General features: G+C 31.2%; 15 protein-coding genes and 3 long non-coding RNA genes across 32 annotated transcripts in view; 6 read left to right on the plus strand and 12 right to left on the minus strand.

Moving 5' to 3' along the window:
* The window catches only part of LOC137825990 (TRAM, LAG1 and CLN8 (TLC) lipid-sensing domain containing protein), a 5,325-nt gene extending 2,193 nt beyond the window's left edge, over positions 1–3,132 (plus strand). The window contains exons 5-9 of one of the 2 annotated variants that reach the window (XM_068631818.2): positions 1,404–1,478; positions 1,674–1,795; positions 1,871–1,946; positions 2,093–2,152; positions 2,787–3,132. In XM_068631818.2, the coding sequence (XP_068487919.1) occupies positions 1,404–1,478; positions 1,674–1,795; positions 1,871–1,946; positions 2,093–2,152; positions 2,787–2,915 (462 nt within the window). In that variant the 3' untranslated portion in view covers positions 2,916–3,132. The other variant, XM_090294490.1, reaches the window with a different exon arrangement.
* A 942-nt stretch (positions 3,133–4,074) lies between these two features.
* LOC137827174 (putative transcription factor KAN4) lies at positions 4,075–7,681 on the minus strand. Of its 2 annotated transcripts, none has more exons than XM_090294139.1 (5): positions 7,523–7,681; positions 6,984–7,060; positions 6,217–6,317; positions 5,092–5,179; positions 4,075–4,353 (listed from the first exon to the last, which is right to left on the minus strand). In XM_090294139.1, the coding sequence occupies exons 1-5, from the start codon at positions 7,668–7,670 to the stop codon at positions 4,327–4,329; spliced, it is 441 nt and encodes a 146-aa protein (XP_090150265.1). In that variant the 5' UTR covers positions 7,671–7,681; the 3' UTR covers positions 4,075–4,326. The 2 variants fall into 2 exon arrangements, with proteins under 2 accessions (XP_090150265.1, XP_068489499.1); XM_068633398.2 differs by having other exon boundaries at positions 4,081–4,409.
* A 10,997-nt stretch (positions 7,682–18,678) lies between these two features.
* LOC137827177 (uncharacterized) lies at positions 18,679–20,632 on the plus strand. The gene is made up of 3 exons (XR_011083674.2): positions 18,679–18,966; positions 19,242–19,602; positions 20,278–20,632. It is a non-coding gene; the product is annotated as an uncharacterized LOC137827177 (long non-coding RNA).
* LOC137827176 (DExH-box ATP-dependent RNA helicase DExH6) lies at positions 20,553–30,455 on the minus strand. Its single transcript, XM_068633399.2, has 14 exons — positions 30,149–30,455; positions 29,777–29,867; positions 29,312–29,624; positions 27,894–27,968; positions 27,605–27,649; positions 27,121–27,211; positions 26,969–27,027; positions 26,414–26,563; positions 24,842–24,894; positions 24,467–24,500; positions 24,239–24,328; positions 23,152–24,156; positions 21,382–22,479; positions 20,553–21,289 (listed from the first exon to the last, which is right to left on the minus strand). Exons 1-14 carry the CDS (start codon positions 30,267–30,269, stop codon positions 21,038–21,040), a joined length of 3,477 nt encoding a protein of 1,158 aa, XP_068489500.1. The 5' UTR covers positions 30,270–30,455; the 3' UTR covers positions 20,553–21,037.
* A 1,218-nt stretch (positions 30,456–31,673) lies between these two features.
* On the minus strand, positions 31,674–36,432 carry LOC137823768 (WD repeat-containing protein 26 homolog). Of its 3 annotated transcripts, none has more exons than XM_068629029.2 (5): positions 35,952–36,432; positions 34,495–35,371; positions 33,605–33,706; positions 32,720–33,349; positions 31,674–32,040 (listed from the first exon to the last, which is right to left on the minus strand). In XM_068629029.2, the coding sequence occupies exons 2-5, from the start codon at positions 35,263–35,265 to the stop codon at positions 31,822–31,824; spliced, it is 1,722 nt and encodes a 573-aa protein (XP_068485130.1). In that variant the 5' UTR covers positions 35,266–35,371; positions 35,952–36,432; the 3' UTR covers positions 31,674–31,821. The 3 variants fall into 3 exon arrangements, with proteins under 3 accessions (XP_068485130.1, XP_068485131.1, XP_090149988.1); XM_068629030.2 differs by having other exon boundaries at positions 31,674–32,161; positions 35,952–36,116; XM_090293862.1 differs by lacking the exon at positions 32,720–33,349 and having other exon boundaries at positions 35,952–36,116.
* Positions 36,433–37,460: 1,028 nt separating this feature from the next.
* On the minus strand, positions 37,461–39,707 carry LOC137827178 (oxygen-evolving enhancer protein 2, chloroplastic). Its single transcript, XM_068633400.1, has 4 exons — positions 39,273–39,707; positions 38,316–38,548; positions 37,935–37,985; positions 37,461–37,852 (listed from the first exon to the last, which is right to left on the minus strand). The coding sequence occupies exons 1-4, from the start codon at positions 39,511–39,513 to the stop codon at positions 37,592–37,594; spliced, it is 786 nt and encodes a 261-aa protein (XP_068489501.1). The 5' UTR covers positions 39,514–39,707; the 3' UTR covers positions 37,461–37,591.
* Positions 39,708–44,606: 4,899 nt separating this feature from the next.
* Positions 44,607–48,973, plus strand: LOC137825962 (reticulon-like protein B8). Of its 2 annotated transcripts, none has more exons than XM_068631782.2 (6): positions 44,607–44,744; positions 45,780–45,964; positions 46,055–46,235; positions 46,339–46,480; positions 47,211–47,280; positions 48,645–48,973. In XM_068631782.2, exons 2-6 carry the CDS (start codon positions 45,790–45,792, stop codon positions 48,812–48,814), a joined length of 738 nt encoding a protein of 245 aa, XP_068487883.1. In that variant the 5' UTR covers positions 44,607–44,744; positions 45,780–45,789; the 3' UTR covers positions 48,815–48,973. The 2 variants fall into 2 exon arrangements, with proteins under 2 accessions (XP_068487883.1, XP_068487882.1); XM_068631781.2 differs by having other exon boundaries at positions 44,621–44,744; positions 45,785–45,964.
* A 21,564-nt stretch (positions 48,974–70,537) lies between these two features.
* Positions 70,538–76,290, plus strand: LOC137826366 (transcription factor PIF4). Of its 2 annotated transcripts, none has more exons than XM_068632303.2 (9): positions 70,538–70,881; positions 71,382–71,473; positions 71,561–72,461; positions 72,754–72,852; positions 72,935–73,000; positions 73,449–73,514; positions 73,598–73,891; positions 74,504–74,636; positions 75,639–76,290. In XM_068632303.2, the coding sequence occupies exons 2-9, from the start codon at positions 71,403–71,405 to the stop codon at positions 75,656–75,658; spliced, it is 1,650 nt and encodes a 549-aa protein (XP_068488404.1). In that variant the 5' UTR covers positions 70,538–70,881; positions 71,382–71,402; the 3' UTR covers positions 75,659–76,290. The 2 variants fall into 2 exon arrangements, with proteins under 2 accessions (XP_068488404.1, XP_068488405.1); XM_068632304.2 differs by having other exon boundaries at positions 70,548–70,881; positions 71,313–71,473.
* A 14,424-nt stretch (positions 76,291–90,714) lies between these two features.
* LOC137823986 (polyamine oxidase 2) lies at positions 90,715–95,394 on the plus strand. The gene is made up of 10 exons (XM_068629392.2): positions 90,715–91,054; positions 91,808–91,923; positions 92,500–92,588; positions 92,690–92,803; positions 92,951–93,038; positions 93,180–93,265; positions 93,360–93,462; positions 93,903–94,000; positions 94,096–94,525; positions 94,739–95,394. The coding sequence occupies exons 1-10, from the start codon at positions 91,015–91,017 to the stop codon at positions 95,042–95,044; spliced, it is 1,470 nt and encodes a 489-aa protein (XP_068485493.1). The 5' UTR covers positions 90,715–91,014; the 3' UTR covers positions 95,045–95,394.
* A 2,267-nt stretch (positions 95,395–97,661) lies between these two features.
* LOC137826857 (protein DETOXIFICATION 41) lies at positions 97,662–100,904 on the minus strand. Of its 2 annotated transcripts, XM_068633006.2 has the most exons (8): positions 100,505–100,897; positions 99,665–100,209; positions 98,940–99,026; positions 98,806–98,862; positions 98,492–98,730; positions 98,288–98,406; positions 98,105–98,191; positions 97,662–98,007 (listed from the first exon to the last, which is right to left on the minus strand). In XM_068633006.2, exons 1-8 carry the CDS (start codon positions 100,829–100,831, stop codon positions 97,933–97,935), a joined length of 1,536 nt encoding a protein of 511 aa, XP_068489107.1. In that variant the 5' UTR covers positions 100,832–100,897; the 3' UTR covers positions 97,662–97,932. The 2 variants fall into 2 exon arrangements, with proteins under 2 accessions (XP_068489107.1, XP_068489106.1); XM_068633005.2 differs by having other exon boundaries at positions 98,492–98,862; positions 100,505–100,904.
* Positions 100,905–105,138: 4,234 nt separating this feature from the next.
* Positions 105,139–112,271, minus strand: MEE22 (maternal effect embryo arrest 22). 3 transcript variants are annotated; one of them, XR_016515077.1, is made up of 9 exons: positions 111,985–112,271; positions 111,794–111,899; positions 109,555–111,653; positions 108,867–109,071; positions 107,720–108,750; positions 107,425–107,555; positions 106,533–107,287; positions 106,085–106,197; positions 105,139–105,713 (listed from the first exon to the last, which is right to left on the minus strand). XR_016515077.1 is itself a non-coding variant. In XM_068629263.2 (8 exons), exons 1-8 carry the CDS (start codon positions 112,048–112,050, stop codon positions 105,419–105,421), a joined length of 4,917 nt encoding a protein of 1,638 aa, XP_068485364.1. In that variant the 5' UTR covers positions 112,051–112,271; the 3' UTR covers positions 105,139–105,418. The 3 variants fall into 3 exon arrangements, 1 of the variants encoding a protein (XP_068485364.1); XR_016515076.1 differs by having other exon boundaries at positions 107,425–107,496; positions 107,720–109,071; XM_068629263.2 differs by having other exon boundaries at positions 107,720–109,071.
* A 752-nt stretch (positions 112,272–113,023) lies between these two features.
* On the plus strand, positions 113,024–115,839 carry LOC137826031 (Tetratricopeptide repeat (TPR)-like superfamily protein). Its single transcript, XM_068631875.2, has one exon. The coding sequence runs from the start codon at positions 113,089–113,091 to the stop codon at positions 115,678–115,680; it is 2,592 nt and encodes an 863-aa protein (XP_068487976.1). The 5' UTR covers positions 113,024–113,088; the 3' UTR covers positions 115,681–115,839.
* A 2,744-nt stretch (positions 115,840–118,583) lies between these two features.
* On the minus strand, positions 118,584–124,762 carry LOC137826032 (Pentatricopeptide repeat (PPR) superfamily protein). Of its 2 annotated transcripts, XM_090294587.1 has the most exons (4): positions 122,024–124,762; positions 120,105–120,349; positions 119,760–120,021; positions 118,584–119,027 (listed from the first exon to the last, which is right to left on the minus strand). In XM_090294587.1, exon 1 carries the CDS (start codon positions 124,647–124,649, stop codon positions 122,328–122,330), a length of 2,322 nt encoding a protein of 773 aa, XP_090150713.1. In that variant the 5' UTR covers positions 124,650–124,762; the 3' UTR covers positions 118,584–119,027; positions 119,760–120,021; positions 120,105–120,349; positions 122,024–122,327. The 2 variants fall into 2 exon arrangements, with proteins under 2 accessions (XP_090150713.1, XP_068487130.2); XM_068631029.2 differs by lacking the exons at positions 118,584–119,027; positions 119,760–120,021 and adding an exon at positions 121,846–121,912.
* Positions 124,763–126,760: 1,998 nt separating this feature from the next.
* On the minus strand, positions 126,761–132,186 carry LOC137826033 (Pentatricopeptide repeat (PPR) superfamily protein). 5 transcript variants are annotated; one of them, XR_011083395.1, is made up of 5 exons: positions 129,495–129,723; positions 128,838–129,024; positions 128,640–128,727; positions 128,451–128,527; positions 126,761–127,039 (listed from the first exon to the last, which is right to left on the minus strand). XR_011083395.1 is itself a non-coding variant. In XM_090294559.1 (4 exons), exon 1 carries the CDS (start codon positions 132,009–132,011, stop codon positions 129,822–129,824), a length of 2,190 nt encoding a protein of 729 aa, XP_090150685.1. In that variant the 5' UTR covers positions 132,012–132,147; the 3' UTR covers positions 126,761–127,039; positions 128,451–128,527; positions 128,640–129,024; positions 129,495–129,821. The 5 variants fall into 5 exon arrangements, 4 of the variants coding, with proteins under 4 accessions (XP_090150685.1, XP_090150684.1, XP_090150683.1 ...); XM_090294559.1 differs by having other exon boundaries at positions 128,640–129,024; positions 129,495–132,147; XM_090294558.1 differs by adding an exon at positions 127,509–127,581 and having other exon boundaries at positions 128,451–129,024; positions 129,495–132,147.
* Positions 132,187–133,640: 1,454 nt separating this feature from the next.
* LOC137826034 (auxin response factor 6) lies at positions 133,641–142,028 on the minus strand. Its single transcript, XM_068631878.2, has 14 exons — positions 141,362–142,028; positions 140,635–140,747; positions 139,666–139,764; positions 139,509–139,565; positions 139,268–139,426; positions 139,089–139,173; positions 138,358–138,448; positions 137,843–138,007; positions 137,642–137,764; positions 136,654–136,729; positions 136,362–136,509; positions 135,101–136,224; positions 134,514–134,710; positions 133,641–134,078 (listed from the first exon to the last, which is right to left on the minus strand). Exons 1-14 carry the CDS (start codon positions 141,405–141,407, stop codon positions 133,877–133,879), a joined length of 2,685 nt encoding a protein of 894 aa, XP_068487979.1. The 5' UTR covers positions 141,408–142,028; the 3' UTR covers positions 133,641–133,876.
* Positions 142,029–158,139: 16,111 nt separating this feature from the next.
* Positions 158,140–158,829, minus strand: LOC150025654 (non-specific lipid-transfer protein A-like). Its single transcript, XM_090294486.1, has 2 exons — positions 158,429–158,829; positions 158,140–158,316 (listed from the first exon to the last, which is right to left on the minus strand). The coding sequence occupies exons 1-2, from the start codon at positions 158,776–158,778 to the stop codon at positions 158,295–158,297; spliced, it is 372 nt and encodes a 123-aa protein (XP_090150612.1). The 5' UTR covers positions 158,779–158,829; the 3' UTR covers positions 158,140–158,294.
* Positions 158,830–163,833: 5,004 nt separating this feature from the next.
* LOC150025655 (uncharacterized) lies at positions 163,834–164,492 on the minus strand. The gene is made up of 2 exons (XR_016515160.1): positions 164,090–164,492; positions 163,834–163,995 (listed from the first exon to the last, which is right to left on the minus strand). It is a non-coding gene; the product is annotated as an uncharacterized LOC150025655 (long non-coding RNA).
* Positions 164,493–233,161: 68,669 nt separating this feature from the next.
* Positions 233,162–233,820, minus strand: LOC137826229 (uncharacterized). The gene is made up of 2 exons (XR_011083434.2): positions 233,434–233,820; positions 233,162–233,325 (listed from the first exon to the last, which is right to left on the minus strand). It is a non-coding gene; the product is annotated as an uncharacterized LOC137826229 (long non-coding RNA).
* Between the last annotated feature and the right edge of the window lie 54,538 nt (positions 233,821–288,358).

A 288,358-nucleotide genomic window follows, 5' to 3' on the forward strand; every position in this document is an offset into this window, starting at 1 on the left:
TCAGTAAATCTAGTTCACTTAATCAATAGGATAAAGGGATGGATCATGGAGTTCAACTGTATCATGTATGCCAACTAGGGTTACGTATTATGTCATCTTGTTTACTGGCCTTTTAGCATTATCTGATATTCACATGAATGGCATGATGTAGTGGAGTTCCAAAAGAAGTATGAGATAATATACTTTAGATGAGTCTGATACTAAACATACTGTAAGTTAAGTCTGAATCACTAGACATACTGGAAGTTAAATTTGGAGGAAACCCATGTGTTGTTACGAAAGCTAGACAGACTAGAGGAAAACATGGGCTGCCAGGGTAAAGCAAAATAGTATTTTAAGTAATTATATATGATAAGCAAGTAGATTTTTTTTTAATCAGCAATAATAAATTAAATAAATGGAGCCATTGGGGTGCTTCAACCCATAAACATGATGTACCATATTTACAACACATCCTATAAAGTATACCTTCAAACATGTATATCATGATAAAGAATAATGGACGCACATTACATTAAGATTCTAAGAATCCTACAGTACTTGCTGTATGGATCCTGCATAACCTCTTGATCCTCCACACCTAAACTACAACAACGTCTATCTTTGAATCTTTTTCTCTTTCGGGATTACGTATTTGTAGATCAACTTGACCGAAAACATAAATGTTCTGATTCTGAAACAGCCTTGTTATTGAGACTCTTCCTGCCTATCTTTGAATCTTTTTCTCCTTCGGCATTATTCATTTGTAGATCAACTTGACCGAAAGTACAAATGTTCTGATTTTGAAACAACTTGTTATTGAGACTCTTCCTGCATGTACATCTAATGCAGCCTCCATCTCATTGTGATTTCTGCAAAAGGCATATTGAGATCCAGCTGCATATGATAAGCAAGTAGATAATATTAACTTTCATGAAGTATAGGATTGTCTTTTGTAGTGCAAGAAATGATCATGCAATCCAGGCTCCAGCCTTGAGATTTAAGGTATTAGGAATGTTTCTTAGAAGAAGCCACTTTGTGAGGCTGGTTTTTTGTACAATGATCAAGTATCCAAAGACCCCAAGACTTAATCAGTAGGATACTATTGATGAAATGCTATTTGCCTTCAGCTGCATGTAACTTGCTGCTTGATTTTCATAGTTTATTTTTCTGCTGAAGAATGAAAAGCAAGATAATCCCATATGTTCTCTTAGTATGCATATGTTCTTCCAATTCCCTTTTACTAATGCTTATGTTGCTAGTGACAATTTACATCAAATGTGGACTTTTAATTGCATTGATTTTCCTGATACATCTAATGGTAACAAAGAAAATTATGTTTATAGATCGACTATGACCTGCAAGACATTTTTATTTCTATCTGGTTATGAAATTTGCATTTTGTTTTAATTTTAATGTAACAGGTTTCGGTTGGTTACTTCATCGCTGACCTTGGGATGATATTTTGGTTTTTTCCTTCTCTTGGTGGATATGAGTATGTAAGGATCATATCCTTTACCTTGCATGATTTAAACCAACGTGTTCATCTGAACTCTCTTATTCAATTTTAAGATATTCCACTTGATAGGAACGCAGCTGAAGATGATTATGGCTGGAGTTTGGTTTCCTTCCTTTTTCACCTTCTTTGGTTGTGGGTCTGGATTTAACATTACTTTATACTGACATTGATTCAGGTGATTCATCATTTGCTTTCTTTAGTAGCAGTAGCCTATTCAATGTTGAGTGGAGAGGGTCAGCTATACACATACATGGTCCTGATCTCTGAGACAACAACTCCTGGGATAAATTTGAGATGGTAATCTATCACTTAAATGTTGCAGTATATACATCATATAATTGATTTATTAATCCACATATTGTGTTTGTGAAGGTATCTTGATGCAGCCGGAATGAAGAAGTCGAAAGCTTATATCATCAATGGAGTTGTAATATTCATTGCTTGGCTGGTGGGTCAAGTAATTTCAGTTTAAAATATATTTATGTCACTCTTTTTGTGTATTTGTGGAATCATTGTGAATTGCATGTCAGGTTGAGTATATATAATCTCATCCTGGCCATCTTGGACATACTTACTGAAATGGTCTTTCTGCAGGTTGCCAGAATAGTTTTGTTCGTTTACATGTTTTACCATGTCTACTTGCACTTTGACCAGGTAATAACTACTGAAGTGATGAATTTCAGAAATTGTCTGGTATATGTGGTGCTTTGCAACAAGCAGATCTTAATATTGAATTTTTGGCCTTTTAAGATGGCTAATAATGTTTTGTTGCCCTACAAAATCACTTTCTGAACACGTATGTGTCTGTGGTTAATTGGGAGGGGGAGGCGAGTTTGTGGGTGCAAGGACCAGCATTTAGTGTGGTAGTCTCTGTCCATTTACACTAGTACGTACATACCATTACCTCGAGAAGATGGATTTGGTAGAACTTGTTCCAATAAATTTACAATTTGACTCCTCCTGTGGCAAGCCAATTTTTGTAGTAGTAGATCCATCATGTCAACTGCTTAGTCATGAAATGTTCTTCCCAGAAGATAGTTGGAAATACACGAACAAGTGATAGGGAATTAGGGAGTGGTTTGTTGTGAGATGAGAGGCCGAATCATGACTCTTGCATTTACATGCTTAGTTAAGACGAATGGGCAATCTTTCATTTTTTTAATAGGTGTCATAGTCTTGCTTGCATGGGAATCAGAAAAGTGGTTGTTTTTTCTTCTTCTAATTACTCGTCATGCAAAGTCTACTGTATAAAGCTTAGGATCTCACGTCATACAATTTTTGAAAACAGGTTGAGCAGATGCAGACGTTTGGACAAGTGTTAGTTATTGTTGTACCGCTGGTGCTATCAATTATGAACTTAGTTTGGTTTTCAAAAATTATCAAAGGATTGAGAAAGACTTTGGCGAAGAGACAGTGAAAGTTTGTGCTTAGTGATATTTTTAGGAAAATGAATACAGGTCAATGATGTGTAGTGAAAGATGTAAGAGAACAGAAACAGTTGAACGTGTTTGGGTCCCCTGTGGATCCGAACTTGTATAAATATGTTCATTCTGCCTTTTCCCCCCCTCCCCCATTCATGTACATTTATTGGTTTAATTTTAATTATATAGTTAAATGCAATGTATTTCGTTCCATTAATTTGGCAGTTATAGAACATATCGTGTTTCGGTCAATCTCAATATAAGTTTTATTAATGCTTTCGTGTTAAGTAAACAGTACGAGTAGTTGTGATAATCTTCAAAATCATAATTAGGATTTAGAAGCAATAAGACGTTAGGTTGATTTTCTTTGGATCAACAACATTTATTTCTTGTCTTTTTTGGTAACATGAACTTTACACTTGATTTTAAGAATTTGTTTTTGGTGAATTCCTGATTTCCTTCAATGTATCTTGACGAATGAATTTTTTCTTTTATGGACTGGATTTCGAAATCTATGCACTTGTTTAAACAATGATTTTCAAGAATGAATTGCATAGTTTTACTTTTTTTGGTTACATATTAAATTTAGGAAGGAGACAGTGTTATGTTACATGTCACAACGGTTATAGTTAGTTTCCATAAGCATGATTCTGTTTTACTCTGTTCAATCAACCTCTTGTGGAATTATTTTTTAAACCTATCCAGGGTTCCTTTCATGAAAATCTTGCTTTTTATTTTAAAAATGAATTTATTTCTATAAATTTTGCATTGGTATGATTGTTGAAGTTATTTCCAAAAACTATACTTTAATATATATATATATATATATATATATATATAATTATTTTTGTGTTGTGTTTAGGGTTTAGGTAAAGGTAATTGAGACTTTATGAAATTATCATTAATTTAAAATGTGTTATCAAGGATTGAAATTGACCACAGTGTGCGTGAGACAATTCCTAGAAAAGAATTATGAATAAGAAATGAGTGAATGTTAAAGAATAAAGAGGCATAATGTATGAGAATTTCATGGAAGTGAAGAAGAAAGTTGACCCAGCTCAACTTGATGAACCATACTATTAGATTTTTTTCGCTAATTAATAATCATGGTTTAAATTCTTGCACCATTATTATTATTATACAGAAGAAGAAAGAGAAGCTTTTTATTAAGGCTAACAAGCCTAGCTAACTTGTAACAAAGAATACAATAATTAACAAAGTATCTGCCTAAATTGTTAGCAGTAATTAAGTAGTGTTGTGCAGGTGTAATTAAGTAAATAAAACTAGAATTGATCACATATTCAGATTGTTAGGTCTAAGTTAATATAACTGTTTCCAAAGGTAATAGAATGATTAGCAGCAGCTGCAGTTGATGAGGGAAATTGCATCATGTCTTTGCTATTCTCATCACTTTGCATCATGGAAATTAGAGGTCTGCTAAAGGAGAATAATAGATTAGGAACATTTTCTTCTTCGCTTGACTGCCCTTCCTGCAAGGTTTTCAAAATCAACATCCACTTCCTTCTCTTCATCTTTTTCTTTTAATAAAAATGTTCATTTTTTAATATTCTCAATTCAAATGGTCTTTTATAAAATCATTTGGAACATAAAAAAAAAATCAAAAATGCATAATATAACTAGATAACGAAGTAAATTACTACTTAAGTTTAATTATACCTGAAATGAACTTAAAAAATAAATTTGTAAAAAAATAGTGTTTCTATCTTAAATTATAACTTAAATTTATGTACCAAGTAAAAAACACACTCCAGCATTCCTAGCTAAAAATGATTTTTAGTTTCTTACTTTTTTTTTTAATAGCAAAGAATAAAATAAATTAAAAAATATTCTAACCTATACAAAATGTAGTCAAAAACCTCAAAAGAAAACTTAATAACCAAAAACTTTCAGTCTAACAATAATGGATGAAACTTGCTATGCACCTATATATAAATATTCTATAACAGATCTTCCCAAAACAAAGAAACAATATCTCATATTATTAAACACTCATATCTTCAACTAGATTGAACTGCCATTAATCCCTAATTAACTAACAACAAGTCCAACTGATTAAGTTTTTTTTTTTTTTTGGTCTAGCAATTAAGTCTAACAATTGAATAGTGAATGAAAAGTCGCAAAATATCAGGGAGATGACAATTGATATAATACCTGGTTTAGATCATAATCAGTTTCTTCAGTGCTTTGTAAAAGCCCTTTTTTGTTGTCTAAGAGATGAAGTTCCCCCTTCAGAATTATCCTGTGCTTTCATATTTTGTAAAAGGACATGTAAAAGCTAAATTAAATTCATATATGATCAAAATAACTTTTTCATACAACTCCAAAAGCCATATATACATATATATATTAAATTGACTTAGTTGTAAACTTTTTCCCAAAAGGTAGTTTAAGGAACGAAGATAGCTTATGTTTTATAAAAACTATATTAACCATTTCAGTTAAATGTGACATATTTAAATTTAAACACGGTTCCTTGTGTAAAAAAAGTTATGATTTAACCCTTATTTATGATCCAATAATACATGTATTCATTTCTTTTTTTAATTTACGATAAAGAATTAATAACATTTGAATTTTATCATATATGTTTGTGAATTTTATCATATAGGAGGAGTGGATACTATGGGAGGATGAATATAAGGAATACATATTATATGATTTTTTTGTATTCTTATTATTTATTGGACACCAGGTAGCGTATGTATTTTTTTATAACAGTTGGAACATATGTTAAATGCTTTAGTTAATTTATTTATTTTTTATATAAAAAAAATTGTGATTTTTTTTTTTTAGTTTTTAAATGTTAGTGGATATTTTATTCATTTGTCAAATTTTTTATTCATGTATATGTTTATGGTTTAAGACACTACAGTTTCTTATTTCTCAATGTTAAGAAGATTGAGAAGTTATTAAGTAATTCGAATCATGGTGTTGAAAAATATTCAATTTTTTTAATTTAGGGAACAAATATAATAATACTCAATTACATGTTATGTAAAAGATATAATTGAATCATAATAATTTTGAATCGTCCGTTAATTTCTCTAAAAAATTAAAAAAAAGTTATATTACTAGATATTTAATAATGATCTCATAATAAGATTGAATATACATTTAATATCATAGTAGATATAAATTATATCTTATTTACTTCTAAAAGTTGACAAGAAGAAATTAAACTTCTCCAAATCTTAAATAAAATATTTTGAACATACCCTTTTTAATCCAAGTCATTAACCAAAAAAGTTTTGAAAATGAGTGATGGGAGGGTTATACCTTTGGGTTGGAGAAATGGAGCATAGTTTGAAATCGTTTGCATTTCCTTCCACCAACTCATCTGCAGAATTCTTGGCATAGTCTTTCATGTTTCTGTACATCTAACAAAACCCATTTCTCTTTATTCAATTACTATATATTATACTTAATATTCATAGATAATTTGGCATATCACACCATCAAAATTAACATGTTTTTAACTCATAGTTAACAAAATAATAATCATGGCCAGGATTACAAACTTTACTAATATTTTATCTACCTTTTGTAAATGTCCATTTTAAATATATAAAAAACTTATTTAACCAAGTGTGACTTCAATAATGGAACACACATTGTGCCTTTATACATTGTCATATGTTTTAAACAACAACTGATGATATATCTAAATTCTACGTATCATTGTGGTTTCCATAATGGGGAATTTCTGAGATCAACTCAGATATATTTAAAAATAGCTTAATATGATCATTTTGAAAGAAGGCTCTGTGAGCGTTTTGATTTTGTTTTTCAGCAATAATTGAAGCGACTTTGAAATATTTGGTCTAAGTTATTTAATGAATCATTTAATGTAAAAGGAAAAGAGATGTGACAGAGATTTGACCTAATTAATTAATGATTAGAAAAAGCCCTAGAACAATATAGCAAATTAATGCTTTTCATAATTCTCTTCACAGAACTATTTTGCTTTTAAGTGAAGAAACAAATTGCTACTGCATTAGCTACTATATATTAATACATATACATATATGTATGTATGTATATACCTGAAGATGGCTTTTGATGTGAGCGATACTCAGTCCTCTCACACGCATCTGCTGCAGAATTCTCTTTGGAGTTGCCTCTGCAAAATCATGTGGTTCAATTATTTTTATTTGCAGTTTAATTGAGCATCTCAATTTGCAGACAGCTACTTCCCACCTTAATTCGGTTTCATATTTCACAGAGATGAAACAAACTTCATCTATATATGTATAATATAATTTTCTGATATATATTTATAAGTGTGTGTGTGCCATGACGCAAATTACCTTCTCCCAGTAAGGATGATAAGAATCAGAAGAAAAAACCAGCAAAATAAAAGAAATCCAGAAATGAAACTCAGACATGCAGAAAAGTGAGTCAACAAAGCACAAAAGTTAAGCAGTCAAGGCAAGTTCCAAGGTTGCATCAGAAAAAAAATAAAAATTGATCGAAACCTTCAGTCATATGCTTTCATTAACAGGTTTTGGAAACCTTAATTAAACATATAATTTGGTATATATAAACCCTAGCTACCATATATATGATGGAAATTGAACTTAACTGTGTTTTCCACCTATACTTTGAATAGCTTGAACAAAGTGTTGATGGAGTTGAGGTGTCCAACGAAGGCGTGGAAGTTCAGATTTGTTGTACTGCCTCACACTTCTCTCACAATTTTTCATTTTTTTCTGTGTTTCAGCCTTTTTCATATGAAGCTATATCATAGCTTCTGAACCTCAAATCAAATAATAAGAACACTTCAATATGAATGCTGCAGGTACAAAAAGTCCATGGCCAATGACTTTTCATCAAACTGAATTAAATGGATTCCTAAAAGCTATAATATTGCACTCAAATTCTCTTTGTCTAATTTTCAAACAAAATAATCGCTTTTCTATCACTCCATATTCAAATTGACAAACACGAGAGAATGAAAACGTGTTTTGAGAATATGATATTTGTTACATTCCACCATCGAATTCACATTCCTTTTTAACACACAGTGTTCTAAATATTCTCAATCATTGATTCACAAATTAACAAGTGGATTTTTTTATAGGAAATATTAATTTAAATATAATGTACTAACAATCTAATATGAATTGTCGACTAATAAAAAAATTATTTACTTTCTTTTATAATAATTATTTAAAATTATATTTAAAATAGCTTTTAATTATAGAATACAAAATTAGTATGATGATTTATTTTAAATCTAAACTAAAAATGTGTTAACTATCCTTGTAGTCAATTTTAATGTAACTCTATCGTAATTTTTAATTAAATTTGTTTGTTCCTTAAGTTTAGTTTCACCAAAATATGAATTAATATGTTTATTTACATAGTATACATGAAATAAAAAGCATTTATTGCCCGAAAATAATAACATTTACCGACACATTTGAAGCTTTGACATTTCTTTATTATAGTTTTCAATGACTTGAAAAAAATTCAATTATGTAAAAGAACAAAATTAAGCACATGAATATCTTATTATATAAATATCCACATATATAGTATACTAGTTAAGACATTTTGCAATCAATCATAAGCAAAATAAATTATTGTTCATTAATAAGAATAATAGTTAAGTTTATTTAATATTATTGTTCTCATAAATGAAGAAATAATTTTTAAATTTTACTCAAATTATATCTATAGAGAATGCTTAAGTTTAAATATAACGGTATTTTAAAAATAACAACATTAAATAAAATTTAGGAAATTAAAGTTTGTTTTTATTTATGTCGACAATATCTTTTTTTCTTATACTATATATTTTACATTTATTTTTGTTTCTTGAATCCATTTTTTTAATGAACAGACCTCAAATAAAAAGGGACATCATTTTATTCCCCAAATGGAAACATGTGATGTTCGTGTAGGATATTTACAATGTTTTTCCTATGTATTGTCTCCATCAAAATTAATAATTAAAAGGAATGATATATACCAAAAAACACAAAAATTCCTTTTCCATTCATTTTTCTTTCTACTTTTAACGACAAACAAATCTAAGAAGAAAAACAACACAACAATTCGATATATTATAATCTTGAATAAATGAAGACCATCACAAATTTTCCACGTCAATAATGTTGTGCATGTGTTCAAACAAATAAGGCATACATGGCTGTCATTCCAAGGTTGTATCAAGTGTCACGAAAATACAATTACATGTAAAATCAAACTGTATTTTTTTTATTCATGATACTTGATAGTGTTTGATTTGTTTGCAAAACAAATAAATAAAAATAATTTCCATTGTGAAATAATATATAGTTGTTACATAATCACTAAAAACAAAATCATCAAATAGAAATCAATTTTAGAGATACAAAATAATTAGTTGTTATACTGATTAAATTAGAGACCATTTTAAATACTAAAAAAAAATTAGTTTCTAAATTGGTATTTATTAGATACCAAGTTTTAGCTACCAATTAACAATAATATAAACTACTTACTACTTTAGAAACCAATTTTTTTTAGTTTCTAAAATAATTTCTAATTTAATCACTATAACAACTAATTATTTTTTTCTTTAAAATTGATTTCTATTTCATGATTTTTTTTTAAAAATGGTTTCTATTTGATGATTTTTTTTTAAAAATGTAAATAAATTTTTAATAGTTTTTTGTTTTTGAAAAAGAAAAAGTATAAAAAGAAGTTATAGTTGTTAATAGAGGAAGAAAAAATGTGTTGAATATGTCCATGGGCAATCAATCAATTTGATGTAAGTTATTGACGGTGCCTACTTTTGGACCCATCTATTGCCTTCATTATGCCGTGCTCAACACTACTTTTCCCTCAAAATTCGAACATAATGGAATCAAAATCTAAAAAGTCTAAAATTGAGATTTAAAAAAAAAATTATGATAATTAAATAATTCCATATGGTCCTAGATTCCACTTAATTTTACTCTAGTATGTTTTAAATTTTATATCTACTTTAACTTAGAATATATAACCGAATGCAAGTAAATTCTATAATCTATAAACACTAAAACAAAAATTAATTTTAAAAACTAATTTATTAATTTCTAGGATAATATCAAACACTAATTTAGAATATACATCACTAAATAGTTAAAACTTTTGTAATTAATGTTATATACTCATTTGAAAAATATTTTATTAATAATAAAAATTCTTTAAATATCAATATTTTTTAATGTATTAAATAGTATTTAACTTAGTTAATATATGATTAATTATTTTTTATCTTTAAACTAATTGATATTTAATAATTCTATTTTAGTGAAAGTAAACTTAAACTTAAAAATATTTTTTATATAATTCAAAACTCATTTTAATAATGTAGTTATCAAATTATTTATAAATATCTCATCTCTTAAAATGTTTAAGATCATATATGGCCATCCACGTGGATATACATTTCCTTGATACCCTTTGTTTAATCTAAAGGTGATTCCAATTCAAGGATTCCATGCACGTAAATAGTAGAAAAAAATGCATATTTGGTTCTAAGATAGATCTGCATCAAGTTCCTAATGCAAACTTATGCAACAACCGTCACAGAACATTTTGAATGTTTTCGTTTTTATGTGATTGCTGTTTTTTGTTTTTTATAAGATTTAGGACCACCAGAAGTGTTCCTCTTAATTTAATTTAATTATTTATTGTTAAAAAAAATGCATGGGAAAAAATTAGGTTTTGATTTCTTCATTCCCACTACTTGTGTTGCGTATAATGTTTTAGGAACATTGGTTTATGGTTTTCTTGGATTCAGAAAGTAACATAAATAGTATGAACTTTGTTAAACGACCATGTTGATAATTTATGTGTTTTTCAACTTAGTCAAAATCGAATTTTAGTTCTTAAATTTGAAAAACTATTACTGAATTTTGTGTTTCCGCGTATGCATGTTATTCGTCCCCACATGAGCTACCATCAAACCATTTTTCAACTTCCTAATTCAATTCCATATTTCTTCAATACGATTCAACGAAAACTTAATCAACTTTACTAAATATAATCACTAATACATCGTTGAAAAGAAAATCAACTATCGATGATTATATATATATATATATATATATATATATATATAAATAAAATCATGTATGGTTAGAAATATTAAGGGTTGATTTTCATTAACAAATAAGATTATTTAGTTTATCATGATTATTCACTTTATTAGTAGAGTTAAACCTTTAAATATTGAAGAACATATTAGTAGAGTTAAACCTTTAAATATTGAAGAACATATTTATTAGAGTATAAAATAATTTATACAAAACTTGAAATGTTCAATAACAAAGACTACTTAAATTTTGTTATAAGCATGCATTTCAGTCTCAGTTTACTAACTTCGTATGTTTAATGGGACAAGCAACTTTATATAATTTAATTTATATATGTATTGTTAACATAAAACCTTTTTAGGCATATCTAATTATATAATTAATTATTAGACCTTGACTATAATTGTTATTTCTAAAAGATAATTTGTTTATATTCTCTACTTTATTATTTAAAAAATATACGAAATTTGTTAACATAATACTAGGAGAAATATATGCAATAATTAACTATACATTCTTATATAAATAAATAAGATTATTCTATTTTTGAAAAATTATATATTCATTATATTTTGACAAATTACAATATAAGATAGATATATTCAATATAAGATTGGTTAGATCACACGAGCAAAAATGAGTTATTCCCATTAATTTTCTCTAAGAATGTTTAGTTATGAGAAATAGGTAACTTACAGGTTTAGAAAAAAGAGAAATAATGGGTGATAGTGAATTAATGTGTTTGACATTATGTATGTATGAGTTAATTATTGCATATTGCAGATAACATATCTACCATCCATCGCTTTCAATACAGCAAGGTTAGCTAGAAAAAACTTGTGTATATGAATTCAAACTGATAGAAAAAAAAACACACGGAAATAACACATAATTATAAATTAACTGTAGAAAATAAATAATATAAAATTTAATGTAATTTGGTTGTTAATCTGTAATCTACGGTTAATTAATTTAGATTTGTATTTTTTTTTATAATTTTATTACAAATATAAAGATCTTTTAAATAGATATTATAGAGGGGACACACTAATTAATCTCACTCGCTAAAATATGATGTCTAGTCAATCCAATCCAATTGATATGGTTTTACACTCAATACAAAAACATACAAAATATTTAATATAATATTAATTAATTTATTGTTACTGATTAAAGGAAAACAAATCAAGTATGATCTCGTTCTTATAGGCTTCAAACTATTAACAACCAATTCACATAGTTTACTTGTAATTAATTAACTTTGATTGTAATTAATTGACTTGGTTAAGTATTTTTCAGTGCGGAATCTAGAGTGATTAGGTTGGTATTAGGTCCTTATGAATTACCTCTAATGAGATTGGTTCAGTTAGATTTATCATATTATAAAAAAAAATATTATGTTCCTAAACTTTATTTTAATTATTAATTATTAATATAAGATTTAATTTCATATTAATGTTTTGTAAAATATTTCCTATATTTTAATAACTGATGATTTATTTTACGCATTATTTCCTATAAATATATTATTAACTTCCTTAGTAAGTTATAATAAAAAAAATCACATAATATGTCGGGAAACTAAGACATTTGATGATATTGTATAAGATAAAAAAAATTAGAACAAATACAAATATTCAAAAATATTGGAGATCCCATATCGACTAGATATTAGAGTTTTTCATTGTATATAAGTGTGTGCAAACCTCAATCTCATGAACTGGTATTATGGGGTTGAGTTAGACTTAAAGTCCACTTCGTAATATGAATGTCGAAAATATTCTTACAAAACAATAAAAATGATCTTAAATAAAAAAAAAATATAGACAAAAAAATACTTGCATACCCTCATTTCCGGAATAAATTTTTAGATTTGAATTTTAAAAACATATTTTTAAGTTTAAATTTAAAAAAAAAAAATTGGTGCAGTAAGAGAGTAAAATCCCTATCTAACACCATTTAAACTTTTATTTCCCTATCTAGCACCCTTTTGTTTTTATTTCCCTATCTAACACCCTTTTATTTTTTATTTTCCTATCTAACACAATTTCAAAAATAAATAAATAAAATAATAAATTTAAATTTTTTTTGATAATTTTAATTTTGAATGCATTAAAAAATAAATATTTTTAATGTTTAAATTAGTTAGAAATATAATTAATGAATAAAGAAATGAGTTTTTACAAAATAAAAAAAAAGTAATAAACTTAAAATGTTTAGTTTAAATTTTTTTTTTAGAATGAAGAAAATAAAAAATTAAACTCTAAAACAACATAAAAGTTGAATCTATAAATATAAATTAGTATTTATTTTTATTATTATTGATGATGTAATCATGTTAATTTAAAGTAAAAAATACATGACATAATTATTAAAAAACCAAGTTGAATAAGGATTGATATGTACATAAGAGAACAACATGATCGAACAAAAAAATGTTCATATTGTCAAACACTAGGACACACATAAAGAACCTAAAAACCTGCCCAACATTATTGGATTGTGCACTTCTCGTCATTAATTATGTTTCATTTCACACAAACTATTTAATGTACCATTGAAGAAAATATTAAATGAATGATCATCTTTCATTTATTTTCCTTTTTATGATCAACATATACTTATTTAGTATCGCCTTATATCTCTTATATTTATCTTATTTGAATTTTTTTTATATCTTTTATCTTTATCTTATTTTGTTTTTGTTTTTATTTTATATCTTTTATGTTTTTAGTTATTATTTTCCTGTGATTCTTTATTTATTTTTTATTTTTGTTTTTATTTTATTGTTGCTGTTTTTATTTTCTAGACTTATTTATTTTTGCATTTTTTCTTCTCATTTTTAAGCATTAAGTGTAACATTTGCATTAATTTTTTTTAGGATTTTGCATTTAAGGTAGACACTTCAATATTATTTGTGTGTCCACTATTAATTAATACCAATTGACTTTGGTTTTTTTATAATTATGTCCTGTATTTTTTACTTGAAATTAACATGATTACATCATCAATAATAATAAAATTAAATACCAATTTATGTTTATAAATTCAACTTTTATGTTGTTGTAGGGTTTAATTTTTTATTTTCTTCATTCTTAAAAAATAATTTTAAACTAAACATTTTAAATTTATTACTTTTTATTTTTATTTTGTAAAAAATCATTTCTTTATTCATTAATTACATTTCTAACTATCTTAAACATTAAAAATATTTATTTTTTAAAGCATTCAAAATTAAAATTATCAAATTTTTTAATTTTTTATTTATTTTTGAAATGGTACTAAATAGGAAAATAAAAAATAAAAGGGTGCTAGATAGGGAAATAAAAACAAAAGGGTGCTAGATGGGGAAATAAAAGTGTAAATGGTGCTAGATAGGGAATTTACCCGTGTACCTCTGATAATTCAATCACCCAACCTATCATTCGTCCGGCTAAGTCGTGTTTAGTGAGAATCTTCATAATGGGGTAGTTAGTTTTAACTATGACCCGATGATTCTGGAAGTACATTCGCATCCGTTGTGCGGTGATGATTAACGCCAATGCGACTTTCTCGACCATTTGGTACCTGATTTTCGCGCCATGTAAGACTCGGCTAACAAAATATATCAGTCGTTCTTCTGCTTCTATTTCTTGCACAAGGACTAAACTTACCGCTTTGTTGGAAACAGCAAGATAAACTATGATGGGCTCTCGTGCGTTCAGTTTTTGGATAACTGGAGGAGATGTTAGAAATGCCTTTAGTTGAAGAAAATTTTGTTCGCATTCGGCCGTCCATTCAAACTTGGTTGTCTTCTTCAACAACTTTATAATGGGCCTTGTTCGTTCGACGAGCTTTGGTACGAATCGAGACAAAGAAGTGAGTCGACCGATTAACCGTTGGATTTCTTTGAGTCCACTAGGACTTCGCATTTCTGTAATAGCCTTACACTTCTCAGGATTTGCATCTATGCCCCGATGGGTAAGCATGAAACCTAAGAACTTTCCACCTTCTACGCCGAACGCACACTTTTCAGGGTTTAGACGCATGCGATATTTGCGCAAGGCTTGAAAAACTTCCTTCAAATCTGAAATATGTTGCTCACACGAGTCAGATTTAACAACAATATCATCAACATATACCTCCACGTTCTGCACGATCATGTCATGGAAAACGTAGTCCATCAAGCGTTGATAAGTAGCTCCAACATTTTTTAGGTTGAACGGCATGACCTCATAGAAAAAGTTGTCGGAGTCCCGTTCTAAATGCTATTTTCTCTCTGTCACGGTGATGCATCTGGATTTGATTATATCCCGAGTACGCATCGAGAAAACTTAAGATTTGATGGCCGGCTGCTCTGTCGAATAGTCGGTCGATGATGGGTAGAGGGTACGAATCCTTCGGGCATGCTTTGTTAAGGTATGTGTAATCTACACATATTCTCCATTTACCATTTGATTTTTTGACCATTACCACGTTAGCCAACCATGTTGTATAGTGGGCTTTCTGAATGAATCCAGCCTGCACCAATTTATCAGTTTCTTCTCGGGCGGCCTTACGCCGCTCTTCACCCAACTTCCTTTTCTTCTGGACGATCGACCTAGCCTCTTTAAACACGGATAGGCGATGAGTGATAACATCGGGTTTTACCCCAGGTATATCTACAGCAGTCCAAGCAAAAAGGTCAGCATTTTTTATTAGCGTCTTATCGATAGTCTCCCGGTCGTCCTGTTTAAGGGATGTCCCCATGTGTGTTTTGCGGCCCTTATCGCGAAGGAATATGGGTTGAAGGTCTTCTCCAGCCTCCATGCGAGGATCGTCCAACCGAGGATCTAGGTTGACGAGAGCAACCAAGTGTCTTCCAGAACCCCTTCCCCTGGAGCGCCTTTTTGGTGACCGGCTTCTTCTACTTGGGGATCGGTTGTTCGTAGTTATATACAATTGTCTGGTTGGTTCGACCTTCAGACTAGCGACATAGCATTCTCTCGTAGTTTTTTGGTCGACATGTACCGTAGCAATGTCTCCATTGACGGAGGGAAATTTCGTGGCCAAATGAGGAGTGGAAACGATAGCTTTCAACCTGTAATGGACGAACGACCGAGCAATATGTTGTAAGACGTGTTGGCATTGACCAGCAGGTATCAGACGTTGATAGTTTTACTGAGATAGTCGTCACCGAAAGTGGTGAATAAATTGATATACACTCGAGTATCTACTCGCTCCCCCGAAAATCCGACTATTTGTTCGTTGTAAGGTTGTATCTCTGCTTCTGAAATTTTCATCTTTTTAAAGGTTTCCCAGTATAGGATGTCGACCGAGCTACCTTGATCCACTAGGACTTTAGCAATCGAACTTATCTATCTCCACCGTAATGACCATGGGGTCGTCCTAAGCGGGGTCAATTGCGGTGAAGTCGTTGTCCTTGAACGTGATTGGTGGTATGTGCGGTCGTCGATGTGTAGAGGTTGAATGGACGAACTAAATTGCTTTGAGATGTTTTTTTCTGACGGAATTAGAGCATCCTCCACCTGAGAAACCGCCTGCGATATAATTAACCTCTTGAGGAGGTATGCCGAGCGACACTGGTCCGACAATGGTGTTGATAACCTCACAAACTCTTTGTTTGGTTCGACTTCTGCATTCAGGGGTTTCACTTCGAGGTCGCGTCTGTCTGACTGGACTCTCACTTTGTTTTCTACAACTCGTGCGGCGATGGTCGTCGCAGTTTTGGTCGTCTCTTCATCCAGAACGTTCTTTATCTTTGGAATAATCAATGTCGCGCTGGGGCGACCGCGGTGCAGACATGGTTGTTTTCACAAACTTGCAGAGGTGGCCGGCTTGAACAAGTTCTTCTATCTTGTCCCTCAACGCTTGACAACCCTCAGTCGTATGACCGTAGTTACGGTGATATTGGCAACGCTTAGCTGTATCCGCATTGGGCGGTGTTTGTGTTTGTTTTAATGCCGAGATCAACTCGGTTTGTAAGGCTTCGTCCAGAATCTTTCCTCTAGGTACCTTCAAAGGGGTGTAATTATGGAAGCGGGGACCTCTGTTAGAGCGATACCGATCTCGGTCGGCCATCACCATGGGAGGACGAGTCCCCTTATTTTTCTCTGTATTTTCAACCTGTGTCTTCCTGTGGTAGTCAACGTGTTCTTTTATTTGCATGAACTTAGTCGCCCTTGTTCTTAATTTGTCCATGCTATATGGTGGTCGTTTGATAAGACTTTCTGTGAATCGTCCCGGCAGTATGGCCGAGACCAAGTGGTGCATCGCTATGTCAGGATTTAGATTCTTGATTCCCATACATACCTTGTTGAACCTGTCCATAAAAGCTCTCAATGATTCTCCTCTTTCTTACTTAACATTAAGGAGAGACATGGAGGATGTACGATGGGGTCTAGTCGTAGCATATTGAGTGGTGAATTTCAATTCCAAAACATCAAAATTGGTTATGGAGTTTGGTGGAAGGTCGGTAAACCATCCAAGGGGTTCCTCTCTTAATGACGTGGGAAAAACCTTGCACCACACCGTTTGATCAACAGTATACAGGGTCATTTGTGTTCTGAAAATGTTTAAGTGCTCGTTCGGATCGGTGGAGCCATCATAAAGATTCATGGTTAGACCTCTCCACTTATTGGGAAGAGGTGTAACGATGATATCATCTGTGAAGGGATGACCTATTGGGTTTGCTACTTTGCCTGGAGCTACATACTTGATGCTTTGGTGGGTGTGGGGGGCAAGGGGGCAAGTGATGTGTGTTGTACGACCTAGGTTGGCACTTTTGTTCCAGATTGATGTGGAGGTGGCGTTCGTGCGCGAGAGTGTCCCTCTCGTTCGGATTGCTCAAGCCGTTCGAGTAGCCTTTTATTCTGCTCCTTTAGCTGAGCCATTTCCTCTTGTCGTTGTCGCTCTTCTTCCTGTTTATGTCGATCCTCCTCATGACGCAACTAGTTTGTAACTCCTTTCTAAAGCAATTCCTGCATCCGAGTCTGGAGGGTTTTGAGCATCATCATTTGTTCTTCTGTTGTGTTGTCATTGCTGGTGTTGTTCACTGCTGAAATCATTTTTGCTTGTTGAAATCCTTATGTCTGGGAAAAAGAGATTACTCGGTCCCCACGGTGGGCGCCAATTGTACCTATGTGGATGTTAGGACAGAGTAATATTGATCCACGTTGATACACAATTTGTTGTCGTGCGAGTAACTCCCTAATTCCTCAACTTCTTTCTCCTTCGCGCATGCGCTCGTCTGGTTGGCGGGGTACCTGCGATTACACTCCGACGCTCAAGTTAGTGTTAGTAATTGGTCTAGTCTCTTAGGATATCAAAAACATACATTTTCCCCCTTTCGGAAGTCCCTTTTATAGGTTGACTTGGGCCTTCACACTCGTGTGGGGACAGATAACCGGTTGCCAAGACATGTGTAGTGGTTTCTAGGTTGTGTATAGTGATTTCCGGATGTTATGAGAACGTGTTTCGACGTGTCTTTGACTTATTCAACATTAACCGTGTCTTTGACTCATTCAACATTAACTATAACTATTTTCTTGCCACATGTTTACTATCTTATATTATTAAATCATTCCCTCGGTCGTCCAGGATCCGACCGGTACCACCCGCATTAAGAATTTGCCTTCAAACTAATTTTCACAAACAATTTAACGATCCGACCCGTACCCGGTTTATTTCCGGGTTGCTGCGACCTTTAACGTGTCCGAAATTTGGCGTCCCGGTTTCTTTCTACAACGACCGCCGTGGAAGGAGGCGGAGGAACGTTATCGGATATTTACCAAAGCGCGAAAAAGCTATTGGTGAAGATACGCGACGGCTTGGAGCGCGTGTAGCGGTCGGAGCAGTCCTCCTCCGACCTCTCATTTGCCGTCTACATCGACATCACTAAGATCCAATCCCTCTGCGTCCAGATGGATCGTTTTTGCCGCAGCGTCGCTGCCAAAACCGAACGTGATCTCTGGATAAGGTTCATCAACTTCATCAAATTCACTCACATTTCCGTTTCTAAACACATTTGCTAATAATTTGCATGTCGTGATGCTGACGCACGCAAGTGATCAAAATTTTATAAACAAGATATTTTATGTATGAAATTTGTTGTCAAAATTGCAATGCATATAATCTGTAATGTATGTTTGGCAGTGAAATTGAGAAACTGTAACAACATCAAGCTGTTTCTGTTTGTACGATTTGTTTGTTTAGTTGCAAGATATTCAGTTTGTGACTCTCCTTGTTGTGCAGAAAAGTGGAACAGATAGCTGAAGAGGCTGATTCCTTGAGAGAATGTTTGGATAAATATTACTGAAGGAATCAGAAACGGATGTTGGAAGCTAAAGAGAGAGCGGAAGTTCTGGAACGAGCTGTGTGCAATTGCTGGGTGTGACATTCTGGAGTAGTGATTCAGCATTTCTTTAGCATTGTTACATAACTGATTTTGTTAATTTCCATGAGCTAGAATTGGGATTCCAGTCATGTTTTGAGAATTTTTGATGAGGAGGCACAAGCAATGTCCATCCATGGATGGCTCTGTTCGGGAGTTGGAAAAATGCTAGTTGGGGAAGCCATCCTCTCAGCAATATATGGACAAAGAGAACGATTGAAGGTAAATCTTCCTCATTTCCCTTAACTCATCAACACATGAGAATAGGCACAATAGCCTCCAAGATATGACACCAAACAGTACTAGGATACCTGATCAGGTTTAGCTATGATATTTTCTCTTTTCTGGGGTTTTCCTTTTTCAGAAATTTTACATGGTAGTAATTGCCTAACTACTATCTATGTTATGGTTGCTTTTTTTTTCTTCTATTTTTATATGTTCCAAAATATTGACATATTAACTATTTCCTTTCTGTAGTTTTCTTTAATTGAAACCAATTCTCACCACTACACTATTCATTCTCAAAATCTCAACCCAGTATTGCAGCTCTCACCCACCCTTCCAATTTTCATTTGTTAATTGCTTCATCTAGATTTAGTTGGTTTTGATACTTTTAGTGCAGCTTTTTTTGTTTTTGTGAAAAAAAAAAAGTTGTATTTTTTAATGTTATTCTCGGTAGTAAGATAAATTCAATAATTAATGTCCGGGCCTTTTTTAAAGATGCTAATTATAGTAATGATTAGTGGTGCATTGATATTAATATATTTTAAAATGTCAAAAATCAATATAACTTGGACTCATGATAGAAGCACAAAAAATACTAGTAGAAAATCCAAATTTTTGGTATTCTTTCACTTACGTTGCTGTGCATTGCGTTTGATTTATATTTTGGTGCAGAGTGCACACAAAAACATTGGATGTTTTCAACAGGGTGGGGATATCAAAATCTGTTTTGAGGCTAATTGAAAGACGTAACCATGTTGATGAATGGGTCAAATATGCAGGGATGCTCAACGTCATTTTCTTGTTTGCTTTAATTTTGTGGAGACATCAACACGGTCAGCTGTTGAAAAACAGACTTTATTTTCCTGACTTCCACTGTGGAAAGTATATAAATTTTAGATTTTAGTATGAGCAGCAAAGAAAACAAAGCCAATTCATACTACTACATGTAGAAAGAAGTTGTATATATTTGGGCTGGAATTGCCAATTCCTCATTTGATTTTGTAATAAATGGTTTCATTAGCTACTCTAAATTCTACTCATGTTAAACGTTTGCACTAGAATTTAACAAGTGTTGAGGATGGCTAGTATTTACAAAATTTGACTGATTATACAAAGCGAGGGAACTAGTGAACCACCAAACTTCAACTTTAAATGACCCCTCAACTGTGTCAGGAATCCAACACAAAAACATCTGCGAACCAAGATTTTTCGTTACGACACTTCATCGCATACCATTGTTTGCACAATGAACAAGAAGGATATCTTCTAACTGAAATTTTCACTGTCAAGATTTGTCCTCTATATAAGCTGAACGCAGTTTTAATTTTCACTGTTAGGATTTTGTATTCGATATAAGCTTCTTTCAACACTGAACATTCAATCAACTTGCCTTTGAACTGTTATTGTGAGAAAGTGGATCCCAGTTGTGTTCCTAGGCTTTAGAAGGCCCAGAGTTTTGGCGAGCATCATAATTCATAAGCTCTGCAAGGGATCCTTTTGGTCTCTTACCAAATCGCCTAGATGCTGGCTTGCCTAAGGTTGTTGCATTTACCATAGTGGTTAGTGTGTCCACGCCTTCTGAAATTGCTGGCATACCAATGCACCCATCACAAGACAAAATACAAGCTATGGCATGCAAAGAAGCCGCCATGATGGGAGGAAGATCATTCCTTGGATGTGTCACCTAAAGAATATAAATTAATGTGTCAAGAATGTTATTTGAACAGAAATGACATGAATAAATCACAAAAAGAGAAAAACAATTTGGTTATTTACTTTGTATAAAATTGCTGCTGATAATCGCTCTCTCAAGCAGTATAGCTGAGCAACATCGATTGCTGTTGAACGAAAATAAAGCCAACGGTCCATGATTACTTTAACCGTGTTACCAGGAGAAGACATCAACTTATCCTCACGGCCTCCGCCTCCACCTCCACCGGACTTAGCATCAACCTCCATCCCATCTTCACTTCCAACTTCATCTTCACTCCCTCCTGCATCATCCTGATCCCCATGGTCATTTTCTTCACCTGGAGCAACAGCAATCTCTGTTGAAAGCAGCAAAAGTGGAAGTGGTCCAACAACTGAGCAGTTCCTTATGTTCATACCCACATCACTACGAGTAATCTCATCGTACACAATTAAAGTGTGATCTAATTTTTTCTTGAATAACAACTTGAAATTTGTAGAATGATTGTGCAACCGAACTTTATCACCACTTGATGTTTCAACTATATACCCTTTTCCAATTTTATTTGGTATAAATCTCCCAACCATTGGATATAATCCTGCTGCCAAAACCGCATGGAGCACACCAGGGTCATGTGCATTCACACTGTAACTTGAAGCATCTTCATGGATAAACCCATTTCGAATTAGTTCCGCTTGAAGTTGCCTGCGCATGCCAGATAACATATGCATGGCACTTGAAGACACAAAATACTGAGAACAAAATCGTGCTTCTAGACCCATTTTCTTTGAATTATTCCAGCATTCAAATGCAGCCAATACAGCAAACTGATCACCACAACCCCCATATAGAGAAGCAAGCTCAGATTTGGCAGCTGCGGCTCTCTTTTTATCTTCAGGTAACATTGCAAGTGTAAATGGATCTCTATACTCAGATGCGCAGGCGAGGGTTAAAGCTGGATCGAGGCAGTTCATCAATATAGCGAAAAAAAGCATCCTGCAGATTGATGGGTGAACAGGAAGAGAACCAAGCTTCTCCCCTAGTTTGGTGAGTTTTTCATCATTTGAAAATGCCCCAATCTCTTGAAGAATTATAATGGCGTTGCGTATGGACTCAAAAACTGGAGGATCTAGCGTCTTGCCTAGAAATTCTTCTACTTTGCAATTTGGATCTAGCAACTTTACCTGTCACAATAGAGAGAAAGAAATCTAACGTGAGGGCAAAATTTTTGTCTGGTTTCATTTTCATATATGGCCATTGACACCTTGCTTGTGCAACAAAAGAAAAAAAAAAGCACATCCTTAGGAGGGTGTTTGTGTACTTTCAAAACTAATTTAAATTTCTACAAGATGAAACTGGTAACAAACCTATATAAAAATATACTTGTTCAAAACTAAATTCAGTCAGGTTTAAAACTTATTCAAATTGATTTTCAAATCAGAAATAATGAGTTGGAGTACCCCTTGACCTTCAGTAAATGAGTGTAACTGCTTCATCTAATCTAAAAAGTAACAACCAAATCACATATACAATGCGGCGTCAAAATCCTTCCAAAACTAGATACATATCTTTTCAACCTTAAGGTTAGGCACCAAATATCATAGACACCAATTTCATCAAACAATGCAACAAGACCCTCCACTATTTTCTCCTCCAAAAACCTTACAAATTTTGCACAAAAGAATTCCTTAAAAAAAACATGTTTGAATTAAGCATTACAGAGTTACTAAATTTTTCCATTTGCTAAATTTTCATGTTTACACTCTACGGGGGGGATACCAGAGAACTTTTTACCATTTTATCATTCAGTAACAAGCACCAAGATTATGAGTTACAAATCAGGAAAGATGGAATACCTGCAGACAAAGCTCCTCAATAGGTATTCTCCTAATTTCTGGATTCTGAAAATCTGGTAAGGAAGCTGCTCGAGTCCTTGAGTATAGATGATAGCTTATTCCAGGTTGACAGCGGCCAGCACGTCCCTCTCGCTGCTTAGCACTTGCTTTTGAAATCCAAGATGACTGAAGAGTTGACACATTGTTATAAGGATCATAACTTTTTTCCTTCATTCGTCCAGTGTCTATGACATACACTATATCATCAATGGTGATAGCTGTTTCAGCAATATTTGTTGATAGTACAATTTTGCGGCAACCATGGGGTGGGCGCCTAAAAACCTTCTTTTGTTCCATGCTTGGAACCATTGAATGTAGAGATATGAGCATAAACATTGAGGAATTCTTGAAAAAAGATGATGCAAACAATTTCTCACGTGTTCTTTTTATTTCATCCCAGCCCGGAAGAAAAACAAGGATCCCTCCATTTGTCGAATCAATGCATATTTTTCTTATCAGCTGCTCTATCAAAACAACATCAACAAGTTCTGGGTTGACTGTTGACAGGTATTTATCAAGTAGCTTATTCTCTTCTGTGGAGTTGGAAAAACCATTGTCTAAGTGCTTCTTCAATATTTGAGCTGCTTCTGGTTGGTTTTGCCTTTCAGCAATCTCCAGTGCAGTCATTCCATCCTGGGCCTTTAAATAGCAATTTGCCCCACAAGATAAGAGCATGCACATATCACCCACTCTACCCTTCCCAGCAAACACCATTAATGGAGTCATGCCAGTTAAAGAATGTTGGTAATTGAAGAGTTCTGGGGTTCCTTCAGAAGAAACCAACTCTAATAGTATGTCCCACTCATCATTAGACCAAGCCAAATTAATAGCTTCATCCATAGAAAGCTTCTCTTCTTCACTTAGCTGACTAGTGTTTATAGAAGTACTGCATGTGGTACTATCAAGATGATTATCATTCTTAGATTTTACGATAGAAAGTACGTCCTCCAAATAGAAAGTTTTGACCTGAAGAAAGATGGGGTAGAGATTGTAGTAAGTACAATGTAACAAAGTATTAGTTGATTACAATCTGCTACAATATAACTACCGGATAAGTGAATCCCGGGACACTTATGATTGGGCAGCCCCCAAAGTAATCAGAAAATCTCACAGAATCAATGGTGGCACTCATTAATATCTGTAATATCAAAGCAGCAGAAGGTTAAAAATATTGGTTAAAAATGGAAAATAACATTATTATAAACTAAATAAGCACTTCACCATAGGCAGAAAATAGAGACAAAAATATGTATAAATGTAATAAATTTGAACTGACCAGACGTAGGTGAGGATATGAAGGGAGCATGTCTCTGCATTTGGGTTAGCAAAAATCAGAGATATCAGTTCAAAAACAAGACAGACCTCTCAGGCAAGTAATCTTCTTTATTATCTTTTTTCTCTGAGAAGGGAAAATTAAACATAACATGGATGTTATTGTTGCCACATACCTTTTAGAAAAAGGCATTTTTGCTCGTTAAAGACTAACTCAACACTACCCAAAACAGCTTATGCTATTAGGTGCAAAATATCTCAAATAAGCTTAACCTACAGCCCAACTTTCCCCGCACTTATGCAACATGCATTTTATACATTTGTATTAACTACATCACACAAGAGATTAAAGGCCAAAAGGTTCTTTTTAATTGTATACCTGATGATTGCCAACATGAAGTCAGAGTATCGATCCCTTTCATGAATTTCGTCCTGAACAAAAATGAATGTCACCTCAGTTTGCAATGCCTACTTTGCAGGGGTATACACAGGATATGCTTTATATATTCCAAGGTATACTTTCCAGGTAAAGTATGTGCAGAACATGAATCACATGCCAAGATTTAGAAGAGATAATATATGAGACATTTCAATTCACTTCCGACTCTTCCAAAAGTCTTTGAGAATAACATGAAAGTTTCAAAGTTCATTTCCCCTGTATAACATCTATCACGGCCTTGTTGTGGATACCCATTGCTGAAAAATCATTTATTTTAAGTCTGATCTAGTTCATGTAGTTACAGTCACTATTTAGTAACTACTTTATAATTGTTCACATAAAACTTCTAACAATATGCAATAATTCAATCTGTGATAACTTTTCTAATTTTATAAGTACTTAAACAACTCACTTTTCTAGTTTTATAAGTACTTAAACAATATCAAGTTTTAATACTTTCATTTCACCCAATGTTATCATAAAAATGGGTTTGGGCAAGCTGCTAAAAATACAACTGGGAAATGGTGATATAACTGGACTATATTAATTATTGGATTGGAGATGTTATAGAATCAATGTGGCTTGGCTTGACTCGGGTGGTTTTTCAGGCTAAGAGGAAACTTGACCAATTGAACCAGTCCAAATTAACCAATGACCCTGAGGGTTTCTAAGAGAACCAGTGTGCTCATGCGTTTTTTTATTCTTTTTGTGATTTTTTAAAGTAGTAAGAAATTTTTACAATCTTTCAAAATAAGAAATCATAGGCTATAAATGCTTTCAAATTTTTGAAGTATATATTAGTTAATGTGATTATACCAGTGACCCAATGACTGAGCATTAACTAAGTCGATGGCCAGTTTAAGTCTAATAACATTGCTTTCACCATATAATGGCCAATCATGGTCACATCATCATTGATGAGCAGTGGGATCGTAACTTCACTCAAAGAAAAGGGAATTTCTTCAAAAGTTGAAGCCAATTTGCCATAAAATTACTAGGAAGCTTTGCAAATCAAGGGACTGTTGGTTTGAAAAAATATTTTTTGTTTTCACTTATAAGAACAAAAATGTCAAATAGTTTTATTTTTTCCATCAAAAGTTTTTATAGAAACATTGAAAACCATTTTTTATTATTTTCTGTTTTCTCGGTTTCCTATACAAAGTTCTGAAAGCAGAACACTAAGTGAAAACAATGTGACATTTTTCTAATTAAAAGCTAAAACAGAAAATCAAAACAAAACACATTTTCTCCAACCAAATAGCTCCTAATTTTACAACAATTTCAAAAACAATGTTTCAGATTCTAACAGATTTTCCCAGTTAGTTCAAAGTTTCAATTACACAATTTATCTTAGAACTTACCCGTCATACCTAATAACCAATTTTTTGACCATTCAAATAGTTCAATATATGAAAATGTGATATGGAAGAAATAAAAACGTGAAGTATTTACCAAAGATTAAGTACCACACGTTTATGCTCTTGCTGAAGATAGAAAGTAATTTACAAGTACCATAATTATGTGAGTGATTCCAGAAATGTCATCCTTCATGTGCCCTATCTTTGACGAACGGGAACCTTTGGAAACCAACACCCTTAATAGCACTCCAGTAGTACATAGCACAATTGATGATTGTCTTCCCCCTCTGCTTTCTAACCGTATCTGGATTTTTTGTTTAAAATGTAAGAGATAGAATTATGCGTTCATGAGATGTAAACTACTAGAAAAGCTAATAATGTTCGCTAAGAAGCAAGGCAACCAGTAGCTTCAAAAGGGATAGGCATAAACCAACACAGTATAATGAATGTTGAAGGGGGGAAAAGGCATAATTCTATGTAAGAAAGATAGAGATACGGGGAAACAAAAAAGATATCTGTTGATCGAGACAATAACAAGAACACTCATACTTCGCTACTGATGACATCTTGCATTTCCTTCTCAGTCCCGATAAAACAAGGTGCATTGTGAGAGTGTAACACACAAATGCAAAAAAATGGTTTTATTATGATAACAGAGATCAATGTTCACAGTACCATTACTAAACCAAAGAAACAAACATAAAATTACCTTATATCCCACATTTTCTCCAATAGTCTCTCCTCTCTCAGTGGAGATTCTCTCAGAAACTATACATAGAAACAGCAGAAGGAGACAAATCTCAATTGAGACTTAAAAATAAAGATTAAAAATTAGGTCCGAAATCCGAAAGAGTTGCACACCTGAAGTTGCAGAGATCCGCCGAGGCTGAGTACAAACTATTTTACATACCTCTCCCTTACCCCACATATGATCCAAAATAAACTGTGGAACCTGAATAATGTTTAATATAAAGTTAAAATAGGACAACAAAAAAGTAGAAAGATAAATGCATGGCATAGATTGTTAAAAGACCTTGGTCCATATACAAAGATGGAATTACCAGATGGGTGAAACCCAAAATCACAAAGCATCAAGTAATTATCAGTGTGTACAATTATCAAAGCATGAGCCAATTAGTTTAAATTGGGGATAAAAAAGCAAGTGCATTAATGTAAAAATGGAAATGTGGGTGCAAATTCGTATCACAATTCACAAGCATACTAAAAGGACCAATCATAAAAACATCAATACATGACCAAAAGATTATTATCTAGAAACAGTCGCAAACAAATTACATGTAAATGTAGCCGTATCACAATAAAGACAAGGCAAAGAGTTGGTAACCTGCGTAGTCTTTCCGCAACCAGTTTCACCAGATATGAGAACTACCTGCTTTGAAACACATGGAAGGAAATATTAAGACCAAAACACAAACAAAAATCTAATATGCAAATTAAATTTAATTGATGTGTAGAAATGCAGTAAAACTAAAATCTTTCTCAACCATGTTATTTGATGTATATAACATGTCAATGTGAATCATAAAGCTAAATCATAGTGCAATCAGCACCCAAGCTATACCAAGTAGATGCATATGCAAAGCAAAAATTACAAAGAAATTTTTTAAATTAACCTGGTGAGATTCAACAGTTGATGTAATTGCATCCTTGAAAGATGCAATTGGAAGCTTAGATCTATCTCCAGTGATCTGAAAAAACGGAAACCAAACAAATGAGTTGATAACAAGACTATTCCTTTGCTAAGGCTATACATACAGTGTAAGAGGAATAATAGAAAAACATCATTATGTTGTGTTGCAGGATTAATCAATGATTTTCTTCCACCCTTTGTCTAGAGGAAAAGGGGAGAAAATAGGTCAAGTACCTATTGGGAGAAAAGTTCAGACTTTATGTCATTCAAAAAGTCTTAAAGGGCAATAGGTGAACATATTTAAGTACAGGTAAATATTAAATCTTACTTAATATTATTATTACATTAAATTTTGTATTATGTATTGAAATCATATACTTATTTATTCACCACTTCAAATATCAAGCATGTTGACATACATAAAAGGTCAAGCCTATAAGTTTATTAAAGGATATATACTTATGCCTTATTTCAAGACCTTATTGCAAAATAGACTTTCAATAAGTTAGACTAGACTTTCTAATATCTCACCAGCCTATTTCAACCCTATCTGATCCCTCCAATATTAGTGGTAACTTGGCCACATGGAGAAGCAAAAAATCAAAATATTGTTGCAAGGTTGAGTGTGGAGGAAAAATTTCAACCTAAGTAAAAGGGTTTGAGAGCTATTATAGATGAAAATTGTACTTTTACAACTCAGGAAAAATTGAAACTCCTATAAAGCTATTTTGTGATAATAAATCAGCATTAATATGGCACACAACATAACCCTTAATGACAGGACACAACACGTACAGAGGACCAACACTTCATCAAGAAGAAGCTGGATTGTCTTGCAGCTATAGCATAAGCCCCTTTAGCGTTTCTATTGGTTGATCTATTAACCAAGATTTATCCCACAGAGCCATTTCAAGATCCTAGGTGTTCAGTTAGATCCTAAACCCAAATTTTAAGATGGTATAAAAAACTATCATATATCTATTGTTAGGCCACCTGCATTGCCAGGCTTCTTTTTCAATGTCTCAGAAAGGACTACCAACAATAGAGCTGACCCAAAATGACTGAATGAAGCATCATATCGTAGAGCTACCAAAACGTTGACTGTTAGAGGGTTAAAATCGGACATCAGCTACAGATAACACATAAGTAATGCTTGTAAGGCCCGGGTTGTTCTCACCTTACAATCCAATTTTGTAACACTAAGTTAGTCTCTAAGTCCAAATTCAAAGAATATGTAAACCCACTCACTCCTAGCTGTTGCACCATTTTATTACTAGTGAAATAATGTTCAGTTCTGTTAGCTCAAAGTCAACTTTCAAACAATAAAATTCATATAGGTTTTCCAACAAAACTCATACATCTATGTTTCTGAAGCTGAAAGGAGAGGGAGAAAAAATTAACCTGTTTCAAGTTAGAGACGTTGTTAATTCTAGAAGAAAGAGCTTCCACTCTCGTAGCAATTTCAGTTTTGGTCATCGAGGGCCTGCTGAAAATATCATCATGCTTCTGTTTTGGTTTTTCAGTGGTAGTGTCACTATTTTCTCCAACCATCTCCCACAAGTCTCCATCACCAGGAGGATAATGAGCAAATAAATCACCCAGCACCCACTTTGTCTCTTCAGAAAATGTGAAATGAGGAAGATTTTCAAACCCATTATCAGTGTCAGACTTCTTTTTTATTTTTTGAACAGACACTCTCCTGTCCTTCCCAAGCCTACACAAAAGTCCAATATCAACAACACAATATGCAAACAGCAAACATCCAATCAAAAGCATTTCATTACCAACTATTCCATTCAAGAATTGTGACCATAATTCTTACAGATTTAAAAGTGCAATTTAACATGAGTTTACTTTAACACTCACCCAGAACTTTTAGATCTAAACCCCATTTTCTGGGACATTTGATGCACCCAAGCACGCTCTTGGTTGGACAAACCAGCTTCAAACCTGTACACTGCAGAAAAACAAAACAAACCCGGATTTCATCAATGGATACATCCATGCAATCATCATCCTTCCAACAAAAATTTTAAGTGATTCACAAACTACCCAACTCAAACTCCACAACAACAAAAAAGTGCAAATATCCAATCCATACAAAAACACCCAATAACTCAGAAGCAACATTCGGGAAAGAGAAATGAACAACGACAACAGTGGTGTGCATTCTTGTGCATCAAAGGGTGAAACAGTTGCAGAAAAAAAAAAGGGGTGGATTGAATCTTGGAGCCTAACCTTCATCTTTGGAAGCTCGGAACTGTTCCAGAATCTGGGAAATGCGAATCCTGGTGACTTCATCAACTTGGGGGGTTTGGCGGCGAAATGCCTGTTCTTTCTTCTCTCTTTTGTTGGTCATCGTTTCCAATGAACGAATCCAAGTGGAGAAGTTGTCGCAAGCGAAGCTCCTATTGTATTTGTGTTTGGTGTTTCAGCTTCTGTTGCTCATTTTCTCAAAATTTAAATTCTTACACCTTAAATGTCTTCTTGCATGAGAGGGTTCCATTTCTAAACCTATGTGTATAAAATAAATAATGTTTACCAATTTTATTTTTAGGTCGTATAAATACAATACTCTATGTTGAGGGATATTAATCTGTTAAATATAAATTGTAATATTTGGATAGATTAATATTTTATTTTCAATTAAATAATGTGCCCGGTGCCCTAGATTCAAAATCTTAGCATTCTTTTTCTTTCCTTTTATTTACTGTTTCTGTAGGTAAATATATCTTTTGTATATTTGTTCCTTTTGCAAATATTTTATTTTTTATTGGAAATAGTCTAGTAAAATGTTGTAAATTGACACAACTATTATTATACTTTAGATTTTAATTTCAAAATTTGACAAAAAAATTATATTTTAAAGTTTTTTAACAATGTTATTGTATCCCTTAAGTTTCAAACAAAAATTCGTTTGGGTGGATTTGCATATGAAAATAAATCTCTTCTAATATTTATTTTTCATTTATAGTGAATGACCCAAACCTAAAATCCTTCAAAAAGAAAAATCAATCACCTTCTATTTTATATAAAAAAATTCTTGTTACTTTTGTATTACTATTGAATATTTTTCATTTATAGTGAATGACCCAAACCTAAAATCCTTCAAAAGAAAAATCAATCACCTTCTATTATATAAAAAAATTCTTGTTTGTATTACTATTGAAACATATCAATGTCTAATATTACTTTTTGGCATTTAGTTTTTACTTGTCTCAAAAAATAAGAAGCAAACCAACATGACCCTTGGACGCAAGTCTAATTACTTATTATTGATATAAAAATCCAGAATGCAACAAGTCAGATTGCAACTATGTTTTACGGTCTTGAAATCGTTCTTATGTGCCAAAACATCATCGTTTTATTCCCAAAACCATTATATAGACTTTTACATTTTTTGACATTTTTAGGGGTTCTGTTGTCCATAGTCTGTATTTAAGAAAGTAGTTGATTGTTCATGCAAGGAATGTTTTGCATTACAATTTTAAAAAAACAAAATGCTTTTGCGTAAAACTCTCGACTTGTGCATTGTTTGTTTCCAATGAAAACAGGAAGCAAAAAAGATCACCTCGGCAAGAAAGAAGAGAAAAAGAATAGCACGGATTCTTGGCTCCAAATGAGAATTTAGTAAACGCTGTAAAACTAAAAAAATAGTCTCACGATTCATGAATCTAATTAAAACTAAAAAAATAGTCTCACGATTCATGAATCTAATTAAATAGGGAATATTTGTTTGAAAGTTAATCTAATTAAATAGGGATTTATGAAACAGGAATTTATTATGAGATATATGAAAAGTAAGATGCATGTTTGACATGAATGGTCCACTTGAGGTAATGGTAATGGTATTTACAGAATTGCAATGATGAGAAAAAGAAAAGAGAAATGAATTGGAATGAGTTGGTGATCTAAGTTTCCCCATTGCAGTGATGGTGGATGCCATTGCTGGGAACATTTTGGTAGTTGTTGTGCAGACAATTTAGACCCCATATCCGAATTGTCCGGTCATCACTAGCTGAGGCTAACATGTGGGGGTTTGCTGGGTTCCAGCTTACACAATTTACAGATCCTGAATGACCAGGCAATGCTTCTATTAGCTCCCCTGAGCTTCTGTGCCATATGTAAACCTACAAACAGACACCCACCCAACTTCAACTTTAATAGTTCTCCAAAGTTATTCAATACAACTCAGTATCATAAGAGCTTGGGTAAATAGTAGTGTCAATAACATTGCAGGGATCCTACATGCTGCATAAAATTGTTTCACATCCAAAAGTAAGAAGTTTACTAGCTGCAAAATTTCTATCAATCTAACATACATCTTGTATATACAATTATTTATTCCTCATTGAAGATCTACTAAACACCACAACTAAACTAGTAAATATGGATTTTCTTTGGTGCTACATTGACAAACTGAAGGCCTGGAACAATACAAAGAGGAAGGCCAAGGCAGCAGTTTCTGACCATTACAATATTGTAGTTGAATTCATTCAACTAGTATTATAAAGCTGTCCAGTATATATCAATCAAATTAAAAACACCACTCCATGGGTCTTTTATGTCTATTTTAATGAGCCTTTTTAGGCACACCTTACCATTTATTTTCACAACTTTTTAGAGCACTTTTGAAAATTGTGATTATTTTCTAGAACTATGATTAGACTACACATGCACCAAATTTTTGTAATAAAACACAGATTTAAAAAATAGAAACGATTATTCTTTGATTATATAAGAAACATACAAGCCTTTCAATTTGCAAATACTTTTCCCATTTTGATCAATGATATTAAGGATTCATACCTGTGAATCCTCACTTCCACTTGCAATAAAAGCTTGCTTAAGGCCACCAAAGCAAGACCTGATAATAAATCGGGCACTTCTATGACCTTTGTACTTGCCAACAAGCCTAGGATCGCCTTCAATGTTCCATAGATGTATTTCTTGATTCAAAAGATTAACCAACAAGAATTTGTTATCCTTTGATAAGGAAAAAGCCGTTATTGATTCATACTCTTCAATAAATCTCTCATTATTTGTTTCTCTATTGAACAACAGTACGGCATTGGATTTACAAATACTTAGAATCTCTTTCCCGTTATCCATGATTTCCAAATCAGATATCTTAAGGGTTTTTTTTCCTTTCCAAGACTCCACTTCTTTCCCATCTAAATCCCACATGCAAATGCTCTTGTCACTGAAGCCACAAAGTATATATTTCCCACATGGGAACCACGTACAGGAAACTAGGCCAGTACCAGCTTTTTCATAAATTTGGATGCATTTGCCAGTGGAGACATCCCAACGCCTAATAGCCTCCTCCACTCCACATGTGAGGAGCTCTTGGTCATTAGGACTCCATGAAACTGAAGAAACAGGTTTCTGGTGACCAGTCAATCTATGCTTTACAGTCAGTCCACCACTTACTCCAACCTATTTAAAAAAATTTAAAAAGTGACACCTGATTTCATAGCATTAAGCCGTATTTTATGTGTTAGAATGCAATTTTTTTGTCTTGATCAACAGGGGGGTTCTGAGATATGACGGAAAACATTGTAACTGCGATTTGAATTTGCAGTATGATGACTAAATCAAACACAGGCAATGAAGAAAATTTTAGCGGCAAATTAAAACATGGAAGAGCAGAAAAGAGAAAATGTAAATTATGAGATCAATATCAAATATTACCTCCCAAATTATTGCAGTTCGATCATTTGATGCTGAAGCTAAATATTTCCCATTATGTGAAAATTGTACAAACCAGACTTCATCATCATGTGCCTCTAATATCTGTTGCAATATTACCAAGAAAAGAAAATAAGATTAGAATGTAGATACTATCCATGCAATATGCAAAGTGAAGACAAGATGGTCATTGTAAATAGACGGCAAAAGGATGAAACCAGAAGACAAAGTCTGTACCTTACCTTGTCTCATTTCTCCTCCCTGGTTTTGGGGATTTGCTTTTTAAAGAAATTAGATTATAAATATCAAACCTATGTAAAAAATTGGGGATTGGTTCTGAAATAAATTAGATTCTACATCCATCTCATTTACAAGAAATGAAGAGTATTTTAATAAGTAAAAAATAATGAAGGCATTTTAGGTAGAAATTGCAGTAGTAAGTAGTGTAATTGCATATATATAGAGAGACAAATGCATGACACCCATAGAAATGGTACCTTGCCCAGATATCTCTTACTACGTAAATCTGGTGAGTAAGTTCCTACTAGCTGTGCACCAGTTGTCAGGATATTTAAATTTAGATTTTCCAATATTATTAGAAGCACCAACCATGGACTTCCATATGAAGATAAAGGGCATGGGTTTACATCAAAAAGACATCCTACTTTATGGTTAATGTCTTCTAATTGGAAGCAACTAGGTACTCTCAAAGAGTAAGAAGCAGGCCTATTGACAGGTCAAGGGCAAAAGCAATAGTCACATCCATTTCCAAGATGCCACCATTTCGCATTCACATTTCACAAATCTAGTAAACATTTATTTATTATCATGAAAAAATACAGGCGAAAGAGAGAAAAACTAACAGAGTTCTACTAAACATATCATTTTCTAACCTGTAATGTACTGGAAGGAATCTGATCTTTTCCACAATGATGATCTGAATATAATGACATCTCCTTGTCCAATGAATTATGAAATGGGCATGCCTCTCGTTGTAAGATAAGGGCTTGTTCAACTAGATGCTCCAACCTCTTTTCAGGTATCATTACTGTAGGGGGAAGCAGTTTCTGCAATTCCTCTAGAAGCTTTGACCGAGACCTCACCCTTGCAAGTCTAGGAGAAGGTGAAACAATGCAGGAAGAAAGTTCTCGAATTTTACTACTATTAATGCAAAGTGGAGCAATCTCCGTCCTCAAGGTCTTCAATGCTTCCATGACATTTTCCCCATTTAGAAGCTCAAAGAATTTCTGCTCCAATATTAAAAATGAGGCTGACCTGACCATGCTTTCATCTGCAAGAGCAATTTTACGTAATGTGGCTACACTGTCATCCCAATTCCCATCAAGTATTTGCTGCATAAAGATATTCACCCCAGGAGAGTGTAAAGGTATTCCAGACTCCTCCTCTAAATGTGCCCCACTCTTTCCGTAACCGAGAGAATATAAAGCCTTTGCAATTATCCTGACAAATTCCTCTTTCTTTATAACCCCTTTGGAACCAACAACTTGTTCGTCCCCTTTGGACGGTAGAGGCCGCGCCATGAAGTCCCTGGACAAGCCTCCAACAGGCTCTTTAGAAGAAGAACCGTTAGACAAGGCAACTAATCCTTTAGAGGATAACTTCATTCGCTTTAAAGCTGGTTCTTCATCTTCCACACCTCCCATGAAAAGTGCCCCTCAGCCCATATATAATTTCAGCAGCGCGATGAAACAACACAAACAACCATACAGCAAAGAAAATGCCTCTGAAAAACCACAAGGAAAACAATGTCTGCATGGAAAACAGCATCGACGACAGTAAGTACAATAAAACCAAGTCCTGAAACAACAGAACCTAAACCAGTAAACAAATTCCTCAAATTGAAACTAGCAACCTAGCACAAATTTCGAAAATGCCCACATATAGAAACACAAACAACAACAGTAAGTACAATAGAACCGAGTCCAGAAAAAAAGCTAAAACAGCAAACATATTCCTCAAATTCAAACATCATCACCATCAACAACAACAACAAAAACAATAATGCAAGCATCCGAGATTAGTTACTTGAAAGCACAATGTTTCAACCAATTTCATTTTCATCTACCAAATCAATAAGACCCCGCGATGCCTAGCAAACTCAAACACCATCATCTCGAAAGCGAAACCGAACTCAAAAATTGCGCAATAAATAAATAATATATAATAAATAAACAAACTATAATATGCATTTTCCTAGGAAATAAACAGAGACACGTCGAGCAAATCTGAAGAGTAACAGAAACAGGATAAGGTAGAAGAATCCGCATCAAAAGTCGCAGATCCAATAACATGAGAAGAATATTACGACGGTGATGATCCACCGACTTACCGAACAAGCAAAGCAAGGATCGGAATCAAAGTCTCAGACGCGATCGTCAGTTGAAAACCGCCGATTCCTTCTTCTTCTGCTGCTTCTTCACACACTCTTCAGTTACCAAAACCACACACACGCTCAAAATCCCAAACCTTCTTTCTGCTTATGCCTGCAAAGAATGATAATATATATATATAATATTTTTAATTATAACTATGAATTTTTGTATTGCTAATTTATAAATTCTTTAATTTATAGTAAATTATCAAAAGGTGCAACTGAATTAAATTTCTTATATAGGTTTTCAATTTGAATCCTGAAATGAAAAATAACTTGATTAAATAAAAATTATATTAAAAACAATGAATTACTTTTGTCCATAGAATTAAATTTCATAAGAAATAAAATTTTACTTGCTATCTGTTTCTTTCTCTTTCTAGTATTTTCTTTTTCCCTGTGAAGTTGTTGTGAAATGACAATAAGCACCCTTAACTACAAACAAACACTTTCTTCGCTTTGGTATATGCCTTCCTTGTTTCTTAAACCATCACGCCATTGCTTTCATGTTTTCACACGAAACTTCACTGTATTATATAAATTATACACTTTTTTTATAATAATGTTTTTAATTATACCATTATTAAATAGAAATAAAAAATTTAATTTTAATTAAAATATTAACCAATAGTGGTGGTGCATATATGTGTGCACATTGGATAGAAAGATGAGAATCGTGGACATTTTATATTATTGAGTCATATTCGTCTCAGACACTTCCACTCACTTCAAATATAAGAAAATGGATAACAAATTATTCACTATTTTTTTATTTTTCAAAATAAATGTTTTAGGATTAGATAGTACATGTACCTACCGACATAGAGAAACTATAAAAAAAACAGTGAGTGTTTCGAGAACCAATATTATAATCATGTTTCAATTAAGTTGTGATTTCAACATTTTTTAAGATACATGTAAGATTTAAAGTTTATATGGTAACAATTATCCATTGTGGTCCTATGTAGGTTTTATATAGTGCTGGTGGGTTTGGAAAATTTGTACAAAAAGTTTAAACCTTATTCATGTAAGTACACTAAAAAAACCAATTTTGTCTTTATCAAAAAATATTTTATTCTATAATCACATTAAATTTAAAAAAATTATGATATAAATTTGATTTAGAACTCATTATTAAGAAGTAAATTATGTAATTTATTATAATTTGATATTATATTTTATTAATATAGAATATAGAATCTTTAACATTTATTAATGAGAATCTTGTTATAGTTGACATAAGGTTTATAATTTTTTACCACCAAAATGTGGTTGGAATTTGTTTTAAATTAATGAAAACACATAATTATCTTAGTTTGGGTGATTTATATAGTTTGATTAAACTATTCATTAAGATTTCCATGATAGGATAATAATTTGATTAAACTTTATGGAATAGAACTTAAAATGCTTAAGCAGAGAAAGAAAAGGGGTTGGTGGGGTGTCTTTACAAGGGGATTCAGATACTTAATCCAAACAAGTCCCTTAAATTATGAAACTTGTGGACAAAAGGGAGGTTAGAGAACTCAAAACATAGATAACATGCACTTAAGAGGTTGATTTACACATAGCATATATATAACCTGCTATTGAAGTTTTTAAGCAACACTGAAAGAACTTGTTGTGCTCTCCACAAATTTTCTTGCTCCCTTAAACCACCTCTTGTCTCCAGCTTGAGCCTTGCAAATGTACAGTTTTCCATCTTTTACAGTTGCTCTAATGAGTTGGTGCTTCCCACCTTCATCTCCATCAGCTGTTCTTGTCAACACAGTCAAAGAATAGTACGGCTTCCCATCAACCACAGTTGTTGAACTCTCTAAGATGTTAGCCGTGGCAACAGCATTTGGATCAAAACCACCCTGGCCAATTCATGTTCAAAACTCAGTTAGGACATGCAATGCTGGTATTCAGTGATGTTCTTTTTCATCATCAATCACTTACCTCAGCTTGAGTTTCGCCAAAGAAGGCCTGTTTTCCTAGTAAATAATCCACCTGCAATGAGGAAAAACAGACTTTGAATGTCAGCCAGCTAGTAGAAACTGGTGTCACTGCCTTCAAAAGTTCATAGACTATACCATTTTTATTTTTGGATATATACTACAAAAGTTCATCAAACTGATCATAGACTGCCATTTTATTTTATTGAAAAAACTAGGAAAGTTAGAATTAGCAAGGGAGAAACAACTTTTTATCACTAAGTTTGGTCACTGATTCATTGATTTTGTTGGAACATGAAACATGAAAGTGCATTAATGGGGCTATAAGTGTTACTCATAGTGAGAAAATAGAAAGAGGTAGCACTAGTTTACAGAACAGATTTACCTTAGAGAGAAATTCTTCGGGTGAACCATAGTCAGTGATGGACTTCTTATCAGTTGGAGTCACTGTGACAACGACATTGCTGGTTGTATCGAAATTATCCTCATATCTAAGAACCTGGCCTCTGTACTCAACCTCTTTGCTTGGGTTCCACTTTGAGGGAATAGATAATTTGAATCCATCTCCATTGTATGGCTGGAAATCTGTGTTTGTCTTTGGTTTTCCAAACACATTGGCTGCAAGCAAAACAATCAAGTTGCTCAAATCAATTATGTCCCTCATTATTAAAGTGATCAAATCCATTTATGTTCCCCACCCAACCACTTCAACTCATGAGACAAACTTCATGGCCAAATGGATAATTCACTGAAGAGTCTATAATCTTAGCCAACTCCATTCTTTCAACTACAATTTCTACACAAGGTTTGAGCAAGCTTTATTCATCACTAGCCTAACCATCTTAGTTGATTTGGTCATCAACATCCACCATCCAAGCCTACCCTTGGATTGTATCCTATATGATGATCACTAAACTTATTTCATCTTAAACTCCACCAAGTACAAAAAAGTGGACAATTGACAAAATATCACTAAATCAAAAGAAGATTATAGTAACACTAGTCTAGTCACTAAGCAAGCAATTGCAAGTATTCATTTGGGTGGTCCATAAGTTGAAATGGCACCAAATATAGCATGTTTTCCTAAAACATGACATGATTTTTTCTACGAGTGGACACTATGAAGGATCATGATCATGCAAATGAATTTCATATAAATTTCGGTAGACATACACCTTACATACAAGTTACAGCTTAACATTTTTGGTCTTATTCTCCAATCAACTTCAATTCTAGTAGAAACTAGCATAAAAAACACTTAAACAACTCTATCCAAGTGTTGTCCATTTTAGTGGCATCATGGATATTGTTGCATGATGAAAAAAAAGAGAAAGTGATATACCAGCTTCACCATAGGCTGCATCTGCAGGTTGTACTTTGGAGCCAACAGCAGCAGCACCAATGAGCACAGTTAGAGCTAACCGGCGAGAGATAGGAGTGACATCATCCTCTTGGGGTGTTGTCTGTTTCTGTGCCTTGCACACAAGCTGGTTGGGCTTGGTGCTAACCATGATGCGTTGTGATGGAGATCTAGCTGGGGTGGTAAGGGCATGGTGGTGCAAGAAACATTGGGTAGAAGCCATTGAATTGAACTCTGATCTTTCTCTCACTCTTCTTCTGCTCTGTGATGAGACAAACTATGGTAGTAGGAACTTGGAGTGGATTGAGTTTGAAATTTGGAGTGTGTTATTTGGTTTTGGATATTGGATATTGGATTTTGGAATATTGGATTAGATTCTCGATGTGGGATAAGGTAATAGAGGCTCTCATTGGTGCCACGTCATTCTCATTTATGCCTCGCGATATACTCATCACTATTTCATCTACTACTTTAATGTTTTTGATTAAAAACTAACATCCAAATGCTTCTTTGTTTTAGATTTTTTTTTCTCAAATACTATTATTTAAATTTAACTCATCTTCTTGATTTAATTAAAAGTTTGATTATCGATATCCTTGAATATCTGGATGAGATTCATTAGTAACATTGAGAAGACTTTTAATACAATGAATGAAATTTTTATACCTATAATTTTTTATTCCATTAATGGTATACAATTATTGATTGATGAGATCAAACAAGTTATTTTTCTCATTTCATATAAAAATTAAAAATTAAAATTTTAAATTAAAAAATAGGATTATAAATTAATATAAGTTGTCAATATATTTTTTTATTCATATTTTTTATCGAGTTGGTCACTATCGATTCTAATATTATCTATCGATAATAATTTATTAGAAAAATTTAACAACATATATAATTTTCAATTTACAATCTCACTTTATCATTTTAGTTAAAATAAAATATAAATTTATAGTTGAATTCCTAATATCGTCAAATCAAATTAAAAATTTGTTTAAATAAAATAAATTTTAAAAATTGTAATATTAGTAAATATCAATATGAATTCAATTTTTAAGGTTTAGTATTGATTTTTTATCCGAACAAGTTATTTTCATGATTCCTTCCTATTGTTTAAATGACTTGTCTTTGTAATTATTTCTATCATAATAACATAAAATATTGATTCTAAACCATTTTTTCTATCTTGTATGGAATGGTAAAAGAAATTAAAACCTTTTCTATAAAAAAAACTATTTTGGTCCATCATTAACTTAATCATTTGTTTCTTTTCTAAATGTTAGAATACCTAAATATTTAGGGTTAGTAGGAAAATATTTTCATATTTTAAACTAATGATGCATTTTATATTTTAAATTAGCAAACCAAACACCTTTGAACAAATATACATTCATGCGTGAGAAAGTTGTTTGTAAACAAATTTGTATTCTTTGTGTTTTCTCTTGTTATTAAATTACCAATATATGAATGACTTCTAAACATATTTTTTTATTATTTTTTAGTCAATTTCAACTTACCAAAACATTTTTTTTTCTTTTTTTTTAATTTTTTTTAATCTTTTATAATTTTTGTAATCTTTATTAGACTAAATAATATTCTTATAATTAAGTAATTTGATTATATTATATATTTTATAGTGTTAGATACTTTTAAATATGTTTTACATTCGGAATGAAATATAATCACGAAAAAAAAAATCACGAATAAAAAATTTTGTGCACATAACTTAACTTATGCACTTAAGCTATAAGATTAAAAAAAAAGTCTAAATCCTAATATTACGTTTTAAAACCATAAACCACTGTGTTTGCTTTGTTATTGAGTGGGTTAAAGTGTCATGGATTGATTAAAAATCATAAGAAACCATTTATATTTTCATAATAGAAAATAATGCTATTATAATTAAAATTAATAATTAATATAAATGACAGCACTAATTAATTCATAGTAAATGTCACAACAAAGGAAGTTAATTGCTAGTGCACATTGACACTACAAGAAAAATTGAAATTACATACAGCCAAAATCCGTATGTAAGGTCCAAAATCCGTATGTAAAACAGGTTTATATACGAATTATATACGGGCAAAAATCCGTATGTAAAACTGTGTAGGTAAGCGTTACATACGGATTTATCCGTATATAATGCAAAAAAAAAAAAATCTTTTTTATTATTTCCGATTATTATTATTAGAAACCTATTGAAAGCCATCTGCAGAGACCAAGAAAAACATCAACCACTAGACCAGACAAGTTTTTTGATCATATTACCATTTTTATTATACATATTATTATTAATATAATTTATACATATTATTATTAATATAATTTATACTTATTCTTATTAATATAACTTATACACATTATTATTATTAATATAATTTATACTTATTATATTAATATAATTTATACATATTATTAATATAATTTATATATATTATTATTAATATAATTTATACATATTATTATTAATATAATTTAAACTTATTATTACTAATATAATTTATACATATTATTATTAATATAATTTAAACTTATTATTATTAATTTAATTTATACATATTATTAATATAATTTATACAATTTATAATAATAATAATAATATAAATTATATTCATATTATTAATATTATATTCAATATTCATATTCTTCATATTATATTCATATTATTGACATTATTCATATTATTAATAATATTAATAATATTAATAATATTTTTAATGTTATTAATAATATTTTTAATGTTATTAATAATATTTTTAATGTTATTAATAATATTTTTAATGTTATTAATAATATTTTTAATGTTATTAATAATATTTTTAATGTTATTAATAATATTGTTAATATTATATTCATATTATTAATATTATTAATATTATATTCATTTTATTGATATTATTAATATTATATTCATATTATTAGTATTATTAATATTATTAGTATTATTAGTATTATTAATATTATTAGTATTATAAAATATTATTAATATTATAAAATATTATTAGTATTATTAATATTATTTTTATTATTAATATTATTTTTATTATTAATATTATTTTTATTATTAATATTATTTTTATTATAAAATATTTTTAGTATTATTAATCATAATAATATACTAGAAGTTGACTGTTGTAGTGGTTAAGTTTTCCTTATTTGTATGTAATGTTGATTTTAATCCGTATATAATTCGCGTTTTTCTTGTAGTGTGAGGACTGTTTATTGAGAATTAATTGGAAATTTTTTCAAGATTATGATGTAAATTTAGCTTATAAAAATGTGTACTTGTAATTTAAGAAGGAAGATATATAAATTTTGAAATAAAAGTAAGTTTTATATTTTTAAATACTTTACAATTTTTTGAGTAATAAAAACTATAATTTTGATTTTCTCATGTGAGGATAAATCTCATAATTTATTATTTACTTTTTCAACTTTATTAAGTGTGAGTGTGACATACAATGATCATGTTTCTTAGGAGTGACTTTTGATTTCTTTTCCTTTTCTATTTTCTTTTTAAAACTAGTTGTATTATTTATGGTGTTATTTAGGGAACTTTTATCCTTTTTTTCTCTCTTTCTTTTTCATCATTTATTGTTGAATTAAATATTATTCTTCTTTAAAAGTATTTTTTTCATCCAAGAAATCTCATATCTACTAAAAATAAGGACATTTAGTATATAAAATGAATGTAAACCTTATCTTAAGACTGAACTTATAAGGTTGAATTAGATTTAAAGTTCACTTTTTAACAAGTGTCTATTGTAGCAAGAGTTTGTTAAATTTATTAAATCACTCAGTGTTAGACTACTCTGTGTAAATGAGTGTAAATCTCACCTAATGTATCATCATGATATCCACTATCAATATATTAAGTTATAATTTTTTTTCTTATAATTTTTCTTTATAATGATAAAATAATATTTGTTTATTGTAAGTAAATTATTCCATATGTATTCTTCCACACTTATTTTGAATTTACATTTTATTTATATTAAATGTTTTAATGTAATGTTAGTAACGGTTATTACTAAACACATTTTAGTTCTTATACTTTTACAAAATAAAATAATTGGTAAAAATGCTTATCACTTATGATGTTTTTTTAAAGTGTGGTTTGGATAAAGTTCTTTATGATTATTGTTAGAAGAAAATTATATGGAATTTGTTAAAAACTAAAAATTTAACGTGAAAAATAACTTTTTAAGGAAATTGTATGAGTTTTTTAAAAATAAATTATATATAAGTTAATTTCAACTTATAGAGAGAACTATTTTCACTTTTTCTTCTTCTTTCAAAATGTTTATAGAAGAACTTTAAAGCTTTCTTATTTCTACGTTGATACTTGGAACCGCTAGTTGTTGTTTGTCTCCACCAATAGTAGTTTTTTTTATATATACACATATTTTATAAATTAGATTAAAAAATTATATTTTTAATTAATATTAGAATTGAATTTTTTTTAAAACTTTGTTGGTTTTGACCTTCTGTTATAGTCATCAATCATCGATCTTCAGTTATTGTTCTTGATCTTGATTCAAGATGTTGGGATAATTACAGAAAACACTTGGATGTTCAAGTTAAGATCAATAATCAATGGTTGAAATATTGATTATTGTAATAAATACATACTTTATTTCATTATTGGACATGTATTTACAAATGAAAAAACATTTTCGACTCAGTGTTATTGAAAAAAGTTTCAAAAGACTAAAAAATCATTACTAGTTGTCTTTATGATTATAACTTATATGCAATAATAGATAGAATACATTTTTCAAAGTATAAAGTTTTTGTTAACTACTTTTATTTTATTTTATTTATAGTGTTATTTTAACCTACCTTAATTAATACAGTATTTTTTTTTTATAAAAAAATTGTATTTTAGAGATGAGTAGTGTAAGACATATGAATTAGTGTGATACATCATTGTTTACGCCTGGCTCGGACTCCGATAATCCAAATGGAAATGACGTGGATTTTCACGTGTTTTTCGTTTTCATTTCCACTTTACTACTTCCTTCTCAATTATCACTGCTTATTTATTACTATTAAAATATCATACCAGTACATTTTTATCTTTTTGTATAAAAATAATCATTCATTCTTCAAGAAATAAATAAAAAACATTATTTTATTAATTAACATAAACTATTTAATAAATATCTTATCTTTATTCCTACTACCTGACACTCACTGATTTATTTATTATCATCTTCACTACTATTTTCTTTATTTTTTTCTCCTAACATCTCATTATTAATTAATTAATAAACGAAATTAAACTCTTTTCAAAATTCTTTATACGTTACTAACTTTTGCATAGCTTTGTCCTTTTTCTTTCTGCAATTCATTCATTAAGCATCTCTTTCTCTCTCTCTCTCTCACACACACACTTCTCACTCAGTTCGCTACTTGGTTTCTTCTACACTACATTTCTCTCTGGTTTGTGCGCAAAACCTTTTTTTTTTTTTTCTTTCTGTTTTGGATGATGCAATTATTTAATTCATGCTTCTTGCTTGTTGCTGCTGCCTCTTTTGCTTTTCTTGTGCTTTTTTTTTCCTACTGTTTTGTTCAATTCACCCTACAATTCTGTGGTTAGGGATTTGCACGTGTGCTTAAACTTTGAATTTCTTTGGATGTTCTTGGTATGCGTTGCTGTGTGTCAAAATGTGGGTCTTTTTTATGCTTTTGAATAGTTGAAAAAACCTGCTACTTCTTTTTCTTTTCTGCTTTCCCAGTTTATATTTTTTAAAGAAAAGTTGAATTTTAGAGATTTTTTTTTTCTTTTCTCTTTAATTAAGAATTAAAATAGTTCTGTCTTAGGTAGGTTTTTTCCTCCCAACCAAACATAGCATTATAGTGAATGGAGGTGTTAGTCTACGTTTAGTGTTACAATTAGTCAGCCTTGGTAGAAGAACGCATTTAGAGTGCATTCACTCGCAGTGCTATCCATTTCACTTTTGCATTTGATCCTTTTTCATTCCAAGAAACAAATAAACCCCCTGTTCAGGCCTGGGAATGTGTGATACTAATTGAAGAGAGCATAGAAAAATAGTTAAAAGGATTGAGAAAGCTTATAGCTCGCTGAAGACAAGTTAAAGCCAAATTTGTTGCAACAATTACAACAACATACAGTTAGAAGACTTAATGCTGTTGAAGTAGTAAACTTGATGAAGCTTAATTACAGACGGGCTAAGTTAATTACTTGCTAGAGATGTTTCTTTTGTGGTCTTAGACCAATAAGACTTATTTCATTTTAGATGAGACAACATTTTTGTCTTTTTGAATATGTGACTAGGTGTCGGTAGTATGTTCTTCTCTTTTGTTCATGATTCAGGAAAAAGAAAACTGTATCTTATATTCATTTCATGTGTGTTGGTTTCTTATAAACGGTGATTGTCTGATGCTGCAGTGGTGTTAGGCATGATAGCTATTTCATACAGCATTTTGTGATGTTCTTTTTTGTCCGCATAAAAGTGCAGGAACAATGTCTGAGAAAATGACAGCTGAAAACCTTTTAAACACCCTTGTGGAAACAATTGCTGAGAAGCAAAAATCTGGATCATTTTTTGAAGACGAGAAGTCAAGCTCAGTGAGCTCCCAACTCAATAGACTGTTTGGACGCCAGAAACCTGTGCACCATATTTTAGGGGGTGGAAAATGTATGGCAGTTCTAGTTAATTTGCTGTAAAATCTATCATGGTGACTTTGACTTTTGAATTTCTTTTTGGGTTTTCCATTGAATGATGTAGCTGCCGATGTCTTGTTATGGAGGAACAAGAAGATTTCTGCTAGCGTTTTATCTGCAGCAACAGCTATATGGGTGCTTTTTGAATGGCTTAATTACAATTTCCTAACTCTTTTATTCTTTGTTCTGGCTCTCGGCATGCTTGGACAGTTTCTTTGGACAAACGCTTCTAGCTTGTTTAGCAGGTTATCCAAGCATCCTTTCTTCCCTTCTTTTGATGTCTGACTTTGTGCAAAAGATATTATGCTATTTTACATCTTAACCTTTTTTTTCTATGTCGGGTGACAGGAAGCCGTCTAAAGTTCCGCGTTTTGCCCTGCCAGATGATTTCTTCGTGAATATTGCAACTGCAGTTGGTGCGGAGGTTAACCGTGGATTGAGGTTTCTCCAAGATGTTTCATGTGGAGGAAACCTAAAAAGATTTCTCATTGTATGTATACTCTTACCTTTACTTGCTTTGTAATTGTTATTTACAGTCCAGGTTCATGATTTATGAGACATAGTTTCCTGGTTAAACCGATATTCACTTTATGACATCAGTGTTTGCTTTAACACTTGTTATTCAATCAATTGATCGATTCCATTTATTTTTGTTTGCTGCAATATCTTCTGCTTGTGACATGCTATTGATATTTGTCATCAAAATTGTCAACTGTTTCTTTTTTCCACTCAAATTTCTGCTATGGATTCTATATTAAATTGATGGATAAGTTTCCTTTCGTGGTAGTTTGTCAAATCAACTTAGCTGTATGTGACAGTATCCTCTAAAGAGTGTTCCTTTTGTGTGATTATGCTTGATTTTTATTACTTTGTTGTTACTAAAGATTTCCTCATTACTGTGCAAGAGCGTGTGGAGTTGGTATGATATAATTGAATTGGGGAAACAAGGATTTTAAATTGTAAACTTCATGGGTCAATATAGGCTGCTTTACAAGTTTTGGAATAGTATTGTATGACAAAATAATCAATATGGATGGTTGTATTAAGTATCCTTAAATGCACAACCATTATGATGCACTTTCTACTTTGCCATCCATTATTTTATAACTTGCTTTTAACTATTTATATATGATAAATTGTATTTATTTTTATATTTTGGTGCAAAGGAAACATATATGCTTTTTGTGTGGAATTTGTGATAGTGGTTATTACATCCTCAGGCTGTATTAAGCTTATGGGCTGGTGCTGTGATTGGGAGCTGGTGCAATTTTTTGACTGTCATGTATATTGGTGAGACCTGCTTTCTTTCCATCTATTGATATAGATTAGAACATGTTCACAGAGTATCATCTTGAATTTAATATTTGTACAAAGTTTGAATTTTTTTTTCAAATTTCAACTAATCCAACAAATAACTGCTCTATAAAAGGTGAATATTTGAAAGTAGGCTTAAATAAGTTTAAGTCTCCAAAATACTTTTTTAGTACCTAATAAATAATTTTTCATAATTGAGTACAAAATTATAAAATTTTGGTTGAAATTCCTGGAAAAAAAATACTTATTTATATTTTGTCCTCCATATTATATTGTTTCTTTTAAATTATTCCTAAACTATATTCAAATTTCTTTTTTTATTCCGCAATTTTTTTTTTATCATAACAATGAATATGTATGATGACGTATGTTACCCGAACAGGTAATAGAAGTAACTTAATGGATAACATTCTTCAATACTTTGTATTATGAGATACATGTTTTAATTAAACTCAGGCAGAACAGTAAAATTGACGCAGGTAACGCAAGGAATTAAAATTAAAATGTTTAATTTATTAGGTACTCAATTTTTTTAAAAAAATATTGAGTTATTATCATATATTAAGAACATGAAACTTATTTAAGCTTTCAGATTATGAAAATTATGTTATATTATGTCGGTACTGTATATTGGATTTTACAGCAGTATTTATGTTATATTCAGTTTGGTTGTTAATTGGTCTCTTTAACCTCTTATCTTCTACTTGTTTCATTTTTTTAAGGCATAGCTTTTGAAACTCTTATCCAATTTTCAGAAATAAAGTTTGATGTATTTTTCCATTTTAATTTTCCTATCTTATTGTGAAAAAATTAATATGGTATTGGAGTTTATCTTTGAGATTGGCCACCTACAAATATCTAGTACACAAAATGTTCATGTCTCGGCATAAGAGGAGTATGTTGTAAATTTGAGATCAACTATAAAGATAAAATCAATCTACAATTTGACTATACAAACTGATCTTGTGACTATGTGTTATACTTAAACTCACCTCTTAATATTAACCTCTTAATATTAACTTCTTAATATTAAGGATGGTTAAAGCAAATCATATTAACCTAAAATCTTGTAATTTTCGCTTGCCATAACTGCTGATATGCTTTCTGTTAAGTGTTTTCGGATAATATGCTGCTTCAATTACCCAATCTTATGTGGAAGCAAATGTAATGTAAGTTTTTGCTGACGGATATTGTTTTGTCGGATGCTGGATCTTTTTCTTCTGGAAGTTTAAATGCATGATATGGTACCTATTAAAAATTATATTTTTTGACAAATAACTTATATATAACTTGTTCAATTTCTAAGGTTTTGCTAAAATTTCTATTATGTTATATATAAGGTTTTGTTGCTGCACATACACTCCCAGTTCTGTATGAAAGGTATGAGGATCAAATTGATATCTTCGTGTACAAGGTGTTTGATCAGATGCAAAATCACTATCAGAAGCTGGATTCTGGGTTGCTTAGCAAGATCCCCAAGGGAAAGCTCAAAGGAAAGAAGTATGAATAGACTGTTCTTATGTAAATGGTTTGATTTTCCATATCCTTTGGCACTTGTGATGGAATTGGAAAAGATTGAATAATGTAACTAGGGAAAAATTCTACGTAGGGGTCTTTAAATTTGTTGTACTCAATATTTGACCTGGGATGAAGACTTCATTAACGACTATTGGACAAGGCACTTACAAGGGGTTTCATATTAACCCAGTTTAAAACCAAATACAAAGAAAATAAATATAAGGATGTGAGAGAGAAAGAGAAAGATATGAAAAAGAGAATTATTCAGTGTATCAACAACGGATAGAATACAGAAAAAGAAAAGAGTATTTGTAGTGCTCAAGAGTCAAGACTGTATAATTATGCAGTTATAACTGAGATGTAACATCTCCATTAAATTAATGGTGGGATTTAGTAAAAATCATTCATTTACGTGAGAAACTACTAAACGTTGCCAGTTAAGCAGCTATTTGAAGCCCAACAGGAACACGAAGGTGTAATTGTTTTTGTTGAATAACATCTTGAACAAAATACAGGTCTAACTAAAAATGCCTGGTTTTAGGCTACATGATGGGATTGGAGGCAAGTAGAACTACATCGAGATTATCAGATCGAATTGTTGGAATGGTTGAAGGAAGATTAACTTCATATACCAGATTTTGAATCCACTTGAGTTCAGTTAAAGCGGTAACAATGTTGCAATATTCAGTTTCAGTAGAGCTACGTGAGATGACTTTTGGTTTCCTTGAGAGTCATGCAATAGATTGGATCCAAGATACACAACAAGTCCTAAGGTTGATTTTCTATCATATAGGCCAGAGCTCTAGTTAGCATCAACAAATGTGTTGAGGGAGAGATGTGAGGAACGACGAAGATGAATGTGAGCTCTAGTTAGCATCAACAAATGTGTTGAGGGAGAGATGTGAGGAACGACGAAGATGAATGTCATAACTAGTAGTTCCAACTAGATAATGTTAAATTCTCTTGACAACTTTTCAGTGGTGGTGTTGAGGATTGTGCATGAATTGAAAAACTCGATTAACACTGTAGGCGAGTTCTGGTAGAGAAATGAGGATATATTGAAGAGATCCAACCACAGATCGATATAGGGATGTATCATCTATAGCATTTGTGGCATCTTTTATCAAGCGGGAGGTTGAAAACATCAATGTTGGTTAAGGCTTTGAAGAGGCCATGCTGGTTTTCTGAAGAAGATCAATAATATATTTTGTTTGGGAGAGATGTAAACCTCCACCAGTTGTCTAATGAGCTTCTACTCGCATTAAATAACGAAGACCCCGAGGTTCTTTAAGCCAAAATGTTGACTAAGAGATTGGATGAGCAGTTGGATCGCATTATTTGAGTTCCCTATGATGAGAATATCATATGCCTAAATTAAAACAAATAGTATGATATTGTTTTTATAATGAAGAAATAATGAATGATCACTTTTGGTTGAACTAAAACCAAGAGAAATTAGAGTTGCAGTTAGCTTGTGAAACCATGATCTTGGTACCTACTTTAATCCGGAGAGAGCTTTGTTGAGCTTACAAACAATGTTAGAATCACCAATTTCAAACTCGGGAGGTTGAATCATGTAAACAGATTCCTCTAGATCCCCATACAAAAAAGCATTGTTTATATCTATTTGATTTACAATCCAATTGAAGTGTAAAGCAATGGTGAGAATTATACGTATCGTTTCAAGTTTTATAACAGGGTTGAATGTTTCAAAATAGTCAAAACCTGGTTTCTAATGAAAGCCTTTGGCAACAAGACAAGCTTTGTTCCTTTGGAAAGAACCAACAACATTGTATTTGATTTTAAAAGTCCATTTGCAACTTATGGGTTGAACTACAGTAGGAAGAGAGGTTAGAACCCACGTGTTATTGGTTTGTAATGCAACAATTTCTTCTTACATGGCTGATAACCATTGAAGATGATGTAAAGCATCTTTGGTTGACTTGCGTAAGACAAAAATATTATTAGCAGTGAAAGTTCATGGTTTAAAACTCCTACTTTGGCCCGTGTTATCATATGATGAATATTTTGAGACTCATCATTGTATGAGGTGTTAACGACCAAAGTTGTGTCAGGTGAAGAGGGTATGCTAACCAATGGGGAAGACCATGAAGAGGAAAATTCCACATGGTGTTGCTGAGTGTCCAAGGAAAGAGACAAACATTCATCATTGGTGTGCTGAATATCACAAGAGGACTAATGAATTTTTACAACAAGTGCACCGTGTTGTTAGAAGTAATAATTTCTCCCTAAGGACGAATATCGAACCCACAAGAAACAGTTGAATAATCAAGTAAAAGATTCACTAAATAGAAAACAGAATAATAAAGTTTGTTGGAGTTTGTTAAGATTGCAATGATTAATAAGAAAACAAGTCAAAGAGTTTGTTGCTTCAATTGGAAAAATAAGGATTAGTGTTTCTTCTTTCTCACTAAATTATATTTCGATTAACATGACAATATTGTATCATTTGATTGATATTGATGCCCGTATAAAAATCATTTATATTGATTTCTTGCATATAAAATTATTAAGATGTCTCCTAAATATCGATTGCTCGCATATTTATAAAAACTTATCAATAAGATCTGACTGATAGCAATTAACATTTCAAATTTATTCCTAGCATTAAAATATGTTAAGAATTATCATTTGAGTTAGAAACTTAGAAGTACTTTCCAATCAAATCTAAATTTCAAGATCAAGGCGAACAAGCATTACTAACAAAATGATAATACCAATCATCAATACAAAAAATATTATGTTTAGATATCATCTCAATGCATAAGAGTTCAAACAAATTACTCTCAATCCCAAAGGATAGAATTAGCCACACATGATGGCTGTTACAAACAGGGAGAGTAAGAAAAGAAGATCTAGGATGTTTATCCTTGACGAAAATCTGTTGGTACTGCTACATATACTGATCTCACTACAAATAATATGTTTTCTTTAAAGCATTTACTTCATGTTCCCACTATCTCAAAAAGTTTGTTAAGTGTTTCTAAGTTTGCAAGTGATAATAATGTACTTTTCGAGTTCCATGCTGGTACTTGTCTTGTAAAACGTTAGGGAACAACTGAGATCCTCATACAAGGCAAGCTTAAGCATGACCTTTATATCTTTCCCAATCTTGTTCATACTATTGATTGTTCTGCTTACACCTATGATATTACACCATGCTTATCTACATATCATATTTGGCACTCACGATTTGGTCATGCACAATCTAAAGTGATTCAACAAATTATGAAATAATTTAATATACCTTACACTGCTAAGCGTGAATTTTGTGAATCTTGCGTTGTTTGGAAAATCCCATCAACAACCCTTTATTGCTTCTCAAACTTTATATCCAAAACCTTTACAAAAATTGTTTTCATAGATATTTGGGGGCTCACATCTACACTTGTTATTGCTTGTTATTACATTGCTTTTGTGGATGCTTACACTAGATATGTTTGGTTCTACTTAATACAAAGCAAAATCACAATTTCTAATTGTTTTCAAATCCTTCAAGTTATACGCGAAAAACCAAACTGGTTTTCAACTTCTAAGCATTCAAACCGATAATGTCAAAAAGTTTGTATGTTTTAAATATTTTCTTTCCTCTCATGGTATAAACCATCGTTTAACATGCTCTCACACGCATGAACAAAATGGTTCAGTTGAGCGTAAACATATGCATATAGTTGATATAGGTTTAACCTTCCTTGCATGCTCTGCTTTACCCATGCATTTTTGGGGTTATGCCTTTAATACAATTGTGTCTATTATAAATGTTTTGCCTTTAATACAATTGTGTCTATTAAAGAATCACAGTCCTTATCATTTCTACAAAATTTTTGGATTGTATGTTATCCGCTTCTTAAACCTATAATCAACATAAAATGAGTTTTCGTTCATCCTTGTGTTTTTCTTGGCTATACTTCTAATCACAAAGGTTATCTTTGCCTATCACCTACTGTTCGTATGTACATCATTCGTCATGTTATTTTTGATGAAAATGTTTATCCATATGCTCTCTCTTCTAACTTCTTTTCCTCTATTTCATCTAAAACTACTAGCTCATCCACTTCTACCCTATCTTAACCATCTTTCAGAATTCGTCATTGATAAGTGCTAGATTTCAGTAATATTTCATATTAAAATACAGGCACTTATGGATATTAATTGATAACGTAACCATAAAATAATCCTTAATTTATGAATTTATACATTTTTACATATTTTTTTATTTTAATTTGAATAAGAACGATTTATTCCTAAATTTATGTTAATTTCAGGATTCTAGGGAAGAATGGAGATGATTGGGCAAAAGGAAAATATACAAAGCTAAAAAGGAAAAGCTGAAAAGCACCAACACTCACCAAAGCTCGCCCAAACTCGCCTAAGCCAAATGCCCCCATAGGATATCGCCCAAGCGAGCTCAATCTCGCCCAGACGAGATCACTCTAGTGACATTGGCCTTTTTTCGTGTAACTTGCCCAGGCGAGTCCAATAACGCCCAAGCGAGAAGTCACTTAACCCAATTAGGTTAAATATGAGGCTTGAGGCACAACCCTTGACACGAAAGATTGAGAGGAAAACACCATTGAATGAATTGTAATCCAATTGGTAAAATAGGAGGTGTTTGAAATTGATAGGTAACCTTGAACCATTACCTATAACAACATTTTCAGAACCTATGTAAGGTGTTTTGGTTGAAAGATTAGTGTTACGAGCAGTGAGGTGATGAGAAGCACCACTATCAAGGTACCCAAGTGGATCATGAAGACTAGACGGTGTCCCAAGAATCGATGGTTCATCATCACTAAGAGACAAAGCAAAATGAGTTGTGTTAGCAATAACTTGAGAGTGAGATGAGGTATCAAACTTATGCCGACAATGGAGAGTAGTGTGCCTAGTTTTTTCGCATATTTGAGATGACACACATGAAGAAAAGGTATTTGGTGGCATTTTTTTTATAGTTCTTGGAGTTGGAAAAACGTGGTTTGGAAGAGAAACGTTGTTTATCATTATCAGAGGTGTAGTTCGAAGAAAACGGCTTGGTGCGAGTATAATTTGTATTTGAAAATGAAGAGGGAACAAAAGAAACATTTGCCTGCAGAATCTGATCCACAAAATGCTTGGCTTTTTCGATATCTCCTTCTTGAGCAAGGAAAATAGATTCAATGTATTCCACCGTATAGGGGTCAAGACGTGAAGTTACTGACGTGATGAATGGATCTTATTCATTGGACAACCCATCTAGTATGGCTTCAATGATCCTCTGTAGAAATTGGGCACCCAACAACAGTTAAGTTGTCCATTGTTTTCTTGATTTCAAAAAGGAAAGTAGCTACAAAATGTTCTTTCTTGGGGGTGCATAGAAACTGATTGTGTTTCTTGATCTGATCTCTTGTTTATGATGCATAATAAGTATGAACTTGACGAGAAGAATCGAAGCCAACCATTTTTGTAAGAATACTAGAAGTCATTGAAGCCAATAGCCATGCAATGATTGATTGATCTTATCGATTGTAAGTGATATATTTGGGATTGATGGAAGAGGTAGAACTACCTTATAGAGTAATAAGGTGTGATGGGATACACAATCCTTCCAAGAATTGTAAAAGATTCATGCTGCGTAGAGTTGCGGTGACTTGTTGTCTCCAAACTAAGAAATTATCGGTGTCAAGATTCAAGGGTATGAGAGTATGAATGATATAAGGAATAAAGATTTTAGTTTTGGAAGAATTTTTTTTGGAACTGGTAGCAATGGTTGATGATGAAGTCATAGGATGCTTTGATACCATATAAGGATATGAGAGAAAAAAAAAAGATATGAAAAAGATAATTATTCAATGCATTAACAACGTATAAAATAAAATAAGGAGTATTTGTAGTACTCAAGACTACATAATTATGCAGTTACATGCTCCTATACGTAACAAGGAAATGATGGAACTGGATTTTTCAAATAATAACTCATTCAATTTCAATTCTTTAAACTAAAAAAAATTAAAATTGAATCAATATAAATGTGATATATATATATATATATATATTTATTTTGTGATGGTAGTGTTTATTTATGACAGATTTTGAAGTGTTTTGTGAAGATTTTTTTTTGTTAAACAAATATATTTTTAGTAGTGAGACGAGTATTATATCATGTTGAAATAATAAAGCTTTAGGTATAAAAAAGAAGAAACTAAAAAAATATAAACTATAATTAATATACTCTTGTAATGTTATAATTTGGTAATAACTTCATAAAACTTAGATTATCAAGTATTTTTATACTAATAATATATTTAAATAAACTGTGATAATAAATTGAATTTCAAGAAATAATATCAAGAAAAATATACTAAAAATAAGGATTAAATGTGTTTTTTATTTCTATTTTTTTACTTCAAAATTGATTAATTATATTTTTAAACTTTAAAAATAATATGTGAGTTATATCTTTCTACCAACTTTGTAATAATAAAAACATTAAATTTAAGTATAAAGAAGAACTAAAATCACATATCATATGAATTTAGTCTTTATATTAACTTTGTACCGATAAAAATAGTTACTAAGTATTAAATTTAAGTATAAAGGGCTAAATAATGTGTTAAAGAAATCTGAGAAATAAATTCATCAATTTGAAAATATAAGAATAAAAAACATATTAAAAAAATAAGAATAAAAAATATATTTTCCCCTAAAGCTAATGTTGGATATTTTAATAGATTCTAATAATTTTAACCCTATGAAATATAGGACCAATTTATTTTGTATTTACTTAAAAAATACTCATTTAATAGATTTATATCTTCTTGTGTCTTTATCTAATCCGCTTATTTTTTAAAATAAATAAATTATATTTATTTCAATAAATAAATTTATGTTAAATAAATTATCTATATTTAGATAAATAATTATTTAAAAAATTATGATTTCAAGCATACTTATTAACAAAGCTATCTATAATTGTTTTATTGAGACAGAGATGTGATGTATTTGAAAAGTGAGGAAGGAAAAATAATGAAGCAAAGATGTATGTGAAAAGTCCCAGTTTTGGCCAAAACCTATGTTGTAAAGGTTTTTAACCCTTTGCTGAGATGTTTTTGGCATATCCAAGTCATCCAAGAGCATGTGACCAAGAAGCTCAAGCGTGTGTGCAGCTCTTAACTCCACATGTTCATTGCGTTCTGCACCAAGATTCCATGAGCTTGCCTCATGTTTTGGGCCCTCACTGTCCACCATGGAAGTTTGTATGGTCAGAAGCTTCACCACCTCAGCCATTGCCCCTCTTCATCTCTTCAACAGTTGCATTCCAACAACAAAACAAAAACCAAAAGTGCCTCGTTGGTAGAACAGAAAGAACAAAGAAAGCAAACTTCTCTTTCAGAAAATCTGGCACAGAAAAAAATGCTATAATTCTCACACATTCTTTTCAAAACAACTCTTACCATTTAAGATAGAAAGACATTAATTAGTTTCAAATGACACCTAGCTAGTGATACAAGAAAGAAAAAGAGCCCTAAGTATAATATATTATAGATGGTAAAGAAAGATAAGAAAACTAAGAGACAGAAATGTTCATTAATTATTGCTTGACAGAAAAATATAAGAAAAACAAAAGTATATTACAAGGGGTGTTTTGAAAATGTGCTGTAAGTGTAGCACTGTCCATTTTGGAATATGTTAAAAGCCACCCCACATATTACTTTTGCTTTTTTATTTATTTTTTAAAATGCAATTTTCTAGTGTATAAATGTGAAGACTCATGAGCTCATTGAGTCAACAACCTAGTTCACAACCGAGGCATCTGTCATCTGTGTAACAACAATGATGTTCTTTGTTTGTAAGGAATATGGTCTGGTCTTGAGCAATGACTGGCCTGCAACTCATGACTTCCACAACTTTCATGAGGGTGATGATGATGATGATAATGGTGTCATCGATGTGGCTCCAGCTGCATAGAATTTGGCATCATATATATATATATATATATATATAATCAGTAGATGAGTAGGAGGCACTGAGGAATAATATAGATATAGTAGCCAGTGTAAGCTTCTTTAGTTGCTTAGTTTCATTTGTTTTTGCTGAAAATTTGTGTTGGAAGGTAGGGTTTATGCTTTGAGTCAACAAGGTGACATAATAATATATGTTTTATTTGTATTCAATTCCTCTCTCTTTCTCTCTCTTTTTGGTGTCTTTCACTTTATATATGATCATGAGTGAGTAAACACACACATACACATAATATTGTTGAAAGAAAGCAAGCATTTGTTTCTTTTAATGAACTTATTATGATTATATACATGAATTTTATATGTGTAGCTTCAAGTTCTCTGTTTTCAGTCTTATGGCTGGCAGAACCATATTTGGCAAACATAAATCAAAAGTTTTTGATGTGAAGAAGAAATTAAAAATATTACTCAGAGGTTTATGGCAATTGCTTTAGCCATCTTATCTCCAATGAGGGAAAACCATTGATCATTTTCAACCACAAAGGAGAAGCCAAGCACCTTTTTACACAGAAGATTTCAAATGTGGCTTATTGATAGTATATCCTCATCTTATATGCTTTTTTAATTGTATAAAAAATATGATTTTTTTCATTGTTTTCTGCTTTACTTCTCACCGCATACACCAAAAGGTGTTTATTGCTTAAAAAAGTCCAGATAAGAGAAAAAGTCAGGGAGACATTACAGATATATGTATAAAGCTTGCGTTTCAGAAAAGGATACAAACAATTATATATAGCAGAAGCAAAGTAGCCTACAAAAACATCAAAGTAACCAAGTTGCACTTCTATAAGGACATCTCCACCTTCATATTTTCATCCTCCACCCCCAATAAATATAACAAATCTCAATTTGGAAGATAATACATATTGTATAATTCATTGGAAGATAATACATATTGTATAATTCAGAAATCATTCTTTGTTAATATTTTTAACTTCTGGATAACACAATTTGAAAATAATTTTTTCTTTAAAAAAAACTTTTGAATTGAAGTATCCATAAGTCATTTTTACTTTCAGTTGTATAATTTTAGTTTTTGAATTATAAAATCTGAATAACTTTTTTATTATATAATCCGAAAGTGAAAAATAAATTCTAGATTGGACAATCTAAAATGGATAAAATATGAACTTTCATATTTAGTGGGGTGTAAAAATAAAATATGGAGTTGGAGGAAATTAACAAGAAAAAGTGTTTAAAAACCATACAATATGGACTCCCCTCTTCTTAAAAAGAAGACAAATTCTTCCATTGAAAATGACAAAAATATTTCTTTAAAATGATGAAAATAACCTTAAATAAAAAGAGGGTGTAAATAAAAATTACTTCTAAATTTTTTTATTCAGAAATATTCTGAATTTGGATATCCGAAACATATTTTTGAATTTCGGAAGTTTTTATCCAAAATGCATTTTTAATTTTGTGTTCTGAATTTTTTTATCTGGAATGTACTTTTTTATTTTTGAATTATATTTACTATTCCGGATTTTTAAATCCAGAATAAGGATAATTTTAGTTTTTTTTAAAATGATAGAGTGCAGGTTATAGTTGATATAATGCAGGAAGAAATTGCCTAAAAAGAAATAAATTCTAAACCAGCCCAATGTTTCCTCTCAATTCTGAGTTTGGGCCACTTGTCTACAGCAATTTCAGCTCAATTACTCACTTAAGCAAAAAAAAAAAAACAAGTTTTGAGATTTGAGTGAAGTTGGTCAATGATTTTACACAGAAGAGGTAATGGCTCAGTGGGTTGTTGGTAAATGATAAAGCATGCAAAATGAAAGACAAGGAAATTTAATTTTTAATAATGAACAAACTCATTGTCTTAATATATGGTGTTCAAAGAGTAAATACATAAAATCAACAACACATTATTACTGTACACTGAAGTGATGTTGGAGTTGGAAAGTTCTGTACACACAGTTCAATCTATTTAGTCAAATGTAATAAACAATACTTTATTTTTACACATTTATCTAAAAATGGAAAGCATTAATAGTTAATTTAAGTGTGAAGGAGAAGGGAGTGATTTGAAAGTATCAAGAAAAGGCACACAAAAAAACATTAAATGAGGCATTAAATTGGTATGTGATTTGCAAACATAAGTTGGTAATAGGTGGAGTGTGTGAATAGAAGAATTCAATATGGATTTGGTTAGGTAGAAGTTAGTTGGTGGACCTCAAGGTTTCACACACCATCCCTTCTTCCCATACCAATTTCAATTTAGGTTTTCAAACTTTATTACATATATATATATATATATATATTATTAAAATTTAAAACAAAACTTAATACTTAATCATCAACATTGTTTCAAGTCTCAAGATTTGACAAAATTCTTTAGAGATTACAAAATTATTTGGAACCAAATTATAAATCTTGATTATTTTTTATTCTCCCATTAAATTTAGCTAGATAAAATTGTTGAGGATTGAATCTCTTAAAAGACTTTCACGTTAGTTTGATAATTAGTAAACTCTACATTTTCCTATTAGAAAAATAAGTGGGGTAGTTTTCAAATTTAGTCTAATTGAGTATAATGGATATGCATTTTGTTCCTTCTCTTATATGGTACTTTATACAAGGAGAGTTAATTATTTAAAATGTTCAAAAACATACTTTTTTGGTAAAATGATATTTAAAATTTCTCCTTTTAGTAGTAATGAAAGATAAAACTTTGTAAGGTTCACATCACATAGTTTTCATGTATTGGGAGAACAAATATCCACATTAGCATCTTCTCTTTCCTTAGAAATTAGGTCTACTATCAGCTAACGCAACCAAGTGATAAATATAAAGATATATCATATATTATAAAAAAATATTTAATAAATGTCAAGATGGATAAAGTTGCATTGACACTCCAAAATGGCTAGCAAGTACATGAACAAATAAATAATATTAACATTATGTTTTGAAAGAGACAAAAACAAATGCATTGAGAATAACATTTGGAGGAAAGATTTAATATTATTTGATCTTTCTCACATAAACTAAATGTTATTAGGGTGCGGGTTGTTCTGTTTTGCATAGGTCGTCTCGTATTTGATCTGTCCTGCGTAATGAATACAAACTAATTTCTCTCCCGAATAAAAAAATTCAATAAAAATATTTGTAACTTTTTGCTACTGAAAAATTGAATATACAAATTCAATAATTATAAAAAAATTGAATATAAAGGAATTCAATATAAATATTTGTTATTTTTTTTGCATTGCTTACTGAAAAATTGAATATAAAATTCAATAAATATATTTTTTTTGAATACAAATTGATTACAATTGAATAAAAAAAATGAACTTATGTTTGATACTGATATAAAACATCAAACATCAATATTTTTTTCTTCCATTTCAAACAAAGTCAAACATCAATAATTCAATTAAGATAAAACATCAAACATGAATATTCTTCCATTTCAAAACATACCCAAACAACAAACAACTACACCACTACATTAAACATAACCAATTCAAAAACATCAATATTCTTCCATTTCAATAACATTGAATGCATCATTAGAAGAACTTTCATCCACTTTTTGATAATTATATTCTTCCGTGTCATTTAAACAATGACACTGAATTAATTAATTTAAAATAAAAATAGTACAATAAAAATAAGATCATTTAAAATAATTGAATTACCCTAAGAAAATACATGCTTCCAACTAGAAGTACAAATTATTGCTTCCACATTTTTGGGAAAAAGACGATTTCTATACTTATTAGGAATTTGAGAACCAATGCTAAATGCTATTCTGATGCAACTGTGTTTATAGGGATGCTCAACAAATCTCTTGCCATTAAAGCAAGATTGGAAAATAGTTGACTATTATTTTTCCACCATTCTAACTCATCCATCTGCTCTAAAAAGTCAAAATCCAAAGTTGGTTAATCCAAATAAGTGTTAAGTTATGTCCTTCTAGCTTTATTAACTACTTGAAGCTTGCACATTTTTAATTCCTATTATGATGTAATAAGTTAGTATCATGGATAATGGACCGCTGCAAAAAAATTAAAAAGGAATTGAACTGCATTATTAAAGTAAGTAACTTACATAAAAAAAAACTTGGTTTAGACATAGATGAAGATGGAGATTGTCCTTGCTTATGCTTTTGAATAGTTGATGATGTTGTCAAATATTTGGTAGAATATTCAGCAAAAAGTTTGTATAATTTTTCCTTGATCTTTTTCAATTTCAGCTCCCAAGTAAGTGAATCAAAATTTTCAAAGCAAAAACCCAATGTTTCTAACTTCATCCTTGGGTCTAAAATTGCACCAAATACAAGACAACACTATATTCATCCCATTATTTCTCAGATTTTACTATCATCAATTTCACCATGTTTTTAATTAGTACATCCTCATCATTCACATTTTCATTTAAGAAACACGTAAAACTGCCCAATGTTACTAAAGCAACTCGCTCAAGCGAGATTGAGCTCCCTTGAGCGAGATCCACTAGTGGCATCTTGGTTTTTTACGAGTTTGGGGTAGCTTTGGTGATGTTGGTGCATTCCAACTTTCCCTTTTTAGTTTTGTATATTCTCCTTTTGCCCAGTTATCTTCATTTTTTCCTAGAATCTTGAAATTAACACAAATTTGGGAATAAATCGTTCTTATTTAAATTAAAATCACAAAATATGTAAAAAGTATAAATTCTTAAATTAGGGGTTATATTATACTTATTTTATCAATTAATACCCATAAGTGTTTATATTTTAATATGAAATATTACTGAAATTTGACCCAATAACTTTGGACATTTTTACGTGAAACTCACCCAAGTGAGCCCATTAGTGCCGAGAACTCACTTAAGCCCAAACAAATTAGGTTAAATAGGGGGCTTGAGGCACAACCCTAGGCGTGCAAGATTGAGAGGAAAACACCATTGAGTGAATTGTAATCCAATTGAGAGAATAAAAGTTGTTAGAAAATCCTAGAGGAGGTAGTTGTCAAGGAGAAACATTCCGAAACTTCTTTTCCTGCTCTCCCTGCTTGTAACAACCATCATGTGTGACTAAGTTTACCCTTTGGGATTGAGAAGTCTATTCAAACTCTTATGCATTGAGGTGATATCTAAATATAATATTTTGTTCTTGATTGATGATTGGTATTATCATTTTGCTAGTAATGTTTGTTTGCCTTGATCTCGAAATTTAGATTTGATTGGAAAATACTTATAAGTTTCTGACCCAAATAATAATGCTTAACATATTTGAATGCTAGGAATAAATTTGAAATATTAATTGCTATCAACGTATGATCTTACTGATAAGTTATTTTTATAAATATGCGAGGAATCGATATTTAGGAAGCATCTTAATAATTTTATATGCAAGGAATCGATATAAATGATTTTTATACGAGCATCAATATCAATCAAGGACACAATATTGTCACGCTAATCAAAATACAAAAGAGTGAGAAAGATGAATCCCAATTTCTATTTTTTCAATTGAAGCAACAAACTCTTTTACTTGTTTTCTTATTAATCATTGTCATCATAACAAAGCTCAACAAACTTTTATTATTTATTATTCTGTTTTATAGTTAGTGAATCTTTTACTTAATTATTCAACCGTTCCTTGTGGGTTCGATATCCGTCATTAGGGACAAATTATTACTTCTAACAACGCAATGCACTTGTCGTAAAAAAGTCATCAATTACCATAATTGCGATGAAGACATTTCTAGGTACTTCGAGACAATAATTTTTTTGATGTGGATATATTTGTTGTTCCATTGCACATTTATCTACCAAATGTAGATATTTGTAAAAGTTCTTTGTTAAACATTTATGTGATATAACACGAATAATGTAAGTCATTTTTTATTTAGTTATGTTTTTTAATATTTAATAATATATTTTAAATGCATTTATTTCATTCATTTTGGTATATGGACAAATTGAATATTGAGCAAGGAAAAGTGAATTTATAAATATATTCAAAAGTCCAAGAACACCAAGGTGGAATAAATGCTTATAAACATGAATAAGGAACTTAAAAAGACATATATAAATAATGAGTTTTTTTGGTAATGTTAATTATATCTCAATTGGGTTTTCTTATTGTAAGCATGTCTCATTAGTAATTAATCACCTTTAGGCATAAGAAATATATTGTTGTGTGATTTTTTTTTATTGAATCGCACATGAAACGAAAAGCTTATTACAACAATAAATTTTAAGTTCTTTTCAATATGATTTTAAAATATATTATTGACCTATAATGATATTTCATTTAATTAGAGTTGTGATTGGTATTAAAATCTTAAGTGGAAGGGTCACAAGAAGACCAATGCAATATATTTTCTGTAAGGTAAGTGATCCATACTGATTTTTAATGCATACACTAACTAATTAGTTGATTTGGAAACTCTATAATAATTTGTGATTTTTTTTGTCTCATTTTAGTTTTAGTATAATAAGTAAGATAATTCATATTCATTGGTAGGATGATAAATGCCTAATTTCAGTAATATTTCATATTAAAATATAGACACTTATGAGGATTTATTGTTAATTTACATATAAAATCATCCCTAATTTATGAATTTATACCTTTTTACATTTTTATGAGTTTTATTTGAATAAGAGCATTTTATTCTCAAATTTGGTGTTAATTGCAGATTTTTAGGGAGGATTGAAGATTTGGAATAAAGGAAAATAATTTGAGCTAAAAAGAGAAAGTTGGAAGGTCCCAGAATGGAAAAAGATGCAAAGAAAGATTGGACCTTAAGTAGGATAAATAGAGGGCTAGAGGCTCAACCCTAGGGGGCGAGATTGAGAGGAAAACACCATTGAGTGAATTGTAACCCAATTGGGAGAATGAAAGGTGTTAGAAGTATGTGTGGCTAATTCTACCCCTTGAGATTGGTAGTAATCTGCTTGAACTCTTATGTATTGAGGTGATATCTTATATATTAATATTCAGTTATTGATTGATTATTGTTATTGTTGTTTTACTTTTAACTTTTTGTGACAAATTGAGAATCCTCAATATGACCGGGAGGTATTTTTAGGGTTTGGACCTAAACAACAATACTTAACATATTTGAGTGCTAGGAATAGACTTGAAATGTTAATTGTTATTAAACGTCTGAGCTTCGTTTTAAGTTGTTCTTATAATTATGATGTGAGAGATCGATGGTTAGGGGGCATTCTTAAGGATTTTATATGCGAGGAATCGATATAAATGGTTTTTATACGGGCATCAATATTTCAATCAAAGAACTTAATATTAACATGCTAATCAAAATACATGAGAGTGAGAGAGATGAAACCTAATTCCTATTTTTCCAATTGAAGCAACTAATTCTTTATTTGTTTTCTTATTGATCAGTGCCAACATCATCACTTCAAATTCTTTTTATTATTTTGTTGTTATATTTAGCGAATATTGTACTCGATAATTCATTGTTCCTAGTGGGATCGATATTCGTCCTTAGGGACAATTATTACTTCTGACAAACGCCGCGATTCACTTGCCGTAAAAAGTCATCATAGGAGTGATGATGCAAGGAAAAATCTAAAGTTTCATAAGGACATTATGTGACATTCAAAACCTTACTCAGTTTTCCAAATAAAAAGTTCTAAACAAAAACCAAAATATCCTCATGCTAAAGCCCCAACCACAACCACTAAACACTGCAGTGCTTTACGTTTTCTTCATCCTTCCACCTTTGAAATTCAACAAGGCTCCTTTCTTTCATAGTGAGTCTTCACTCCTAGGAGACCAATCCAAGAACTTTGATCCAGCATACACTGCACATCCTTTCCGCTCCAAAACATTTGACAATATTTTGCAAATTACAAACTCCCTCCAACCAACAAACCACAAACCAAAGTCCTCCCACATTCAACAACCTGCAAGAAGAAAAGGAAACCACAGTCTTGTCTACAACAAGTCAAAAAATACTATTACATAGAGCATTGCAGAAGAAAAATAACTCAATTACCTTTTCTAATATATCTCATACATTCTAGAGGTTCCAAACACCAATCTGAATAAAAAAAAAAATCAATTATATGTTTTTTTGCCAAGTATCCACAACCAAACTTCATTTGTGCAATAGTGAAAACTTTCACGTGATCGACTCTATCACTTTTAAATATACATCCATTCATTTGTTTCCAAATCTCCCCAATTATTGTTATAAAATTACTCCCCCAAATTATATTGCTCGTAGCATTAAAAAAATGAATTTTGTTATGCATAAAATGTGATTTCACATCATAATAATTAATTGTCGACACTCCAACCAATTATAACACATCTCCCATATAAGTCAAACAATTTTGCAATTAAAAAACATATGATTTATAGAATCTTCTTCCACACCACACAAAACACATAAATTATTTAGTAAAATAACACCACATTTAGACAAATTATCCCTTGTTGCTAATGTCATTTGTAACACTCTTCAAGGAGTTATCTGTGCAGATGGGATAAACTTTATCTTCCAAAATTGTTTAAAGATTAAACTATCTTCGCCTTGTATTTCTCTCATTAAAATTATATACGCAGACTTAGCCGTATATCTCCTAGAATCCCCCTCCCTCCAAATTCAATTATCAACTTTTTCAAATTCAGCATCTTCCTTGACCATTTTCTTATTGACCCATAGAGACAATAATTGATCTACTTGATCTGACTCCCAAACAAGCATGTTCCTTCTCCAGCCTAACTTACATCTCTAACTAACACCAGACCACTCCCCAACTTGATTCAACGTATTATCTTAATTTAAAGATAGACCATACAACCTTGGAAATCCGTTCCTTAACTTTACTCTCTCCAACCACTTATCTTCTCAAAATATTACAATTTTCCCCGTACCCAAATTCCACGTGCCATTGTCATCAAATTCATTTTTCATTCCTTTAACCTCCAATCCTTTTCATATCTCTCCACCACAGCAAATCCTTATTTCTAATTCTATTTACCTTTAGATCCTTGTGCTATTGTGGTGAAATCCACGACTAAGAACTGGGGTCTTAAACCTTTAAGGACTATCGATGCTTGGCACATGGAGAGAAGTTTTAAGTGAAAGATAAATGGATTTTGAATTTTGTAGAAGGAAATGACATAACGAAATTTAAAGGTAGGTTGAAAATGCTGAAGGGTGACCTAAAAGTATGGAACCACGAAATGTTTGGTCATATGGACTCGAACAATAAGAGGATTCTAAAGGAAATAAAGGTACTTGATTGGAAAGATGCTAATGGTGACCTGGTGGGAAGTGATAGGTTAAAAATAATGGAACTTGTAAGCCAATTAAGGGTGACTAATAAAAAGACATAATCTTTTATCAGTCAAAAGGCTAGAGCAAACTAGCTTAAACATGGGGAGTCCTATTCAAGATTCTATCATTATATTTTAAGATGGAGAAGACTAAAGAATGGGGTTAAAGGAGTTGAGGTTGGGGGTCGGTGGAGTGAAGAACCTGAAGTTGATAGAAAAGAAGCGAAAAAGTTATTTGAAGACATATTTGTGGCTACAAAAGACTTTAGGGTTAGACTTGGTGCACTAAATTTTAAATCTCTTTCCTTAGAAGATAACTTAGGCCTCATCTTCAACTTCTCTAAGGAAGAAGTACGAAAAGCGGTGTGGCAATGTGAGGGCTCAAAGAGCCTTGGCCCATATGGTTATAATTTTAACTTCATTGGGACATTCTAAAAAATAAGATTGTTGCAGCAGTGACACACTTCCATGAAACGGGTAGCATCTCGGAAGGTTGTAATGCATTTTTTATAGCCTTAGTACCTAAAGTGAGAGATTCGTCAAAGCTTGATCAATATAGACCTATTTCCTTAGTGGGTGCTTTATACAAAATCATTTCCAAGGTGTTGTCATGCAGGATTAAGAATGTTCTTCACTCGGTTATTGATGAAAGTCAATAAGCATTCGTGAAGGATAAAAGGATGCTAGATAATGTCCTTATGGCCAATGAAGTGGTAGATAATCTCAGGAGGTATGAGAGGAGTGGGTTGTGCTTGAAGGTGAACTATGAAAAGACGTATGACTCGGTAAGGTGAAAATTTCTATATCATATGTTGCAGAGGTTGGGCTTCCATAATAAATGGATTCAATGGATTAGATGGTGTGTAGAATCTGCATCGGTATCTGTTCTAGTAAATGGTAGCCTACGGAGGAATTTAAACCAATGAGAGGGTTGAGGCAGGGTGATCCTTTAGCTCCATTCCTTTTTATTGTGGTAGGAGAAGGCCTAGCCGGATTAGTAAGACAAACTTTAAAGGTCAAGGTGCTTTCAGGAGTGAAGGTTGGTATGAATGAGGTAGAGTTCTGCATGCTCCAATTTGTTGATGATACTCCTTTTCTATGTGAAGATTCATTTTGTAATGTGGTCACCATGAAGGTTATTCTTAGGGGATATGAACTCGCTTCAGGTCTGAAGATTAATTTCCATAAATCAAAGTTGGTTGGTATAAATGTTGAAAGGAATGCCCTAGTGTGCTACACAAAGACCCTAAATTGCACATAGATGAGGATACCATTTAAGTACTTGGGGTTAGAAGTGGGAGGTAACCCAAAGAAAAAATAGTTTTGGGAGCCAATGTTAAACAAATTAAGTGCTAGACTCAACGCGTAGAAAGTGAGATTTTTTTCGTTGGCAGGATGAATCTGTTTGATTAAGTCTGTCATCACAACTTTACTCCTCTTCTACATGTCCTTCTTCAAAGCACTAGAATCAGTTTGCAAAAGCATCATTAGTATCCAAAGGAGGTTTTTATGCGGGTGGGGAAAGGAGAACAGATCTATATCATGGATAAGTTGGGAGAATCTGTGTAAACCTAAAGACGAGGGTGGGCAGGGATTAAAAGATATTCGAAAGTTTAATTATGCTCTCTTGGGTAAGTGGAGATGGCGTCTTTTGACTGAAGAGAAAGGGAAATGCAGATATTTGCTAGTTTCAAAATATGGCACGGACGTAAACAACAATCGAACACCTATGAAGTTCCAATCTTGGTGGTGGAGAGACTTTTCTAAAGTATGTTGTGAGGGAGGAGGTGCAAGATGGTTTCAGAAAGCAATAGGTTGGAAAGTAGAAGCTTATGAATCAGTGTATGAATGCCTGCCTAGCCAATCACCCCAGAGGTCCTCATAATGACCTTATGACCTCTTCAAGTGCATGTGGACAGTTAAAGCATTACCCAACGTGTTGACTACGACATGGAGGATTCTGTTGGATAGAATCCCCACAAGAATGAGCTTGAGTAGGAGAAGGGTGACGGTAAACACATCCACATGTGCAATGTGTCAGGCTCTGGATGAATCAAGTCAACATCTATTTCTAGAATATGCAAATTTGCACAAAGTCTATGGTCTATGTGCTACAGGTGGATTGGCATAATGTTTGTTCAACACTATCACTGGTGGATTCGCATAATGTTTGTTCAACACTTTCACTTGAAGTGCCACTTTCAGAATTTTCATCTGGTACAAGTAGCAAACAAAACTTGGTATGGAAAAGTTTTTGGGCAACTATAGTCACAAGTATTTGGGAATAAAGAAACTGTGTTGTATTCAAGGAAGGATAGTAGATGCGGAAGAGATTTTCCAGATGACACAACTCAAATCTTGGTTATGATGAAACATACACTCATTTAATTCTTCCTTTGTGGATTGGGTTTTGAACCCCATCTATGAATTAGAAGTTACAGGTAAACGTGAAAGGTTTGAGGAAGCTGATTTGGGCGACAGACGTTGAAATAAGGGGATGCTATAGTAGATGAAGGCCCCTCTGCTGGCTGTTCTAATTGCTTCCAGGCAAAGGGTGTTATGGTTATGAGAAGGTGCTTTGAGGAGTAAGGGAGTCTAAAGGTAGGAGTTATGAATTTTTATATGAACCACAAATCTGCAGGCTGCTGTGTGTGGGAAGGGTCTGGTTTCATATGCATATCTAAATATTCATTGCTTGTGCCAAAGTGTGGAGAGCCTGAGCCAATACAATAGTTCTTTAATTGGTGTGTCATATTCCAGCACCTATTGTCAATGCCATGCGGGCCAAGGGACGTTAGATAAGGGTAAAATATAACTCCTCTGGAACAGAGAGGGACTTTTGACTAGAGGCAGCATGTGAAAACAACTCAAAGTTTCGTCTTGGAACAGCAGCAGCAATAACCCAGCTCTAAGTCTGCTGTGATTTTTCCACCAACTATAGCCATGTGTGCCAATGTTGGTTTAGGCTGCTCTATGGATGAATGCTTAGATGATGCTTCAGTTTTCACCCATGCAGCAGAAACAGATAAGCAGAATTGGTAGAGGGGCAGCAGATGAAGGTTACGTTCATTCTGCACATGAAGGTTCTTTCACTTTGCAGATGAAGGGTATGTTCATTCTGCAGGTGAAGGTTCTGCTTATTGGTTCTGCTAGGCGTAGTGTACCAGATTCAATGCAGCATCTGTTCAGTTTCGATTCTGCTGTGGTTCATTGGTTCTGTTAGGTGTGGTGTGCCAGATTCAATGCAGCATATGTTCTGTCTATTCAGATATGCTGAGACACTTCCCAGCAGTTTTAATAACTGCTTGACGTGCTATATTTGTGACTTTTCTGGCTGTGATTGATTCTGTTTTTTATTAACATGTAGCTGTAGCTTGCTGAAGTTGTTCTAGCTTTGCAGCAATAGTTAGGGGATTGCTGCTTATGATTAGAATTTTTGTTTTCTAGCATCACAGCTGCTTGTGCAGTTCCTGATGTAGTGTTGGTAGGTTCTGGTGTATGAGGAAGGTATGTATTAGAAGCCTTAGCTTTTAGGTGATGAGGGTTTCATGGTAATTGTATAAGGGTTCCCTTAAGTATCCCTTTTCATTCATTATATTCTTTGCTGAAAAAGTAATAAAAGAAATTGTGTTTACTTCCAGTATCTATCACCACATGAAGAGGCTTCTTATTATGATAACCAATAATTCGCATGGTCCTAAATTATAAACAAAGCATTCATGGAAATTTGTGGTTCCTTCATCTCAACATCTGTGGTATGCATATCACTATCACGTGATGGGATTTCCTCATCTTCATCATTATTTTCTAAAACATGTATCTGGAGTTTCTTGCGAGTCAAAGTGTGAGATTGACTAAAAGGCTGTCACAAAAGTAACAAAGACCCTTAGCTCTTCTTTCTAGCATATGAGACAGACTGATACCAATTGATATAGAAGAGATAGTTCTAGGAACTGTAAGAAACTCGAAGAACCAAAAGTACTAGGGAACCTTGAACAAGAAGAGATTCAGAAGAGGTTTTATTGAAGAGAGTAGCAGGGAAAAGTTTTTTACAACAGTTGAAAAACTATAAATCAGAGAATGGCAAGTTTTCCTTTTATACAGTCAACTAAACACGACCACTTAACTGTCAACTAACTATCCCATATCACAATACAATGTTATCCATGTGATTAACAGATTTATCAAGTGCTTGTTATGACAATAATTTTTAAGTTAGGACTCAGATTCTATGTTAACCTTTCACTCCTCTCAAGTGAAAAAAATGAAGTTAGAGAGAGGTGGTGGCTTTGATTAGTAGCTGTCAAGATGAGCATGAAACCAGTACCACATCTTTTTCCTTTCTTTTTGAGACAATGCAGAGCCTTATCAGTCTTCAATTATGTACACCTTGTCCCTGCCACGTGTCAACACCACAATCATCTCTCAGATAGCATCCACCGTGTGCATGGAGAATTGGATTTCCTTGTTTGCGTTTCACATATTCAACAGCCAGAAACCTTAACTTGCAGACCCCCTTTTGAACTGGTCCCGTCTCCATTCACTCCGCACCATTATTAAGTACCATTTTTCTCATGCCATATTTGCTTTCTCTCCTTGTACTTCGACATGTCACTGTCCCTCTTCTTGCTAAAACCGTGCTACAACCTCTGTCACCAAACTCCTTAAGCCCAAGAGGGAGTTTCATCACTTTCTAATTACCATCTATTTATAGCTTCCATTCAACCAATTATAGAAACCAGCTTTTTCCTTAACCAAAAGACAAAAACAAGTCTTTTTACCATAACTCAGGTGGGGTTCTTCCTTTTTCTTCATTTTACAATCAGTACTTCTTAGTTTTCTAGTTTGTGTCTCTTTGTTTACGTGTATGGGTTAGATAATCTAGTTCTATACTTGGAACATCTTTCTAACTGTCAGTCTCAATTTTTTCCCATTTTGGTTGATCACTGTTTGGTAATTTTTCTAGTTCTTGACTGTATTTTATAATTTCTTTTTCTTTTTCTGTTCTTGTGAGCGTGTGCTTTCAACTGTAATAGGAAAGTAATTTTCCATTCCAAGTCTCCTTTTGAACATTCGGTTTTGTGTTTTCTAAGGTTCCATTTCATTGGGTGTTTCTCCCCTTGGCGCATGTCAAGTTCAACACTTTGGCTTTCTTTCTTTTTAGTATTATTTTATTTTCTTTCACTTTGAAACTTGATTACTGAATTGGCTGAACTATGCAGATTATCTTATTTTACTTTGCTTGTAAAGTTTGTTTTCGAAGCCTAAAGTTCCCCCCTCTCTTGTTCAAGGTGACAACTGGTTGGTGAACAATGAACAACACTATTCCAGGTTGGGATTTTGAGAGTGATACATGTCTCACCAACCAGAGAAAGCCCACAGGGTGTGTTATCTATCTCTGTCAAAGCAAGATACTGTCCCTATTAACTTTTCCTTGATTATTATTCTCTATTTGGTCAATTTATTACAGGCTGGACCAAGAACACGTAGAACTCCTATGGCAAAATGGGCAAGTAGTTATGCACAGCCAACAAAATAGGAGGCTACTTGGGAATTCATCCAACATGAGACAGGTGCAGAAAACTGCTCAATCGACATTAAGGGCCAGTGGGCCGTATGAGAATTCAAACAACTTGGATCAAGAAGAGGCAGCCCCATGGATCCAATACCCTCTTGATGACCCTTTAGAACAAGAATTTTGTTCAAACCTTTTATCTGAGCTACCACCACCTTGTGAAGTTGAATCTTATTACATGCCAATCAGGCAATTGGAAGAGGAAAAGTTTGCCAATATTTTCTCCCCTAGTGGCCCCCATCATCCTCCTTCACCTTCACAACCACTACCATCTAACATGAAATCCTCCTGTGTTCAGGGACTCCAAGAGAATCCTATGCCTGCTTCAGGATTTCATGTTGCTGATTCATCTCAGAAAATCAATGACTTTGGTGCATCACGGAAGGTGCTAAATTTTCCTCACTTTTCAGCACATGTTTCTTCAACATCTCAAAAACCTAGAGCTAAGCTCTCACAAAGTGAGGGTAGAGAGCCCTCAGTGATCACGGTTGGTTCAAGTCACTGTGGCAGCAATCACATCCCTCAGGACCAAGATGTAAACTGGGTTTCAAGCAGTGGCGTTTGGACCACCACTAATAATATCACTTTATCTTCCGAGCCTGAAGCTGTAGATTGTATCCAGAGACCAATTCCTAGGAGTGAGAGAGGAAAATCAGAGATGATTGAACCAACTGTGACTTCATCTTCCGGTGGCTCAGGCAGTACTGGTATTGGAAGAACTTGTTCCCTATCAACAAGAGACCATGGCCAAAAGAGAAAAGTGACAGAAGAAGAAGCAGTAGAGGAGCAAAGTGAGGTCATACTCTTGCTCTTTCTCTCTCCATATTTACCTTCATAATGCATGCTTGCTTTTTTCCTTGAATTTTTTATTGAAGATTTACTGTGTTTGATTATCATCCACCCACACACATGCATATGAGAAGAAACCATTACTTGCTTTTACTAATCAGCATGTAAAACACTCACTTAGTCCATAATTGAACTAAATGACGTGTGTGATTCGTATAGCACTGACTGTATTACTCAAAGGAAACAAAACTTTGTTACAGTTTGACTGATGAGCTGTGTTGTGTCTCCATGTGCAATAGGCCACAGAACTTAAATCAGCAGATGGAAACAAGTTATCTCAGCGGACAAGGCCTTCCAGAAAGAACCGTGCAGCTGAAGTGCATAATCTATCCGAAAGGGTATTTTTCTTGTAATTTTCGAAGTTGAAACTTGTGTTGTGTCAACTTTACTCTTATTACCAGCGTTTATTTTTTTATACAGAGAAGAAGAGATAGGATCAACGAGAAGATGAGAGCATTGCAGCAACTTATACCTAACAGTAACAAGGTTCCTTATCATAATGCTTGTTGACTTGTCACTATTTTAACTTTTCTGTGGAGATGCATGCACCTCGTCGAGAAATGATACATGAACATTTATGTGCAACCAGACACCTTAAAACAAAGAAAATGTAATAAATAAAACAAGAAATACACTATATATATATATATATTTAACAGGTTTCATGTATTATTAGTTAGTAAGAAAGAGTGATAATATGTTGACAATCTTATCTATTATAAATTTAAAGTGAAACAATTTTTGTTGAATGTTTTGTTGAAATGAAGTAATTTTGAAATTTTCTCATATTTATCAGAGTAATTTGGTATTTTTGTTGTACTGATGGAACTTTCAGTAGCACAGTAGACACTATACACTTTCTTTGTTTGGAATAGTTCTACTTTTCATAAGATTCAATGATGGATGGTGTAACTACTAACGGTTGTACGTGCAGACAGACAAAGCATCAATGTTAGAAGAGGCAATCGAATACTTGAAATCACTTCAGTTTCAGCTGCAGGTACAATATGATAATACACTCTCACTCTACTGCTAGTAGAATATACATTAATGTGTAACAAAAGTTGTTGTTGTTGGTGACAGGTAATGTGCATGGGGGCTGGCATGACACCAGTTATGTTTCCAGGAATTCAGCACTATATGTCACAGATGGGAATGGGAATAGGTGGACCTTCTTTGCCTTCCATTCACAACCCAATGCAATTACCACATGCTCAACCCATGTCTCTCACTCACCCTCAGATGCCAAACCAGAATCTAATGTGCCAAAATCCAGTTTTGGGTGCCTTCAATTACCAAAATCAGATGCAAAACCCATGCCTTTCAGAACAATACGCACGTTACATGGGTTACCATCTCCTGCATAGTGCCTCTCAGGTGAACACTAAATTCCTTTTTTCACTTTCTTCTTACACATGTAAAAACTACCAACTCCTTTTTTAAGGCATGCATGTTACGTAAATTTAGTCAAAAAAATACAAATTCATAGTGTTTCTGGTAGAGAAATAACACCTAGAAAATTATTGAAGTTCACATTGAAGCCTTAGCAGTAAAACAAGCCATCACTCACACTTGAATTTTCTTTAAAGGAAACACTATTTTTTGAATTTTTTCTCTATTGTATTTCTTTCTGTGATGCATATTATAACTGAGAGAACATCTTATTTATAGGCTTTAAGAAGTTTTTCTAGAAAAATCTGCATTATGACCTTAAAATCCCACTAACAATATAATTAAAATTTCACTCATAACTTTTTGACCTTTCACATATCCAAACTCTCATTCTACTATTTTATAGTAACTTTTAATTTTAAAACTCACAAATTACATTAAAGTTTATTCAACATTAACAATCTGCCAAAAAAAAAAAGACGAAGTTTTTAATAGTTCTCTAGGCTATCTCCGAAACATTTTTGCTCATAATCTCATTGTGTGTTTAAATGAGTTGTAGTTAATTTTTTATGTTAGCATGTTGGTTTTTTGTTGCAGTCAATGAATAATGTATTGAGATATGGTTCCCAAGCAATGCAACATAGTGAAACAATGATTGCAGGAGGCAATAATAGCAGCGGACCCATGAGTGGAACAGCTAATGTTGATGATGCTGTTAGTGGCAAAACTGGTACGCCACTACATATACATATAACTTTTTTTCGATCTTTATACATTCATTCCCTTTTTTTAAAGGACAAGATTTAATAAATTCTTACAAAATTAAGTAATTTCATTTTTAAAAATAAAAAAAATAACGTGAAAGAGCTTCCTATATGTCTAAATAAGATTTAATGAATTCTCTTTCTTTCATTTAAAATTAAAAGGAAAAAAAAAGTCATTTTACATGGCTTATACTTCACTTTTGATATTTTATTTTAAACTTAAATTTTAAAATAGAAATTAAAAATTAATGGACTAAACGCATCTTTCAATTTGGCTTACGACAAATTAAGGATAAAAATAAAGAATAAAATATATTGTTTTAACATATATGTACAGGTAGTTAAATTTAACTTTAGTATTTTAAAAAAGTTTTATTCTTCGTAAATTTTAAAACCTTTAAACATAAAGAGAAAAAAAAGCTTTATTCTTCGTAAGTTATGATAATGTTATATCAAATATAATGTCATGTTACGTGACATCTCATAGTAGTCACTTGACATAATCAAATTACTACATGACATGACATGTCACTAGTGACAAAACATTTTTAAAATTCACGAAAACTAAAATTAAAAATTTACAACTAATACATAATTTAGTTATACTCAATTAGGTTGACTGAAACATGTTTAAATCAAATATCAATTATAAATCTCAGTTAGAATTTTTATCACCGGAGCAACTTATACACCTTATAACCACGGTTTTCACCTATTTTTTTTCAAATAAACACTAAAACTATTATACATCTTAACTTTTAAAAAGTTAAATAAAAAACTATAAAACTAAGTGCAAAGTTATTTTTTAATAATAGTAATTTTTAACTTATTTTATTTATTTTATAAATATTTATGCTAATTTAAACATATTCTTATTACATTTCATAATTAATTCAAAGTTGGTAATTGTGTTTGTGTTTTCTTCCCTTTCCATTCCTTATTACTTCATTTTTTTTATCACTTTCCAGGTTCTTCCACCTTTAACTGAATAGTGAAGAACAATACCTAAAAATTATCCAATTGGGGTAATTAGCTATTGGAGTACGTGAGCCCTAGAAGCATAATGTGCTCCCATTTTATGTAGTTTGGAGATGATGGAGCAATTTAAAGTTAATTAATTATGTTTAACTTCTGATAAATTAGATCAGTTTATTGTGGCTAGGTAGGTACGAAAAGAGCTCCTAGGGTAAGGATCCATCTGTAATCTTCTATTGTTTGTAGATTAAAGTTAAAGTTAATTAATCTAAATTAACACTAAAAATATCATGAAATAAAAACTAATCTTATAAAAAATATTTAGTTGTTATAGTGACTAAATTAAAGATGATTTTAGAAACTATTTTTTTCTAATTTCTAAATTAATTTTTATTATTGTTAAATAGTTTCTAAATTGGTATCTAATTAGCTACCAAGATTTTAACTACCAATTATTTATATTCTGAATTTGGTAGAAAAACTTTGGTAGCTAATTAAATAATAATTTAGAAACCATTTAACAATAATAGAAATTAATTTAGAAACAAAAAATATTTGTAGTCTCTAAAATGTCTCTAATTTAATCACTATAACAATTAATTATTTTTTGTCTCTAAAATTATTTTCTATTTTATGATTTTCTTATATTGTAACGTGTTAATACTTCTATATCAATTTACCTTTAATAGTTATTATACTTTATATCAATGTTATAGGTTATGAAAAAAAGAATGATGTTTTTTAACTTAAGAGGTTAGTTTAGATTATAAGAGAAACACTTGGTTTGTCTATAATGTATAGAGATAGAATAATAAAGATTATAGATTTCGAAATTTTAAAACTAAACTCTTCAATTTTTCAATTTTAGTAATAGAGAAAAGAGTTAGTAAAAAATATTTAATGTAAGAGACACTAAAAAATACTATAAAAAGACAGAATTTTCAAAGATTTTGAAAAGGGAGAATCATTAGATACTCATATATACTAATTAAAACCACTAATAAAGAAAGTAATTTTCATTGTTATTTTTTACATTTAAAATTTATTAATGAAAAAAAATCTATAACCCCTTACATATATATATATTCCTTTAATTTTTTGTACTCATTATAATTTCCATTCATATAAAAAAAATCCCAACTTGGAATCTTTGAGTTAGTGACATGACATTCCTTAACCTATGCAAAGCTAAAGTAAACATCGGCATAAGTTTCTTTTGAAACTAGAAATTCCACTGATTTTTTTAAAAATAAGAATATGTTCTGTAATTGTGAAAAAAAGTCATTTAATAATAAATTGTTATATATTTTCATAAATTTAGTAATTTTATACTAATTATTTTAAAAAATATAACAATAAAGTATGAGTAATAACATAAAATTATTTTACATTATTTTAAATTCTACCTATTTTTCCTTTGTCACAGTGTGTTGTACTTGAAATATAGAATGGCATCAAATCCCACTGTGATATGTTTTTATGATATTCTCCCTTTCATTCATTCCATTTTCACACCCATCACCATCTTCTTTCTCCACCAAAATCGTACACCCTCTAATTTTTTGCTCAAACAGTGACAAACTTTAGGATAAGATCAGCAATGAAAATCATGATATTTTTAAGCAACCAAATTGATTATTGGTCAAAATGTGTGAAACACAGACATTGAAAATGACAATGATAGAAGGCAAAGATGAGACCCACATAAGGGAAGTGTAATAACTAGAACACAAGAGATAGGTGAATGATTAATTTATTATCATGTCATTCAACTTGGTGCTTTGTACATTATTTTCTTCCTTTTGGGTTTTCCCACACACCCTTCTCTTTCTTCAAGTTTCATGTTGGAAAAAGATTGATATCAACTCACTACAACTACTTTTTCCCCATTATTTGCTGAAAATATTATTTTCATTGTGGTGTTTATAATAATTGTAGCCTAAAAATTGAACTTCGAAGTCAACCCATGGAATATTCATATTGTGACATGATAAAACTAAATTATCTAATTGTGATTAATAGTAATTGTGATTAATAACTGAAACTTCCGACTTTCAACTTATCTCAATGATAAAGTTGGAATCCAACCTATCTTGAATTCTTCTTTTTTTTATTAAATTTATTTATTTCGTTGAAATTATCACATCAACTAAAAAAATCATGATTTTCATAATATATAAGTTGAGATTATTTTATAAGATTAAATTTTAAAGCGTCTCGACACACCGATAATGAAAATATAATATAAAAATTAATCATAATTTAATAGTGTAATTAATTAATAAATAAAATGTGATAAATACCTTTCATAATATAATTATCAACACTTAGATGGTATTGGATCAACTTTAATCATAAGTCCAAAAATAACCACTATATATAAATATCCACCCTCTCAAAGGTAAATTTTAAAACTTGTACTTTTATCTGAAACTCTTACTAAACCTAAAAGATAAAAATTCAGAAAGATGAAAATAAGATAAAATAATCCTAAAAACCAAAGATCAATAAAAAAATGTGTAAGAAATATCCAACCTAGTAATAACTATGTTAAATATAGTTGAAGACGACAAAAAGACGTGTAAAAAGTATTGAACTTAATAATAACTATATTAGATATAGTTGAAGACTCTAATCATTGAGTTTCTTTTTCTCTGTTTATATAGTTTGCTCTTGTAGCAATACTGATGGATGAGTTTTTGATTCTTGCCATGAAATATACATGTTCATTACCTCTATAATTTTCTTAGGGTTGTTAAACCGTGTAAAAGTGTATGTTAGTTCTTTTGTGTAGTTTTGTCATTATCTACTAACTCAAAAATAAAAGGTGGAGTATTCATCTTAATTTGAACTAACATCTTTTTTTCATTTTATTTATTCATTTATTTTAGTTACCTCATTTTTTAAAACATCATTTATCTCTTTTAATTCTAATGAAATAAAGTATATATTGACAATCATAATCTTTATTCCCTTTGAATATGACGTTTTAGAAATTAATTTTTTAATTGAAATATTTAATGATAAAATATGGTTTTTATTGAGAATTTTAAAAATAATAGAAATTTATAAAAGCAATTTAATAATTTTAAATTTCACTTAAAAATTTTAAACTTTCTATATTTTTTTTCTCTCTCTTAAATTATCTTTCTATTCGTTTTCTTTCTTTAGTCCTCCTTCGCAAATTACCTTTAAATTCCCTAAGAAAATAATCATAACCAACATGTTACTAATGATTCCATTAAGGACACATTTTGAATATAATTAAAGTTTGTGTTAACACTCATTCAATGAAAGGGGTAACCTCAGGGCAATTAAATAACACATATCGATGTGCTTGAGTTCTTTGCATGTGTTATTGTCCTTCAACAACGCATCAAAGTTTGTATTTCCTTCACCATGCAACATATCATCTTGAGTACCCTCATCAATGTCATCATCGTAATGCCCCACAAACCCAAATGCATCGTTCGACATGTCTTTCATTGGATTACGAGATTCTATGAAATCTTCAATGACATGCGCATTTGTAACAACCACAAACTCATTTTCACTTAGTCCTTCACCGTGCATATACCAAGTTTGGTAGTTTTGAGGAAAAGTGCTACATGTTAAGTGTTCTTGAACTACATCCTGTTTGCCACTTATTGAAACCACACTTTGAACATGAACACTTTATGACAACACCATTAGCATGTCCAAAAGCAAATTCCAAAAATTCATTCAAATCATTTGCATATTCAATGGTGTTTCGTGGTTTAGAAATCCAACTTTTATCAACTGGCATGACTACAAAACAAAACACCATAACAAAAAATTACTTATATAAATGCGTTAACTATATGAAATAGTTAATCGGAACCTACATTTACCAAACTGACTTTTGGTAAATTTTATGAATCATACAAACAAAAATTTAATTTTGCAAGTACTTGAATCATACAAGCAATTAGTACCCTTGAAAATAGATCTGGATGTTTGAACATAAAATTAGATCAAAACCAATTTGCAAATTTCATAATTTCTGAATCATTCTATAAATAATCATTATCAAATAGAGAACATGTTGATCATGCAAACAGTTTTTCAAGATTTCAGCAACACTAACCACTGTAGCAATAGTTGGACAAAAAAAAACAAATAAAAAAAATTAGAGTAGAAAGTTAAACAAAGAGCAAACATTACAATAATAAAAGAACCATTACACCAATCAAGTTTTGTTGTCATGTTATGATTATTATCATACTTAATAATATGATTATTAATATTAATATAATTAATAATATAAAAATTATTAACATTATTCATATATTTAATATCATTAATATTATTATTCAAATTAATAACATTTTTAATTCTTATAATAATGTTATTAAATATTAATATTATTAAATATTATTAATATTAGTAATATCATTAATATTATTATTATTATTCAAATTAATAACATTATTAATTATTACAATAATTTATTAAATAACATTAAATATTAATATTATTAAATATTATTAAATATTAATATTATTAAATATTAATATTACTAAATATTATTAATATTATTAAATATTATTAATATTATTAATGTTATTAAATATTATTAATATTATTAAATATTATTAATATTATTAAATATTATTAATATTATTAATATTATTAAATATTATTAATATTATTAAATATGATTAATATTATTAAATATTATTAATATTATTAATATTCAAATTATTATTGTTATAATTATTATTAAATTTCATTAAGATTATTATTATTCAAATTAATAACATTATTAATTATTACAATAATTTTATTAAATATTATTAAATGTTCTTAATATTATTAATTTCATTAATATTATTAATTTCATTATTATTATTGTTATTATTATTATTATTATTATTATTATTATTATTATTATTATTATTATTATTATTATGATAATAGTTGGTAGGTAATAGAGATCTGTGGGTACTAGTATTAGTTCGTATGTAATAAAGATTCGTGGGTAATAGTTGGTAGATAATAAATATCTATGGGTAATAATTCGTAGGTAATAGAGATTTGTGGCTAATAGGTTGAAGGTAATAGAGATGTGTGGGTAATAACTGGTAGGTAATAAGATATGTGGGTAAAAGTTGGTAGGTAATAAAATCTGTGGGTAATAGTTGGTAAGTAATGCTGAATTTACCTACATATTCAGATATGTGGGTAATATTCGTAGGTAATGTTGCTCGTGGGTAATATTCGTAAGTAATGCTGAATTTACCTACAGATTTAGATCCGTGGGTAAAAATCCATAGGTAATACTGATTTTTTTTTTAATGGATTACAATGAGAGTGAAGGTGAGGGTTTACGAAATGGGGTTGAGAAGGGAACGATTACGGTGAGAGTGAGGGTTTAGAGGTTCAATGAATGAGGAATGTGAAGACTGAAAAAGGATGAGGGTGAGAGTGAGGGTTCAGAGGTTTAGTGAATGAGTAATGTGAAGACTGAAAGAGGTATATTTTCGAAGACTGAAAGATGGGAATATGAAAAAAAAATTGGAAAAAGATGAAGGTTACGGAGAGAATGAAATGCGGGAGAAATTTTATTTCGAAGGATAATTATGGCGATTCTTCATGTCACATTTCGAATGAACATTATGGTACCTACAAAGTTGTCGTATTATACAGTTAATTGTGGCGATTTTTAATATAAATTGAATATTGACCCTAAATGTACGGACAAAAAAGTAATTATACATTTTTTAAATATTTTAAGAGATTTTATTTTAAATTGAGTACTTAAATTAAGCATTTTAGTTTAAGTTTTCTTCTGAACTACACCAGTTCTATAAAACGTGTTTCTTAATTTTTTTTTTATATATCACCAAATTTTAAATATTGAACAATCTTCATTTCATTAATTATATTGATACTATATGAATCCAAAAGATAAAGATTCTCATAATAAAAAAACACAGAAAAATGAAAAATATAAAAAATTTCACAAAAAAAGTTCAATTATAGAAATGTGGTTCTCTTTGTATTGTTGTAAGAGACTCATTTATATAGAAAATTATATTTCAGGTTGGGTGATAGAGCTATAGATGAGTCCATATGGGTGTGAGATATATGTTCATAAAACATTGCAAAATAAAAATAAAAAAATCAACTATTAGTTTAGTCTACATGGATAAAAGAAACATATTTATGTAAAAAATTACACCAAATGTTATACAAAATGCTTGCATTTCTATCTACACGAGTGGGGAAAGAAGTTAATATAAAGAAATTAGACTAGACTACAAGAGTATGACAAAATTCACGTTGGTGTGAGAATTTCACTTATGAAAAAAATATTTTATATAAGATTCAACTATACAGTGTGCATTTTCATGGGTGTGATTCATATAAAAAAATTGCTCTTCTAATTAATAAAACTTCAATTTTTACCTTAATAAATGATTTACAAGAGTGTAGATGTTTTTTTTAGTGTTGTTGGGAGATATTTTGGGATGGATGCTAAATTCTTTGATTGTGTTTGGTGAAATACTTAAATGAAGTTATATTTTAGCTTTGTAAGTCTTAAGTGTGATTCCATTGAGGTGAGAAGATTTCTAATGAGTTAGGAGTGAGAAAAATAAAAGTACATTTATAGTTGGATCCAAACATAAATTAATATTAAAAAAATAATTACTATACATAAATTAATATTAAAAAAATAATGTTGGATATCTTATTATATAATTTTAAAAGTTCTCCTTTTTTATAATAAAAGATATAAATAATTAAACGTTTCTTCCTAGTTTTCGAAATAAAATATATTTAGGATCCTTAGTTTTAGACATAAAATATATTTAGGATTATTGCATGAAGGAATCAATAGTAAAAATATGTATAATTAAATATCCAGTGAGTGAAGTATACATAATGAAAATGTTATAAGATAAAAATAATTATGTGTATTAATTATTGCAGTTTTAATATGAATATAGAAGCTTAAGAATATTGAGATGTCAAGGTAAAAAGAGGGACACAAGCCATTTTAGTTACCAGAATATTGAAGCTAGTGAATGTGAAATGATACCATTCACCTAACTAATGGACGTGGGAGACCAAACAAGTTTTCTCCAAATGACATGAGTCAATTTGTAGAGTTACATAGTATTTGTAGAGTTATAAAAGCAAAATTTTATGTATGATACAAACAATGAAATCACAACAACAAAAGAATAATAAAGGTATAATTACTTTTTTTCCCCTTACATTTAGGATCAATATTCAATATACTACCGTGGTCATTAAAAAATTCAATTTGATCTTAATATTTTTAAAAATGTCTTTAAGTTGACCCCTTTTGTTAACTTTGGACTAACAACATTAGGTATTTTTGACATGGCATAGATAAATGCAAACATAGATTGTGATTTGTTGTACATGTAAGGCTTTCTCCTCCTCAACTATTCCTTCACCCCACCGTCTCCCATATGTGCTTCCTTTTTCAACTCGCCTCCATGCTTCGCTTCCTCACTTCCGTCGAGGCCGCACTGGTTGTTTATGGGGGCATTACAAAAAAAATGTGTATGTGGTAGCGATTATAATATGAAAGTTATTAAAAAATGCCACAATTATCTGTATAATACGACAGTTTCATAAATATCATAATTATTTTCTGAAATGTGACATTTAGAACCACCATAATTATTGTTCGAAATAAACACTCTACTGCAATTCATTCCTTCCATATAATTCCACATAATTCTCAAAATTTATTTCCTAAAACCTTTGAAATCTATCTTATCTTCGAAACCCTCTCTTCTTCTCTCTGCCACTCACTGTCTTTTCCCTGCCACTCTCTACTTTCTATCTGCCACATCCACCATCTTCTCTCCGCAATTCACTGTCGTCTCTCCGCCACTCACCATTTTCTCTCTGCCACATCCCTAACGTGGAACCCGTTTTCTCGCTCTTGTTTCACTCTCCACTCTCCATCATCTCTGCAAGTCCCCCATTCGCTTCCTACATTTCCCACACTTCCTCAAATTTTTAATTTCCTAAAACCCTATTCTCATATTCATTCCTTGATTCCCTAAAATTTCCGAAAATCCTTTGAAAACCTATTCCTAAAATCATTTGTTTCTTTGTCTTTCCCAATCTCCAATTCTTCGTCGTTTAACCTAGCCATCACTTGCACCTTCACCGCAACCCATTTTTCGTCAACCTCATCCGTACCATTCCTTTTTTTGCCAAAAATAAATATTTTTTAAAGAGGGACTAGCTTGGGCCTTAAAAGAGTAAACCCTAAATCTCATTTTCTTTTCTTATACACTCTCTCCATTGGCGTCACAGAAAGAAAAGAGAAGATAATGAAGTTCAAACCTAGGGTTTCCACTAATCGGCGCAAGAGTGGCAAGGCACATTTCACGACACCGTCAAAGACCCTGACACCCCCGATGACCTCAAATTGGTGCATTTGCATTTTCAATTTGTTTGATATTTTGGTGAAATCTCATTTTTGCGTTGAGATTTTTATGGAATTTCCTTCCCTCTCTATGAAGACTGAAGAAAAGTTTGTTTTCAAGCCCAATGATCTTACCTCCAACAACAAGCTCGATGTGGAGTTCAGATTTATAAAGAGTATTTTTTAACTTTTTGTTTTCATATTTTCTTTCCTTAAACCGGTTGTTTATATGAACTTTTTTTAAAATTTCTGGAAGTTATTGACCTCTGAAAGTTATTGAATTCACAATATCTCAGTAGTTTCATTGATACATCATATACATTACTTTTGATTGTCATTTTTTTGTTATGCTAGAAAAATATTTAGGTTATAAACACACTAAAGAGGGATCAGGCTTACCCTCAGGAGTAGGAAACATTTCATCACAAGAACAAGATGCATTTGTGCAACTTCTCATAACTCATGTGCCTGCATCATCTAGGATCAATTCCACGTATTCATTTACTTATTTCTATTTAAACTTCTTTTGTATTTTCACATTTTGTCCAATGACTTAACTCAACTGATTTTGAAAACAATTGTCTATATGTAACAAAATTTCAATGTATAGAATAATTGTACGTGGATAGTAATGATTAACCGCGCAAACCAAAGGTTCATATTATTATATTATAATCATGACTTGATGTTTAGTTAATTACCTAACTATGAGGACCACACTTATTTATGACTCTCACATGACTGGTTGGTTGTAGTTAGTTATGATTTTTTCCTTATATTAGAATGTATTGTTTAGATAATTCAAATGAATTATGCATAAGTTAGTACTTATAACTAATATGTCAATTCTTGCTTCCTATTATTTAAATATCTCAAAGTTTCATGAATTCTTAAAGTTAGAAAATGAAATTGGAAATATTATGACACAAGAAGCTGCAAGCATTGCGGACCAGTTTACATTTTGTCTATCATTATTCATGATCGTAAAAAAAGGACCAACTTTTGTTCTAAATAGCTGGATGTCTTAGTGCATGTATTTTACTTTATGAGCTTATCTTTCAAGAATTTGAGGAGAATTTAACTTGTGCATGTATTTCATATTTTATCCTTAGGGCTTCTTTAACTTTTTTTTGTTATTCTTGAGTTGCCACATCATGTAGCTTATCATGAAGGTGTGCCGAAACATTTTTCTAATTACTAGACGTGCCACAACGTTTTGCTTCATTTATTTTTAAAAAATTGGAAATTCATTTTGAACATATTTTTATTTATTCAGGCACCGAATGTTGGAAGTTGTGTTCTATCACCAAACCTGGATATTATGGGATCAAGTGGAGGCACCAAGATAAATTAGGACTATAGGACTTCACTTGTAATATGTTCACATATGAAACAATTGATACTTTGACAATTTAATTTACTTGTAGTTTGGATGAGTAGTTTAACATTATCAACTTTGTTCTTTCCATGAATGAATGAAGTCATCTTTTGATTATTATATTTATCAATTTTAATTATATTACTAAATTTAATTATATTATGTTTATGCTATGATTTAATTATATTATGAAATTTAATTGTGTATTAAAAGTTAATTATAATATGAAATTAAATTATATTATGAATTTAAATTATAAAAAATAATTGAATAAATGATTAAAAATTATAAAAATAAAAATAAATATTTAATACTTGAATTACGACAGTTGTAATAGTTATTATAAACATCATACTATACCGTATTAAGTGGGTTTTAAAACTGTTGTTATTTACACTGAAATTGATTTACCCAGTTTCAAAATTATGACATTTATAACTGACAAAAATTCCACGCTTAAATCGTCACTTTTTACAATGTACTATATGACGTCTGCTACTGTGGTTCGCAATTGACCGCCACATTATACTTTGTGGTGTTCAGATCGGTGGCGATTTGCGGTACCACCACACACGTATATTGTGACGGTTATAAACACCACTTTATACGAAAATAACCGCCACCACATATAAGTTTTTTTTGTAGTGGTGGAACACTATTGTTGGGCCTATCGTGGCAGCACCTTCGTTGTCATTATTTTTGGAGAAATTGTTTCTAGTCCTTTCCTAGATCCTTTTATCAAGGCACACATTTCAAAATTTATCTTCACAGAACCATGATTGTTTACTATTAACATTGCCTTTGATGCATTAACTACTAGCTATGCCTATATAGTAAGTATGCATTTTACTTAAAGTATATGTTTTCTAATTCTGGGCACAGGATATAACTTCCCTTCATCACCTAAGAATCTTGTTCTTGTTGTGGGGACACATGTGCAGATAGATAAATGGTCTTTTGATGGCAAACTAAGTAATCTTAGTTGTCGACAAAAAAATGGTCTTTTGTTGTTATCTGCACCATTTTTTCTCTCAACCCTTTTTCACCAATTATTTTACTTAATAAGAAATCAAGAAATGGGTTGCAAGATCTGAACATAAGAAAAAACAACTTTAACCATAAAAAAGGAGCAACTTTGTCCATTCGAAAAAGATAAATTTTGTCATAATTGAGGGAAAAAAATACTTACAAACTAAATTGATAGGATAAAATTCAATGAAATTTAAATTTATAGAACTTTATCCTAGACAAAAATATATTGTTGTAACTTTAAAATCTATTTTCAGACATCTGCATGAAGAATATAAGAAAAAAAATTAAGTCAGAATTGATGATACAAGAGTATGCTACTGGTTTTGGTTTAGTTTGTTTGAAACATTGATCATAATGAAAGAAATTATGTTTGTGTCAATTAACAAGAAAGAGAGTTGGAATTGTAGGCTTGAAAAAAAAAGGTTAGAAGTGACACATAAGCTTGAGGCCTTTGATTGTATGGTATCATACAACTCAAGGAAGTAGAAACCCTTTGTTCCATACCCTTTCTATTCTAGTGTTGTTGACCTTTCCACTAACAACAACATGCATGTTTTGCGTTGTGCCCTGAATGGCCAAACGAGGCACATGATCAACAGAGAAGTGATGGAGGCACTGGGAAAAGGAGGGGTTATTGTGAATGTGGCAAGATGGGCTGTGATAGATGAAAAACAATTGTTAAGGTGTTTGATGGAAGGGGAAATTGGAGGTGTTGGTTTGGATGTGTTTGAGAATGAGTCTCTTCTTTCTCAACTCTTCTTCATAAGAAATCAAGAAATGGGTTGCAAGATCTAACAAAAAGTTTATGAGATGGGAAAGGTAGAATGTAGGGAGCAGAGGCTTTGATGGTGAGGTGGGTGAGGTTCCTAAGGTGGGGGTAGACGACGGAGATGTTGCAGAGGCTCTTAACGAAGGTGAGGAAGCTAAGCATGGAGGTGAGTTGGGGAGGGAAGCACGCAGGGGAGATAGTGAGGTGAAGGAGGAGGAGACCTACATGTACAACAAATCACAATCCACGTTTGCACTTATTTGTGCTATATCAAAAACACTTAACGGTATTAGTCCAAAGTTAACATAATGGACTAACTTAAATACATTTTAAAAAATGTTAGGACCAAATTGAATTTTTGAATAACCATGGTAGTAAATTGAATATTGCCCTAAATGTAGGGACCAAAAAGGTAATTATATGAAGAATAAATATTGAAATAATTGTGTGGAAGCTTCATCTAAACAACTTTTTTTTTATGGTTCATTATCAATGTTACTTATTATTTAGACTTCTCAGTGTTGGTACAAAATATTCTTCAATACTCAAATCAGTATCCGATATTCGATGGTTAAGGACAATAAATGTTATTAATTGCTTACCTTGATTTGACATTGATAAGTTTATTTATGAAGATGTATTGAGTCCTCGTATCGGTGAGTTGAACCTTGATTATCACGAATATCTCAATTAATCCCTATATTAATTTGACATAAAAAACAATATATTATATATATTGTTGAAGAATATTTTCGAGTACCGCCACACACATATATTGCGATGGTTATAAACGCCACTTTATACGAAAATAACCGCCACCACATATAAGTTTTTTTGTAGTGGGGTGGAACACTGTTGTTGGCAGTGCACGTTATTCAAATTAATGTTATTATTGTGTGGGCTAATGCCACCATGGGGATCTCTTCTAGGGTGCATAGAAGAAGGAAAGTTCAAGCAAGCAAATTGTGTCGGCCGAAGGAGCGAATGGTTATGGGAGCGTAGATGCAGATGGGTATCATGGGTTGGTAGAAGAGAAACAATTTGTGTGATCCTCTCGTAAGGCCTAACCTTACTTGTGGGCCTATCGTATCCTAAGGTGGGAGAGGTAGACGACGAAGATGTTGCAGAGGCTCTTGACAGAGGTGAGGAAGCAAAGCATGGAGGCGAGTTGGGGAGGGAAACACGTGGGGGAGACAGTGGGGTGAAGGGGCAGTTGAGGAGGAGGAGACCTATGTGTACAAAAAGTCACAATCCATGTTTGCACTTATTTGTGCCATGTCAGAAGCACTTAACGCTGTCCAAAGTTAACAGAAGGGACCAACTTAAATACATTTAAAAAAACGTTAGGACCAAATTGAATTTTTTAATAACCATGGTGGTAAATTGAATATTGGCCCTAAATGTAGGGACCAAAAATATTATTATACGAATAATAAATATTGAAATAATTGTGTGGAAGCTTCATCTAAACAACTTTTTTTTGTGGTTCGTTATCAATGTTACTTGTTATTTAGACTTCTTGGTGTTGGTACAAAATATTCTTCAAGACTCAAATTAGTATCCGATATTCGATGGCTAAGGACAATAAATGTTATTAATTGCTTACCTTGATTTGACATTGATAAGTTTATTTATGGAGATGTATTGAGTCCTCGTATTGGTGAGTCGAGCCTGGATTATCAGAAATATATCAGTTAATCCCTATATTAATTTGACATCTCCTGTTAAATCCATGTTTAAGCGACCTCTCTCTTGCATGTATGAGATATTGTTGGTCATACCTAAACTATCTCCATTATATCCAAAAAAACAATATATTATATATATATATATATATATATATATATTCTTGAAGAATATTTTCTAGTACCCTTATTAGAAAAGACAAATTATAATTAGAATAAAGAAAGAATATATAATTATCCTTTTGTCCCTATATTAAGGGTTAATAGTCAATTTACTATAGTTTGATCCTAAGGTTTTTTAAAAAAAGTATATAATTTGGTCCCTTGTGTTAAATTTTAATCAAGGATGCTAACTGGTGATTACGTGACATGCAGAATCACAATTTTATGCATAATGTCTCCACATCTAATTTTTATGCATAATGTCTCCACATCTAATCCATAGTATATTCTAACATCCTTCTCCTTTCTCACTCCATTCTCCCCATTAGAACCCTAACCCTTCTCAATCTTCTTCCTCATACTTCTCTGTAGTGCTTCTTTTCCAACTGGTTCTCGTGCAAGACCACCTCCAAGTTCATATATGGTTTTCGAAATTGAACCACACAAAACATTTATTTACATTAAATATAATAAAAATAACAATAATAATCATGGCACTGTGATTTGACATTTGAACCAAATCCTATGTTAGCGAGGAAGAAGATATGGAAGTAGAAGAGTCACAAATGTTTGTTGCTCATGAGGTTGACTCTGATTATGAGTTTGAAGCAGTTCTTCTTCAATTTCAGTGTACAATAAATTCCTGCTCAAGCTTGCCAAGCCCAATTATGGTTTCAATCCACCGTCAACTACCCTCCATCCTGTCTGTTTAACCTTCTCTTTCTTTCTTTCTTTCATTCCTCTTCTTAGATGTCCGTTGTTCGCTAATAACTATTTTTTATTTATTTCAGCTTTTGTGGCAAAGCTAGTGGTGAGAGAGGACGAATCAGAGTGTTTGGAACGTGCAACCGTTTATGGTGCCAAGCCTAATAATGTTTCGTTGGAGATTGAATTTTTCCACACCTTTTTTAGGTTTATTCTCAACCAATGTGAGAGGTTTTAAGATGTTGAGGTCGATTATTTAGGATTTGGAGTCAAATTCAAAAATGGAGAATTGAATTTCAAGTTCGAAATTGTGAAATAAGAAAAGACAAATGTGTTCAAATACATTCTAACATGTGTGCATTAACGTCGTTCATGTCAATCTTAAAAAAAATATCAAATTACATATTTTTTTAACAAATTTAAGACAATTTTTTTTTTAAATCACATAAATTGTGGCTATTAATCCCTAATTGTGATTGGGTAGTTACAGCAGCAAGAGCCGTTGGAATTTTATATAAGGACAAAAAGGTTTAACCGTAAAAAAAAGAAAAAAGAAGGATGCACAAATGGCATATTGAGATTTGTTCTAAACTTGTTTTTCAAAACTTTGACACCAAGTTTGTGAGCAAGTTTTCCATGATAATTTTTTACTTAAAATGGAAAAAATCGACCGTTATATCATGATAAATGGTACGTTTGTAAATGACCTTCCAACTTAAATTGTAGAAATTCAGTGCCAATAAAAGATAAAGAGAGAGAAAATGGGTGGAAAAGGTAATTTTTGTGTGGAATTAATGAAATAGGAAAATTCATAATGTACCTATGTGAAAAAAAAGGAGTAGCGAGACACGTGGCATGGGCATGATGGTCATTAAATGAAATTATTATGATATAAACTTTCTTTTCCTTTTCTTTTTCTTTCTCTCCATTTTCTTCCAAACCAAACCCTCACGGTTCCTCTCCTCCTCCTTCTTCCTCCTGGCGATCCGATCCGGCTGAGAACGCTCCTTTGGCCTCTGCAAAATTAGCTGCATGAGCTGGTTTGGGAAGCTCCGTTTATTCGCCAATTTCAATTCCTTTCACTTCATCACTTCTCTTTTAATTTTTACCCTCCATTTTTCACCCCAATCCCCTTTTTCTCTGTTCAATTCCAACGCTAAAACCAATTTCCATCGTAATTTCCTCATACCGTCTCACTATGGACTCCCCATTCAAGAGTAATCATCAATTACGCAGAGGTTTCTTAATTCTTCATCATCATGCTGTTTTTTCAATTTTTTTAAATATATTTTTTGTGCTTTTGTTTGTTTATCGTGTCTGCAGTTCCAGTTTAATTTGATTTCGTTTTGTAGATATAACTGCATTTGCATGGAATTTGCTTTACAATACAGTAATAATGTGTTTTAACCAAATTCATGTTATAGAATGAAAGGGTAAATGTTAACGCGTGCATGCGGAGTTTGAACTTTCTAGTAGATCTAGGTTTAGGCTGGTATGGTTGGGTCTAGCAATTGAACATTCAAAATTTATCTTGTATTTTTTGGCGGAATAAGATTGAAATCTTAGGGTTGTAGATGACTAATATTTTTGGTGGGTTTTACTCTCAATTGCAAGGTTTTAGATTGTGGTTGTAGGCACGGTTTCGTCGCGTTCCTTGATGTTGTGGGAAGTTGCAGATAATACAGAAAACCGCTATTGTGCGGTGGAAATCTTGGTTGTGCACTGTTTTTCAGACAAAACCTGGCTTAAGTGCTTACAAATAAAGATTATGATCCTGATGGTGTTTTTAGTGCTGAATATTGAGTGCGATTGGGAAAGGGAAACAATGGGTTGGGTCTTCCCACCGAATTATAAACGCAGAAAGTCAAACTGAGCATTGCTTGTGTCAACCTTGTGCATCTGAGAATTATCTTTTTTTTTTCTTTCTGAAGTTTGCATCTATTTCTTTGTATATGCTAAAATGGACTTAGATCTCCCCTCCTTCCTTGTAGGCCTTTGCTGTGCAAATGTTGAAAAACAGCAGGGGAGGTCCCCTTCTGTTATTGTCATAGGAGGTGGCATGGCTGGGATTGCTGCTGCACGTGCACTTCATGATGCTTCATTTCAGGTATTCAGGCAAATAAAATATTTCACTATCTGGCATAAAAGTTTTAGTATGTTGGACTTGCTTGCTACTCTAATACTCAATTATTGATATGTTATCCAAGTCGTGCTTGTGGCTACCTGCATGATCCGTGTCTCTGATTTGCTGCATGGATTGCAACTAATAAAAATTAATTCTTCTGTGTGAACCTCGTTCTGCATCCCTCAGAAGTTTAAAGTTAATTGCAATCTATTTCATTGGAAAAATGTTAAACTGGTCTATCACTGTGTTATGTTGTGGCTCATTTTTGAGACGACATCTAGGTAAGGTTGCTTACATGAAAACTTTTTGTAATTCCTTGGAAACTATCCTGGTTACCAGGATACCGGGATAAATTCACTTGGATACGAATTGGATTTTTTTGTACATTGGTAAAAAAAAACCTGCAGAATTGTAGAAAATTAAAAATTCCAGAAAGTGACAAGAACAAGCAAGCATATATTTAGCAAATGAAGGGAGGCAACCTGTCCTTTTTTTTTTTTTTTTAATTTTTCCCTCTTGATCATACACACTTTTTTACTTGTTATACCTTTCTGTCAGGTTGTTCTTTTAGAATCTAGGGAAAGACTTGGTGGCCGAATTCACACTGATTACTCATTTGGCTTTCCTGTTGACCTGGGTGCATCATGGTAATGCTCACACTCATTGCTCTCCTTTTTCTTTTTGCACATTGACAAGAATGTGGCATTTCTCCCTTTACCAGTATTAAAAGTGGCAGACAATGATTCAGGTTGCATGGAGTTTGCAAGGAGAATCCACTTGCTCCATTGATTGGGAAGCTGGGACTACCTCTTTACCGTACAAGTGAGGATAATTCTGTCCTTTATGACCATGATTTGGAAAGGTAAAATTTTATCTTTTATATTTAAATGATAAACTATCCATTTCTGCTTTATTTCCATGATTAATTGACAACTGTAGAGTATGTTTCGATTTATCCTCTGCTTATACCGAATAGTAGACATTACGGAATACAATCAACTTCTTGCAGCTATGCACTTTTTGATATGGATGGCAATCAAGTTCCCCAGGAGTTGGTAGCAAAAATTGGTGAAACATTTGAAGTGATTTTAGAAGAGGCAAGTCAGTTTATCTGATATATTGAATTTTCATTATTGGAAAAACAAATTTTCTGGAATACATTGCTTTTCTGATTCATTCTATCAATGATTCCACTTATTAAGAGCATCAACTCTAAAGATTGACCCTGTTTAATGCAGACAAACAAAGTAAGAGATGAATTCAGTGAAGACATGTCCATACTTCGTGCACTTAAAATTGTTTTTGAAAGAAAACCGGAATTGAGGTCATTGTTGGCATATGCCATTCTTTAATTGCCATTTTTTTTATTTTCTTGAAGCACAAGTAATGTATAATTTAACTTTCTCTGTTTGATGCAGGTTGGAAGGGCTTTCCCACAAAGTGCTGCAGTGGTATTTGTGCAGATTGGAGGGCTGGTTTGCTGCAGATGCTGATGCCATATCACTGAAATGTTGGGATCAGGTAATTTGACAAAACCCAGTTCGAGATGTTTGGGTTCCGTTATCTATATGTTCATTTCATGGCTGATGCTATTGAAATTTGAATTGCACGACAAATCATTGATTGGTGGGGGGCTGAAGTGAAATGAGAAACTTTTTCCTTTTCAGCCGTCTATTGTAGTTATATATATATATATATATGCTTGTAGTTCTAGAATAAAATGTTGGTTGTAAAATTTAAAACCCAGAATTATGCCCTAAAGGTTTGAGTTTGAGGTTAAATTACAAGGTGTGCCATTTACACTTGTTTTGTAAAGTATATTAGATTAAAGGATGCATTACGAGATGGATAAGTGGCTTCATATGGTGATCCTAGTCACATGTTGCCAGTTAACTGTTAATTATCACACGCATCAAACTTTTTGGTCTGTAACTTGTTCTTCCCTTTTTATCTGCATACAGGAAGTATTGCTACCTGGTGGTCATGGTCTTATGGTCAGGGGTTACCAGCCTGTTATAAATACCCTAGCTAAGGGTCTTGACATTCGCCTTGGACACAGGTATATAATATTAGTTTGAAGTTAGGTTTTGGAAATCTGTGACCCCAGTTATGTTCCTTAACTAAATTTAATGCATTGATAATACATCTTCTCAGGGTAACAAAAATAGTTAGGCAACATAATGAAGTAAAGGTGACAGTGGAAAATGGGAAAACACTTGTTGCAGACGCCGCTATTGTTGCTGTGCCGCTTGGGGTGCTGAAGTCAAAGAGCATACATTTTGAGCCAAAGCTACCAGACTGGAAAGAAGCTGCCATTTCTGATATTGGAGTTGGGATTGAAAATAAAATAATTTTACACTTTAAAAATGTTTTTTGGCCAAATGTGGAATTTTTAGGAGTAGTTGCAGAGACATCATATGGATGCAGCTACTTTCTTAATCTGCACAAGGCCACGGGTCGTCCTGTCCTTGTTTACATGCCTGCTGGGCAGCTGGCCAAAGACATTGAGAAAATGTCTGATGAAGCAGCTGCTAACTTCGCTTTCATGCAGCTCAAAAAGATCCTTCCAGATGCTTCTTCACCGGTAACCTTGATAATTCTAATGTTTTATATTACGTTTTTACTGTGCAAGAAAAATAAAAGCTACATACAATCCATATTTATTTAGGTGGCGGACTCTTGAGTTTTATTCATTGTAGTTCCTAAACTAATATTCTGACAATTTTCAAATACGGTTAAATTGAATTCTTGACTACCGGTTGGTGTTTCTGAGATGTAATTTGTTTGAATTATGCAGATTCAGTATCTTGTGTCTCGATGGGGTACTGATATTAATACGTTAGGTTCCTATAGCTACGATGCAGTTGGAAAACCACATGATCTGTATGAGAGGCTACGGGTCCCTGTAGATAATTTATTCTTTGCGGGGGAAGCAACAAGTATGCTGTATACGGGGTCTGTGCATGGTGCATTCTCTACTGGAATGATGGCTGCTGAGGACTGCAGAATGCGTGTCCTGGAGCGATATGGGGAGCTAGATTTGTTCCAGCCGGTATTGGGAGAGGACGCTTCAGTCATACCACTCCAGATCTCGCGTTTGTAATCTCAGAAGGCATTATACACCCCCCTTCTGCGTGCCATCTGTTGTCAAATGCTGTGTTCAACTCTTGATGTATACCTGGGAGGTGCCGTGACTCCTAGAGTTTGATAAATCTCATGAATGCGCAGAAATGAATTATTAATTTGGAAAGACATGCGCCAACATATAGTTGTAGTCGTATGTATTGCTGACACATTGCAGCTTGCTTTGCTGTCTTAAAGCTCTATTCTTTTTAGGACTTATTTTATCGTAGTAGAATCTCACACAATCATTGAGTAGACCAGTAGGATATCCCATGATTATCAAACTTGCAAGTTAATTCGATAACTCTTCTGAGTTTAGGTTTTCACTCACCCTTTCCATGTTAACTTGGAAGCAAACTCGAGTTTGGAGCAAATTCGGTAGAATCAAAAGCAAACTCAGGTTTATAGAATCGGAAGCTAACTTGATGAACTTGCAAGTCTGCAGCTAAGTTGGCGAGTTCATAGGGTATTTTTTATAACCCAAAACGATTGATCTTATTGCTTGCGTAAGGGTTCACATTAAGGTTACGTTCATGGTTGCCAATCTCTGTTCGTTGTTGTCGTCTCTCTCTGTTCGTTGTCGTCAGTTTGTGTTTGTGGTTTCGTTCGTCTTTGTTCGTGGTTGTGTTAGTGGTCGTCAGTCTCAATCGTTTGCATTGCTGTCACCACTGAGTGGTCGTCTGTGTTTTGCGTGGTTAGAAAACACCACCAAGAAGGATACAAACGTTTCAAGCAAATAACCAATTAATATGGTTTTTTGATAGGGACTTTGTTCTTTCCTTCTGCAGATTTTCTTTTAATTGAAAATGGTTGGGGGAGGTCCGATTAACGCAGACAATTGCATACATATTTTGCATAGTAGGCAGAGATTTAGATTTTTTTTTTTAGTTTTATAATATTTCGTTTTTTAAATTCATGTCTTTTTTAAGGTATGTGTGGATCAAATTTAACTTTAAAAAACTTATGTTTTATAATATTTGTGTGAAATTATTTATTTGGGATAATTTTGAAGTTATATGATTCTCATTTATTATTAAATATAGTTATTTTAATATTATTGACTTATTTATTTTAATTAATTGTATTATTAAAATATTATTTATTAGAAGTAAACTTTTACGAGTTGAATTTATAGAGTTTCCACGGATTTACTTAAATTCTTGAGTTTAAGTTTAAGTTTTATTAGGTTCTCGTACTAGATTATGTATTGAAGTTTATTACTTATATAAATGTTATTTTTTTTTATTTAGATGTATTTGATCAAAGAATCTAAACATTAATTGTTTGTATATATATAATCATTTTTTTTTCAAACACTATGCCATCTAATATATTTTTATTATGACTGATCTACTTTTTTTTATCTCAATATTTTAATTAAATTATGACAAGTATTACTAAGTTATTGATTTACTTAAAAAAAAAATATTTTTTACTTAAAAAAAAATATTTTTTGAATTAAGACGATGTAGCATCTTTACACATAATAATTTTAATCAATGCATTTATTTATTAAATGACGCGAGATGTTTTTTTGTGTTAAAAAATATAATAATAATAGTAATTTATCCACATTTTCATGACTAGTAACTCTCCCAGTCTGATAAATTATAAAGTAAATGGTTGGTCTAAGGATATTTTTAATCGTCAGCTTTAAATTATACAAAAAAAGGTATCTCACATATTGGTAACGTTCAGGTGGTGGTCGCCTTTATAGCTCAATATAGGTCCCAGTAAAAGTAAAAATGATAAAATCAATTATTTTTACATTATATAAAAACAATTTATGCACATAATTAAATTTAGTAATCTATTTAGGAGCTTAACAAAACATCCTTCTAACCATAAGAAGTTGACAAAATTAATAACCAAGTTATATACGCAAGCAATTTTTCATACAGTAAAATACCACAAAGCGTTATTTTGGACAAAATATGCTGTATTTGCTAACTAAATATTCCCTTGCTCTTTAATTGATATATATGTTCAATATAAAGTTATATGTGCTACCATCAATTAATGAATTTTGGCTGAATTTAAACAAATATTTTCATAAGTATTTGCACGTGAATAAAAAATTAGTTAAATGTCTTCTATAATTTAAAGTCAATTTATACACTTTTTTATAAAGCTCTTTCATAAAAAAATTCCAAAATTTTAAATTGATATGCGTAAATTGATTTTAATTTATTAAAAACTTAAATTATATTATTTTTATCTTACATGTACTTATAAAAAAGAAGAAGGTAGTTAACTATAAGTGTGCATATTTTAGAGACACAAGCTGTAGTTTTTAATGTTCTAAACCTTTCGAAGACTAATTGAACGCACTAAACATGAAGGTGACGAAAAGCAAGAAAATAATTGAAAGAAATGGACAAAATAACATAGGCCTATGCTTTATTAATTCTTCAGTGGCATTATCAATTATTAGGATAGAGATGAAAAAAAAATTGGAATCTGAGAATGTGAAGCAATGGTTGGTACTCTACAATCATGCCCCACATGGCGTGTACACAAATATAAATAACTTTTGGTAACTAAAATTCCAAATTTTCCATTAACCAACCAAATTTTTTATCCAAACAAAAGTCAGGTTACTGCAAACTCATGTTTATTTAACATTGCTTTTATAAAATCTTGTTGATTCAAGATCAATTCTACAAACACATCTAAACACAAACTGTATCACATACTTGTGCTGACAGTGAAATTTGGGTTTCATTATTACATATTAGATTCTCAAAATTAGGAGAAGATTGATAGAGAGAACAAAGTCATCAACAACATCCTTTTGGTACCCCTACACCAGATTCCCATTCAAATGAGATGCATTCCTACCAAGCCATGAAGAAAAAAGATGAATGCCTATGAGTCAGTAACCAGTTCATCTAAGGTGTCATTTTCTGCTGCTCTCTTGATGCGAACAACAGCCTTTTCAACCTGAAAAGAATTAAGATTTGGTTCACATCTTTTCTCATGTGACAAGCAATAATGTAGTGTAACACATAAGATGTTACTAGTGTGAAGTTTTGATTACCTCTGCTTGCCAATTTGTTCTGGCAGTCAGAACTATTAGAGTTGCTGTCTGTATAAGAACTCCAAGGATCATTCCCCACCAAATACCCTATAAAAATTACAAATACATTGCATGAAATTTATTCTTCACAAACTTAAGAAGTGAGAGTTGGATGAATCAGTGACAGAAGTGTTCCAAACTTACATCAACTCCTAAAGAAGTTTTAAAGCCAAGAACACATCCAACAGTAAGACCAACAAAATAGTAAGAACCCAAGTTTACATAAGCCACTACTGCTTGCCATCCACTTCCAATTGCCACCCCTGAAATTTTCCAAGAAAAATTAACCATAGGAGGAATAAACCTAAGTTGGTGTCTATGCTTGTGTACCTTTTATGGCTTTATTACCTGAAAGTATTGGTTGAATGCCATTGAGGAAAACAGAAATGGCAAGCAAGGGAGTCAAGTGAGACACAGCCTCAATGACTTCAGAGTCAGAAGTGAAAAGTTTGCTCAAAACAACCCGGAATATCAAAATAATCGAACAGAAAATCACACTAATGAGTATGCTGGTTCCACTCACTACGAAGACAGAAAATTTTGCTATCCTTGGATGGGATGCTCCTAATTCATTGCTCACTCGGATACTGCAATCATGGATCATACCATTAGCAAACTTTTGACAGTTTTTGGAATGAAAAACACATTGTTTTGTTGCTAACCTGGCTGCTGTACTGAGGCCCAACATAAATTGCATGTCCCAGTTCAAGTAGTTCATACTGAAAGCACATTAAGATAGAGGTTATGGTTAGGCACAAAACCAGAAAAGATATTCCATGACTATCTATTAACATACCAAATTGAAATTGAGTCCAGTGAGATTGTGGGATTGGAGAGGAGTCCTGATATAAGCACCAGTCCCTGGCTGTACCATATCTCCAAACTACATTAAGATACCTTTTTTAGATTAGATTAGTAGAACAAATTTATGTAAATAATCATGTATCTATGCAGAGTAACACTATGTTGGGATAGAAGTTGAAAGGTATTTGGAGAATTTTAGTTATGTATAAAATAAAGAATGAAGATTTTAATGCTGAGAGTAAAAATACTTTAGTTTCTTTAACTGAAATCTACACATGTACTAGATAGTTCATACACTAACTTCTAAAGTGATTTTACTTATTTTAAAGCTACTTTCTCAATTTCTGTTAAAGTGTCCTTTAAGATTATTTTAGACAAACTAAAACATAATAAGTTTTCTTGAGTTTAATAAAATATTTATAAGATTTTTTTAATCTTTTTCATTTTTATATCACGATAAATATATAAATGAAAGTTAATTGAAAAGTAAGAGCATAAATGATAAAAAAAAGTAATCAGTATTGTTTTCAACTTTAAAAACCAGAGATATAGAGTTAAAAGTAATAGAAGGAGTACTTTAGAAGTTATGGCCACCTTAATTTTCATTTGGTCAACAATTGTAAATGGTGTATAGAAATTAAAACTCATTTATGTATAAAAGAATGTATGTAAAAGTTAAAACTAGGGAGAGATTGACATACAGTCATAGAATCATACCATAGCATGACAGCAGAAGAAACTGTGAGCTTGAAATAAGGCCACATTCCACTGAAGGCTTTTAAACTGAAGCCAGTCCAGGTTTCCTTGCATGTTGGGCTAAATATGATGTAGAGGCCAATCAAAAAGGCAAGAAGCCACCAAGAAAAACTGAGACTAAGGGCTGCCCCTAGAAGACCATAGTCCAAAACATAGACAACTATCCATGTGAGAAGAATGTGAAAAAGGAACACCCCAACTGACATATATGCAAGAGGATTCACAATGTTCTGCGCTTGGAGGAACCTCTGCATTGGACAGCTTATAGTAAATGCATAGAGTTGGGGAATAAGTCCCCGGGAAAACACTTGGCCTTTGTCTGCTATGCTATCTGACTGTCCTATGGCTTTCAGAAAATCCCCAGAAAACCAATACAGAAATGAAAGAATCACTGCTGCTCCAATGTGTAAGATCACTGCTCTTTGCAATATGATGCTCATTGCTCCAAGCTTTTTTGCCCCATATGCTTGCCCACACACAGTTTGCACTGCACTTGCCATCCCCAACTGTTTAAGCAAAATATATGCAATCATAAAAAATATGCATATAATTGAAAAGGCAATTAATAATAGTATCATACATACTCTTACTCTGCAATACACTTTATATAGTTTAAAACTACACAAACATGAGTGAAGTTTGTTAAATAAAAAGTAAGAAGAAAAAATGATGTTGTTCTATTGTTACGTCCAACTTCAATTCTGATCAGAGAATAATGTCAATAACAGTTATGAAATTGCATCTAATTTTGTACCAGTAAAAAAAATATGTTCACAAAAGTGTGTCAAGTAGTGCTCATACCATAATACCATAAGCAAGACCCTGAATACCAACACTGGCTAGAGATGCCCCAGCAAGCTCTAGAGACCCCAAATGCCCAGTGAACATCAAGGTCACAAAACTTAGCATATAATTGAAAATGGACACAACAATAGAAGACCCAGAGAGGAGCCAGAGGAGCCTTGACTCCCACAGAACAAGCTTTGACCACCATTTCAACGCAATAGGCCTATCTCCTAAGAATTCTTCAATGGCCTCAGATGACAAATTTTGAATCTGTGTGTTTGAGTCAAGCCTCACTAGTAACGGTTGGTGCTCCAAAGTGTCATTAAAGTCCACGGAGCCCATGGTTATTATGTGCACTACTGTACAAATCACAACTAGTTGGAGTGCATGGAGTGAGGCATTGCAAATAAGAAGTTATATATGCATGTGGAAAAGTGGAATATTTGTTCCACCAAAGATTATGCAGCTAACCTTCCACAGTGTTTTGTGTTGCAGTTGTATCCACGTGCTCTTTTACATGGACAAGTAGATAATGCTAGCATATGGTATCTCTATATTTGTACTTAAAAAGATGAATCTTTATATTGTCACCTTTGATAAATAATTAGATGGCTCTCTCGAGTGTACCAATAAAAAACAAATTTCTACCCTTTTGAAAGATAGGTAAGCTGGCACTTTATTAATATGTACACAATACAAAAAATGTGATCTTTTCAAAATGAGAAGAACTGACCTTCCGCCATGAAGCAGCTGAAAGTCTTCAATGGACTGTTAGAGTAAAAAGAAGTGAAAGGAAAGAGAGAGTGAAAAAGAAAAAAATGGTTAACAAAGTCATTCCATTTTCATCCATTTTTCTCTTCAAAATGGTATGAATTAAAGATACTTTTTTTACTTCCTTTTCACCTCATAATTAGATGGGATGCTATAAAGTTTTTGCTTACAGCATCATTGCATTATAAATATTATATATATATATATATATATTAAAGTTACTAACTTTTACAAGAAATATCTTAAGAAATTATATTTAATATTTTTTAATTTATTAATAGTATACAAACTTTCACTTTAATAATGTATATTTAATGTGGGTTGTTTTTGGAGGGGGGTTTTAAGGTCCTGTCTTTTTCCTTTAAAAGGAAAATTTGAGTGTATTGCAATAATGTTTGTATTGCCAACATGTAGATGCATGAATCATACATTATCTGAGTAATTGTTTGTGCATTTGTTGCCATTGTTATCAATAAAAATAAATATTGTGTTAACATTGGTGTAAGACATTTACAGAATTTATTATTTTAATTCATTAACTTACTTCCATCATTATGACACAGTAACAAAAAATATTTTAAAATTTTAATGTTTTTCTCAAGTATAAGAATTTTCCCTCATTCATTTTGGATAGAGAATTAAAATATATTTTTAGGGGTTTAATTTTTCATGTGTTGTTATTTGTAAGTGCTAAAAGTTTGTGCTATTAATGTCAATAAAACTTTTATACTATTAATCAATAACAATATTTTATACAAATTTGAAAATAATTGTTATAAAATTTCTAATATTTTTTTTATATAACAACACTTGATTAAATGATAATATATAAACTTTCATATTAGCAATATATCTTCATTATTTTTCTATTTAAGTTATTCGCAAAAAAAATTAAGAAATATTTTCTTACATAATTTGAAAGTAGTTTTAGCAGTAAAATTTATTAAATGTGAAATATAGTTTTCAAACATAATTATTAACAATACAATAATATATATTCTCTATATCCCAAAATTTATTTCTTCTCATTTTTAATAATATAAAAAACTTGTATTAAGGAAAAGGTAATTGTTATACGGATTAAATGTGCTTTTAATTTTATAAAAATGAGTAAATTTTAATTATGGTTCGTTTAATTTGTTTTAATAGTTTTCGTTCCTTCATAAATTATTATTTTTTATCCCTACTATTTTATAAGATTAGTTAACGTGTTAAATAAAAGGTTAAATGATTATTTCAAGTTATATGTACTAATTTTATGATATAATGTCAGCGTATAACACTTAAAAAAATTCTTAAAATCTGAAAAAATAAATATTAAGTATTAAAAATAGCTATTTGAAATTTTAGAGGAATGATAATCAACGACAAATATTTAAAATTCACATATTTTATAATAATTAAAAACATTAATTTTAAAATTTCTCGGAATGTAAAACAAAGAGAAAAATTTATAAAATCTAAAATTAAAACTTGTTAATTTTAAAGAAATTAAAAACATATTTCAACCTTGATATTATTGCAGCAATATTTTATAATAATTTTATTACTCAAATCTCTTGATCCATAAAAGTAGTAATTTTCTTGTTATATAATTATATTAACGTAAATCCAGCCAGAAATATTTTTTCAAAATCAAGTAAACTTGTTCCAATATGTTAAACTTGTCTGCAGACATCTAAAAATTTCTCGTGAGTGATTAATTTTTCTTTAACCATTTGTACATGTAAGATTACTTTACTTAATGATGGTCAATACTATATTTATAAACTAATTATTGTCCAACATATAAAATTGATTTTACTATTAAATATACAATTAGTTTTTTTATATTATCACATGATTCAACAATTGAATCTACAAATTGCACATTTCATATTCCAGGTAAATATAGAAAACTTATTCATGTAGTAAATATAGAAAATTTAATGATGTTTTTATACCAGCTTGAAGTTTTTTAAAACATTTCTAATATATGATTATGATTTATAATTATATAAATATTAACAATATAAGATTCAAAATATCTTAAAGTCATTAAGAACATCTGACACTTACATGATTATCTGCTCATGTATATAGTACAATCATCGTAATTCAAACACAACAAGAAAAGAAGGGTAAGCTAATGAAAATAAAATTTTATAGTATACACAATTAAATCAAAAGAGAAAACCAAATTAAATGGATCAATTTCTTAATTATTCAATTTTCTTCAAATTCCAACATAAAACAATCACATAGACCTCACATGGATCTACACATTCAGGATATTCTTAGTCTATGTGACTTAGATCACCAGTAAGCTCGGAGATCTGTGTTGCCACATATGCACCAATACTTAATACATAAACAAACACCAGTCCATACATTATCCCAAATATATGAATTTAATTTCATATCACTTTCATCATACAATATCATTCAAAATGCAATCCATAACATTCAAAAGTCCTATTTTAACAACATAAAGAAGCAACACTTAAATACTAAATTATCAAAATCTAAGATTTCTACAAGTTTAAACGGTATGTAAACAAAAACATCTCTGCAAAATAAATTGAATAATGGACCATGTCCTCTCCACATCCAAATCTTCTAGCTTAGGATACTATAAAAAAAGTAAAGTTAGTTTCTCTTACCTTAATTGTTTGTTTTCCAAGCAATCTCTAGAATTTTAGCCTCTTAGTCTCGATAAGCTTTAAAATATAAGGGTATAATGCAAGTTACCAAAACATAACAGAAATTCAGTATATAATAGAATAAGTTGAGATAATTACTTTTTTCAGCTGATCCCACTAAGATTGATGATTAAATCATAGAAAAAAAATAGAGAATAAAGAATCTTTAGGATAAAGAAAATAAAAAATCTTTAAAGACATTTTAGAGTAAAATAAACTTACTCTGTTTAAAAATCTGATTGGATAGAGATGTTGCTTAACTCGTGAAATCTTTATTTGGGATAAGAAAGTTTAAACATATCTTCCAATTCATAAAAAAATTTGGTATGTATCTTAAATTTTAGTATTAAACTTACTTATCGTTCTTAATTAAGTAAAACAACGGTTAAATCTATATATTACAAAAAAAGAACCTTAATTTTAAACCAAAATTTCAACATAAATCTATTTCAGCCATTAAAATAACATATGAAATAAGGATGGATTAAAATCAAACTAACTATAGCATATTTAGATAAAAAAAAATATAAAAGGCAATTAATTTTTAAAAAATAATTTATTGTACAATATGTTTTGAATAAAAAATTTCAAAAGAAAATGAAATTCTAACATTCCAGAAAAGTAAACATAATTACTTAAAATTGAAAATTGAAAATATATTCTAAAATAAAAAAATGATATTTTTATATTCATAAATTTTTTTATTAATGTTAATAAAGTTATTTTTATATTTAAATTATTAAAATTATTTTACTATTGTTATTACTGTTAATTATTATTATTTTCATTCAATATAAATAAAGTATTAGAAATATTTATTTTTCATAAATGTTAATTAGATTATTTTTATTAAAATTGTTTTAATAATGTCTTTAGTGACGTAAAACTCTTTTTTTTTTTCTTAATTATAAAGTTCAGTTCTTCTTTAATATAATCTTACACTTTCCCACACCTCAGAAAGGTAATAAAATGTATAATAAATTTCAATCAGTTTTAATATTTAAAAAATGACTTATTCTTAATTATACGAGCCACGAATACTTTATTAAAAAAATAAAATTTAATAAATTTATATTGTCTTGACTAAATAAAATATTTAAAATAAAATCATGTAAAATTTAAATATCTAACAAAATGTGAAATTTCCTATAAGATAAGAGAAATCCCTTCAGTTATATGTTCTATATGTTTAACATAAACATTCATGGTTGCTGCAAGAGGTCAACCAGCTTCACTATAAATATAATGACAAGAAATTTACAAGTTTACAGCTAAAAAAAGAAATTATGTACAAAATTTCGGAAACAAGAACATGGGCATACAAGCCAAGTTGAAGGCTCTCAAAAATATTGAATCAACGCCATATCTAATCTTCCATAACCGGTCCATCTACAAAACTTCTCCAAGAGCGTTGTCAATTACATCAATTGGCTCGGAAATCCTATTTTCAATCATGTTAAAACTACTGATAAATTTTTTACTTGTTATATACATCAGATAGCAATTTCTGTTGATCTTTACGCAGCCCAGAGAACCACTTCCTCAAAGTTTCAGCGTTGTCAGAAATAGATTTAGAATAAGCTGAAAGATTGATGTTGGTGTGAAAAAGGGATTCAAAATCAAGAGGTAGAAGGCCAAACAGAGCACTGGCAGTGGCAAATTGAAGAGAAAGGTCTGCTTTCACGGAAGAGGTGCGACAAAAATAAGTACACAAATAACATCTCAAGTTCCCAACACCTTGATCTTCAAATCCACCAACATCAACTCCAGTCCTGAAATTTACATTTATCACTGTTAGAACACAAACAATAATTATGTGAAAGAATCCTTCTTTGTTGAAACAAATACCATCAAATCATATCATATTTTAATGTCGAATATCAAGAGAAATCACTTATTTGTGTATCTTACGCCTAAGGGTGCTACCCCGAAATTGGGATTTAGTGTTCAGAAATAAAAAAAAATCATTATTTCCTTTAAGACAACTCTAAATGATCTTAATTGTAAGTAATAAGCCATGCATATATCCTCTCAATTTCTCACTCTCATGAAACATAAATATATCCTCTATTCGTACAAACATACGTTTCACATTATGCATGAGTGATTGGTAACAATAACAATATCAACGTGACCAATTTACCTTCCAAGCTGACCTAGAAGAACAATTATACGAATAGCAAAGTTCTCCTCTACACATGAGTCGAGTATATTCAGCAGCTGAGGAACAAGTTTCATACCAACCCAGTGCCAGCTCTGTATTAGGAAAAGAAAACATGAAATCAGGATTGATTATGATGAAATCACCTAAACAATGAGAAGTCGAGAACAGTATAGCTCTCAACCACGCAAAAACTCAGGCCTTGGCAAGAAGCCACTTATTTCAGCAAATGATAGTGAATAACACGAGTGACATCACATTCAAGAAACATTTTCATGGTCAATTTCACATTGTATAATTCTATTAATTTCAGTATGAGATCAATTCTAAAGAAAAGACTGTCACTAATTTTTGGAAGGTGAATTACTCCATAAATTTAGAACTTGATAAAAAAGAAATTATAGATCACGGTCAATAATGAGAATAATACCATTTTGTTTGCTACCAGTTCCACCAGAGACAGGACATTACTCAGGCAACAACAGTCGACAGTTTTAAGGGTGTCAGGTTGAGTTGCAGAAATCAGGCATTTTTTTGAACAGGGCACATCATAGTTCTTGTCAATTGCACATTGAACTTCCATGAACCCAGATTCTGACAAATCCACTCGTTTTATCTCTTCCAAGAGCAAGCATGCAACTGCATCAATGGATTCAGCACCTTCCAAGAATGGGCATTTAGCATTCATACACAATTCAGCATGCAGTTGATTTATTGAAGGAAGACAGACAGTAGCAACAGATAGTCTCCCATTCTCAAGAAACATAATTATAGACTTCAAAACAGTCACCGTTAAACCAAAATTATCCTTGTTAAAAAACTTCTCTCCACCCAGATAAGAAAAAATATGGAGAATAGTCAACACCATCAAAGAATCCAACTTGCATGATCGAAGAATATGATAAGAAGCATCACAGATAAATCCAACATAATCAGTTGCAGCACATACTGATGCTAATATAATACTTGCTGCCACCAATTGTTCACTTGAAGCTGCATCAGATGATATCTCATTAACACAATTCACAAAATCAGTGGCTCTCAAATCAGAAGACAGAGTTTCAGCATCTACTCTATTGTTTACTATAATTTTTCCCTGTATAAGAAAATCTTCAATGAGGCCAAGCAGCTCATGCAAAGAATAATTCTCTACAAACAGGATTCTTGTCTCTGCATCAGTCATAACTGAGGAAAAAGATGTGAACTTTCGTCAAATTAAATTCAAGTTCAATGAAGTGCAAATAACATAATATTATATAGAATCAAAAACATTATTTTAATGTTGAGCAAATGGAAGTTGATCATGAAATAGATTAGAAAACCTGTGCAGATATGTTCAGAATAAGATCGCACGCAGTGGAATGATTTCCCATCCCAGAGTCTCCCAAATGTCTCTGTTGTCGTCATGGAAAAATTGAACAGCATAAGTGTTAACAGCACTGAAACCCTCTCCCTGAGAAATTAAAAAAGTAATAATAATAAAATTAATATCAACACCACCATTAGTCTACCTGATTAGTTTGTTTCAACAAGGAAAGCAAAATACTGAAACAAAATGTATGGAAGGTGTTCAACAGCATTGACCTCATACTATCAAAAAGAGCATGAGACACTTACTTCTGTGTGAGCTTTTCTTCCATTTTAAGTGCAGTTAATATGTTATTAACCGCCCAGCCTCTTTGAGTAGCCAAATTGCACTGAGCTATACAACTTTTTGTAGCAGTAAATATCCTTGATATGATATTACTATCCTCAACATTTGAAAAGAGAACACAAAATTCAGGAAGTTTGTTGTTTAAAGATCTTATTCCATCCTCCACCGGAAAAGCACTCCTTGAATTTTCTGTAGTGTGCACAAGTGAATTACAAGAAACTCCACAATCATCATATTTTTGTGCACTAGAAATGAATTCAACATTAATTACATCAGAGGGAGGTGAAATGAACAGGTCTGCTCTTGAACTCAACACGTTGTCTGGGAGTGATTTATGTAGAGAGGGAATCGTCAAATTATCCTCTTCAAATATTTCATGAAACTCAATGTCAGGAAGAGATGGAGACAAGGGAAGATCCATTGCTTTTCTATAGCATTCCTCACTGAAAGCATTTTCTAATTCTAATAATTTCATATAACTTTCATCAGGCACTTTATCAAAATTAATTATGGAATCGAAACTATTTGCAACATCACATATTCTCTCCCCACATGCTTGAGTGGTTTCTAAAGTACGTGGAGCAGGGCAGGAAGTCTGTCTACAGACATTTGCATCATCATAGACCTCACTGTTGGTCTCTGTCGTTGCTTTCTTCTCATCCCTGTTAATCCAAGATATCATGTCCACTTTTTCCCTTCGAGATTTCTTTCTCTTCTTGTGGGCCCTTTTATTCTCTTCCTGTAAATTATTAGGATTATGAAGTGCCACTTTCCCTCCTAAGCATTTGCCAAGTTTTCTATACAACAAACCATGAAAATCAGAGAGTTTCTCAGAAGACAAATTTGCAATATATTCAACTGTATCATGCATTCTTTTCCTCTTCCTGTGCTGCACATCAACAGATTTATCAGATGGGTTGCACATGTTTTGTTTAGCATTAAAGATCTCCTGAGTCAATTGTGCTGAAGCAGTAACTGGAAAAATGCTTGCATCCTGTGAGCCCATCAACTGTCCATCAGAAAAAGATTCTGTACTGGAATTTATAGCAGAACTCTGTAACTTTGTTTGGTTGGATCCTCTAACCAGAGGCTCCAATTTAGAACCAATACCTGTGATAGATTCAGAGCAATTTCCACCAGGAGTGAGGTGTGGAGTGCTATTCTGCATGTTCTTCCTCAATGGATCACTTGCATCCATCATTGTGCAGCAAGGCTTCAGAACCTCATTGTCAAATTGGCTAAGAATCTCAGACAAATTTAGCTTGCCAATTTGTCTAATGACATTTAAATTCTGCATGTCTAGTATATTCTCATACTGCAAAAGATGAAAATAGTTACGTCGTGCGTATACAACAAAAACATGAAGTAAAAAGAGAGCCAACAAAAGAAATTTAAAACAAATCCCTAATTATATGAATTCAGACATGTAACCAAGTACCATCTAACTACTAAACAATTATTTCGTTCTGATATATAATATAACAACCCAAATAATTATGTATTGCTTTCAGGGATACTGAAAATTTCCCAAAGTTAACTAATCTTTTGGTGCTACTGTTATATGATCATAAAACCAAAGATTGCAATAATTCAGGGGACAACAACCAATAAGTTCATAACCAATTGTCCATAACATAAGTAGTCTCACTTTAATCTGCATATGAGAGTAATCCAGGACGAAATCATTGGCTTCAAAAGTGTGCATGATTTCAACCAGGAGATGAGATAAAAAATGGCAAAATAGAAAAAATACTCAAATATTATACATAACCGTAAACAATCTGTCCGTGAAACCAACCTTTGTTTGGTCATGCTTACTTCCAGCAACAGGTGAAAAGGATGCATCAAGCATATCAACGCGGTGTAGAAATTGAATGAAATCAACCTTTAGACGGCCTAATTCGTTCCGCAAAATGTCATACCGACTTGCTTCTAACTTATATTTTTGCCTTGTATGCTTTGCTCGTAGCTTTTCCAGCTTAAGTTTATTTTTCAAAAGCTTCATTTTTGTACTTTCAGCTTTAACCTTGTTGTCAGCAGCCATTTCAACAGGCTTTGTCAAGGATGAGAGTTCATGGATCTTCTGTTTGAAATCCTCAATTGTCTGCTTATCCTCTTCTAACTGCTGAGACATCTGAACAGCAAGGCATTTCTCTTTCATGAACTTGTTCCAGTTATCCTCAGCAAGTGCCTTCTGCTCCTCTAGTTTAACCATCTCAGCATCTGCACACCTTTTTTCCTTGTCAACCTTTTGTTTTTCTACCTCTAACTTTTCATTTGCTCTTGCCATTGCTGAATCAGCCTTTCTTTTTTCTGCTAATAGTTTGTTCTTATCAGCTTCAAACTTTTTGGTTGCCTCTTTAAACATAGATATCTCCGACACCAACTTTGTTTTTGCTTCATTAACCTGTTTCTCCAATTGACCAATTTGAATCCTATACTTCTCCCCCTCAACTCTGGCAATCTCCCCCTTTTCAGCAGCCTTCTTCTTCTCCTCTTCTAGTAACTTGCAAGCAGCAGAAGCTTTCTTCCTCTCAGAATCGGCCATTCTCTTCTTCTCCTCTAGAAGCTCCTTCAATCTACAGGTTTCTTTTTCCTTTTCAGCAACCTTATTTTTCTCTTCTCCAAGTAGCTTGCAAACTTCATTGTCTTTCTTCCTCTCAGAATCAGTCCTTCTTTTCTTCTCCTCTAGAAGCTCCCTCAATCTACCTATTTCCTTTTCCTTTTCAGCAACCTTATTCTTCTCTTCTACAAGTAACTTGCAAACTTCATTGTCTTTCTTCCTCTCAGAATCATCCCTTCTCTTCTCTGACTCTATAAGCTCCTTCAATCTGCTAATCTCCTTTTCCTTTTCAGCAACCTTCTTCTCCTCTTCTCCAAGTAACTTGCAAACTTCATTGTCTTTCTTCCTCTCAAAATCATCCCTTCTCTTCTCTGCCTCCATAAGCTCCTTCAATCTACTAATCTCCTTTTCCTTTTCAAAAACTTTATTCTTCTCTTCTTCAAGTAACTTGCAAACTTCATTGTCTTTCTTCCTCTCAGAATCATCCCTTCTCTTCTCTGCCTCAATAAACTCATTCAATCTACTAATTTCCTTTTCCTTTTCAGCAACCTTATTCTTCTCTTCTCCAAGTAACTTCCAAACTTCATTGTCTTTCTTCCTCTCAGAATCATCCCTTCTCTTCTCTGACTCTATAAGCTCCTTCAATCTACTAATCTCCTTTTCCTTTTCAGCAACCTTCTTCTTCTCTTCTCCAAGTAACTTGCAAACATCATTGTCTTTCTTCCTCTCAGAATCATCCCTTCTCTTCTCTGCCTCGATAAGCTCCTTCAATCTACTAATCTCCTTTTCCTTTTCAAAAACCTTATTCTTCTCTTCTCCAAGTAACTTCCGTACTTCAGCATCTTTATTCCTCTCAGAATCAGCGCTCCTCTTTTCTGTCTCTATAAGCTCCTTCAGTCTACTGATTTCATTTTCCTTTTCAGCAGCTTTCTTCTTCTCTTCTCCTACCAACTTGCACGCTTCAGCAGCTTTCTTACTCTCTGAATTAACCCTCCTCTTCTCCACATCTAAAAGCCCTTTCAACCTACCGATTTCCTTTTCCTTTTCAGCAGCCTTAGTCTTCTCATCTTCTAGCAATTTGCAAGCTTCGGCAGCTTTCTTCATCTCAGAATCAGCCCTTCCATTTTCCACCTCAAGCAGCTCCTTCAATCTACTAATTTCCTTTTCCCTATCAGCTTGTAAGGTCCCATTCTCATCCCCACGGCCGCTGCACCCCTGCTGTGTTTTGGGAGTATCAATCTGAGGCTCAAAGCTGGAACTTTCACTCCCTAAGGATACCCTAGCAGCAGTAAATTCCCCCAATTTATCCCCTCTTTCCACTTTGACCCCACATGCTGCAGAGAATAACATCACATACATTACTAGCATATTCAACATTCCCTCAAATAAACTAAACTGATAGCATATGCATACTCCGAACATAACCAGATAATGCCTTATACCCCAAATCTTAGAAATTTAACATATTACTTACCGTTGGTACTGCGGGACTGGATTTCGTTGATTTTGATTTCAAGAACCTTGACGGCTTGTCGCAGAGCATTGCGCGATTCCTGCACCTTCGAGTATTTCTTCTTCCACTGCGTATAAAGAGAAAAAAAAGATACATGGTTAAAATCGAAAGCGTAGCAAAATAAATGGAGGTGTGAAGGGAAGAGGTACTACGTGGTCACAACAGGGATTTTTGGAATCGGATTTCAGTGTCTGATCTCGATTCATAGACAATGTCATCTTCGCAATGCAGTAAAATGAAACGAACGACACTAAGAGCCGGTGACGGTGGTGACGGTGGTTGTGGCGGTGAAGTAAACCCTAAACCCCATAGCCGAGAGTTTGCACAGCTTCAATATTGAATCTGGAGAGTTTAATTCACCCTTATTAATGTGAATTCTTCGGTTGCAATTAAAAATACAAGAAAAAACAAATAATACAGAAATTCACATTTAAATCTTAATAAACAAGAAACAAAAATATTCATTCATTTTGGCCATTGGACAAAAAAGGAATAAAAAAATATTCTAGAAAATAAATTACAAAATCGAATCATTTTTATTCTTCTTTTCTATTAAAATAGGTCATACTATTTTGTAAGTCTAATAAAATATGCTTAATATGTCAATTTTAATTTATTTTGTAAAAATATTATCATAAGATGAATTTTTTTCATCCATAGAAACCAGCACACGTCTGATTATAAATGTATTTATAATAATAACTCACATTTTTTTTTCAATTAACTGAACTATTATCTAATTACTATATTAGCCATATTTTTTAAAATTTATTTGGTGAAATGGTTGTGACTAGATAAATATCATATATTAATTAATAATATAATGAGGAAATTGGATTGTTTGTTTGATATATGTATTGATTATAATGATTAAAATTTGTAAAAGTTGTACCAAATAAGATGCATTTGAATAAATGCTATTTGTGAAATAAAATGCATTCAGAAGAGTTTATATAATTAATTTACTAGGAGGGTGAAGCAATTCCAAAAAATATCTCCAAAAGTATTTATTCTTGGTTAAGTAAGTATTAATTGATCCATGATTAGCTAGTTTATGAATTATGTTTTTGGTAAAATTAAGTATTAGATAAGTTATTTCATGTAAATTGTAATTGAAATTGGTAAATGAAATTTTGATAATTTAATTTTATATTAATAAGTGAGTTTAAAAATAATTTATCCAAAAAAAAAGTTGAATGTTGAATCATAGAATACAGAGAGAAGGTTGAGAATGTGGAGACAACGTTGGCATTAGCATGCTTCTACGCTGTTGCTGTTGCTGCTTTCCATTGAAGACGAAGGTGTTGCTGTCACTGTCACTGTCACTGTCACCACTCTCCAACAACACTCGCCTCTTCTCTTCTGCGGCTTCTTCAACTGCAGCCATCACAATCACACCTTCAATCTTGAAACAATGCAACTCTCTAACCCAGGTAAAAGTGTGGCATCAGCAGAGCATCGTGCAGGGCCTTCTGCATTTGGTCACGGACCTAATCGGCGCATACATGGCCTGCAATTCAACTGCCACCGCCATTCTGCTTCTAGAGCGCCTCCCTCCATCGCCGTCTTCCGTTTTCTGGTGGAACCAACTCATAAGACGCGCCCTTCACCTCGGAACTCCTCGCAAAGTTTTCGCTCTCTTCCGGCGGATGAAGTCACTGGGGTGGACCCCTGACCACTATACCTACCCTTTTCTCTTCAAAGGTTGTTCCTTTCTTTCCCTCGGTGCTTCCCTCCATGCTACCGTCGCACGATCTGGCTTTGCTTCCAATGTGTTCGTTTGCAATGCGCTGGTCTCCATGTATGGGAAGTGTGGAGCCCTCAGCCACGCACACCAGGTGTTCGATGATTTGTGTCAGTGGGGTATTCAGGACTTGGTGTCGTGGAATTCTATTGTGTCTGCTTATATGGGGGCCTCCGATGCAAAGACTTCACTTTTATTGTTTCGTAAAATGACTAGACTGAATTTGATGTCCCCGGACGTGATCAGCCTCGTTAACATACTTCCTGCTTGTGCTTCCCTGGCTGCCTTGCTGCATGGCAGAGAGGTTCATGGGTTTGCTATCAGAAGTGGGTTGGTGGATGATGTTTTTGTGGGAAATGCTGTGGTTGATATGTATGCTAAGTGTGGGGAGGTGGAGGAGGCCAATAAGGTTTTCCAGAGGATGGTGTTTAAAGATGTTGTTTCTTGGAACGCCATGGTGACTGGCTATTCTCAAGCTGGCAGATTGGAACATGCTCTTTCTTTGTTTGAGAGGATGCGGGAGGAAGACATTGAGCTAGATGTTGTGACTTGGACAGCTGTTATCACAGGGTATGCGCAGCGAGGACAGGGTTGTGAAGCTTTGGATGTGTTTAGGCAGATGTGCAGTTGTGGTTCTCGTCCGAATGTGGTCACTCTCGTCTCGTTACTTTCAGCTTGTGCCTCTGTTGGGGCATTGCTCCATGGGAAAGAAACTCATTGCTATGCCATCAAATCTATTCTCAGCTTAGATGGACCTGATCCTGGGGATGATGATTTGAAGGTGATTAATGGTCTAATTGACATGTATGCTAAATGCCAAAGCACAGAGGTGGCTAGAAAAATGTTTGATTCAGTATCTTCAAAAGATAGAGACGTGGTTACCTGGACTGTGATGATTGGTGGGTATGCCCAACATGGTGATGCCAATCATGCTCTACAGCTTTTCTCCGAAATGTTTTATAAGTATATAAAGCCTAATGATTTCACTTTATCATGTGCCCTTGTGGCCTGTGCTCGTTTGTCAGCATTGAGGTTTGGAAGGCAAATCCATGCTTATGTGTTGCGCAATTGCTATGGGTCTGTTGTGCTGTTTGTGGCAAATTGTCTTATAGACATGTATTCCAAATGTGGAGATGTGGATACCGCTCAGATTGTTTTTGACAACATGCCACACAGAAATGCTGTCTCTTGGACGTCTTTAATGACTGGATACGGCATGCATGGACGTGGTGAAGATGCTGTCCAGGTTTTTGATGAGATGAGGAAAGTGTCTCTAGTGCCTGATGGCATAACCTTTCTTGTTTTGCTTTATGCTTGTAGTCATTCGGGAATGGTGGATCAGGGTACTGATTTCTTTAATAGAATGAGGAAGGAATTTGGGGTAGATCCTGGACCGGAGCATTATGCTTGCATGGTTGATCTCTGGGGTCGCGCTGGTCGGTTAGGAGAAGCTATGAAGCTCATTGATGAAATGCCTGTGGAACCAACCCCAGTAGTGTGGGTGGCCTTGCTCAGTGCTTGTCGGTTACATTCGAATGTGGAAGTTGGGGAACTTGCGGCAAAGCGTTTGTTAGAATTGGAATCAGGGAATGATGGGTCATACACTTTGCTTTCAAACATATACGCCAATGCCAGTCGCTGGAAAGACGTAGCTAGGATCAGATATATGATGAAACGTAGTGGAATCAAGAAAAGACCTGGTTGCAGCTGGGTGGAAGGAAGGAAAGGCGTTGCAACCTTTTTTGTTGGAGACAGATCTCACTCACAGTCTCAACAGATATATGAAACACTTGCAGACTTGATTCACCGCATTAAAGCCATTGGTTATGTTCCTCAGACAAGTTTTGCTCTCCATGATGTTGATGATGAAGAAAAGGGTGACCTGCTTTCTGAACATAGTGAGAAGTTGGCTCTTGCCTATGGCATTCTAACATTACCACCAGCTGCACCCATTCGAATCACCAAGAATTTACGCATCTGTGGTGATTGCCACTCTGCCATAACCTACATATCCAAGATTATTGAACATGAGATCATCCTGAGAGATTCAAGTCGCTTCCATCATTTCAGAAATGGATCCTGCTCATGTAAAGGCTACTGGTGACAAAGAAATCAACCCATTCCATTTAATTTATGACATTTTTGCTACGAGAGAGGTAATTTTATTATTTTACTATACTAATGAGAAATGTACAATGGTCCTTTATGTAATTAGAAGGAAACTATTAGAATCAACCTAACAGTAGAAAAATTTAGTAATTTATATGAATTCTTACATCCTAATTTTATGATTACACAGAAAAATCTTTGTATATATATATATATATATATCTTTTTTCTAAGATAATAACCGTAGCCTTTGTGATTGGGATTTATTGTTTAATAGAATATATCAGGGTTGTGTATTGCGATGGAAAATTTGATGTGAAGTGAAATATAAAAATATAAAAAAATCAAAGAAACTAATTTTGCTATAAGGAATATGAAATTCTAGAAAAATTCATATAAAGAGTTAAACTAAAATATATAAGAATAAATGGAGAAACACGAAATCATAACTGATTTCTGTAGTGTAAATGCAATGTGTAAGATTATTTTCATTCCAATAAACATTGGAACTCATTGTCTGGAATTGATAGTGCGTATATTAACGTGAAAATTATGGATTTTATAGGTTTTTAAGGGGACATTGCCTCTTAAAAGTGACCAGTCTATCATTGTAATATGTGTTGAAACAAATAAAGAACATTGAAGCACATGAAAAAGGGGAAAATATAAATACTCGAACTAAAAACTATGCGTGTAGTCTTTTTAAAGGAGAAACTATAATTACGTTAAAATCAACATTTTTAGAGAAGTATAGTAAATTATTGATTAACCTATGCCTGAAATGCAAAAATACTGCAATTTAAATTTGACAACTCCAAAAAAAATCATTTGAAATGTCCTTTAATACAATAAGAAATATTACTTAATAAATTATTTGTTCATAAGAAATATTCTATTAAAAGTTTGTTATTTTTACCTTTTAGAACTCAAGTTGACGAAAACTTGTTTGCCATACTCTCAAGAAAATGGAACAAGAACTAAACTCCCAAATTTCGATTGCAAGAACTAAATAACAGATAATAAATAATAATTTATATAAGCAACTTTTAGAATTTATTGAAATGCAGCCATGTGTTTAGTGGTGTATCTAGTTTCTAGATATGTTTTTTCCTATTCTCTTCCCTTTTAAAACATTGCACCACATATTTTAGTTTATCAACCCAGGAATCAAATTACTAGTGGTGAGTCCTCTTGAGCACGTTCTTCTCATTTATCACTAATACTACAACTATTGATCATGATGACTTGAGTGGACTCATCTACATTCACAAAAGTACTCACTTTACCGTAATCTTCATCTTATTTACCATTTTCTTAGCTACCACTAAGTTGTTTCCTTATTTTCCTTTATTTTTTTGTTTGTTTTTTATTATTCTTAAATGTGTGACAAAAGCACTTAATCATCTTTGGATAATGACAAACCATGATTACTAAAATGCAGTTTCTTGAGCATAACAAAATATATGAATTAGTTCCTCTTTCGCCCAGGAAGAAAACATTTGGTTATCTGTCATTAAAGTTGGACCTACAATGAAGTTGATAATCTCAAAACTCAATTGGTGGCTAAAAGATATACTTAAATATGTGTTTAACTACAGTTATACTCTTTTTTCGATGGCCAAAATGACTATTAACAGGCTTTTCCTTGCCATGGTTAACCATTGGCCCCTTCATCAGTAAGATATTAAAATGTTTTTCTTCGTGGAGATCTAAAAAAGGAAGTCTTCATAACCCAGGAGGAGTCTGGTTTAATTTGTAAGTTATACTATTTTTTAATGTTCTCAAGCAATCTCCACATTGTTCAATCTTTTAGTAAGGCAGATAATTTGTTTTCTATTGTCACATCTGTGTACTTAATAATGTATATTGATGATATAATCATTACAGAAAATGATGCTGCTAAAATATCTCAAGTTAAAAGAACACATACAATCATTTTCAGGCCAAGTATCATCAAAGTCTTACATATTTTTTTGGGAATAGAAATAGTTTTTTCAAAAGAAGGAGTTGTAATCTCTCAAATGAAGTATATGCTCTTAACATTCTAAAAGATATGGGTACAATTAATTGTAAACCAGTGGATTGTCCTATGAATTAGTATCAGAAATTAATGGCAAGAACAAGGAGAAACTTTCTTTGATCCAAAAAGTTATGGAAGATTAGTTGAAAAACTTATTTATCTTACCACTAGACAAGATGTGTCTTTTGTACTTTTTGTGGTGAGTAGACAAGATGTGTCTTTTGTACTTTTTGTGGTGAGTTAGTTTATGCATAATCCTTGTATTGATCATTGAAATGTTGTCATCATATTCTAAGATATCTCAAAAAGACTCCAAGATAATAATTATATTATGAAAATAAAGGAAATACCCAAATCTCTAAATATTATAATGTTGATTGGGTTGATTCTCCTATTCGCAAATGTTCTACTACAAGATATTGTATTTTCTTTGGAAAAAATATTATCTAGTGAAGTTAAGTATAGGATAATTTCTCTAGTCAGCTTATATGGGTAAAACATTTCCTTCAAAGAATTATTTTTTTTCTAAAATTCACCCGATGAAGATGTATTGTAACAAAAAAGTTCTTGTCCAAAGAAATCTGCAGAGATTGTCTGATCAAATGATAAACGTACATATATTCACAAAATTCTTGAGAGGACCTCGGATTGAATTTATTTGTTCTAAGTTTGGCATATATAATTTGTATGCTCTAGCTTGAAGGGGAATGTTCGAATAAGTTGTCTCAAGTAGAATTCATTGAAAAGTTGTTGTGTACTTTGTGCATATATACCTTTTCCTATTCTCTTCTCTTCTCTTCCTTTTCATATATTGTTTCTGATATCCCCAAAGTTATTGTAAAAGCTAATATAAATATGAGAATATAAGAGAGGGAAAATGACTCAATTCCTTATTCTTTTGTATTTTTCTCAAGTGCAACTAACCATTACATAAACAAGGTCACCTATCATAATTTACAGTCATTTGCTGTTGATCTGTATCAAGACTTAGCAAAATCACTACATCTCAACCATTAATGTGAAGTATAATAATGCTGGACCAATGTATACATAAGAAACTTGTAACAAAAAATGGTGCCACCACAAATTTTCAACTAACATTCCTTACATAGGAGAATGTCCTAGTGTAGTGAAAAGACCTCATTGATGCCATGCCATTTCTGGAACTTCTCGACTCTTGTTGACTAGCATAATTATCACAAGAGTTGCTAGAGGTAGAAAGTGTGTGACCTGGGCATAAGTAGAAGGACTAACACCGTTCCCAATTTGCTGCTCTTCTAGTGGAGAGTATTTTTATGTACCACACATTGTTCACAAGCCCCCTGCAAAATTATCAAATGTAAATGATTTTCGGTGCAGAATCAGGAATCAGCTAAATCTAAATTGAAGTACAAAACTTTTAGGCAGGAACCAGCTCATTAATTGATTAAATGTTGATCGAAGTGAAAACATAAAGTAACAATTTAAGCAATTTTCGTGAGCCAAATCATTCCTTGGTTTTGCTATAAACAACTGTCAAACGTGATATGGATAAGGATCTTCAGAAGTAGTGGAAGAGCTAGAGAGGATAATTTGTATATGATTAACAGCTATATACTCAACCTTTGTAATGATTCTTAACACAGTTTTCATATTATTCATGCAAAACAAAAAATTAGACCGACTAAGGTTGACTAAAATTTAAAAATTACAACAGTAATGCTACGTTGAAGACTTGAAACAAATTTGACCAAACAAGCAAAGAAGCCAAGCCAACCAAATAAGGATGTGACGGTATGCAACAAGACAGAAGTAGAAATAGCACAGCCAACTTATTCATGTTATAATGTAATTAAATTACTGCTTAGAAACCTATGCCCTGCTTCCAATGCTATTCCAACTAATGTTTTGCCTGATAAAATGAAAGATCACTGATTTGAGTATATCAAATATGCAAAGACCATCAGAGCTGTTATTCTTTACCAGTAATTATGTGCAGCAGCATAAAGTGGACAAAAAAATGTAGACACAGGGACCACAAATAAATTATATAAAAAAAATTCACTCAAACAAACCTTGAAATGTGAGCAAATTTCCATTCATTATCATGAACATCTCTGGCTATTAGTTCTCTAGGCAGGAGGCTGCCGTGTGTAATCCTGAGAAACAAATTAAAGAAACATATAACAGACAATATCACTATGTGAATATGACTTACAAGAGGAAGGGAAGACTTTTTTCAGCTGCTCTTCGAGGAAAAGAAAATCCTCCATGAGTACTGGTATTGCTTGCTGGGATTGCTCAATTCAGCAGGCAGAAGATACACCACCTTTTGCTCTTGCAGCAAAATAAATAATGTCAAGATGTGATACAAAAATTAAAAATAAAATAGAACAAGGTGGCAAATAATAGAAAAGTACAGGACTTAGTGGTTGCAGTCATTTGCACATGTGCTTCTCTTGCTTCAGCATCAAGATGCATGCTTTAAAGGTTCAAAATGCAAGCCCATAAATATGTTCCAGATGCAGATCTAAACTTAAGTTCTGAACTATTTTTTTATCCTTACGTGCATGGTCACATTGTGAAGCTAACAGATAAGTTGCCGTGGCAAGTTAGGGTAAATAGGAATATGTGCATCTACTTCCCTGTTGGTTGAAGTGGCAACCTGTAAAATCAATATCTACATTTGTCAAATTACTAAAAAAACAAATGTAAATGAAATACACAAGAAACAATCAATTATTTGGAAATTCTGATTGCAATAATAGTTTAGATAAAAATAACCATTAGGCTGGAATCCCCTTGGAAAAAAATATAAACTAAAATTAATCATGATGATACACCAAAGAGTTCTCTATTTGTCTGTCACTCTAACTTTTAGCATAGCAATTATTATTAGGCTCAGACACGCCTTTTAAATGGCGTGTCCGTGTCGGACACACGTATCGTATTGGTGAAGTGTCCAATTCAAAAAATATTTGTTAAATTTCTGACAATTTTAGCACGATTCTAACATAATTTTAAAAAGTAGAAATACATTAGTTTTCTAAAATATCAAACTTATTGTATAAATTTTTAATATGATTATAAAAATAATAAACAAATCTTTTTGAATCAGCCATGGAAAACATCTTTCCGTTAAAAAAAAAAAATCTGAAACATACTTGTACACATAAATCTTTATTGTCAATTTATATAATTCATAATTATATAATATATAGATTCGACAAGTCCGTATCCATGTCGTATCAGTGTCCGTGTCAATGTTTATGCTACATAGATTATACAAGAGATTCATACCATGATTATCAGGCTGACCAAGGTTCAGACTTTCTAGAGTTGAAACCATAATGTCAAATTCTATTTAAAATTCAAGAAAATGCTCCTCACTTCAAATCAAGCAATACCACATCCATTACAAGGGACTTCACTTATGTTTAGAGTGGTAGCAACAACAACATAAAGCATAAATCAAAGGATTAATGGAGCATATTTTATTTTTTCTTTACTTAATTAGCCCATCCTCTCTCCTTCCAGGCTCAACGACTTAAACATTAATCCATGAAGTCTGCTAACATGGAACTTACAGCTTACAGCCTCGCACACTCAGATTATAAGCATATACTAAATGAGGTACTAATTTTCTGTACTTGTGCTTTTCGTGAGCATAGCATCTGCCCCAAAATATCCTCAAAATGCTACAAAATTAAGGATAGTTCAATAAAATCCAACTTACAGATACAAGCAGCATTACTGACCTGCTCATTGTGACCTTGGGGAAGGTAGACTACTACACGACTTCTAACAGGAGGCAGAAAAAACCAGAGGGCCAGCACATACATGCCAAGGTTTCAGAATTCAAACAATTTTTTCTCTCCTAAAAATCATCTAATACACATGAAGTAAATTTCACACAAGTCAAGAGGGCCTATAGTCCAGTCTACAGGTGGCACATCAGTAATCAGCACATTAAATCCACAGTATATTTACCAATCAAAATAACATATCCTGATCCAAACTCCAACCACACAAACAAGCAGGCAAACAGAATAACCACAAATAAATAGAAAAACAACTCAACCTTAGTCACCTCAAACTTAAAATCATAAACAGGTAAACAGAATAACCACCCATAAATAGTTTTGACAAATGCTGGTTTACCATAATAAATGCATGTTTGCTTGTATATTGACTCATGTACTACTACATCATGAAATTAAAAGTTAGCCTGCAACATGAAAATGAAAAGTGAACATAAGGACATTAAATGTTATGCTTCCATATATAAAATTCTACACTACACACGGTACATCTCAATCAAAAGTTGAAAGGAGCTTACCTTTAGATATACAAGCATGACTTGTACTTTAATTTCCACGTTACAAATCAAAAGACAATGCTGTGAAAGTTGGCAGCTGTCTCTCTTGTTTGTCGAGGACTTGAGTATGTAGATGAGCATCATCACTTCTCATTATTCAAATGTACTTCTGAATGAAAAATTTGGCTTGAAGACTCAAGTGTGGTAGGTTAGCATTGTGAAATTCAGTATCATAACAATAGGTATCTACTGGAAGCTCAAATATCTTTGCAAGTTAGAACTAAGCAGAGGGTCATGAATGATCACTTTCCAAAGATATTATCTTCTAATCAACAGCTGGTAACCTGGTCCCTCGATGAAGAGAAGTCACAGTTGGGAGCCTTTTCTTGAGTATCTTTTTATCTCTAATACCATCATATAGTAGTTCGTAAGTGTGATAAGTTATGTGACCCTTTTTCAACAAAACTTCTACAAGTATCTTAGGCGCTGCTACCACCTTTTTATCAGCTTCAAAAATTGTATTTACAGTGTTTGGAACGATGCCCTTTCGTATCATACAGTGGATGATACTAACTGCTTCTGGAACCTTGTCCTTTGCACACAGACAATTTAAAACCCGTCCAAATGTTGTCAATGATGGTATAAACCCCTTTTCTATATTTTCCAAAAGAAACTTGAATCCTTGAGAAATATTTCCTATTTTGCAAAAGCCATCTATGAAAACCCGATAAGTGTAGTTGTCTGGGTCACAGCCATTGCCCTTCATCTTAGAAAAGAGTTTCATGGCCATATTCATATTGAGTTGTTCAGAAAATGCACTGATTATGATGTTATATGTTGCTGTTGTATGACAAACATCATATTGTTTTTCCATCCTTCTAAATAACCGGTAAGCACCATCAAGATCCCCAATCTTACAGAACCCAGTGATCAATGTGCCAAAACTAACAACATCAGATTTCAAACCCTTGCTTTTTATTTCCCCAAGCAAATCTACAGCTTCAATAACTTTCTTAGTTTTACAAAGGCTCTCTATAATAATGTTGTACGTAACTATATTTGGAGCACATCCCTTCTCCTCCATTGCCTTGAAAATCTCCATTACTTCTTCAGATTTTCCAGCCTTGCAAAGCCCATTCAGCAAAGTGTTGTATGTGATAACATCGGGAGTCATACCCAGACTCCACATTCTATTTACTACCACAGTTGCACTTTCTAACTTCATCTGTTTACAATAGCCATCAATCAAAGTATTATACGTAAACATGTCCGGTACGCACCCTTTGGCAATAGCATCATCTACAAGATGATTAGCATCAGACACACAACCCATTTTGCACAAGCCATTTATAACTAAATTATAAGTCCATATATTGGGTTGACAACCATTTTCAGCCATCTCATTCATCAATTGCAAAGCTGGCAAAATAAGACCCTGCTGAGACAACCCTTTAATCAAGGTATTGTATACAACAATGCTCGGCCTCAAACCTTTTCTGAGTCCATCCTTAAAGACCGCCATAGCTTGATCAGGGTCACCATCCCGGCAAAACCCATTAATTAAGGAACAATAAGTAAACTCATCAGGTTTAAAACCCTTAAAAATTGCATCCTTCAGTACCCTATTCGCACATTGCACCATCCCCTTCTTGCAGTATCCATCAATAATACTATTATAGGTAAAACCATCAGGCTCCAATCCATCATTCACCATTTTCCGCAAGTAATCCTCAGCCTCAACAACCCACGAATTCCTACACAGACCACATATCAATATATTATAAGTGACGACATCAAGACTCAATCCCTCCCGCAACACACTATCCAACAACCTAACAGCACCGTCAAGAGCACCTTCCCTACAAAGCCCTTGAACAAAAATATTAAAGGTGAACAAATTGGGACAAACCCCCCTCTTCAAAACCTTGCCGAGAAGCTTCTCACTTTCAGAAACAATACCCTTTTTGCACAGCACATGCACAAGCTTATTAAACGTGACAACATCGGGACACAAACACCGCGCAAGCATTTCATCAAACAGAACACGCGCATCTTCATGGTCACCAAAATCATACAGCCCAGCAACGACAGTGCAATAGGCGACAGGATTGGAATCACACCCAAGTTCAGGCATGTTACGAAGGAGTCTAAGAGCAGCATGAGGCCTGGAAGTTCTGCAGAAGGACTTGATCCTTACGGTATAGGTGTACACATCAGATTCCACCCTTCTGTCTCTCATCCTCATGTACACTTTGTGGGCTTGGTCATGGTAGCCGTACTCGACCAGAATGTTCATGATGGAGTTGTAGGAGTGAACGGAGGGGTCACAGCTGTAGAAGTCCATGCGTTCGAAGGTGTCAACAGCTTCCTGAACCTTCCCCTTCCTACCGTAGTGTTTCATGGCCTCGATGTACGCGCCTTCCAGAAGCGCATTGTTGACGTACTCTCTCATCTCCGAAAGCACCTTCTCCATCTCCTCGAACTCGCCGTGATGGCCCAGCTTCTGGACCATGCACTTGTATGTTAGCAGCGTGTGCTTGAAGCCCGACTCCTTTTTCGCCGATTTGAACATTTCCAGCGCTTTCAGAGGATCCTTTTGTGCTTTCACCACCGCAGCAACGTGCTTCGGAAGCAGTGCACGATTCATCTCAAAATCAACAACAACCAGAAGAAGAAGCGTGTCTCTGCTCACATGGGTTCGGGATTTCAATGTTTTCAATATCAATTGAGAGGGTTTGGTTTTACACCGTTACAATTAGCGGAAGTATTCACTTTTTCTATAACTAATAAGAGAATTATGCAGTTAGAAAAATTTATTTTTATTAAAGTATTGTTAATATATACATAAAATAGGTATGTTTATTAATTTGTATGATGTGAATCATTTTTTTACTGATTATTAAATCAATAAAATTAATTATATATATAAAGGTATAAAGGGGAAAAAAATTATACATAAGTAACAGCTCCAAAACCCAATCTGTTTATATGTCATTAGAGATTATAGATATAGATGATAAACATTGCTTAATGAAATTATTTGTTAATCATAATTTTTTAATCATTTAGAACTCTATGCGAGGCTTCAAAATTTCGATTTAAAAAACTAAATAAGAAATAAGAAGAAGAAAAAATAATGAAAAGTAAGATTATTTACACACAAAAAAGTGAAAATTAAAAGAAAATAAAAAAAAATATAATTGATTTGATCTGTGGCAAAATAAAAAAATCAATTAATTGAAAAATATAAAAGTTATCAAAATACTTTTATTAAATTTAGCATATATAAGTATGAATTAAAACTAAACCACGATTAATTATAAAGTAATCATTTTATAAAATTAAAAATAATATTAAAAAATTAAAATTTAATTTATTTAAATAATTAACCATAACCATATAAAACAAATTCACATACCAATTTTTAAAAAGTTAAAGTATAATAACAAATTTACAAAGATGGAAACTACATAGACCAATTTTAAAAACAATAATCCTTTTAATTAATTTTATTAAAAAATCATTAAATAATAATTAAATTTAGAGACAAAAATAATTAATTAATATATTAATTAAATTAGATTTTTTATAAACTAAAAAAATTTCGTATCTAAAATAACTTCTATTAATAAAAATTTATAAAATAATTTTTAAATTAGTATTTAATTATTAACTATCAAAAATTTAACTACTAATATTTTAAATTTTAAATTAATTTCTAAAAAATTTAATAAAAAATAATTTAAAATATAAAGTAGTAAGTAACTAAAATTTCAGTAACTAATTATTAGATGTTAATTTAAAAACTATTTTATAAATTTTTATTAATAATAAAAATTACTTTAGATATTAATAATTTTTTAATTTATAAAATGACTTTTAATTTAGTTAAATAATAACTAATTATTTTAGTTTTTAAAATTAATTTCTATTTAGTAATTCTTTTTAATATAAGTCAAATTATAGGTAATATTTAAAATTAATTTTAATTTTATCAAAAATAACTAAAATTAAATTGAATGACTATAATAAACATACTTAATTTTTTTGAATTGTAGATAATGTTTAAAATCAAGTAATTATATGTGCAATGTCACATGTTATTCCTATTTTTATCTACTCTTCTTACTTGAATGACTTTAATAAACATACTTTATTATTTTATAGATTGTTAAAATTGTTACATGTACATTAATTCTTTACTTATATTTAATTAAATATTATGTAGATTTATGCTTTTATTTCTAATAAAATTCAAGTTATTTTTAAATATATTCTTGAATTGACTTAAATGTATTCTTGTTTGAGTGTAAATTAATTAAAAAAATCTTTTATTTATTATGTCCATCTATTTAAGGTGTAGTTTCCATTTCCCGTTCGCAAATCTTTTCTATACTTAATTTTTTTTAACATTGGTAAGTGGAAAACAACGTGTACATGATTTGTAATTAATTATTTAAGTAAATTAAATTTTAATTTTTAAATATTTTTAAATATTATTTTTAATTTTATAAAACAATTACTTCATAGTTAATCATCTCTCAATTTTAAATCATTCTTATTCTTATTAAATTTTAACGAGTAATTTAATCGTATTATCCAGTTAATATAATTTTTTTATTCCATCACATTAATCAAATCTAACTACAATTTTTTTTCCTTTCACTTTTTATTCTCTTTCTTTTAAACTAATATCTTAATTTCTACTTTTTTTTTTCTTTGTTTTCTTTCCATTTTCAATTCAATATCTTTCCAATCTAAACAATACAGTAGTAGTATGTATAAAATGTTGGGTGAATTCATACATAAGAAATTCTGTCATCATAACTTTTCATGAAACATTCCTTACATAGGAGAATCTCCTACTGTTGAAAAAACATCGTTGATGACATGCCATTTCTGGAACTTCCCAACTCTTGTTGGCTCACAAAATTATCGCAAGAGTTGCCAGAACTACAAAGTTTGTGACCTTTGCCTATTTTCTGTACTTCTAGAGGAGATAGTATTTCTGTGTACCACATATTGCTCTTAAACTCCCTGTAAAATTGACAAATGTAAATGTTTCTGTGCAGAATCAGGAATCAGGAGTTCTAAAATGAAGTGCTTATATATTCAAATTTTAGTGAGCATCTTTGTTCTAGCCTTCTGCTATTTGGGAAGAGATGCATGTAATTAAATACTTTTGCATTGACTTCTGTTTCTGTAGTCTCAAAGCAATGAACATGTACTCAAAGTTAATGAGCAATACTGATTGAATCATGTGCGGTTAAATTTAAAGGGGTCCAACTAATACTTTCACTCTTAAATTTGGATGAAATTATATGCAGTTACCAACAATGCTGATTGGGAACTGCATGTGAATAGCAGCATATACGTTTCTTTACTCATACAACACAGAACACAGTACAACCCACAGTACTATGTAACATCACCACATTCATCTACAAATCACATAAGAAAAAGAACAAGAATGAAAATGGAAAAGTAAAATTAGAAGTCTACTTACTTTATTGGACTCTTTATACTGTTGAAAGAAGTCAGATATCCCCTAGAGTTTGAATTAGCAACTGGGTTGGGTCCTATAGTTTCAAAAAAAGAGTCCCTTAATCCAGCACTCTACCATAAGAGGGTTGTAGGGAACATTTAAAAATGAAACTAAAAAATTTCAAACTATCGGAGACCAGTTTGATTTGTTTTTTACCAAAAAGTACGAGGACCAAGAAGTAATTTAACCAACCCAACTATCACTCTAAGGCATAGGACAAAAGGTAAACAGTTTTTCACATGGGAGAAGGGAAATTTTAAGACAAGAAATACCTAGCGACGAACACTTGATTCTTATGTCTCAAACAGCATCCTAAATTGCATGCCAACAAAAACTGGTATAGATACACAGTTTTAACATACTTGGCCAAAGGAATGACAAATTCAGATGCCTCTTATTAAAATAAAAGGCAACACATGTTTTTTTATTGGTTACATGATCAATAAAAAAATTTAGCAACCAACTCTTATTTGTTGGTTGAATTGAATTTATTAGAAATTACAAAAATTGGAGGGACTCACTTCTTATTTAATGATTATCCCATGATTTTGTAATTTGAAATAACTTTCAACTAACAGTAGAGTGTGTGTTCGAAGGAATGTATTAGAAGCACATCTATATAAGTTGTCTTCTCCAGCATGGTGAACTTTAGCCCCCTAAGTCAACTTCTTGCATTACAAGAAAGAAAAGCCAAGAACAAGGAAAAAATGAGATATGAAAAGAATCAAGATATCAAGAAAGCTATCAATATTGATAATCCCGCGAACATGACATGCTTGTTAGGATAAAATTTATTTGTTAAACATGGCGTACTTGTTTATCAAGATAAAAAGCAATGAGTTTGTTTCAAAGAGAAACTGAGACACTGAAAGACAAAAGATAAGGAGATACAGAGGAACTCACAGAGTGGTCCTTCTGCCAAGCCCTCGTCGTGACTGGGTTCATAGCAACTTTTACTTCCTTAATGCCACGGTACCAACCTTCAACAGTATAAAATCAAACTAATTATTGATATAATGGTGTGATGTGTTGCATGGCACTCCGTGTACTGCATTGTGGGTTCTTGTCTTTGTTTCAATCAAAACACCTCACCTAACATCTGTTGGTGCTTCATTTCTCTAGAAAATCAAATCTCCCAATCTCAAACTTTTGGTGACAGATTACAAGATTTTTCAGCACTCTGGCCAAGATTACAAGATTACAAGTCAGTTGATTTCTTAAATGAAAGCTTAGTTGAAAATTTCATTTCTTTCAAACGTCCAAATTAGAAAAACTACTAGACACACTCACTGCCACTGTTTTCCCCTCAAATCCAAGCCCGCCTACACCAGTCATCACAGTCCCTTGCACCAACTAAGCACCTGTGACAGTTCCTTCTACCACGCCCGTTCCCTTATCCCTATAATTCAAGGTATTCCAGGGGAACAACCAACTACAAACCCTGTGAGTTCTTATCCACCCCCACCAGGAAGTGTTCCTACAACAAAAAACACCAATGCAAATGCTCAAACCAATTCACCACAACAACACCGACTAGCAATCCGAGAACAAAGCTAGAAACACAAAAAAAACAAAAGTAAACCCAAAACCACTGTTAAACCTAAAGCTAAGCTTCACAAATGTATCAATCCAACCAAGTAATCAGAGAAGGGATAAATAATTAAATTAGAATAATCGAAGGACAGACAACAAACACGTCTAGTTTTTTAAGCAAGAAAAATCATATCAATCAATTTAAGGGGAGACAGTTCAACATATGACAGGGAAACAATTAGATACTATTGAAAGGGTTGCTTGTAATTGTCTGTAGTGTGTACACAAGTGTATTTCTATTTACAATGAAAAATAAATACAATAATAAGAAATAAAATCAATAATTAATATTGAGAAATATTTGGCAAGATATTTTTTTATTAGATGTGATCAAATCATATCTTTAACATATACCTCTTAACCAGCAGTGGAACCAGCCAACTATCTTTCCTTCAAATGATACTACATAAAAGCGAATGTTTATGCTTCAGCTACAGAAAACTTCGATCAGCTTGATGAGATAACTCAAAGTAGTCTTTCCCCATTCTGCACTTGTGCAAACTCCAAAATTCAACCAGCAATACGACTCACAAATATTGAAGACATGTCACAGTAAAATGCTGGATGGACTCCCAATTTCCCATGAGCAGAAAATGGACCAAAATCCAGAGACATTAGCCCATAACCAGAATGCCAAAAGACAAAACAAATGAGATCAAGACTGGATAAAATATGCTGGCTTCAAGGAGAAGAAGCTCCGAATTCCACCATGTAATTCTTAGAAAATCTTTCTCCCCTTGGTATTTTTTTTACAAAATAGTTTATCAGTATTGACCAAGTGATTTCATTGGGAATGAACCCATTATCTACGCCCCTATATAAAAGCAGACAGGCATCATTAAACATCTCCTCATGACAGTGTCTACTGATCAGTGTGTTATATGTAATATCATCAGGACAAATTCCTTCACCTTGTAACCTGTTAAAAATGTTCAGTGCCTCTTGAATATGACCCATCTTGCAAAGACCATTGATCAGGCAGTTATAACTGACTATATTTGGTGTCAAACCACGATGAATCATATCCCGAAGAAATTTTAGAGCGTCATTTACTTTTCCAGTTCTACACAAGGCACTGATCAGAATATTGCAAGTTATAATGGTTGGAAAAATCCCTCTCCCAAGCATTTCTTCAAACAATCCCAATCCCTTTTCAACTGACCCAGTTTTACAGAGAACTTTAATAAGGCCATTATACGTAATACTGTCTAGAGGACACCCTCTAAATAACATTTCATCGACAAGCTTAAATGCTTGTTGAACTGAATCTCTCATAAGAAATGCACTAATCAGCGTATTGTACGTTACAGTGTTAGCAATGACACCCTCCAAGAACATGTCATGATACAAACTCAAGGCATGTTCCATCTTATCATTCCTGCACAGTCCATGTATTAAAGAATTAAATGTATAAATATCAGGTTTACATCCTTTGCTTGACATTTCGTGAAACAGTTGTAAAGCTTCTTCAATCTTCCCATCCTTGGACAGTGCACAGATCAAGCAATTGTACCCCACTGTAGTCAGACTCAGACCCTTGGCTGACATGCTATTTACAATTCCAGTCACTTCCTCTAATCTGCCTTGCTTGCAGAAACCATTTATCAATATGGTGTACGTGATCACATTGGGCTCAAAGCCTTTTGCTACCACATCAGATAAAAATCCAAGGGCAGAAACCAAATACCCTTGCTTGCAAAGTCCATCGATCATTATGTTAAACGTGTAGGCATCAGGTTCATAACCCGCAGTTACCATGCTATTGTATAGAAGACCCTTGGCTTCTTCGAACCTTCCACTAGAAACATATCCATTGATTAACGTATTATAGAGCACAGTATTGGGACTGGGAATTTTATTCAGTAAGCTCCTTGCTTCATCAACTTGCCCCATTCTGCACAACCCATGCATTAAATATCCATAAGTCCGAGCATCGGCACTGAAACCTCGAAGGAGCATTCGATCAAGCAACTTCGCTGCCTCATGAATCCGACCGGCCCTGCAGAGGCCATGGATGACATCATTGAAGGTCTGAACATCAGGCTCACAGCACATCAGAAACATGTCCTCCAAAAGCCGCATCGCCTCACTCACTCTATTGTTTTCACAAAGAGCATGAATCAGGGTCTGGTAAATGACCGAATTTGGAACACACCCGTGCTTGGCCATGTCCCTGAGAAGGGAGCAAGCCGAATCAACTTCATTAACCATACACAAGGCTTTCATGACCACAGCAAAGGTATGCACGGTAGGAGAAACACCTCTACTCAACATGTCATAGAAAACATTAGGTGCCACCCTGGGACAATTCCCATCAACCAGAATCTGCAACACAACATTGTAGGACTTAAAAGTGGGGTCACATGAATAAACACCCCACATGTCCAACAAAAGCCTAGTTGCCTGGCCAGGCAACCCTGCCTTCCCATAATACTTCATAATCAAAATAAAGAGTGATTCCTTAAACACTACTCCTTCATCTTTCATTTGCTTCAACAAGTTTTCAACAACTTTGAAGTCCCCAACAGCCCCAAGCTTATCAATTAAGAGATAGTAGGCATCAAAGGTGTGGCAATACCCCTTTTGGGCACCAGCCCTTTGAAACAGTTCCATTGAAGTGGGAATGTCAAGAGGAAGCACCAGCAATTTACAAAGCTGAAAAGGGCTAATTGGGGTCAGTGACCTTCTAAGCTGTTTGAGGTCAAAAGGTTTGAGCAATCTCTCCCACTCTGTCTCACTGTCACTACTCTCACATTCATTATCATTCAAATTGCTGCCCGGGGCAGCTGTGCAAAGTGGAAAAAAAGGGATTTTTAAGCGAAGTAACGTGACCCTACTCACATTGGAAGAGAATTTGAATGTTTCCAACATGAAGGTGAGAGATTGAAGGGGAGAGACTAACCCCAATGGAGCCACCGCGATGAATAACGATTCTGATGATGCAGCGTTTGTTACGAATCACGATGAGAGAGATACACTTCAACGTTTACACGCAGAAAACGTAACCCTCGCCATTTCAAAACTTTATTTTTATAAATTGTGTTTTAAATTTACAATCAACAATTTATATTATATTTTTAAGAAAAATTAAGATTAAATTTAGACATAAATTATAAAGTGTAAACTAAAAATATAAGTGATTAAGAAAATCAATTGCGTAGATAAAGATAAAAATATATTGATTTGGGATAGTTGACAAATAAATTTGTTGGACGAATTGTTAAATAAAATAATTCTAGAACTAAAATTTAAGTTACTTTATAAGAATAAAATTAAAATTAAATGATTATTTTATAAGATTGAGACAAAACATGTGATTAGATTAAAATATAAATATTCTAAATATGCATTTGTTCAATAATTATTCCAAAAAGCATTTTTATTTTTTAAATAATTGTTGAAAATATTTTTTTAAAATAAAAATTCACATTTTTACATAAAAATACTTCTTACCTATTTCATTCTTTTTAAGGGTTAATTTTTTTTTATCTCTAATGTAAACTTTACAGAAAATTATTAAAATAAATTCGTAGTGTTTTACACAATAAACGAATTGTCTATAAAATATTTAACATCTGAAAATTCGTTTGTGAAAAAAAAACTAAGAAGAACCTAGTCTACCCTGAAAGTTTATTTATCATGTAAAAGAAAATCTAACAAAAACTTAGTTTACACCAAAAATTTGCCATGTAAAAATAATCTGACAAAAAACTATTTCAATAATTCTCTTATTATAAGTATGCAGAATGTTAAAATATGGATTATCTAAAATATGGATTATGATCCAAAATAAATTCCGCATTTACATGGATAAATGGATAATAAAGAGTATATTTAACCCTTATTCCAAATATATCTTATTTATTTGTGGATAAGAATGAGAAGCTCAATTTTTTACTTGACTTTCTTTTGACCGTGATCCTCAAAAATCATATGCATAAAATCGAGTATCAGCCATTCACTGAAATAAATAGTATTGAATTTAAAATCTAGCTGAGTTAAAAAAATTATATTTTATGCCAAAAATAATCATAGGCAAAAGTTAGAATCTATTTTACTTTAAAAAAAAACAGTGAATAAATAGAGGGTATTAATACAATTGAACCATATTTAATTTTTTTTAAAGTACTTGTTGAAAGAAAATTAAAAAAATAAAACCTTACAAACTTAAAACTAAGCATAAGTTTTTTTTTCAAATAAAAAACATACTACAGTTAAAATCAACGAAGCTTGGCAAATTATTAATTACCCTAAGCTTCAAAATATATTGGACAACTCCAAAAAAATCATTTTAAATGTTCTTGATTGCAATAATAAATATTGCTTCAATGAAACTATTTGTTCATAAAAAATGCATCAGAAATTGTGCTCCGTTTTGTCGTATAGAAACTCACTTCACAAAAAGTTGTCAGAATGTAAAATATGAGGGGAAATGACACTGGAGCGGGGTGCATAAACAAGAGACAACGAAGCTCCCAAATTTGGATTGCAAGAACTGAATAAGAGATAATAATTAATACATGCTATAAGCAACTAACCATTACAGAAACAAGGTCCAACCTATTATAATTTACAGTCATTTGCTGTTTATCTATATAAAGACCTTGCAAAATCACTACATCTCAACCATTAATGTGAAGTATAAGAATGCTGGACCAATCCATACATAAGAAACTCTGTAACATAAAATTTTGCCACCACAATTTTTCAACTAACTCCTTACACGGGAGAATGTCCTAGTAGTGAAAAGACCCCATTGATGCCATACCATTTCTGGAACTTCTCAACTCTTGTTGATTCACATAATTATCACAAGAGTTGCCAGAGGTAGAAAGTTTGTGACCTGGGGCAGAAGTAGAAGGACTAACACCTTTGCCCATTTGCTGCACTTCCAGTGGAGATAGTATTTTTATGTACCACACATTGTTCACAAACTCCCTGCAAAATTATCAAATGTAAATGTTTCTGTGCAGAATCTGGAATCATATAAGTCTAAAAATGAAGTGCTTATACATTCAACTTTTAATCAACACACTTTTTTCTATCGTTCTGCTACTAGGGATTACATGCAATGCAAGTAATTAAACACTTCTGCATTGACCACGATTGCAGTAGTCTCAGAGCAGCGAACATGTCCTCAAAGTTAATGATAATAAAAAAATTACTAGAAGGAACAAGAAAAATTGTAGAAAAATATTATTCAGATCCACAAAAATTAGTTTTGCAAAACCTAAGCATGTTGAAGTGTGTTGACAAGAAACGTCACTAACTATACCTGTACCACCTACGGCATTAGCATCAATGAAGCACGTAGCAATTCATAAGATAATATACTATAACTTGAACATAAATAACTCGCATAAAGCAACTTACTGCCAAGGATCATCACCAAGAAGAAGAACATCATTCTCCCGGTCTACAAATACAAGCTGCCAGCCTGATCTCTGAGTCTTAGGGTCCTCTAGTTGGCCTTCAAGGCCAAACATGCGAGCAAGCTCACTACGCAGCTCATCATAGCTGCTGAACTTAGAAATGTCCAGTGACCTGCCAAAGGACCCTGACTTGTGAACCTGTACAAATTACACCGCATCCACAATAAATAAATTTAGAGTAATAGTAGTCCTAGACAGTTGACCACATCCCCGTACTAATTGTAGAAAATAGTAGTCTTAAAAAATCTTAAAAAACAAGAGGAAACAAAAAAAAAGAAAAAAAGAGCTGCTATATTTCCAGCAAAACCAATTTACTGTTTGCATAAATAGGGTCCCAATATCCCTGTACAGTAGATCCAATTCAACATTGAACATAAATACATTATATAAATATATTTAACTTGTATCTTGAACCAATCTTTAACTGATAAAGTGTTGCTTAATTTTGGTAAATTATATTAAGTGGCTGCACATAAAATCTATAATCGTAGGCATACCACCTTTAAACAAAAATACATTAGCTATTACCTTAACAAAGGTTCCAGTTGGTGTGTTTGCTTGGTCTACATTTTCAGAAGACTGCAAGAAGCCTGATTCATCCATACAACTCGATGTTGTCATGTTTGAACTTAAGGGGAAATCGGTGCCTGTAGCACCTCCACAATTTGAAGCAGAAAATGGCAATGATAATGAATCATTCACATTGCCCATATTTCTCAGGTTTGACATGCCATTTTGCAGCATAAGAGAAGAGGGATCAATGTTAATTCCAAATAACAGATTGCTCTGAGGATCAGCAGCACCATGATATGCAGAATGTTCTCTTCCAGGAAATGGAGGCAAAGCAGCAAGTTCAGACACATTTGATTGTGATGTTCCCAAGTTCTCCACCTGAGGCAACACGCATTGAGGAGCAGCAGACGGAAGCTGAGATTCAACTGTCATTTGCTTGGGTAGGATGGATGCAGAAGATATAATGGAATTGGATCCATTCAAGTTAAGTAACTGGGATGTTCCATCCTGGGAGAACGAACCTAGTAGACTCTGGATAGGGGAAACATCAGAACCAGAAATATGATTCCTGATAGGTTCAGGAAAACTCTGCTGCTGGCAATGTGTAGCAAGAGCTTGCATGGGAGGAGATTGAGACTGGGTACCTGATGCAAAATTAGACAAAGGAGAGATGATGTTTGGTAACTGCTGCTGAACAGGCAAATTTTTAAGTTGCTGCTGTTGCCGCTGATCACTATATGGGTGGTAACGATGCAACTGCTGTTGCAGAAGTTGTGACTGAGGAGGCACTTGGTTTTCTTGAAAATTTTGTAGAAGGGTGCTTTGAGGCTGAGACTGTGGTAATACTTGCCTATGTACCTCAGAGGTATGAGCACTGGGAACATTTGAAGTCTGCTGAAACTGCAACAGAGATTGGGAAGATTTTGAAGGATCCATTGTCCTCATTTCCTGGAATGCAGCAGAAGTCATTGCTTGGTATAACTCTGGTTGGAGACCTGGTATAGAAGAGTCAAGTTTAGGTTGCATCCACGGTGCAACACCCAGCCCCTGGAAGTTTAAAGATTGCATTCCTTGATCCCCAAGTCCACCTTGGAGCCACATGAATGGAGAACCAAGTCCCATGTCTCCATCCTTAAGACCTGACTTACACAAATGGAAGACAGAAATAAATTAAAATGAAGATGATGTGTACATCAGAAGACAATAAAATAAAGCATACTGTCAACAGATCCCAGAGAATGCCACGAGACATTTTATTAACAGAACCACCACATACCATACAAAGAAGGTAGGCCCGTTGGCCAAGGACGCCTCAGCCTTAAGGGGAATGGAGATGGATACATTGGGAATGTTGTCAAAGGTTCAATCTCCCACAAGGAAACTCTTGGCTGCCTCTCCCCTGCAGTGGACTCATCCCAGCCAACCTACACAAGTAAACAGTTAAGAAAACAAATTATACATCATCTGATTCATCTGTAAACACAATCTTAGATGTTTCTATAATAGTGCTAAATTATATCACGACAACAACATATAGTTGCTAGATAAATCAAACAATCATGACAAACCTTCACAGAACGCCAGTGTGAATTTGACCAGCGGACCGGATCTAAATCACTAATACCAGTTATGGTACCCATGTATCTGGACAAGAACATGTTACAGTAAGTATAGGTTCAAATGTTTAAGAAAAAACAAACTTAGAAAAGACTATTGTTCTGAAGAAAACCAAATATTGTTGTGGCTAATCAGTCAAAACTTTTATCTTTTGGAAGCATACATGCATATATTGGCATGGCTAATCCACTCAACAAAAACCTTGGCCTTGAAAAATATGGAAGCACATAATAAGGCGTCAACAGTCAGGAACAGGAGTGCAGCCCAGAGAGCAGCAAGCATCAAATGGCATACAGAAAACCATTAATGCAAGAATAATGTTCACAAATCAGTAGCATAAAAAGGCAAGATCCAAAACCAAAGAAAGTTACGGGGAAAAGAGGGCAGTGTTTAATAGGATCAAAAGTCCACAGCACATTTGCTACTGACACAATTGTTTAAGTCACAGTCCCACATAGATCTAAATTTAACGGGGGTCCAGCTAATAATTTCCTGTTAAAAAATAGGGTGGAATCATGTGCAGTTACCAGCAATGCTGATTGGGAAACTGCAGTGTTCTGTGAATAACAGTATATTTGCTTCTTTATTAATTACACAGGAGACTGCACACGTTCATTGATGAACCACAAAAAAAGAATATGTATAAATTGGGAAAGTAAAATTAAAGGTTAAATTACATGGAAGGTTAAAATAAATTATAGTTTCAAAAAAATAGTCCCATAATCCACCACCCTACCATTAGAGGGTTATAGAGACCATTTTAAAAATGAAACTTTAATTTTAAACTATCGAGAACATTTTGAATTTTCCTGAAAGTATGGGGACCTAAGAACTAATTTAACCAAATGAACTGTCTCTCTTATGTGGCAGAACAAAAACATAAAGTAAACACAATGTTTCGCATGGGAGAAGGGAAAATTTAAGACAAGAAAGACCTACCGACGAACACTTGATTCTTCTGTCTCAAACAGCATCCTAAATCGCATGCCAACAGAAACTCGTGTATGATACACTGCTTTAACATACTTGGCCAAAGGAATGACAAATTCAGATGGGCTTGCCCTATTCACCAAAAAAAGAAGCAAGTTTGGTATGATTTGTAGGGTAATAATTTTCATCATTTGCATTAAAGATACAAACCTTGGATTATAGAATATAGTAAAGCGACTGTTTGTAGCAGCTGCATGAGCTGCAGCAGCAAGAAGACCAATGTGCATGCTATCACTTGACAGAACTGATGATGGCATTATAGTCTGTGGACGATTTGCCCGCCTTATGCCCAAAAGTAATTGATTTTTTTCATTCCTGATAAAAAGAACAGGAAGAATGGTTACAACCATTTCTTAAAAGTTCCTTGTAATAGATTTTGGTCATGCACCCATGGTCTATATAGAAGCAACTACTGGTGATATATTGTTCTACAAGCAGGCTAACAAGATAAACTTATTTATCAGATCATAAAGCTCCCAAAGACGGATATTATTTTAAAATAATGAAGAAATAATACAAATAAGCATGACTTCTATATCTCTCTAATAATTGCCTTTCAGTTTACAATACATCTATAACTAAAACTGTGTACACAGATGGAGGGAGAGAAAACAAGTTGAATCTCCAATTGTATCAGTCATTTGAAATATCAGAATTATATGTACCAGATGAAAAGGACTGAATCACCGGCAACAAGCCTCTTGGCACTGACAAAGACACTCCAACCAGTAGTGAGAAGATGCCTTTTGGGCTGACCTGAAAGTGAAGATATAATGTAGTTAGACGTGAAAACATTTAAGAAACAATTTAAGTAATTTTTATGAGCTAATCATTCCTTGGTCCCAAATAAACAATTGTCAAATTTGATACGGAAAAGGTTCTTCAGGAGAAGAGGAAGAGCCAGAGAAGATAAGTTGAATATGATTAAGGACTATACACTCAACATTTATAATGATCCTTAACAAAGCTTTCATATTTTTCTTGCTAACCAAAAAATTAGACTGATCAAGGTTGAGTAAAATTTCAAAATTACAAAAGCAATGCTATTTTACAAGTAGTAATGCTAAGTTTAAGACAAGAAACAAATTGGACCAAACAAGCCAAGCACCCAACCAAATAAGGATGGAATGAGTATGCAATAAGACAGAAATAGAAATAGTACAGCTAATTTAGTCATATCATATGCAAATAAATTATTCCTTAGAAACCTATGTCCTACTTCCAATGCTACTCAATTTATGTTTTGCTTAATAAAAAGGAAGATCACAGATTTGAGTTGAATATGCAAGTACATCAGACTGTTTTTTACCAGTAATGGAACAGCATAAAGTGGACAAAAAAAAGTAGATGTGGAGACGACAAATAATTTTATACCAAAAGCTTAAAAAAAATAAACCTCGAAATATGTGTCTAAACTTCCATTCATTATCATGAAGATCTCTGGCAATTAGTTCTTGAGCAGGAGGTTGCTGTGAGTAATCCTGAGAAACAAATTAAAGAAAAATAGTGGTCAGATCAAGAACTGAGAAACTAACTACTGAGAATCAAATATATCACAAAGTCAATATGACTTACAAGAGGAGGGAAGACTTTTTCAGCTGCTCTTCGAGGAACAGAAAATCCTCCATGAGTGCTGGTATCACTTGCAGTTAATGTTTTGCAGAAGTAGTTGGTTGGTTGCTTGTTGGGAGAGCCCAATTCAGCAGGCATAAGATACACCTCCTTTTGCTCTTGCTACAAAGTAAATAATGTCAAGATATGCTATCAAAATAAAATAAAGTAAAACAAAACAAGGTAGCAAATAAGAGAAAAGTACTGGATTTAGAGGTTGCAGAGTGATTTGTGCATATACTTCATCTGTTTCAGCATCCGCCTGCAAGATGCATGCTTAAAAGGTTCAGAGTGCAAGCCCATAAAAGTGCATTCTGAATTATATTTAACCTGAAGTTCAGAACTATTAATTTTATCCTCACATGCATTGTTACATTGTGAAGCTGACAGATAAGTTGCGGTGGCAAGTTAGGGTAATTAGGAATATGTGCATCTACTTCCCTGTTGGTTGAAGCAGCAACCTGTAAAATGAACATCTATATTTATCAAATGACTATAAAGAAACATATATAAATGAAATACATGAACGGCAATCAGTTTTTTAGAAATTTTAAATGCAACAATAGTTTAGAAAAGACAACCTTTTGGCTGGAACCCCTTCCGCTCAGGAAAAAATATAAACTAATATTAATCATGATGATACACCAAAGAGTTTTCTATCTGTCAGTCACTCATTTTTAGCATAGCAATTATACAAGAGATTCATACCATAATATTCAGGATAACCAACGTTCAGACTAATCTAGAAATGAAACCATAAATTCAACAAAACGGTGCCCATTTAAAGCATAAAGAAATATCACATCTGTTACGAGGGACTTCACTTATGAGCTAGAGCGGTAGAAACAACAGAAAGCATAAAATCAAAAGTTTAATGGAGCATCTTTTATTTTCTCATCACTTAATTAGCCCATCCTCCCTCCTTCCAGGCACAATGACTTAAACACTAATTCGTGAAGTCAGCTAACATGTAACTCACAGCTTACAGCACTTCATATCATACTTTTACAGTCTTGCTGAAAAATTGTGAGTCTCCAGTGCTATCAGATCAAATACCAATTTTATCTTGTCTTCAAATTACAAGCTTGAACCGGCACAAGCATAACTGATTTCACTGCAGTCTACTCCACTGACTTTAGAAGATAGATCAAATATTAGAACTGCCCTGGGCACTGAGATCGTAAGGATATACTAAGTGAGGTTCTAATTTTCTATACAACCTTATGTGCTTTTCATGAGCTTAGCAGATTCACCAAATACTCACAAAACGTAAAAAAAAAATTAAGGATAGTTCAATAAATCCAACTTATAGATCAAGTAGCATTACTGACCTGCTCACTGTGACCTTGGGGAAAGTAGACTACACGACTTCCAACAGGAGGCAGAGAAACCAGAGGACCAGCACATGCATGCCAAAGCTCAGAATTCAAACATTTTTTCTCCCCTGCAAAATCAGGCTAACATGAGTACACATGAAGTAAATCATTTCACATGAGCCCAAAGGAGCTATAGTCCAGTCTACAAGTGGCATATCAGTAATCAGCACATTAAGTCCACTGCATATTTACCAATCAAAACAACATACCACAATCCAAACTCCAACCACACAAACAAACAGGCAAACAGAATAACCACACATAAATAGTAACACAACACAACCTTGTCACCTCAAACTTAAAATCATAAACTGCACACACCAGCAGACTAAGCACCACCGACACTTGAGAGTTGAAACAAATCAACACAAATCAAATCGACATGACACTAAAAAGTTGACCCTGACCTGTACATAAATATTAAAAACAAAAAACAGACCACTGCAACTTGCTCAACCTCACTCCATGCCATATAATAATGACAAACAAAACCTACAGCTACTGTACTTCTAGTGTATCCCTGTCCTCTCCTTCCAAACCCATGCAAAGACAAAAAGAACCACCAACACAAAAAACACATAATAAAGGTCAAGACAAGACACGAGAAAAAAGTGGGGGACAGGGCAGAACATCATACAAAGCAATTTGCACAAAACGAAAGAATCAAAGAAGCTACCACTACCTTCTTCCTCCCCCGGTTGATTAAATCCAGAAGAAGAAAGCTTCATTCTTGGAGCTATAACAACAGGTGAGGTTCCAAACTAGTAAAAACCGAAGCACCCCAAGTTGAACAAAAGCATCATTACAGTTGTTATTATTACGCACGCAAATTTTGCATGTCCCTTCGAATCAGAAATGGTCCTGAGTCATAGTCCACCCCCCCACCAAAAACTAACGGCACCCACAGAACCCCATCATCCAAAGCCACTTCCAATGCAACACCCGAACCTCCTGGTTATCATAACACTCCCAAATCCAACCCTAATTTGGAAGCTGAAGCTGAAACCCTAGCTTGGCAGATCTCACCGAAACGGAGGTGAACAGTGGAATTAGGTAGTGGAGGAGAGAGGCAAGTGAAGTGAGAGTAACATTCATGTGGATTTGAGTAGAAGAAGGAGAGAATGCGATGTGTGTGTTTCAGAGAGAGAGAGAAAATGGCTATGTTCTTACTCAACAACAATAATGCACAGTGACTGTAATAATTGATCCATGGCATGGTATGTGTTGTGCTACTATACGAAATGGTAACGACGACGGAAAATACGAAAAGTTTCTACGATACGTAGATAGATACTCATTGGATACTAACAACCCAGAACTTCCCAAATTTGGTTTTACTTCTATGTTTTACTACCAAAGTATGTTTGTTAATTTTTATATTGTTGAGTATTTTTATTTACTTTTTAAATTAATTAAAAGAAAAGAAAAAATATAGTAAATGTTGTTTTTATTGAAATATACGTCTGAAAGTATTTTTAATAACATTATAACAAACATAAGAATGATTTTTTTTTCTTTTAATATTCTAAAAAAAATGTAAGAGGGTTATTTGAAACATATGTTTCTTTATGTATATTTAAAATTTAGACTCGATATCATTTATTAAATTTAAAACAAAGCTCTTTAAAAAAACTATTGTTATCGAATAGTTGGAGTCTAGAAAATTATTGAGATCACTCTTCTTTTTTCTATATCAGTCAGTTGTATTGTACTTTAACTTTCCTTCTTGCTGGCTCCTTCTTTTCTACTCGTTTCACCTCTCAATCTTCTCGTAACCCAGACTCGGATGGTACCTGCAGAAGACACTTTGACGTTCAAGTCAATAATGATATTCGACACTAGGTAGTCAGAGCATTGTGTATGATAACGTACTTGGATCTTGGAATTTGTGTTATTTATATTATTTTAATGGCCTTTCTTATTGGGTCAAATTAGGGAGTTTGACCATGTTTAGGAATACATTGTCTAGCTCTTAATTACAGATTAGCTTGACTGACTCTGCTTAAGTGTAATTGGGTTCGTGTTGTCGGTCGGCTAATTTAAATGGACCATGGTATCGGTCGGCCCATTGATAAGGACCGAGACATGTGATCAGTCGTACGGCTCTCACCGGTACACTTGCCTCCCAAGCTCGAGGATGATTAATCTGAAGTGTCTTAGAGAGCGATGTGACGGTTGGATTTCTCGAGGTCTGACATAACGTTTGGCGGCGATTCAACTTGTGACGTGACGCACATTTGTAAGGGGTTTTTGGCACTAGACAACGAGGACCGTTGAATCGAGGGAGATCTAACGGTTGAGATGGTTGTGACGCTTCGTCTCCCGAGACTCCCAAGGGCTATAAATAGTGGTCCCAACAGTGCCGAGACAATGTGCTACTATTCTGATTTTCACTCCAACACCCGAACACTCCTCGTCTTTCTAAGCTGCTCTCTTTGTCCTCCAAAAGGTTAGTGATGTCTTCGTTGTCTTGTCCTACCTCTTCTTCTTCGGCTCCCCCTTCTCCCCTTCCTTTGCATCCTTCGTCTTTTTCCTCGTCTTCTTCGTCTCCTTCATCTTCTTCGTCCAATTCCTCCGTGACCGAGCCTTTGTTGGTCAGTGCAGTCCAAGTGTTGCACCTTGCGGAGGATGTGGCCAAGGGGAACGACTCGGAAGGTGCCACCGACCGGTCGGATTCCCTTGAGCAGTCATCTTCCTTTCTGGGACTTGACTGGATTGATCCTAAGGTGATCAAGATCACCTCTGCCTTTACGACCGAGTTGTTTCTAGTTTTTTGGGTAAGGTCCCGATTTTGAAGGCAGATGCTTGTTTTGACCTTCCCACCGTTGAGCCTTGCTTGCCAGGCGACACCATATGTTTGGGTCGGTCTCCTGCCAAGCATCCTTTTTTCTGTATGTATTCTCGTTTGTTCTCGGACTTACATGTCTCCCTACCTTTTGACAACTTCACGATGGGCGTCCTTCAGGCGCTCAACATAGCTTCTTCCCAGCTTCACCCAAACACTTGGGCGTCCCTTCAAGCCTTCCGCTTGATATGCGACGTTTTTTGTTTGTCTCCAACTCCTTCATCTTTTCTAAGTTATTATACCTCCTACCCGTCCGAGCTTGTTAGCTGTCATTCGCTTATCAGCTGGGTGGGTAATGTTTTGTTTAATTCTTTCACCACCTCTTACAAAAACTTCAAAGAGAAATTTTTCAAAGTTTTCATACAGGCGTATTTTTTTTATGAAGCTGGTCAGTCGAGGTTTCCTGTGTTTTGGACTTGGAATCCTTTAAAGTTTAAGGAGTGGCCTCGACCGACCCCGAGTCCTGAGGAGCGAGAGATTTTCTCTCTTTTTGAAAGCTCTTGAGAAAACTCCCTACACGGAGACTACTGACCATGTACGTGTCGTCTCACTATTATTGACAATATGATCAATGCCTTCAAGGAGAGGGTTGCGCAAAGGAAAGGTTGTCCGAGCATCGAGGCCTTGGTTGCCAGCAAGCAGTCGACCGCTCGTGTCAGTCCCTCCGGTAAGAGCAAGAAGAGGCCGAGAAAAAGGGTAACATAGCCACAGCTACCCGCTCCCCCGGCACAATGCCAACACCACCTCCTCCACGCCACTCCCCCATCAACGTCGACCGATGATTTTAACCTGTTCATCCCCCCTGTCGTCGTCGAGCCTGTTCTCGAGGTCTCGAGATCACCCCTATCGATGTTGGGGGGTGACTTACAATTTTCTAGGGGGGGTGAAGGTCAACCTGACCCCTTCCACCGAGGAGCTGATCTGAGCCGTCCCCAAGGATGACTTGCTCCAAGGCAGCATCGAGATGATCTACCGAGGGCTTGTCCTGGCCCGCCTAGGTGCTGACGTCCGAGGTCAGAGCGGGACCTCTCGAGGTGAACATTGCCTATGAGGAGAGGCTCGCTCGGGAGGTGGCCGAGCGGGAGATCGCTGAGACTCGAGTGGCTCGAGCGGAGGGACATGGAGAGGGTGGCTTAGAACGCCCAACTGAAGAAAGTTCTAGAGGAGGCTGGCCACATGATCTCGGTATTGGAGAACGAGAGGTATGAGTTGCAGGCCGAGAAGGAGTCGGTCGAGGCTGACCTAGACAAGAACATTGATGACACTTTGGCTATGCTGAGTTAAAGTTTCTTCCAGGCTGTCCGCCAAGCCCCCGTCCTCTACAACCGTCCACCCCTATCCGGCGACTTCGACCCCGACATGGACGTGTTTGAGGGTCAGATTCTACTAAGCCATGAGGTACAAGCCTTTTAGAGTGCAACTCAACCTGCTCTGACCAAGGGTGCTGAAGACAAAGACTAGTAAGTCTTAGGTTTTTAGCTTTTTGTTTCCTTCGGCCGGGATATGACCCTTTCTTCTTGTCCTTCAAGGTCGGGGTGTGGCCTCCTCCTTGCTTTCTTTAATGAATAAGTTGTTCCTTCATTTTTGTCTTCATAATTGAACAAAATAACTACTAGTTAAGAAATTGGTCGGACTAACTTAGTTGAACAAATTTCCCAAGTCAAGTAATCAATCGAAATAACTTAATTGAAAAATTGACAAGTTAAATAATCGGTCTGATTGCGTTTGTTGTGAATGATTTAAGGTTTCAGCAGGGTATGCCGGTTAGGGCTACATCATTAACTCAGCTGAGTCCTATAGGTGTCGGTAGGGTATGTCAGTTAAGGTTACATCCTTGATCGCACCAAGTCTTTAGGGTATCGACAGGGTATGTCGGTTAGGCTACGTCCTTGACCGAACCGAGTCTTCTAGGTGTCGGTAGGGGATGTCAATTAAGGCTATGTCCTTGACCTTACCAAGTCTTTAAGATATCGGCAGTGTATGCCGATTAAGGTTGCGTCCTTGACCAAACTAGGTCTTTTAGGTGTTGCTAGGGTATGTCGGTTAGGGTTACGTCCTTGACCGTACCAAGTGTTGAGAGATGCGTGGATTTGACTTTTTTAATTACAAAGAATTAAAGAGAAATACCTCGTTAAAATCTATCCGACCGAAAACCCTCCTTAGGAAAAAAAATGGTCGAGTAAGGAAAGAGTGTGTAAGTTTTATTGCTTGTTTAACTGTAATAGAACTTAAGGTGTCTGACATTCCACGTCCTCGGTACAACTTTTCCTTATAGCCATTCTAGGTACAACTTTTCCTGATAGCAACTCTCGGTACAATAGTCATGAGTGTGCACCTTTACTACTATATCAAGATTCTTTTCATTTTTAATACTTTCATCTTTATTCATAACAAGTGATTTGACTCAAGCACAAACAAAATTTCAAAAAAACAACTTTGTTAAACATCCTATAAGAAACTTTTAGCTAAGTCTTGAAGTTAAAATTAAACAAAAATCTACACGCAGGAGAAACACAATAAACCCACTACCCTTAGATTATCCTAAGGATGAACTGCTCTGATACCATTTAATGTAACACCTCAAAAAATAACATCTAACTATTACAATACAAGTTCTACAAATTTCTATACAAGCTTAGAGTTTTTCAAAACATTCCTAATACATGATTAGGACATATAGAAATACAAATACTTACAATATAGGTTTCAAAATTAACACCCTAAAGCTCTTTAGACCCTCTGACACATGTAAGATCATCTGCTCGTGTACGTAGTACAGTCATCGCAGTTCAAACACAACAAGAAAAGCAAGGGCAAGCTAGTGAAAATAGAATTTTATAATATACACAATTAAATTATTACATGATCAATTTCTCAAATTATTCAATCTTTTTCAAATCTCTACAATAAAACAATCACATAGATCTCACATGGATATACACATCCAGATAATTCAATAAACAACGTCATCAGAAAGACCCGTATTAAGTAAAATAAGAACATCTATGATAAGACTTTATATACCATGTTCTTGTTAGTATAGCAGGACACAACTATACACACAGGCAACAGAGATGGAGGGGGAGAGGGAGTGGCACACCGTGAGGAAGAGAGGGGTTGGGTCGAAGAAAGTTAAGTTCTTCTTCACAAATTTCCCTTTGGAATTTGAAGAGAAGGACATGTGGAGAGTGTTTCAGAGATGGGGAAGAGTTGCTGATGTGTTTATTTCTAGAAGACTGAATAACAAAAATCAGAGATTTGGATTTGTTCAGTTTCAAGATGTGATAGATGTGGTAGAGCTGGAAAGGAAATTGGATTATGTTTGGATCGATTACTGGAAAGTAAGGGTAAACAAACCGAAATACAATAGAGAGAAAGAGCCAAGACAGGGGAGGAATGTAGAACTCAAACCATTTTTTAACAAAGCTAGAGAACCAAGGAAGGAGTGGAACATCAAATCCAACACAGTTCGGAATGAAAATGTGTCGTATGCTTCTGTTGTGGGGAAAGGAGGTAAGGAGGAAAAGAAGAATGTTTTTCCAATAGCGTTCAAGGCAGAGGTGCAACATTTGGAGTGGCTAGATAACTGCTTCATAGGTAGCACTAAGGAACCAAGTAAGGCTAAGGATATGAAGAAAAGTTTTATATTGGGTGGATTTAAATTCATTCGTGTGCGTTTCTTGGGAGGTAACCACGTTCTACTGTCCGGAGAAGATGCAAGTTTTATCAAAAAGACGATAGATGAAAATAAAGAGTGGTTTGAAGCAATCTTTGATATTATCCCTTGGGAGAAGGATTTTATGGTGTCAGAAAAATATGTCTGGGCCCATATTAGAGGGTTGCCCCTGAATCTGTGGAGTAGGAAAAACTGGGAAAGCATAGTATCCATGGTCGGAAAGCTTGTAGAGATTGATAAATATACTTTGGAGATGGAAGAACTAGAATATGCCAGAGTCTTAATTAAACTGCCTATAACAATAGAGGTTCGGTGGACAAACTGTATGAAGATTAACGAGACTATGTGTCAAATAACTATTGAAGAAGAATCTGTAGTTAATTTTAAAAAGGATTATATTGGTGATTGGGAAAATCTTTCGGAGGATGATGATATTGGAAGTTTCGTAGGGAGGGAGTATGGTGCATCGGAAGATTCAGATTTTGGGAGGATTTTAACTCTTCATGGCGGCGTTGGGGAGGAGACGACGGTGGAAGAAGTCTGTAGGGAGCCACGAAGGCATTTCACGGAGAGAGAAGACAAGGTTGCTGACGTGGAGGAACAATTGATTAGTGGGCTACAGTATACCAAGCGCATTAATGAGGTAATTGATGATTTAGGTGACCAAGATAATGAGGCCGTTGTCGATTTAGAGGAGGCGTCTGGGCAATGTAACGCTGCACTTAATGAGGTAGGTGATCAGAGGCAAACCCTAATAGAGATAAAAAAAAGTCTATATGTTGATATTGGGCCTCTTGGTGACTGGGCCCAATTTCAAACATTAGAGAAAGGGGTGTGCTTAGCTGGAACAGGCCCAATTATTAGTGAATCTGAATTTTCTGGAGTTGGTAGTAGGGCTGACGTGGCCCTAGGACACACTTACTGCAGCCCCCCTACCCAACCGTTAGTGTCTGTCGGAGGTGGTGGCGCAACCGTGGCGACGTCTTTTGCGCAAAGCGGAACCAGGTCCAAGACACGAAAGGAGGTGGCCACGGTCGCACAAGGTACAACGTCGTCATCGTCCTCCGCCTGCGGGACTAGTTCGGTGGCTCTCGCAGTCGCACGTGACGTCGTCGTTGTCGTTCGATCGGAGGTCCCTCCTACGTCTTCACCTTCTCGCCGTCGAGACGCTGCGACGGCGTCGCCAACTCATCATCGCAATGCAGGTTCGTCATCTCCAACCTGTTGTCGCGATGCTACATCACCGTCTGCAGCTCGCCACCGCGCCGCGCTCAGTACGTACGTTGGAGATGATGGATTGGTGGTGGCGGAAACTCCTTCGGAACATGGAAGCGATTCATCATATTCTTTGGTGGTTCATAGGCCCTTGAGTGTCGCTGCAGTATATTCTGGGGACTTCTCCGCGAGCCATGTGCGCTCTCTTCGCCGTGCTGCGTCTCTATTCAGTGCTGAACAGAAGTTGCTGGAAGTTGGGGAGTGTAGCAGCAACAACTATTCACAAGAGGTGACATGTCTTGACGGGAGTAAAGAACTTGCTCACAAAACAGGTGTAAGGTTAGCCGATAATTCTACTGATATTACTAATAATGGTACTAATAATTGCATGGTCTGGTTAAATAATGAGAGTATAAAAGCAGGTAGAATTTGGAATACAGGGATGGAAGTGGGGTTCTCTCGTTATGGAAGTGAGGAAGATGTATTAAACGGTTTAAGAAGTCAGGAAGAAAAGGAATATAGGAAGGAAGGTTTAGGAAGGGGTGGTTTAAAGGTTGTTCATGATAAAACTGATTAGTATGAATATTAGGGGTATGGGAGGAAGGATAAAAAGGAAGTATATTAGTGATCTCATTAGAAAACAACAAGTTGGAGTTGTTTGTCTTCAGGAAACAAAATGTGAACAAATTGGTAAGGAAAGGTGCTATCAAATTTGGGGGTCAAATGAAATTGACTGGATTGAGATTGGGGCAATTAATAACGGTGGAGGGTTAATAACTATGTGGAAGAAAGATTGCTTTGAAATGAAAAGGTTTAGAAATGGCAATAACTTCTCAATTATTGAAGGAGTATGGAAGATAGGAACGCCAGTAGAAATAACGATAACAAATGTTTACTGTGGCGGTACCTTAAGAGAAAAGAGAATTATTTGGGATGAAATAAGGGAGGTAAGGAAGAATCACCCAATTAAAATATGGTGTGTAGTTGGTGATTTTAATTCTATTAGAAGTGTTGGAGAGAGAAGAGGCCAAAGTTTTAATGTTAATTATAGTAGTGAGATACGGAGTTTTAATAATTTTATTGAAGAATCTTGTTTGGTTGACATTCCATTGGTGGGTAGAAAGTTTACTTGGTATAAACCTAATGGGACCGTTAAAAGCAGAATAGATAGAGTTTTGGTTTCTCTTGAATGGTTGGAGAAGTGGCCGGGAAGTAAATTGTATGCGGAAGGAAGAACGGTTTCGGATCACTGTGCTTTAATTTTAAAGGATGTAAATATTGATTGGGGTCCAAAACCGTTTAGATGTCTTGATGTATGACAAAAAGATATTCGGTTTAAGGAGCTCGTAAGGACTAAGTGGCAAAGCTATGATATTAGGGGAAATGGTTTGTACGTTTTGAAAGAGAAATTGAAAAGGTTAAAATTCGACATAAGGAATTGGAAAAAATTTGTTTTTGGAGATGTTAATAAACAAAGAGTGGAGTTGGAAAAGAGGATCCAAGTCCTTGATGGAAAAGATGATGAAGGGGAGTTGAGTGTGGATGACAGGGAGGAAAGGAGACAACTTTTAGCTGATTTGGGGCAAGTCAGAGTTAAACAAGAAGCGATTCTACAACAAAAAGCAAGGGTGAGATGGGTAAGTCAGGGGGATTTGAATACAAAGTTTTATCACTCAAGTATTAAGTGGAGGAGGATACATAATGGGATTAATGGTCTCAAGGTCGGTGATCAATGGTGTGATGATCCGATTGAAGTAAAAGCTAGAGTGAAGGAATTCTTTGAGGGCAGATTCAGTGGGGGGGAAGACAACTAGTTAGATTGGATAATGTTCGGTTTAATGGTATCTCTAGGGAGGACAATGAAATGTTGGTTGGAGTCATCTATGAAGCTGAAGTTAAGGAGGCAGTGTGGAATTGTGACAGCTCCAAAAGTCCTGGACCGGATGGGTTTAATTTTGGCTTTATAAAATTTTGTTGGGATATTATAAAAGGGGACGTTATGAGTGCAGTAAAAAGCTTTGCAAAGGGTGGAAGTTGGCCAAAAGGTACGAATGCTTCCTTTATTACTCTTGTCCCAAAGGTGGTAAACCCACAACATCTGAATGACTTTAGACCGATTTCTTTGGTGGGATGCGTGTATAAAATTGTATCAAAAATCCTTTCTTCAAGGATGAAAAGGGTGTTGAATAAAGTCATTGATCTTAGGCAATCTGCTTTTTTGGAAGGAAGGAGTTTGTTGGATAGTGTGTTGGTAGCTAATGAGACCATTGAGGAGGTAAAAAGGAAAAAGAAAGAATGTGTGGTGTTTAAGGTTGATTATGAAAAGGCATATGACTCAGTGAGTTGGGAATTTATTTACTACATGCTAGGAAGATTGGGATTCTGTGGTAAATGGATCGAATGGATAAAAAACTGCTTAGAATCATCCTCGATTTCTGTGCTGGTAAATGGAAGTCCAACAACTAAGTTTAAACCATTGAAGGGCTTAAGACAAGGAGACCCTTTAACACCTTTCCTTTTTCTCATTGTGGCTGAAGGACTTGCAGGGGTAGTTAGACAATCGGAAGAAAAAATGTTAGTAGAAAGTATTGAGGTTGGGGAGAGACGAGTAAAGGTGAGTATGTTGCAATATGCAGATGACACCTTATTTTTGTGTAAAGCCTCAATTCAAAGTGTTTTGACATTAAAGGTTATTCTGAAGTGCTTTGAACTTGCCTCTGGTCTTAAGGTAAATTATTCTAAGAGTAAGGTTGGCGGGGTGGGCATGAACATTAATCAGACGTTGGTTTTTGCCTCTATTCTTAAGTGTGATATTATGAAGACGCCCTTCAGTTACTTGGGGATGACGGTAGGTGGGAATCATAAGAGGTGTGTCTTTTGGGAAGGGGTGCTCAATAAGATACGAAGTAGGTTGAGCTCTTGGAAAGGGAAGTCCCTCTCTTTGGCGGGCAGGGTATGTCTTATCAAATTGGTTCTTACATCCTTACCGCTTTTCTATGTATCCTTATTTTGTATGCCGACAACAGTGGTGAAGGAAGTAAAAAGGCTACAAAAGAATTTTCTGTGGGATTGGGGCTCAGAGAATAGAAAAATTGCTTGGGTGGCGTGGGATAAGGTTTGTGAGTCGAAGGACAAAGGAGGTTTAGGGGTTATCGATATAAGAAAATTTAATTTGGCCCTCCTGGGGAAATGGATTTGGAGACTTAAGTCTGAAAGAAGTGGTTTATGGAAAGATATTATAGACTCTAAGTATGGTGGGTGGAGAGAGTTAAGGTCCCAAGGGGAGAATTGTAAGGAATCGATTTGGTGGAAGGACATTAGGAAGGTTTGGAACTTAGAGGAGTGGGGTAATGACTTTGAAGACAGAGGTTGGTGGGAAGTAGGGGATGGAAAAGAAATTAGATTATGGGAAGATAAGTGGGTGGACAATGTGTCGTTATCACATAAATTCAAGAGACTGTTTTCGATATCTTTAGATACTGGTCGCACTCTTTCACAAGTTGGGGTTTGGATTAATAATAGTTGGTCATGGCAGTTGAGGTGGAGAAGGAATCTCTTTATGTGGGAATCTAGTTTGGCTGACAGTTTATTGCAGGTGTTGGATAACAAGAGGTTAACAAGAGAGGTTGAAAATAAGACCGACAAATGGCTCTGGAGGGATGCTGATTCTACGGACTTCTTTGTGAAGGCAGCCTATAGTTTTCTCATGGGGGGGAGCCTGCAATGGTTGAGAATTCCTTCGCGGAACTCTGGACATTAAAGACTATACCTTCGGCACAATTTACGGCTTGGAGGGTGTTATGTAATGCTATTGCCACTAAGGACAATCTTTTGAGACGTGGTATACCTTTGGCGTGCGTTCGGTGTCCCTTGTGTGATCTGGAAGAAGAATCCGTAAGACATTTATTCTTTGAGTGTAGGGTCTCTTGGAGAATTTGGGGTTTGTGTATTAAGTGGCTAGGGGCCTCTTTGGTGTTACATTGTGATGCTCAAAGGCATTTTAAGATGTTTAAACCAATAGGTTTGAAACATACCATTATTAGGTGTTGGGGGGCATTTGGGTAGGCATTGTAAGTGAAATCTGGAATCATAGGAATAAGGTTGTTTTTGAGAATGGACGGGTAGATGCAGTGGAGGTTTTCACTGTGGTACAAAGAAAGACTTGGTCTTGGATCACGGTAAAAAAAAAGCTTACTACTTTCTCTTACTCAGACTGGTGCTTGGAACCCCATTGTTGTATGAGGTATTTGAAAGATTGATTTGTTGTTCCTATCTAATGTTTATACCCAGGTTTGGAAGTTGTGGTATGTTTTGTGCAGGTTTTCTTGGCATGGATGGATTGATGTGAGTGTCTTAGGTTGCGATTGGAAGTTGCTTGTGTTTTGTGCAGGATTTTCTGGTTATGCTCTCTTTTGCAGGTTCGATTGTTGTATTTGACATTGAGTTTGATGTAGGTCAGAATGCTAGTAAAGATCTTCTTTAGCTGTTGGATTTTGTGCCTGTTTTGAGGGCGTGTTTCAACATAGGGTGGAGGGTTGGGGGATCTCTGTATCTGGTATTTTATACGTGTTTTGGGGTATTGTCATGTAAGGTCTGGTGGATACTTGCTGGTGCAAGGAAACTTGTTTTTGGTTTTTGTATAAGGGTTGGGGTACCCCTGAAGTACCTCATTTTATTTATTCTTTGCTGATAAAAAAAAAGAAGTAAGTTCTACCAGAGACTAACACCTAATCCAAAGATTACCAATGAATCCAACAGAAAGGATCAGGGTAAGTTCAATACAACCCAAGCCGTGCATCTCGTATGTCACGGTGTGCATGAACTCCCTCATCAGCTTCTCACCACCCGATATTTTAGTCTATGTGACTTAGATCATCAGTGAAGATCGAAGATCTCTGTTATCACATAAGCATCAATACTTAATACACATACAAACATAAGTCCATACATTATCCCAAATGTATGAATTCAATTCCACACATTTCATCATACAATATAATTCAAAACGTGATCCACAACATTCAAAAGTTTGTTTAACATAAAAAAAAACAACACTTAAATACTAAATCATCAAAACCTAATATTTTTACAAGTTTAAATAATATATAAACAAATAACACAATATATAAACACACAACATCCCTGCAAGAGAAATCGAATATTGGGACCACGTCCCTTCCGCATTCAGATCTTCTATCCTAGGGTGCTATTAAAAATTAAATTTAGCTTCCCTTACCTTAATTGCTTGCTTTCCAAGCAACTTTTGGAATTTTATTCCCCACAGTCTGTGTAAGCTTCAAGATTTACGGGTCTAATGCAAGTTATCCAAACAGAACAAAAATTCAGTATACAGTAGAATAAGTTGAGAGGATTAAACTTCTCAAATAACCCTACCAAGATTGATGACTAAATCCTAAGGAAAAATAGATAACAGAGGATCTTTAGAGCAAAAATGAACTTACTCTATTTGAAAATCTGATCGAGTAGAAATGTTCCTTAACTCGCCAGCTACAACGTGGTCCGATCAGATTCTAAAATAGATGAAGATTGAGAGAGAAAATTAGAAGGGAGAAAAGAGAATATCGAGAGAGAGAGAGAGAGAGAGAAAGAAAGAAGAAAATGGGAGGGGGTCTGTAGCTTTTTAAAAAAACGCGGTTACAAAATTAGATACTATATTTTAGAGAATAACAACAATATCGGTATATAAAGTAGTTCCTATTATTTATAAATAGTTTTGATTAATAGAAACTATTTATTAATAATAGAAATTACTTTAGATACCAATAATTTTTTTATTTTCTAAAATAGTATCTAACTTAGTTAATATAATGGCTAATTATTTTTTATCTCTAAAATTAGTCTTTATTTAATTATTTTCTTGTAGAGAATTTGTTGTTTTATATATATACTTGTAACACCACATCAACTATAAACTATATAATATAAACTATATAATCTCATCAATAAAAATATATCAACAAATATAAACTATAGTTGTGTATATATAAAAGAATATTCAATAAATGAAATATTGACTTATGTAAGCATCCAGAAAATAGTTTTAGAGTAGAAGTCATATATTTTAAATGACACCTAAATATTTTATTATTAAAGTGAAAAAGTATGTGGTGCAGATTAAATTATCCTTGAACTTTTGTAGGATTGAGGCTCTTAGTTGGCAACTGCTCAATTCAAGTAGGGGAAATGAGTTTTATTTTCAATAAAACCCTAGGTTAGAGGATCTACGTGTGGAGGTGGCGTGGTCACTAGTCTCAAATTTTCTTGCAGGGTTGTTTTTTTTAGTAAAGTAGTGTTTTAATTCAACTTAAACTATGAAATAGTTGATTTTGTATATGTTATTGTATGAGGGGCTGACCAATTGAATAATTGATTCCTTCTCTTTGGTCGTACTTCGCTTCTTCCTTCTTTTGCTCCTAACTCTTAAGTCTCGGCTTTCGGTTGTGAGTGCACTTGCAAAAGGTACTCCGACACTCAAGTAAGTGTTTGATATTCGAGTGCAATAATTGCTATAATAATAATATATCTTTGCCTTGGTTGTTGTGCCTAATAATAGTATATTAATGAGTCCTTTTACTGTTGGGCCTATATTAAAGTGTGTGTCATAATTGCCCTCATATTACCTGATTATTAAGGTGTATTAACTAATCATGATACCTTGAGTGATTTGATCTGTACTAGCTACTAACACATCTGGGGCCCCCTAGCGGTACAATATAGTTTGTATAGTATATGTTGTTTTTTTATGAGAATAAGTATCTGATGTGTTTTGTTTGGTATTAAAATTGTTGAATGTTAGTATGAGTGAATTGAATTGTATTATGATATAATTGATTTGCAAGAAATCCTAATTTTTAGTTGTTTGCTTGTGAATGATTTTGATTTAGAATGTTATATATAAGGTATTATGGATTTAAATAGTAACTATCCAATTCTAGAAAGGAATTGCTTCTTTGGTTTGATATGCTTGAATATATACTAGTTTGAATTACTTTTTTTAGATGAAAATGCATAATATATCAAAATTTGGAAACTGGTTTCTGCATATCTCGCTCAAGTGAGAATACAGTTAGAAATATGGTGCTCTCGGGTTCAATCTCACTCAAGTGAGAGGATATTTGCTTGGGAGAGACCCATTTTTGCTCAAGCGAGATAATTTTCGGTTAACCTAGAGTAAAAAAAAAAGTTTTTATTGTTGCTTTTGAGAGCCTAGATTATTATTGTTTATTATTTTTAAGTGAAAATTTTAAATTTTATTTAAAAATATGATTAAAAGTAATTATTTATGTATCTAAGTGAATTTTGTGATATATTTGAATTGTTTTAGAAAGTTCAAATGTGATGTGATTGAATGGTGTATTAATGTGTTATATGAAGCATGGAATGATGTGAAAGTGTGATCAGGACGTAGGATTTTTAGGAAGAAAAATACCATGTCAAGATTGTTATGAGGGTGTATTGATTATTGTGTGTCTTGTGAATGAGACTTGATATAATAGAATCACATAGATAAAGTTATTTAGTTGGTGAGAGTTGAAGGAGGTTCATATGATTGAGTCTGATGTTTGAAAGAACTGATTAGTGCATATCATATTTACCCTGCCATATGAGATGATGAGATATTGAAATGATTATGTGCATGACTGTGTGGATTATGTTGTATATGGCTTGAAACAAGAGAGGGGGTGAATTATTTTCTCAAAGTTTCCGCAAAGACTGGTGTTAATTAGATTGAAAAGATCAATTAAATCAATCAATTGATTTACCTCTTCAATTATTGGCTATTAAAAGATTAACAGTTTTATGAAAAAAAATTTAAGTTTGTTGTTTTTAGAAATCAACTTATTGTTTTATGCGCAGAACACACAAAACATAATATATCACACAAAGAAATTATATTGGTTCACTTTTAACTAAGAGCTACATTTAGTTCTCAATACACCACTGAGAATCCACTAATGCAATCAAAACCATATTACAAAAATACCCAAAAGTATTGATCTTGAACTCTTCAAGAACACACATTACTCTCAACAAAAACACAAATTTCAAAAACACTATCTGAAACTGTTTACAACACAATATAGTATAAAATAATGAATTTAGAATACACCTGAGTTTTACACAATTAAAGAATGGTAGAAGAAATAACCCAAAATCATATTTCACATAGTCGCAATAATGAATTTAGAATACACCTGGATTTTTCAAGTCTATTTTAAAGCTTCTATAGGAAAACTTTTTGTTGGGTTTCGGGTTTAGGAAAGTCTATTCCATTTTCTTTGTTTTTCTACATAGATTTTTGTTAGATGTGTGCTGGGAAGGTAAGATTTTTCTTTTTTTTTTTACTTAAAAGTCTCATTCTTTTAGGGTTGGAGTATTCTTAAAATACTCATTTTTATGTTATTTATTATTTTGCTGATAAAAAAAATATAATTTAATATATACTCGCATAATCGTTAAAATAAATATATTTTAATAAGATAACATAAAGAACTATATTAAATCATTTAAAAAATAAATAAAACTATATTAAACTTTTAAAATATGTCGAAACTAAATTATTTTTTTGACCTTAATACAGAAATAAAAAGAATAACCTAAAATAATATCACATATAAAAATAATAATAAAATTAATTTATCAAATTAAAAACATTAATTAATCAATTAAAAAGTATTTACAGAATGAAGTGTGTTTTCAAAATAATAAATTGAAAATAAATATATTAAAAAAAGTATTTTAATATATATATATATATATATATATTAAAATAAAAACAAGTCTTTTTAAAAATAAAAATTGACAATTATATGTAGCACAGATACGGATACAAACACTGACACGACACAGATAAGGACACGGAGATACGTATAATCTATAGAATGTAAGATACGGGGACACAAATCTATATATTATATAATTTTGAATTATATAAATTGAAAATAAATATTGATGTGCAAAAATATGTTTCAGATTCTTTTGGAAGCAGGAAGATATTTTTTTCATGACTGGTTCAAAAAAAATTGTTCCTTATTTTTATAATCATAATAAAAATTTATAAAATAAATTTGAGTTTTTAAAAAATTATTGTATTTATACCTTTTAAAATTGTGTTAGAACTGTGTTAGAATTTTTAAAAATCCAACAATTATTTTTTGAATTGAACACTTCATCGATAAGTGTGCTACGAGTGTCGTACGCCATTTAAGAGAAATGTCTGAGCTTCATCTACTTTCCATATCCTTGTTTTGCTTTTGTGATTATGAAACAGTTAGATTTTACGTTTGTTTTAAGCTTTTTCTGTAACAGCATACGTTAGTTTTAAACGTTGTGACATTAATTATTTTTTTTTCCAGTTTTCATCACATTAAATATATATACATACATTAAATTAATACATTAAATTATATAGCATAATTTTCTCAAAATTTTGAATATGTCTTATTACTGTACTCATCTATTCGTTTTAATATAATTAAGAATTGACTTCGCTTCGCTTGTACTTTTACTAATTAGTTTGCCCTAAGAAAATTAGAACTTTAATTAATTTTTTTAATAAATTATGTAATAAACAAAACCAGGTTTCATAAAATCATAGCTTATTTCGATTAAATTTATTTAGGATTAAGCTCAAGAACATTAATTAAACACAAATGATTCATCGTAATTCAATGTAAAATAAACTCTATGAAAAAAAGATGAATTGAAGATACGAAAGGCACATGAAAAACTATTCATTAATTATCGGTTTTAACATAACCTTTTCTTTCACGCAAGCTCAAAAACAATCTTATTTTCGACAAAAAAGATAACAACTTCGAAACATAATCCACCATTAATTAATGTCTCATCTCCTCCTCAGGGCTTGTCTTTTATAATTCTGAAAAAGAAGAAGAAGAAGAAAAAGAAAAGAAAGAAAAAATAATGTCAGAAAAATAAATGAATGAGTAGTATTAACATGGAGAATATACATAGAAAAAAAGAAATCTCACTTCTCGCAATCGAAATCCTTGGAGATGGGATAATCGACATTAATATTACAAACTTTAGGAAGTTTATTGGCTCTGTCAACATCTAGGTTAGGAATGTGAGAGGCTTCTTTCTTAAGGCACTTACATGCAGCACATTTTTCTTTTTTTGTAGGTGTTGAAGCTATCAATTTATTCAACCCTTGGCAGCAAGGAGTTGAAGGGGTACTTGTTTTCTTGGTGAGATAATCTAAGCATGGCGTCACTAAGGATTTTGTCTGCTCACAAGTCAGGGCCTTTGGTGGCTTTGTGGCTGCAACTGTGAGAGCTAACACAACTACCAAACTCAAAAATGGTACAAACACACTCTTCATTTTTGCTACAATGGTTTATCTCAATCACTCACTGGTGCTTTTGATTTTGGATGGATGAAACACTGTGAAAGTCTTACATTTATAGCCAATAGCCACATGCATGATACATTATGAGCTTTCATCATGTGACTATTAATTATGACTATTAATCACCTTTTGTTTTTTTTTTCTTTTTCTTGGAACATGGTCCATAAAATATGAAAAAAATTAATTTTTTTCAACGGTTTTGATGTGTTATTGCGAATATATAGTGACTTTTTTTTATCTCTTTCTTCACTACAAGAAAATCATTGAATAAAAACTAATCTTAGAGATTAAAATAATTAGTTTCTATTTCATTAAATTAGAAATTATTTTATAAACTAAAAATTAGTGGTATCTAAACTAGTCTATATTATTAATACAAATTTATAAAATACTTATAAATTGGTATCTAACCATTAATCATTAGCTACCAATGTTTTGACTACTTACTACTTTATATTTTAAATTAGTCTCTATTAATCTTTTAAGACTTATTTGTTTATATAGATGTATTGTTCACAACCAAAGATATGAGGGAGTATAAGTCATTTGGATCTAGGATTTTCTGGGGGGAAGAAAAGGAAAAAGTATAAGTGTGAATAATAAATATCCTATCCCTTCAAAATGAAGAGAAATAAAGGGAAAGTCACGTCAATATGAGGTTATTTTCGAATTTATCCTTATTAAATAAATTTAACTAAGATAAATATTTTAATTAAATGAAATAATAATTAATAATAAAATAACTTTTAAATACAAAAATATATACTTATTTATAATAAATAAATTATATAATTATTATTATAAATATAATAATACTATTTACATTTAATACAAAAGGATTTTCTAATTAATATTTTTAAATTTATGAATATTTAAATTATTTGTTTCTATATAACAATTAACAATTTTTAAATTATTTTTAATCAACCGACTCGTATTTTTTTTTCTGAAATTAATTATTGAACTATATCAAATTATACTACTAATAATTAATTCATCCAAATTTACACAAAAATACCTAATATTTAATTATTTTATTTTTTAAAGACAATGGTAAATTTGTAATCTTATATTTTACACCTTTAAAAAAAGATAGAAATACTCTTACAATCATCACATTACTTACAAACTTCAATAAACTTTCCTTACAAATCCACTCTAACATATTCCAATCCAAACACACTAACTTTTTTCACACTTTCCTCTCAAATCTTTAGACATTCATTTCCTCAAATCCTCACACTTCTACACCTCAATCCAAACACAACCTTAGAGACTAATTTAGAATCTAAAATATTAGTAGCTAATTTAGATACCAATTTAGAAATTATTTTATAATTTTTTATTAATAATGAAAACCACTCTAGAAACCAATAATTTTTTAGTCTTTAAAATAGATCTAATTAGTCAATATAGTAACTAATTATTTTGTCTCTAAACTTGATTGCTACTTAATGATTTTCTTGTAGTGGTTGGAATATGCTCTACACATTCCCACAAAACAAGATACAATATCATTGTATTTTGTTTGTATCTCATTTTTCTTTGTTGATTTTAAAATTTATGGTTGTTTTACAATACATCATTTTTTAATTTAAACAACATTGATTTATATTTTATATATATATATATATATATATAAATTGTTATCTAAACATAGAAAATACAATGATTTTACAAGTGTGCTTTAAGGACTTTCAAAGATCACATCTATAAAACATTGATTATTTATACCATATATTTTTAAGTTTTGTCTTTAAAATGTTTGAACTAATCAATAAAACCATAATCTAGAAGTGGTCACATATGTATAACTCTGATATACCACACTTTTTGGGTCATAGAGGTTTAAATCACAATTTTGTTACAACGACCTTTAAAAATAGAATTAACCACATTAATAAAGTGTGTCATAAAATAATAAAAATGTGGCTTTTAATTATAAAAAATAAATATAATTATATTATTATTTAAATTTAATATAAATATCTCTTTTAATTAATTTTTTTAAAATATAAATATATACTTTTTTTATCTAATAATTTTTATTATTCCGAAAATTTTATATAATTCATAATTTTTTATGTTATGATATATTTTATTGAGCTTATTTATTTTTATCTAATAATTTTAAACTTTTACATGTATTAATAATTTTGCATATAATTTTTTTTAATTATGAATATTAAAATATTTTTTTAATGCAAACACAATTATTTTTTTATAATTTTTTATTTTTTTGACAAATTTACATCTGTATTTTTTTCAAAATCAGTTTTTACATAGTTTTGAAAATAATTTACAAAATTTTAAACTCATATGTACCAAAAAATACCTCATATTATCATTGTTCAAAAAGTTTTAAACATAAGAGTAAATTTGAAAACTTACATTTTACACATTTTAGACAAATAAAAAAAACCACTCATAATCATCACATCACTCACAAACTTCAATAAATTTTTCTCACAAGTTCAGTTTAACATACTCCAATCAAAACATATTTTTTTCACATTTTTTTCTAAAATCTTTTCACATTCACCCCCTCAAATCCCCACACACTCACTGTCCAATCCAAACACAAGCTAAGTCTGTTTTTAAAATAATATATATACATATACATATATTAAAATAAATAAAAAATAGAAAAAAATTGACAACCAACCCCACCATACTTTTGTCCGACCACATGTGGGTCAAGAGGAACCCCACCCTTATTTCTTTCCATATCTTTGTTTTGCTTTTCTGAATCTGAAACCGTTAGAATTTACGTTTGTTTTAAGTGTTGAATGATAGTTTGATAATTAGTAATTAAAAATATATAGATTTAATTTACACTATCTTTTACTTTAGACAAATTTGTTTGTTGTTTTACAACTATTTTTTACTTTAGACAACATTTAATTAGGTGACAAATATATAATTGTTTTTTAAGCATAAAAAGACAATGATTTTACAAATGTGGTTTAAGGATTATCATATCACATGTCACATTTATAAAACCAATCGTTGATAATTTATATCATATTTATTAAGTGTTGTCTTTAGAATGTATGAGTTAAACAACAATATTGTGCTCCAAAAATATCACAGATATATAAATATGATAGACCACACTTATCGAGTCATAGATGTTTAAATCAATATTTTGTGACAATGATCTATAACAAAAATAATAAACCATATTAAAAAAGTGTGTCATAGAATAATAAAAATGTAATTTTTAATTATAGGCATTTTTAAATTATATTTAATTAAAATTACCTGTAATATAAGGAACGATTATTAAAATGTGGTTCTCACTGGACCCATGCTTATTAAATTGTGAATATTTTAAAATATATTTAATTAAACACTTGATAAAATTAAAAATAAATAAATAAAAATTTATGCTTTTACATTCTAAATGTACAGTATATTTTGCGTCCTTTTTCATGAACCGAAATCTAAATTACAAGTTTTCATTAATTTATAAATCGAAATTCAAATTAGACATTAATTTTAAAAGTGAAATCAAAATTAATAATAATAATTATTATTATTATAATATAACAACAAAATTTTATGCGCAAAACACACATAATATAATATATCACACATTATCAGAGTAAGGAAAAGAGAATTCACACAAAACATAATATATCACTCTTAACCAAGAGTTGCATCTAGTTCTGAGTACATCATTGAGAATTCACTAATGCAATCAAAACCACATTAAAAAATACCAAAAGAATTGATCTTGAACTCTTCAAGAACACACATTACTCTCAACAAAAACAAAAATTTCAAAAACATTATCTGAAACTATTTACAACACAATATAGTATAAAATAATGAATTTAGAATACACCTGAGCTTTACACAATTGAAGAATGGTAGAAGAAATAACCCAAAATCCTATTTCATATATTAGAAATAATGAATTTAGAAAACGCTTGAAGTCTATTTTAAAGCTTCTATACGAAAGTTTTTGGTTGGGGTGTGTCCCTTAGTTTATTTTTCTACATACATTTTTGTTATATGTGTGTTGGAAAGGTAAGATTTTTTTTTTTTACTTAAAATTCTCATTTTTTTTATAAGGGTTGGAATATTCATAAAATACTATTTTTATGTTATTTATTATTTTACTGATAAAAAAATATAATTTAATATATACTTGCATAATCGCTAAAATAAGTATATTTTAATCAGATAATCTAACATAAAAAAACTATATTAAATCATTTAAAAATATAAAACTATATTAAACTTTCAAAATATGTCGATACTAAATTAATTTTTTACCCTTAATACAGAAAAAAAAAGAATAACCTAAAATAATATCACATATAAAAATAATAATAAAATTAATTTATCAAATTAAAAACATTAATTAATCAATTAAAAAGTATTTACAGAATTAAGTATGTTTTCAAAATAATATATATATATATATATTAAAATAAAAACAATTATTTTTAAAAATAAAAAATGACAATTAGCCTCACCTCTACTTGTTTCCATATCCTTATTTTGCCTTTGTGATTATGAAACAATTAGATTTTACGTTTGTTTTAAGCTTTTTTTTTAACAGCATACGTTTGTTTTAAACGTTTGTTTTAAGTATTTAATGATAGTTTGATAATATAGTAATTAACAATATTTATTAAAAAATTATATTTTTAAAGTAGACATGCAATTAAGAAATATATAATAAAACGGTTGTGACATTAATTATTTTTTTAATTTTCAGTTTTCATCACATTAAATATATATACATACATTAAACTAATACATTAAATTATATATCATGATTTTCTTAATTTTTTTAATAAGTCTTATTACTACTGTACTCATCTATTCGTTTAAATATAATTGAGAATTGATTTCGTAATTAGTTTGTCCTAAGAAAATTAGAGCTTTAATTAAATTTTTCCTTAATAAATTATATAATAAACCAAACCAGCTTTCTTAATTAAACACAAACCATTCATTTTAATTAAATGTAAAAATAAACTCTATGATAAAAAAGGATGGGAGATACCAAAGACACATGAAAAACTATTCATTAATTATCGGTTTTAACATAATCTTTTTTTTGACGCAAGCTCAACAAACAATCTTATTTTCGACAAAAAAAATAACAACTTCGGAGCATAATCCACCATTTTTAATGACTCATCTCCTCCTCAGGGCTTGTTTTTTATAATTCTGAAAAAGAAAAGAAAGAAAAAATAATGTCAGAAAAGTAAATGAATGAGTAGTATTAACATGAATAATATACAAAGAAAAAAAGAAATCTCACTTCTCGCAATCGAAGTCCTTGGAAATGGGATAATCGACACTAATATTACAAACTTTAGGAAGTTTATTGGCTCTGTCAACATCTAGGTTAGGAATGTGAGAGGCTTCTTTCTTAAGGCACTTACATGCAGCACATTTTTCTTTTTTTGTAGGTGTTGAAGCTATAAATTTATTCAACCCTTGGCAGCAAGGAGTTGAAGGGGTACTTGTTTTCTTGGTGAGATAATCTAAGCATGGCGTCACTAAGGATTTTGTCTGCTCACAAGTCAGGGCCTTTGGTGGCTTTGTGGCTGCAACTGTGAGGCCTAACACAACTACCAAACTCAAAAATGGTACAAACACACTCTTCATTTTTGCTACAATGATTTATCTCAATCACTCACTGGTGCTTTTGATTTTGGATGGATGAAACACTGTGAAAGTCTTACATTTATAGCCAATAGCCACATGCATGGTGCATTCTGAGCTTTCATCATGTGACCATTAATTATGACTATTAATCACCTTTTGTTTTCTTTTTCTTTTTCTTGGAACATGGTCCAGAAAATATGAAAAAAATTAATTTTTTTCAACGGTTTTGATGTGTTATTGCGAATATATAGTGGATTTTTTTATCTCTTTTTTCACTACAAGAAAATCATTGAATAAAAACTAATCTTAGAGACTAAAAAAATTAGTTTCTATTTGATTAAATTATAAATTATTTTATAAACTAAAAATTAGTGGTAACTAAACTAGTCTATATTATTAATAAAAATTTATAAAATACTTATAAATTAGTATCCAACCATTAATCATTAGCTACCAATGTTTTAACTACTTACTACTTTATATTCTAAATTAGTCTCTATTAGTCTTTTAAGGATTTTTTTTGTTTATATAGATGTATTGTTCACAACCAAAGATATGAGGGAATATAAGTCATTTGGATCCAGGATTTTGTGGGAGAAGAAAATGAGAAGATATAAGTGTGAACGATAAGTATCCTATCCCCTTAAAATAAAGAGAAACAAAAGGAAAGTCATGTTAACATGAGGTTATTTTCGAATTTACCCTTATTAAATAAATTTAACTAACACCAATATTTTAATAAAATGAAATAATAATAATTAATAATAAAATTATATTTTAATAAAAAATATATACTTATTTATAATAAACAAATTATATAATAATAATAATTACAAATAGAATAATACTATTTACATTTAAAACAAAAGGTTTTTCTAATTAATACTTTTAAATTTAAGAATATTTAAATTATTTATTTCTATATAATAATTGACAATTTTTAAATTATTTTCATCAAGCAACTCATATTTTTTTTTTCAGAAATTAATTATTATACTATATCGAATTATACACCAATAATTTTAATTCATCCAAATTTACACAAAAATTCCTAATATTTAATTATTCAATTTTTTTTAAAGACAAAGTTAAATTTGTAATCGTATATTTTACGCCTTTAAAAAATGATAAAAATACTCTCACAGCCATCATATAACTCACAAACTTTAACAAACTTTCCTCACAAATCCACTAACATACCCCAATCCAAACACACTAATTTTTTCACCATTTCCTCTCAAATCTTAACACATTCACCCCTCAAATCCTCACACTTCCACTCCTCAATCCAAACACAACCTTAGAGACTAATTTAGAATCTAAAATATTAGTAGCTAATTTAGATACCAATTTAGAAATCATTTTATAAATTTTTATTAATATTGAAAACCACTTTAGATACCAATAATTTTTTAGTCTCTAAAATAGACCTAATTTAGTCAATATAGTGACCAATTATTATTTTTTATGTAAATTTGATTGTTATTTAATGATTTTCTTGTAGTGCTTGGAGTATGCTCTACACATTCCCACAAAAAAACAAGATAAAGTATCATTGTATTTTGTTTGTATCTCATTTTGTTTTTTTGTTTTTAAAATTTATTTTTGTTTTACTATACACCATATTTTACTTTAAAATACATTGATTTATGTTTTTTTTATATATATATATAATTGTTTTCTAAACATAAAAAATACAATGATTGTACAAGTTCGGTTTAAGGACTATCAAAGATCACATCTATAAAACTTGATTATTTATACCACATTTTTTAAGTTGTCTTTAAAATGTATGGACTAAACAATAAAACCATGATCTAAAAGTTGTCACATATGTATAACTCTGATAGAGCACACATTTTGGGTCATAGAGGTTTAAATCACAATTTTGTTACAACGAACTTTAAAAAACATAATAAATCACATTAAAAAAGTATGTCAGAAAATAATAAAAATTTGGTTTTTAATTATAAAAAATAAATATAATTATATTATTATTTAAATTTAATATAAATATGATTTTTAATTAATTTTTGAATATAAATATTAAATTTTGTTTTTTTATCTAATAATTTTTATTATTCCGAAACTTGTATATAAGTCATAATTTTTTATGTTATAATATTTTTTTTATTGAATTTATTTATTTTTATCTAATAATTTTAAATTTTAACACGTATTAATAGTTTTTTATATAATTTTTTTAAATTATAAATATTAAAATTTTATTTTGAATGCAAACAAAATTATTTTTTGATATTTTTTTTATTTTTTTGACAAATTTACATAATCTGTATTTTTTTCATGATTAGTTTTTACACAGTTCTGAAAATAATTTATAAAATTTTAATTAACTCATATCTACCAAAAAATACCTCATATATCATTGCTCAAAAAGTTTTAAAGATAAGAGTAAATTTGAATACTTACATTTTACAGATGTTGGAAAATAAAAAATCACTCATAACCATCACATCACTCACAAAATTCAATAAACTTTTCTCACAAATCCATTTTAACATACTCAAATCCAAACATTTTTTTTTTCACATTTTTCTCTAAAATTCTCGCACATCCTATTACGAAAGAGTGGACTTTAAGCCTAACTCAACCCCATAAAACCGGCTCATAGGGTTGAGGTCTGCACCCATTTATATATTATGAAATGTCCTTATCTCTAGTCGATGTGGGATCTCCAACACATCCACCCCTTTAAATCCTCACACACCCACTACCAAATCCAAACACAACCTAAGTCACTTTTTAAAATAATATATATATATATATATACACGTATATTAATATAAATAAAAAATAGAAAACAAATTTGCAACCTACCCCACCATAGTTTAGTCAAGAGGAACTCCACCCCTATTTCTTTCCATATCTTTGTTATGCTTTTCTTAATTTAAAATCGTTAGAATTTACGTTTGTTTTAAGTGTTTAATGATAGTTTGATAATTTCTAACTAAAAATATACATATAATTTACACTATCTTTTACTTTAGGCAAAATTTCTTGTTGTTTTATGTACACTATTTTTTTATTTATTTTAGATAACATTTAATTAGGTCACATATACATAATTGTTTCCTAAGTATAAAAAAGACAACGTTTTTACAAACGTGGTTTAAGGACTATCACATATCACATCTATAAAACCAATCGTTGATAATTTATATCATATTTATTAAGTGTTGTCTTTAGAATGTATGATAAACAATAAAATTGTGGTCCAAAAGTGACCACAAATATATAAATGTGATAGACCACACTAATCGGGTCATAGATGTTTAAATCACTATTTTGTGATAATGACCACTAACAAAAATAACACTACAAAAAAAAGTAATTTTAGCGATCACTAAAAGCACTATAGTTGGTCGCTAAACATATATGCGGTTGAAATAGTCACAAAATAAAGATGGAAGCAAAAATCCTAGTCGCAAAGCCTTTAACGACTGAATTATTAAGTGGTCGCTAATTTGCAACCAAAATTTAAATGGCTAAATCGGTCGTAGAAAATTTGGTCACAAAAATTCAGAAACCAAATTAGAAACCGAAATTTCAGTTGCTACGAAAATTTGGTAACCAAAATTGTTGTGGCTAAAGCGGTCGTAGAAAATTTGGTCACCAAAATTCAGAAACCAAATTAGCGACCAAACTTTTATAAAAAAATTGATGGCTGAAATAGAAGGTGATAGCAACCACCATTTTCGGTCGCTAATGGATTAAAATAATTAATTAAAAAAAAATTTGTGGCTAATTCGATGGCTAAATGAAGATCCCTATACCAACATATTTGATTTTAGTGGCTAAATAATTTTTTTTTAATTACAACGACCGATTCTATTTCGGTTTCTAAACAACAACTTTGTAGATATAACCATCAAATCAGTTTCGGTGGCTATTTTTATATGTATTATTAATACCTATTTAAAATGATATTTTGACCTTTCATAAAAAAATTCAAACCTGCTTATAAATACTCAAAGTTCAATCAAGCTAAATAGGAATAAACTTCAAATACATAGTTTAAGAAGGAGTTGAACTCAAATTAAAAGTAAATCGTTTTACACAATGAAAACTATTGAAAACTAGTTAAAAGAGACAAATCTATTATATAATTCAACATACTATTAATCTTCTTCTAAACAATCTTTTCTAATGTGGTCTCCTTTATGATGTCCACTGGTTGTAGGATTTTAAGAACCCTGATATGGGATTATTCATTTGAACGTGTTGTGTGATGAGTTGCATCTGTTCATTTTGTTTGCGCATCAGCTCCTCTTGTTTACGCATGTGTTCATTTTTGTCTTCATGAGTTTTCATCAATAACTTCATCTTTTCTTCAAGTGTCCGCTCCTTGACATGTTTTGTCATAAGTTCATCATTTAGCTTTTGAATAATCTCACACATTTCTTCTATTTGATGGACTACTGGAGCTTGACTTGTAGCATAGTGAACACTTGTTGAACTATTAAACCTTTTGCTCAATACACCAAGACCATAGATATTCCCTTTTTTATTTCAATCTCCAACTTGATTATATTAAGTAAACTCTGCTTTAATTTTTCATCTTCAATTTGATTTATCTTCTTTACCACTTTATAATTATTTGCATAATGTCTTGTCTTTCTGTACTTCCAGCACGTATTTTCTTTTTTTCTTGGATTTTTTATATTCAATTTTTCTTGTTGGCCTATCCTCTTGAAATTTGGTAGCCTGCCTATGCTGGTTATAAGGCTTTCTACAATTTTTCTTCCTATTTTATTTTTTTCTAAATTATTCTCTTTTTCTTAGAACTAGGCGCCCTAATTGGTTCCATCCCATATTGTTGGCAGAAAGTGCCAATTTCTCTTTTATTTATCATACTTTCTTTTTTAAGTTTATTCTATAATTAAAAATCTGTACAAATTCGAATTCCTGTCTCTATCATATATTGTGTATTTGTCCATAAGTTAATGAATCATAAGCTATTGGTTTACAGTAATGTCTTTCTAGATTCATTCTAACTTTTTTCGAAAAGAGTTGGTAATCCGGCTAGAAATTTTTCTTTTCAGAATCCCACAAATTTATCTTCTTAAGGTTATCTTAGATAAAAAGTTATCTTTGTACCATCTATAATCAAACATTGTTGGACAGTAAAGATTGGCTAATTGACTAGTTGATATTTCTTTAAATATATTTGGGTCTCCTACAAAATTTTAAATTATTGAATAAATTAAAGTGGACATTGCATCCTCTTGATTAGTTTCAGTTTTGACACTGTTGAGTATAACCATTTTATCATGTTTTGTACATAGATTATCCCACCAACCTTTCAATTGGCCAGTAAACCCTTGTAACTTAATTTCTTAGGATAATTTCCAGTAAACCCTAGGATAGAAATTTCTAAGTTTTGGATAATTTATTATTTTGTTAAGTTCTAATGTATTTATGGAAGTTTTATTTAGGTCTTCGAACTTCTTTTTAAGTTCCTCAATCTTTACGTCAGTATCACTTTTTAATCTTAATGAGTCAAATTCTTTTTGTGGGACATTAAATAATTTATATATAGGCTTTTCAGGTAACTTTGAACTACTTGGAATATGTGAACGTATCGTTTTATTTTCTATTCTTGTTAACTGTTTGGTCATTACCTCTAATACAGTATTTGAATAATTTAACTGAGAGTGTAATTTCTTAATATCTTTTAATTCTACATTTTTATTTTCGGGTTTGATATCTTTATATGGACTAGCTTCTATTTCTAAATCTTTGTTGGCTGTATAATAATACTTTGGTGTGGCAAATATTCTGACTCTATTAATTCATTATTTATTTTCATGTATTACTTGTTTTTTTCCAACAGACATATAGTTTTATTAAAGGATACTTTAAATTGTGGATATTACTATAATATGGGAGACAGTCAAAGAAGTAAAGATTTATCTCATGTTGGGTTAGATAGTTGTAAAATTCTATTCTTATTCTCTCTACTTGTTCTTTAGAATAGTGCTTAAAATATCGGCTTACTTTTTCTTTATTATGTTCAGCATTAAAATCTTCCCTAATCTATTTCTTATCTATATTAAAAGGTTCTTCTTTTATTAAAGTATTTAATACTTGTGAAGTTGTCGGAGAGTATCGTGGGAATTCTGATTTTCTCGATTCTTCATATATTGGTTTACTTACTTTTGGAGTAATTTTATTTAATCCTCACAGATCTAGGTTTATGGTAGATCCATCCACTGAATGTCTAGATGATTGACTTATCATTTGTGGTTCTCTTATTTTAAGCAATGATGACCTATTCATTCTTAACCTAATACATCTACTATCTTGAATTATTTCTCTTATTTGAGCATTGTAAATTTTTGGTTCTTCTATTATATCTTCTAGTACTCATTCTTCAGGAATATTCTTCTTTATGAGTTAATCTTTTAGGAATTTGAATTGGCAATTTTCTAAGGTTTGCCTCTACTAATATAGTTTCGTATCTTTCGTATCTTGGAGAGGATCTGAAAGCCTTATAATTATAATCTATCTTTGTAACATTATAATAAATTCTGTAAATTATTTGTATGGGGCTAGGTGTTTCATCTACTATCTCACTTGGAGTTTTAATATACAATTTTATCGCATTACTTGTTTTTTTTTCATTTTTATGTTCATAGAAAAGTTTAAATAGCAGTTAAAGAAGGTCGGGCCATCATGTAAATTACTTTCTAATATCGCAATTACCGAATCATTAAATTTTTTGAGTTTGATATCTCTTAACATTATTAATATTGGACTGTTTATTCATATTCTACAGTTGGGTTTTCCAACAACTTGAATAAGTCCTAAATGAATAAAATTATATTCATCCTTTATATGTTGATCTAAAAGAGATTCTTCTAAAACATTTAAAATCTTATTACTTTTTATTCCCGTGTAGCTGTATTCGACTATATGTATTTTGTAACAGCGTCTTCTTTTAAAACAACAAAACCCCCTCCCTTCTCACACATTTTTTTTCGTTGTTTCTTCCTTATCTCCATTTCTCTCTCTTAATTTCCCTCCCAATCTTCATCTATTTTAGAATCTGATCAGACCACGTTGTAGCTGTCGAGTTAAGGAACATTTCTACCCGATCAGATTTTCAAACAGAGTAAGTTCATTTTTGCTCTAAATATCATTTGTTCTCTGTTTTTCCTTAGGATTTAGTCATCAATCTTGGTAGGGTTAGTTGAGAAGATTAAGCCTCTCAACTTACTCTACTATATACTGGATTTTTGTTCTGTTTGGACAACTTGCATTAGGCACGTAAATCTTGAAGCTTATCTAGATTGTGGGGAATAAAATTCTAGAAGTTGCTTGGAAAGCATGAAATTAAGGTAAGGGAAGCTAAATTTAATTTTTAATAGCACCTTAAGCTAGAAGATCTGGATGTGGAGGGGACATGGTCCCAGAATTCAATTTCTCTTGCTGGGATGTTGTGTGTTTATATATTGTGTTGTTTGTTTATACGTTATTAAACTTGTAGAAATATTAGATTTTGATAGTTTAATATTTAAGTGTTGTTGTTCTTTTATGTTAAACAGACTTTTGAATGTTGTGGATCACGTTTTAAATGATATTGTATGATGAAATGTATGGAATTGAATTCATACATTTGGGATAATGTATGGACTGATGTTTGTATGTGTATTAAGTATTAATGCCTATGTGGTAACAAAGATCTTTGAGCTTCACTGATGATCTAAGTCACATAGACTAAGATATCAGGTGGTAAGAAGCTGATGGGGGAGTTCATGCACACCGTGACATATGAGATGCACGACTTGGGTTGTATTCAACTTACCCTGATCCTTTTTGTTGGATTCACTGGTAATCTTTGGATCAGGTGTTAGTCTCTGGTAGGACTTACTTAATACGGGACTTTCGGAAGGGGTTAAATGTTATTTTTTTTGTTGAATATCCTGGATGTGTAGATCCATGTGAGATCTATGTGATTGTTTTATTGTTGAGATTTTGAAGAAGATTGAATAATTTGAGAAATTGATAATGTAATTTAGTTTTCTCTTTTGATTTAATTGTATATATTATAAAATTCTATTTTCACCAGCTTACCCTTATTTTTCTTGTTGTGTTTGAACTGCGATAACTATACTATGTACACGAGTAGATGATCTTACAGGTGTCGGAGGGTCTGAAGAGCTTTAGGGTTTTGATTTTGAAATTTATATTGTAAATATTTGTATTTCTATATGTCCTAATCATGTATTAGGAATGTTTTGAAAAACTTTAAGCTTGTATAGAAATATGTAGAACCTGTATTGTAATAGTTAAATGTTATTTTCCGGGGTGTTATATTTAATGGTATCAGAGTGGTTCATCTTAGGATGACCTGAGGGTAGTGGGTTTATTATGTTTCTCTTGCATGTAGATTTTTGTTTAAGTTTAGCTTCAAGACTTAGTTAAAAATTTCTAATAGGATGTTTAACAAAGTTGTTTTCTTGAAATTTTGTTTGTGCTTGAGTCAAATTAGTTGTTATGAATAAAGATGAAAGTATTAAGAATGAAAAGAATATTGATAGAGTGGTGGTGGTGCACACTCACGATTGGACCAAGATTATTTTCTATCTTAATTTTAAGTAGCTAGAGTACATTTTAGAGATAAGTTTTGATTGGTTTTTACCTATTTCGTATGTTTATTCCTTTGAAGTTAATTTGTCTTAAAGATGTAATTGGAGATTTTTAGTAATTTCTAGTCCAATTCTTTATGTGCTTAGAAGATGACATGTAGACCACCTACTCCTCCTCCATCAGTAGATATGCCCAACTTAGCTTGGGCAATAGTGATGATGGCAACAACCTTGCAACAACAGAGTGCTACTATGGCACAACAGCGTCAAGTCGCCCTTCATCCATTAGAAACAACTAGATTAGAAGCAGAAGCATCTCATCTTCCTCAACAAGCCCATACCTTTAGTCTGGAGATTTTTCTGAGACACAATCCACCCAAATTTAATGGAAAGGTAAATCCAGATGAAGTAGATCAACGGGTGAGAGACATAAAAAGAATCTTTGAAGCTACTTAATGCCCTGAAGAGAGAAAGTTATCTTATGCCATCTATATGCTTATTGAAGAAGCTGAGTTTTGGTGGATAAGCATGAAACAAATGATGGAAGACAGAGGAGAAGATGCCACTTTGGAGAACTTCAAAGTAAGATTCCGGGAGGAGTATTTTCCTCATAGTGTCAGATATGCAAAAGAAATTGAATTCATGCAGCTGGAACAAGGAAATGTTTTAGTCACTGAATATGCTACTAGGGTCAAACACCTAGCTAGATTCTACACCCAGACCATGATTGAGGCGTGGAGATGTAGAAAATTTGAGTTTGGGTTGAAGCAAGAACTTAAAGAAGTGGTGATTCATATGTCCATTAGAGATTTCCCTGCTCTAGTGGAGAAAGCAAAAGTAGTGGAGATTTTGAAAAGTAGTAGCAGACTTGCTAAGCCTCAAGTGGGAGGACCTTCTAAAAGCATGCCTAAATATGAAGATAGAAAGAAACCTTATTTCGGACCTCAATCTTATACCAGTGGAAGATCCAGTTCTCAATCACCGCCTAGTTTGAAATGTGACATGTGATAGATGTCACAGGTATGGTCATACAACAAAAGACTGTTGTGTCCAATTGAGAGCTCCAAATTCTGGCAGAGTGCAGCAAGTACAACAAAATAGTAATCAAAAGCCCAAAGTAGCAGGCATAGTTTTTGCCATTAGTGGAATTGAGGCTTTACAATCTGATAACATTGTTAGAGATATTTGTTCTATCCTTGGAACACAGTTATATGTATTGTTTGATTTTGGGGTAACCCATTCTTTTATATCTTTTGATTGTGCTAAGAAACTTAGTAATGAATTTTCTATTTCTGCTATTTACAATTATTTTTCTTTATTATTTTGTTGATTAGAAGATGAAGCTTCTTGTTGTAGAGTTCTTATTACAATCTATTTATCTTTATTTTTTAACCCTAAATCACTGAAGGACCTAGAAAATTTGGTATTCTACTTCTTTCTCTAGTTTCCATGTTACGAGACCACCTCTGACCAACGGGTTTACTATCTTGCTAGGCTTTACTACCGAGACCAAGGTTGACCAACATATGGCTCTAATACCAAATACAATTCAGGATCATAGAGATCACAATAAAAGAAGTAATAGAAGAAGTAATCACGAAGCATGAAATAGAAGAACTTAAATTAATAAATGAATAAGAGACATTATGCAAACAATTGTAAAGTGCGGAAGGGCAGGAAATTTAATATTTAATAATATCAATAATAATTAATAATATATTTAATTATCCTTTTGGTCTCTACTTTTGGGTCAATATTCAATTCAATATAGTGGTTTCTTAGAAAATCAATTTGGTCCCAAAGATTTTAAAAAATGTTCAATTTGGTCCCTTACGTTAAGTTTTCACCAACACCGTTAACAATTGATGATGTGGCGCACACACTACACACGTGGAATGTCTCTTTCATCCTCTTTTTGCTTTTCTCTCTAATCAATGACTTTTCACTTCAATATTAATATAATAATTGAATTTATGTTACATTATTCACAATTCAATTCATAAATTAAAAATATTTATTAATAAGAATCCATTTTAATGAGTTTTAATATTGTTAATTAAAATCTAATTTTAATATTAAAAATATCGATATGATTTGTTTATTCATAAAAACTGAAGTTACACATTAATTTAAATTAAAATAATTTATATATATATATTTTTAATGAGAATCCATTTTAATATTAAAATAATAAAGTTTTAAAATTCGAAATATTTATATAAATTTTTTTAATCAGTACTGAAGTCATACATACATTAATTTAAATTACAAAAAATTAATATAATTATTTTTTTATTAATAAGAATTTATTTTAATATTAAAATTTTAAAATTATAAATATTTTTATGCTTTTTTTTATTAATCATAATTAAGTCATAAATACATTAATTTAAATTATAACATTTTTCGTGAAATAATATTATAATAATTGAACCTTTTGAATTTATTTTTTTACCAAATTGATTTTTTTTAAAATCATTATATTGAATTGAATATTAATTCCAAAAATAAGAAACAAAAAATAATTAAATCTTAATAATATTTAATAATATTAATAATTTTTAATGATATTTAATAATATTTATAAATATCTAATAATATTTAATAGTATTAATAATATTTGATAATATTTAATAGTATAAATACTATTTAGTAGTATTTAATAGTATTAATAATGTTTAATAGTATTAATAATATTTAATAATATTAATAATATTTAATAATATTTGATATGTATTCACATAGGTGAGGTTTATCAATTTTAATGAGAATCACTAATAAAATGAATTACATTAAATTATTTAAAAAAAATTAAAATATATTAATTTAAAAAAATTTAAAATTAAATTAAATTTGTATCCATAGTATAGAAAACATAACTAAAATAATTTAACATATTAAAATAATAAATTTAATTTATTAAATTTAAAACATTAATTAGTGAATTGAAAATTATCTACGTAATTAAATGTATTTTTAGAATAATATATATTAAAATAAAAACAATTTTGTTTTAAAAAAACCTAGCCACCCTATTTTTGTCTGACCACATTCGGGTCCAGAGGAAACTCACCCCCTACTTGCTTCAGTATTTAGTGAAAGTTTGAGAATATAGTAATTAAAAATATATATAGAAGAGTAATATTTCTTTAAAATAGATGTAATTAAGAAATATATAATAAAATGATTGTGACATTAATTATTTTTTTTTATTTTCAGTTTTCATCACATTAAATATATATATATATATATATATATTAAATTATTAAAATAATAGTATGATTTTCTAAAAGTTTTGAATATGTTTATTACTTTAAGACTTTATTCGTTTTTAACTAAACACAAACTATTCATCTTAATTAAATGTAAATGAACGGAGGATACCAACTAACACATGAAAAACTATTAATTAATTATCAGTTTTAACATAACTCTTTCTTTCATGCAAGCTAAACAAACAATCTTATTTTCAACAAAAAAAATGACAACTTTGAAGTATAATCCACCATCTCTATTGTCTCATCTCCTCCTCAGGACTAGTTTTTTATAAACTGAAAAGGAAGACGAAGAAAAGAAAGCAATGTCAGAAAAGTAAATGAAGGAGTAGTATTAACATGAATATATATATATATATATATATATATATATATATATATATATATATATAAAGAAAGAAATCTCACCTATCACAATCCAAGGTCTTAGAGAGATTACAAAGTTTAGGAAGACTTTTGGTCCTGCCAAGATCTAGGTTAGGAATTTGAGAGCGTTCTTCCTTAAGACACTTACATACAAAAAGTCTTTCTTCTTTTGTAGGTGAGAAAACTATCACTTCATTCAACCCTTGGCAGCAAGAAATTGAAGGGGCACTAGTTTTATCGGTGACAAAATCTAAGCATGCCTTCACTAAGAATTGTGTTTGCTCACAAGTCAGGGGCTTTGATGGCCCTATGGCTGAAACTGTGACGACTAACACAGCTACCAAACACAAAAATGATACAAACACACTCTTCATTCTTGTCACAATGGTTTATCTCAATCACTCACTGATGCTTTTGATCTTGGATGGATGGAACACTGTGAGAGTCTTATATTTATAGCCACATGCAAGTAAAGAGGAATCTCACCCCTATTTATTTCCATATCTTTGGGTTGTTTTTGTGCTATCATTTGTTTTAAGTATTTAATGATAGTTTGATAATATAGTAAATCAAAATATACATTTAATTTACACTAATTTTAACTTAAGACAATTTATTGTTATTTTACACATATCATTTTTTACTTATAGGCAATATTTAAGTAGGTTAGATATATATAATTGTTGGCTAATCATAAAAACAAGAACGATCTTATAAACGTGGTTTAAAGACTATCAAAGATCAGATTTATAAAACCAATAGTTGATTATTTATATCATCTTTATTTAGTGTTGTCTTTAGAATATATGAGCTAAACAATAAAATTGTGGACTAAAAGTGATCACAAATATATAAATGTCATAGACCATGCTTATCGGGTCATAGATGTTTAAATCACTATTTTGTGACAATGACCTCTAATAAAAAGAATAGAATATCCCACATTAAAAAAGTTGTGTCCTAGAATAATAAAAATATGATTTTTAATTGTAGGTATTTTAAACTATTAAAGGGATACGGATACCAGAGTTATAGTAGGAGGATTCTAATATTAACGGTGTATTTTTTAATTCTTTGTTGTTTTTTTTTCTTTATAGAGGTAAAAATAACCTTTATTTTGTCTTTGTCTGTTATGATTATAGTATTTATTGATTGATTTTCTCTCTCTCTTTAGTTAGACCAATTTGTTTTGATGTCAATGAAATAATTCTAGAGATATTTATTCTCATATCCTTTGTCTTCCCTCTTACTCTTATGTTTATCTCTGTCCTCCTTTGTTCATCTATATTCTATTTCATAATATAAACCATATTTAATTAAAAAAAGGTATGCTTTCAAATTCTAAATGTACAATCATTTTGAATTATTTTTAATATTCCCAAATCTAAATCTCATGCTTTCATTGGTTTATAAATCAAAATTCAAACCAAACATTCATTTTAAAATTAAAATCTAAATTAATAATAATAAAAATAATAATCAAAATATGACAAAAAAACTTTGTTTATTATAGTGGTTATATGTTTAGGGTTTAGTCATGAAACTTTTATTCAAATGCAATTGCCCTAATTAAATAACTGTGACATAAATGTAAATGACAATACTAAAAAAACTATATTTCTAAAAGTGTTAACTATTATTATATTTTAAACAATAATTGTATAGCCCACATAATTATGTAAAATCATGATTTTTGGTAGTGTTAATTACTTAACTTGACAAAATTTGCAAACAATAAGCATTTAAATTATTTTTTTTTATTTCTAAACGAATAAATTAACACGGTTTTTTTATAATCATGTTCTTAATATAAAAAAAAAGTGCAAAATACTATTTTTAAGTTTATTAGTTAGATCAAATTACATTATTTTTACAATCCTTTACAATCCAACATTGATAATGTAAAAAGTGATTAATTTTTATGTAGATTCAAGATATGACATAAACACAACCCTTTTACATCGTCAATGTGCTTAATTGATGGAAACAAATTCAAAGTATAATGGTTTTCTTTGGAGAGAAAATTATTTGCATTTTATTAAAAACAAATTATACAACAAATAATCATTAAATTAGAATGTAAAATTTATATTGAAAGTAAATTTTATTTTCTAATATTTAAAATATATGAGTATTATTACACAAATATATCAATATATATATATATATATATATATATATATATATATCAACGGATATTCAACAAGTGAAGTATTTACTTATGTTTTTCAAAAAAACTCCAAAGATTAATTTATGATACAAACAAGTACTTATATTTATAAGCAAACATATGAATAATGGATCAATGTAATTCATTATAACCCAAGTCGCATATATATGCTGAGTGTGTAAGAATTTCCCCTTAAGTGTCTTACCACCTGACATCTTGATCTACATGACTTAAACCATGAGTGAAGCAAGAGAATCTTTATTGTAACACAAATACTTTTACTTAATACACAACTCAAAGAATGGTTCACATATAATTCCAGATTTATGACCTCATATATATTCACACAACTTTTAATATTTGAAAAACCTTTTTTCATATAATATAAATCACGTAAATAAAATCCAATTCAATCAAATAAACAAATAAATACTTTATTTACTTTTATATTTAACATTCACATTCAATCAATTAAAGAGACAAAAAAAAGAAGTTAAAAAAAACTAGTTTCGGCAAAAATCTAGCCAAAAGAAAGTTGAATTTATGTTCTATTTTTATTTTTCACTTAAGTGAAAATATGGCCGAGGACAAGGTTTATTTTCTACTCTATTTTCACTCAAACGAAAATAGAACCAAGAGCAACTGTTGATATCATGCTATATTTGCTTATGCTTGAGTGAAAAATTATTGATTTTTAAAAATTCACCAAAAATCAATATAATAATTTACAACTTTTAGATAATTAAAAAGGCCTACAGAACTATAATTGACTCAAATATAACTTGCATTTTCATAAAGCTTACAAATCAATCCATGATAACTATAAGAAATTAACTTATTACAATAATAAATAATATTAAAAAACTCAATTTAAAATCTTCAAAATTTAACATGCAAATATATATTTAGCGTAACAATATCGCAATGATATTGAATTGAAAGTACTTAAACAATTCTCACTCAATTTCAAATATTTACATATTTTCAAACAAAACACAAATGTCTACATAGAAATAAATATATTGTGATCAAGACCAATTAGGTTGGGCAGACTAGACACCATGTTTAGTGAGTGGGCTTAATCATTGTACATAGTTGAAACGTAGGTGAACATTGTTCTGTGGCTTCAAGTGGGAGATTGTTGGGTATGAAGCCAGAACCAATTGGGTTGGGTTGACTAGACACATGTTTAGTGAATGAGCTTAATCATTGTGTCCCTTTTATAATCTTAATTTAAAGAGATCATTGTACTTGTAATTGGTGTGCAACAGGATAAAATGAAAACCTAATAGTTAACCGTGTGGATGTAGGTTGCAGATGGCGACCGAACCACGTTAAATCTTGTGTCGTTTATTTTTATGCAATTGATTCGTGATTGTTTGTGTTGCTTCCGCGTGCGTTTTTTCCCATCAAGTGGTATCAAGAGCCTTGGTCCGTTTACACACTAGAGATCCGATCAGCAGAAATTAATCAACTAGACGTGAAAATTGCGGCTGCAGCAGCGTCCCAAAGCTAGGGTTTCCCAGGGCTTGCAGTAGCGTCCCAAAGTTAGGGTTTCGCAGAGGCGACATAATCATCCTAAAGCTAGGGTTTCGCAGGGGCGACAACGACATCCCAAAGTTAGTGTTGCATGTGTGTTCTGCAGGTGTGCTGGTTTGAGACGGCACGGAGTGTAGTGCGACGGCGGTGACCAAAGACGGTGGTGGTGCAGAGCGCGAACAACGGCGGTGCTCGTCTTGGCAGCTGCAGTCCAGTGCGGCGGAGCGCCAATGCATTGGGGACTGCGACCAGGTCTGTTGGTGACTGATTTTGGGTGGTGCAATTTTTGTGATCTTGATTTAAAAAAAAAAAGGAATGCCAAGATTTGAAATTAGTTGTACCGAGTATCTCGTCTAGTCATTTGAGATGGCAGAAGAAGGGAGGTTCCGAATTGAAAATGCAAATTGAGGATTTGCTAGTTCAGTTACTGAGCACATCAATAAAACGAATTCGATCATAGCCAGACTTATGTCAGTGGGCATTAAGTTCGATGATGAAATTCAAGCTTTACTACTGCTATTATCTTTGCCTGACAGTTGGTCTGGAATGGTTACAATAGTTACCAGTTTAGCGGGATTCGATGGATTCACTTTTGAGAAGATTCGTGATCTCATTCTCAGCGAGGATGTCCGAAAAAGGAGTTTTGGGAATTATCTAGTGAATCACTATATGTCATCAGAGGTAAGAAAAATATCAGAGATAGTGGGAGCAAGAACAAAAGAAGGAGTCAGTCAAAGACTCGGGATTGCTCAAGTGTAACATGTTGGAACTGGAAGGAGGTGGAACATTTCAGGAATCAATGCCCAAATGATAAATAAGTTAACATTGCAGAAGACTTCGTGGACGAGGACCCTTTTAGTCTGTTGCGCGGATAGCAGTGTGGATTCCTGGGTCATGGATTCTGAAGCATTGCAGAATCTAGTTATTGGAGACTTTGGAAAGGTAAGACTAGCGGACAACAGAACTCTTGATGTTATGGGCATGGGTCACATAATGTTGAAGACACCAGTTGGTTTCTGAATTTTGATGGATGTCAGAGTTGTTCCAAGCTTGAGGAAAAGTTTGATTTCTGTTAGGCAGTTGGTCGGATAGGGACATGAAGTGAAGTTCGGAAATTAGTAGTGGAAGGTCGTCAAGGGAAATCTTGTCATGGCCTGTGGAAGAAAGAGAGGTTCGTTGTATATGGTCGGATTACCGTGTTTGAGGGAGTGACCATCCCAATTCAGAAGATAAACAAAGTCCGGTTCAAAGAATCTCGTGGACAGAAGAGGGTTGTCTTTACAAGAGAGAAGCCCAGAGCCACAGGTCAGATTCAGGATGAATGAGCATGGAAAGATTCAGGTAGACTAGTCCGAGGTACTTATGGCAATGGGAGCACGGGTTGTGCTTCAGCTGAGGTTCCTAGACGACAGAGGGTTAGGAGAACCTGTATTCCAGTGGTTGAAACTTCTTCAGAAAATTTCTTGCTGAGTATAGAGTATGTTTGTTCTCAGGTTATTCCAGGATCCGGTAGTTCCTGTAAGTGGGAGCTGATAGGAACAGAGAACGGATTAGTGACTGACGTGTTGAAAATCATGGGAGTTTTAACGAAGTCTTCAAAATGATTAAGAAGGCTGGTGGCAACTAGAGGTGGAACATTGAGTTCCGTCGACATATTACAGATGTACATGTACACAGTTGAAGCGCAGGTGAACATTGTTTCGTGACTTCAAGAGGGAGATTGTCGGGTATGAAGTCAAGACCAATTAGATTGGGCTGACTAGACACCATGTTTAGTGAGTGGGTTTAATCATTGTACATCGTTGAAGCGCAGGTGAACATTGTTCCGTGGCTTCAAGTGGGAGATTGTTGGGTATGAAGCCAGAACCAATTGGCTTGGGCTTTCTAGACACATTTTTAGTGAATGGGCTTAATCATTGTGTCCCTTTTATAATCTCTATTTAAAGAGATCATTGTACTTGTAATTGGTGTGCAATAGGATAAAATGAAAACCTAATAGTTGTCCGTGTGGATGTAGGTTGCAGTTGGCGACCGAACCACGTTAAATCTTGTGTCGCTTATTTTTCTGCAGTTGATTCGTGATTGTGTGTGTTGCTTCCGCGTGCGTTTTTTCCCATCATATATATATATATATATATTGATTATGATCAAGTCACCTTTACTTTCAGATAATCTAACCAAGATACTACCAAAATATAAATAGTTTCCTTTACTTCCTAAAGCTTTTTTTACTCTAAAACCAAACTTCTAACTTCTCTATAACATAAGAAAGATAAACTTGTACATAAAAGACACTATAAGAAAAAAAAAGGATTTCAACGGAGATTATTTAGCAGAGGTTAATATAACCCGAGTAATGAATTTAATTAACCAAGGTTTTTTTAACCTTCATTAAGTTCCAAAAGTTTATTCTAAAACCTCAGTAAAATAACATAGATTTTTTTAACCTTTGTTAAGTTCTAAATGTTTATTCTAAAACCTCAACAAAATGACGGAGGTCTTTTAACATTCGTTAAGTTTCAAACATTTGTTATAAAACATTAACAAAATAGTGGAGGTTTTTTTAGCATTCATTAAGTTTCAAATATTTATTTTAAAACATCAGCAAAATAACGAAAGGTTTTTTAACCTTCTTTAAGTTCCAAAGGTTTATTCTAAAACCACAGGAAAATAATGGAGGCTTTTAAAATTCGTTAAGTTTCAAATATTTATTGCAAAGCCTTAGCAAAATAACAGAAGTTTTTTTCACCTTCCTTAAGTTTCAAAGATTTATTCTAAAATCTCAGCAGAAGGATGAAAGTTTTTTAACATTCGTTAAGTTTCAAATATTTATTGTAAAACTTGAATAAAATGTTTTAGAATTTTTCAAATCTTAATAAATAAATAAAATAAATTTTTAATAAATAAATAATAAAAAATATATAATTTCAATATATTTTATTTTATTTTTAGTTTTCCATTTTTCTGTCATTTTTTCTTTTTCTCTAAACTCCTAACCCTCACTGTAAATAGTATGTACATAATATTGTGACATTTAACAAATAAATGTTATTTTAAATAACATTAAGTAAATATAAAGTATTATTTTTTAAGTGTTATTAAAAGATTTTTTTCTTTTAATTAAAAATATAAATAAATTAGAAAAAAGAAAATACAATTTGTTTGTATTTTTTAAGATTATTATTACAGAATGAGGGCCATTTAGTCCATACAAAAAGTGATATCTAACTTGCAATTGAAGACTTTTGTGTTTAGGTACCAAACCAAATAGTGGGGAGAGAGAGAAATGAAACAATTGTAGTAGTTCATCTTTTCTTTGTTCTTCTTCTATGCTTTGCGGACTAGTTTTCTCCAAGGATTGACTCAACAATTAGTGACGGTTGTACCTATTGAGGAAGCCATTGCTCCTCTATCCACATTCTTGCTCTGTTGACCATATTACCTAAGTTGGTTATTATTCACATTCTAACTGTGCCTTTATATTTTACATTTTTGTATTAGATTGTATTACTTTTGAATAGATTAGTTTTACTCTTTTCTCTCCATGTTTTCCACTCAATTTTTCTCCTTATTAACATGGTATCATGAGCCAGACTTTTTTTGACTCATGTCTTCATCTCCATCCTCTTCTTCCTCCTTTGTTGTAATTCTTTCCTCTTCTTTCACATTGACCTCTGTTCAACAATTTACAACTCTTACAAGCCTCAAACTTGATGAAGATAATTTCATTCCTTAGCGTCATTAGGTTCTTGCCACTATCCGTGGCCTTAAACTCTTGAAGTTTCTCAAAGGAAATCAAGTTCCTTGTCAGTCTCCTTCATCTTCTTCTTCGTATTCTACTTCTCAACCTTTAGATGCTTTTCTTCAATATCAACAACACAATCAACTTATCATAACTTGACTTCTTGCTTCAATGACTACACATATTCTTACAAAAGTTGTGGGGTTAGAAACTTCAGCGGAAATTTGGAAATTTCTTCAAGATCAATATGCATCTCATACTCGTGCTCAAATTCATAAGATGAAGTTGCTGCTAAAGACTCCCAAGAATGAAAAAACGGTTTGTTTTTATCTTCGTGATATTAAAAAGGTTTTCAACATGCTCGCTGCAATCAATGCCTCAGTGAGTATTGAAGATCACATTGAGAGTATTCTTGAAGGGTGACTAGAAGATTACAATGCCTTTATCATTGTTGTTACGTCCTGAACTGATCCTTACTCTATTAATGAATTTGAATCTCTTGTACTCGCTCAAGAAGAACGATTTTAGGCGTATAAACTTTCCCACTTGACCTTTTTTCAAGCAAATGCTACATTTGTTCACTGTTAGTATCATCAAACCCTACTTTTTTGTCCCTCTTTCAATCAATACTCTCATGGTGGTCATTTTCAACATGAATACTGAAGTTGATATTCTCGATCTAATGAACCACGTCCCTTTCAACATGATTCTTGGAACTCCCTACTTCTGCGTCATAGAAACCTAACCAAGTTCATTTTAACCTATGTTGCAAACCTGGTTATAATGCGCTTCAATGTTGGCACTAGACTAGTAGGCAACCTTCTCCGACGGTCACTGGCAACACATCTTAGTTTTCAACTCTCTCTCTTGATGATGGTGAACCATCAATTCTTGGCACACCCTCAATTATCGAATACCCTCTTTGCTATCCGGACAATGAGTCCTATCACCATATGACACATGACCAAACTCTTTTTACTGATAACCAAGCATATTAGGGTTTTGCAAATGTCAGACTTGAGTGCAGGTATGACTATCTCTCACATTAGCTATGCATCTTATGTTTCTCCTATCATTAACATTGTTCTTTCTTTACAAAATCTTTTGCATGTTCCTTTGATAAATAATTTTTTTTTAAGCCTTTCTAAATTTGCCCATGATAACAACTTTTTCTTTGAGTTTTACCATGATTCTTGTTCTGTTAAACATCATACAACTAAGCAGGTTCTGTTTCAATGCACCTTTTAAAATGGTCTATATGTTTTTCCTGCTGTAAGATCATCTCCTTACTTTGCTAATTACACTTCTTTTAAATTTGAAAAACTTGCTCTGCATTTGTGGCACAATAGACTTAGACATTGCAGTTTTCATGCAGTGAGAAACATCTTAAATCAATGTAGTATTACTTGTACTTCTAAACCTGGTTTCTGTGATGCGTGTGTTCAAAAGAAAGCTGTTAAACGTCCTTTTTCATCTTCTACACTTGTCTATACTTTTCCTTAAGAATTAATATACATTAATATATAGGGTCTTACATCTATGAATGCTACGAACGGTGGAAAATATTATATTTCGTTTTTAGATGCGTATTCCAAATTCCTTTGATTGTATTTGCTACACTCTAAATCAATAGTGCTTGTTGCCTTCAAAACCTTCAAACTATTAGCTGAGAATCAAATTGGTCTTAAAATTAAAACTATTTAAACATATAAAGCAAAGGAGTTTCACTATTTTAAATCTCTTATCAATGAATATGGTATGCAACACCATTTGACTTGCCCACACACACGAGCAGAATGGTGACATTGAATGAAAGCATCAACATATAGCTGATATGGGGTTGTCTATGCACTCTATAACTTTGCTCCCTATTAATGTTTGGGGTAACGCTTTTCTCACAGCTAGTCAAATTATCAATCTTCTTCTTTCTTCTATCATACAAGGTAAGGCTCCTCATGAACTTCTTTTTAACAAGAAACCTGATTATACTAAATTTAGAAGTTTTGGTTGTGCTTGTTATCCTCTCCTTCGTTCTTATAATCTTAACAAGTTAAATTTAAGGTCTTTTTGTTGTTTATTCTTTGGCTATAGTCTATGTAATAAAGGCTACATCTGTCGTTATTCTATTGGTAGAATATATGTCTCGACATGTAGTTTTAATGAAGATATTTTTCCATTCTTTTCGAAAATATTGGTTTTATCCAAATCTGATGATGCTCCTGTGTCTCAAATCGCTACTCCTATTTTTAATGTGCTCTCTCCTTCTACTCCTTCTATTATTATTTCTGATCATATTACTCTGCATACCTCATCTTTACACAATCACCCATCTTCACCTTCTGTCACCGCCACAAATTCTACGATTTCTTTATCTAGTCAAAACATTCATCCCATGACTACTCACGGTAAGTCGGTTATTTTAAAGCGAAAAATATATAATGCATCTATAGTCTCTGTTCCCTCTGAACATGTTAATCTAAAAAATGCTCTATAATCTTCTCAATGGAATCAAGCCATCCAAGATGAATATCGTGCTCTAATCAACAATAGAACTTGGACTTTGACTCCTTTATTGCCAAGAGCAAACATTGTTGGCTGCAAATGGATTTTTAAGAACAAGTATAGTGCAAATGGAACGTTTTAGTGTCACAAGGCATGTCTTGTGGCCACGGGGTATAGTCAAACTGAAGGGCTTGACTATTCAGAGATGTTTAATCCTGTAATAAAACATACTACCATAAGAGTGGTGCTTGCTCATGCAGTGTCTGCATAATGGAACATTCATCAAAACAATGTCAATAATGCATTTTTAAATGGTGAGTTGCATGAGGATGTATACACGAAACAACCACTAGGTTTTATTGATGGGAAAAAACGCACGCGAAAGCAACACACACAATCACGAATCAACTGAAGAAAAATAAACAACACAAGATTTAATGTGGTTCGGTCGCCAACTGCAACCTACATCCACACGGGCAACTATTAGGTTTTCATTATGTCTTGTTGCACCCCAATTACAAGTACAATAATATCTTTAAATAGAGATTATAAAAGGGGCATAATGATTAACACCACTCACTAAACATGTGTCTAGTCAGCCCAACCCAATTAATCTTGGTTTCATACCCAACAATCTCCCACTTAAAGCCACGAAACATTGTTCACCTGCGCTTCAACTGTGTACAATGATTAAGCCCACTCACTTAACATGGTGTATAGTCAGCCCAACCCAATTGGTTTTGACTTCATACCCAACAATCTCCCACTTGAAGTCACGGAACAATGTTCACCTGAGCTTCAACTGTGTACATGTACTTCAGTAATTTGTTGACGGAACTGAATGTTCCACCTCTAGTTGCCACCAGCCTTCTTAATCATTTTGAAGACTTCGTTAAAACTCCCATGAGTTTCAACATGTCAGTCACTAACCCGTTCTCTGTTCCTACCGGCTCCCACTTACAGGAACTGTTGGATCTTGGAATAACCTGAGAACAAACATAATCCATACTCAACAAGAATTTTTTTTGGAGATGTTTCAACAGCTGTAATACTGGTTCTCCTAACCCACTGTTGTCTAGGAACCTCAGCTGAAGCAGAACTCGTGCTCCCACTGCCACAAGTACCTATGACTGGTCTACCTGAACCTTTCCATGCTCGTTCATCCTGAATCTGACTTGTGGCTCTGGGTTTCTCTCTTGTAAAGACAACCCTCTTCTGCCCACGAGATTCTGTGAACCAGACTTTTTTTATCTTCTGAACTGGGATGGTCACTCCCTCAGACGCGGTAATCCGACCTTATACAACGAACCTCTCTTTCTTCCGCAGGCCATGACAAGATTTCCCTTGAGGACCTTCCACTGCTAATTTCCGAACTTCACTTCATGTCTCTGTTTCATCCAACTGCCTAACAGAAATCAAACTTTTCCTCAAGCTTGGAACAACTCTGACATCCTTCAAAGTCCACAAACCAACTGGTGTCTTCAACACTATGTCACCCATGCCCGTAATATCAAGAGTTCTGTTGTCCGCTAGTCTTACCTTTCCAAAGTCTCCAATAACTAGATTCTGCAATGCTTCAGAATCCATGACACTGGAATCCACACTACTATCCGTGCAACAGACTAAAAGGTCCTCGTCCGCGAAGTCTTCTACAATGTTGACTTATTTATCATTTGGGCATTGATTCTTGAAATGCCCACCTCCTTGCAGTTCCAACATGTTACACTTGAGCAATCATGAGTCTTTGATTGACTCCTTCTTTTTTCTTGCTCCCACTATCTCTGATATTTCTCTTACCTCTGATGACATATAGCGATTCACTAAATATTTCCCCAGAACTCCTTCTTCGGACATCCTTGCCAAGAATGAGATCATGGATCTTCTCAAAAGTGAATCCATCGGATCCTGCTGAACTGGTAACTGCGTAACCGTTCCGGACCAACTGTTAGGCAAAGACGATAACAGTAGTAAAGCTTGAACTTCAGCATCGAACTTAATGCCCACTGACATAAGTCTGGCTAAGATTGAATTCGTTTTATTGATGTGCTCAGTAACTGAACTCACAAATCCTCAATTTGCATTTTCCACGAACTGAAATTTGTACCATCAAATTTTTAATTTGAAACTTCCCGTCTTTAGCCATCTCAAACGACTAGTCGAGATACTCGGTACAACTAATTTCAGATCTTGGCAATCTATTTTTTTTTTAAATCAAGACCACAAAAATTGCACCACCCTAAATCACTCACCAACAGACCTGGTCGCAGTCCCCACTGCATTGGCGCTGGTCACCGCTGTTGTGAAGCAGATCTGGGAGCCTCCTCCTTGCACTGCTGTGAAACCGTAAGCTTTGGGATGCTGCTGCAGCCCTTGCGAAACCCTAGCTTTAGGATGCTACTACCGCCTCTGTGAAACCCTAACTTTGGGACACTGTTGCGGCCTATGCGAAACCCTAAGTTTAGGACGCCGCTGAAGCCTCTGCAAAACCCTAGCTTTGGGTCGCTGTTGCAGCCTCTGCGAAACCCTTACTTTGGTACACTACTGCAACCGCAATTTTCACGTCTCGTCGATTAATTTCTGCTGATCAGATCTTCAGTGTGTAAACGAACCAATGCTCTGATGCCACTTGATGGGAAAAACGCACGCGAAAGCAACACACAAAATCACAAATCAACTGCAGAAAAATAAACAACAGAAGATTTAACGTGGTTCGGTCGCCAACTGCAACCTACATCCACACGGGAAACTATTAGGTTTTCATTATATCCTGTTGCACCCCAATTACAACTACAATGATCTCTTTAAATAGAGATTATAAAAGAGACACAATAATTAAGCTCAGTCACTAAACATGTGTCTAGTCAGCCCAGCCCAATTAGTCCTGGCTTCATACCCAACAATCTCCCACTTGAAGTCACGGAACAATGTTCACCTACACTTCAACTGTGTACAATGATTAAGCCCACTCACTAAACATGGTGTCTAGTCAGCCCAACCCAATTGGTCTTAACTTCATACCCAACAATTATCTATACCTATCCTCAACTATTGTGTACGCTTAACAAAGTTATTTACAGCCTCAAACAAACACATCATTCCTCGTAATAAAATGTTTGTCTTTAAGATTTCTAAACATTTTTTTTTATAACTATAACTATATAGGTGTTACTTTCACCAAAGAAAACTAAATATAAAAAGTTAATAGCTAATAAAAAAAGAAATTATGAAACATGAAATGAAAGAAATTAACTTAATAACTTAATAAATGAAGAAGAGATATTATACAAATAATTGTAAAGTGCGGAAGGGCAGGATATTTAATATTTAATATTTAATAATATAATATAAATAATATTAATAATATTTAATAATATTAATAATATTTAATAATATTAATAATATTTAATAATATTAATAATATTTAATAATATTAATAATATTTAATAATATTAATAATATTTAATAATATTAATAATATTTAATAATATTAATAATATTTAATAATATTAATAATATTTAATAATATTAATAATATTTAATAATATTAATAATATTAATAATATTTAACTATATTAATAATATTTAATAATATAAATAATATTTAATGATGTTTGATAATATTTAATTTTTTTAATAACATTTAATAATAATAATAATAATATTTATAATATTAATAATATTTAAAAATATTAATATTATTTAATAATATTTAAAATATTAATAATATTTAATATTATTAATAATGTGTAACAATATTTAACAATATAATAATATATGTATTGACATAATCGGTGAGGTTTATCTGTTTTAATGAGAATCACTAATAAAATTAATTACATTAAATTCTTTAAAAAAAATTTAAAATATACTAAATTAAAAAAAAAATGAAATGAAATTAACTTTGTATCCGTAGTATAGAAACCATAACTAAAATAATTTAACATATTAAAATAATAATACATTTAATTTATCAAATTAAAAACATTAGTTATAAATTAAAAAATATCTACATAATTAAATTTAGAATAATATATATTAAAATAAAAACAACTTTTTCTTAAAAAAAACCTACAACACAGTCCCACCTTATTTTTGTTAGAACCCACCCCTACTTGGTTTCTTTTAGTATTTAGTGATAATTTGATTATAAAGTAATTAAAAATATATATGAAAAAATTATATTTCTTTAAAGTAGACATGTAATTAAGATATATATAATAAAATGATTGTGATATTAATTTTTTTTTCAGTTTTCATCACATTATATATATATATATTTAATATTTAAATTAATAAATTATATAGTATGATCTTTTTTATTTTCAGTCTTCATCACATTAAATATATATATATATATATATTAAATTATTAAATTATATATAGTATGACTTTCTTATATATATATATATATATTAAATTATTAAATTGTATTTCTTTAAAGTAGACATGTAAATAAGAAATATATAATGAAATGATTGTGACATTAATTATTTTTTTATTTTCAGTTTTCATCACATTAAAAATGTATATTTATATATATATATATATATATATATATTAAATTATATAGATTGATTATCAATAATATTTAATAATATTAATAATATGAATAATGATAAATAGTAATAATAATAATTAATAATATTTAATAATATTTAATAGCATTAATAATATTTAATAATATTTATTTTATAACTATAACTATCTAGGTGTTATTTCCACCAAAGAAAACTAAATATAAAAAGTTCATAATTAATAGAAGAAGTAATTATGATGCATGAAAGGAAAGAACTTAAATTAATAACTTAATAAATGAATAAGAGACATTATATAAATAATTGTAAAGTGCGAAAGGATAGGATATATGAATAATATTAATAATAATTAATAATATTTAATAATATTTAACGATGTTTAATAATATTTAATTTTTTTGAATCACATTTAATAATATTTAATAATATTAATAATATTTAATAATATTAATTAAAATTTAATAATATTTAATAATATTAATAATATTAATAATATTTAATAATATTAATAATATTTAATAATATTTAATAACATTAATAATATTTAATAACATTAATAATATTTAATAACATTAATAATATTTAATAACATTAATAATATTTAATAATATTAATAACATTTAATAATATTAATAATATTTAATTATATTAATATTATTTAATAATATTTAAAATATTAATAATATTTAATAGTATTAATAATATTTAATATTATAATAATGTTTAATATTATAATAATGTTTAATATTATAATAATGTTTAATATTATAATAATGTTTATTATTATAATAATATTTAATATTAGAATAATATTTAATAATATTTATCAATTTTAATAATATTTAATAATATATGTATTCACATAATCGGTGAGGTTTATTCGTTTTGATGAGAATCACTAATAAAATGAATTACATTAAATTCTTTTAAAAAAATTTAAAATATATTAAATTTATAAAAAATTGAAATAAAATTAAATTTTTTATCCTTAGTATTGAAACCATACCTAAAATAAGTTAACATAGTAAAATAATAATAAATTTAATTTATCAAAATTAAAAACATTAATTATGAATTAAAAATTATCTACATAATTAAATTTAGAATAATATATATTAAAATAAAAACAATTTTTCCTTAAAAAAAACCTACAACACAGTCCCACCTTATTTTTGTCAGACCCCACCCCTACTTGGTTTCTTTTAGTATTTAGTGATAGTATTTAGAGATAGTCTTTAGTGTTAGTTTGATAATATAGTAATTAAAAATATATATTAAAAAATTATATTTCTTTAAAGTAGACATGTAATTAAGATATATATAATAAAAATGATTGTGATATTAATTAATTTTTTTTCAGTTTTCATCACATTTTATATATATATATATATACATTTAATATTTAAATGAATAAATTATATAGTATGATTTTTTTTTATTCTCAGTCTTCATCACACTAAATATATATATATATATTAAATTATATATATATAGTATGACTTTCTAATATATATATATATATATATATATTTATTAAATTATATTTCTTTAAAGTAGACATGTAATTAAGAAATATATAATGAAATGATTGTGACATTAATTGTTTTTTTTTTATTTTCAGTTTTCATCACATTAAATATATATATATATATAAACATTAAATTATTAAATTATATAGCTTGATTTTTAATAATATTAATAATATGAATAATTATAAATTGTATTAATAATAATTAATAATATTTAGTAGTATTAAAAATATTTAATAGAATTAAAAATATTTAATAATATTTTATATGTATTGACAGGGTGAGATTTATCTGTTTTAATGAGAATAACTAATAACATGAATTACATTAAATTATTTAAAAAAAAATTAAAATATATTAAATTTTTAAAAAATATATCCTTATAATGGAAAACACAACTAAAATAATTTAACATATTAAAATAATAATTAACAATTCATCTTGATTAAATGTAAAAATAAACTCTATGCAAAAAAAATGAATGAAGGATACTAACTAACACATAAAAAATTATTCATTAATTATCAGTTTTAACATAACTCTTTCTTTCAAGCAAGCTAAACACACAATCTTATTTTCAACAAAAAATAATGACAACTTTGAAGTATAATCCACCATTTCTAATGTCTCATCTCCTCCTAACTGAAAAGGAAGAAGAAGAAAAGAAAGGAAAAACAATGTCAGAAAAGTAAATGAAGGAGTAGTATTAACATGAATAATATATATATATATATAAAAAAGAAATAAATCTCACCTATCGCAATCCAAGGTCTTAGAGAGATTACAAAGTTTAGGAAGGCTTTTGGTCCTACCAAGATCTAGGTTAGGAATTTGAGAGCCTTCTTCCTTAAGACACTTACATACAAAAAGTCTTTCTTCTTTTGTAGGTGAGAAAACTATCACTTCATTCAACCCTTGGCAACAAGAAATTGAAGGGGCAGTAGTTTTATCGGTGACAAAATCTAAGCATGCCTTCACTAAGAATTGTGTCTGCTCACAAGTCAGGGGCTTTGATGGCCCTATAGCTGAAACTGTGACGACTAACACAGCTACCAAACACAAAAATGGTACAAACACACTCTTCATTCTTGTCACAATGGTTTATCTCAATCACTCACTACTGCTTTTAATCTTGGATGGATGGAACATTGTGAGATTCTTATATTTATAGCTACATGGAGGTAAAGAGGAACCTCACCCCTATTTATTTCCATATCTTTGGGTTGCTTTTGTACTAACATTTGTTTTAAGTAATTAATGATTGTTTGATAATATAGTAAGTCAAAATATACATTTAATTAACACTAATTTTTACTTTAGACAATTTATTGTTGTTTTATACATACCATTTTTTACTTTAGGCAATATTTAATTAGGTTAGATATATATAATTGTTGACTAATCATAAAAAAACAACAATTTTATAAACGTGATTTAAAGATTATCAAAGATCAGATTTATAAAACCAATCCTTGATTATTTATATCATATTTATTTAGTGTTGTCTTTAGAATATATGAGCTAAACATTAAAATTGTGGACTAAAAGTGATCACAAATATATAAATGTCATAAACCATGCTTATCGAGTCATAGATGTTTAAATCACTATTTTGTGACAATGACCTCTAATAAAAAGAATAACCCACATTAAAATTTTTTTGTCCTAGAATAATAAAAATATGATTTTTAATTGTAGGTATTTTAAACTATTAAAGGGATACGGATACCAGATTTAATGGTGTATTTTTTAATTTCTTTGTTGTTTTTGTCTTTATAGAGGTAAATAATCTTTATTTTGTCTTTGTCTGTTATGATTATAGTATTTATTGATTGATTTTCTCTCTCTTTAGGTAGACCTATTTGTTTTGATGTCAATGAAATAATATTAGACATATTCATTCTCATATCCTTTGTCTTCCCTTTTACTCTTATGTTTATCTTTGTCCTCTTTTGTTCATCTCTATTCTATTTCTTAATATAAACCATATATTTAATTAAAAAAAGGTATGCTTTCAAATTCTAAATGTACATTCATTTTTCGTTATTTTTAATATTCCCAAATTTAAATCACAAGCTTTCACTGGTTTATAAATCAAAATTCAAATCAAACATTCATTTTAAAATCGAAATCTAAATTAATTAATTAATAATAATAATAATAATAATAATAATAATAATAATAATAATAATAATAATAATAATAATAATAATAATAATAATAATAATCAAAATATGACAATAAAATTATTATTTTATTATAGTGGTTATATGTTTAGGGTTTAATCATGAAACTTTTATTCAAATGCAATTCCCCTAATTAAATAACTGTGACATAAATGTAAATGACAATAGTTTAAAAAAAAGCTATATTCCTAAAAGTGTTAAGTATTATTATATTTTAAACAATAATTTTTAAAATCGTTTCTTATTGTATAGCCTACATAATTGTGTAAAATCATGATTTTTGGTAGTGTTAATTATTTAACTTGAGAAATTTGCAAACAATAATTATTTAAATTATTTGTTTTTATTTCTAAAAGAATAAATAAACACGTGTTTTTTAGAATCATGTTCTTAATATAAAAACAAGTGCAAAATACTATTTTTAAGTTTATTAGTTAGATCAAATTACATTATTTTTACAATCCACCATTGATAGAGAAATGTAAAAAGTGATTAATTTTTATGTAGATTCAAGATGTGACATAAAACAACTCTTTTTCGTGGTCAAGGTGCTTAATGGATGGAAACAAATTTATAGTATAATGATTTTCTTTGGGGAGAAAATTATTGTTTGCAATTTTTTAAAAACAAATTATATAACCAATAATCATTAAATTAGAATGTAAAATTTATATCGAAAGTAAATTTTATTTTCTAATATTTAAAATATATGTTTATTATTACACAAATATTTATAAAAGAAAAACAGAAACATCTCATCAATACAAATATATCAATAAATATAAATAATATATATATATATATATATATATATATATATATATATATATTCAACAAGTGAAGTATTTAATTATGTTTTTCAAAAAACTTATATTAAGTATGTCTACCAAAGATTAATTTATGATACAAACAAGTACTTATATTTATAAGCAAACATATGAATAGTGAATCAATGTAATTCATTATAATCCAAGTCGCATATATATGTTGAGTTTGTAAAAATTTCCCCTTAAGTGTCTTACCACCTGACATCTTGATCTACATGACATAAACCATGAGTGAAGTAAGGAAATATTTTATTGTAACACAAATACTTTTACTTAATACACAACTCAAAGAATGATTCACATATAATTCCAGATTTATGACCTCATATAAATTCACACAATTTTTAATATTTGAAAAACCTTTTTTCATATAATATAAATCACGTAAATAAAATCCAATTCAATCAAATAAACAAATCAATACTTTATTTACTTTTATATTTAACATTCACATTCAATCAATTGAAGAAAAAAAAAGTTAAAAAAAAACTAGTTTGGGCAGAAATCTAGTCAAAAGAAAGTTGAATTTATGTTCTATTTTTATTTTTCACTTAAGTGAAAATATGGCCGAGGACAAGGTTTATTTTTTACTCTATTTTCACTCAAACGAAAATAGAGCCAAAAGCAACTGTTAATATCATGCTATATTTGCTTATGCTTGAGTAAAAAATTATCACTTTTTAAAATTTCACCAAAAATCAATATAATAATTTACATCTTTTAGATAACTAAAAAGGCCAACATAATTATAATTGACTCAAATGTAACTTGCATTTTCATAAAGCTTATAAATCAATCCATGATAACTATAAGAAATTAACTTATTACAATAATAAATAATATTAAAAAACTAAATTTAAAATCTTCATCATTTAACATGCAAAGATATATTTAGCGTAACAATATCGCAATGATATTAAATTGAAAGTACTCAAACAATTCTCACTCAATTTCAAATATTTACATATTTTCAAATAAAACACAAATCTCTACATAGAAATAAATATATTGTGATCAAGTTCCAAAAGTTTATTCTAAAACCTCAATAAAATAACATAGATATTTTTAAACTTCATTAATTTCTAAAGGTTTATTCTAAAACCTCAAATGACAGAGGCCTTTTAACCCTTGTTAAGTTCCAAAAATTTGTTATAAAACCTTAATAAAGTAATGAAGGGTTTTTTTACCATTCATTAAGTTTCAAATATTTATTTTAAAACCTCAACAAAATAACGAAAGTTTTTTTAACCTTCATTGAGTTTCAAAGGTTTATTCTAAAAGCTCAGGAAAATAATGGAGGTTTCTAAAATTCGTTAAGTTTCAAATATTTATTGTAAAATCTCACCAAATAAAATAAGTTTTTTTTCACCTTCGTTAAGTTTCACAGATTTATTCTAAAAACTCAGTAAAATGATGGAATTTTTTTAACATTCGTTAAGTTTCAAATATTTATTGTAAAACTTAAGTAAAATATTTTAGAATTTTTCAAATCTAATAAATAAATAAAATTAATTTTTAATAAATAAATATTAAAAAAATATATAATTTCAATATATTTTATTTTATTTTTAGTTTTCATTTTTTCTGTCATTTTTCCTCCTTTTCTTTCTCTAAACTCCTAACCCTCATATGTACATAATATTGTGACATTTAATAAATAAATGTTATTGTAAATAAAACTAAGTAAATATAAAGTATTATTTTTTAAGTGTTATTAAAAGATTTTTTTTCTTTTAATTAATAAAAAATAAATAAATTAGAAAAGAGAAAATACAATTTGTTTGTAATTTTTAAAACTATTATTATAGAATGAGGGCCTTTTAGTCCATACAAAAAGTGATATCTAACTTGCTATTGAAGACTCTTGTGGTTATGTACCAAAGTGAATAGTGGGGAGAGAGAGAAAGGAAACAATTCTAGTGGTTCATCTTTTCTATGTTCTTCTTCTATGCTTTGTGCACTAGTTTTCTCCAAGGATTGACTTAGCAATTAATGAAGGTTGTACCTATTAAGGAAGCCATTGCTTCTCAATCCACATTCTTGCTCTGTTAACCGTATTACCTAAGTTGATTATTATTCACATTCTAACTCTGCCTTTATATTTTACGTTTCTATATTAGAATGTATTACTTTTGAATAGATTAGTTTTACTCTTTTCTCTCCATGATTTCCACTCATTCTCTCCTTATTAACATGGTATCATGAGCCAGACTTTTTTTACTCATGTCTTCGTCTCCATCCTCTTCTTCCTCCTTTGTTGTAATTCTTTCTTCTTCTTTCACATTGACCTCTGTTCAACAATTTACAACTCTTACAAGCCTCAAACTTGATGAAGATAATTTCATTCCTTAGCGTCATTAGGTTCTTGCCACTATCCGTGGCCTTAAACTCTTGAATACAATATATTTTTAGAATAATATATATTAAAATAGAAACAATTTTTTCTTAAAAAAAATCTACAATACAGTCCCACCTTATTTTTGTTAGACCCCACCCCTACTTGGTTTGTTTTAGTATTTAGTGATAGTTTGAGAATATAATAATAAAAAATATATATTTAAAAATTATATTTCTTTAGAGTAGACATTTAATTAAGAAATATATAATAAAATGCTTGTGACATTAATTATTTTTTTAATTTTTAGTTTTCATCACATTAAATAAATATATATAGTTATTAAATGCTATAGTATGATTTTCTAAAACTTTTGAATATGTCTTAATATTGTACTTGTCTATTCGTTTTTAACTAAACATAAACAATTCATCTTAATTAAATGTAAAATAAACTATATGGAAAAAATTAATGGAAATACCAACTAACACATGAAAAAACAATTCATTAATTATGAGTTTTAACATAACTCTTTCTTTCAAGCAATTTAAACAAACAATTTTATTTTCAACAAAAAAAATACAACTTTGAAGTATAATCCACCATTTCTAATATTTCATCTCCTCCTCAGAGCTAGGTTTTTATAAACTGAAAAGGAGAAGGAAGAAAAAAAAAAGGAAAAACAATGTCAGAAAAGTAGATGAAGGAGTATTAACATTTATAATACATATATATATAAAAGAAAGAAATCTCACCTATCGCAATCCAAGGTCTTAGAAAGATTACAAAGTTTAGGAAGACTTTTGGTTGATCTAGGTTAGGAATTTGAGAGCCTTCTTCCTTAAGGCACTTACATACAAAAAGTCTTTCTTCTTTTGTAGGTGATAAAACTATCACTTCATTCAACCCTTGGCAGCAAGAAATTGAAGGGGCAGTAGTTTTATCGGTGACAAAATCTAAGCATGCCTTCACTAAGAATTGTGTCTGCTCACAAGTCAGGGGCTTAGGTGGCCCTATGGCTGAAACTGTGACGAATAACACAGCTACCAAACACAAAAATGGTACAAACACACTCTTCATTCTTGTCACAATTGTTTATCTCAATCACTCACTAGTGCTTTTGATCTTGGATGGATGGAACAATGTGAGAGTCTTATATTTATAGCCATATGTAGGTCAAAAGGAACCCTACCCCTATTTCTTTCCATATCTTTGTGTTATTTTTGTGCTAACATTTGTTTGAAGTATTTAATGATAGTTTCATAATATAGTAAGTCAAAATATACATTTAATTTACAGTAATTTTTACTTTAGACCAAATTTATTGTTGTTTTACACGTACCATTTTTTACTTTAGGAAATATTTAATTAGGTTAGATATATATAATTGTTGGCTAATCATAAAAAAAAAACGATTTTATAAACGTGGTTTAAAGACTATCAAACATCGCATTTATAAAATCAATAATTGATTATTTTTATCATATTTATTTAGTGTTGTCTTTAGAATATATGAGCTAAATAATAAAACTGTGGGCTAAAAGTGATCACAAATATATAAATGTCATAGAACATGCTTATCGGGTCATAGATGTTTAAATCACTGTTTTGTGACAATGACCTTGAACAAAAAGAATAACCCACATTAAAAAAGTTGTATCCTAGAATAATAAAAATATTATTTTTAATTGTAAGTATTTTAAACTATTAAAAGATATGGATATCAAGAGTTATAGAAAGAGAATCCTAATATTAATTGTGTATTTTCTAATTCTTAGTAGTTGTTCCTCTTTATAGAGGTGAATAACATTTATTTTGTCTTTGTATGTTATGATTCTAGTATTTATTGATTATTTCTCTTTTTAGCTAGACCTAGTGTACGGTTTGTATATATCCAGAGTATTTGTTTTGATCTCAATGGAATAATATTATTAGAGATATTCATTCTCATATCCTTTGTCTCCCCCTTTTACTCTTTATCCTTTTTCTTCCCTTTTACTCTTTTGTTTATCTCTATCCTCTTTTTGTTCATCTTTTGTTCTATTTCATAATATAAACCATATTTAATTAAAAAAGGTATGCTTTCGAATTCTAAATGTACAATACATCTTGTGTTATTTTTTATATTCCCAAATCTAAATCACAAGCTTTCACTGGTTTATAAATCAAAATTCAAACCAGCCATTCATTTTAAAATGAAAATATAAATTAATAATAATAATAACAACAACAATAATCGTAATATGACAACAAAATTTGTTTATTGTAATGGTTATATGTTTAGGGTTTAGTCATGAAACTTTTCTCCAAATGTAATTGCCCTAATTAAATAATTGTGACATAAATGTATAAAGGTAAATGACAACACTTAAAAAGCTATAGTCCTAAAAGTGTTAACATTATATTTTAAAAAATAATTTTTAAAATCGTTTCTTATTGTATAACCTACATAGTTGTCTAAAATCATGATTTTTGGTAGTGTTAATTATTTAACTTGAGAAATTTGCAAACAATAAGCCTTTAAATTATTTGTTTTTATTTCTAAAAGAATAAATTAACACGGTTTCTTTTTTATAATCATGTTCTTAATATAAAAACAAGTGCAAAATAGTATTTTAAGTTTATTAGTTAGATCAAGTTACATTATTTTTACAATCCAATATTGATAGAGTAATGTAAAAAGTGATTAATTTTTATGTAGATTCAAGATGTAACATAAAACAACCGTTTTACATGGTCAAGGTGCTTAATTGATGGAATTTTTTTTTTAAAGTGTAATGATTTTCTTTGGAGAGAAAATTATTGTTTGCAATTTATTAAAAAGAAAATTATACCACAAGTAATCATTAAATTAGAATGCAAAATTTATATCCAAAGTAAATTTTATTTTCTTATATTTAAAATATATGTTTATTATTACACAAATTTTTATAAAAGAAAAACATAAACCAATTCAATAAAAAAAATCTCATTGATACAAATATATCAATAAATATAAATATAAACTATAGATCCATATATATATATGAACAGATATTCAACAAGTGAAGTATTTACTTATGCTTTTTAAAAACTCATACTAAGTATATCCACCAAAGATTAATTTATGATACAAACAAGTACTTATATTTTTTATAAGCAAACCTATGAATAATGGATCAATGTAAATTCATTATAACCCAAGTCGCTGAGTGTGTAAGTGTTTCCCCTTAGATTTCTTACCACCTGACATCTTGATTTACATGACTTCAACCATGAGTGAAACAAAAGAATCTTTATTGTAACACAAATATTTGTACTTAATACACAACTCAAAGAATGGTTTCATATATAATTCCAGATTTGTGACCTCATATATGTTCACACAACTTTTAACATTTGAAAAACCTTTTTTCATATAATATAAATCACATAAATAAAACCCAATTCAATCAAATAAACAAATCAATACTTTATTTACTTTTATATTAAACATTCACATTCAATCAATTAAAGAGAAAAAAAAAGAAATTAAAAAAAACTAGTTTGAGCAAAAATCTAGCCAAAAGAAGGTTGAATTTATGTTCTATTTTTATTTTTCACTTAAGTGAAAATATGGCCAAGGACAAGGTTTATTTTTTACTCTATTTTCACTCAAACGAAAATGGAACCAAGAGGAATTGTTGATATCATGCTTTAATTACTTATGCTTGAGTGAACATTTGTTGCTTTTTAAAATTTCACCAAAAATCAATATAATAATTTACAACTTTTAGATAACTAAAAGGCACACATAACTATAAATGACTCAAATATAACTTGCATTGTCATAAAACTTACAAATAAATCCATGATAATTATAAGAAATTAACTTATTCTCATAAAAAACAATATTCAAAAACACAATTTAAAATCTTCATAATTTAACTGGCAAAGATGTATTTAGGGTAAAAAATATCGTAATGATATTGAATTCAAAGTACTTAAACAATTCTCACTCAATTTCAAATATTTACTTATTTTCAAACAAAACATAAACCCCTACATAAAAATCAATATATTGTGATAAGCTTATCATCATATATATATATATGATAAAGTCATCTTTACTTTTAGATAATCTAATCAAGGTACTACCAAAATATAAATAGTTTCCTTTACTTCCTAAAGTTTTTTTACTCTAAAACCAAACTTCTAACTTCTCTATAACACAAGAAAGTTAAACTTGTACATAAAAGACACTACAAGAATTTAATTAACCAAGGTTTTTTTAACCTTCATTAAGTTCCAAAGGTTTATTCTAAAACCTCAATAAAATAATAGAGATTTTTTTAACCTTCGTTAAGTTCTAAAGGTTTATTCTAAAACCTCAGTAAAATGACGGAGGTCTTTTAACCATCGTTAAGTTCCAAAGATTTGTTATAAAACCTTAACAAAATAATGAAAGTTTTTTTTAGCATTCATTAAGTTTATAATATTTATTGTAAAACCTTAGAAAAATAACAATATTTTTTTTAACCTTCGTTAATTTCCAAAAGTTTATTATAAAACCTCAGCAAAATAATGGAGGTTTTTAACATTCGTTAAGTTTCAAATATTTATTGTAAAACCTCAGCAAAATAACAGAGGTTTTTTTTGTTCACCTTCGTTAAGTTTCAAAGATTTATTCTAAAAGCTTAGCAAAATAATGGAAGTTTTATAGCATTCGTTAAGTTTCAAATATTTATTGTAAAATTTGAATAAAATATTATAGATTTTTTCAAATCTTAATAAATAAATAAAATTATTTTTTAATAAATAAATATTAAAAATATATAATTTCAATATATATTATTTATTTTTAGTTTTCCTTTTTTTCGTTATTTTTCCTCTTTCTCTTTCTCTAAACTCCTAACCCTCACGGTAAATAGTATTATTTTTTAATAAATAAATATTAAAAATATATAATTTCAATATATATTATTTATTTTTAGTTTTCCTTTTTTCCGTTATTTTTCCTCTTTCTCATTCTCTAAACTCCTAACCCTCACTGTAAATAGTATGTACATAATATTGTGACATTTAATAAATAAATGTTATTGTAAATAACACTAAGTAAATATATAGTATTATTTTTTAAGTGTTATTAAATATTTTTTTCTTTTAATTAAAAAATAAATAAATTAGAAAAGAGAAAATACAATTTGTTTGTAGAGCCTTTTAGTCCACACAAAAAGTGATATCTAACTTGCAATTCAAGACTCTTGTGTTTATGTACCAAACCGAATAGTTGGAAGAGAAAGGAAACAATTGTAGTGGTTCATCTTTCCTTTGTTCTTCTTCTATGCTTTGTATACTAGTTTTCTTCAAGGATTGACTTAGCAATTACTGACGGTCGTACTTATTGAGGAAACCATTGCTCCTTTATCCACATTCTTGCTCTGTTAACCATATTACCTAAGTTGGTTATTATTCACATTCTAACTCTTCCTTAATATTTTACGTTTCTGTATTAGAATGTATTACTTTAGAATAAATTAGTTTTACTCTTTTCTCTCCATGCTTTCCACTCATTCTCTATCCATGCCTTCCACCCATTCTCTCCTTATTAACATGGTATCATGAGCCAGAATTTTTTGACTCATGTCTTCGTCTCCATCTTCTTCTTCCTCCTTTGCTGTAATTCTTTCCTCTTCTTTCACATTAACCTCTGTTTAGAAATTTACAAATCCCATAAGCCTCAAACTTTGACGTCATTAGGTTCTTGCCACTATCCGTGGCCTTAAACTCTTGAAGTTTCTTGAAGGAAATTAAGTTCCTTCTTAGTCTCTTCTCTTCTTCTTCTTCTACTTCTCAACCTTCATATGCTTTTCTTCAATATCAACAACAAAATCAACTTATCATAGCCTGAATTTTTACTTTAATGACTACACAGATTCTTACAAAAGTTGTGGGTTTAGAAACTTCAATGCATATTTGGAAGTTTCTTCAAGATCAATATGCATCTCATACTCGTGCTCAAATTCAGAAGATGAAGTTGCTGCAAAAGACTCCCAAGAATGACAAAACAGTCTCTGTTTATCTTCATGATATTATAAAGGTTGTCAACATGCTCGCTGCAATCGATGCCTTAGTGACTACTTAAGATCACATTGAGAGTATTCTTGAAGGGTGACCAGAAGAATACAATGCGTTTATTATTGTCGTCACGTCTTGAATTGATCCTTACTCTATCAATGAAATTGAATCTCTCTTACTCGCCCAAGAACAACGGTTTCAAACGTATAAGCTTTCTCACTCAAACTTGTTTCAAGCTAATGCTACATTTGTTCACTATTAGTATCATCAAACCCCAACTTTTTGTCCCTCTTTCAATCAATACTCTTGTGGTGATCATTTTCAACATGAACACTCAAGTTGATATTCTCGATCTAATGAACCACATCCCTTTCAACATCATTCTTGGAACTCCCTACTTTTGTGTCCTAGAAACCTAACCGGGTTCATTTTCAACTATGTTCCAAACCTGGTTAAAATGCGCTTCAATGTTAGCACTAGACTGGTAGGCAACCTTCTCCTACGGTCACTGCCAACACATCTCAGTTTTCTACTCTCTCTCTTGATGACGGTGAACCATCGATTCTTGGCACACCCTCAACTATCGAAGACCCTCTTTGGTATCCGGACAATGGGTCCTCTTACCATATGACACATGACCAAACTCTTTTTACTAATAACCAAGCATATTAAGGTTATGCAAATGTCAGGCTTGAGTGCAGGTATGACTATCTCTCACATTGGCTTTGCATCTTGTGTTTCTCCTATCATTAACATTGTTCTTTCCTTACAAAATCTTTTGCATGTTCCTATGATAAATAAAAATTTGTTAAGCGTTTCCTAATTTTCCCATGATAACAACTTTTTCTTTGAGTTTTACCCTGATTCTTGTTCTGTTTCAATGCACCTTTAAAAATAGTCTATATGTTTTTCCTGCTCTAAGATCATTTCCTTACTTTGCTAATTACACTTCTTTTAAGTTTGAAAAACCTGCTCTGTATTCGTGGCACAACAGACTTAGACATTGCAGTTTTCATGTAGTGAAAAACATCTTAAATCAATGTAGTATTATTTGTACTGCTAAACCTATTTTCTGTGATGCGTGTGTTTAAGAGAAAGCTCTTAAACTTCCTTTTTCGTCTTCTACAATTGTATATACTTTGCCTTTAGAATTAATATACATTAATATATAGGGTCTTACTTCTACAAATGCTACGAATGGTGGAAACTATTATATTTCGTTTTTATATGCTTATTCCAAATTCACTTGGTTGTAATTGCTACTCTATATCTCAAGTGAGTGTTGCCTTCAAAACCTTCAAAATTATTAGCTGAGAATCAAACTTGTCTTAAAATTAAAACTATTCAAACATATAATGCAAAGGAGTTTCACTATTTTAAATCTCTCATCAATGAATATGGTATGCAACACCATTTCACTTGCCTACACACACGAGCAAAATGGTGCCATTGAAAGAAAGCATCGACATATAGCTGATATGGGGTTGTCTGTGCACTCTATGTTCGCTCCCTATGAATGTTTGGGGTAACGCTTTTCTCACAGTTAGTCAAATTATCAATCTTCTTCCTTCTTTTATCATACAAGGTAAGACTCCTCATGAGCTTCTTTTTCATAAGAAACGTGATTATACTAAATTTAGATGTTTTGGTTGCGCTTGTTATCCTCTCCGTCGTTCTTATAATCTTAACAGGTTAAATTTCAGGATTCTTGTTTTATTATTTGGATATAGTCTATGTAATAAAGGTTACATCTGTCGTTCTTCTACTGGTAAAATATATATATCTCGACATGTAGTTTTAATGAAGATATTTTTTTGTATTCTTTTCGAAAATTTTGGTTTGTATCCAAATCTGATGATGTTCTTGTGTCTCCAATTGCTACTCCTATTTTAAATGTGCTCTCTCCTTCTACCCCTTCTATTCCTTCTATTACTATATATGATCATATTACTCTGCCTACCTCATCTTTACACAATCACACATCTTCACCACCACGGATTCTCCGGTTTCTTTATCTAGTCAAACATTCATCCCATGACTACTGCACTAAGTCTGTTATTTTCAAGCCAAAAGTATATACTGCATCTATAGTCTTTGTTCCCTCTGAACATGTTAATCTTAAAAATGCTCTTTAATCTTCTCAATGGAATCAAGCCATGCAGGATGATTATTGTGTTGTGATCAACAATATAACTTGGACTTTGACTCCTTTATTGCCAGGAGCAAACATTGTTGGCTGCAAATGGATTTTTAAGAACAAGTATAGTGCAAATGGAACGTTTTAGTGTCATAAGGCACGTCTTGTGGCCAAGGGGTATAGTCAAACTGAAGGGTTTGACTATTCAGTGATGTTTAATCCTGTAATCAAACATACTACCATCAGAGTGGTGCTTGCTCATGTAGTGTCTGCATAATAGAACATTCATCAAATCAATGTCAATAATGCATTTTTAAATGGTGATCTGCATGAGGATGTATACATGCAACCACCAGGTTTTATCTATGCCTATCCTCAACTAGTGTGTAAGCTTAACAAAGTTATTTACAGCCTCAAACAAGCACATCGTTCATGGTACCAAAAGCTAGGTATCACTCTTCACGTCTTGTAATTCCACAACTAGGGAATTGAAGGCAGTCAAATGGATCTTACGACATCTCAAAGGCACATTAGATCACAGTCTCATTATCAAACATAACAACAATACCACAATCCAGGGCTTCAAATTGGGCTTGTGATATAGATGAAAGAAAATCTACAACAAGCTATTGTATGGATTTTGGCTCCAATGTTGTCTCACTGTCCTCTCATAAACAAAAGGCAGTCTCCAAAAGCAGCACTGAAGCGGAGTATCGTGGGATTGTTGTTGTCTTGGTTGATATTAGATGACTTTGAGCTACGTATCTCATATACAGTGCTAACAAATTTCTCCGATAACCTTGAAGTTGTTCTGCTTCCGGCTAATCCTCACTCCAAGTCCAAGCACTTTGAGATAGATATTCACTTTGTTAGTGATCACATACAACAAAAGCATGTTTCTCTGACTCATATTGCTGTTTTCAACTTGTCGATGTGTTTACAAAATCTATTTCTTGTCCGTGTTTTACTTCTATTCACAATAAACTTGTGGTTTTGGAAAAACCTATCATAAGTTTAAGTGCGATGTTAACCTTAGCTAAGTTGGTTATTATTTACGTTCTAACTTGGTCTTTATATCTGTATCAAAATGTATTAGTTTTACTCTTTTCTCTTTCCACTCATTCTCTCTCTTATCAACAGGCTCGAGGTACTCTCTTCACCTACAACTCTCGCACCACAATTTCTTTCTCTATTTCAATCCAAACGCTGCGTGACAGCATGATTATAACTGTTCATGATTATAACTATCTCCACCTCCTTCATTCTCGCCAAACTCTGAATTGCATGACTTGCAGTAATTGCCCGCAATCTAGTGGGCTAGGGGTGCGAATTTGATGCTTTTAGTTGTTGTCATTTAATTTAACATTTATTTTTGTGGATGAAAATGTAATGATTTGATCCTTTTGTTGGTGTTTTTGTATGTACTCTACAGATTGTGCTGGATTTCTTTAACACTGCCGACTCATCCATTGTTGCGTTTATTTCCTGCACTGATCCAATATGTTCTTATGCGCTTCAAAAACTGCGATAACTAATCTTTGCAGCTACACTTTGGAAATTTTCATAAACTTAGGACCCTACAAGGCCTTGTGATAGTTGATTGACTATTTATTTGCCAGCTGCTTCACGCTTTCTTGAGAAATTTGGTCAAATGATTTAGTAGCTAGCTGCATCATGTTTCCTGCAGATATTTGATCTGCTGATTCAGTTGCCAATTGCTTCATGCTTTCAGCGGAAACTTGGTCGATAGGGACCTTGCTTTGGACATTCTTTGAGGTTTCTGGCATCGACAATGCACCCTCAAATGGTAAACCGGGAAAAAGACCAGTAATCTTTGTCATTGATTCTTGGCAAATTCAAGATTTTATCATGAGATATATGAAAGGTAGAAAATAGAAGACAAAACTTAGGACAAGCTCACAAAGCATCCACTTAGGGTTGATTAAGTAGGGTGTTTTTGAGGTATCTGTTCATTCTATCAATATTGGTCCTGCTTTAAAATTTCACAAATTTTGAAAAAATTTAGATAATTTCTAATGATTTTTTCTTAAAACTATCACTTAGGACCTGGAATTTTCCCTCATTACTTGATTTCCAAATTTTAATGGCAGTAGCATTATATATTTATGCATTGTGTTGATTTATTGTTTGTATTTATCTGAATTTATTGTTGTTATTGGGAACACTATCTAGAAAAAAAATATTAGTATAGTCAAAACCCACGCTAAATGTAATAAAATATTAACTTTCACTTTGTGTCCCTATTCCCGACACACTACCATTCTGCAACTTATTTATTTTTTCATTACATCTACTTTGTATTCTCATTGTAAACGATAACTTATTATTATTATTTTAATAATTTTTAATATAAACAACAATTATTTAAGTTACCGTAAACCATGCTTATTAAATTGTGAATATTTTAAAACATATTTAATTAATCCATTGATAAAATTAAAAAAAATAAAAAGATAAAATAGTATGCTTTTGAATTCTAAATGTACAATACATTTTACGTTATTTTGTTCCCAAATTTAAATCATAAGCTTTCACTGATTTATAAATCACAATTTAAACCAGACATTCATTCTAAAATTGAAATAGACAATTTCATCGCATTTCTAGTTTTTTCATTCTTGATTTTTATAGAAAAGTTTGGATAGCAATTAAAGAAGGTTGGGTCATCATCTAAATATACTTTCTAATATTGCAATTACGTAATCATTAAATTTTTTGAGTCTCATATCTCTTAACATTATTAATATTGGACATTTTGTTACTATTCTATAGTTGGGTTTTGCAGCTTGAATAAGTCCTAAATGAATAAAATTATATCCATCCATTCAAGTCCTAAATGAATAAAATTATATCCATCCTTTATATGTTGATCTAAAAGAGTTTGTTCTAAAATATTTAAAATCTTATTATTTTTTTTTCGTGGGTAGCTATTTTCGACTATATGTATTTTATCTTGATTTGCGGATAAAAATTTATGTTGTTTATATACTTCACATTTTTTAACTATCGATATTGACCAATTATGTAATCAATTTTCTATTTCTGTTATTTTGAATTCTTTTTTATTTTATTTTCTTGATTAGAAGATGAAGCTTCTTGTTGTCGAGTTCTTATTACAATCTGTTTATCTTTATTTTTTAACCCTAAATCACCTAAAGATTTAAGAAAATTTGGTATTTTACTTCTTTCTCTAGTCTCCATAATACGGGACCACCCATGACCAACGAATTTACTACCTTGCTGTGTTTTACTACCAGGATCAAGGCCAACCAGATATACCCTAAAACTTTAGAAAGAATGAAGAATAACAAAATGTTTATGTCCTCAAGATTTTTAAACACTTTTTTTTATAACTATAACTATCTGGGTGTTACTTCCTCCAAAGAAAACTAAATATAAATTTTTTTTAAACTCTTATGCCTCTCATACAAAATACAATTCACAATTCATATGAAAGAGATCATAATAAAGAAGTAATAGAAGAAATAAACATGAAACATGAAATTGAAGAAATTAACTTAATAAATGAATAAGAGACATTATGTAAATAATTGTAAAATGCGGGAAGGATATTTAATAATATTAATAATCTTTAAAACTATTAATAATCTTTAATAATATTTATTAGTGTTAATAATATTAATAATAATTAATGATATTTAATAATGTTTAATATTTTTAAACAATATTTAATAATATTTAATAATAATTAATAATATTTAATAATAATTAATAATAATAATAATAATAATTAATAATATTAATAATATTCAATAACATATAATAATATTAATAATATTCAATAACATCTAATAATATTTAATAATATTTAAAAATATTCATAATATTAAAAAATATTCATAATATTTAAAAATATTCATAATATTAAAAAATATTCATAATATTAAAAAATATTCATAATATTAAAAAATATTCATAATATTAAAAAATATTCATAATATTTAAAAATATTAATAATATTTAAAAATATTAATAATATTAATAATATTTAAAAATATTAATAATATTAATAATATTTAAAAATATTAATAATATTTAATAATATTAATGATGTTTAAAAATATTTAAAAATATTAATGAATATTTAAAAATATTAATGATATTTAAAAGTATTAATGATATTTAAAAATATTAATGATATTTAAAAGTATTAATGATATTTAAAAATATTAATGATATTTAAAAGTATTAATGATATTTAAAAATATTAATGATATTTAAAAATATTAATGATATTTAAAAGTATTAATGATATTTAAAAGTATTAATGATATTTAAAAGTATTAATGATATTTAAAAGTATTAATGATATTTAAAAGTATTAATGATATTTAAAAATATTAATGATATTTAAAAGTATTAATGATATTTAAAAATATTAATGATATTTAAAAATATTAATGATATTTAAAAATATTAATGATATTTAAAAATATTAATGATATTTAAAAATATTAATGATATTTAAAAATATTAATGATATTTAAAAATATTAATGATATTTAAAAATATTAATGATATTTAAAAATATTAATGATATTTAAAAATATTAATGATATTTAAAAATATTAATGATATTTAAAAATATTAATGATATTTAAAAATATTAATGATATTTAAAAATATTAATAAATATGAATAATATTTAAAATATGAATAATATTAAAAAATATGAATAATATTAAAAAATATTAATAATATTAAATAATATTAATAATATTTAAAATATTAATAATATTAAATAATATTAATAATATTAAATAATATTAATAATATTTAATAATATTAAATAATATTAATAATATTTAATAATATTAATAATATTAAAAAAATTAATAATATTAATAATATTTAATAATATTAATAATATTTAATAATATTAAAAATACTTAATAATATTTAATAATATTAAAAATATTTAAGAATATTTATATGTATTGACATAATCGGTGAGGTTTATCTGTTTTAATGAGAAAAACTAATAAAATGAATTACATTAAATTATTTTAAAAAGTTTAAAATATATTAAATTTTAAAAAATTTGAAATTAAATTGACTTTGATCCTTAGTATAAAAACCATAACTAAAATAATTTAACATATTAAAGTAATAATAAATTTAATTTATCAAATTAAAAACATTAATTAATGAATTTAAAATTATCTACATAATTAAATGTATTTTTAGAATAATATATATTAGAATAAAAACAATTTTTTCTTAAAAACAATCTATAACCAGTACACCCTATTTTTGTGTGACCACAATCTACTTAGTTTGTTTTAGTATTTAGTGATTGTTTAATAATATAGTAATTAAAAATATATATTTAACTATTATATTTCTTTAGAGTAGACATCTAATTAAGAAATATATAATAAAATGCTTGTGACATTAATTATTTTTTTTATTTTCAGTTTTCCTCACATTAAATATATATATATATATATATATAATTATTAAATTATATAGTATGATTTTCTAAAAGTTTTGAATATGTCTGAATACTATAATCGCTTATTCGTTTTTAACTAAACACAAACGATTCATCTTAATTAAATGTAAAAATAAACTCTAAGAAAAAAAGATGAATGGAGGATACCAACTAACACATGAAAAACTATTAATTAATTATTAGTTTTAATATAACTCTTTCTTTCACGCAAGCTAAACAAACAATCTTATTTTCAGCAAAAAATAAGACAACTGTGAAGTATAATCCACCATTTCTAATGTCTCATCTCCTCCTCAGGGCTAGTTTTTTATAAACTGAAAAGGAAGAGGAGAAAAGAAAGAAAAAACAATGCCAGAAAAGTAAATGAAGAAGGAGTAGTATTAACATGAAAAATACATATATAAAAAAGAAAGAAATATCACCTATCACAATCCAAGGTCTTAGAGAGATTACAAAGTTTAGGAAGACTTTTGGTCCTGACAAGATCTAGGTTAGGAATTTGAGAGCCTTCTTCCTTAAGGCACTTACATACAAAAAGTCATTCTTCTTTTGTAGGTGATAAAACTATCACTTCATTCAACCCTTGGTAGCAAGAAATTGAAGGGGCAATAGTTTTATCGGTGACAAAATCTAAGCATGACTTCACTAAGAATTTTTTCTACTCACAAGTCAGGGGCTTTGGTGACCCTATGGCTGAAACTGTGACGACTATAACACAGCTACCAAACACAAAAATGGTACAAACACACTCTTCATTCTTTTTCTTTTTTTATCAGCCAAGAATAAAGTAGATTAAAGAGGGACACTTTAGGGGTGTCCCAACCCTTATACAAAACCACCAAACATCTAGCCTAAAGAGCATGAAACCAAAAATAGATCAGCTGCGTGGGAAGCCCCTACAAGCAACTAACAAAGCCTAAGAGACTAGACGTATCAAAGATAAACCAGGTGCAATACCATACTCCAAAAGAGGAACCCAAGCACACTTTCTCATCACAACAGCTTAAAAACACCCCTTACAAACATTATGTTTATATTCACTGTTATGAGCACGAACCTAACATCCCACTTACCCTTGTTTGTTCCAACAGAATGTGCTCACCAAGTGCTCACCAGAATTACCCTTAGCTAAAACCAGAAATTTGTCAAACCAGTAGTTGTTTACAGTTCTTCAGAGACATCATCAAAACTATGCATCTTGGCTTTTCTAACACCAGTAGAGCTTCGTTATCCTCCATCTAGCCCACCAAACTTGCTGGAATTTTGCAATATAGAGCTCCACTCTCCTACGGGGTAGCATCTGTGGTCCACCACAATTATCGGACATAACAACTTCAAAACAAAGCACCTGCACACCACGAAATCTCCACCTCTGCTTCACCTCTGCTACTTTATAAAGCTTCATACATTCCTGCTACACTTTCTCTATCCTACTTCTATGCAGGCCTATGAAAGGAGGCAGTTTCACCCTGCCTAGCTCTTCCCTGCATTGAACCATCAGCCCATATGCTATTGCAACTCCATAGGACCACCCATCAGCCAACTCCCATTTAACAATATATTCCTTCAGCATAGCACGAAGAGAACTTGACCACCTACACCCTCTATATCAGCAGTTTTGCAAGCATAGGCCAAGATTGAGAATCCAATTCGAGAAGGCATAACCAAAGGGAGAGGCCCCATGTTTCAACCTTAACCACGCTAATAATTGAGCTGAGTGGAAGATTTCATCAGTATCGGCTACCCCTTGCTTAAAAATAGCCAAGTTTCTTTGATCCCATATACACGGACTATAGCGACCAGATTCCCTTCCAAACCTGGTTTTGTTTAGCTGTGAAGTGAGTTAAGTGAAAGCTCTCAAAGTGGACTATAATGTTCTTATGCTGGACAGGCAAGATGCCTATCCATCTAAGACATAGAAACCAGACACGCTGAGTATAAACACATTTCGTAAAAAGATGTTACGATGATTCTTTTGTTGCTTTACATAACGCACAAAGAGAAGAGGTGACAACCAAACCTCTCCGAATGAGATTATCGAAAGTTGGAAGTCTTCCAAGTAGGATCCTCCATGCAGTAAACATGGCTTTGGGCATCGCTTTAGCTTCCCATAGAAGAGAAAAAAACATCATTCGAGATGCCATTATATTGATTACACATATTCAGATAAGCAGATTTCATAGAAAAAAACACCATTACGATCCCCATGCCATACTAAAGCATCCTTGGTTTCCTTACACAAATTCTTCCTTGTAATGAGATTAAGCAGTTCTCCCTCCATAGTGCTTTCCCAGCTGAATCTAGGCCTTATCCACCTTAACCGCTAGTTCCAACCTAAAGCCTCCCAAGAACCTACCTCAACCACCGTCTTTCCTTGATCCAAAGAAAAGGAAAAAGGCCTGGGAAACAAGGTTTAAAGCTTTTTGTTCTCCACTCAGGCATCTTCCCTGAATTTGACTTTATCCCCGGAATCGACTTTCCAAGCAACATATTTTTGAAACCATCCCTCACCTTTTCCCTCCTTGCATGCCTTGGATAAATCTCCTGACTTCTTACTGCACCAGAACAATACTTGGATACTAAAATCTCTTTCCATTTCCCCTTTTCCTCACCCAACAACCTCCATTTCCACTTTGCCAACAAGGCGCAATTGAACATTCTAATATCCTTGACCCCCAGACCCCCTTCCTCCTTTGGTTTACACACGTTTTCCCATCTAACCCAAGATACATGTTTGTGATCATCACCCCCATGCCCATAGGAACCTCCTCTGAATGCTAGAGATTTTGTGACCAACTGAAATCGATGTTTTAAAGAAAGATAGATAAAACAGGGGTATGAAAGTTAAAACCGACTTAATCATACATACTCTACCTGCTAGGGATAGGCATTTCCCCTTCCAAGCACAAAGTCTAGTTTTAACTTTGTCCACGACTGGTTCCCATAATTGCATCTTGTGGGTTGCCACCAACTTGCAACCCCGGGTATTTAAAAGGAATCTGCATAACGCCACAATTAAGAGTTCTTGCATATATCTCTAAAGAATGCCTTTCTACCTTGATACCTGTCAGCTTTGACTTATGAAAGTTAACTTTGAGGCCTAAAGCCAGCTCAAAAACCCTGAGAATTGCTTTAATTGTGAAGATATTGGAGAAGGAGTCTTCACACATAAATAGGGTGTCATCGGCAAACTGTAACATACAACATTCAATCTCAGGTCTCCCCACCTTCACGCCTCTTAACATGTTCTCCTTTAGAGCATTGCATACTAGACCATTCAGACCTTCGACAACAATAAGGAATAGAAACAAAGCCAAAGGATCGCCTTGCCGCAAACCCTTGGATGGTCTAAACTCCTTTGTTGGACTACCATTAACCAAAACAAACACGGTTGCCGACTCCAAACAGCCTTTCACCCACTTGATCCACTTACTATGAAACTCCATCCTATGCAACATATCCAACAAAAAACTCCACCTAACCGAGTCATACGCCTTCTCAAAGTCCACCTTCAGACATACACCACTCCTACGACTTCTCCGTACCTCCTCAATCACCTCATTGGCCATCACTACACTTTCCAACATACCCCTTTCTTTCAGAAAAGCTAACTGATTTTCATCAATAACCAGAGGTAAAACATCCTTGATACGACACGACATCGCTTTAGTAATGATCTTATACAGGGCTCCCACGAGAGAGATACGTCTGAACTGATCAATCATAACAGAATCCTTCACTTTAGGAACAAGAGCAATATGAACGCATTGCAACCCTTCGGAAAGCTCCTTGATTCTTGAAAAGAGAGTACAACTTCCATAATGTCTTTCTTTAAGATCTTCTAGTTGCTCTTTATAAAGTTAAAATTGAAGCCATCAGGACCAGAACTCTTAGATCCCTCACACAGCCATACTGCCTCCCTTACTTCCACCTCCGAAAACACTTCAACCACACTCAAGCTAACCACCTCGGGAAGAGATTTAAAGTTCATGGCTCCAAGCCTAATACCAAGGTCAGGAGTGGCCATGAACCTTTGCTCAAACACTCGTTTTGCTTCCCTGCGGACAACTTCTGGTTCTTCACATCACTGGTTATCTAATTCGACGCCTTTAACTTCATTCCTAAGTCTTCTCCATCTGATAAGAGAGTGATAAAATTTGGAGTTAGAGTCCCCATGCTTAAACCAGTTTGATCTGGCGTTTTGCCTGTATAGGGATTCCAACTTTTTCTCTAACAAACCTTGTTGACTGAAAAACTCCATTCTTCTTAATTTTTCGTCCTCCAGCAAATCATAGTTAGTATCCTTGACGTCTAGCTTCTCAATCTCCTTCATAATCATCCGCTTGTTCTCCTCAAGATTCCCAAAGACATACTTATTCCACTCTTTAAGGTCACCCTTCAAGAGTTTGAGTTTGTCTTTGACTTTGGAAATGCCATTTCCTTGCACCTCATATGAGTTCCATTTACCCTTCACCAATTCCTTGAAGTCAGGTTCCAAGAGCCAAACATCTATTGATTTGAAAGGTTTTGGACCCCAATCTTTAACCCATGATTTCACCACAATAGAACAATGGTCTGAGACCTCCCTCGGTTGTACATATTGTTTGCTCATTGGCCAGACTTGGAGCCACTCTTCGGATACCGGGATTCTGTATAGTCTACTTTTTGTTAAAATATTTGGCCTTAAACAAGAAGGGGGTGAATTGTTTATAAGAGATTTTCTCAAACTTTGAAGGTATAATGAAATTCAATACTGAATTACATTTTAAAGAATCAAGGAAACAAATGCCCAAAACTGTTTTAAGAGGATATCAGAAAGACAATCGGTTGTTTTGTCAAAACAATCAGTTGTTTTTATCAGCAGTTAATAAAAACAACTTAAAACAAATATATGTGAGATCAGGGAAAGAGATAATCACACAAACAGATTTATACTAGTTCACTCTTACACCAAGAGCTACATCCAACGATTCCAAACTTTCCAAGAAGAGTTTTTGTAAATCATTTCCAAACTTTCAAAATCTGTTTTTGAATGGTTCAACTCTTCTTCCAAAGTCTTGACTCTATTTTCCAACGAGTTGTTTAAAACTTTCAACCGGTTATTTAAAAGGGCCAACCTATTAGCTTCCTTATGAGTTTCATTAAAGGCTTGAAGAAGTTGACTATAATTTTCAACATTTAAAGAAGTACAAGAACTTACACTACTTGCATCATCTTCTTCTTTGGCCATCAAACACAGATTGGCTTCTTTTTTATTTTGCTTTCTTTTCCTTCTTACTTGACTTAATCCAAATTCTTCTTTTGTCATAAGACAAACCTCCTTTCTGGATTCTGAAGAGAAAGATTCAGTAGAAGATTCTTCTTTGTCCATCAAGGCACTCCTTGGATTCTTGTGATACACTTCAAGGGTATTCCACATTTCTTTGGCAGAACTACATTCTGAAACCTTGAGCAATTCATTAGAATCAAGTGCAGATACAATGATGTTCATAGCTACACAATAAAGATGTTCTCTTTCAGAAGAAACATTTCCAGATATAGGCATGAGATAGCTATTTGTAATAACATTCCAGATTTTTCTATCTATAGATTCAACAAAGAATTTCATTCTAACCTTCAACAAAGGGTGACCTGTTAATTGAGGCACCCTCCCCAAAAGGTAGTTTTTCAGCCATAGAAAAAAGATTTAGGCTCGAAAACTTGAGTAACTACAAGAACTTAGCTCTTGATGCTAATTGTTAGAGTATTTGGCCTTAAACAAGAGGGGGTGAACTGTTTATAAGATATTTTCACAAACTTTGAAGGTATAATGAAATTCAATGCTGAATTACAGATAAAAGAATCAAGGAAACAAATACCCAAAACTGTTTTAAGAGGATATCAGAAAAACAATTGGTTGTTTTGTAGAAACAATCAGTTGTTTTTATCACCAGTTAATAAAAACAACTTAAAACAGATATATGTGAGATCAAGGAAAGAGAGAATCACACAAACAGATTTATACTGGTTCACTCTTACACCAAGAGCTACATCCAGTCCCCAGAAACCACTGGGTAATCCACTATGCAATCAAAACCAGATTACAAACATCACACACCAAATTAGTGACCTTAAACCCCTCAAGAAACACACTACCTTTGGCAAACCACACCAAGAGTGTTGATCTTGAACACCTCAAGAACACATAACACTCATTGGCAACACAAATACAAAAATACAGTAATCAAGGAAGAAAGGAATAGAATACACCTGGGTATTACTAAACTTAAAGTTCAAAGTTACAACCCAATCCTATTCCATACACTTAAGAATGATCCAAAGCTCTTTCAAATCTTGGAAAAATTGTTTTGATAAACTCTTTCTCTTACTTCAAGATTAGGAGCGTAAAATCACCTTTATATAGACCAACCAAGTGGTCAAAAGCATTTAATAAAGGAGTCAAATTAGTTAGGATCATTTAAAACATATTAAAACCACTTAACAGAATTCTGTTAAGGTTTACAGGATTGTTTTGTCAAAACAATCGGTTGAATTGACTTGACAGCAAAGTCAAGCTTTTCAAAACTCTTTTCAAAAACTGCGAAGGTAAAACAACCTGTTGTTTCAAAAAACAACCTGTTGAAATTTTAACAGCATTTTAGAAAACTCATCTTTTCAAAAGGTTAAAGATTCAAATGAACTTGGATCATCTTAAGGAGTGAATTAACTAATTCAAAACAACTAGACAACACACACACACACCTAGCAACAAGGTCTTCAAGCTTTCCTATTTGATTTGGAGACATCAAAGCATATTGTTCAACACTTTTTGCAGACCCATCTAATTTGTACCAAGTTTACTCCTTGCCTACAATAGGTAAATCCACCATCGAATTCTTTTCAATGAACTCATTGAAGCCTCTGATCTCCTTCTTTTGGCTAGCATTTCCTCTAACGCCTTTCCTTTCTTCTACACACCTAACAACATTAAAATCACCACAACAACACCATACCTTGTTTTGGTAAGAACTTGTAATAGTTGACAAAGCATCCCACAAAGCAACCTTATCACATAAGAAGCAAGCAGCATAAACATTAATGATGACACATAAACAATTCGATTTAACATTGTGACCCACAACATCTATGAATCATCTTCCTGTAACGTGAGAGATGTATAAGAACGCTTCTTTATGCCACATAGATAACGTACTCCCTGTCCTGTTTACGCCTTCATTAAGCACCCATCCTACGTTATTATCGCCCCAAAGAGCAAAGCACCTACTATTTGAGAACTCCGTAATTTTGGTTTCTTGCAAACATACAAACTTTGCAAACTCCTTAGTGATAATGTGCTTAAGGTATTTGCCTTTAACACCCCCTCCCCCCCAACCCTCTGATGTTTAAGTTGACAATAATCATTAGGCACCACTTCTAGTCCCCTCCTTAAACTTGCTCAACACTTGTCTGTCCCTATCCTTCAAACTCATCATTTCTTTAATCAGCATCCCTACATCCTCTGAGCAGGTCGTCCCCAGCCGTTTTCCTAGGTCCCAAATCCTGGAAGATTCAGTTTGAACAACTTCTCTTCTAAGACGATTATTGCACTCAACAATCTCAGAATCAGAAGTGGCATAACATTTTGAACTTAGCCTGGTCGCGTAGCTATTCCCATAGCGAAGAGATCTCAAACCCCCCTTAGAGCGCCATTGTCGTTGTACTGTGCGGGCACCCTACTCCTAAAGCGATCGGAGGTGACGATATCTTTCTGGTGTTTCACAAACGTCCTCCACTATGACTCTTTTCTTTCCGCTAACACAGTCTACCTGCTCCTTCCCTACATTTCCCCCACTACCTTCCACCGAATTGAAGCTCCGATGACTGTTTAGGTCTATTTGGTGACCCTCTAAACAATGTGGCGAGCTAGCATCAACTTTAGAACCATCAGTCAGAGGTTGCGCCACCCTCACGTTTTCCAGCAACGACGATAACCTGAGTTCAACCGCCGCGCCGTAGACTCCTCCCACTGCCCCTGATACGCGTATGCACCCATTACTCAATTGGGTCTGAGAACAACTTTCATTGAGTTGGGCCTCAATGTATTTGGGCCTGGGCCTAGAAGAACTAAAAGTCTTCACTACTTCTACTAAGTTTACAAAGAATTATGGATAGCATCACAAGCATCGCTGACATGTTGAGTAACAGACGCAGTTGTTCTCTCTGCTGATACACCCAACATTAAAATACCCTTCTAGTGAAAGGGGGTTCTCTTTTTTCCTGATAGATCTCATAACCTTCTAAACATTCCCTTTCTGGTGCCTTTTTTCTTTGGTTCGTTGACCATCCCCTCTCTTCCCCAACGGACTTCTCCGGTCGCCAACAACTTCATCCGTCGTTCCCACCCTTCTCATTACTTAGATTTACAGAAAAGATTGAATCTTCAACGAAGGATTCTATAGTTTATACACTGTCAGAGGAGCCATCATGATTACACGCACTTACATCTAGAATCTTCTTCGCCATAGTTAGCTACCTCCTCAACAATGGTAATATTGTAGATACTCTCATTAATCCGATAGTCCTTGGATAGCTCTGCCTTAGAAGACTTTAACAAACGCACCTGACAACGAGCATACTTTAGGAGGTCCCAGGATAGAGTAGCTTCGTCAATATCCACTAGCGTTGCTACTTCCCCCACGACTTTGGACAAAAACTCCTTACTCCAAAGATGAAAGGGTATCCCAAAACATCTAACCCATACTTGTTTATAACTTGCTACAACAATCTCAGACCATGGTTTGATATCTTCAAAGATGTAGTCAAACCACTCGTTATTAAGCTTAACGAAGTCTTCCATTCTTCCCTCTGCCTTAGGTGTCAATAGAACGAGGTTGTCGCCCATGTATTTCACCTTGAACATAGTCATCCCCCCCTTGAGACATTCTTCTTGCAGCATCTCGAAGTTAAACTCAGCCAGCAAATGACCAACCATACTCTGGGTCATCCATGGTAGAATAAGCGCCTTAGCCGTTACACTGGGACCTCTCCATAGATCTTGTGTTGGTCTTCTTACTACATCTGCATACGACTGCTTAGCGTTACCCTTTCTATTCCCATCCTTCCCTCCTTTTTCCCTCCACACCTCCTCGCTCTTCCTCTAGACATAAGGGTGACCACCACTTCTAGTATTTCTACCCGAAGGAGAAACACCGCCTTTACGTACGTACCCATCTCTCCTATACCTTGGTAGGTTAACGTGAAGCTTCATTTTACCAATATAACAATGATCTAGCTCCCTTTTCAGGCTAACGACATTTTCAACACCAAAGAATTTCACAAACCTGAATCTTCTCCTCGTCTATTTAAGCGCCTTGAGATGAACACTTCTTTGACCCTAGCCCACTTCTGGAACAACTTAAGCATTTCATACTCTCCATGACTATCTGGAAAATTTGAGAAGAAGATTGATGAAGCTTCTTCTCTACCAAGTCTTAGTGTGTGTTTGATGAAGAAAATAACTAGTTTGCTTTGAAGTTTGTAATATATTTTAGGTAATCTTGTTTTAGGTTAGTGTGTGTCTAAGTACATGACCTATCCTAGATGCCTAATCAAGGTGGTAAGATCAAGCACATGAAGTGATTAAATGTTTTCCAAAAAGATTTTTAAAGTTTTCTCAAGAATCAGATTACTGCACAAAAATAAATCTGTTTGGTTGAAAAACAATAGGTTTATTTTTGTTCTGCTGAAAGGATTTTCAAAATTCTGTTAGGGCACCAAAAGTGCAGTTCAGTCAGTTATTTCAGTTAAGCTGAGCTGGCAGTTTTCCTGAAAAATAATTTGTTAGTTTTAAATTTAATCTGTTGTTTTTATAATAGTTTTTTAACTGTTTTTTGAAAAGTTGTTAAAAACTGGTTTCTATATAATGAAAGGCTTTTCTCACATGAAAGGGTGTTAAGCAATCACGGTTTTTACAGAGATTAAAAGTTTTTTGTGTGAGAAGAAGGATTGGAATGATTTTTTTGAAAGGTTTTTCAAAAAGATCTTCAAGTGTGTTTGTTCCAAGAGAGCCTTGATCTTGGTGAAGGTGTTGGTGCGGTTCTGCTGCAATTGAACTACTGTTTTTGAGTTCTTGAATCTTATTTCAGGTGTTATCCTTCCTTATTCATTCTTGTAAAAGGTGTTAGTGTAAGTCACTCTTTGATAGGGTTTCTTGGAGTGCAAGGTGTGCTGAAATAGGGTTTTCGGTTTTGGTTGTATTGTTCTTGTAGAGTTCAAGAACTACTATGTGTTGTAATTGATTGCTACTGGTTTTTAGTGAATTCCAACTTTGAGTAAGGTGAAACTGGATGTAGCTCTTTATGAGTAAACCAGTATAAAGTGTGCTTGCATTATTCTTCTCATCCTTGCACTCGTTTCTGTCATTTTGGTTAATCTGTTAAGAAAGAATTTTGTTCATTTAAAATTGAACCTGTTATTTCAGGGCTTACTCAAATTGTTCTTCTTGATCTGAAAAAGTTTCTTAATCATAAACAAAGCCTTTTGGATTTGTGTTTTAATTGGTTTAAGGACAAACAATTTCTTCATTAAATTTTGGTTAAAGATTCATTTTCTTTGAAGATTTGTGTTGAAAGAACTTGGTTGATCTTTTGGTATAAATTGTGTTCTTCAAACTGTTTGAAAATTAACCAATTTGGTTCTATTAACTTTCTCTGTTTGATCTTAATCCTAATCTGAACAAGTTCTGATTTTGTTAAAGTGTATTGGAAAAATTAATCTTTTCCCTTTGAAATCAATATGTTCTTTTTCTTTTGATACATTGTAAACCAGTTTATGTTAGCGAAAATTTTATAACTCCAATTCACCCCTCCCCTCTTGAACTTAGACACTAATAGACCCAACAATAGATACCAGAGTTATAGAAGAAGGATCCTAGTATTAATTGTGTATTTTCTAATTCTTAGTTGTTATATGTTTCATGTTTAGTCATGAAATTTTTTAAAATGGTTTCTTATTGTATAGCCCACATAATCATCTAAAATCATGATTTTTGGTAGTGTTAATTATTTAACTTGAGAAATTTGCAAACAATAAGCATTTAAATTAATTTTTTTTATTTCTAAAAGAATAAATTAACACGTTTTTTTATAATCATGTTCTTAATATAAAAATAAGTGTAAAATAGTATTTTTTTAAGTTTATTAGTTAGATCAAATTACATTATTTTTACAATCCAATAGAGTAATGTAAAAAGTGATTAATTTTTATGTAGAGGTGACATAAAACAACCCTTTTACATGGTCAAGGTGCTTAAGTGATGGAAAAAAAATTAAAGTATAATGGTTTTCTTTGGAGAGAAAATTATTGTTTTCAATTTATTAAAAACAAATTATACCACAAATAATCATTAAATTAGAATGTAAAATTTATATCGAAATTAAATTTTTTTTTCTTATATTTAAAATAAATTTTTATTATTACGCAAATGTTTATAAAAGAAAAACAGAAACCAATTCAATATAAAAAAATCTCATCAATACCAATACAAATATATCAATAAATATAAATTTAAAATATCTATAGTTGGTCTTGCAACAACTTGAATAAGTCCTAAATGAATAAAATTATATTCATCCTTTATAGGTTGATCTAAAAGAGATTGTTCTAAAAAATTTAAAATCTTATTAATTTTTGTTCCTGGGTGATTCGACTATATGTATTTTATCTTGAATTGCGTACCAAAATTTATAAAAAGTTTTCATGTTAGGCATCACTATGCTACTTGAAATCTCAACTAGGTTGACACCTCAAGTAACAACAATCATTTGTCATCACATGAAAAAAATATTATCAAAAAAAAGAAAAAAAAAAGAAAATACAAAAATATGGGGGGACTAGACAAAATACCATATGTTAACGAAAACGATACATAGGTAGACTATACTTATTAATAAAGAATTCTAAGAACAGACTAGATGGAAGCCTATTATACCAATGAACGAATTCTCTATGAATAAATCCTAAATTAGCCAACTTATCAGCACACGCATTCCCTTCATGAAAATATGAGTAATCCTAAACCTTATTTTTCCACAGTAATTAAGACAAGTATTTCATCGATTACGAAGCATCAAAAGAATATGTGTCCTAGCAGTAAACGCAACACAAACCAAGGCAGAGTCACATTCCAGCAAGAAATTAGTAAGACCCAACTTTTGAGCTTCCTCCAAAGCATATATAACTCCATAAATTCAGCAACCAAAGCAGCCTGAATGTCAAGAAACACAAAGAAAGCTCTAATAAACTCCTCCATACTCCCACAGAAAATACATTCACAAGTGGCAAGACCTGGATAACCCCTAGTAGCCCCATCAGTGCAGATCAAAATTTATGTTGTTTATATACTTCACATTTTTTAACTATCGGTACTGACCAATTATGTAATGAATTTTCTATTTCTGCTATTTGCAAATTTATTTTATTTTTATTTTCTTGATTAGAAGATGAAGCTTCTTGTTGTGGAGTTCTTATTACAATTTGTTTATATTTACCCTAATCATTTAAGGACCTAAGAAAATTTGGTATTTTACTTCTTTCTCTAGTTTCCATGTCACGGGACCACCTATGACCAACGAATTTACTACCTTGTTAGGCTTTACTATCAGGACCAAGGGTGACCAGCGTATAAACACCTTTCAGTGCTACACTAAAACTTTTGAAAGAATGAAGAATAACAAAATTTTTATGTCCTCAAGATTTCTAAACACTTCTTTTTATAACTATAACTATCTCGGTGTTACTTCCCCCCAAAGAAAACTAAATATAAAAAATTGAGAGTTGTTATGGCTCTGATACCAAATACAATTTAGGATCATATAGATCATAATAAAAGAAGTAATAGAAGAAGTAATCATGAACCATGAAAATGAAAGAACTTAACTTAATAAACGAATAAGAGACATTATGCAAATAATTGTAAATTGCGGGAGGGCAGGACATTTAATATTTAATAATATCAATAATAATTAATAATAGATTTAATTACCTTTTTGGTCCCTACTTGGGTCAATATTCAATTCAATATAGTGGTTTTAAAAAAATCAATTTGGTCCCAAAATTTTTTAAAATGGTTGGTCCCTTCCGTTATGTTTTCACCAACAACGTTAATTATTGATGATGTGGCGCACACACTACACACGTGAATGTCTCTTTCATCCTCTTTTTGCTTTTCTCTCTCATCAATGGCTTTCATCTCTCTCCAATAATAATCGAATTTATGTTACATTATTCACAATTCATAAATTAAAAATATTTATTAATAAGAATCTATTTTAATGAGTTTTAATGTTGTTAATTAAAATTTATTTTAATATTAAAAAGTTTAAATTAAAAATATTGATATAATATTTTTATTCATAAAAATTGAAGTCACACATTAATTTAAATTAAAAGAATTTATATAATAATTATTATTTTTAATGAGAATCCATTTTAATATTAAAATTTTAAAATTAGAAATATTTATATGACATTTTTTAATCAGTACTAAGTCATACATACATTAATTTATATTAAAAATAATAATATAATTATTTTTTTATTAATAAGAATTTATTTTAATATTAAAATTTTAAGATTAATTTTTTTTAATGTTTTTTTATTAATCAAAACTAAGTCATGCATACATTAATTTAAATTACCAAAATTTATGTAATTATTGTTTTTTTATTAATAACAATCCACTTTAATATTCAAATTTTAAAATTTGAAATATTTATATGCTTTTTTAAAATTTTAAAATTTGAAATATTTGAATGACTTAATTCTGATTAATAAAAAAATGTAATTAATAATATTTGTATTTTTTAATAACATTAATATTATTTAATAATATTTAGTAATATTTAATAATATTAATCATATTTAATAATATTTAAATATATTAATAACATTTAATAATATTTAATAGTATTAATAATATTTAATAGTATTTAATGATATTTAATATTATAATAATATTTAATCGGTGAGGTTTATTTCTTTTCATGAGAATCACTAATAAAATGAATTACATTAAATTCTCTTAAATTTTTTTAAAATATCTTAAATTTTAAAAACATTTGAAATGAAATTAACATTGTATCCTTAGTATAGAAACCATAACTAAAATAATTTAACATATTAAAATAATAAATAAATTTAATTTATAAAACTAAAACATTAATTAATCAATTTAAAATTATCTACGTAATTCAATTTATTTTTAGAATAATATATATTAAAATAAACCAGTCTCACCCTATTTTTGTCTTATCACATTCGGTCCAGAGGAAACCCCACCCTCTACTTGGTTTGTTTTAGTATTTAGTGATAGTTTGATAATATAGTAATTAAAAATATATTAAAAAATTATATTTTTTTAACGTACATGTAATTAAGAAATATATAATAAAATGATTGTGACATTAATTTTTTTTTTTTCAGTTTTCAATCACATTAAATATATATATATATATATATATAATTATTAAGTATGATTTTCTAAAAGTTTTGAATAGGTCTTATTGTTACTGTAGTCGTTTATTCGTTTTTTAACGAAACACAAACTATTCATCTTATTTAAATGTAAAAATGTTAACATAACTCTATGAAAAAAAAAAAATAATACCAACTAACACATGAAAAACTATTCATTAATTATCAATTTTAATATAACTCTTTCTTTTATGCAAGCTAAACAAACAATCTTATTTTCAACAAAAAAATGACAACTTTGAAGTATAATCCACCATTTCTAATGTCTCATCTTCTTCTCGGGACTAGTTTTTTATAAACTGAAAAGGAAGAGGAAGAAAAGAAAGAAAAAACAATGTCAGAAAAGTAAATGAAGGAGCAGTATTAACATGAATAATAAATATATATAAAAAAAAAGAAATCTCACCTATCACAATCCAAGGTCTTAGAAAGATTACAAAGTTTAGGAAGGCTTTTGGTCCTGCCAAGATCTAGGTTAGGAATTTGAGAGCCTTCTTCCTTAAGGCACTTACATACAAAGAGTCTTTCATCTTTTGTAGGTGATAAAACTATCACTTCATTCAACCCTTGACAGCAAGAAATTGAAGGGGCAGTAGTTTTATCGGTGACAAAATCTAAGCATGGCTTCACTAAGAATTGTGTCTGCTCACAAGTCAGGGGCTTTGGTGGCCCTATGGCTGTGACGACTAACACAGCTACCAAACACAAAAATGGTACAAACACACTTTTCATTCTTGTCACAATGGTTTATCTCAATCTCTCACTGGTGTTTTTGATCTTGTATGGATGGAACACTGTGAGAGTCTTATATTTATAGCCACATGCATGGTGCGTTCTGAGCTTTCATCATGTGACCATTATTTTTTTATCAACAATAAATAAATAAAATAAAATAAGACACTTCAGGGATATCCCAATTCTTATACAAAAAAAAATCAACATTTGGCACAGGCCCGCTCGGCTCAGTATCGGCCTTGCCCCACTCAGCTCAACATCGGTCTGGGCCCAGACGAATCGACATCGGCCCGAGCCCGGGCGACTCGACATCGGCCCAGGCCCGGACGACTCGACATCGACCCGGGCTTGCTTGGCTCGACATCGGCCTGGGCGGCTCGGCTCGACATCCACCCGGGATTGCTCGACTCGACATTAGCCCGGGCCCGCTCAGCTCGACATCGGCCCGGAACTACTCGTTTCGACATCGGTCCGGACCTGCTTGGCTCGACATCGGTCCGAGCCTGCTTGGCTCGACATTGGCCCAGGCCCGCTCGGCTCAATATCGGCCTTGGCCCGCTTGGCTCGACATCGGCCTAGACCCGCTCGGCTTTATATCAGCACTGGCCCGGTCGTTTGGATATTGGTCTGGGCCCGCTCGACTCGATATCGGACCCGAAAGACTCAGCTCAACATGGACTTGAACCGGCTTGAATAGACATTGGCATGGGCCAACTCGACTTGATATGGGCCCTGATCGACTTAATATCGGCCACTCAGCTCGACTTAGCACAAAGTTGACTTGACTCGACTTTGACCCATACCGACTCAATTCGACTTGCTCGAACGACTCAGCTCGTCGTGGACTTGGGCCGACTTTGCTCAACCTGGGTCTGGATTGTCTTGGCTTAACCTGGACCAGACCAAGTCAAAATCCAACCCAAAATGTAATTTGGATAATAAAAAAATGTATCTAGATTGGATTTAAAATCCAAAAATATGAATTTAAATTTGAAATAAATCTATTTAAATATATTAAAATTAATATGGATTAAATAATTATGTATTGAATTTTGTAATTTATATTTTTTCCCCACCCTTACCTACTTGTTTCCGTATCTTTGTTTTGCTGTATTACGAAACAGTTAGAAGTTATGTTTGTTTTGAGTTTTTTTTTAACAACATAAGTTTTTTTCAGTATTTAAAGACAGTTTAATAATATAGTAATTAAATTTTTATATTAAAAAAATTATATGTCTTTAAAGTAGACATGCAATTAAGAAATATATAATAAAGCTGTTGTGAATTAATTATTTTTTCGTTTTCATTTTTTATCAGATTAAATATATACATATATTAAATTATATAGCATATTTTTTATTATTGAAAAAAAATTAGTCATTTTTTAATTTATATTTTTTTATACAAATTAGTTTAAATAACTTAATACTTTTATTTAACTTTTTTTAATAATTAAATATAAATAACATTAAACACATTTTTTTTAAATAAAAAGGATTCAACTTAAACACTATATGTTGGAGATCCCACATCGACTAGAGATTAGAGCCTTTCATTGTACATAAGTGGGTGCAAACCTCAACCCTATGAGCCGGTTTTATGGGGTTGAGTTAGGCTTAAAGTCCACTTCGTAATATGGTATCAGAGCCATCTTCGAGCCTATCCTAACGAGTGCCACTCGCTATCGGACCACCCATAATATATAGTCGGTTTTATGGGGTTGAGTTAGGCTTAAAGTCCACTTCTTAATACTATATTTTACAAATTTTATGTTTTTATAAAAAAATTATTTTTTAATATATATATTTTTTTATAATTGTTTTTTTCAGTCAATTTTTTATTTTAATAAAAAAAGACTAATATAAATTAGATGTTTTGTTCATTTTAATTTGTGTTTCAATTGAAAGGTATTTTGGACTTAATAGAAGAAGAAGGTATGAAGTTATAGGAAGAATTTGGATTCCTTTTTTTTTCTTTTTAGTGTGTCTTGGACACATTAAAAAAATGGGAAAGTTGTATATTTGTTTTTAGATAGAAAAAAAGGTATATTCGGTTTTGGTATATCATCTGGAAAATGCAAATTTAGTGATATGTGTAACTTAATTTATTAATACTTATAAATTAAAATTTAATTAATAACTATAATAAAATAAATAACTTAAATATGTTTTTTTATTTTTATATCAAGAATAAAAAATCAATTTTATTCTTTAAATTATAAAAATAAATCAAATCTCAATTTTTAAAAAAAAGTTTAATTTAATGTAGTCTCAACTTTAAAAAATAATTCATTGATTTTTTTTAAAATAATTAATACATATACCTTGATATATTGTGACATAATGGCTGAGATATATCTGTTTTAATGAGAATAATTTAATAAAATGAACTATATTAAATGGTTTAAAAAAAATTAAAACTATATTAAATTTTTAAAAATTCTCAGAATTAAATTGATTTTTTGACTCTTAATATAAAAATCATAATTCTTAATATAAAAACTAAAATGATAATCTAAAACAATTTAACATATAAAAATAATAATAAGTTTAATTTTCAAATTTAAAACATTAATTAATTAATTAAAAATTACCTACAAAATTAAATGTATTTTTAAAATAATATATATATATATATATATATATATATATTAAAATGAAAACATTTTATTTTAGAAAAACGACAACTTACCCACCATACTTTTCTCTGATATCTTTGTTTTGCCTGTTATTATGAAATAATTAGAATTTACGTTTAATTTTCTATATTAAAGGAGATATCTCAGGATATCCTAATTTTTTTTTATAAAATTTTTTTATGTTTGATAATTTTTTATACTAATTTTTATAAAAAAAGAAACCAATAACTCAATGCTTATAATTCATGCAGCAAAATAAAGCACAAAAAATTGCAAGAGTTCTACATTCATATTAATATAGTTTGTTTTAAGTTTGTTTTAAAAACTTTTTTTCTTTGAACAAGACATATTACACCGGTTGGATAGCGAACCTGTGTAATATGTGTCAAATATTTACAAAAATACCACCGCATTTTATTTATAGTTCTCATTTAACCTGCTTAATATGTCGTTGTAAAATACATAATTTGCACTAGTGATGTATGTCCTATTTTTCATTTTAATGACAATATGACCGAGGACAAGGTTGAATTTTTACTCTATTTTCACTCTAAGAAAAATGGAGTCAAGAGCAAATGTTGATTTCCTACTATATTTGCTTTGAAAATTATTACTTTCTAAAATTTCATCCAAAATCAATAAAGTTACAACTTTTAGATAACTCAAAAGCCCAACATAATCATAAATTATTCAAATACAACTTGCACTCTCATAAGCTCACATAACAATCCATGATAACTATAAGAAATTAATTTATTCTCACAAAAAGTTGTATTCAAATAGAATTTAAGATTCATAATTTAAGATACAAAAATCTATTCACTTAACAATATCTCAATGATATTGAATTCAAAGTACTCAAACAATAATTGTGACTCACTTTTAAATAGTTACATATTTTCAAAGAAAACAATAACCATTGCACAAAAATCAATATATAATCATCAAGTCAAATGATGAAAATGAAGACTGGCCCACCTTGAGTAGAACATGTGAATCGATTTTATGGGCCCGCCCCACATAAGGTTGAATCACATGCTTGCGTATTAGTCCGTATAAGAAATTTTTTAAAATTAATGAAAAATGAATTTTTAAATATAAATTTGGAAGAAATTTAATTATCTTTCCTATTTAGATCAATTAGGTAAATATTCTCATAATACATACGTAATAAGATATAAGTAAAAGTTCATAATGTATTTTTTCTTTAATTCTAGAATGTGTTTTTTCTTTAATTCTAAAATGTGAAATTTAAAATGTCAAGAATTAAAATTTCGAAATTAAAGAAATCGCAACCAGATCAATCGCTCGACTCGACATCGACTCAGGTGAGTTCGACTCGACATCGACATGGGCCTGTTCGGCTCAACACTGGCCTGGGTCCGCTCGGCTCGATATCGGCCTGGGCCCGCTCAGCTCAATATCGGCCTGGGCTCCCTCGGCCCGATATTGGCACATGCCCCCTCGGCTCAGTATCAGCGTTACCCCGCTCAGCTCGACATCGACCTCGTCCCGGATGAATTGACATCGGCCCGGGCCCGGGCCACTTGACATCGGTCCGGGCTCGAACGACTCAACATCAAAACGGGCTTCCGCGGCTCGACATCGACCTGGACGGCTAGGTTCAACATCGACTCGGGATTGCTAGGCTCGACATTCGACCGAGCTCGCTCAGCTCGACTTCGGACTAGGACTGCTCGGTTCGACATCGATCCGGACCCGCTTGGCTCGACATTGGCTCGGGCCTGCTTGGCTCAACATTGGCTCGGGCACGCTCAGCTCAATATCGGCCTTGGCCCGCTCGGCTCGACATTGGCCTGGGCCCGCTCGACTCTATATCAGCCTTGGCCTGGTTGTCTAGATATCGGCCCGGGCCCGCTCGACTCGATATCGAACTTGAAAGACTCAGATCGATATGGGCTTGGACCGGCTTGAATAGACATTGGGATGGGCCAACTCAGCTTGATATGGGCTCCGGTCGACTCGGGGCGACTTAATATCGGCCACTCAACTCGACTTGGCACATGGTTGACTCGGTTCGACTTTGGCCCATACCGACTCAATTCGACTTGGGCCCGAACGACTCAGCTCGTCATGGACTTGAGTCGACTTTGCTCAACCTGGATCTGAATTTTCAATTTTTCTTTTTTTATTAAAAAAAACTAATATAAATTAGATGTTTTGTTAATTTTAATTTATGTTTCAATTGAAAGGTATTTTTGGACTTAATAGAAAAAGAAGGTATGAAGTTATAGGAAGAATTTGTATTTTATAAACGTTGAATTCCTTTTTTTCTTTTTAGTGTGTCTTGGACACATTAAAAAAATGGGAAAGTTGTATATTTGTTTTTCGATAGAACAAAAGGTATATTCGGTTTTGGTATATCATCTGGAAAATGCAAATGTAGTGATATGTGTAACTTAATTTATTAATACTTATAAATTAAATTTTAATTAATAACTATAATAAAATAAATAACTTAAATATTTTTTTTATATCAAGAATAAAAAATCAATTTTATTCTTTAAATTTTTTTAAAAAATCTGATCTCAATTTTTTAAAAAAGTTTAATTTAATGTAGTCTCAACTTTACAAAATAATTCATTGATTTTTTTTAAAAATAATTAATACATATAATTTGATATATTGTGGCATAGATGCTGAGATATATCTGTTTTAATGAGAATAATTTAATAAAATGAACTACATTAAATGGTTTAAAAAAATTAAAACTATATTAAATTTATAAAATTTCTCAAAATTAAATTGATTTTTGACTCTTAATATAAAAAATAAAAATTCTTAATATAAAAACCAAAATGATAATCTAAAATAGTTTAACATATAAAAATAATAATAAGTTTAATTTTCAAATTTAAAACATTAATTAATTAATAAAAATTATCTACAAAATTAAATGTATTCTTAAAATAATATATATATTAAAATGAAAACATTTTTTTTTTAGAAAAACGACAACTGACCCACCATACTTTTGTCTGATATCTTTGTTTTGCCTGTGATTCCGAAATAATTAGAATTTCCGTTTAATTTTCTAAATTAAAGGAGATATCTCAGGCTATCCTAATTTTTATACTATTTTTTTTATATAATTTTTTTTGATTTAGATAGTTATTTATACTAATTTTAATTTTATAAAAAAGAAACCAATAACTCAACCATCGTGCTTATAATTCATGCTGCAAAATAAAGCACACAAATTTGCAAGAGTTCTACATTCATATTAATATAGTTTGTTTTAAGTTTGTTTTTTTATTAGCATATTAATTATATGTTTTTAAAATACACATGCAATTGATTTCGTACTTTTACCAATTGGTTTGCTCTAAGAAAATTAGAGCTATAATTAAAGTTTAACGTAATACATCAAATCAGGTGTCATAAAATGATATCTTTTTCCGAATTAAATTTATTTTAGATTAGGGTATCTGAAATGTAAAAACATAAACGATTCATTTTAGTTAAACATAAACGATTCATTAAATGTAAAAGTAAACTCTCTGAAAAACGATAAATGGAGGATACCAACAACATGAAAAGCTACTCATTAATTATGAGTTTTAACATAACACTTTCTTTCACCCAAGCTAAACAAACAATCTTATTTTTGAAAAAAAAAAAGATGACAACTTCAAAGCATAATCCACCATTTCTAACGTCTCATCTCCTTCTCAGGGCTAGTTTTTTATAATACTGAAAAGGAAGAGGAAGAAAAGAAAGTAAAAATAATGTCAGAAAAGTAAATGAAGGAGTAGAATTAACATGAATAATGAGATAAAAAAAAAAAGAAAGAAATCTCACTTCTCGCAATCGAAGTCCTTGGAAATGGAAAAATTCACATTAATATTACAAACTTTAGGAAGGTTATTGACCCTGCCAACATCAAAGTTAGGAATGTGAGAGGCTGCTTCCTTAAGGCACTTACATGCAGCAAGTTTTTCTTCTTTTGTGGGTGTTGAAACTATCAATTTATTCAACCCTTCGCAGCAAGGAGTTGGAGGAGTATTGGTTTTATCGGTGAGGAAATCTAAGCATGGCGTCACTAAGGATTTGGTTTCCTCACAAGTCAGGGCCTTTGGTGGTTCTGTGGCTGCAACTGTGAGGACTAACACAGCTACCAAACTCAAAAATGGTACATACAGACTCTTCATTTTTGCCACAATGGTTTATCTGTATCACTCACTGGTGCTTTTGATTTTGGATGGATGGAACACTGTGATAGTCTTACATTTATAGCCACATGCATGGTGCGTTCTGAGCTAAGTGGGGTTCCTATAGACTCTACAAAACAACGGCTAGAGTGACAAAGACTATTATTTATGATTATTAATCACTTCTTGTTCCTTTTCTTTTTCTTGTAGTATGGTCCATAAAATATGAAGAAATATAATTTCTTTCAACAGTTTTGATGTGTTATTGCGAATAGTTAGTGACTTTTTTTATCTCTTTCTTAGAGTATGCTCTACATACTCCTACAAAACAAGATTACAAATGATGTTTTGACAACCTGTGGAGTTGTATACAACTTTTGATGTGATGGATTTAGAATTAAATATATATAATAAAGGGTAAATTTGTAACTAAAAGATATGAAAAATATTAAAATAATAGTATTGGGAGTTGTAATGTGGTTGTATAAAAAATGTGTGTGGTCAATGTATCATTGTTTAACAATGTATACAAACAAGATAAAGAATCATTGTATTTTGTTTGTATCTCATTTTGCTTTATTGATTTTAGGATTTTAAAATTTATTGTTGTTTCTTTCTTTTCTCAACCCACGTTTTCTCTCTATATTCCTCTCTCTCCCAACTTCTCTTCTCTTCCTTCTCTCTTCATTTTCTTTCTCATACCTTATCTATTGAAAAATCTGATCACACCATGTTGCAGTAGAGAAGTCAGGATACATTTCTATCCGATTATATTTTAAATCAGAGTAAGTTAATTTTTACTCTAAAAATTATTTATTCTATGTTTTTCTCTATGATTTAGTCATCAATATTAGCGATGTCCATTGAGAAAAGTGTTTCTCTTAACTTGATTAAGCTCATACAAAAATTTGGTAATGTTTGGATAACTTTCTCTAGGTTCCTAAATTTTGGAGTGGTTCCCCCATTTGAGGTAGAATTTCCATCAGAATAAGGAATCTCAAGTAACGGAAGCAAACTTTAAATTTCAATAGTACCCAAGTTAGAAGATCTGAATGTGGAGGGGACGTGATTCCTAGTTTCAATTTCTATTGTAGGAATGTTATTTGATAAAATTGTTTGATTTTATGTTGTGTGAACATGTATAATTATTATATTTTGATAGTTTGGAAGTTAAATATTGTTTTTGATGTTGGAAAAGTTCTTGAATATTATGTGTTTGAATGATATGTATTATATATGAATGATGAAAATTGTATGAAATTGATGTAATACATTTGGGATAATGTATGAGTTATTGTTTGATGGTACATTAGGTATGAAAAACCTATATTTAACAGAGATCCTCTAGTTTCACTTATGATCTAATTCATATAGATTAAGATATCAATAGGTGAGAAACTGATTCTAGAGTTCATACACACTGAGTCCCGCTATAGACACTCGGTATTAAATGTTTGAACGTATCATGATCATTGATGTATGGATTAGATCTTAGTCTTTGTTAAAAGCATACTTAATGAGTTTTATAATTATAAATATTAAAAATTTTATGTTATGATATTAACTAATTAATTAAAAGTTATCTACATAAATGATTTTGTTTTTAAAATAATATATATATATATATATATATATATATTTACTTTTGTCCGACCCATGTGAGTAAGGAGAAACCCCACCCCCTACTTGTTACCATTTCAGTTTTGCTTTTGTGATTCTTAAACCTTTAGAATTTATATTAGTTTTTCAGTTTTTTATCAGTATACGTTTCTTTTAAGTATTTTAAGTATATAATGATAGTTTGATAATGTAGTAATTAAAAATATATATTAAAAAGTTATATTTCTTTAAAGCATACATGCAATTAAGAAATATATAATAAAACGGTTGTGACATTAATTATTTTTTTCATTTTCATTTTTCATCTCATTAAATATATATACATACATTTAAATTAATTAAATTTTTAAGGGAAAATAAAAGTATAATTATAAAAAGAATATAATTTACTACCAATTTGTGAATGTAAAAAGTGAATAGTTTTTATGTAGATTAAAGATGTGACAAAAAAAATGGAAAAAAATATTTTATTTTTACTTAAAGTATACAAGGTCACTTTTATGATTTATGTATTTTTCAACATAGAGTTTGCAAATATGAATTTTTTATTATGTGCAAATCTTGCTATTTATTCATGTTTACTTAATATTTTTGCATACAAAGCTTTAAACAGATATAAAGAGTTTTGTTAATTACATATTCAAACAACATTTATTCCAACAATTTCATTGTAACAACCCATAAATTACATTTAACTATTACAATACAAGTTCTATAGGTTTCTATAGAAGCTTAGAGTTTTTCAAAATATTCATATTAGAATATTATGACTTATACAAATATAAATTTTTACAATATAAGGTTCAAAACAACATCTTAAAGCCCTTCAGACCCTCTCAGCACGTGTATGATCATGTGTTCGTGTACGTGTTTCAGTCATAACAGTTCACAACACAACAAGAAAGTAAGGGTAAGCGGTTGTCAAATAAAATTTCAATATCAATTTCATCATTCATATATACCATACATGGATCTATTTTCAATAACAATCATTGGATTTCATTTCAATCCATATCACTTTGATTTCATTTCAATCACACTGACTACACTTGAATCCATCGTCTTCTGGAAAACTCCTTAAGTATGTCCCTACTAGAGACTAACATCTAATCCATACATAAAGGATTAGGATAAGTTCAAACATCTAATACCGAGTGTCTACCGCGGGACTGGGTGTGTATGAACTCTCTCATCAACTTCTCACCACCTGATATCTTAGTTTATATGACTTAGATCATCAGTGAAGCTAGAGACTCCCTGTTAAACATAGACTTTTCATACTTAATGTACCATCAAACAACAATTCATACATTATCCCAAATGTATGACATCAATTTCATAGAATTTTCATCATTCATATATAATACTTATCATTCAATCACATAATATTTCAAAATTCATAACATTCAAGAACCTTTCCAACATAAAAAAACAATATTTAATTTTCAAACTATCAAAATCTAATATTTATACATGTTCACACAACATAAAATCAAACAATTTTATCAAATAACATCCCTGCAAGAGAAATTGAAACTTGGGACCACTCCCCTTCCACATTCAGATCTTCTAGCTTAGGGGACTATTGAAAATTAAAGTTAGTTTCCCTTACCTTAATTGATCGCTTTCCAAGCAACATCTAGAATTTTTATCTCCTCAATTTGGATAAGCATCAAGATATAAGGGCGTAATGCAAGTTATCCAAACAAAACAAAAGTTCAATATATAGTAGAATAAGTTGAAAGGATTGCTCTTTTCAACTGACCCCACCAAGATTGATCACTAAATCATAGAGAAAAACAAAGAATAAAGGATCTTTAAAGTAAATATGAATTTACTCTGTTTGAAAATTTAACTCCTCAGTTATAGCATGACGTGATCAAATTTTGAAATAGATGAAGTATGAGAGAAATTGAAGAGAGAAGAAAGAGAGAAAGGATGAAAGGGTGAAAAGGAGGGGCGGCGATTCTGTTTCCTTTTTTTTTTTTTTTTTTTTTTACGGAGGGTTAGAATCTTCTTCAATGTTGTGTGTATTTATAACACCTTAATTATATTTGTTAAAATATAGATCATTGGTATAAAGAAAACAAATATAAGTTTGTTAAGATCATCATGCAAACATACAAACGTTTTTGTTTATATGAAGAATTAAATCAACAACTTATATTTTAACAAATAAAGAAAGGACAAAGTCAGATAAACTAAAATCTACTTAAGATTAAATTAAACACATAGATATGTTTATGTCTCAACATATCATTAAATTAGAATGTAAAATTTATGTTGAAACTAAATTTTATTTATTAATATGTTTAATATTTATGGACAGATTAATCATTATAAGAAAATTACTAAATAAATATTAATTTTGGAGACTAAAAATAATTAGTCACTATATTAACTAAATTAGTTAATAGTTTAGAAATTAAAGAAAATTATTGGTATTTGAAGTGATTTATATTATTAATAAATAGTTTCTAATCGGTATCTTATTTAGAAACTATTTATTAATAATAGGAACTACTTTATGTACTGATATTTTTGGACTCTCTAAAATAATATCTAATTTAGTTAATATAATAACTAATTATTTTTTGTCTATAAAATTAGTCTCTATTAAATTATTTTTTACTAATAATATTTTTGTTATATATATGCACACACTTGTAACACCCTTATCAGACATCAACCATAAACTATATAACATAAATTTTCATATAGCATTTACAAACCATAATATATTTAAAAAAAATACTTAAACATGAGAAAAGATATGAATAAGTATAATTTTTTTTTAAAAACATATAAACTAAATTTTTATTCTTTTTTAGATGTTACTCCTACACTCTATCTCCATATATTGTACAAATAACAAGTAAAAAAGTAAGCATGTTTATTATTGCACAAATGTTTATGTTTGACTGAAAATTTGTCGCTTTTTAAAATTTCACCAATAATTAATATAATAATTTACAACTTTTAGATAACTAAAAGGCCCACATAACTATAAATGACTCAAATATAACTTGCATTGTCATAAATCTTACAAATAATCCATGATATCTATAAGAAATTAACTTATTCTCATAAAAAATAATATTCAAAAACACAATTTAAAATCTTCATAATTTAGCACGCAAAGATATATTTAGAGTAACAATATCACAACGATATTGAATTCAAAGTACTCAAACAATTCTCACTCAATTTCAAATATTTACATATTTTCAAACAAAACATAAACTCCTACATAAAAATCAATATATTGTGATCAAGTTTATCATATATATATATATATATATATATATATATATATATATTACCGGATAAAATCATTATTAGACTTAATTAGACTTAATTACAGGAATATAATCACTATTAATGAGTCTGTAATTAAGACTAATTATGGACGGTTGTGTACGGTTCTAATGTTATGATTATATATATGTATCATTGCTATAGATGAAAGACAGATTGAATAAAACAGAAAATATTCTTTCAATATATACTATGATCAAGTCACCTTACTTTCAGATAATCTAACCAAGGTATTGCCAAAATATAAATAGTTTCTTTTACTTCCTAAAGTTTTTTTTACTCTAAAACCAAAGCTCTAACTTTCTTATAACACAAGAAAGTTAAACTTGTACATAAAAGACACTACAAGAAAAAAAGGGTTTCAACGGAGGTTCTTTAGCAGAGGTTAATATAACCCGAGTAATGAATTTAATTAACCAAGGTTTTTTTTAGCGTTCATTACGTTCCAAAGGTTTATTCTAAAACCTCAGTAAAATAACAGAATTTTTTTTAATCTTCGTTAAGTTCTAAAAGTTTATTCTAAAACCTCTGCAAGATGACGGAGGTCTTTAACCTTCGTTAAGTTCCAAAGATTTGTTATAAAACTTTAACAAAATAATGGAGGTTCTATTTTAGCATTCATTAAGTTTCAAATATTTATTGTAAAACCTCAGCAAAATAACGAAAGTTTTTTTTAACCTTAGTTAAGTTCCAAAAGTTTATTCTAAAACCTCAGCAAAATAATGAAGGTTTTTAACATTCGTTAAGTTTCAAATATTTATTGTAAAAACTCAGCAAAATAAGAGAGGTTTTTTTCACCTTCATTAACTTTCAAAGGTTTATTCTAAAAGCTTAAAAAAATAATGGAAGTTTTTTAACATTCGTTAAGTTTCAAATATTTATTGTAAAACTTGAGTAAAATATTTTAGATTTTTTAAAAAGCAGTGTAATATGTACCAAAATTTGAATACAATATTAAAAAATATGTGCCCCAAAAGACACATATAACACTGGTTGGGACTCACAACCGGTGTTATATGTGCTCCAGAGTCACATACTAAAACCCTAAACCCATTACCAAAACGTTCAACATATAAAAAATAAAACCACAATTCAAAAAGTAAAATATAATACATTATATTTCAAACATAATACACTATAAAACACAGTACACAATGTCGAGGATCGATCACCCCTAGACTCATTACCAAGATGTTCAACAAATAACAATTACCCAATTTAAAACATAATAATTATATTCCCAATACAATATAATAAAAATAATTATCTATATAAATAACTGTATACCAAATAATAATTAAAATTAAAATTAAAATATATAAAAATAAAAAACTAACCTAGAGCGTAACGTGAACGGAGTTGTGGTGGCAATGTGGCGGCGACAAAGGCAACAACAACGACGAAGAAAACTTAGAGTAGTGCGAATGGGACGTGAGAGCGCGAGCCAAGAAAATAGGATAAAAACATATGTTACACCATTTATGAGTAATAATCGGTGTAATATATCTTTTTATTTATTTATTTTGAAATGACATATAACACTGGTTGCGTAGCCCAACTGGTGTTATATGTAATTTTTAAAACTTTAAAAACATTTTTTAATCTAGAAATTACATATAACACCGGTTCCTCTTTCCAACCGATGTTACATGTAGTGCCCAAAGCTAAATTTTTTTAAACTCTAGGAATGACATATAACACTAGTTGTATAGAGAAATCGGTGTTATATGTCATTTTTAAAAACTTTTATTTTGTTTTTTAATTTTGGAATGACATATAACACCGATTCCTCTGTCTAATCGGAGTTATATGTAATCCAAAAAATAAAAAAAATTTAATTTTTTTTTTCTTTGAACAAGACATATTACACCGGTTGGATAGCGAACCTGTGTAATATGTGCCAAATATTTACAAAAATACCACCGCATTTTTATTTATAGTTCTCATTTAACCTGCCTAATATGTCGTTGTAAAATACATAATTTGCATTAGTGATTTATGTCCTTTAATGACAATATGACCGAGGACAAGGTTGATTTTTTACTCTATTTTCACTCTAACAAAAATGGAGTCAAAAGCAAATGTTGATTTCCTACTATATTTGCTTTGAAAATTATTACTTTCTAAAATTTCATCCAAAATCAATAAAGTTACAACTTTTAGATAACTCAAAAGCCCAACATAATTATAAATTACTCAAATACAACTTGCACCCTCATAAGCTCACATAACAATCCATGATAACTATAAGAAATTAATTTATTCTCACAAAAAGTTGTATTCACAATAGAATTTAAGATCTTCATAATTTAAGATACCAAAATCTATTCACCTAACAATATCTCAATGATATTAAATTTCAAAGAAAACAATAACCATTGTACAAAAATCAATATATAATGATCAAGTCAAATGGTGAAAATGAAGACTGGCCCATCCTGAGTAGAACATGTGAATCGATTTTATGGGATCGCCCCACTTAAGGTTGAATCACATGCTTGCAGATTAGTCTGTATAAGAAATTTTTTTAAATTAATGAAAAATGAATTTTTAGATATAAATTTGGAAGAAATTTAATTCTCTTTACTATTTAGATCAATTAGGTAAATATTCTCATAATACATACTTAATAAGATATAAGTAAAAGTTCATAATGTATTTTTTCTTGAATTTTAGAATGTGTTTATTCTTTAATTCTAAAATGTGAAATTTAAAATGTCTAGAATTAAAATTTAGAAATTAAAGAAATCGCAACCAGATCAACCACTCGGCTCGACATCGACCCGGGCGCGTTCGACTCGATATCGACATGGGCTTGTTCGGCTCGACACCGGCCAGGGTCCGCTCGGCTCGATATCGGGCCGGGTCCGTTCGGCTCAACACCGGCCCGGTTCCGCTCGGCTCGACATCCGCCCGGGCCCGCTTAGCTCAATATCACCTTGGGCTAGCTCGACTCGATATTGGCACAAGCCCCCTCGGCTCAGTATCAGCCTTACCCTGCTCAGCTCGACTTTGGCCTCGTCCTAGAAGAATCAACATCGGCCCGGGCCCGGTCCACTTGACATCAGTCCGGGCTCGGACGACTCAACATCAACCCGGGCTTCCTCGGCTCGACATCGGCCTGGACGGCTCGATTCAACATCAACTCGGGATTGCTTGGCTCGACATTGGACCGAGCCCGCTCAGCTCGACTTCGGCCCAGGACTACTCGATTCGACATCGATCCAAACCTGCTTGGCTCGACATCGGCTCGGGCTTGCTTGGCTCAACATTGGCTCGGGCCCGCTCAGCTCAATATCGGCCTTGGCCCACTCGGCTCGACATTGGCCTGGGCCCGCTCGGCTCTATATCAGCCCTGGCCTGGTTTTCTAAATATCCACCCGGGCCCGCTCGACTCGATATCAGACCTGAAAGACTCAGATCGATATGGGCTTGGACCGGCTTGAATAGACATTGGGATGGGCAAACTCAGCTTGATATGGGCTTCGGCCGACTCGGGGCAACTTAATATCGGCCACTCAGCTCGACTTGGCACAGGGTTAACTCGGCTCGACTTTGGCCCAAAATGATTTGGCTCGACTTTGGCCCATACCGACTCAATTCGACTTTGGCCCGGACTTTGCTCAACCTGGATCCGAATTTTCAATTTTTTTTTTATTAAAAAGAAACTAATATAAATTAGATGTTTTGTTAATTTTAATTTGTGTTTCAATTGAAAGGTATTTTTGGACTTAATAGAAAAAGAAGGTATGAAGTTATAGGAAGAATTTGTATTTTATAAACGTTGAATTCCTTTTTTTCTTTTTAGTGTGTCTTGGACACATTAAAAAAATGGGAAAGTTGTATATTTGTTTTTCGATAGAACAAAAGGTATATTTGGTTTTGGTATATCATCTGGAAAATGCAAATGTAGTAATATGTGTAACTTAATTTATTAATACTTATAAATTAAATTTTAATTAATAACTATAATAAAATAAATAACTTAAATATTTTTTTTAAATCAAGAATAAAAAATCAATTTTATTCTTTAAATTTTTTTAAAAAATCTGATCTCAATTTTTAAAAAAAGTTTAATTTAATGTAGTCTCAACTTTACAAAATAATTCATTGATTTTTTTTTAAAAATAATTAATACATATAATTTGATATATTGTGACATAATTGCTGAGATATATCTGTTTTAATGAGAATAATTTAATAAAATGAACTACAATAAATGGTTTAAAAAAAATTAAAACCATATTAAATTTTTAAAATTTTTCAGAATTAAATTGATTTTTGACTCTTAATATAAAAATCAAAATTCTTAATATAAAAACCAAAATGATAATCTAAAATACTTTAACATATAAAAATAATAATAAGTTTAATTTTCAAATTTAAAACATTAAATAATTAATAAAAATTATCTACAAAATTAAATGTATTTTTAAAATAATATATATATTAAAATGAAAACACTTTTTGTTTTAGAAAAACGACAACTGACCCCATACTTTTGTCTGATATCTTTGTTTTTCCTGTGATTCTGAAATAATTAGAATTTCCGTTTAATTTTCTAAATTAAAGGAGATATCTGAGGATATCCTAATTTTTATACTATTTTTATTATATAAATTTTTTTGATGTTAGATAGTTTTTTATACTAATTTTAATTTTATAAAAAAAAAACCAATAACTCAACCATCGTGCTTATAATTCATGCTGCAAAATAAAGCACACAAATTTGCAAGAGTTCTACATTTATATTAATATAGTTTGTTTTAAGTTTGTTTTTTTATTAGCATATTGTTTTTAAGTATTATTGATAGTTTAATAATATAATAATAAAAATATACATTAAAAATTATATGTCTTTAAAATACACATGCAATTAATAAATTTATATATAATAATTATATGTCTTTAAAATACACATGCAATTGATTTCGTACTTTTACCAATTGGTTTGCTCTAAGAAAATTAGAGCTATAATTAAAGTTTAACGTAATACATCAAATCAGGTGTCATAAAATGATATCTTTTTTCGAATTAAATTTATTTTGGATTAGGCTATCTGAAATGTAAAAACACAAACGATTCATCTTAGTTAAACATAAACGATTCATATTAATTAAATGTAAAGGTAAACTCTCTAAAAAACGATAAATGGAGGATACCAACAACATGAAAAGCTACTCATTAATTATGAGTTTTAACATAACACTTTCTTTCACGCAAGCTAGACAAACAATCTTATTTTTGAAAAAAAAAATGACAACTTCAAAGCATAATCCACCATTTCTAACGTCTCATCTCCTTCTCAGGGCTAGTTTTTTATAATACTGAAAAGGAAGAGGAAGAAAAGAAAGTAAAAATAATGTTAGAAAAGTAAATGAAGGAGTAAAATTAACATGAATAATGATATAAAAAAAGAAAGAAATCTCACTTCTCGCAATCGAAGTCCTTGGAGATGGGATAATTCACATTAATATTACAAACTTTAGGAAGGTTATTGACCCTGCCAAAATCAAAGTTAGGAATGTGAGAGGCTGCTTCCTTAAGGCACTTACATGCAGCAAGTTTTTCTTCTTTTGTGGGTGTTGAAACTATCAATTTATTCAACCCTTGGCAGCAAGGAGTTGGAGGAGTATTGGTTTTATCGGTGAGGAAATCTAAGCATGGTGTCACTAAGGATTTGGTTTCCTCACAAGTCAGGGCCTTTGGTGGCTCTGTGGCTGCAACTGTGAGGACTAACACAGCTACCAAACTCAAAAATGGTACATACACACTCTTCATTTTTGCCACAATGGTTTATCTGAATCACTCACTGGTGCTTTTGATTTTGGATGGATGGAACACTGTGATAATCTTACATTTATAGCCACATGCATGGTGCGTTCTGAGCTAAGTGGGGTTCCTATAGACTCTACAAAACAACGACTAGAGTGACAAAGCCTATTATTTATGATTATTAATCACTTCTTATTCCTTTTCTTTTTCTTGTAGTATGGTCCATAAAATATGAAGAAATATAATTTCTTTCGACAGTTTTGATGAGTTATTGCGAATAGTTAGTGACTTTTTTTATCTCTTTCTTGGAGTATGCTCTACATACTCCTACAAAACAAGATTACAAATGATGTTTTGACAACCTGTGGAGTTGTATACAACTTTTGATGTGATGGATTTAGAATTAAATATATATAATAAAGGGTAAATTTGTAACTAAAAGATATGAAAAATATTAAAATAATAGTATTGGGAGTTGTAATGTGGTTGTATAAAAAGTGTGTGTGGTCAATGTATCATTGTTTGACAATGTATACAAAAAAGATAAAGAATCATTGTATTTTGTTTGTATCTCATTTTGCTTTATTGATTTTAGGATTTTAAAATTTATTGTTGTTTCTTTCTTTTCTCAACCCACGTTTTCTCTCTATATTCCTCTCTCTCCCAACTTCTCTTCTCTTCCTTCTCTCTTTATTTTCTTTCTCATACCTCATCTATTGAAAAATCTGATCACACCATGTTGCAGTAGAGAAGTCAGGATACATTTCTATCCGATTATATTTTAAATCAGAGTAAGTTAATTTTTACTCTAAAGATTAATTATTCTATGTTTTTCTCTATGATTTAGTCATCAATCTTAGCGATGTCAATTGAGAAAAGTGTTTCTCTTAACTTGATTAAGCTCATACTAAAATTTTGTAATGTTTGGATAACTTTCTCTAGGTTCCTAAATTTTGGAGTGGTTCCCCCATTTGAGGTAGAATTTCCATCAGAATAAGGAATCTCAAGTAACGAAAGCAAACTTTAAATTTCAACAGTACCCAAGTTAGAAGATCTGAATGTGGAGGGGACGTGATTCCTAGTTTCAATTTCTATTACAGGATGTTATTTGATAAAATTGTTTGATTTTATGTTGTGTGAACATGTATAATTATTATATTTTGATAATTTGGAAGTTAAATATTATTTTTTATGTTGAAAAAGTTCTTGAATGTTATGTGTTTGAATGATATGTATTATATATGAATGATGAAAATTGTATGAAACTGATGTCATAGATTTGGGATAACGTTTGAGTTATTATTTGATGGTACATTAGGTATGAAAAACCTATATTTAACAGATATCCTCTAGTTTCACTTATGATCTAATTCAATTGGTGAGAAGCTGATGCTAGAGTTCATACAAATTGAGTCTCGCTATAGACACTCGGTATTAGATGTTTGAACGTATCATGATCCTTGATGTATGGATTAGATGTTAGTCTTTGTTAAGAGCATACTTAATGAGTTTTATAATTATAAATATTAAACTTTCATGTTATGATATTAACTAATTAATTAAAAATTATCTACATAAATGATTTTGTTTTTAAAATATATTAAAATAAAAACAAGTTTTTAAGAAAAAACTGACAACCAAGCCACCTTACTTTTGTCCGACCCCATGAGAGTAAGGGAAACCCCACCCTCTATTTGTTACCAATTCAGTTTTGCTTTTGTGATTCTTAAACATTTAGAATTTATATTAATTTTTCAGTTGTTTATCCGTATAAGTTTCTTTTAAGTATTTTAAGTATTTAATGATAGTTTGATAATGTAGTAATTTAAAATATATATTAAAAAGTTATATGTCTTTAAATCACACATGCAATTAAGAAATATATAATAAAATTGTTGTCACATTAATTATTTTTTCATTTTCATTTTTCATCACATTAAATATATATACATACATTTAAATTAATTAAATTTTTAAGGGAAAATAAAAGTATAATTAATAAAAGAATATAATTTACTATCAATTTGTGAATGTAAAAAGTGAATAGTTTTTATGTAGATTAAAAGATGTGACAAAAAAAAAATGGAAAAAAATATTTTATTTTTAGAGTTTGTAAATATGGATTTTTTATTATGCGCAAATCTTGCTATTTATTTATGTTTACTTAATATTTTTGCATACAAAGCTTTAAACACATGAAAGAGTTTTGTTAATTACAAATTCAAACAACATTTATTCCAACAATTTCATTGTAACATCCCAGAAATTGCATTTAACTATTACAATAAAAGTTCTATATGTTTCTATAGAAGCTTAGAGTTTTTCAAAATATTCATATTAGAATATTATGACTTATACAAATATAAATATTTACAATATAAGGTTCAAAACAACATCTTAAAGCCCTTCATACCCTCTCAACACGTGTATGATCATGTGTTCGTGTACGTATTTCAGTCATAATAGTTCACAACACAACAAAAAAGTGGGTAAGCTAATGAAAAGAAATTCCACAACATACTTAATCCACGCAAAAATAAAAACACAATTAGACAAATCAATTATAAACATTTCTTTAACTGTTGTCATATAAAATTTCAATATCAATTTCATCATTCATATATATCATACATGGATCTATTTTCAATCACAATCATTGGATTTCATTTCAATCCATATCACTTTGATTTCATTTCAATCACACTTACTACACATGAATCCATTGTCTTCTGGAAGACTCCTTAAGTATGTCCCTACCAGAGACTAACATCTAATCCATACATAAATGATTAGGATAAGTTCAAACATCTAATACCGAGTGTCTATCGTGGGACTGGGTGCGTATGAACTCTGTCATCAGCTTCTCACCATCTAATATCTTATTCTATATGACTTAGATCATCAGTGAAGCTAGAGACTCTCTGTTAAGCATAGACTTTTCATACTTAATGTACCATCAAACAACAATTCATATATTATCCAAAACGTATGACATCAATTTCATACAATTTTCATCATTCATATATAATACTTATCATTCAATCACACAATATTTCAAAATTCATAACATTCAATAACCTTTCCAACATAAAAAACAATATTTAACTTTCAAACTATCAAAATCTAATATTTATACATGTTCACACAACATAAAATCAAACAATTTTGTCAAACAACATCCCTGCAAGAGAAATTGAAACTTGGGACCACTTCCCCTCTACATTCAGATCTTCTAGCTTAGGGTACTATTGAAAATTAAAGTTAATTTCCCTTACCTTATTTGATCGCTTTCCAAGCAACGTCTAGAATTTTATCTCCTCAATCTGGATAAGCTTCAAGATATAAGGGCCTAATGCAAGTTATCCAAACAAAACAAAAATTCAATATATAGTAGAATAAATTGAAAGGATTACTCTTTTCAACTGACTCCATCAAGATTGATCACTAAATCATAGAGAAAAACAAATAATAAGGAATCTTTAGAGTAAAGATGAACTTACTCTGTTTGAAAATCTGACTCCTCAGTTATAGCATGACGTGATCAGATTTTGGAATAAATGAAGTATGAGAGAAATTGAAGAGAGAAGAAAGAGAAAAAGGATGAAAGGGTGAAAAGGAAGGGCGACGATTTTGTTTCCTTGTTCTTTTTTTTTTATGGAAGGTTAATGTTGTCTGTATTTATAGCACCTTAGTTATGTTTGTTAAAAGATAGATCATTGATATAAAGAAAACAAATATAAGTTTGTTAAGATCATCATGCAAACATACCAACGTTTTTGTTTATATGAAAAACTAAATCAACAACTTATATTTCAACAAATAAAGAAAGGACAAAGTTAGATAAACTGAAATCTACTTAAGATTAAATTAAACACATAGTTATGTTTATGCCTCAACAAATCATTAAATTAGAATGTAAAATTTATGTTGAAAGTAAATTTTATTTTTTTATATGTTTAAAATTTATGGACAGATTAATCACTACAAGAAAATTACAAAATAAATATTAATTTTAGAGACTAAAAATAATTAGTCACTATATTACCTAATTTGATACTATTTTATTATTAAAAAAATTATTGGTATTTGAAGTGATTTATATTATTAATAAATAGTTTCTAATTGGTATTTTATTTAGAAACTATTAATTAATAATAGGAACTACTTTATATACCGATATTTTTTTAGTCTCTAAAATAATATCTAATTTAGTTAATATAATGACTAATCATTTTTTGTCTCTAAAATTAGTTACTATTAAATTATTTTCTACTAATAATTTATTTTATATATATATATATATATATATATATATATATATATATATGTCAAAGGATATTCAACAAGTGAATTATGGTGACTAAATCTATATTAAGTTGCTTTGAGTTGGCTTCTGGGCTCAAAGTTAATTTTTCAAAGAATAGACTTGGAGGGGTGGGCATAAATCAATCTCAATTGCAACTATACTCGTCTCTTTTAAACTATGAAATAATGAAAGCTCATTTTAAGTATCTGGGATTGGAGGTGGCTAGTAATCATATAAGAGTGTGTTTTTGGGAAGATGTGATTGACAAGATCAGGAAGAGACTGGATAGGTAGAAGGGGAAGTTCTTATCTTTGGCTGCTAGAGTGTGTTTGTTTAGATTGGTTCTTTCTTCTATTCCTCTGTTCTATACGTCGTTTTTTAGAATACCATTGTTACTGGTTCTAAGTATAAAGAAAATTCAGAGAAAAGTCCTCTAGGGTTGGGGGAAGGAAGGGAAGAAAATAGCTTGGGTGGTTTGGGACAAAGTATGTGAGCCTAGAGAGGATGGTGGACTAGGTATAAAAGACATAAGGTTTTTTAATGATGCGTTGCTAGGCAAATGGATTTGGTGTCTACAATATGAAGAGGGTGGCTTATGGAAAGAGGTATTTGAATCAAAGTACAACAGTTGGAGGAAACTAAGAAGTGTTGGGAGTAATCCTAAGGATTCTATTTCGTGGAAGGATCTAAAGAAAGTTTGGGCGTCGGAGGAATGGGGGAATAACTTCGAGGATAACGTCACTTGGAGGCTTGGTGAGGGGAATCGAATTAAGTTTTGGAAAGATAACTAGCTAGGCAGCGAGGCCTTAGGCATAAAATTTCCGAGGTTGTTTTCTATTACCACTGATAATATTGCTACTGTGTCACAAGTAGGATTTTGTAATAATGACAATTGGCAATGAAAAGTGGCTTGGAGACGTATTTTGTTTGACTGGGAGGCAGAAGAAGAAAACCATCTTATGTATCTGTTAGATGACAAAGTCCCCTGTATTGGATCCGAGGACCTCTGGGTTTGGAAGGCAGGTGAAGATCAAACTTACACAGTTAGTTCGGCTTATAGATGTTTAAGGTTGAAAGAAGAGGGAGCCTTTAGATCATTCTATGAGGCTTTTTGGAGTTTTTAAGCGTTACCCTCAGGAATGACAACTTCCTAGAGAGTTGTAGTAGATAGGTTACCGACACTTGTTAACTTGAAGAAAAGAGGGGCAGTCTTGGAAAGCTTCACGTGTGTTATGTGCGGGGAGGAAGAGGAGACAAGGAACCATCTTTTTTTCAAATGTAATGTAGCTTGGAGGGTCTGATGCTTGTGTAGAAAGTGGGTTGGGGAGGACATAGTGTACCATTGGGATGCCAAATCCCATTTTCTTGTATAGGCATGACAGAAGACGCACAAATATTGGTGATGTTTGTGGATTGTTGTTGTTGGGAAAATTTGGAAACAAAGAAATCTCATCTTATTTAAGAATGGTAGAGTTGATTGCCCAGAGATATTTTCTTTAGCCCAACTCAAGGCATGGTCATGGCTTACAAGCAAGGTAAGTTTAACTTCTTTTACTTATGCCCAATGGTGCATAAACCCAAAGACTTGTTTAGTATCTATAAGATAGTAAGGGTGTTGTTGGGCAGTGTTTTTAGGAAGGTAAGGCTGTTTTTTTTTCTCTTTTGTATAGTTTTAGAAGTAGCATGGGACATGTATTTCTAACAATGGCCTTAGGTCAGTTTGGAGGGTTGTTTTTTGTTGTTTTTTGCAGGGCAGTATGTTAGAATATATGGCCTTAAACGAGAGGGGGGTGAATTGTTTAAGAGGGATTTTCGCAAACTTTGAAGGTATAATGAAAATCAATGCTGAATTACAGAGAAAAGAATCAAGAAAACAAATACCCAAAACTGTTTTAAGATGATATCAGAAAAACAATCGATTGTTTTGTCGAAATAATCGGTTGTTTTGTCGAAACAATCAGTTGTTTTGTCGAAACAATCGATTGTTTTTATCAGCAGTTAATAAAAACAACTTAAAACAAATATATGTGAGATCAGGAAAAGGAGAATCACACAAACAGATTTATATTGATTCACTCTTACACCAAGAGCTACATCCAGTCCCCAGAAACCACTGGGTAATCGACTATGCAATGAAAACCAGATTACACACATCACACACCAAAGTAGTGACCTTGAACCCCTCAAGAAAAACACTACCTTTGGCAAACCACACCAAGAATGTTGATCTTGAACACCTCAAGAACACACAACACTTCTTGGCAACACAACTACAAAAATACAGTAATCAAGGAAGAAGGGAATAGAATACACATGAGTATTACAAAGCTTAAAGTTCAGAATTACAACCCAATCATATTCCACACACTTAAGAATGATCCAAAGCTCTTTCAAATCTTGGAAAAACTATTTTGATAAACTCTTTCTCTTACATCAAGATTAGGAGCGTAAAAACCACCTTTATATAGACCAACTAAGTGGTCAAAAGCATTTAATAAAGGAGCCAAGTTAGTTAGGATCATTTAAAACATATTAAAATCACTTAACAGAATTTTGTTAAGGTTTTCAGGAACACAATCGATTGTTTTGTCGAAACAATCGATTGATTTGGTTTAACAGCAAAGTCAACCAAGTCAAACAGCTTTCAACCTTTTTAAAAAACTACTAAGGTAAAACAACCTATAATTTATAACACAAGCAATCATTAAATTAGAATGTAAATATTATATTGAAAGTAAATTTTATTTTCTTATATTTTAATATTTATATATAAGTATATATATATAAGGACATTCAAGAAGTGAAGTATCAATTTACACTTTTCAAAATACTCATATTGAGTATGTCCATCAAAGATTATTCTTTTATACAAATGAGTACATGCATATGTCGAGTGTGTAAGATATTCTCTCTAAGCTTCTCAAAATTGATGTCTTAATCTACATGACTCAAACTATGAGTGTAGCAAGGGAATCTCTGTTGTAACACAAATATCTTAACTTAATACATGACTCAAAGAATGGTTTAATATAATTCATATTTGTGGCCTCATATTCATACAACTTTTATCATTTCTGCAACATTTTTTCATATAATATAAATCATATAAATAAAACACAATTCAATCAAATAAACAAATCGATACTTTAGTTACTTTTATATTCAACATTCACATTCAATTAATTAAAGAGACAAAAGGAAAGAATGAAATAAATAAATAAACAGGTTTGAGCGAAATTCTAGTCAAAAGAAGGTTGAATTTATGTTCTATTTTTCACTTGAACGAAAATATGGACAATGACAATGTTGATTTTTTATTCTATTTTCATTCGAACGAAAATGGAACCAAAAGCAAATGTTGATTTTCTAATATATTTGCTTGAGTGAAATTTATCAGTTTTCAAAATTTCACCCCAAAATCAATAAAACAAGTTACAACTTTTAGATAACTCAAAAGGCCAACATAATTATAATATACTCGAATAGAACTTTCACTCTCGTAAAGCTCACAATTCAATCAATGATAACTATAAGAGATTAACTTATTCTCACAAAAAATCATATTCAAAACACAATTTAAAATCCTCGCAAAAATCTATTCACCATAACAATATCTCACTTATATTAAATTCAAAGTACTCAAACAATTCTCACTTAATTTCAAATATTTACATATTTTCAAACAAAAACACAAACCCCTACACAAAAATCAATATGTTATCAAGTATATGGAGGAAATTGTTGGATAGCTCGTCCCATCTTGCATATAAAATACGGGTTGATTTTATGAACCTGCTTCACATAAGACTTGGTCCACGGACATGTAAGTCATCTAACATAATTTTTTTAAAATTAATAAAAAATAAATTTTTAAATAATTTTGTTTTCGGTATTTAAATAAATTAGATAAATGATTTCACAATCTTATTCTTACAATATGTACAATAACATGTAGATATGGATATAGATAAAAATAAAAATAAAAATTCTTTAATTTCATATTGTAAAATTTAAAACTTTAAAGATTATAGAATTTGAAAGTTAGAATAACACGCAACTTTGTCCCATCACATGCGGGTCCAGAAGAAGCCCCCACCCCTACTTACTTCTATATCTTTGTTTTAACTTTGTGATTCTGAAACAGTTAAAATTTACGTTTCTTTTTGAGTTTTTTTTTTTTTTTATGAGCATAAGTTTGTTTTAAGTATTTAATGATAGTTTAGTAATTAAAAATATTCATTAAAAGATTACATGTCTTTAAAGTAAATGCAATTAAGAAATATATAATAAAACCGTTGTGACATTAATTATTTATTTTATTTCATTTTTCATCACATTAAATATATATACATACGTTTAAATTGATTAAATTTTAAGGGAAAATAAAAATATAATTAAAAAAATGAATATATTTCAGTACCAATTTGTGCAATTGAAAATTGTCACACCAAAATTATCCAAACACAATAGTTAAAGAATTAAAAATGGGATTTAGTTTCTTTTACTCATTGAAAGAATATTTGGACTGTATAGCATGATTTTCTCAAAGTTTTGGTTAACTTTTGAATATGTCTTCTTACTGCACTCGTCTATTTGTTTCAATATCGTTGAGAATTGATCTCCCTTCTACTTTTACTAATATTAGAGATTTAATTATTATTTTTAATACATTATGTAATAAACCAAACCAGGTTTTATAAAATGATAACTTATTTCGATTAAATTTATTTTGGATTAGGCTCGTGAACTTTAAACACAAGCGATTCATCTTAATTAAATGCAAAAATAAACTCTATGAAAAAAATATAAATGGAGGATACCAACACATGAAAAATTATTCATTTATTATCGGTTCTAACATAACTATTTCTTTCACGCAAGTTCAACAAACAATCTTATTTTGAACAAACAAAATGATAACTTCGAAGCATAATCCACCATTTCATCCGGGCTTGTTTTTTATAATTCTGAAAAAGAAAAAGCAATGTCAGAAAAATAAATGAATGAGTAGTATTAACATGAATGTAGAAAATAAAAATCTCACTTTTCGCAATCGAAGTCCTTGGAGATGGGATAATCGACATTAATTTTACAAACTTTAGGAAGGCTATTGGCTCTGTCAACATCTAGGTTAGGAATGTGAGAGGCTTCTCCCTTAAGGCACTTACATGCAGCGCATTTTTCTTCTTTTGTAGGTGTTGAAACTATCAATTTATTCAACCCTAGGCAGCAAGGAGTTGAAGGGGTACTAGTTTTCTTGGTGAGATAATCTAAGCATGGCGACATTAAGGATTTTGTTTGCTCACAATTCAGAGCCTTTGGTGGCTCTGTGGCTGCAAGTGTGAGGACTAACACAACTACCAAACTCAAAAATAGTACAAATGCACTCTTCATTTTTGCCACAATGGTTTATGTCAATCACTCACTGGTACTTTTGATTTTGGATGGATGGAACATTGTGAAAGTCTTACATTTATAGCCACATGCATGGTGCATTCAGAGCTTTCATCATGTGACCATTATTTATTACTATTAATCATTTTTTGTTTTTTTTTTGTTTTTCTTGGAGTGCGGTCCACGAAATATGAAGAAATATAATTTCTTTCAACGGTTTTGATGTGTTATTGCAAATATTTAGTGACTTTTTTATCTCTTTCTTCGTTACAAGAAAATCATTAAATAGAAACTAATTTTAGAAATCAAAATAATTAGTTAGTATTTGATTAAATTAGAAATTATTTTATAAACTAAAAATTTAGTGGTATCTAAAGGAGTTTATTTCATAAACAAAAAAAAATATCGACATCTAAAGTGGTTTTGTTATTAATAAAAATTTATAAAATAGTTTCTAAATTGGTATCTGAATTAACTACTAAGATTTTAAATTACTAATATTTTAGATTGAGAATTAGTCTCTGTAACGTCACTTTTTTTTTTTAAAATACAGAAAGAGCACCTGCACACATTCTTCTTCCTTATCTCCATCTCTCTCTCTCTCTCTCCATATTCTCTTCTCTCCTTCTCTCTTACTTTTCTCTCCCAATCTTCATCTATCTTAGAATTTTATCGGACCACGTTGTAGCTGGCGAGTTAAGGAACATTTCTACCCGATTAGATTTTCAAACAGAGTAAGTTTATTTTTGCTCTAAATATCCTTTGTTCTCTATTTTTCCTTAGGATTTAGTCATCAATCTTGGTGGGGTCAGTTGAGAAGTTTAATCCTCTCAACTTATTCTATTATATACTGAATTTTTGTTCTGTTTGGATAATTTGCATTAGGCCCGTAAATTTTTAAGTTTATCCAGACGGTGGGAAATAAAGTTCTAAAAGTTTCTTGGAAAGCAAACAATTGAGGTAAGGGAAGCTAAATTTAACTTTTAATAGCACCCTAGGATAGAAGATCTGAATGCGGAAGGGACGTGGTCCCAATATTCAATTTCTCTTGCAGGGATGTTGTGTGTTTATATATATTGGGTTTTTTGTTTATATATTATTTAAATTTGTGAAAATATTCGGTTTTGATGATTTAGTATTAAAATGTTATTTTTTTTACGTCAAATAGACTTTTGAATATTTTGGATCACTTTTTGAATGATATTGTATGATGAAATGGTATGGAATTGAATTCATACATTTGGGATAATGTATGGACTGATGTTTGTTGTGTATTAAGTATTGATGCCTATGTGGTAACAGAGATCTCTGAGCTTCACTGATGATCTAAGTCACATAGACTAAGATATCAGGTGGTGAGTAGCTGATGGGGGAGTTCATGCACACTGTGACATATGAGATGCACGGCTTGGGTTGTATTGAACTTACCCTGATCCTTTCTGTTGGATTCGCTGGTAATCTTTGGATCAGGTGTTAGTCTTTGGTAGGACTTACTTAATATGGATCTTCCGGAAGACGTTGTTTGTTGAGTATTCTGGATGTGTAGATCCATGTGAGATCTATGTGATTGTTTTATTGTTGAGATTTATGGAAAATTGAACAATTTGAGAAATTGATCATGTAATTTGGTTTTCTCTTTGGATTTAAGTGTGTATATTATAAAATTCTATTTTCACTAGCTTACCCTTGCTTTTCTTGCTGTGTTTGAACTGCGATGACTGTACTATGTACACGAGCAGATGACCATACAGGTGCAGGAGAGCCTTAGAGGTTTCAGAGTTTTATTTTGAGCTGTGGATATGTAAATATTTGTATTTCTATAAATCTCTAATCATGTATTAGGAATGTTTTGAAAAACTCCAAGTTTGTATTGAAATTGGTAGAACTTTTATTGTAATAGTTATATGTAAATTATGGGGTGTTACAGTCTTTAAAAGACTAATAGAGACTAATTTAGAATATAAAGTAGTTAGTAGCTAAAACCTTGGTAGCTAATGGTTAGATACTAATTTAGAAACTACTTTATAAATTTTTATTAATAAGAGAAATTACTTTAGATACCATTAATTGTTTTAGTTTATAAAATGATATCTAATTTAGTCAATATAGTAACTATTTATTTTAATATTTAGAATTAGTTTATATTCAATGATTTCTTGTAATGTATGCTCTGCACACTCTCACAAACACAAGATAAAGTATCATTATATTTTGTTTGTATCTCATTTTGCTTCCTTGATGTTAAAATTTATTGTTGTTTTATACTACATCATTTATTACTTTAGACAATATTGAATTAGATTACATATATATAATTGTTGTCTACACATTAAAAAAAAATATTTTACAAGTGTGGTTTAAGGATTACCAAAGATCACATTGATTATTTATACAACATTTTTTAAGTGTTGTCTTTAAAATATATGGATTAAACTATAAGACTATTTTCTAAAAGTGGTCACATATAATAAATATGATAGAGTACGTTTTTCAGGTCTTAGACATTTCAATCACAGTTTTCTGTTTTTAAAGGATAAACCACATTAAAAAGGTGTTTTAAAATAATAAAAAGGTGACTTTTAATTGTAGATATTTTAAACCATATATAATTAAGATTACCTTTAATATAAGTAACACTTCTAAAATGTGGTTACTTTTTTTTTATCGTCAAAAAAAGAATAATTAATGGAGGTATTTCAGGAATATCTCAACTCTTATCCAAGACACTACCAAAACACATACACACAAGTGATTCTAGACACCAATCTGAATAAGAGGAACAAGCTATTCTTACTATCGCTTTACCCATGATCAGATCCATTCCTAAAATGTGATTACTTTATCCCATATTTATGAAATTGTGAATATTTTAATGTACATTTAATTAATCCTTTGATAAAATTAAAAAAAAAAGTTATGCTTTTGAATTTGAAATATACAATACAGTTTACGTTATTTCGTATGTTCTAAATGTAAATCACAAGCTTTTTATTAGTCTACAAATCAAAATTAAATCTTGATTTTAAAATTAAAATCCAAATTAATAATAATAATTATTATAATAATAATAATCGTAATATGATAACAAGTTTTTTCTCATAATTATAAGTTTTATATTTACTCTTAATATATCCAAATACAATTGCCCAAATTAAATAATAAATAATTATCACATAAATATAAATTATAACACTTAAAAATTGTGGTCCTAACTATTATCATGTTTTAAACAATGGTTTTTAAATTTCTGTTAAAAATCATTACTTACTTTACAGCCTACATTATTAACTAAATCATGTTTTTGTTGTAGTGTTAATTATTTAACTTCTCTTACTTATTATTTGAGAAATTTGTAAACGTTAAGAATTTTCTTTTTTTTACTTCTAAAACAATAAAGTAACATGGTTTTTTTTATTATTAATATAAACGCAAGTTCAAAATATTATTTTTTATTAGTTAAATTAAATTACATTATTATTTTTACAATCCTTACAATCCAGCGTCCATATGAGTGTTGTAAAAAGTGATTAATTTTTATGTAGATTAAAGATGTGACATAAAACATGTATTTTATTTTTACTTTAAGTATACAAAATCACTTGTATAGCTCATGATTTATGTATTTTTCTACATAAAATTGCAAATATGGATTTCTTATTATGTTCAAATCTTCCTATTGATTCATGTTTATTTAATATTTTTTACACCTTTTGCATACAAAGCTCTTAATAGAGATAAAGAGGTTTTGTTCATTACAAATTTCAAACATTTATTCCAGCAATTCCATATTCATCAATGTTCTCTGTATTTATACTACATTGGATTGGTATAAAGAAAACAAATATGAGTTTTTGAAGTGAAGAACGTCATGCAAACATATAAAACGTTTTTTTTTATATGAAAAACTAAATCAACAAATTATATTTCAACAAATAAAGAAAGAAAAAGTAAGAGAAATTGAAATCTACTTAAGATTAAATTAAACACAGATATGTTTGTCTCAAAAAATTAGTATTCAAATTAATTTTTTTTATCTTCAAAATTAGTTTTTATTTAATAATTTTTTATTATATATTATTTATTTATTTGTAATAGTGTAACATTCTAAAAAGACATCTAACTATTATAATACAAGTTCTACATGTTTCTATACAAGTTTAGAGTTTTTCAAAACATTCATAATACATGATTAGAGCTTATAGAAATACAAATATTTACAATATAAGGTTCAAAACTACTAAAGCCCTTCTGACCCTCCGACACCTGTATGATCATCTGCTCGTGTACGTAGTACAGTCATTGCAGTTCAAACACAACAAGAAAAACAAGGATAAGCTAATGAAATGAAATTTCATAACATATTTAATTCATGCAAGAAAAACAAACAATCAAACTAACCATTTATAAACATTTTTTTAAATGTTGTCATAAAAAATTTCAATACAAATTCCATCATTCATATAGACCACACAAGGATCTATTTTCAATCACAATGATTGAATTTCATTTCAATCCATAAAACTTTGATTTCAATCACACTAGTTACACATTAATCCATCGTCTTCCAGAGGACTCATTGAGTATGCCCCTACCAGAGACTAACATATAATCTAATTCATGCATCAAGGATCAGAGTAAGTTACAGCGGGACCTGGTGTGTATGAACTCCCTCATCAGCTTCTCATCACTTAGGGGTGGCAAAGCGGGCTAGCCCGCCCCGCGCTTGGCCTGCTCCGCCAAGTTATTGCGGGTTAGAATTCCTGACCCGCCCCGCATAAGAGTTGACCCGCGGGTTTGCGGGTCAGACCGCGTTTTTTTTTTTAAAATTAAATATATTTTTTTTTACATTTTGTTCTTAAAAAATTGTCAAATTAAACCTATATATTTGTTACTATCAAACCCAAATTTTTTTTCTTCCTTTTCAAACATAGTTAAACATCAAACATTAAGATAAATATCAAATATCACTATTCTTCCACTTCCAAAATATTAAACATACCTAATTCCAAAACATTAAACATTAACATTAATTCAAAAACATTAAACATAAACATTATTGACATTCTTCCATTTCAATAACATTGGATGTCGCCTTAGAAGAACTTTCATCCATTTTTTCATAATTATAATCTTTCCCGTCATCTGCACACATTAAAACAATGACATTTTTTTTCTTGCGGGTTAGCGGGCCAGCCCGCCTCGCTGCTGGCCCGCGCGGGCCGCAGGCTAATGCAGGTTGAAAAGGTTAGCCCACCCCGCGGCCCGGCCCGCATGGCCTGCCCCGCTTTTCCATCCCTATCATCACCTGATATCTTAGTCTACATGACTTAGATCATCAGTGGAGCTAGAGGATCTTTGTTAAACATAGGCTTTTCATACTTAATGTATCATCAAATAATAACTCATACATTATCCCAAATGTATGACATCAATTTCATACAATTTTTATCATTCATATATAATACATATCATTCAATCAGATAACATTCAAGAATCTTTCCAACATCAAAAGCAATATTTAACTTCCAATCAAAATCTAATATTTATACATGTTCACACAACATAAAATCAAACAATTTTATCAAATAACATCCTTGCAAGAGAAAATGAAACTTGTGACCACGTCCCTTCTACATTCAAATCTTCTAGCCTAGGGTACTATTGAAAGTTAAAGCTAGCTTCTCTTACCTGAAATTCCTTATTGTGATGAAATTCTACCTCAAAGAGGGGAACCACTCCAAAATTTATGAACTCTGTTTCAAAATCTGATCGGGTAGAAATGTTCCCTGACTCCTCAGCTACATCATGGCGTAATCAAATTTTGGAATATATGAGATATGAGAGAAAAATTGAAGAGAGAAGGGAGAGGGAGAGAAATTGGATGCGAGAAAGAGATAAGCAGCGTATGTGGGGGGGGGGGGGGTCGGTGTTACAAATACCCTTATAAGACATCAACCATTTTTTTTATCAACAAATGAATAAATAAATATGGATACTTCAGGGGTGAACCAACTATTATACAACTCACAAAATACTGTCAGCCAACAAAATACTAACTAAACTACTCTAAAACAAGAAACCCAAAACCAGAAACCAGCAAGTTAAAAAGCAAATCTAAATTGAATATAGGCAAATCAAAGGTTCAAGACACCAATCTGAATAAGAAAAACAAACAGATAGAATTTTAGATGAAATCCAAGACCAAACCTTCAATTGAGCCAAAGAGAAAGTCTTTAAATGATCCATCACTCCACCTTTAAAGATGACATTGTTCCTAACACACCAAATCTCACTAACCCCTCAATCCAGACATTCTCCAAGACCAAATTAACAAAAATTAGGTGCATTACATAGGTTATACTGCAAGATATGCAAATGAGGGTTAAAAGAATCACCCGACTTCAACCCTAACCACGCATAACAAAGACTCTATACTAACCAAGCGAAACGACAACCAAAAAGCAAATGAAAAGAAGTCTCCTCTTTTTCCCGCACAAGCTACACATGATATTTTCAACCACAATCCCACGTCTGACCAAATTAGCTTTGGTTGCAATCTTGTTTTCCAATACCCTATAAGCAACAAAATGGTCTGAAGGCAAAGCTTTAATCCTCCAAAAGGCCTTAAATAATTGGAGATGTTCCTCTTTAGAATCGCCCTCTGATAACATACCCCACTTAAAATGGGGGCATCCAGGTGAGGAGGTAGCCACACATGGGAAAAGTGAATCGAAAAAACCTTCCAACAACTATTTGTTTTCTTCGATAAGCTTCTCAAGAGAGCCTGTTGTTTCACTTGACAAAAGAACGTATAGATCCCCTAGAGATATAACCCTCACAAAACTAAACCCTCCCAAAAAGAAACTCTCATTCACTGCCTGAAGATTACAAGCTTTAGACAACCTCCCAACATAGTAGTTCTCCAGCCACATAGGGGATTCCACCTTGACAATGAAAGAGGTTATGTTTTCATCTGAAACTGAAGCCTTCAAAGGGGAATTCTCACACTCTTTCTTGACCACCTGATGGAAACCAAGTAGAGGAGGCGTCTCAAGCCCAAGCCCAAGCCCAAAGGATCACTAGGAGAATGGCTGAGCATTGGGTGAAGAGCATCATTTGATGACTCTTCTTGTAATTTCACTTGTATAGTTTATGAGGTGTGGATATTAAATAAAGAGTGTGAATATACAAAATCACATTGTCCATGTGACATAGGGGAGGGTGTAGAAGCACTTTAGGAAGTGCCGAAAATAGGAAGTTGGTCACACTTTCCTCATGACTAGATAGGCGCTGAATTTCATTTGTATTTGGAGGGAAATTTTGAATTTGTTTAGCTTTTCATTTCAGCCTCTTCTACTATAAATAGAGAGGCTAAGCTCTTGTAAATTCAGAATTTGTAATTGATGAAAAGAAACTCTACTCAAATTGAGAGAGAGCTTTGTGAGATTTGATCTCCTTCCTAGTCTCATCTTGTGTGCTTTTTGGAGGGCTACAAGTGGCGGCAACCATACACTCATCTTGGAGCTTTCATCACCAAGTGGCATGTTCCTCTCCAACTCCATTCCAACCGATCTTCATCCAACTAAGTTCTTCTTCCTTTTATCTCCATTTCCGTTTCCAATCGGCAGCTTAGTTTCTTGTGTTTTGTTCTTCAATTTCTACCGTTTATTCTTGTCCTATGTGTTGTTCTTAAGTTTCTAATCGGTGCTCTTTGTTCCTTTGTTGATTTCAATCGGTAGAATTCATTCTTGGTTTAATTCTGTTCGGTTTAAGCCATTTACATGTATTAATTGTGTTTCTACTTGTGTTCTTGTGTTGTTCTTGCTTTCCTATTCAATTCCGCCTTATATTTGTGTTTAAGGACAAGACACTCATGATTCTTATGAGTTTGACTCTTCATTTGGATGGCATTGTCCTCCATTGAATTGTCCTTAAGCCTCCTTAATGTGTTGTTTCTTGTCTAGTGTCAATCCAACTCATATCATATGGTATCTAGAGCTTAGGCTGTGTGCAAAAAATTTTTTGAGTTGCTGGACACTTTAATTCTGTTTTTATGTTAGTTGATTGTGTTTTTGCTTTATTTGAGTACTTGTTGCTGTTTTAATTGTTCTTAATTCATTTTGCTTGAGTCATTTTAATTTTTGAATTCATACATGTTTTGTCAAGTCATGTTTCTCCTAATATGTCAACAATTCTATGTAGTACTTTTCTTGTAATTTTAGTTGCTTGATTTTGTTTTCTTATTTTGAGTACAGTTTTGTGATTCTGTTTTTTTATCTTTTGGTGCATTTTATTTTTAGTTTTGAGTTCATGCTTGTGTATTAGATCTATACAAGTTCTTAAACATCAATTCTATTGTGTCTTTTGAAGTTCTTAATTCTGTTTTTCATTCCAGAATAGGTTTTCTCTGTTTTTCTTACAAACGTGTTGACTGTTTGGTTTATCAAAATTTCTGTGGTTGCTGGAAAATTCTGAAAATCTGGATTTAAGTAGTTTGAAGTGTTACAAAATAGTGAAAAAAAGAAGTACATCAAAATTCAATATACAAAAAAAAAAATGATAAATGAAATAAGTACATAGTGTAGAATTCTGACGCTGAAAAAACGGTGATGCGGCAGTAATTTTAGAAAATTTATCACAATTAATTGGCTTACTTTTTTTGAGTGATTCCAGTGCCAATTTTTAGATAACATCTTGAATTTACATTGGTTTAATTTTCAGATTCCAGTTTGCATTATACAGTTCCAGTTAAATATTTTAAGTCACACACAGTTTTTATACAAATTCCAGTAGCACTGTTTTGGTTTTTCTCATCTATTCTAGTACTCTTCTTTAGGATTCTTTAGTGTGCTAGCCGTCATTGCGTGCCTTAATTTTCTTGCTTGTCTTTTATTTCATATTCTATTCCAGTTTTGTCATCTCTTTTAATTCTTTTTTGGTTTAGCTTATTTTGATTATACTTTTTCTTGCTTCCTCTAGTTTTGTGGTGAATTGTTCTTGAGTAAGTGTGGTTTGCTTTGGCATATTTCACTTGAAGCTCATCCAATCCACAAGAGAGGCTTGGTTAAGGACAAAAAAATTTCTTGGAGTGGTTTGAGTACATTCTTTTGGCCTTTTACAACAAGCTTTACTTTGCTTTATTTTTGCTAACAAGCTTCTTTAATTGTATGCTCTTTGTGTTTTGTGCTTTTTATTATCATGGCTAATCTTTCTAGTGGAGAATCACCTAAACCTCACTCACCTCAAAAGGCAGCTCTCATTGAAGACTTAAAGGATTCTAGACAATCAAATGCACAATATATTGAGGTGATAAGACAAATGGAGGCAAGGCTCCAAATCTTGGAGATGGCCCGTGAAGATGTTCATCAAAACCAAGAGAGAAGACATCATCATCATCATAGGCATTCTTCAAGGACTTCTCACAACTCTTATGGATATCATGAAGAAAACAGACGAAGGAGGCACCATAATCATGAAGAAAGGCGCCAACATGTGGCTACGCCTTATTTGTCTTATGTAAAATTACCTAGTTTTAGTGGTGAGGGAGATCCTAATGTATATTTGGGGTGGAAAGTCAAGGTTGATCAAATCTTTCATGTCCATGGGGTCTTAGATGAGCAAAGGGTTAGACTAGCTTCTTTAGAATTCTTAGACTATGCCATGCAATGGTGGCATCAAACTCTCATGGACATTGGGCTAAACAAGAGGCCGCCCGTGGTCTCTTGGAACGATTTAAAAGCTTGCTTGCGCGATAGATTTGTTCCTCCACACTTTAGGAAAGACCTATTGTTGAAACTCCAAAGGTTTCATCAAGGCACGCTTAGCGTGGATGATTATTTTAAAGAACTCGACACACTTTTAATTAAAGTTGATATGAATGAGAGTGAAGAAGCTAAAATGGCTAGATTTGTTAGTGGTCTTAGAAGGGACATCCAAGATGTGGTAGAGCTTCAATAATATTCTTCTTTACAAACTTTAGTTCACCTTGCTATCAAAGTCGAATCTCAAATTGCAAGGAAAAATGCTTTTAAAAATTCTTCTCATGATGGCTACTACCACTCTTCTTGAAAAAACAAAAATAAATCTTTTTCAAAGTTTCCTTCTAAAGACTCTACTTTCAAACCTAGAGATTCTAAGCCTTCTACTTCCACTTCCACGCCTAAATCACCAACTAAATAGTCTAGTAAGAAATGCTTTAAATGCTTAGGCTATGGCCATATTGCTTCTAATTGCCTTGCTAAATGAAATATGTATATGCATGATGGGGTGGTGGTTAGTGAGCATGATTCCGAAAACTCTAGACATTCCTCACCTTCTAGATCCCCAAGTGAGCAAGAGAGTGAAAGTCCACATGAAGGTGACCTATTAGTAGTAAGACGAATGGTTGGACAAGTTTTGAAACCCTTTGATGAAAGTCAAAGAGAAAATATTTTTCATACAAGATGTCTTATTAATGATAGGTTACATTCTTTAATTGTGGATGGGGAAAGTTGTGCTAATGTTGCAAGCACAAGAGTGGTAGATAAGCTTGGATTGTCTACTATTTTTCATGCAAAGCCCTACAAATTAAAATGGTTAAGTGAGGTAGGTGAGATCATAGTTAACAAACAAGTCCTTATTGCTTTTTCCATTGGTAAATATAAAGATGAGGTCTTGTGTGATGTTGTTCCAATGGAAGCCACACATATTCTTTTAGGTAGGCCATGGAAATTTGATAGAAAAGTTTTTCATGATGGCTTTACCAACAAAATTTCTTTTAACTTCCATGGACACAAGGTCATACTTAAGTCTCTCTCTCCAAAGGAAGTTCATGAGGACCAAGTTAAAATGAGAGAAAAGAGAGAGAAAGAACATGATAAAAAAAGTTCCAAGAGAAGCCTTCTTATGTCCACACAACAAGTCAAAAAGGTAATAGTTGCTCAAAAGCCTATCTTTTTAGCTATTCCTAGGATTATTGATTGTGAGTTGACTAAGGATAGTCCCACCTGTTTGGATAAATTGGTAAAGGAATATGAAGACGTGTTTCAAGATCCTCTTAAAGTTTTACCACCTCTAAGAGAGATTGAACGTCAAATCGACTTCATGTCGGGGTTTCTTTACCAAATCGTCCAGCATATAGGACCAATCCCAAAGAGGCCAAAGAGATTTAACAACAAGTTGAGGGTTTAATAGCTAAGGGGTGGGTACAAGATAGCATGAGCCCATGTGCTATGTCTGTCATACTTGTCCCTAAAAAAGATGGGACATGGAGGATGTGTACGGATTGTCGCGCTATAAATAATATTACCATCAAGTATAGGCATCCCATCCCTAGGTTAGACGACTTGTTGGATGAATTGTATGGGTCTATTAACTTTCTCTGTTTGATCTTAATCCTAATCTGAACAAGTTCTGGTTTTGTTAAAGTGCATTGGAAAAATGAATGTGTTCCCTTTGAAATCACATTGTTCTTTTTCTTCTCATACATTGTAAACCAGTTTATATTTGCAAAAATTTTATAACTTCAATTCATCCCTCCCTTCTTGAACTTAGACACTAATAGACCCAACAATGGATACTAGAGTTATAGAAGGAGGATCCTAATATTAATTGTGTATTTTTTAATTCTTAGTTGTTTCTCTTTATAAAGGTGAATAATCTTTATTTTGTCTTTATCTCTTATGATTCTAGTATTTATTGATTGATTCTTTCTCTCTTTAGCTAGACCTAACTGCTTGTATATATTTTAGAGTGTTTGTTTTGATCTAAATGGAATAATACTAGAGATATTCATATCATTTGTCTTCCCTTTTACTCTTTTGTTTATCTTGGTCCTCTTTTGTTCATTTTTATTCTATTTCATAATATAAACCATATTTAACTAAAAAAGGTATGCTTTCTAATTCAAAATGTAGAATACATTTTGCGTTATTTTTTATATTCCCAAATCTAAATCACAAGCTTTCATTGGTTTATAAATCAAAATTCAAACCAAACATTCATTTTAAAATCAAAATATAAATTAATAATAATAATAATAATAACAACAATAATAATATTAATAACAACAATAATTATAATATAAAAACAAAATTTATTTATTATAGTGGTTATATGTTTCATGTTTAGTCATGAAACCTTTATCCAAATGCAGTTGCCCTAATTAAATAATTGTGACATAAATGTAAATGACAACACTTAAAAAGCTATAATCCTAAAATGTGTTAACTATTATCATATTTTAAACAATAATTTTTAAAATGGTTTCTTATTGTATAGCCCACATAATTGTCTAAAATCATGATTTTTGGTAGTGTTAATTATTTAACTTGAGAAATTTGCAAACAATAAGCATTTAAATTATTTGTTTTTATTTCTAAAAGAATAAAAACAAGTGCAAAATAGTATTTTTAAGTTTATTAGTTAGATCAAGTGATTAATTTTTATGTAGAGGTGACATAAAACAACCCTTTTACATGGTCAAAGTGCTTAATTGATGGGGAAAAAAAATTAAAGTATAATGGTTTTCTTTGGAAAGAAAATTATTGTTTGCAATTTATTAAAAACAAATTATACCACAAATTCTCATTAAATTAGAATGTAAAATTTATATGGAAAGTAATTTTTTTTTCGTATATTTAAAATATATGTTTATTCTTACACAAATATTTATATAAGAAAAACAGAAACCAATTCAATAAAAAAAATCTCATTATTACAATATATCAATAAATATAAATATAAACTATAGATCCGTTTTATATATATATATATATATATATATATATATATATATATATATATATAAACGGATATTCAAAAGTGAAGTATTTACTTATGCTTTCTAAAAACTTATATTAAGTATGTCTAGCAAAGATTAATTGATACAAACAAATACTTATATTTATAAGCAAACCTATGAATATTGGATCTATGTAAATTCATTATAACCCAAGTAGCATACATATGCTGAGTGTGTAAGAATTTCTCCTTAAGTTTCTTACCACCTGCCATCTTGATCTACATGACTTAAACCATGAGTGAAGCAAGAAAATCTTTATTGTAACACAAATATTTTCACATATAATTCCAAATTTGTGACCTCATATATATTCACACATTTTTTAACATTTGAAAAACCTTTTTTCATATAATATAAATCACGTAAATAAAACTCAATTCAATCAAATAAACAAATTAATACTTTATTTACTTTTATATTTAACATTCACATTCAATCAATTAAATAGACAAAAAAAAAAGTTAAAAAAAAACTAATTTGGGCAAAAATCTAGCCAAAAGAAGGTTAAATTTATGTTTTTTTATTTTTCACTTAAGTGAAAATATGGTCGAGGACAAGGTTTATTTTTTACTCTATTTTCACTCAAACGAAAATGGAACCAAGAGTAATTGTTGATATCATGTTATATTTGCTTATGCTTGAGTGAAAATTTGTCGCTTTTTAAAATTTCACCAAAAATCAATATAATAATTTACAACTTTTAGATAACTAAAAATGCCTGCATAACTATAATTGACTCAAATACAACTTGCATTGTCATAAAGCTTACAAATCAATCCAATCCATAATAACTATAAGAAATTAACTTATTCCCATAAAAAATCATATTCAAAAACTCAATTTAAAATCTTCATAATTTAACATGCAAAGATATATTTAGCGTAACAATATCGCAATGATATTGAATTCAAAGTACTCCAACAGTTCTCACTCAATTTCAAATATTTACATATTTTCAAACAAAACATAAACCCCTACATAAAAATCAATATATTGTGATCATGCTTATCATATATATATATATATATATATATATATATATATATATATATATATATATTATGATCAAGTCACATTTACTTTCAGATAATCTAACCAAGGTACTACCAAAATATAAATAGTTTTCTTTACTTCCTAAAGTTTTTTTTACTCTAAAACCAAAGTTCTAACTTCTCTATAACACAGGAAAGTTAAACTTGTACATAAAAGATACTACAAGAAAAAAAAGGTTTTCAACCAAGGTTCTTTAGTGGAGGTTAATATAACCCAAGTAATGAATTTAATTAACCAAGGTTTTTTTAGCCTTCATTAAGTTCCAAAAGTTTATTCTAAAATCTCAATAAAATAATAGAGATTTTTTTAACCTTCGTTAAGTTTTAAAAGTTTATTCTAAAACCTCAGCAAAATAACGGAGGCCTTTTAACCTTCGTTAAGTTCCAAAGATTTGTTATAAAACTTTAACAAAATAATGGTGGTTCTATTTTAGCATTCATTAAGTTTCAAATATTTATTGTAAAACCTCAGCAAAATAACGAAAGCTTTTTTAACCTTCGTTAAGTTCCAAAAGTTTATTCTAAAACCTCAACAAAATAATGGAGGTTTTTAACATCGTTAAGTTTCAAATATTTATTGTAAAACCTCAACAAAATAACACAGAGGTTTTTTTCACCTTCATTAAGTTTCAAACGTTTATTCTAAAAGCTCAACAAAATAATGGAAGTTTTTTAACATTCGTTAATAAGTTTCAAATATTTATTGTAAAACTTGAGTAAAATATTTTAGATTTTTTAAAAACCAGTGTAATATGTACCAAAATTTGAATACAATATTAAAAAATATATGCTCCAAAAGGCACATATAACACTGGATGGGACTCACAACCGGTGTTATATGTGCTCCAAAGTCACATACTAAACTCTGAATCCTAAACCCAATACCAAAATCGTTCAACATATAAAAAATAAAACAACAATTCAAAAAGTAAATATCATACATTATATTTCAAACATAATACACTATAAAACACAATACACATTGTCGAGGGTCGATCACCCCTAGACTCAATACCAAGACGTTCAACAAATAACAATTACCCAATTTAAAACATAATAATTATATTCCCAATACAATATAATAAAGTAATTATCTATATAAATAATTGTATACCAAATAATAATTAAAATATATAAAAATAAAATACTAACCTAGAGCGTAACGTGAACGGAGTTGTGGCGGCAATGGAGGCAATGTGGCAGCGACAAAGGCAACGACAACGACGATAAGAGTGACAACAAAATAACAGAGAAGCGTGAACGGAAGAATCTCGTTCGATGTGGATGCTCTCATGACGAAGAGAAAAAAATAAGAGAGAAGCGGCAAGGGTAGCGATGGAGGCAACGACAGTGGCAGCAGCGTTGGAAGAAGCAAAAATGAACTTTTTGTTGGGTCTATTAATGTCTAAGTTCAAGAGGGGAGGGGTGAATTGAACATATAAAATTTTTGCAACCACAAACTGTTTTTAGTATATCAGGGGTAAAAGAACAGATTGATTTTAGAATGAACAGATTGATTTTTACAAAACAGTCTAACACAAACAGAACTGCACCAGATTGGGATTAAGATCAGATAGTGAAAAATAGCTAAATCAGATTGGTTCACTTTTAACAGTATTGAAGAACACACACTATGCCTAAAGAACAAACCAATTTATTCAACACAAAGCTTTATAGACAATGAATCTGTTACATGATTTTTATGAAGAAACCTGTTGGTTCTTAATTCAATTACAAACTTATATTCAGAAGCTTTGTTTATGATTAGAGATTTTTTTCCAGATTAAGAGGAACAGTTTTTATTAAATCCAGAATTAACAGATTTGATTTCAAATGAACAGATTTCGTTATTGACAGAATTAAGCAAAACCAGAAACAAATGCAGGGATGAGAAGAGAAAGACAAGAGAGTTTTTATACTGGTTCACTCATCAAGAGCTACGTCCAGTTCACCTTACTCCAAGGTGGAATCCACTAAAACAGATACAAACAATTACAGCATACACAGCAGGTCTTGAACCCTTCAAGAACTTCAACAAACACTGCTGAAAAACACTATTCCAGCATACCTTGCACTCCAAGAAACCCTATCTAGAGTGACTAACACTTATACCTATTACAAGAATGAGTAAGGGAAAGATTACACCTGAAATGGTGTTGCAAGAACATAAACCAGTTGTTCTATTTGCTCCAAGACAGTACCAACACCTTCATCCAGCACAAGGTTCTTCAAGAACAAGCTCACATGTATTTCTATTTTGCAAAACCTTTTCAATTCTCTTTGTCACACATGAAATGTTTTATCTCTGTCAAAACTGTGATTGTTCAGCATCCCTTCACGTGAGAAGGGCATTTTATTTTATAGAGAACAGTTTCTAACCACTTTTCAAAAAACAGTTTCAGAGCAGTTATAAGAACAACAGATTGATTCTAAAAACAACAGGTTAAATGTTAACAAAACTGCCAACTTAGCTTAACTGAAATAACAGACTGAGCTTTACCTTTGGTGCCCTAACAGAATTTCGAAAAGCCTTTAATAGAGCATAAATAAACTGATTGGTTCTCAATAAAACAGATTTACTTTTGTACTGAATCAAACCTTTTAAGAAAACTTTAAAAAGCTTTTTCAAAACCATTTAACCACATCATGAGCTTGATCTTACTACCTTGATTTGGCATCTAAGATGGGTCATGCAGCAAAAGGCAACCTTGAAAATACACAAACCTAAAATACAGAATTCATCTAAGACACATTGCAACCTTCAAAGCAAACTAGCTAAAGACTACATCAAACACACCAATGCAAGGTAGAAATGAGCTTCATCCATCTCCAACACTTTTGAGCAAGAAAACTTAGAGTAGCGCGAATGGAAAGTGAGGGCGCGAGCCAAGAAAATAGGGTAAAAACATATGTTATACCGTTTATGAGTTATAATCGGTGTAATATATATTTTTATTTACTTAAAATTTATTTATTTATTTTGATATGACTTATAACACTGGTTGTGTAGCCCAATTGGTGTTATATGTAATTTTTAAAACTTTAAAAACATTTTTTTAATATAGAAATTACATATAACACTGGTTCCTCTTTCCAACCGATGTTACATGTGTTTTCCAAAGCTAAATTTTTCAAAAAAAATTAAACTCTGGGAATGACATATTACACTGGTTGTATAGAGGAACCAGTGTTATATGTCATTTTTAAAATCTTCTATTTTTTTTTTAATTTGAAAATGACATATAACATTGATTCCTCTGTCTAATCGGGGTTATATGTAATCCCAAAGAAAAAAAATGTTAAAAACTTTTTTTTCTTTGAAGAGGACATATTACACCGGTTGGATAGCCGAACCTGTGTAATATGTGCCAAATATTTACAAAAATATCACCGTATTTTATTTATAGTTCTCATTTAACCTGCCTAATATGTCGTTGTAAAATACATAATTTGCACTAGTGATTTATGTTCTATTTTTCACTTTAGTGAAAATATGACCGAGGACAAGGTTGATTTTTTACTCTATTTTCACTCTAACAAAAATGGAGTCAAGAGGAAATGTTGATTTCCTACTATATTTGTTTTGAAAATTATTACTTTCTAAAATTTCACCCAAAATCAATAAAGTTACAATTTTTAGATAACTCAAAATGCCAACATAATTATAAATTACTCAAATACAACTTGTACTCTCATAAAGCTCACAAAACAATCCATGATAACTATGAGAAATTAATTTATTCTCACAAAAAATTGTATTCAAAATAGAATTTAAAATCTTTATAATTTAAGATACAAAAATCTATTCACCTAACAATATCCCAATGATATTGAATTCAAAGTACTCAAACAATTGTCACTTAAATTTAAATATTTACATATTTTCAAAGAAAACAATAACCACTGCACAAAAATCAATATATTATGATTGAGTCAAATGATGAAAATGAAGACTGGCCCACCATGAGTATAACATGTGAATCGATTTTATGGGCCCGCCCCACATAAGGGTTGGATCACATTCTTGCGGGTTAGTCCGTAGAAGAAATTTTTTAAAATTAATGAAAAATATTTTTTTAAATATAAATTTGGAAGAAATTTAATTCTTTTTCCTATTTAGATCAATTAGGTAAATATTCTCATAATATTATTCTCATGACAGATACGTCATAAGATAAAAGTTAAAAAAAAAAATTCTTTAATTCTAGAATGTGTTTTTTCTTTAATTCTAAAATGTGTTTTTTCTTTAATTCTAAAATGTGAAATTTAAAATTTCCAAAATTAAAATTTGGAAGTTAAAGAAATCGCAACTAGATCAACCGCTCGGATCCACATCGGCCCATGCCCGTTCGCTCGACATCGACCTGGGCTCGTTCGGCTCGAGATCGATCCGGAACCGTTCAACTCAACATCGGCCCACGTCCGCTCGGCTCAACATGGGTTCGGGTCCGCTCAGCTCGACATCGGCCCATGTCTGCTCAGCTCAATATCGGCTTGGGCTCGCTCGGCTCGATATTGGCACAGGCCCCCCGGCTCAGTATCAACCTTACCCTGCTCAGCTCGACATGAGCCTAGTTCTGGACGAATCGACATCGACCCGAGATCGGACGACTCAACATCAACCCGGGCTTGCTCGACTCGACATCGGCCCGGGCGGCTTGGCTCGATATAGACTCGGGATTGCTCGACTCAACATTGGACCGGGCCCACTCATCTCGACTTCGGCCCGAGCCTACTTGGTTTGACATTGGCTCAGGCCCGCTCGGCTCGAAAACAGCTTGGACCCGCTCGGCTCTATATCAGCCCTGGCCCGGTCGTCTGGATATCGGTCTGGGCCTGCTCGACTCGATATCGGACCTGAAAGACTCAACTCAACATGGACTTGAACTAGCTTGAATAGACATTGGCATGGGCCAACTCAGCTTGATATGGGACCCGACCGACTCGGGTGGACTTAATATCGGCCACTGATAAGGGCCTAATTTCAGTAATATTTCATATTAAAATATAGACACTATGAGGATTTATTGCTAATTTACATATAAAATAATCCATAATTTATGAATTTATACCTTTTTACATTTTTATGAGGTTTATTTGAATAAGAGCATTTTATTCCCAAATTTGATGTTAATTGCAGATTTCTTGGGAAGATTGAAGATTTGGAATAAAGGAGAATAATTTGAGCTAAAAAGATGAAGTCGGAAGATCCCAGAATGGAAAAAGATGCAAAGAAAGATTAGGCTTTTTTTTATGTTTTATCATTTAGCCCATTAGCGCGACACAAGAAGCAACCTAACCCTAGAAAACTAGGAAAAATAGAGGGCTAGAGGCTCAACCCTAGTGTGTCAGATTGAGAGGAAAACACCATAGAGTGAATTGTAACTCAATTGGGAGAATGGAATGTGCTAGAAGTATGCGTAGCTAATTCTACCCTTTGGGATTGAGAGTAATCTGCTCAAACTCTTATGTATTGAGGTGATATCTTATATATTAATATTCCGTTCTTGATTGATTATTGGTATTTTTGTTTTACTTTTAACTTTCCGTGACAAATTGAGAATCTTAAATCTAACCGAGAGGTATTTTTAGGGTTTGGACCTAAACATCAATACTTATCATATTTGAGTGCTAGGGATAGACTTGAAATGTTAATTGCCATTAACGTGTCTGAGTGTGATTCTAAGATGTTTTTATAAATATGCGAGGGATTGATATTTAGGAAACATTCTTAAGGATTTTATATGCGAGAGATCTATAAATGATTTTTTTACGAGCATCAATTTCAATCAAAGAACTCAATATTAACATGCTAAATGAGAGTGGGAGAGATGAAACCTAATCCCTATTTTTCCAATTGAAGCAACTAATTTTTTGTTTGTTTTCTTATTGATCAGTGCCAACGCAATCCGTTCTAAACTCTTTTTATTGTTATGTTGTTATATTTAGCGAATATTGTACTTTATAATTTAGTGTTCCTTAGGGGATCGATATCTGTCCTTAGGGACAATTATTACTTCTGACAAAAGCGGCGTACTTGCCGTAAAAAGTGATCAAGTTTTGGCGCCGTTGTCGGGGAACAGGTTTGATTTGTTGAGTATAATTTCCTAAATATTGTGAATATACTAACTATTTTTTTTTATGTGAATAAATTTTTTAGTTTTTTTTTTTTTAGATTTGAATATTTTTTGTAAAGATTTTGTTTTTTTTAATGTGAATATGTTTGTTTGTTTTTGTTTAAAACTGTTATTTTTATGTTAATATTTTTTCTTTTAAGTTTTTTTTTATTTGTTTACTTTATTTATTTTGTTTTGATTTTGTTTTTTTATATTTTATTTTATTCTTTACTTTTTTATTTTTATATTGTTTACGTAGTTTTTTTTACTGTAATTATTTTATTTCATTTTTGTTTTTATTCTTATTTTTATTTGGATTTTGTTTTATCATATTTTATTTTTGCGTTTATCTTAAGTTGTTTATTTAGAGTTTATGTAGTTTTTATTTATTTATTATTTATTACTATTAGTTTCTGTTTTATTTTTGTTTATTTTTATTTTATTTTATTTATTTTTCTTAATAGTTATTTATTTTATTTTATTTTATTTTTAGTTTTATTATTTTCTTTGATTACATTCTTAGTTTTTATTTTACGCAAGTTTTTTTTTCTATCTATATATTCTGTTTTAGTTTTCTTAGTTAGTTAATTATTTAATTTTTTTAATTTTCTTATTTTGTATTTTTTTTATTTTTTATATATTATTCTTGTTTTATTTATTTTATTTTTCTCTTTGTTAAAAATTATAGTTTTATTATTTTATTTAGTTTTTAGTTTTTATTTAAGTAAGTTTTTGTTTCTTTTATTTTATTTTATTTTCTGTTTTTCATTTACTATTTATTTCTCTTTCTTTTGTTATTTTAAATTTTCTGTTTTTCTTTATTTCATTTAAAAATAAATAAACTATTTGTTTGTTATACTAATCTTTGCTTGAGTTGTCTTATGATAATAAGACAACAAGTTTTTATAGATTGAGCAATTGAGAAGACAACCCGGAAGAATAGAAGTTAAAAATAAAGAAAAGAGAAACAAGGAGAAGTTAGAAAAGACTTAGAGATGATGATGATTGTACCTATCACCAGTTGAGAGATAACATATGGTTTTAAAAATAAAGTGGCTAGAAAATTCTGTCTAGCCAATCACTCCTATCAAATAAGCCAACCATGGAAAATTTCAAGGGAAACCCAACCTATGTTATGTATTTTGACCTGGGGACAGGTTCTATTATTTAGGGGGCAAATCCAGCAAATGAAGCAAGATTGTAGATAAAGATTTTCACAAAAAGCTGGATGACTTCTTGAGAAGAGAGGATTGAACAAAAATATGGTTTTATCTTTCTAATTCTAATTTTTTTTCAGTTATTTGAATTTTGTCTTATTTTATTTTTCGGTTATTTTGTTTTCTGTTTATTTGCTTATTTGTTTAGTTTGTTTTAATTGCTTATTTTGTATTTTGAATAAATTTGTTGTTTTTGTTAGTTGTTAGTTTTAGGTTTTGAATTATCTTTCTTGAATAAATTTCAATTTTAATTTGTTTATTTTCTAGTTTATTTTTTCAAATAAAAAAGAACTAGAATATTAATTTTGAATTGTGGAAAAAAGAATTTGTGTTTAAATATTAGATAGTGAGATGAATTAGGCACAGGTTAGAAAATAAAATATGATTGAATCCCTATTCAAATGTAGTTAAAATTATGATACACGAAAATTTAACGGGACGATTGATTAGGACAGATAATGACAAGACAAAAATGAATGAGACCAATTAAACCAAGTGTGTGTGAACCTTAAACAGTTTTGAGAATTTTACTGATGAATTGACAGTTGTGGTTGTTTAATTTTTATTTTTTGTTGCATCATAAAAGAGCATGAAGATGATTGAGGCATTTGTTTGTGTTAATTAGGAGCCAGGGCCAAAAAGCCAACATTTATATTAGAATTCCATTTTTTTTATATCCCTTTGGGCCAAGAAATTCTTGTTAATATTGCACCTTAACCTTTAATGATATATTTTCCTACCCTTTAGCATGTTTAAGGAAGGAGAACATAGATGCAATACATATAGAAAAGAGAATGGTTGGTCATGATTGTGAAAACTCAAAAAGTTGAAAATAGGAATAATATTTTCCTATTATTGAAAAAAAAAAGAAATAGAAGAAGAAAAAGAAATAGAAAAGAAAAAAAAAATCATCATGAAAATCATGAAAAGTCATAAAGAAAATGAGGAAAAAGGATATTGAAAGAAAGTGGTGATTAGATAACATATATGTTCTCTATAAGTGAATTGTAGGTATGTTCTTCTTCTTTAAGATGTGCATTTTGTTATCTAAGAAAAACCAATATTTTTTTGGAAGCCTAGCCTCATTACAACCCTGGAAAAGACCTCAAGATTCATGTTTATAATATGTTTGTGAGGCATACGAGAAGATACTCCTTGATGAATTGTCATTTCTTTGTTTTGATTTAATCTTGGAAGTTGATTGTGTCTGTATTTTTCTATATTTGAATTTGGAAGCATTATAAGTTTCTAATTTGATAAATTTGATCTGGTGTTTAGTGAATTAAGCTGTTTGATATTTAAATTCAAATATATTCATTTACTTTTGCATGAGGACAAGTAAGATTCTAAGTTGGGGAGAGTGATAAGTGCCTAATTTCAGTAATATTTCATATTAAAATATAGGCACTTATGAGGATTTATTGCTAATTTACATATAAAATAATCCCTAATTTATGAATTTATACCTTTTAACATTTTTATGAGCTTTATTTGAATAAGAGCATTTTATTCTCAAATTTGGTGTTGATTGCAAATTTCTAGGGAAGATTGAAGATTTGGAAAAAAGGAGAATAATTTGAGTTAAAAAGATAAAGCCGGAAGGTCCCGGAATGGAAAAAGATGCAAAGAAAGATTGAACCTTTTTTTATGTTTTATCATTTAGCCCATTAGCGCGACACAAGAAGCAACCTAACCCTAGAAAACTAGGATAAATAGAGGGCTAGAGGCTCAACCCTAGTGTGCCAGATTGAGAGGAAAACACCATAGAGTGAATTGTAACTCAATTGGGAGAATGGAAGGTGCTAGAAGTATGCGTAGCTAATTCTACCCTTTGGGATTGGGAGTAATCTGCTCAAACTCTTATGTATTGAGATGATATCTTATATATTAATATTCAATTCTTGATTGATTATTGGTATTGTTGTTTTACTTTTAACTTTCCGTGACAAATTGAGAATCTTAAATCTAACCGAGAGGTATTTTTAGGGTTTGGACCTAAACATCAATACTTATCATATTTGAGTGCTAGGGATAGACTTGAAATGTTAATTGTCATTAACGTGTCTGAGTGTGATTCTAAGATGTTTTTATAAATATGCGAGGGATTGATATTTAGGAAACATTCTTAAGGATTTTATATGCGAGAGATCTATAAATGAATTTTCTACGGGCATCAATTTCAATCAAAGAACTCAATATTAACATGCTAAATGAGAGTGGGAGAGATGAAACCTAATCCCTATTTTTCCAATTGAAGCAACTAATTCTTTGTTTGTTTTTTTTTATTGATCAGTACCAACGCAATCAGTTCTAAACTCTTTTTATTGTTATGTTGTTATATTTGGCGAATATTGTACTTGATAATTTAGTGTTCCTTGTGGGATCGATATTCGTCCTTAGGGACAATTATTACTTCTTACAAACGTGGTGTATTTGCTGTAAAAAGTCATCAGCCACTCAACTCGACTTACACAAAGTTGACTCGGCTCGACTTTGGCCCAAAATGACTTGGCTCGACTTTGGCCCATACCGACTCAATTCGACTTAGGCTCGGACGACTCGGCTCGTCGTGGACTTGGACCAACTTTGCTCAACCTGGGTCCGGATTGTCTTGGCTTAACCTGGATCGGACCAAGTCAAAATCAATCCCAAAATACAATTTGTATAATCACAAAATGTATCCAATCAAGATCTAATCTAATATATATATTTTTTTATAATTTTTTTTTCAGTCTATTTTTTTATTTTATTAAAAAAGACTAATATAAATTAGATGTTTTGTTAATTTTAATTTTTGTTTCAATTGAAAGGTATTTAGGACTTAATAGATTAAAAGAATGGGAAAGTTGTATATTTGTTTTTAGATAGAACAAAAGGTATATTCGGTTTTGGTATATCATCTGGAAAATGCAAATGTAGTGATATGTGTAACTTAATTTATTAATACTTATAAATTAAATTTTAATAAATAACTATAATAAAATAAATAACTTAAATATGTTTTTTTTATTTTTATATCAAGAATAAAAAATCAATTTTATTCTTTAAATTAAAAAAAAAATCTAATCTCAATTTTTTAAAAAAGTTTAATTTAATGTCGTCTCGACTTTAAAAAATAATTCATTGATTTTTTTTTAAATAATTAATACATATACCTTGATATATTGTGACATAATGGCTGAGATATATCTGTTTTAATGAAAATAATTTAATAAAATGAACTATATTAAATGGTTTAAAAAAAATTAAAACTATATTAAATTTTTAAAAATTCTCAGAATTAAATTGATTTTTTGACTCTTAATATAAAAATCAAAATTCTTAATATAAAAACCAAAATGATAATCTAAAAGAATTTAACATATAAAAATAATAATAAGTTTAATTTTCAAATTTAAAACATTTATTTATTAATTAAAAATTATCTACAAAATTAAATGTATTTTTAAAATAATATATATATTAAAATGAAAACATTTTGTTTTAGAAAAACGACAACTGACCCACCATACTTTTGTCTGATATCTTTATTTTGCATGTGATTCTGAAATAATTAAAATTTACGTTTAATTTTCTAAATTAAAGGAGATATCTCAGGATATCCTAATTTTTTTTATAAAATACTTTTATGTTAGATAATTTTTTATACTAATTTTTATAAAAAAGAAACCAACAACTCAATGCTTATAATTCATGCTGCAAAATAAAGCACAAAAATTTGCAAGAGTTCTACATTCATATTAATATAGTTTGTTTTAAGTTTGTTTTTTAATTAGCATATTGTTTTTAAGTATTATTGATAGTTTAATAGTAATAAAAATATACATTAAAAATTATATGTCTTTAAAATACACATGCAATTAGTAAATATATAATAAAACGGTTGTGATATTATTTTATTTTTATTTTCATTTTTCACACATTAAATATATATACATACATTAAATTAATACGTTAAATTACGTTAAATTATATAGCCTGATTTTCTCAAAATTTTGAATATGTCTTGTTACTGTACTCGTCTACTCGTTTTAATATAGTTGAGAATTGATTTCGTACTTTTACCAATTAGTTTGCTCTAAGAAAATTAGAGTTCTAATTAAGTTTAACGTAATACACTAAATCAGGTGTCATAAAATGATATCTTTTTTGAATTAAATTTATTTTGGATTAGGCTCGCTGAAATGTAAAAACACAAACGATTCATCTTACTTAAACACAAACGATTTATATTAATTAAATGTAAAAGTAAACTCTCTGAAAAACGATAAATGGAGATACCAACAACATAAAAAAAATACTCATTAATTATCAATTTTAACATAACTCTTTCTCTCACGCAAGCTAAACAAACAATCTTATTTTTGACAAAAAAAAGATGACAACTTCAAAGCATAATCCACCATTTCTAACGTCTCATCTCCTCCTCAAGGCTAGTTTTTTATAATACTGAAAAGGAAGAGGAAGAAAAGAAAGTAAAAATAATGTCAGAAAAGTAAATGAAGGAGTAGAATTAACATGCATAATGATATAAAAAAAAAAAAAAAAATCTCACTTATCGCAATCGAAGTCCTTGGAGATGGGATAATTCACATTAATATTACAAACTTTAGGAAGGTTATTGACCCTGCTAACATCAAAGTTAGGAATCTGAGAGGCTGCTTCCTTAAGGCACTTACATGCAGTAAGTTTTTCTTCTTTTGTGGGTGTTGAAACTATCAATTTATTCAACCCTTGGCAGCAAGGAGTTGGAGGGGTATTGGTTTTATCGGTGAGGAAATCTAAGCATGGCGTCACTAAGGATTTTGTTTCCTCACAAGTCAGGGCCTTTGGTGGCTCTGTGGCTGCAACTGTGAGGACTAACACAGCTACCAAACTCAAAAATGGTACATACACACTCTTCATTTTTACCACAATGGTTTTTCTGAATCACTCACTGGTGCTTTTGATTTTGGATGGATGGAACACTGTGAGAGTCTTACATTTATAGCCAGCCACATGCATGGTGCGTTTTGAGCTTTCATCATGTGACCATTATTTTTTTATCAACAATAAATAAATAAAATAAAATGAGGCACTTCAGGGATATCCCAAATCTTATACAAAAAAAAATCAAGACCAAATTTCATAACACCCAACTAACTGGGGTTCCAATAGACTCTACGAAACAACGACTAAAGTGACAAAGACTATTATTTATGATTATTAATCACTTTTTGTTCTTTTTCTTTTTCTTGTAGTATGGTCCATAAAATATGAAGAAATATAATTTCTTTCAACAGTTTTGATTGCGAATAGTTGGTGACTTTTTAATCTCTTTCTTGGAGTATGCTTTACATACTCCTACAAAACAAGATGACAAATGATGTTTTGACAACCTTTGGAGTTGTATACAACTTTTGATGTGATGGATTTAGAATGAAATATATATAATAAAGGATAAATTTGTAACTAAAAGATATGAAAAATATTAAAATAATAGTATTGGGAGTTGTAATGTGGTTGTATAAAAAAATGTGTGAGGTCAATGTATCATTGTTTGACAATGTATACAAACAAGATAAAGAATCATTGTATTTTGTTTGTATCTCATTTTGCTTTATTGATTTTAGGATTTTTAAATTTATTGTTGTTTCTTTCTTTTCTCAACCCACGATTTCTCTTTATATTCCTCTCTCTCCCAACTTCTCTTCTCTTCCTTCTCTCTTCATTTTCTTTCCCATAAAGTTCATTTTTACTCTAAAGATTAATTATTCTTTATTTTTCTCTATGATTTAGTCATCAATCTTAGAGATGTCAATTAAGAAAAGTGTTTCTCTCAACTTGATTAAGCTCATACTAAAATTTTGTAATGTTTGGATAACTTTCTCTAGATTCCTAAATTTTGGAGTGGTTCCCCCATTTGAGCTAGAATTTCCATAAGAATAAGGAATCTCAAGTAACGGAAGCTAACTTTAAATTTCAATAGTACCCAAGCTAGAAGATCTGAATGTGGAGGGGACGTGATTCCTAGTTTCAATTTCTATTGCAGGGATGTTATTTGATAAAATGGTTTGATTTTATGTTGTGTGAACATGTATAATTATTATATTTTGATAGTTTGGAAGTTAAATATTGTTTTTTAAGTTGGAAAAGTTATTGAATGTTAGTTGTTTGAATGATATGTATTATATATGAATGATGAAAATTGTATGAAATTGATGTCATACATTTGGGATAATGTATGAGTTATTGTTTGATGGTACATTAAGTATGAAAAACCTATATTTAACAGAGATCCTCTAGTTTCACTTATAATCTAATTCATATAGATTAAGATAACAGTGGGTGAGAAGCTGATGCTAGAGTTCATACACACTGAGTCCCGCTATAGAAACTCGGTATTAGATGTTTGAACGTATCATGATCCTTGATGTATGGATTAGATGTTAGTCTTTGTTAAGAGCATACTTAATGAGTTTTATAATTATCTACATAAATAATTTTATTTTTAAAATAATATATATATATATATATATTAAAATAAAAACAATTTTTTAAGAAAAAAGGGGCAACCAAGCCACCCTACTTTTGTTCGACCCATGAGAGTAAGGGGAAACCCCACCCCTACTTGTTACCATTTCAGTTTTGCTTTTGTGATTCTTAAACATTTAGAATTTATATTAGTTTTCAGTTTTTTTTATCAGTATACGTTTCTTTTAAGTATTTAATGATAGTTTGATAATGTAATAATTAAAAATATATATTAAAAAGTTATATGACTTTAAAGCATACATGCAATTAAGAAATATATAATAAAACGGTTGTGACATTAATTATTTTTTCATTTTCATTTTTCATCACATTAAATATATATACATACATTTAAATTAATTAAATTTTTAAGGGAAAATAAAAGAATAATTAATAATATAATTTACTACCAATTTGTGAATGTAAAAAGTGAATAGTTTTTATGTAGATTAAAGATGTGACAAAAAAATATGGAAAAAAATATTTTATTTTTACTTAAAGTATACAAGGTCACTTTTATGATTTATGTATTTTTCAACATAGAGTTTGCAAATATGGATTTTTTATTATCACTACAAATACGGATTTCAACATATATGTGAAAATCTTGCTATTTATTCATGTTTACTTAATATTTTTGCATACAAAGCTTTAAATAGTTATAAAGAGTTTTGTTAATTACAAATTCAAACAACATTTATTCCAACAATTTCATTGTAACACCTCAGAAATGACATTTAACTATTACAATACAAGTTCTATATGTTTGTTTCTATAGAAGCTTAGAGTTTTTCAAAATATTCCTATTAGAATATTATGACTTATACAGATATAAATATTTACAATATAAGGTTCAAAACAACATCTTAAAACCCTTCAGACCCTCTCAACATGTGTATGATCATGTGTTCATGTACGTATTTCAGTCATAATAGTTCACAACACAACAAGAAAGTAAGGGTAAGCTAATGAAAAGAAATTCCACACATACTTAATCCATGCAAAAAAAAAAAAACACAATCAAACAAATCAATTATAAACATTTCTTTAACTATTGTCATATAAAATTTCAATATCAATTTCATCATTCATATATACCATACATGAATCTATTTTCAATCACAATCATTGGATTTCATTTCAATCCATATCACTTTGATTTCATTTCAATCAGACTTACTACACATGAATCTTCGTCTTTTGGAAAACTCCTTAAGTATGCCCCTACCAGAGACTAACATATAATTCATACATAAAGGATTAGGATAAGTTCAAACATCTAATACCGAGTGTCTACCGCGGGATTGGGTGCGTATGAACTCTCTCATCAACTTCTCACCACCTGATATCTTAGTCTATATGACTTAGATTATCAGTGAAGCTAGAGACTCTTTGTTAAGCATAGACTTTCAATACTTAATGTACCATCAAACAACAATGCATACATTATCCCAAATGTATGACATCAATTTCATACAATTTTCATCATTCATATATAATACTTATCATTCAATCACACAATATTTCAAAATTCATAACATTTAAGAACCTTTCAAACATAAAAGATGAACTTTAGAGTAAAGATGAACTTACTCTGTTTGAAAATCTGACTCCTCAGCTATAGCATGACGTGATCAGATTTTGGAATAGATGAAGTATGAGAGAAATTGAAGAGAGAAGAAAGAGAGAAAGGATGAAAGGGTGAAAAGGAGGGGCGGCGATTCTGCTTCCTTGTTCTTTCTTTTTTTTTACGGAGGGTTAGAATTTTCATCAATGTTATCTGTATTTATAGCACCTTAGTTATGTTTGTTAAGAGATAGATCATTGATATAAAGAAAACGAATATAAGTTTTTTAAGATCATCATGCAAACATACAAACGTTTTTGTTTATATGAAAAACTAAATCAACAACTTATATTTCAATAAATAAAGAAAGGACAAAGTCAGATAAACTGAAATCTACTTAAGATTAAATTAAACACATAGATATGTTTATGCCTCAACAAATCATTAAATTAGAATGTAAAATTTATGTTGAAAGTAAATTTTATTTTGTTATATGTTTAATATTTATGGAAAATTAATCACTACAAGAAAATTACTAAATAAATATTAATTTTAGAGACTAAAAATAATTAGTCACTATATTAACTAAATTAGATACTATTTTATTATTAAAAAATTTATTGGTATTTGAAGTGATTTATATTATTAATAAATAGTTTCTAATTGGTATCTTATTTAAAAATTATTTATTAATAATAGGAACTACTTTATATACCGATTTTTTTTAGTCTATAAAATAATATCTAATTTAATTAATATAATGACTAATCATTTTTTGTCTCTAAAATTAGTTTCTATTAAATTATTTTCTACTAATAATTTTTTTGTTATATATATATATACACACACGTGTAACACCCTTATAAAACATCAATCATAAACTATATAACATAAATTTTCATATAGAATTTACAAACAATAATATATTTTAAAAAAAAATACTTAAACATGAGAAAAGATATCAATAAGTATAATTTTTTTTTGAAAAATGATAAAATAAATTTTTATTCTTTTTTAGATGTTACTCCTACACCTCTATCTCCATATATTGTATAAATAACAAGTAATAAGGTAAGCATGTTTATTATTACACAAATGTTTATAAAAGAAAAACACAAACCAATTCCATAAAAAAAAATCTCATCAATACAAATATATACATATATATATATATATAAAAGGATATTCAACAAGTGAATTATGGTGATGGTGACATATCTATATTAAGTTGCTTTGAGTTGGCTTCTGGGCTCAAAGTTATTTTTTCAAAGAACAAACTTGGAGGGATGGGCATAAATCAATCTCAATTGCAACTATACTCGTCTCTTCTAAACTGTGAAATAATGAAAGCTCATTTTAAGTATTTGGGATCGGAGGTGGCTAGTAATCATATAAGAGTGTGTTTTTAGGAAGATGTGATTGACAAGATCAGGAAGACACTGGATAGGTAGAAGGGGAAGTTTTTATCTTTAGCTGGTAGAGTGTGTTTGTTTAGATTGGTTCTTTCGTCTATTCCCCTGTTCTATACATCCTTTTTAGAATACCATTTTTACTGGTTCAAAGTATAAAGAAAATTTAGAGAAAAGTCCTTTGGGATTAGGGGAAGGAAGGGAAGAAAATAGCTTGGGTGGTCTAGGACAAAGTATGTGAGCCTAGAGAGAATGATGGACTAGGTATAAAAGGAATGACATCTTCCTAAAGAGTTGTAGTAGATAGGTTACCGACACTTGTTAACTTGAAAGAAAGAGGGGCAGTCTTGGAAAGCTTCATGTGTGTTATGTGCGGGGAGGAAGAGGAGACAAGGAACCATCTTTTTTTCAAATGTAATGTAGCTTGGAGGGTCTGATGCTTGTGTAGAAAGTGGGTTGGGGAGGACATAGTGTACCATTGGGATGCCAAATCCCATTTTCTTGTATGGGCATGACAGAAGACAAACAAATATTGGGGATGTTTGTGGATTGTTATGGTTGGGGAAATCTAGAAACAAAGGAATCTCATCTTATTTAAGAATGGTAGAGTTGATTGCTCGGAGATCTTTTCTTTAGCCCAACTCAAGGCATGGTCATGGCTTACGAGCAAGGTAAGTTTAGCTTCTTTTACTTATGTCCAATGGTGCATAGACCCAAAGACTTGTTTAATATCTATAAGATAGTAAGGGTGTTGTTGGGCAGTGTTTTTAGGAAGGTAAGACTGTGTTTTTTTTTCTCTTTTGTATAGTTTTAAAAGTAGCATGGGACAGGTATTTCTAACAATGGCCTTGGGTCAGTTTGGAGGGTTGTTTTTTGTAGGGCAGTAGAGGGTATATAGTTTGGAGCAGGAAAGAGGCACATCTTGGATTTTTCCTTAAACTAAGGGTGGTTTAAAGGACTTTGATATTTGTGTATGTTTGGACTGGTAAGGCATGTTACATTGAAGGATTGACTTTTTTTGTGATGTATGAATTTGATTGTATGGCTTGTTATCATTGGAGTATTTGTTCTATTAGCTAGATCGGTATTGTAGTGTTTTGGAGTTCGAAAGATACTATTTGAGTGGAGTTTTTGTTTTTTGTTCTATTGTCATTGGCCTTTATGTTTTTGGCCTAGAACAGATTGTATAAAGGTTGGATGTAAAGAGTGATTAGTTTTTATGTATGTGACATAACACAATCCTTTTTACATGATAAAGGTGTTTAATTGTGAAAAAAAATAAAGTATAATGTTTTTATTTGGAGACAAAACTATTGATTGCAATTTATAACACAAGCAATCATTAAATTAGAATGTAAATCTTATATTGAAAGTAAATTTTATTTTTTTATATTTTAATATATATATATATATATATATATATATATATATAAGGATATTCAAGAAGTGAAGTATCAATTTACGCTTTTCAAAATACTTATATTAAGTATGTCCATCAAAGATTATCTTTTTTTATACAAATTAGTATTTATATTTATAAGAAAACCTAAGAATAATGGATCAATGTAAATTTATTAGAATCCAAGTCACATACATATGTCGAGTGTGTAAACAATTGATGTCTTAATCTACATGACTCAAACTATGAGTGTAGCAAGGGAATCTCTATTGTAACACAAATATCTTTACTTAATACATGACTCAAAGAATGGTTTAATATAATTCATATTTGTGGCCTCATATTCATACAACTTTCATAATTTCTACAACATTTTTTCATATAATATAAATCATTTAAATAAAACACAATTCAATCAAATAAACAAATCGATACTTTATTTACTTTTATATTCAACATTCACATTCAATTAATTAAAGAGACAAAAGGAAATAATGAAATAAAAAAAAAACTAGTTTGAGCGAAATTCTAGTCAAAAAAAGGTTGAATTTAGGTTCTATTTTTCACTTGAGCGAAAATATGGACAATGACCAAGGTTGGTTTTTTATTCCATTTTCACTCGAACGAAAATGGAACCAAAAAACAAATGTTGATTTTCTAATATATTTCATTGAGTGAAATTTATCAGTTTTCAAAATTTCACCCCAAAATCAATAAAACAAGTTACAACTTTTAAATAACTCAAAAGGCCAACATAATTATAATGTATTCGAATAGAACTTTCACTCTCGTAAAGCTCACAATTCAATCAATGATAACTATAAGAGATTAACTTATTCTCACAAAAAATCATATTCAAAACACAATTTAAAATCCTCAACATGCAAAAATCTATTCACCATGATAATATCTCAATTATATTAAATTCAAAGTACTCAAACAATTCTCACTTAATTTTAAATATTTACATATTTTTAAACAAAAACACAAATCCCTGCACAAAAATCAATATGTCATCAAGTCTAGAGATGAAATTGTTGGATAGCTCGTCTCATCCTGCGTATAAAATACGGGTTGATTTTATGAACCTACTTCAATAAGAATTGGTCCACGGACATGTAAGTCATCTAACATAATTTTTTTAAAATTAATGAAAAATAAAATTTTAAATATAAATTTTAAATAATTAATTTTTTTTTCTTATTTAAATAAATTAAATAAATGAATTCACAATCTTATTCTTACAACAATAAGATATAGATATAGATAAAAATAAAAATAAAAATTCTTTAATTTCATAATGTGAGATTTAAAACTTTAAAGATTATAGAATTTGAAAGTTAGAATAAAACACTTTGTCCCATCACATGCGGGTCCAGAAGAAGCCCCCACCCCTACTTGCTTCTATATCTTTGTTTTAACTTTGTGATTCTGAAACAGTTAAAGTTTACGTTTCTTTTTGAGTTTTTTTTTATGAGCATAAGTTTGTTTAAAGTATTTAATGATAGTTTAGTAATTAAAAATATTCATTAAAAGATTAAATGTCTTTAAAGTAAATGCAATTAAGAAATGTATAAAAACGGTTGTCACATTAATTATTTATTTCATTTTCATTTTTCATCACATTAAATATATATACATACATTTAAATTGATTAAATTTTAAGGGAAAATAAAAATATAATCAATAAATGAATATATTTCAGTACCAATTTGTGCCATTGGAAATTGTCACACCAAAATTATCCAAACACAATAGTTAAAGAATTAAAAATGGGATTTAGTTTCTTTTACACATTGAAAGAATATTTGGACTGTATAGCATGATTTTCTCAAAGTTTTGGTTAACTTTTGAATATGTCACTCGTCTATTTGTTTCAATATCGTTGAGAATTGATTTCGCTTCTACTTTTACAAATTAGTTATCCCTAAGAAAATTAGAGATTTAATTATTATTTTTAATACATTATGTAATACACTACAAAAAAATATGTTTATTAGCATGGGTCAAAAAGGGACATTAGCTATAATAAATGGACGCAAAAAGTGTAGTTATCATTAAAATTTGGAAGCTATGCTCAACATAAAAATAGTGGCGGGTGTGTGGGA

This window comes from Phaseolus vulgaris, chromosome 8, assembly GCF_051622355.1.
Source record: "Phaseolus vulgaris cultivar YP4 chromosome 8, ASM5162235v1, whole genome shotgun sequence".
NCBI classification, from domain to species: domain Eukaryota; kingdom Viridiplantae; phylum Streptophyta; class Magnoliopsida; order Fabales; family Fabaceae; genus Phaseolus; species Phaseolus vulgaris.

What these genes read in the sequence shown, in the direction of transcription:
- LOC137827178 (XM_068633400.1), bottom strand. Translation starts at nt 39,513, where the DNA reads ATGGCTTCTACCCAATGTTTCTTGCACCACCATGCCCTTACCACCCCA. An exon ending in TGCAGCCTATGGTGAAGCTG is followed by an intron (nt 38,549 to 39,272) that starts GTATATCACTTT and finishes TTTTGCTTGCAG; the next exon opens with CCAATGTGTTTGGAAAACCA. An exon ending in CCGAAGAATTTCTCTCTAAG is followed by an intron (nt 37,986 to 38,315) that starts GTAAATCTGTTC and finishes TCCTCATTGCAG; the next exon opens with GTGGATTATTTACTAGGAAA.
- LOC137826033 (XM_090294557.1), bottom strand. Translation starts at nt 132,011, where the DNA reads ATGTTGGAAACATTCAAATTCTCTTCCAATGTGAGTAGGGTCACGTTA.
- LOC137826366 (XM_068632303.2), top strand. Translation starts at nt 71,403, where the DNA reads ATGAACAACACTATTCCAGGTTGGGATTTTGAGAGTGATACATGTCTC. An exon ending in CAGTAGAGGAGCAAAGTGAG is followed by an intron (nt 72,462 to 72,753) that starts GTCATACTCTTG and finishes CATGTGCAATAG; the next exon opens with GCCACAGAACTTAAATCAGC. An exon ending in TCCTGCATAGTGCCTCTCAG is followed by an intron (nt 73,892 to 74,503) that starts GTGAACACTAAA and finishes TTTTTGTTGCAG; the next exon opens with TCAATGAATAATGTATTGAG.
- LOC137826031 (XM_068631875.2), top strand. Translation starts at nt 113,089, where the DNA reads ATGCTTCTACGCTGTTGCTGTTGCTGCTTTCCATTGAAGACGAAGGTG.
- LOC137827174 (XM_068633398.2), bottom strand. Translation starts at nt 7,670, where the DNA reads ATGAAAAAGGCTGAAACACAGAAAAAAATGAAAAATTGTGAGAGAAGT. An exon ending in AAGTATAGGTGGAAAACACA is followed by an intron (nt 7,061 to 7,522) that starts GTTAAGTTCAAT and finishes ATGATTTTGCAG; the next exon opens with AGGCAACTCCAAAGAGAATT. An exon ending in TCCATTTCTCCAACCCAAAG is followed by an intron (nt 5,180 to 6,216) that starts GTATAACCCTCC and finishes ATGAAAGCACAG; the next exon opens with GATAATTCTGAAGGGGGAAC.
- LOC137823986 (XM_068629392.2), top strand. Translation starts at nt 91,015, where the DNA reads ATGGACTCCCCATTCAAGAGTAATCATCAATTACGCAGAG. An exon ending in TAATCATCAATTACGCAGAG is followed by an intron (nt 91,055 to 91,807) that starts GTTTCTTAATTC and finishes CCTTCCTTGTAG; the next exon opens with GCCTTTGCTGTGCAAATGTT. An exon ending in TTCCAGATGCTTCTTCACCG is followed by an intron (nt 94,526 to 94,738) that starts GTAACCTTGATA and finishes TGAATTATGCAG; the next exon opens with ATTCAGTATCTTGTGTCTCG.
- LOC137826034 (XM_068631878.2), bottom strand. Translation starts at nt 141,407, where the DNA reads ATGAAGCTTTCTTCTTCTGGATTTAATCAACCGGGGGAGGAAGAAG. An exon ending in CCCAAGGTCACAGTGAGCAG is followed by an intron (nt 139,765 to 140,634) that starts GTCAGTAATGCT and finishes TTCATTTTACAG; the next exon opens with GTTGCTGCTTCAACCAACAG. An exon ending in GAAGAATCAAGTGTTCGTCG is followed by an intron (nt 136,730 to 137,641) that starts GTAGGTCTTTCT and finishes GTTCTTGTCCAG; the next exon opens with ATACATGGGTACCATAACTG.
- LOC137825962 (XM_068631782.2), top strand. Translation starts at nt 45,790, where the DNA reads ATGTCTGAGAAAATGACAGCTGAAAACCTTTTAAACACCCTTGTGGAA. An exon ending in TATTTTAGGGGGTGGAAAAT is followed by an intron (nt 45,965 to 46,054) that starts GTATGGCAGTTC and finishes TGAATGATGTAG; the next exon opens with CTGCCGATGTCTTGTTATGG. An exon ending in ACCTAAAAAGATTTCTCATT is followed by an intron (nt 46,481 to 47,210) that starts GTATGTATACTC and finishes TTACATCCTCAG; the next exon opens with GCTGTATTAAGCTTATGGGC.
- MEE22 (XM_068629263.2), bottom strand. Translation starts at nt 112,050, where the DNA reads ATGACATTGTCTATGAATCGAGATCAGACACTGAAATCCGATTCCAAA. An exon ending in CCAGTCCCGCAGTACCAACG is followed by an intron (nt 111,654 to 111,793) that starts GTAAGTAATATG and finishes TATTCTCTGCAG; the next exon opens with CATGTGGGGTCAAAGTGGAA. An exon ending in AACTGGTAGCAAACAAAATG is followed by an intron (nt 106,198 to 106,532) that starts GTATTATTCTCA and finishes TTCCTAATACAG; the next exon opens with AGCTGGCACTGGGTTGGTAT.
- LOC137827176 (XM_068633399.2), bottom strand. Translation starts at nt 30,269, where the DNA reads ATGACCAACAAAAGAGAGAAGAAAGAACAGGCATTTCGCCGCCAAACC. An exon ending in ACGTCTCTAACTTGAAACAG is followed by an intron (nt 27,969 to 29,311) that starts GTTAATTTTTTC and finishes CCGTTTTTTCAG; the next exon opens with ATCACTGGAGATAGATCTAA. An exon ending in TTCATGTTGGCAATCATCAG is followed by an intron (nt 24,501 to 24,841) that starts GTATACAATTAA and finishes ACCCAAATGCAG; the next exon opens with AGACATGCTCCCTTCATATC.
- LOC137823768 (XM_068629029.2), bottom strand. Translation starts at nt 35,265, where the DNA reads ATGGGAGGTGTGGAAGATGAAGAACCAGCTTTAAAGCGAATGAAGTTA. An exon ending in GAACTGCAATAATTTGGGAG is followed by an intron (nt 33,350 to 33,604) that starts GTAATATTTGAT and finishes TTTTTTAAATAG; the next exon opens with GTTGGAGTAAGTGGTGGACT. An exon ending in GTGGAAGTGAGGATTCACAG is followed by an intron (nt 32,041 to 32,719) that starts GTATGAATCCTT and finishes GTCTGTTTGTAG; the next exon opens with GTTTACATATGGCACAGAAG.
- LOC137826857 (XM_068633005.2), bottom strand. Translation starts at nt 100,831, where the DNA reads ATGGGCTCCGTGGACTTTAATGACACTTTGGAGCACCAACCGTTACTA. An exon ending in GTCTTGCTTATGGTATTATG is followed by an intron (nt 100,210 to 100,504) that starts GTATGAGCACTA and finishes TTGCTTAAACAG; the next exon opens with TTGGGGATGGCAAGTGCAGT. An exon ending in TCTTCTGCTGTCATGCTATG is followed by an intron (nt 99,027 to 99,664) that starts GTATGATTCTAT and finishes ATCTTAATGTAG; the next exon opens with TTTGGAGATATGGTACAGCC.
- LOC150025654 (XM_090294486.1), bottom strand. Translation starts at nt 158,778, where the DNA reads ATGAAGAGTGTGTTTGTACCATTTTTGAGTTTGGTAGTTGTGTTAGCT. An exon ending in AAGGATTTCGATTGCGAGAA is followed by an intron (nt 158,317 to 158,428) that starts GTGAGATTTCTT and finishes CTTCTTTTTCAG; the next exon opens with AATTATAAAAGACAAGCCCT.
- LOC137826032 (XM_090294587.1), bottom strand. Translation starts at nt 124,649, where the DNA reads ATGAATCGTGCACTGCTTCCGAAGCACGTTGCTGCGGTGGTGAAAGCA.